This window comes from Tetrao urogallus, assembly GCF_951394365.1.
Source record: "Tetrao urogallus genome assembly, chromosome: Z".
NCBI lineage: Eukaryota > Metazoa > Chordata > Aves > Galliformes > Phasianidae > Tetrao > Tetrao urogallus.
The window spans coordinates 22948579-23236936 of NC_136816.1; the positions used below are offsets into that span (position 1 = coordinate 22948579).

At 38.8% G+C, this 288358-nt stretch overlaps 2 protein-coding genes across 2 annotated transcripts; both read right to left on the bottom strand.

Annotated features, from left to right (window-relative positions):
- Nucleotides 1–51777: 51777 nt before the first annotated feature.
- Nucleotides 51778–163617, bottom strand: AUH (AU RNA binding methylglutaconyl-CoA hydratase; the record flags this gene model as incomplete). Its single annotated transcript, XM_079548656.1, has 10 exons — nt 163407–163617; nt 152675–152742; nt 152490–152577; nt 126267–126353; nt 106983–107075; nt 106466–106522; nt 55494–55681; nt 54299–54349; nt 52683–52730; nt 51778–51855 (listed from the first exon to the last, which is right to left on the bottom strand). Exons 1-10 carry the CDS (start codon nt 163609–163611, stop codon nt 51778–51780), a joined length of 963 nt encoding a protein of 320 aa, XP_079404782.1. The 5' UTR covers nt 163612–163617.
- Nucleotides 163618–191538: 27921 nt separating this feature from the next.
- NFIL3 (nuclear factor, interleukin 3 regulated) lies at nt 191539–192912 on the bottom strand (the record flags this gene model as incomplete). The annotated part of the gene is made up of 1 exon (XM_079548711.1): nt 191539–192912. One exon carries the CDS (start codon nt 192910–192912, stop codon nt 191539–191541), a length of 1374 nt encoding a protein of 457 aa, XP_079404837.1.
- Between the last annotated feature and the right edge of the window lie 95446 nt (nt 192913–288358).

The following is a 288358-nucleotide window of genomic DNA, read 5'->3' on the forward strand; positions in this document are numbered from 1 at the left end:
CTGGAAGAAATCACCAGAAAATCACTAGGCACAGTATAAGTATCTATCCATGAGTAAATACATGTGGAGCTCAATAAATTAATCTCATGCTTATGATTTTCTATGTGGCTACTTTTGGGGAAAGTTACCTACTTAAACTAATTAACAGACTTTTAAAGGTACTCACTTAGGGCGTTAGGCTGTCTTAGGTCTTCAGCAGCTGTCATTGTGGTAACCGGACAAAATAGACCCTACCAAGATGTGCTTGTGATATCAGTTCAATATAAGTGGTACTATTGTTATCAAAACAAATAAACCAAAATGCACAAATTAGTTCTGTACATGAAGAATCTCCCCTTCACCTGTTCAGAACATGACCTAGGTCTGTTAGCTACAGCATACATGCAGCACTGTATTGCCAATGTTTGCATAAGTGAAACTATCACAGGCCTTTTTGGCGGGTTTTCCAATAGAACATCTCTTATATCTGTTAAAATCACTACAACAGAATTTAAATAATCTTAAGAAACATAGGAAGTGAAAAGAAAGGGAATGTGTTCTGTGACTAAATGAACTTAACAGTCTATTGCCTTTTCAAGTGAAAAATGATGGGAAGAAAGTCTGAAAAATGTACTGATATATCATCAAGATAGACACATAACTAATCTTTCTACAAGTGATGGGCACATTTATGCTGCTATGCTACTATGCTACCAGATATACCCTGGTTTAATATTGCCTTCTTAGTAAGCAGAACTATTGCTGGGTGGAAAAGTTCAGCAATACTGGTAGAAAATCCCTATGCACCAGTTCCAAATTTGGTATGCTCAGTCCTTAGTGCTTGAGAAAGCAGCATTATATCTCCAAATTTTGATCTAGATTTTTTTCCAGCTATGTACTTTTTCAATTAAAATCTAAACTAGATCTGGGGGAAAGTATGTAATAAGTCTAAAGTAGACAACACATCACAAACTTTTCCTTTTTAAGGAAGAACCTTTATGAGCAGAATGCAAATGATTTTAATTTGTCAGCAGTGCTCTGTACTGCAGTCTGCTCAACTCTTGAGCTAATCAGCTTTTTCTTTCCTCAGGTCTTACAGAAAAAGCTAACCAGGGAGCCAGCTTGCAGGTGCCTAACTGGCTCATGGAGTGGGACATCTGGTGAGATGGGTATGCTTTGATGCCATACACACTTCTGACAACCTCAGCTAAAGGCTGTCTGCCATAACATCCGCTATCCTACAGTGCTATGGCCACCCTTTTTCTTTCCTATGCATTGATGTATCTGATATTACACCACATAAAACTTGGGATTTCAGTTTTAACTGGCCTTACATGAAGTGACAGAAAAGTACCTTTCCTGCCCTCTAGCTGCAATTCTTGGCTTATATTAGCATTAGTATCTTTTTTGTTCACTTGCATACTAACAGAATTACTTCATTATCTGCTACTAACTGTGTGCTCTAGGCAAAACTGGCCGAAGAAGTCAGAACATGATAAGAGTTTGTATTGTGACATTTCATCTCAACATTTGTATAAGAGAATAAACACAATGCCCTCTACTATTAAACAAGATACTGAAATGGTTTTAAAAGGACTAAAGCCATTTATTTTCACTAGTTATTTAACTCAAAAAAGGAAAAAAAAAAAAAAAAAAAAAAAAAAAAAAAGAAGAATAAAGTGCAAGCAGAACTTTTGTAAGAGAAAATGACATTATCCTGATCAAGTTTTTTGGCAATGGCTATGATTTAAAGCTAAACCTACTACTGAATCTTTATATCTGTGCTAATCTTGACAGTAATGAATACTCAAAAATGAGAGTTCACCATTCACATATTATGCTGAGTTTGATACTAATTCCAACACAAAGCAGCGTTCCTTAATCCATAAGCAAAAACTTTCAGTTAAGTGCCAATCTCAAGCACATCAGAAAAATCCTTTTGGCGAATTTATCATTTGACAATTTGAACAAGCAATTTTTTTTTCCGTTTGTTCTTTGTTTGAAAAGCATTTCTTTTTTCTGTCCTCTTTTTTATTATTTATTATTTTTAAATTATTTTTATTCTTTGATGCCACAAATTGTCTTTTGATCAAAATTTGGGTCTATCTGAAGAAGAAAGAATATCCTAATTCTCTTTCATCCTGCTAACACCCTTTCTAGAAAGGGGAAAAAAAATACTGAAAAAAAGTAGAAATTAATATGAAAAAATAGTTCAATGCAGCAGTTTCTAGTTAGCGACTAAAATGGGATGAAAATAGTTCTTCTCTTTACCCCTTCATATTTAGGAAATTTGTTTGGCATATCTACCATTCCCAATTTTGAAAAGACGCAATGTTTGTAAATAAGAATAATAATTATCTTTGCTCTCAAAATCATTGGATGACAGGAATCTAATGAAGGTCATCTATTCCAACCTCTTTGGCTCAGGCCAGGCCACCTACCTCCAGCTGCCCAGGACCATTTCCAGAAAGCACAAACTAATTAACATTTTTATAACCCTGAGTCATATTCATCAGGTATGAAAGAACTAGTAGTCATAAATCATCTCATTTGCCCATATATGGTTGTTATGCATAATGATCCAAAATGCAAAATGCACAAACTACTGACAAGAGTCAATAAGAAGAGGAAAAATGTGGCTGCTTGTCCTAGATGAGAGAAATTGCTTCTTTTAGGCCTCCTTCTCCATCTCAGAAGACTTGCCCCATCGTGTCTGCGTCTTCTTTGTTGGATAATGTGTCCTACTTCCTGGTAAAGGCTGAGTATTTTGCAATGAATATTCTGATTTTCTAAGGGTGAGCAACCTTAGTGAAAGATCTCATTGTAGAGATCCCTACTAGTGTAAAAATCTAGTGTGAAAAGCTAGTGTAAAAATCTTCAGCAAGTAATTGCCATTCCTTCATTATGTTGAAAGTGACCAAAGGGTTGGAGAACAGATGGAGAGAAATCAGGAATCTTTAGCCAAATGAAGAATAGACTTCAGAGAGAGCTTACTGTGGCTTTCCATTACCCAAAAGGGGTCCTACAGGAAAGCTGAAGATGGACTCTTCATCAAGAATCAATGCCAATGTACATGTCAATGTAGTCACAGAACAAGATGTAATGATTTTAAACTGAAAGAAGGTAGATTTAGGTCAGATACAAGGAGGAAATTATTTACACCGAGCATAGTGAGCCACTAGAACAGGCTGCCCAGAGATGCTGTGGATGTCCCATCCCTGGAGATGTTCAAGACCAGGTTGGATAGGGCCCTGGGCAGCTTGATCCAGTGGGCGGCAAACCAGCCCATGGCAGGGGCTTGGGAGTCAATGAGATCTTTTCCATGTCAAGCCACAAGTAAAATGTGGAGAAATACTCTTCTATTTGAACTTTGCTTTATTCAAATGAATGGGCAGTTACTCAATATTTGTTTATCCTGTTCATTCTGCATGTGACCTCAGGTGTCAATTACAGCATGCCTTTCAAACCCTACAATCAAGTTTTCTTTTTCTTATTATCATAATATTTTCCCATTGTTTTCTGTTTTTTTGTTTTTTTGTTTTTTTTTGTTTTTTAAATAAACATGACTTCGCTTACTATCAGTAAGGCATCATTATTAACAATTTTAGATGCAGAAGAAGGTACATTTCAGAGAGAATAAAGTGAATTTTTTTTCCTCATTTTGAGCTAGTTTGGTGGCCAGTTTGAGATGTCAACTACAATTCACAGTACTTGATAGCACTTTGTATTTGCTGAATACTGTTCTTGTTACAATCAGTTTATTCTTTGAGAGCCTAGACTTTCTGATCAAATCTGAGCAAATTTGATCAATACCTCTCAACATGGATATTCCTAAATCAAAAACCTACTGTGCTTTTTCACATATCCAGGATCCTTCTCTTTACGTGCTATTTCTCACCCTTTCAGTAACAGTATCTCATCAGATCCACCATCTTATACCTCCTACTTGTGCAATATGACATAAATCACTGACAGGACTTCTCTACTTTTTAGTCTAGTTTTCAGATCCATATAAATGTGAAAAGCAATAATTTTAAGGAAAATTTGCAAGGAAAAGTTTCTCTTCAAGGACTGTGTAAGTGCATGCATGTATATCAGACATGATTGAAGACAAAAACTATCATTTTCCCTTGCCTTTACTTAGTGTCCTGTCCTGTGACTTACAGTAGGCATACAGCCCATCCCTACATGCCCCCTATGCATTTCTCTTTCCTCTAACTTTATCTGCTGAGTCTTGAGCTGGGACTGCCTAGCCAGAGACAACACCCATAACTCTGAGAGGTTAAGAAAGGTACACTGAGACTAATGTGAACGAAGTCAAGAAAAAAGAAAAATATTGGCTGAATATAAGGGAGAAAATTATCACTGTCAGGAAGTTATTAAAATCTGGACAAGACATCCAAGTGAAATGGTGGAAGATCTTCATTTCAGACCCTTGAAACTGAAGCAGACAAAAGCATGTGCTCCCATGGGGCTGATTTGAACATGTTGTGCTAGATCTTTCCCAGCTAAGATTTCCAGGATTAAAACTTACTCTTGAAATGCTGCCAGCAGCCAGCATATTCTCTGCTTAGCTGCAGTGGTTAAGAAAGGGACCTTCACAGATATGACAAGGCTTTTCTGACTTATTTGCAATAGCAGTAACAAGTATATGAAATATTTTACATCCTTCTTCTTTGCCATATATAGCAATTATTCTGTCATTCTTCGAATGTACACAAATTTCTTTTCATATGTAAATATACCATTTGCTTCACAACTCCAGCCAAACAGTTGTGCAGTTCTTTGTAAAGAAGATAATATATTTAATCACAGAGTGCCTTGTTTCCATTGTATTGAACAGGTGTTGTTTAATGGCACAGCCATTGTAACATTATATTCATTTATTAATGTGAGTGTAATGAACATAGAACATATGTCACATAGAGACAAGAATGTGCTGGTCTCATGGCAAGGGTTAGTGGTTTCTTATGATGTGTTATGATGTGGTATGTGTAGGATAGTGGCTTTGATTTCGGAGTTGCAGAGAAAAAGGAGTTCATTATAGCAAGTCCAACTGATGTGGCTGGGTTTAGCCCTTGCTTGCTTTTGAAAAGTGGAGAGTACTTGAAAGACTTCATTGAAAATGTGCAAGTTATTCAGTGTGGTTAATTCTACACTGGCTTCATTCCCAACTTCTTTTGAGACTGCATATGTGACCATGACCTCTGAAACAGCAAAACCAATCTGCAATGGATTCATATTGCCTTTGGATACATGCACAATCCCTGGTATCCTATTTCATGAAATGACCTGTCTTCAAATGTGATGAAGGAAGTCAGGAGGTGATCAGCTAAAATTATGAAACTATGCTGGCTTGGCCACTTTAGATAAACAAGCTCTGCCTCCTTGTTAACTCATTTTTACACACTGCCACATTTTTAAGAGTTACTGTTCCAAATATTCTCAACTACAGCTCAGCCAGCTGCCAAGGCAGTTACAGTTAAAAGGGCAAAATAAGGTGGATAAATAGTAAAAGTTAAGCACCTCATTTTTTGTCATGGTTTTATGAATTTTTTATCAGCATTCCATGTCATAACATCATGTAGTGTACTGGGAGTTAAAGAGTTAATGCTCCAGTTCTGTGGGCTGTCAATATTTCTGGGTACTCAGTTCTCAAAAGGGAAGAAGAACTACATCTCACAGAAGACTTTCACTGTTCTATTTTCTGCTTAGAGAGAAAGATAAAACTTCCTGCAATTCATTTTCTTATTACTGCTCGTATATGTGATGTGTGCTCCCTAGCCATCTCACCTTCAGAATTAGAGTAAGGCCTTCAGTTTTGGACACTCCCTCATTTATTTGGTTATTAGCTTCAATCCCAATTAACTTGTATTTCTCCTGTTACAATCAGTAAATTAAGCTTCCTCCTCAGATCGTTGCTACTGTTTGTTGGTTTTTTTATTCCTTTCCTTCTTTGTTCCCTTCCCCAAACCCCACTTTTTGGGCCAGTGGACCTGTAAGCCTGCTGCCCCCCTGTCACAGACACAGATAAATCCAGAGATAACTGTGACATTTTTCTTACTGCGTGAAATCACACATTTAGAGTCAGTCTGACCATTTGGTTTATGGAACACAAGTGTCTACTTCAGTTTGTTTGGACACAGGTCTAGTCATTTTTCGTTACATGCTTTATGCTAATTGTGATTCTTTGTATCATTATTATGTGATGCAGTAGAAGTATTGTCCCCCATTTGATAACGTTGCCTTTAGATTTCATGTATGTCTTAACTGATTATATTAGAGAAAACCAAGTCTCTGCACAGTACCATCTGTTATATGACATATTTTAGCTTCTATATTGTCTGGCAAATTAAAAAACTTAATCTTGTTAATCTCTGTTTATACAAAGACCCTCCCATTCACAATGCTAACTGGCTCTTTCACAGCACTTTCTATCTGTCAGCCACAAGCACTTTACTACGAAAGCAAATGACATCCCATTAATGATTTTCATCACTGCCTTCTGGACTTATCAGTTCTCAGTGTGTTACTTTTATTGGAGGGCCAAGAACAGAATAAGGTAGATATGAAATAAAATAAAATGTAAATGTTATTAAAATATTTTCTGTACTCTTCTCGTGACCATTCTTTAAATTGTCACAAAAGATCTATCAAATATCCTCAAGAATTTGCCCAACTTCCTTTCTGTCCTAGAGAGAGAAATAGATTGGCTTCATTCTCTCCTCACTAACATCAGTTTTATAGTCTTCCAGCTCCAGTTTCAGCTGAATTACTTCACTATTGCAAGCAAATAAAGAAGAGGGAATACTAATTCATTAACTGCTTTCCAACTTTCTCCCATGGGTCTTGGGATCAAAGCACGGTGTTTAACACAAGCAGGAAGTAAAATCACTTCTACTTTCAAGATCAGGTATGATTTGGGCAGAGAGCAAAGGCTTAATGTGTGATGAACTCTCTCTCAGCTTGGCATGATTCCTCAGCCTGGACAATGCTGCTTTGACCTGTGATGGCCAGAGAGGTTAGATGAAAAATTTGGATTCTTTAGCTACTTCATTGTCTCTTTACATCATCATCCACAGACTGCTCCTAAAACATACTCAGTTCTACAGCTCAGACATTTCAACGTGTTTAATCCTCTAAACTTAAGAAAAAAGTGCCAGTCTTGTTTTCCTTCTTCCCAGGAGAGAAATCTACCATGCTTGCTTCCATGAAACTTTATTTTATGGAGTTGCATCCCCCAGCATAGGCTGCAGAATCACCATTCAGAGCCACATTGTTGTTATGTGCTGTACCAGGGACATCTAACACAGATGTTCACACAATCCAAGAGGCTTCTGTCTCAGTCAAGGCCTGTTGAATGCCATGCAAGCACATCCTGAACTACATTTTCTTCCAAAAGCAGAGTTTTTTTCTGTCCAAACAAGCAAGATTAACAAAGCATTCATTTTGGGTAAAGGCAGGAGAAATCTGCCCAATGTTATGAAACAAGACAATGAGAAAACTAGACAAAACAGTAAGTTGGACAAGCCCTGTCAGAATGTTTTATTTAGCTTTCATCATCATGGAAGGGACCTTTAAAAGTCATCTAGTCCAATCCCCCTGCAGTAAACAGGGACACCTACAGCTAGATCAGGTTGCTCAGAGCCCCATCCAGCCTAGCCTTTGATGTCTGCAGGGACAGAGCATCCACCACCTCTCTGGGCAATCTGTTCCAGTGCTTCACCACCCTTATTTTAAAAAACATTTCCTTATATCCAATATAAATCTCCCCTCTATTAGTTTGAAACCATTATCCCCTGTCCTCCTTGTCCTCTTATCACAATGGACGCTGTTAAAGAGCCTGTCCCCTTATTTCTTATAGCTCTTCTTTAGATACCAAAAGATCTTCACAAAGCCTTTTCTTCTCCAGGCTGAACAGCCTCACAACTTTCAGCCTGTTCTCATCAGAGAGATGAGAACTCCTTAGATCCACTCCCTAGATCATTTTTGTAGCTCTCCTCTGGAGGCACTTGAACAGGTCTGTGTCTCTCCTGTACTGAGGACTCCCCACTTGGATGCAGTACTCCAGGTGAGGGCTCACCAGTGCAGAGTAGAGGGGCAGGATCACCTCCCTCGCCCTGCTGCCACATTTCCTTTAATGCAGTCCAGGATACAGCTGGCTTCTGGGGCTGTGAGGGCACATTGCTGGCTCATGTCCAGCTTGCCATTCACCAGTATTAAGTCCTTTTCAGCAGGGTTGTGCACTATTCTTTCATCCTTCTGCTTGTATTGATAGTGGGGGTTACCATGACCTAGTACAAGACCCTGCACTTGGCTTTTTCGAACCTTATGGCATTTCCCCAGGCCCACTGCTCAAGACTAGCTGTGTTTCTCTGAATGTCACCCTGGACCTCAGATGTGTTGGCCACACCACACAGCTTAATGTCATCCACAGACTTGCTGAGGGTTTCACTCAATCCCACTGTTGATGTCATTGATTAAGATATTAAAGAGCATCGGTCCCAGTGTATTTGAGAGACATCACTTATCTCCATAAGTATATGAAGCCACTGACTACTCTCTGTGTGTGATCATGCAACCACTTCCTCATCTATTAAAAGATCTCCCCATAAAATTCATCTTACCAATTTAGAGAGAAGGATGTTACAGGGTCCATGTCAGTGGCCTTACTGAAGTCAGACATCTTTCTGACTATCACTCATCGGCTTTCAACTTACTCATTGCCTTTTTCAGGAACAGCTCTTCACACTCTTTCTTGATGTAGAGGGCAATGCCTCCTCCTGTCCTTCCTTGCCTGGCTCTTCTGGACAGTTTGTAGCCATCAACAGCTATGTTCCAGATGTGGGTTTTTATAGCAGCAACTACATCACAGTTTTCCAGTAGCACAGTGGCTTCCTATTCCTCCTGTTTTTTCCCCAAACTGTGTGTGTTGGTGTAGAGCTACTGTGTTATCCAAAGGGCAGTTATGGACTCTGAAGCAGAGATAAAGAAGCAGGTGAAGAAGCCCTGAAGGCTCATGACATTGTTAAAACTGAGTGGCACAAAAGACCAAGTGAAAACATCTGTAAAACTTCCTGGTTTCATGCAAACTAAGCCAGAAAGGTGTCATAGACAGACCTTGGAAGAACAGCTCAATGAGGCACGTCATCTGGGCAGCTGGTCTTTTCACCCTCTTGGAGGCTAAATTCTTAATTTCTCCAGAGTATTTCCCTTGACTTTCCGTTTACTTTTTCTATTCTATTCTATATCTATATAGAATCTCTATATATACTATATATATAAGTTTTCAAGTGTGCTGCAGTGTTGCCAGTACATCAGGGCAACAAATTTTATGGCCTCCCCTAGCAATCTGCTTATTTTTTACTGATTTTCTGTTATTGGGAATGAATTGTATAACTGAACTGAATAGTGGCCTGCCCTCTTGTAAAATAACTGCAGTGATAGGCACACACCTTTCTTACAAGCTCACTGACTTATCTTCTTTCTTGGAGGCCACAGACTGTGGCTCTGAGTATCAAACCACTGATTAACACAGGTCCTGTTATCACTTCTTATCTCTGCTAGTGACTCAGCTTTGTCACATGCAATGGGAGACCTTCAGACAGGTTTTGAAATATGCCTGTCATGTAAATCGGATTAAAAAATCACCCTCTTTAGTTTGAAACTGACAGCACAACCAAGTTTACCTATAAGATCACTCTGCAGCCTGGTACACCAGGGACTGCCAAATCCATGCATGGCCTAGCAGGCTTTGCTCAGACATTTTCTATGCATATAAGAAAGTAAAAATACATCAGTTTTATATTTGAACTGGAGTGGGATTGGAGAAAAATGCCTCTCTAATGTCTGCCACAGTAAGGAAAGCATGATGAAAGCATGAATTTGACAGAGTCCTCTGAACTAGCTGTTCTGTGAAATGCAAACATGATATAAAGCAAGGGGACTTTCTATTACATGCCAGTTAGAGAGACATGAGACCTCACAGTCAATGTTCATTTTTACATATTATCCTTACATTCACATCAGAGGGTTGCACCATTAACTGCAGCAGAAGCTTTTCTTCCATGCTGGAAACTGATGTTTGTAGTGAGAAACACTATTTCACTACATATGGAAGACTGTACAGGCATAAAGAAATTTAATTGATAGAAAAAGGCAAGCAAATTCTGTTCACAGCTTTGTGTGCACTGGTAACTGGACTCAACTTGTCCCAAATTGTCAGCAATGCAGTTAAGGGCAAACTTTGGCCAGTAACTGTAGTGTATATTATCTTACTATAAACAGAATTGCTAACATGCTAACTGATACCTCATCACAGCTGCATGAAAATAGCAGCACAGCTAGGTAAGGAAGAGAGGAGAACACAGGTTTTTGAAAAATAATTGTGCATAAGAAATAAGACACTCTCTGTGAAAAATCTTCCTAATGGGAACATCAGTATCTTTTAACTATAATTTGAATGGCATTATTCTTCATTAATAGAATAAGCCTATTAGTATTTGTACTGCATCACTTAAGTGAAATAAAAGCAATTCATACAGCACTTTAAGAATCATCTAATTTCGAATTTACCTGTTATTCACCCTGAAAAGAATAATGTTACTAAAAAATCCCATAGGATAAACCCAAGGATAATTTCTTCTTTCTAAATTATGCCTAAAGTCATGGGGTATGCATGGGTACAGTTCAGATATTGTATGGTTTCAGGCAAAGCATAAGGGAGATTGAAGTCAAACGGGCACTAAAATGATGTCACCATACATAGCTATAGTTAAAGTTTTAGCACACAAACACAATCCTACCAGTCAACAGTCACCAGACAGACTAGCTGGGAGGATCCACTGGCAGCCTAATTCAGAACATAGACATCTGGCATGTTGCATATGAACCTTAAAATAAGCAGAAAGGGGGGCAGAATTCCAGAATTATTTCTAAAAAAATTTCAAAACAACCCTTTCTACCATGCCAGCTACTCAGTACTTCAGGACACACCCTGATAACTGCTGTGGTATTGCTATCATTTTCTCATCTTGAATTCTCATTATATAATAAGCAAGGAAAAAAACATCTTGTCACAAGGATGGAAAAAACTTCACATTAGGCAGCAAAGGACTCAACATCCAGCAACATTATCTGCTGTGTTTTGTTCCATCAGCTTCCTAAAAACTATCTACTAATAACAATGTTGCTCTGTCTATTTTCACTGTTCCCCTGTTTTCTGGCTCTGGTGGCAAGCAGGCTGGAGCAGGCTGAAGCTTCCTGGCTGTACAGTCGTTCTGCAGCTGGCCCATTTAGCAAGAAAGCTCAGAGCAGAGTGTGTGCTGTGTCAACATGTAAGATGAGACGTGGTATGCATCAAGATTTCAGAAACAGGACTCCCAAGCGGAATTGTTTGTTTGAAATATCTAGCATTACCTGGAGCTACTATGATGTTGTATATGAAAAGAGTACTTAAAAAATAAAGCCTTTTAAAAGTGATTCTAATCAGGTTTTGTTTACTCATCCTCACTGTGCAGACTTCTAACTAATGAGCTATTATCTTTCTCAAGTTATGCAACACTCCCATAATGGCTTTCAGATTACAAGTGGATTTTTTCCAGGCATCACATTTCTGTGCAACCCTAAATTATCAACTGACGTGCATTAATCCAGAACTTCTGAAAAGTCATTAAGCAACAGAGCTCCAGGAGCAGAGGTTAGTCATTACCATGCTCCAGACAGAAATGACAGCACTAAAATCACATTAGGGAAGAATTTCAAAAGGCTATACCTATTGCATCTAGGAAGACAATGTAAACAAAGTGTTAACTGAAAGTCAGAGAAATAGCAAGTTACGAAAACATGATTAGAAAAACAGTTACAGAGGAGAGAGAGACTGAGCTGATTAGAGAGAAATTATTCATAAGTTCAACAGTTGTAATTTGAAAAAAAAATTCACAAGCATCCAATTTGATATTATCATATTTATGTTAAATTCTATACTGTGAAAAACAATTACTGAAGATTCTAAATTCATACGGTGAAGTACTCAAAAGAGGCTGCTGACCATGCTTGACATTTTGGATAAAATGCCACGAGGTTGCACTGTTCCTTTTCTTTGCCCTCTGCACTCCTCTCTTATTGCCTGTTGGCTGTTATGTTCAGAAAGAAAAACTGAGTTGCCTTGAGCAATAATGAAGTGTCATTGTGTTATAAAGGCATGCTTCTCTTCTATGTTTCAATGTTATTTTTGGCAACCCTGTGATAAAAATCAAGAATTCTGTGTCTGTATGTGTGTAAACACATTACATTCAAGTCACATGAGCAGCAGGCATAATTCTGTACCAGAAATAAATGTACTATAGTGGCTTAAGTTTTCTAAAAGAGTTCTTTACCATCTGATGTTCATTTAGACACAGAGAAATCAGCTACTCTTACTGAAATGTGCAGCTGTAATTTTCAGATGTAAGCCTTGCCTTCCCATCCTGTAGCAGGTTCCCAGTGCTGCTGCCTCTTATAAACAAGCTGGCTGTGGCATCAGCGGCAATTCTCATTCCTCTTCCCCAATACCCAGGTTATTCTACCATAGAGTTTCTGGCTCCATCACAATACTCAGTGGTTCACCAAGACTGAAACAGTGCTCTGTATCAAAATGGCAACACCATTTCTTGGCACACAACAATAAGCTGGCTGGTCTAGTCGCAAGAGCTTTAAATTAGATTTGATGGGAGAAGGGGATGCACTTCAGAATGCCAGAGCAGAGCCAGGGAACATGGTGACTTTAGGAAGCAGTGGAGTAAAACCTCATATTTGTCCCAGAGATTTTTGGGAAGGCTCCTTCAACAAGGTAATTTCGAACTAAAGTTGGAATGCACACAGCAGGAAATGGAAACTGTGACACAACTGTAAAACTGTTGCTATCAATGCAAACATGGTGGGATGTCTGACATAACTGGAATATGACAATTGAGGGCTATAAGCTTTTTAGAAGGGATTGGCAGAGCAAGAGGGGTGAAGGAGCTTCCCTCTGTATTAAAAAATTGGTAGACTATGAAAAACTGCCTCTAAGAAATAGCCATCAGATTGAGAACATGTGAGTTAAAATTAGGGGGCAGATCAATAAAGGACATTTGATGGTCAGGGTCTGCTGCAGCCTGCCTGATCAAGGGGAGCCTCCTGACTAGGCCTTCTTATTTCAGCTACAAGAAGTGTCACGCTCACAGGCTCTCGTCCTGATGGGGTATTCTAACCATCCAGATATCTGCTGGCAAAGCAACATGGTGGGCTGTAAACACTCCAAGAGACTCCTGAAGTTCACTGAGGACAACTTCTTGCTGTGGGTATTGGATAGAGAAACAAGAGATGAAGAGTTCCTGAACCTGGTGCTCACCAATGTGGAAGAGATCATTAAATTGGAGAAATATAGATTTAAAGGATGGACTAGTAGTGAATAAAGAGTTGGTTGGATGTCCGTAGCCAGAGAATTGTTGTCAGGGTCTCTATGTCCAGGTGGAGGCCACTCACAAGCGATGGCCCTCAGGGTTCCACCCTGGGACATGTGCTCTTGATCATCTTTATCAGTGACATAGAGAGTGGGATTGAGTGCATGCTGGTTCACTGATTCAACAGAAGAGAGGTACACCATTCGGGGGCACCTGGACAGTTTTGAAAAGTAGGCACATGAGAACCTAATGAGTTGTTCACTTGGGTCAGGGCAACCCCAGATACGTGTACAGAGAACTGTTTGAGAGCAGGTCTGTAGAGAAGGACTAGAAGTTTCTGGTGAACGAAAACCTTGACACGAGCCAGCAGCCCAGAAGGTCAACAGTATCCTGAGCTGCATTAAATGAGAAGTGGTCAGCAGGGAGAGGGAGGTGATTGTTCTCCTTTACTCTGCCCTCGTGAGGCTCCAGACTTGGGGACCCTAACACAAGAAAGATGTAGAGCTTTTGGAGCAGGTCCAGAGGAGGACCACAAAGATGATCAGAGGGCTGGAGCACCTCTCCTGTTGAGGTTGAGGGAACTGGGCTTGTTTAGCTTGGAGAAGAGAAGGCTCCGCACTGTGGTCTTCCAGTACTTAAAGGGAAGCTTACAAACAGAATGGGGACTGACTTTTTACACTACTGGTAATAGTATAATGGTTTTCAACTACAAGAGGAGAGATTTAGGTTAGATGTGAGGAAGAAATTATTTTCTCAGAGAGTGGTGAGGCACTGGAACATGCTGCCCAGAAAAGATGTGGATGCCTCATCTCTGGAGGCATTCTGGGGAGCCTGATGTAGCAGTTGGTAACACTGCCCACAAAATGCAGCGTTAGAATTAGATGATCTTTAAGGTCTTTCTCAACCTGAGCCATTCTGATTCTATGATCTGCGAACACTGGAGGAGCCCCTTCCTGTTTTGGGCATCTCAGCACAGAAAGGACATTGAGGTATTGGTGCAGGTCCAAAGAAGGGCAACAAGGCTTGTGAAGGGCTTGGAGAATATGCCTTACGAGGAGAGAACAAAGGAGCTGGGGCTGTTTAGTTTGGGGAAGAGGAGGCTGAAGGGAGACCTTATTGCTCTCTTCCAATATCTGAAAGGTGCTTACAGCAAGAGTGAGGCTTTTCTCTTCTCACTGGTTACAGGTGACAGGATGAGAGGAAATGGCCTCAAGTTGTGCCAGGTAAATTTAGGTTGGATATCACAGAATCACAGAATCACAGAATGGCCAGGGTTGAAAAGGACCTGAAGGATCATGAATCTCCAACCCCCCTGCCACATGCAGAGCCACCTCCTCATTTAATACTAGACCAGGCTTCCTGGGGCCCCTTCCAGTCTGGCCTTGAACACCTCTAGGGATGGGGCATCCACAAGCTCTCTGGGCAATATCTGGGATATCAGGAAAAACTTTACAGAAAGGGTTGTTAAGCACTGAAACAAGCTCCCCAGGGAGGTGGGTGAGTCACCATAACTGAATGTGTTTGAAAACAGTTTGGATGTGTTGCTCAGGGACATAATTTAGTGGAGGGTTTTTAGAGTTAGGGTAGTATGGTAAGGTTGTGGTTGGATTTGATGATCTTGAAGGTCTTTTCCAACCTGAGCAATTCTATGATTCTATGATTCTTTCTAGGACTTAGAAAGAAAAGGAGTGCCTTCCAGAATTGCTCTTCTCCATAGTCTCTAAGTGGTCATCAGGTACTGGGTAAGTTAAGGAAGAAGAGCAGTATGAAACAGCATTGACTGTTAGCAGGTGAACAGAGCAGGATCCCACAGAGAAACCCAGGTTTAGTCTAAACAAGCTAACTCAGGCAAAAGGAGCATGTCTGCACACAGCCTGGAGCTTTCTGCAGGTGAATTTGCTGCTTACAGTTCTTCATAAACATCCTCGTTTCGGGCAGAGAAGCAAAATAACCATCAGCTTTTTGAAGATGCTTCCTTCTCATGGCAAAAGATACAATAGCCTTCACACACAATAGATAGTGTCACAATAGATAGTGGATATCAAGAAATTGCTGGGCTTGAACAGGCAGCAATCATCCCTTGCAGCTCTAGCAGAAGCAGACTAAAGGCCTCACATTGCTCCCCTAAAGGCAGTAGTGAAGGGCTCCATGTACTAGAGGAGAGAACATGTGTGGGGTGGCCTGGACATGTAGTGTGTACAGACCGACACAGAAAGAAGCTACCTAAATACATCCATGTGCTCTACCTGGTTGTGACTGAGTCATTCAATGTGTTGTAGCAATTCTCTGTGCACCAAGTGCCTCAGCTTCTTTAGAGAAAGTGTAACAATGTTTCCTTAGTGGAATAAAATTCAGGAACACTAAATGCCTGCCCGACAATATAGAGGCTCACATGTATCTTTACCACGTGGAGTCATTTCCTTTTCGTCTGCTGCTGCTCTCCATATGAAAAAGAAATTATTCCATGAACATTAAAATGAACCTGTCTGGTTATGGAGGCCTAGCCTTTGCCCCATGCATCAGCTTTCTTCCCCAGGAACTACAGCCCACACCTTCCCCCCAGTCCCCATGACACCTCTGCTCAGCACGCACAACATGATGCCTGCTGTGCTAGGGATATCCATGCTCACTGCATAGTCTACTTCTATACTCCGTGTGCCTTCCCTCTTCAGATGAACTACCTATGCATCTCTTTCTCTGGACAGACAGCAGTTTCCACAGTTAGTCAAAACATAATTATCTGTAATCTCTCATTAAATCCATCAACTCAGAAGCTTCTAGTGAGGGGGACAAGCACACAGACTGATGACAAAGAAAGACTGTAAGTCTCATTTTCTTACGAAGCCAAGCTACAGTACAATTAGGAGATTCAAAACAATGTTCTGCAAAGACTGTATTTCAAGCACAGCTTACAAATTATTGTAGAGCAATATGATTCATTTAGTACAGCAATACAAAATGTTGCACAGGAAAAGGAGGGCTGGCCACACATTATAGTTGATTCAGGGGTCCTGAACCTAATTATGAGTCTTGGAAGCAAATAAAAGATCTAAATGATAACATCACAGAATTTCATTTAGCGGTTAGAACCTAGATATTCAGTTAAACATGTTAAATGGCATTTAAACTTATCCTCAAATTTCTATAAATTAAGCTACCCTATTCTTGCTGTCTAACTAAAATGTTGATTAATCCCACACACCTACTTACTACTTACTTACTACTTACTTACTGCAGTAACAGTGGTGGCCCTTCTAAATGCCAGAAGGTATAGGATAGTCTCCCCATTAACATTCATGTCTGTACAACTGGATGTAGTTCCCACAACTGAGTTCCATGATGAGTTTGTTTTACAGTATTATCATAGAATCATAGAATCATAGAATTGCTCAGGTTGGAAAAGACCTTCAAGATCATCAAGTCCAACCACAACCTAACCAAACTACCCCAACTAACAATCCTCTGCTAAATCATGTCCCTGAGCACCACATCCAAACAGTTTTTAAACACATCCAGGGATGGTGACAGGGATGGTATACATGCATGTTTTGATAGTATGCACACTTTATATGTACTTAACCTTTCCATTTAATGCAAGTTAATCATCCTATCTGTGGTTGCCATCAAAGGGTTTAACCTTGATTTAAACCCCAGTTTCACATAGAACTGAAGGCTTACCTCAACAATGTTGAAGCCTATGCATTTCTGACAACCTGCATGCAGACATTTTAAGTCAACAAACATGTCTTTTCCCTGACCCTCTTGAGCTTTTGTTCAAAACTTTGAAGGCTGCTTACTGACAAGTGATTTGTTTCCATTAGAACATGCCTCATTCCAGCCATCCGTGACCGTTTTGTACTTAGGGCTTTATAACCAGCACGTCCCAACATTCCTAAAATCCCAGAGAGGATCTGAAAATAGAATAAGAAATGAGCATTTAAATTAAAAGCAACAGCTCTTGCATGAAGCTGCCAGGTTTTTATGGTAGATAGTGACTTTTTGCCTACCCCCACTCTCTCTGCTCCCCCTTCTTCACAGGGTTGTAAGCCGCATTTTCCATAATATTTCGCAATGCCACCTAGAGTTATGTTCACTCTATTTATAGGAGCCTGTTTTAAAGTGAAACAGGTGTCAGATTGAATGAGGGTATTCTCAGCATACACATTCCACTTGGGGAGAAGGTTTACTACCTTCTGTATTTTGGGGATTTACAGTTTGATCACTAATCCTTTTCTGCAAGGTTCAGAGAGAGGAGGGGGAAGAGCAAAAGAGCAGTGAAGGAAAGGTTAGCTTTCTGATGTAGCTAAGCAGTGCTGCTTCTCCCACAGCACCCTGCAGTCGGACATCTCCTTTTTTTCATCTGCTGAAACTGATCTGTGAATCTGTGAAAGGGGCCAGACAGCCTGTCTTCAGGAATGCCACACTCCAAATGGTTGCCAAGCAGGCAGGCCTCAGATGAGTTGAGGAGAGTGAAAGTCTCCCCAATTAGTCCATCACTCCAGAGAGCATTTCTCAGGAAGAAAGTTCAGTGTAGTGCATCAATACCTCTCCATCTTATGCCACCTTCGTTACTATCTTTTGAACAGCATACTTTGAGGAAGCAAGATATGGACTGTAGTGCTACATGGTACAGAAATAAGCACCAGCATAAAAAGTCCCTGATCTTCTAAGCTCAGAGACAAACCAAGAGAAGAAAACATACAGATGAACAAATCAACAGGGAGGCATGTAGGGGTAGACTAACAGAATGAGGTAACACCTAAAGAGGATTTAGTTGAAAGTAGAATCATAGAATGGAAGAATCATAAAGGTTGGAAAACACCTCTAAGATCACCAAGTCCAACTGTCCATTTATCAACAATATTTCCCACTAAACTATGTCCCTCAGTACAACATCTAAATGTTTCTTGAACACTTACCGGGGCGGTGACTCCACCACCCCCCTGCGTACCTGTTCCAGTGACTCACCACTCTCAGAGAAGATGTATTTCCTAATATTCATCCAGAATCTCCCCTGGCATGACATTCTCTCTAGTCCTTTTGCTAGTTACATGGGAAAGGATGTCAACCTCCACCTCTTCACAAACTCCTTTCCAGTAGTTGTGGAGAGTGATAAGGTCACCCCTGAGCCTCGCCTTCTCCAGACTAAACATTCCCAGCTCCATCAGCTGCTCCTCATAAGCCCTGTGCTCCAGAGTCCTCACTAGCTTCGTTACCCTTCTCTGAACATGCTCCAGGACCTCAAAGTCTTTCTTGTACTGAGGGGGTCCAAAACTGAGCACAGTACTCGAGGTGCAGCATTACCAGGGCTCAATACAGAGGGATGATCACTTCACTCCTGCTGGCAACACTATTTCTGATAGTGTTCTCTGATGGCCCTCTTGGCACGCTGCTGACTCATGTTGAGTTGAGCGTCAACCAGTAACCCCAGGTCTGTTTTCTCTACACAATCTTCTAGCCATTCTGCCCCAAACCTGTAGCGTTGTCGGGGGTTGTTAAGGCCAAAGTTCAGGACCTGGTTCTTGGTTTTGTTGAACTGTTGGGCCTGTTGGTCTCAGCCCAGCTATCCAGCCTGCCCAGGTTGCACCTGTAGGGCCTTCCTTACCCCAGGTAGATTGCCATTTCCTGACAGCTTGGTGTCACCTGCAAACGTACTGAGACTGCACTCAATGCCCTCATCCAGGCCATCAAGAAAGATATTGAACAGGAAAGGCCCCAATACCGACTCCTGGCAAACACCACTTGTGGCTGGTTCCCAGCTGGATTTCACTCCATCCATCAACACTCGCTGAGCCCGGTCACCCAGCCATCCTTTACCCAGCAAAGGGCGTACGAGTCCATGCCACGGGCTGCCAGCTTCTCCAGGAGAATACTGTGCGTGACAGTACTGAAGGCTTTTCTCACGTCTAGGTACACTAAGTCAACCGTTTTTCCCTCATCCACCAAGTGGGTCACTCAGGCATAGAAGGAGTCAAGCAGGAACCTGACTTTCATAAACCCATGATGGCTAGGCCTCATGCCCCAGTCTTCTCACACATGCCATGTGATCTCCCATCGAGATTCAACCTTATCGTTCCCAGCCCCAAGCTCAACAACATCAAAACACTCTCTAATATAGAACCACGCCACCACCCCTTCTTCCTTGCCAGCCCCTTCTGAAGAGTTTATACCCATCCACTGCAACACTCCAGTCACGGGAGCGATCCCACCATGTTTTCGTAACGCCAACTAAGTCCTAGTTTGCTTGCTGCACAGTGGCTTCCAGCTCCTTCCATTTGTTGCCCACGCTGCTTGCATTGGTGTAGATGCACTTTAGCTGAGCCCCTTGCCTCACCTCCAATCCCATCATCATTCCCCTAGGCTCTTCTCTAGTGGGCCCAGTTTTATCCCCTTCCCCCCTCATGTCTAGTTCAAAGCCCTCTCAATGAGCCCTGCCAGCTCCTGGGCTAGGATTCATCTCTCCCTTTGAGACAGGCAAGACCCATCCACAGCCATCAGGCCAGTTGCTGAGTAAACTGCCCCACGGTCAAATGAAGCAAAAATTTGTGTTTGTACCATGTACTCATGAGAAGGGTTTTCCTGCTCCTCTCAGCATCCTTCCCCGCCACTGAAGGGGTAGAGGAAAATACAACTTGTACATCCACTCCATCCACTAACTGCCCCAATCTCCTGAAGTCCTTTTTGATAATTCTCAGGCTTCTCTCAGTGACTTTGTTGCTGCTGGCCTGAACTATCAATAAGGGATAGTAATCAGAGGGGTGAATCAGACTAGGAAGTTCCCAAGAAATATCCCTCACTTGGGCTCCAGGGAGGCAGCGCACCTCCCTGTGGGTAGGGTCAGACTGACATACAGGGCCCTCCGTTCCTCTCAGAAGGAAGTTGCCTACGACAATTACCTTTCTGTCGTGTGAAGACGTATTTGTGGGTAAAGACAATTATAAGGACAATTTGGGAAGTGAGTTATCCTAGAAAGGGAGTATTTTGTATGTGACAGTGGTGGCAATGATTTAGTAGTGCCTTGGACTCAATGGGCATCATCAGCATAGCAGTCTGGCTATATGATGAATTTTTTTCTTATATTCACTGGTATCCATCAGGGCCAAAAACTTTTACAACGTCTGAAAAGAGACTTGGACACTCTGGAAGAAGTCTAGCATAAGATCACTAAGATGATGAAGGTACAGAAACATGTACCGTGTGAGGAGAAGCTGAGAGAGCTGTAATGTTTTAGCCCAGAGAATAGGAGGCTCAAGGCAATGTCATTAGTGTCCATAAATACTTGAAAGGTGTAGAGAACAGAGAAAGGCTCTTCTCAGTGGTGCCCAGAGCCATGAAAAGCAAAAGGGAACACAGGAGGTTTCCTTTAAACACCAGGAAGTACTTCTGTGCTGTTCAGGTGACAGAGCATTGATACAGGTTGCCCAGAGAGGCTGTGGGGTCTCCTCTTTGGGAATCCTCATATGCTGCTTAGATGTGCTCCTGGGCATGCTGCACTAAATATGCCTGCTGGAGCAGGGGTCGGGTCATACGTACCCACATCTCACTATCAGCCTCAGTCATTCTGTGAAATGGAAGCCTTTTTCAAGTGACAGAATTACAATTACTGAACGATCTAGAAAAGAGGGACTTCTAAATATATTAGGCCACCATACTGATTTCCACTGCAAGAAAGTAACCTGTAGTTCTTGGAGAGATACAATCCATACCAACTGTCTCATCTATCCAGGAAATAAGGCATTCAACTTTATTCAAGTGGACAGGTGCTAAAACACAAGTTTGGCATGTGTGTGTGTATTTACTGTGATTCAACAGACATTCGTGTTAATTGCCTATACATAAACAACTTATATTTTAAGCTTAGTATTTCTACTTGGAGTGTTCAGAGTTATCACTACTGTTTAACAAACACATCAGGATACTTGTGGTTTCATTTGTGCACATATTTTTGAAGACTTAGATTTTAAATATCATGAAAATCATGAAAATACAGAAATCGCTATGCAAAAAGATGCAATGGAAATCTTGCAGAACTATTTCGTTTTGCTGCATTTAACAAGACAACAAATTGAAGATATGAGTAACAATGAAAACAAAATTTCTCAGGAAGTGGGTTTGGAAGAAAATATGCAAATATTTAAGCTTACATTTTCAGAAATGCTCACCAATTCTTGTTCCTAACAATGTTCCTGATCCACTGGATACTGAGTGATGCGAAAAATCAAACCACTTTACTGAGGAGCCCAACTGGGAGCTGAACTGTCTTTCATGTGGCATATCAAATTGTTTAGAAAGGAATAGGTCTTATCATTCCTGTTTCTGAATCAATAAAATACAGTTGAAATAATGCTGTGAGCAATATAAGTCATTTTTATAACAAACTTACGAGCTGCAAAAACAAACTAGTAAGCAAAGTGCCCTGAAGATATATGAAGCTTTCACAGCAGGCAGTGCTTACATTTAGCAGGGCACAGCAAATATTAGATAGCTAGTTAAATCCCTATCTGCTTAGACACTCTAGGCACAATTTTACTGGAATTTGCCCTTCTCTAATTTCTCATGCTTCTGTTTCCACTTGCACTTGAAGAACCTGCAAGAGTGGAAGATGACACACAGGCACAGCTCTGCCTCTGTATATACAGAGTATGCAGACAGGTTATCTGTAGATGATTACAAAGCATTTGCTTCCAGTGGGGAAGCCCAAATTAAATAACTGTCTGGAAAACATCTGGATGTTGAAAAGAACACTTTCTAGGCATGCTCTGCTACCAACCCCCTGCATCATTCTAACATTTGTCACGTCTTACGTCTCTAAGCAACGTCCAGAGCTTGGATTCAGAGATTTCATAAAATCACTGAATGGCCTGAGTTGGAAAGAGACTTCAAAGTCCACTCAGTTCCAACCCTCTGCCTTGGGTAGTGTTCCCATCCACCAATAAGAATCCTCAGGGCCCCTTCCAACCTGGCCTTGACTGCCTTCAGAAATGGGGTATCTACATCCAGTGCTTCACTGCCCTCTGAGTAAAGAATTTTCTCCTGACATCTAACCTGAATCTCCTTCCTTTTAGTTTAGAATCATTCTCCCTTGTCCTATCGCTACCAGACTATCTAAAAAGTTGGACCCTCTCCTACTTACAAGCTCCCTTCAAGTATTGAAAGGGTGCAATGAGGTCTCCCTCGAACCTTCTCTTCTCCAAGCTAAACAAGCCCAGCTCCAGTACTGGACACAGAACTCCAGATGGGGCCTCGCCAGGGCAGAGCAGAGGAGGACAGTCACCTCCTTCTCCCTGCTGGCCACCATTCTTTTGATGCAGTCTGGGATACTGTTGGCCTTTTGGGCTGCAAGAGCAGACTGCTGGCTTACGCCATATAGAAGGCATGTCTGAAAAATCCCATTAAAATGACCGTAAGTAATGAATACATTAAAATGTAAAGCTTAAGAAGCCCTCTATTTTATGCATAGGAAATATGTCTCTGACAGAGTTCAGACAAGCTCAGAATGAACTCATGGCCAGATTCTGACAACAGGAGCAGCACTGCTCCTTCAACTTCAGTAGAAACAGGACAATTTATCTGGAATATAGTAGTGTTTTGATACTTTGCATTATTGCTCAGTGGAGTAGTGACCCAGATTTCTACTCCAGGAATCTGGAAACATGTCATAATGGTCACTTAAAATGTAATTATTCCTACTTCATCACGGTTATGGAATGTTAGCTTGCTTTGTGCTGAAGTCCTGTGAAAGTTCTAAAACTTAATTGCTATCAATTTAGTACTAGTGAGTATTGCTAAAGCAGTCAGATGAGAATGCAACAGAAACACACAGAATGATTAACTTGAACCCTGTGAAGCTTCTATCCTTTCCTGTAATCCAGTGACTGTAAATTACTTCTTTCTTTTTTTTTCTAAGTAATAAAATCTATGATTCTGCACTAAATAATGTAATATATATATATGTAAAATGACAATATAAGAAAGAGAAACCTTCATTTCAACTCAAGATTAAATTGCTTTTATGAGCAGAGTGTATAATTATCTAAATCAACCATATCATTTCTTATTTGGTCAGTATATCCTATTTTTCTAGACTCTTAAAAGAGTGTCAGAAGTGCATGCAAGGATTTTGTCCTTACAGGGGCATCCTTTAATCCAACTGGGCCTTCACTTTCTGTATTTGTGAGACTTCTTTTCTTCATGATATGCTTACAGTATGTGGTACATTGATGTGGCTGAATTGTATTATTGATTTTTAAAGATGACACATGTAATAGATTTCTACGGCATGAGCATAAAAGTGGCCACAAGAATAAAATTCACTAGGAAAAGAGGAGTGACTGGGAAAAAAAGGTTTCAAGGGCTATCTCAAGGATCAGTAAGTTACACAGAATTACTGAATCAAAGAATGGTTTGAGTCTGAAGGCTGTCTAATTCCAATCCCTTCCCATAAGCAGGGTTGCCACCCATCTGTTGCCCAAAGCCCCACCTAATCTGGCCTCAAACACCTCCAGGAATGGGGCATCCACAACTTCTCTGTGCTCCTCTGAGTAAAGAATTTCTCAGTGTCTAATCTAAATCTCACCTCTTTTAATATAAAGTCTCCTCTTTTTTCACTACATTTCCTAATAAAAGAATCCCTACCCCAGTTTCCCTGTGTAGCTTTGGGTACTGGAAGGCCATTTAGAAGGTGTCCTTGGGGCCTTCTCTTCTCCACACTGAACAAGCCCAGCTCCCTCAACCTTTCTTCATAGGAGAGGTACTTCAGCCCTCTGATCATCCTTGTGGTCCTTATCCAGAACCAGTCCAACAGCTCCATGCCTTTCTTGCACTGGGGCCCCCTGCATGCAATATTCCAGATGGGGCCTCATAAGAGAAGAGTAGAGGGGGATAATCACCTCCTTCTCTCTGCTGTCCACTTCTCTTTCAATTACGCCCACATTACTTTGGCCTTGTGGGCTGCAAGAGCACAGTGCTGGCTCATGTTGAGCTCTTTTACATCAGCGCCCTCAAGCTTTTCTATGCAGGCCTGTTCTCAATCAGTTCCCTGCTGAGCCTGTATTTGTTTTCAGGATTGTCTTGACTCAGGTGGAAGACCTTGCACTTGGCCTTTTTGAACTTCCTGATGTCTACTTGACCCCATTTCTTAAGCCTGTCAATGTCTTCTGAGTGGCATCCCCCCAACATCCCTCCAGGATGTCAAGTGCACCACACAGCTTGGTGTTGCCAAAAAAATTGCTGAGGGCTTACTTGATCCCTCTGTCCATGTCACTCACAAAGATGTTAAACAGTGCTCATCCCAATACTGACCACCGAGGAACACCAAGTGTTACCGGTCTCTTCTGGACGTGGAGCTATTGAATGCAACTCTTTGAGTGAAACTATCCAGACAAAGGGCCCATCTACCAATTTAAGCCACCAGATTTTATATGAGCACAAGAATTACTTAATGTTAGAAAGTTTCTGATTTTATTTTTAGGAGGATCCCATTTCTCACATGCCACATTTTAAGGCTGTGATTAATACACAGCAATAGCTTAGCTACTTGCTCACTCATGCAACAAGCCATTCAGCACAATCCAACAGTGGTGAAAGTAACTATCATGCTCATGCAGACACTGTCAACAACTGTGTGCAAAGGAAAAATAGCACTGTCTGGGAATTACGAAAAGTTACTCTCAACCATCATTTTTGTATATTTAAGTAGAAAAATCTTCTTATCTGTATAGTGTTCCAAATGTTCAGTGACCTTTCTTATCTCCAGATGCCATACTAATTATCCCTTACTGAGAAGGGGGTGCATTACAGTCAACATTTGCTGGAGGAAATGGTTATATTTATTTAACTATGAGTACTTTTTTTCTCTGGGTACATTAATTCCATTTACAGCCCAAGCCAGCAAAGCTGCTCTTCTGAACATAAATCCAGCAAAGAATCTAGGTGTACACCTAATTTTACACTTCTGCTCTTCTTTTGAAGCTTTTTCGTCAGCAGATAGTGAAGTTCCTGATGTGAATTCGATTTCTTGCTGACAAATGAAATCTTATTTTCATGTCTATTATCAATTAGAGTATGCTACAACAGACAATTAAAAACAATACCTGAATGTTTCACAGTACTACTGCAGACCTCAGATACTGCTAATCTGCTAATTAAGCTTTAGATGAACAGTGTCTTATCTTAAGACTGTAAACATCTGCTCTGCATTGGAGAGAAAATATAATATCTCTATTTTTGTGATTGCTGCATTAGTCAAATATATTGCCACAAGAATTGCAAGAAATGAACAAGAAGAATGGTCAGTGCTACTTGCAAGAAACACAAGAGGCTAATGAAATCAAATGGAAATTGTGATGGAAATAAGAAATGATTTATAGAAAGGAAGAGATTCTGAAACTGGGTAAAACACTGGGAAGTAGAGCAGATTGGGGAGATTACTGAATGCACACAGAGTATTAAGTATGAAACTGTTGTGGGAAACTTTCCATTTTGGAAGAAACTTGCAGAATGCTCACTGAGAAATTATATCAGATCAGAAAACATGGTGATATAGCAGAGAGATGCAGAGAAATGAACTGGCAAGACTCAGAACAGCTATGGGGACAAGAAGACAACCTACGCACACATCTCTACATCCTGGACAAACTCTCTCCCCCTCTATGGCAGAATTTTCCTGCCACAGCCATGTAGCAGCAGTCACTGAGTCAAGGAAAACACATTAGAACATATTAGAACACATAAAACAAAACAGAAATTCTAGCACTTAAACTGTACTGACATTTAATACCTGTAATTGCATTCAAAACAACTGATTCCAAGCAGCTGAACATTCAGGGTATATTTGATCACATAGAGTTACGAAATATTGTCAGAAAAGATGAGGCCTTCCAGAGGACTTCTCTGTAAGTGTGCCTGATGGAAGATGTTTGAAACTCATGACTGATACCTATGTGAAATATACCCTATTATATAATATACCCTATTATTTCTTCCAACAATGCACAGAAAACCAGTTGGTGCCGAGGCTCAGGAAAGCTGCACCCTCCCCTAAATGCGTGATAAGGCAGTAGCTACAGTATGCATGAAAGACTATACACATTTGAACTTCTCTCCCTGTGTACAAAACCAGTTACCATGTGCTGATCTTCACAGCTCTGCCTACAAAGGGGAAAGACTACAACTACTCAGCCTTCCCCTTGCACATTCAGGTGCCAGCACAAGCCCAGAAGAACAAGAGTCCAAGGGATCTTGTTCTGCCCAAGCAGAATCACCAAAATTCACCTCGGAGAACAGTATCTATAAGGAGACATTGTAGCATCTATGAGGGGACATGGACATGCATTTCATTGTCCACTGCAATGGACAGTGGGCCAGTGGGAACTCTTCTTCATTTTTGTTTTACAGGAAAAATATATTCTTAGCATTTACAGTAGTGCTTTTTCAAAGAAAAGTTATATAAAATGATATAACACATACACACAGATGCAAAAAAAGAAATGTGAATGACTCACTGCACTTATGCAAACTAAGTTGCGTAAGCCTGTTTTTCTCAGCTTTAAAAAAAAAAAAAAAACACAAAACAGCACATACATAATCCTAAAAAATGAACTGAAATTCTCAGTTATGAAAGATAAAAGTGTTGAATAAAAGCAGAACTCCCTCAGCTTCTCAGGGTCCTTCATGCCCACATCTGGTGTAGTGTTTACCAGAAGATAAAAATAGAAAGTTGAAACTTACTAGACCCTAACATTTATCACAGTATTTAAGAACCTAACAAAACAGAAAACATGAGAGAAGTGGAATTCACTTCAGAGAAAATAACCCTGAAGACAGAGAGATCAACAGCTACACTGTAAAGTGAATTCAGCATTATTCACTGAAGTGGTATCCTCTAGCTACATAACAAGGGCAAATTGGAAAGAAAATAATAGACTGTACATCTTCAATTCAACAGATAATTATAATAATGCAAATTGAAAACAATTTAATCTTTTTAAAAATTCTTGCAGAATTTCCTCTAAATAATTAAATTCATTGTTTTAATTGTTGACAGGTTACATCATAGGAATTGGTGCTTTTAGTCAAGCGCAAGGACTGTCTTTCTTGGAAAAGGGCAAGGGCATTTCCTTATCTATCCAAGCCAACAGCTGACAGCATGCATGCCAGAGATAGACCCGGACACAAGCAGACCAGGAATGTTGCACGTCACCAAATGGGGGTCAAGACCTGATACCTGTCACACAACTAAGACATCACCAATCAGAAAGCTCTCCAACTTCTGATTTGGTAAAGACATGGACAGCTTCGCGTCAATCTTGAGAGCTGTCAAACCATGCCTTTGAATGGATAGGCCACAAAATTTAGATAAATTAAAACCTGAATTAAGAAAGGTGTAACACAAAATTAATCTTCTAATGCATTCTCAGAAGTGTGATTCACAATAATTTAAAAGATCTTTTAAAAATAACTATTCTGTTAATTGCAGCAGTAGCATTACTCAAATCTACCACTGATGAGATAGTATTAGGCCAGAAAACCATATGAGTCAGTTAACCTACTCTCACAGGATCCTGTTCTTTCTCTTATTCATGGCACACAGGCATTCAACACAGAAACAGCATCTGATTGATCAGTGATTGGATCTTAAGAGAGACTGGATGTCAGCTCACGGGTATGAAACACAATTCAGCACAAGCAAAGGAGGCAGAGACCTGAGCATACCACTGCCTATGCCATGACTCTGGAACTGAGCAGAGCCAAAGCTGTAGCACCACAGCAGCCAAGACAACACTGGCAATTATGGGGATGGAATAGAGCAGCAGAGAAAGCTACACAGATGGGTACAGGACAGCAAAGAAGGGCCACAAAGGAGGGCAGCAGGGAGAAGGCTCACAAAGGAACCTTAGGTAGGGGAACAATAAGTAAAAAGGGTGAGGCTGTTTTTCAAACAGATGGCAACACGTAAGTGCCAAAGTAAGGCATCTCATATTTAACAACAAAACTCTGACCAAATTTTAAGTTAGTGGCTGCAAGACAGGATTCTGGTACCTACACATAAGACTTCATTCTACGTTTCTGGCTCCAGAATCAGCCTCTGATGGTATACCAGTCTCACAATTCAAAGAGCTGCCTGTTTTATTTCACTTGATATGTGAATGTAAGAAGACCTCATCAGTCTGCTGTTTGTTACTTATTCAACTTGACAGACACAAAGAAAGCAGAATAGAGTGCTTTCTTTAAGTCCACAAGCCACAGCTCTATGTTGCTGTAAGGTATCTTTAGCAAAATGACATTTTCCATTTGAAGAAAAGACTGATTTTTGAGCTACAGAGCTGGTATCACAGAACTAGTTGTTTTTTTTTAATTAAAAAAAAAAAAATCCAAATTTTTGCTTTCTGTTGCAAGAAGGATCAAAGCAATACTCATTTTCAGAGAGCTACTGGATAACCATACTTCAGTTTTTAGCTGCTGCCAGTCTATCAGCTTTGAAGTACAGCAGTACATTGGTAACCCAACAATGCAATTACAGTCCAGCTTCAGACACAGAGACTGAAAGCATTCAGTAGCCAGTTCTGCTCTGACAGACAGAACAAGGCAGAATCAGTAGTTCCACTGACTTCAAAAATTAATCTCAATTAACACTAGCAACTTTAATACAAGTTACATCCACCATCTCCAAGTCCTCCAAACAATGATCTCCACTTAACCTTTGCTGTTCCTAAGACACTGCTGGTACTTCAGATCAGCACAGGAGTCAGAGATGATCTGGGTTTGCCACTCTAGATGCAGCAACAGTAAGATGTTTTTGCGAAAGATGCATCTGTAAACCACTGATTAAGCAGGAATTTCAGTAATAAAGGCATTGTAAAATGCTCCATTCTGAAAAAGAAGATAAGGACAGTTCTGCTGACCGCTGTAGCACGCTGTTGAAACAGTCTTCTGTAGGTACCAGGAACATCCAGCATCACAACACAGAGCTTTGTATGGGCCATTTGTGCTGCACTCTGCCATGTAGACTGGATCTACAAACTAGACAATCTTGTTAATTAAAACAAGAAGAAAAATCTGTGTATTTATGAAACTTAAGTGCAAATACTGATTTGGTTTGACTGACGTGAGCAATGCTGTCGTTCAGAAAGACACAGGAGGAGCTGAATGAAGCCACAAGACACAGAAATCTAAGATCTATCCTTTAATCCTAATTTTATCAACTTTAAATCTTTAGAAGTCATACAAATGAACTTCTAGATCTGAAGATACCTTGCAAACAGAATAAAATAAAGTGAAAGAAAGTCCCCAGTCCTACAAAGTTTTATTTATTTTCATGGTTAAAGTCATGTAAAGTGAAATCATATACAACTCTTTGCATAATGGGAACTTTTCCCTGTGAGCCCTTCTGCAGGAAGAATAGTTTTGAATGACTAATTCACCGTGTTATGCATGTACGAGTAATACTATCTCAGTATGCTTGGACTTGTACTCCATTTTCGTCAGTCAGTACAGCATCAAACAAAGAAACAAGCTTATTTCCTGCATTTTGTCCTACAAACAACACAATGGTAAAAAAAGACAAAATGCCCTGTCAGACAGAACAAAGTTAAGTTCTACTAGAATCCATTTTATTGAAAGTTGCCAAATGTATTTACTTTGGTCTCAAGGCCAAACCATGACCAAAGTTAAAAAACTCAAAATTCCTCTGGAGATGACTATCATAACAAACCAGTACTCCGTAATGCCCTGTGCTTATAAATTGACCTAATTTCTAGGAACTACAGGCTTCATTTTTGAAAAATACCACCACCACACACAGATTCCATTTTAAGGGACAGAAAAGAATGTACAAATGAAGGTTAGATTAGTTATATCATAATTTAAGGTGAAGGTACAGATTTTCTTCTGTGTTCTTCAATGCTTATCAAATTCCTGACCCTCATTTCATCTGAGCAAGAGGATGAAGAACAAGACTATCATTTTTATTCATTGTGAGACTACATGAGTATAAACAAGTAAAAATGACTGTAGAAGGAAACATAAGGACTAAAATTTTATTGTACTTATTTACAGTGCATCATTGGACAGAAGCATACTTTCTCTGAAAATGACAGTCCCACTGCCAAATTATTCACTGTAGTTGAATGAGGCTACAGTTTATAAAACATTCAGTCCTAGATGTTGACTGATAAGGCCAGAGGACAGATACCCTACATCTGCAAAATGCCAATCTGATGGACTGAAACTGGATAGTTTTGACTTGGTTACATGCACATAAGTTTTTTGACCAAGAAAATCTGTTCAACGTGTTTGAAACAAAACACTGCTCTAATCCAGTCAGATGAGGTGTTTCAGCTCCTGACCTAAAAGTGTCACTTCTGGGGGTTCTCTTATCCTGTAGACAAGTTCAAAGAAGATAGTGATGAGAATCAAACTGTTCTTTCACCCCTAGTAGTAGGCTGTAGCACAGTGAGCAGAGCTGCTCAGGAAAGCATCAGCTACTGCCACCAGCCTTGGTTTTGATGGAGGATACTGTACTCAGCAATAACACCGGACAAGTCACATGTAACATTCAAATTCACTTCGAGGTTCAAAGAGGAGACAGCTGAAATGACAAACACAGACGTTGTTTTCTTTCAGTAACGCTTCAAATATGCTCTACAGATGAGGATATAATAAGCATACTGGTATACATGCAAACATATTAACTATGTTTTAATTAATATATTGGTATCTATTTAATAGAGACAATATACTAAGCACACATATACAAACGTATGTTGTATGTGTTTCCGTAGAGTTACACATCATTCCTTCCTGGAATTATCATTTCCGTTAGTTTTTCTAAACTAACTTTGAAAAAATTAATGCTAATTTAAAGTTACATTGCATTTTTAATGTCAATTATGCAACCCCAAACATGAAAGATGCTAATTCCTGCTATAACTAGCGCTGAATCCCATATGATGTTTACTGTTCAAACAGACCCTCTATCTAATGGAGAGAAGCTCAAGCTAGCAGCTCAAGTAACACTGTGCAACCAAGAAATGCTACTGGTGGAGTGATTGTGTTTGGACTGGAGCATCGATAACAGAGAACTGATCTACACTTTAATAAAACTTTTCCATGAAATTCTGTTTCCTTCACTTGACTCTAAGAATGAGCGTTTGCTAATTTTAGCACATAATGTGAGCGCAGATGAGTCTACTTTTTGGTGAGCTACCCTAAAATAGTAAAAAAACACCTTGTAGCATAGAACTACAAACTGGCACATGAAAAATTTGACTCATTTCATAATCTCTGGATTCAACTTTAGCTGTGAGCTCACTATAATTCAAACACAAATCACATTGAGCAGCAAGAGAACAGCAACAGTTTATGCAATTTTCAACTCTATGTACTCATTAGATAGACATAGGCACATATGCATTGCCTCTGCAGATATATACAACTAATTTATTCTCAAGGATGAGAACTGACAGTATAAATAGTTGGTAACAGAAGGTATTGTCCATTTGACTATTGAAATAATTGACAAGTACAGCCTAACAAGCCAATTCAAAGAATACTGTAAGAGAAGCCTACTCAGAGAAAAGGTGTTGTGCAAGGATGTGCTGGCATATATGCTGCAAATGCAGAACCTCTCTCAGTTGCTGCAACTCTGAATTGCTGCTGCCTTCAGTCATTCACAAATTAATTTCCACTTGATGACCAGCTGTAGTTGCAAGTGTGTTCTTCATCAAAGCTTCTTGATAAGTAGTTTGGAACCCAGGGTTACCAAACTTGGAGATCTGCCTTCTGTCCTACCTGCTGAGGTTTACGGGAAGAGAAAGATGTGGTATACTTGCCCTGAACATACATAAGTAAACATACACATCAGATGATACCACAGAATCACAGAATTGTAGGGGTTGGAAGGAACCTCCAGAGATAGAGTCCAATCCCCCTGCCAAAGCAGGAGTTTTAGAATCCTCTATGTTCCAGCTTATGGCCATTTCCCCTTGCCCTGTCCCAACAGACTACTGAAAAGAGGTTGGCCATATCCCTTTCTCTCCCACACTTAACGTATTTATAAACATTACCAAGATCACCTCTGAGTCTTCTTTTCTCTAGGCTGAACAGACCTAGGTCTCCCAGCTTTTCCTCATAAGGGAAATGCTCCAGGCCATTTACCCATCTTTGTGGTCCTCTGCTGAACTCCCTCCAGGAGATCCTTGTCTTTTTTGTCCCAGGGAACCCAGAACTAGATACAGTACTCCAGGAGAGGCCTCAACAGTTTGATTCACCATTATCAAATGAAAGCATGTCCTGGATAATCAGGTATCTGGAAGCCCTCTCTTCTGATTGGTCAGTCATGTATTGTCTTCCACGTAGATGCTTTCATTTTAAACTCCATAGCCTGTAAGAGCTTATAAATAGCCCCATAGGAAGAAGTAGTCACTGAAGTGCCTGGAAAAAACTGCATGAAGAAAAAGGGAGAGAGGACTCACAATGAAACAAGGGTTACAAGAAATAGATCAGAGACATGGGAATTTTTTGGACAGTGCCAGCTGTAACACAACTTAAATTTGTCAAAATCATGGGAAAATTTCAGTTGTGTACTCCTAGTATAACACATCCTCAGACATATTTCACAAGAAGTCTGCATTATGTGGAAACAGGTGAACAAGCACAAGCATGGACTGTTTCCTAGCCTTGTAAAAATAGAATTCACTGCTCCTCTTTGCATTAGAAAGCTTCGAGATGACATTCAAGAATTGAGTCCCATCATCCCCTCAAGGTGAAGTATCAGGCTTCTTTTAGAACAGCAAGACAGAATACAACAGCAAGATCAGAAGCATCTTGTGTATCCTGATTACTGCTGTTGGTTGCTAACCTGTAGGCAAAACTGATTTCTCAGTGAACATCTGTGTATCAAAACTCTCCTTTCTGAACACAGTTCAGCTGCAGAAGAAAGACAACAGTTGAAAAGGCAACCACTCCCAAGTCCTTTTATTACAACTACCCAGGATGGATTTCCTGTCCTGAGAGGAGAATTTTCCCAACTAATCCATACATTTCCATTCCATCAAACTAGCCTTCCTGTTCCAGCTCAGTACATGTCAAGTTTGGATAGTGGAAAAGATGAGAAAGGTCATTAACAGACTCTCTACAACAATGCACCAGACACTGTTTTCTACTGGTGGGGTTCCATGCACTTTGCAGACAGCCTTCTGTATGTCATAAGATCACATTTCCTTACTCAATAGGACATTGAGAAATAAACCCTGTAATAAACCCCTTAGGCTTAAATGTACATCAAAACCAGTATTCTGCAAATTTTAAACTCTGAACTCTTAGGTTCAGAGACAAAAAAAAAAAAAAAAAGAAAAAAAAAAAGGAACTTTATGCTTACATTACAATCCTCAAAACAAATTGCTAGTCAGCCAGTATCTATCTGTGAAGACATCTGAATTCACAGAAAATTGTGTCAAAAGTTGCACTTCAGAATAATCTAAAACTTAGTCTAACGTGTTAGACATCTCCTTTGGAACCTGACAAGCACAACAATCTGAGATACGAGGTGCCTCTTCTGTCACGCTTTAAAAGGGCTAGCTTAATAAATGCAAACCACTGTACATCAACTCTTTGGGTCAGGATGATTAAAAAAATATTTGTCACCCCTCTCCTTTTAACTGAAGGTGATACAGGTGGTACTCCATTCTAGATCAGATCCTGTTTCACCCAGGATGACTGACAACTGGAAGCTGTCATCACCTTGAACAGGTGTCACTGGGCGTTTCATGGAAAGGCATCTCTGGTGCCTTAACCTCGAGTGGTTACACTCTTCAAAGCCACTGGAATAACACCACTGCTCACTCAATTAATGGTGGGGCCTCGGAATGTGTGCGAATTCAAGTAGATCAGCGTGAGCTTGCATAGGTGAGACTGGGGCACCTTCTGGAAGGTGCTGAGACCTCTACTTTGGTCATCAGGTGAAATACAGAAGTAATCTGATAAGCAGGAAGGAGAACCTAGGATTTTTTCTTACTTGTCTTATAAGAACAAAATGAATAAAACAATAATTTGTACAGTAAAAAGATCTCTCACAAGGACTAGGCAACAGCTCAGCAATTGCACTGTCCCCTCACAGCAAGAAACAAACGTGGATTTGAACAGAGATGATTCAGATAAGTGAAATAATTCTCTCAGAAATTAGCAATCTACTCTCTGTTTAGAGAATGTAGAAGCTTAACAGAGGTTTCCAGATTCCATTCTGAAGCCAAAATACCTGCCTTCCACCTTAGTCTGCTTCTGGATGTCGCCTGCCTCCTGATCAGGCCTAAGACAGACACAGGTGTTCCCCTTTCTGAAAAGCTGTTTTTCCCTGAAGGTATGTGTATCACCCCAATCACTACAATCAACTGTGCTGTCTTTTTCTGCTTTGCTTTTGACATTCTTGTCTGTTGAAACTCCTCTGACCCTGGGCTGTATCCCACAGATCCTGCTTTAATCCACCCCTACATTTTTCCATAATGAGGCTCATATACCTCTATACACCACACACAAAAACACACAGACAGTGTTTAAATAATTAGTAATTTTCCCTTAAGGGTAAAAATGTTCTGTAATAGTACTTCTTTTTTTGTTATGAAATAATGTAAATGATCTTGGTGTGGTAATATTTTGCAATATGGCTGTGTTATGCAATAAAGGCTGAAGGGTTCAGATGGCTTACATGCACTTGGAGATGCATGCTGGAGTCCTGCAGCTGTTAAAAAACACTTAAATATGTGTACACACCTATAAATCTGTGCACATAAATACACATGCAAAAACTGCATGACTTCCTATCATCTGCCTACTTCCTTTTACCAAAAAAAGTTAGGTGCAATACAATCTATGAAGTTTAACTTATGCTCCTTTCTCTCTTTTTTTTTTTTTTTTCAAAATTTTTTCAACCCTTTTTAAACTTCACGAAAGAAATGCAGTGCTTTTTTTTTAACGAAGGTAGTTCTGAGCTCCTTTTTTTCTGCTAATACATGTAAATCCTGTTGATTTCAGGAAGTATGTGTTTGGGTCAGCACAATTCAAATTTGATTCCCTTCCACAGCTTTCATTTCAGTTTTGATGAGAAAAATGTAGAAACTTGCCAAATGCTCATATTTGCAAAGCAAATTCTATTGCCAACTCAGAATTTATATATTAAGTGACTTTTTTTATTTTCTTCCTTTAAGGTCATCAGTGGGTTAAGGTATGTGAATGACATAACATTCTCATGAAAAAGAGTTCCTCACTTTGTCTTCCTCTTTCTCCAATTCCAAAAAAGACAGTGGCTGACTTTGCATAACCAAAGCTTTATATCAAATTCACTGTGGATCATGTGGTTGTGCCTACAGAAGTTAAACAACAGCAAAGTTAAACATCAGACTGCTAATTGCCTCAGCACAAGCACAACAGTAAATCACACACCTATCCTTTTGGGAGCAGACATTTTCTTAACCTCCTTCCATTGCTCCCAGATTCTTCCATCTCAGGATTGTGAGATGGAAAAACTGTGCAGTAGAGGCAGCGTTTATTAGTCACAAAAGCCTGGTGTGAGAAGGGAACCAATCTCTTATTAGGAAACAAAAAATAGCAGAAAGTTTATTGTTTGGAGAATTAAGAAAATTGGACAAAGGGGTAGGTAAGGGTAATATTTCAAAGATCATGCAAGGATAATGAGAACTGTGATAAAATAATTCAAGTCTGTGCAAAGCCAAATGGTACAGGAAGGTAAGGGTTTTATGGAAACAAAATGTTATTATTTCATCACTCCAGATGGTTTGGTTAATTCCTTAACTTTTCCTTGAACATACACCTATCTTTCTCGCTCAGTACTGGGGTCCTGTATACAGCCAGACCTGTGATAGGCCACAGTGCAGTTCCGCTGTAAGGACACAGAGTTGTGAACTGCACAGCTTGTAATCAGTGTACAGTTACATATCTCAACTCAAAACATCAAACACAGACCAGAATTATCTGTATGTATGCCATACCAGATATGCACATTGCATCAAGCGCTTTGGCATCTACAGCACTGCCATGATTCTGGCACACTTTACCCATATTGTGCTTGTAAAATCTGCCCTTGTAGCAAGCAACATAAGGCTCCTCTAGGAAGAATCTCACACTATGTTGTGCACACCATACTGGCCACCCTGGCGTATACCTGCTGCAAGGCCAGACACACAGTTCCATGTCTTGGCACACAGCAGGCAAGTGCTATGGTACATTATAGCAGAAGATCGATACAACCTTTCCTTTACTTGGCAGCTTGCATGTTCTGCAGCTTGTCTTCAGGCATACTTATGTGAGTTTTGTGTCAAGCCCAACTGATTGTACCTTGAAGTGTAACTGCTGCCAACGTTACTGACAATGCACTTAGAGTAGAGCTAGCTTTCAAACCAAGCTTTGCAAGTGAAGTTTGGAGGGTTTGAGAGAAGGTGTGCTCTGGAGCATATATTGAATTCACGGAGAATTCTCTGCAGTTGACGGAGAAAGAATAGTGCTGCCAGCAGGCATAATTCAGCATAACAAAATCCACCTCAACACCTACAGATAGGAAAGAATTCACTCCACCTAACTGGTAAACTGGGGAATCATTGATCTTGCCAGTTACCAGTGAGCAGTAAGAATTCTTAACACTTCATAGCTTTGACACTAAGAAGCTACACAGCTACACTTCAGTATCAGATACATAAATGATGCCTGAAAAAAATTTATGCAGAATTCATTAAAATTAAATATCTACCTCAAAAATGATCCAAATATACATAATTTTTTATTAATCTATCATTTTAGGTAATGTCTATGTGCAATAGAAATCATAAATACGATCTTCTTTTAAGTGAGCCCTTAAAGCTAGTATCTATGCCAACAATTATGCCATGAAAAACAGTTACTGAAACGATTTATTATCTGTTTTTGTTGTGTAAATCATTTATAAGTGCACACAGAATCCAAAATACATGCAATCACAGAATGATTGAATCATAAAGGTTGGAAAACACCTCTAAGATCACCAAGTCCAACTGTCCATTTATCAACAATATTTCCCACTAAACTATGTCCCTCAGTACAACATCTAAATGTTTCTTGAACACTTACTGGGGCGGTGACTCCACCACCCCCCTGCGTACCTGTTCCAGTGACTCACCACTCTCAGAGAAGATGTATTTCCTAATATTCATCCAGAATCTCCCCTGGCATGACATTCTCTCTAGTCCTATTGCTAGTTACATGGGAAAGGATGTCAACCTCCACCTCTTCACAAACTCCTTTCCAGTAGTTGTGGAGAGTGATAAGGTCACCCCTGAGCCTCGCCTTCTCCAGACTAAACATTCCCAGCTCCATCAGCTGCTCCTCATAAGCCCTGTGCTCCAGAGTCCTCACTAGCTTCGTTACCCTTCTCTGAACATGCTCCAGGACCTCAAAGTCTTTCTTGTACTGAGGGGGTCCAAAACTGAGCACAGTACTCGAGGTGCAGCATTACCAGGGCTCAATACAGAGGGATGATCACTTCACTCCTGCTGGCAACACTATTTCTGATAGTGTTCTCTGATGGCCCTCTTGGCACGCTGCTGACTCATGTTGAGTTGAGCGTCAACCAGTAACCCCAGGTCTGTTTTCTCTACACAATCTTCTAGCCATTCTGCCCCAAACCTGTAGCGTTGTCGGGGGTTGTTAAGGCCAAAGTTCAGGACCTGGTTCTTGGTTTTGTTGAACTGTTGGGCCTGTTGGTCTCAGCCCAGCTATCCAGCCTGCCCAGGTTGCACCTGTAGGGCCTTCCTTACCCCAGGTAGATTGCCATTTCCTGACAGCTTGGTGTCACCTGCAAACGTACTGAGACTGCACTCAATGCCCTCATCCAGGCCATCAAGAAAGATATTGAACAGGAAAGGCCCCAATACCGACTCCTGGCAAACACCACTTGTGGCTGGTTCCCAGCTGGATTTCACTCCATCCATCAACACTCGCTGAGCCCGGTCACCCAGCCATCCTTTACCCAGCAAAGGGCGTACGAGTCCATGCCACGGGCTGCCAGCTTCTCCAGGAGAATACTGTGCGTGACAGTACTGAAGGCTTTTCTCACGTCTAGGTACACTAAGTCAACCGTTTTTCCCTCATCCACCAAGTGGGTCACTCAGGCATAGAAGGAGTCAAGCAGGAACCTGACTTTCATAAACCCATGATGGCTAGGCCTCATGCCCCAGTCTTCTCACACATGCCATGTGATCTCCCATCGAGATTCAACCTTATCGTTCCCAGCCCCAAGCTCAACAACATCAAAACACTCTCTAATATAGAACCACGCCACCACCCCTTCTTCCTTGCCAGCCCCTTCTGAAGAGTTTATACCCATCCACTGCAACACTCCAGTCACGGGAGCGATCCCACCATGTTTTCGTAACGCCAACTAAGTCCTAGTTTGCTTGCTGCACAGTGGCTTCCAGCTCCTTCCATTTGTTGCCCACGCTGCTTGCATTGGTGTAGATGCACTTTAGCTGAGCCCCTTGCCTCACCTCCAATCCCATCATCATTCCCCTAGGCTCTTCTCTAGTGGGCCCAGTTTTATCCCCTTCCCCCCTCATGTCTAGTTCAAAGCCCTCTCAATGAGCCCTGCCAGCTCCTGGGCTAGGATTCATCTCTCCCTTTGAGACAGGCAAGACCCATCCACAGCCATCAGGCCAGTTGCTGAGTAAACTGCCCCACGGTCAAATGAAGCAAAAATTTGTGTTTGTACCATGTACTCATGAGAAGGGTTTTCCTGCTCCTCTCAGCATCCTTCCCCGCCACTGAAGGGGTAGAGGAAAATACAACTTGTACATCCACTCCATCCACTAACTGCCCCAATCTCCTGAAGTCCTTTTTGATAATTCTCAGGCTTCTCTCAGTGACTTTGTTGCTGCTGGCCTGAACTATCAATAAGGGATAGTAATCAGAGGGGTGAATCAGACTAGGAAGTTCCCAAGAAATATCCCTCACTTGGGCTCCAGGGAGGCAGCGCACCTCCCTGTGGGTAGGGTCAGACTGTCATACAGGGCCCTCCGTTCCTCTCAGAAGGAAGTCGCCTACAACAATCACCCTTCTGTCCTTCTTCACAACATACACCCAAGTATTCAGATACTTTAACCCAAAGAAACTGCTGAGAAATTTGCTTTTACCCTAGCAGAATGAAGAGCTGACAATATCTTTTTGCTGGATATGTAACTTTGGCCTATTTTTAGGAACTTTTTTTTTTTTTTTTTTTAAATACACCAAAATAGCAGTGGGTTTATAAATCACTATCTGCTTCTAACAATGGAATATCTCCCTGAAGAATGGACAACGGGCATAAAAAACACCACCTTCAACCCTCAGATTCTCCATAGCAACTGAAAGTCACAATGATGCATTTATTGTAAGCACTGCTTATTTCATAAACAGTACTGTATGGCCCAAACACCTTGTTCAGTGTTCCATATACCTGTTTATCTGTTATTAATTTACCACCATAAACTGTTTACATTTCAGTCAAGCATGACTGACTGGCAAGTGCTATTGCAATTGTTTTTATAAATTAAAATAGCCTAAAGCTGCTAACGTTTAGGGCACTATCTTTTAAGGCAGGTTCTCTTCCAGCTCTCTGCCTCCCCTTTGCCTCTTACCTTCTTTTATTTTAATTTGTATTTAGTAAAGGCAAGGTGTAAAAAAATCTGATTTGTAGGGACCTATTTTCTTCTTTTTCTCTATTAAATTATACTGCCATTAGTAAATGGAAATGCATGTAGAGAAATTTGAGTGGGTCTAGGTATAGTGTATACTGATAACAACAAAGCATCATGTCAGCTGATGATCGCCCAGGGCCAGTCTGAACTCTTGCTCAATGTAGTAAGAATTTGGCCACAGTTCTCACTATAGATCAGATCTCAGATCTCACTATAGTACACCATACTCCACCCACACATTGTTAGCCTTAGGCAACAAAGTTATATGACTGCAGCTTTTCTCCTCACTCCTTTATCTTTTGAACCCTTATGCAATATAAATTACACTTACAAGAGGAAGAGAATGACTCATTAGTTTTCTATAGGTGGCTCAATGGAAGACAAAGGCTCAAATTAGAGACCCCTCACCTTCTTCCTCCTAAAGAGGGAGATGTGCCGCTTCATCATTGTGTAGACTCAAGGCACTGCATGGTCAGTTGGCTCAACTCAGCTGCAAACATCCAGAGCTGTATAAGTACAAAGTGAGAAAGTCCAAAAGGCAGATAAAACCAGTTTCAGAATTGGTGGGACTGCGTTTGTTGGTTCTGATTTCAGTGAGATGACAGATTTTGATTTTGTCATACTTTTAGTTTACAACCTTTGAAGATTTTGAACCACGGAATGCCAATTAACTTTTCAGTATATTTTGAGAAAAGGGTACTGCTTTCTTTTTTTCATTTCCGAAGTGAAAAATCAGTCTTTTTCAGACATCCAAATCAATTTTTCCAAAGACAGAAAACAAGCTAAGCCACCTCAGGATGCTTCAAATGACATGTGAGATTGCTTATAAACAATCATTTTCATAAAAAATGAGATTTTGGAATTGGTAGTATTTAAAAAGTATAATTTATAGTTATACTTGTCATTGTGGTATTTAATTAAAATCTATGCTTACAACTTCAAACTCCAAAGAAGAAGATGCCAATAATTCATCTTTGTACTTGGTGGATCATAAATTTTGTGAAGACCAACTATCTGGCATTTAAAAGACTTGCTAGTGGCAGTATTAAGGTTGTCTTTTGCATTTTGAAAAAAAAAAAGAGTATAAAAGTGATGGAGAACCACAGACTTCTTTATGTGTTTTGTTCTGCAAGGTCAGGACTTCTTCTGTTAAATGTGCAAGAAGAAATAATTTATTCATGAGGGAAATGTAGTGTTATTTTTTTCTCAGTCAGCAGTCAATAACTAGCCCAAAAAAGGAAAAAAATAAAGAGGAATGATGGATTTAAAAATATCTAGTGTTCTCTAGACCTTTTCAAAAGGCTTCCTCTTCATTCAAGAATGCAAGAAGGGGGAGAGGGAAGGGACTGTGAATAACTGAGATTATCAGTGATCTCACAGTAAATTACACATTTCTTTGGAATGCGTTACAGGATTAAGGTTACAGACCTAAGAATTGATCCAAATTCCATTATGTAAATGGAAAAAGAAAATTATCTTAATTGTTGTCTTAAAAGGAAACTGAATTTAGTTTTCAGTCTCGATGTTTATGTTTAATTCTACTACGCCTTTTGTTAGTGTATGGCATCACCTAAACTGGCCCCAGAAATGATCTCACAAATAGCCTTCCCTACTTTTGCTGGGATACAGGTCAGCTGGTCTCCTGCCGTGTACTCCTGTTCTCACATCTGAATTCAACCCCAAGATGAAAACACGAGCACTCTGTCCCACACAGCTTTGAATGCTCTCAGCTTTTACTGGACCCAGAATAAGTTCAACATTCTCAGAAATCCAGTTTGCACAGCAGGATGTTGGAAGCAGCATATCATAGCCATAACTTTTTGTTTCTTCTCTGAAGTAATAGGTATACCTATTAACTATAAATAAAGTGAATTTCAAGATAGGAACAGAAACATTTTGATCTACCAGTTTTATTTAAAATTAATAAATTCAGGCTATGTGTAAACTGTCCAGTCATATCCTGTGAAGGTTTAAACAGTGTAACCACAAGGGAAAATAAACCAACATCTCTTCCCTTTTTATCTTAAAAGTGTCTGAAATGAATTGGTTGCTAAAGAAACTTGATATAATTGTGACAGACTGTTTTGAAACCCTTAGCACAGTTCATCTGAAACCTCAGCATAACAAGTGGCTGCTTATCTGTGTCCCATTCCAGGAAGAAATGCATGGCATTTCGTCATCACAGCTGAAAGACTAGCTGGCTCCGCACGTAGGCTAAGCAAGAATAAGAGCCCTCAGCTATAATGAGGGCATGGTGGTAGCTAATGCTTAGTCAGAAACTGTTTCCTATAACCTTTGCTACTACTTGTAGGAGTTGAAATGCAGGAAAAAGCAAAAATTAAAGAGAACATACTGAAAGTCAATGTTTAGCTTCTCTGTTTTTTCTCAGTGAAGATTATTTTTGTAGAGATGGAATGCATGAAGTAACACTGTGACATCCTAAACTATGTCGCCTACTATAAAGACTTTAAGTAATTTTATTTAGTTTGACTGTCTGTGAGAAGGATTTCTTACAGGAGAGAGAACCATAAAAAGCAGATATATTTTTTTAGTCTGATATTTAAATGCAAATTGGTAAGTGGAAATTTAACATAATTATTTCCTTGTAAAAACTGTTCTTGAATTTCCAAAAAACTTTATCCCAAACAAAGCTGCTGAGGTACAGCTAACTGCTAGCAACTGACATTACTTCAAAAACAAAGATCTTCATTTGTGGAGGAAAACAGAGATGAACATTTATATTTACAAGTTTTTCCTCTTTTCTACACCCTTCAGATGATAACAACTGTGATGCACTGTTGTCATGGTTTTTAACACCAGAATCTGCAAAATAAGAACATGGAACAACTACTCAAGAGAAAATAAAAATGTTAAATTTGAATGTGTAGCACTGTTCAGACTGTAAGTTTGCAAGCTGATTCATTCAGGACATTTTGTTTTGTTATTTTGTCTGCAAAAAAAATCACAGCAATTCTTGTGGATTTACTCTTCTATAACCAAGCTGATATAAGCACACAACTGTGTTCACTATCGTGCTGAACATACTGGATTGAATCATTTACACACATGCAGCTGCTGGCATGAATAAGGGCTAGATTTAACTTGCTCTGTTTAATTCACTGGCTGAACACTGAAAATTGTTGGCATGGATTTTTCTCAGGAAATTCAAACTTACACAAGCAGAGGAAAAACACTGCAAACAAGATGCTGCTGTGTGCAAAAAATTCATCCTGGGTAAAACTTTAAACCCTAAAAATAAATCCTGTGTGCAGTTTGCTCAAATAGGTTTTCCTATTCAACTCCAAAGGTTTAAAGCAGTTGTTAATCATGTGCTGTACACAGTGCTAAGCAGGGAAGTTTTCAGTTATTTCTAAAACATGTTATTCTGAGGCTATATTTGAATCTTCCATATTTACGTGATGAGGGGTTATGTCATAAAGTTAATCATTCCCAGGATGCTAGCATTCAGGGTAATGAAAAACTTCTTGTGCAAGCAGTCATTAATCAGTGCATATAACATTGCATAATGCTTTCTGAAGCATGTGTTATGTGATCAGAGTACAAGGCTGTACAGTACAGCAAAGTGTTTATGCCATATGCTGACCTTTTCTAAAGCAGAAATGGAGCCATGTGATGTGCTGCTCTTGCCAGCAGTTACTTATTGCCAATAATTAAGTTTGATGATATGAAGAAACACAAACTTGTATTCCTTTAGAATTGTAAAAGGAAGCTTTGAAGTTTTTGGCACTGTAAATCACAAAGATTGCCAGCTTGGCTTAGATACTCTACTGTTGTCCATTACATCAAAACTGGAATTGAGTGCCCTGTTCAAGTGGTTACTGGCATTTGTGTAAAGGAAAACACGCTCCATCGTTACAGGACTGCTGTATTATACGAAAGAGCAAAAAGGTTACAGGAAGAAAGCAAGCAAATGCATGCTCAGTACCTCGAATCTCAGTACATCACAATAACATCTGATGTTCTTGCAAAACAGTGCTAGTAAGTAGCTCTTACTTAATCTTCTACCGGTATTACACAAGTATACTTGCGAAATACTTCAGATAAATATTCTGTAATTATATGAACTATAAAAGCACGTAAAGAACAAAATGTTTTTATAACTCTAAACACACATACCTGTGGAGACGTGGTTTTCATGAGATATTTTAACAATGGAAACAATGCTTTAGAAGCTTTTATGAACAACCAGGATGCTATGTGCTGGAAGCAGAGTGGACATATAGACATGCACTTTATATATTATGCATACATATATATACAAAATTTTGCCCTGCACACAGTCACTCTGTGTTTTCTTGCCAGCAGAATCAGGCTGCAAAGCTGGAATAACCAGCTTAGTACTGCTTTAGTACCAGCAACTATTCTGGTAGCGTAGCTTGTGTCATGGCTGCTCCCACACCACCTCCTCCCTGACTTGCTAGGGTTTCCTTTTACCTAACTGATGACAGACTGACTACAGAAAGGAGCTGGTACAGAAAGAGGAACCATGTTCCGTAAGTATTACCACCTGCTAACAGCTACACAGTTCCGTTAGGGGACGTCATGTATGTCATCAGTGGTCAAAGTGATTTCTGATATACCCTGCTTACTTCAAGGAACTATTTTCACATTTAACTAACTATTCCAATGCACAAAGCAGTCTAGCAGCCCAATTGCAAAGGTGTACAACCAATACTGTGTCTATACAGGAACCAAGGTGCCCAAGTGCAAAATTTGGATTCTCAAAATTTTTGCTTAGCTATTGAGATTTTCCTTTGACCTCTGAAGTTCTATTCCTGATGACAGTAGACAGCAGCAGCAGCCAAGCTGTATGATGGCCTTTGAAGATGCATGAATTAAGCCTTCCAAAGCTAAGGAATCTGAGACTGTAGGCATCTTCACATTTGACAGACAGGATGCCATGCAGTAGAAAGGTGATGCTGGGAATGACAGTAAAGACAGCAGGATTCTAGTCCTTACTCCACAGTCTATTAATAGCATAATTAACAGCATAATATTTGCTGCAAGACAGGTCTTGCCTTCCCAATCAAACAGACTAGTTGTCACTATTGCTATGTAATTAACTAAAATACAAACATTTAAGTCAGGAATGAGTGAGAGACTCAGTGATAAGGTCTTTGATCTGAAGATCAATTTCAGTGAAAGAGGGAGAAGAAATGTTCTGTTCTCCAACTACAGAGCACCTAGATCAACTGACTGCAGCACACTTTTTCTAATTTTTCAAATATGGGCTGATTTAAGCCTAGACAAGTGAAATTTTAAGAATCCAAAAGGAATTGGATTTGAGCATTTAAATGAAGAAATTTCCTTAAGTACAAAGTGGAAAAAAGTGCCTTAAAACATGCCCATATCTTCATTTATGAACTGGTAGCATAGGCTGAACCCTTCTCACTTGCTGCACTTTTTGGATCCTTCCTCCTTTCAAATATTTACGTGGATAGCGAAGGAATCACATATGGCTGTTATGATTTCTATTAGTGATTAGAGTATAGAACTCAGGCTGAAAGACGCCAGTATAGAAAAATCTGTGGAGCTGCCCTTCAAAACAACAGGACTGACTGTGCCGAAGTGCACTATGACAGTCATTACAGCTTGAACACACTAGGCAAACCACTTCTTCTGTCCAAGACCCTTCCAGGATCCACTGCTTCTTTGAAGCATGTTCCTTCTTTCTCTCCTTTTTATTGCTACTTTGTGGTGGCTGGCTATAAGAAAACAACCAAAACAATATTCAACATGTGCCAGGTTTTTTGGTCACTATCTAGGAATATATTTAATTTATATTAACAGTTCAGCTACATAACAGCTTTGAAGAGAACTTCTGCCAAAATGGACTTCATACATAAAAAATGCAGAGTCAAACTCTTTCCTCACAAGCATACGGATGTATTATTAACATTTACATGTAATGAAAAAACAATCTTCAAAACTCTATCCTTGTAACTTAAATTTTAAACTTTCTTTCTAAACTACACGAAAGAGACGTGTTTTCTAAAGAATCTGTACAAACTGGCATAGGGTTTTTTAACATGCTAGAAAGAATTGAGCCAAAGATGATATCACAAAGTCCCTTATGCTTAAATGAAAATGTTAAATCAATTAGCAATTGCAAGAATAAAAAAGAAACTATTTGCTGTACGTTGCTTAAAAAAAACCCCAACTCTTCATGTCCTTTTGAAAGTGACTACATTCTTATTATACAACATGAAAACAGCAACATATTCTCACCTCTTCAATGCTACAAAAGCCTTATTAGCATACACTTCAGAAATTATAATCAAAGAGAAGTAGTCACTAAAGAGAACTCTGAAGAATCTATAAATATATATATATTTATACAGACTATACCTTCAAGAGTTAATGTACTATTTTGAACTCAAGTACTACAGTAAGACAGCTTTGACAAAGAATCTTTACAACCTCTAAAATAAATTCTTGTAACATATTTCATATTTATTCCCATGTGAATGAATGTCCTTGGAAGAATTATCTACTAGATAAAATTCTAAGATGAAATATAAGTCTAGACTTAGTAAAGGAAGGGTGGAGACTGACATTACAACCTATGACAGCTGCTAATTTATGAGATGCTCATGATTGCTGCAGACCTGTCCAAACTGCAGCAAATGGCAGCAAACTATAGGGCTGGGAGGAATGTGCTGCCTGGCATGCCACGCCTTTGTAGAAAGTTAGAAATCACTTTGACTTCTACATTTATTCTAGCCTTGAACTACCAGATGTATATGCTGAAATACACAGTAACAAACATGTTCATCCCAGGTACTCGACTGCTGTTTCTGTAAAAGAATTTCTGAAATACAGCAAGTATAGCCACCTGTAACAGTAACAGTACACATCATAGAGGGTTCAAGGTTTTTGCTGGTAGCGCTCTTGCACAAATACATTCAAAACTTCCTGTAATAACATACTACTATTGCATTCTGAAAGGGCTTGCCATTATTTTTCTCCTGGAGAGGGTCCAGCAGAGAGGCAAAGACGATAAAGGGTCTGGAGCACCTCCCCTGTGAGGAAAGGCTGAGCAACCTGGGTCTGTTCAGCCTAGAGAAAAGAAGACTCAGAGGTGATCTTAGTAATGCTTATAAATATGTTAAGTGTGGGAGAGAAAGGGCTATGGCCAACCTCTTTTCAGTGGTCTATGGGGACAGGGCAAGGGGAAATGGCCATAAGCTGGAACATAGGAAGTTCTAAAACCAACATGCAGAAGAATTTTTTCATGGTGAGGGTGATGGAGCTCTGAAATGGGCTGCCCAGACGTGCCTGTGCCATCTCCCTGGAGATATTCAAGACCCATTCAGATGCCTGCTTGTGCAGCCTGCTGTAGTGAGCCTGCTTTGGCAGGGGGGTTGGACTTGATGATTTCTGGAGGTCCCTTCCAACTTCTACAATTCTGTGATTCTGTGACTACCTGACAGTCAGAACAATTTTACTTACACGTATATATATATGCACACTCATAGACATATATACAAGGGCTGCTCCGAAAGTAATGCCTCTTATTATATTGGCCCACGATGTCAGAGCCAGATGTTGGTAGTATGGTAGCAGAAGATGAATCTTCCCATCCACATTCTGTTACACGTTGTTGCCATGTGACAGATGGCAGCAGAGGAGCAGTCTGACAAAATGGTATTTGACATGGAAGTGCACATGAAGCAAAGGGGTGCCACTGAATTTTTCTGCGTCAAAAAAATGGCAACAGGTCACCTCTACTGGTGCAGATTTTACAAGAGCAGCATGTTGGCTCTTGTCCATCAGTGGTGAAAATGCACAGCCAATAGTAGGGACTGTGTTGAAAAATAGTGTTCTATAGCTGAGAACTTGCTCTATCAAGTACTGTTATTGTGTTCTTTGCAGCTGTTGTAATTTCTATGGTAACAAATAAGAGGCATTACTTTTGGAGCAGCCTACGTTTGTAGATGGCATCTCTATATAGCTGTATTATAATCTGCAATGAATACACTGTACTAACACACTTTACTCTGCAGAAGTAAGGAAGCGCACATGCAATTCTACTTCAAGATTGAATAATAAAAATTTTGCCTTCGCAAATATTCGGTGATAACATGGTTATTTACAATCAAATCTCTCAAAAATCTATTGGGATAATTTTTAATACTCTTTTAACTTTGCTTATAAAACATCAATGTTTAATGAGCAAACAAAAAAAATCACCACATAAGTCACTAGATTCCTCCTGTGTGCTTACCTGAGAACAGACTCTGACAAAATGAAATCTAACAGAAAAAAAAAAAAAAAGACATGATTGAAAAAGTAGTATTTGGAATCCCTCAAAATACCCAAAAGGAATTTCATTACCTTTAACTGAACACATCTCTCCTTTTGGCTTATATGTTCACAACTATTCTCCTTCTCTCACTTTTGGAAATAGATGTTTTTCTAGAAATGTGCAGAAAAAGAACATCTTAAAATAGCTGCACTGTCATCACACCGTAAGTGCATTAAATGTACAAATTTCACTAGACAATTGAGTCCTATGACTTTTCAGCAGTGCCACTAGGTTGGATGTGTGTAAAACTTCATAAATGAGAGATGGAAGTACATCTTGTTCTGTTTACACCAGAAAAAATACCAACTTTTTTTTTTTCCTGAATATTATAAATCTTGACTAATCTCAATAGACACCTTTCCAGGTATTTGCTTACATGGAGAAGTAATGAAACAAAAACTAAACTGGTAATAAATTAAGATATGTCAATCACTGTTTTCATTTTCCATCTATGAGCCATTTTTTGGTACTATGAAGTACCAGTAATACTGAACACATTAATTTACTTCCTATGTCTTCCGAAGACAAATTTAAGCTAGTCTCTGTAAAGCTAGTTCTGTAAAGAGACCAGTTTGTTTCTGCTGAATTCAACAGATAGATCACAGAACAATGACTGACATAAATATGAAACAGCTGCAAATGATACATCCTAGCGTCTACTATTTTGAATGCAGGTAGTTAAAAGCAGTTGCTAAAAAGCAGATACGAACACTGAAGTAGGACTATGAGTAACTGTGCACAGACTGACAGAATTTCAACAACCCAGCACAAATGGTTCTACAAATTCCACAGATTGTCAGACAAAACAACATTCTCCAAGTGCTCTTAAGTGTATCATTACACAATCTGAGAATAAAGGACCAGGTTTCTTCATAGCAGGTGAGATACTCAAAGGCATTGAAGTGACTGATGTCATGCAGGCAATTCTTAAAACTTCATCCAGAAACTTAGTAAAAGTAGTGAGACGTGAGTTACTTCCATATTAATGATTTCATAGGTTAGAGGCAAAAATGAGGTATATGGGTTATATAAATTCACACACTAACTTCTGCAAGAATATCCGGACTGTTTGGCACTTGAACTTACACCACTGAGACGCTCAAGGTAACTGACCTATCTGTAATATAACCTTTCAATACTGAACTCAGTATTGAAGTACAGAAGAATTCAGTATCCACTTCAGTTGAGCAAAAGCAAGGATAAGGAGCTGCTTATGCTTGGGGACCATGAAATAACCTTTCAGGAAATCAGAAGTGATCAGGGGCCATTTACTATTGAGATATTGTGGAGAAAAATGGGGCTTTATAGGAGCATTTCTGTTGCAAACCATCCTTTCATGGAAGTAGAAATCTAACACTGCTATTTACTAGGAGCAATTGAAAGTCATCATAATGCTAGTTACCTAAGAACAGAGACAGTAAGCGTTCAACACATTCTTTGCAAAAATTCCTCTATTGCAATATCACTACATAGTACCTTTAAGTATCATGCTAATGGTACTCAATTTTAAATAGCATTCAAATTCTTAACTTCAAAGAAGAGACTCAAGTTGCCACAATCCAACAATATCTTCTCCTTAGAAAAGGAATAGAGACTATGACAGCAAAATTATTTTCTGAAATCAAAACTACTAGTTAAAGGCACAAATCTACCGTCTTACACCACAGTATGTGACGTTAAGTTTGTTATAAAAAACATTCATGGAAAGTACTTAATCAGTCCTTGTTAAGAAACCAGAGACATCTCAATAACCTGACAGTACATCAAAGTTATACACAAACACATATCAGTCAGCACAGACTTAGTATTTTTAAAAATCTCATTAACGTAATTATTTCCTGCTCAGTAAAAATGAAAATGACATGTTAGCATTTCAAAAACAGGAGAAAATGACCCTCAAGGCTTTATATGACTATAAAAACAAGCACCGGTACTTTATTTGCAAATTATCATGCACAAAATGATCAACTCAGCAAGTTCACCAGTTAATAAAGTGTGTGCTCTACCAGTTAAAACCAATTTACATGTAATGATATGCCTAAATGTGAATTTAAATGAGTTCTTGTCATTTCATGTTGAACAGCTGCTTTATCGTCACAGAATGGACACTGACCACAGTTCATCCTGCAGAAAAAGCAGACCATGCACAAGTTTCATGAGTCAACAGTAACTAACTGCAAAGAAATTTGTTTTCTATAAAAAGACAGCCCCTGATTGCTAAGATACGCTTATTTTCCAGTCAAGTTAACAAAAATGCTTTTTAAGAGTTTGTTTTCAGGTATTTATTGTATATAGCACAATCAGAACAAATACACAGTATGAATCACCACTGTTTTCTCACCTCATAACCTACTGGATTTCTCTTTCAAAGTAGGAAAAGAACCCTGAGGCTGCCACAGAACAAAGAACATTTCATTATCATCCCTGTTGTATATAAATATGATTAGACTCTTCGAAAAGGATATTCTGGGTCCTTTATAGAAGAGAATTCTAGTCTTTTTAGCAGCGTATTAGTCATATCCCCACACAAGAAGTACTTAACACAGTCACCACAAACTTAAAATAACTAAGATAAGTGAAATAAAGTTCCTTAACAGCAGACAGTACCGATCAGATGATATTTTGGAAGAATGCAAGACAAAGCCAGTTTAAAGAATAATAATGCATTAGTAAGGCAGGACTCTAAGATATCTTCATTTAATACAATTAAACGAATATACTGGCCATGACTTCACCAAAAGGATGCCATTATGTGCTATTCTCATAAAAGTTAACTTTGTTTTACTAAGAATAATGTAAGTTAGACAATCAAATTTGACATTTATCAAACAATAATCTTTTTCATTTCCCTTCACTTTATTTATAATGTACATATTCAGGTAGAATATTCAGACATAATTTTTACTGATATACATAATCATTTTAATGCATATTTGGTAAAATTTTTTATTTTTGTTTTTTGGCAGTCACTTTGATATTTGATAAAATGATAAACCGGATTTATACTTCACATCACATTTAGGTTTTGTCTATATAAAGAATTTAAAGAGCTTTTTTAAATTACAGACTGGTAAGTTTCATGTATATGGAATATTTAAAATGCTGTATGAACCTGTGACCTTGCCTATACAAGGCCTTCAGATACTGTAATGAGCTTAAGTAGGCACACATTTCTATCCTGCCCCAGCATGGACACACAAAAGATGTTGGAACATCAGTATGATTTGCTTTAACTTTGGTGGTTGTAATATTCTAGGCATAGATGCAAAGTGCATCTTAGTGGTCCTCGTATCTGTACATATACCCCATTTCATTTTAAAGGCATCTGCTTCTTTTATTCTCCCTTGTAGCGAGGAGATCTTTTCTCTTTAAACGCAAGAAGACCTTCAATTCTATCCTTTGTTGGAATAGTCTGCAAAGAGCAGAGTAACATTTCATTACAGATATAAAAAAAAAATAAAGCAAGAAAACTGTTTCTGTACAAATTTTTGTACCAATTCTTCTCTGTAATATAGCACAACAGAAGAATGAAAACTGCAATGTATAGTCGGATGTAGGAAAGTAGCAGTCACTTCAAAGGCATACAGTAAGGCTAAGAAACAGTCTGGGAGAAGGAATCTCTTTTCTCTGAACAGATAACAGTGAGAATCTCTAGACTTTGTTTCAGGGTTTTCATGTGCTGGTTTCTTTCGGTTTCTTTGTTATGTGGCTGTTTTGGTGGGTTTTGGGGGAAATGGAGGTGGTTTGTAATCACATCATTGCATACTTTAAGTAAGTGCATCTCTAATGCTAATGCTTCTGTTTCTGTCATCAAAAATTTATCATGAAGTTCAAGAACATGCAAAATAAGAATATACTATTCTCATGTTTTGCTGGCAAAGATGCTTATCTTGATTTTCTTTTGGAAAGCATGCATGCTGTGAAGTCGCACATGCTTGTAAAGTGTCGTCTATGTTGTTACATGTTAAACCAAAAATCAATGGCAAATTGGAACAGATGCACAGCAATGCATAGCTGGCATAGTATGGGACTGACAGTGCTTAATTTCCTTCAATCAAACAGTTTCTGTCCTACACCTCCTTTCTTAAATTCCTCACTGAAAAAAAAATAATAATAAAAAAAATTAACTGGAAGGCATAAATACAGTGACAAAATATTTGTAGAAGAAACAACAAGTCTTCACAGACTACTCAAGAAAAGCCTCTTTTCTACATTTTTCATGTAATCATAGTTACATACCTGAGCATAACAAGCTTCTTCAATTGCTAGGCCTGTTACTAAGTCAACCTGAGGAAAAGAATTCAACATTCTTTAAAGCATATTTTTGTACATTTCAAGTGCATTATTTCTTAGCAGCTAACTTATATACCACGTTTCTATATGCCAAACTATAGAACATGTCTATGAAGTCCTTCTACACTACTTAACATAGAAATATCTCATTGCCAAGTGGTGACAATGCCTTGCATTTCTGGAACGGTTCCTGTATATGGTGATAAAACTGTATGCAACACACTGTCAAAACAATGTACGCTCTTCATTTACAAATGATCAGAACTAAAAGTTATTACACACATGCACTTTTTAATCATTTCAACTGCTACAAGGGAAAAACGATTTACTGCAAGATTGTTCCAAAATCATTCTGAAGAAAGTGACTTCAAAAATTCTTACAAGCAAATGGTGCCATGCTAAAAATTTAACATGAATTCAATTTTAAGTGGATTTCAAAAAGTAAATGAAACCAGTGGCAATCCTGCACCATCACCTACTTTTGAAAACAATTTTCTTTGTGGGCTGGTCTAAACAGCTGAAATGGCCATTCAGGAATGACTGAAATGACTTTTTCCTCAGTACTTCTCTGCCTTTCTAAAATGTCAGCTGCTGCAGAAATTATCAGTTCTCCAAATGGCCAGGGAAAGGACTGCGGCAGCTATGCAACACAAGTAGATTGTCAAGTTAAGATAAGCTAAAAAGACTACCTAGAGAAGCCATGAAATCTCTGCATTTATTAGCAATGGTAGGAACATTTGGCTTCATCACTTTTGATACAGTAGATTTTGTCTTCAGTCTCAAGGCTGAACTACATGATCATAGAGAGTTCTTGAATTTGTTTCTGCAACTTTGAAAAGAAAAATATTCTTAATTCGTACTCCTGGATTTAGATTCTGCATGTGATTCAACTTTCCCACACTGAACTATATGCTGTTCTGGTGCAGACCTTATTCATGTGCTTAATTTTAAGCAAGAATAGTCCTGCTGAGCTCAGCAAGATAATTCACAAGCCTAAAGTAAAATATACATCTGGATGTGTTCAGGCCAGGTATTTAAGGAACTTCAGAACTTGGTTCACTACCATTTAAGAAGGGGTGGCAATTAGAGTGAAATATGAAATACGTCTTCAGATATAATTATAAAAGTAGTTTCTATGAAAGTAATACAAAAATACAAAAAGGAATCTCTTGGTCTTTGTTATGTAATAAACACTAAACTGAGAGCCTTGACAGAATTGATTTTTTCCTGCAGATTTATATTTGTAATATAACTTGTTCATAATAGTCTATGTTTACCTTCTGGAATTAATAGTTGGCAAAGTGCATTACACCTAGGCAGATGTGGGATCGCTATGCCTTGTTGTGGAAATCAACATTCATTCTATTCTCAAGAGTTAAAAATCAATAAATACAGACATGAAAGTATTACATTTAATCTTCAAAAAAAGTTGTGACCAAATGGATTTTGAAAGGCTATTAACTGAGAAACTAAACACACTTCTAGGAAAAAAAATAAATATCACCACAGTAAACTTGCCTATCTAACTTCTGATTATACTTATGGGAAGTACAAGTCCTTACCTCCATTCCCTGATCAATGGCCAGCTTTGCAACTCTCATTGCTACTGGTCCCTAAAATGAAAGACAAGGATTATTTAAACACTACCAAATTCTAAAAGACTGTGCAGTAAACAACCTGCACATTAATGATCCTGTGCTGGTACCTTCTAGACTTTAGAAATTTATTAAACAGGTAAAATATTCTAAAATATATGACTAAAGTAGCTACTTTCTTCCAAACTTTTCTTCTTTCAATATTGAGAAAATATCAAAGACGCATATTGTTTTCAGAAATGGTGACTTAGACAGTGTTTTGGGCTTACATGTTCTTTTGTCAAGATTGCTTGATTCCCATCAAAACCAGGCTCAGAATGGCAACTATAACAGCACATCATTATAGAATTGAAAAATTTTACTGTTAAACTTTTGATCTGATAGAGAGCTTTACTAATTTTCTTTAATGCTATCTCCCATGAATTTTGCTACCTTGGGTGCCTCACTAGGAAAGCAAGTTTATCAAGAGCTCCCACTGCGAACAATAACCTGCACTCCATAGCATAATGGAACAGGTAGCAATTGGCTAACACAAAGACCCCTGCAAAGGTCATGATTAAACTTCTTACCAAAAGTTTTAAGTTCTAAAGCCCAGAAATTCAACAAAATCCATTTTAATTCATTTAGTAAAAGACAGAGATAAGATGGCGTGAAGAATCAATTATATAAAAGCATAATACTTTAATCAAATATATACACAAAGGACAGAAAGCAAATAGATCACTTTCCAGTACCAAATGAGTTTTGCTTTAATACTGAAATTGCACTCGATGTTTTCAAAACAAAATCTACACTGAGATACACTCACTTTCATAACGACACTTTTGTGTCTCTTCTGAAGTGCTCAACAGTAATGGAATATTGAATAATAGCTTTATAGTAGAAATACCACACTATTTTAATGTTCAAAGCATTAAAAGCGAAATATACAATGCAAGCACACACTACAACACAAGTATTAACAAAGTTTATTTGCTTCACTGAAATTCTTACCAAGTAACCATACCTTTCAATAAATGAAAAAGATCATTTTTCATTGCTCTCTATATAAATAGAGTGGCTTCTTAATACGTAACTTCATGACAGTTTTTCTGAATACAGAAGATTCTTTTTTCTAGTGTTAATATTTATTAACAATTAAGAACAAAATAATTTGTTGTACCTGAGGTAAAAATTCTCTTGCCAGAGCTAGTGCTCGTCTGTATGCAGCATCCCCTGCTTCATTCTGTTCTACCACATGGCTAATCAATCCTATTGACTTTGCTTCCTCACCATCCACGATGCGTGCAGAGAAGATTAGCTCTTTAGCCAAAGATACTCCAATTGTACGAGGTAATCTCTGTGTTCCCCCTAATGTTTGAAAAAAAGAGAAAAATGCAAATATTAGTTTCACTAATTCATCTATCATAGAAACAGAGGTGATACTTGTTCATTCCAAATATCTTCACTTCTAATTCCATAAGCATTTATACGAAGCATAAAGAAATTGTACTAACATACAAAGACATTCTCATTTGCCTTTTTCAGTTTTGAAACTGTTTAAATTGAAATAAATTGCTCTGTTTCTCAGAAAACATGTAAACAGACGTAAAGAGATGAATAGAATTTGCTTGATTACAGACCAGCTAGTTTACCTCATATTCAGCCAAATGCTGAAGGAAAACAGGTTGCAACTATAACCAAAAAGTTGACTTATTTTAAAAATCTGTATATTTACATGGTATTAATAATCACAATATGAACACTTCTGAAGAACAATACTCAAGAAGAACACGTACTCCAGGAAACAGTAGCCAGTGCTAAAATTTCCATGTATTGAGGACAGCAAACATTTCTTACATAAAATAAAGACAAGGTATTTAAAATGACACATTCTCATCTTCTTTTTTTCTGCAATAGTGTTGAAATCTAAAGTCTTATCATAAAAAATATGAAAGAATAATGATGGATATAGATCAGTAGAGAAGGACATCTAACCTAATTTTCTTACTGTGTTAAAAATTTATTTGGTGTTTTGAGGTCAATAAGCAGTAACCATATTAATCAGACGTGTAGATTGCTTACTTATACTAAAAATTATCTAGAATTAACAAACTGTGATAGTGTGAGCATAACCATTGTCAGAATTGAAATACCAAAAGCAGTTATTTGTATGAATTATGAACAAAAATGGCCTTCATCTGGAACAATGTATTTTGAACCCATTCAAGAAATTCTGAACAGAATATCTGAAAAGAATATTCCACTAAGACAGACTGTCCATAACTTAGCAATTCTTTCCAAATAGCTACTTCTCCAGCAGTATGCTAATACATTTAAAATACAAGAGGAATATTTACAAAAATTTTCAAGGACAGCTGGTATAACACTGGACAAATTTATATTCAATTAATGTAAAGCAGAGTGACTTCCAATAGATAATGGTAGACTAAGCCAGTAGTATAGTTCTGTAGTCATTCAATTCTCTTTCCTGAGACAAATATACCAAATGAAAACAACAAAACCTTTCTGTGATTCCATGATCCAGCTTTCAATTATTACTTCTTATGAATCACAAGATTCAGCACAACTGTATTTCCTTCCATAAAAGCATACTTCCCTTTGAACACATTACATCATAGAAAAATGCAGGGAGCAGGCACAATTTACACCTTATGCCTTCCTAGAATATTAGAAAACCATGATATAAAACAAAAACCTGATATATGTTTTTCTGGGGTGAAATTGATGGAACTAAAAAAAATGACTATACTCACAATAACTACAATAAAAATCTGTGGAATATCCACATTAGTAAAAACAAGCAATGTGATATTCTGTACAGTCCTAACAATCCCGGATGACTGTAGCAAGACCATCATCATAGTCAAAGATGACAGGCAATAGAAAGATGAACTCCTACTTGTATGTTCTGTTAGTTCAGCTAAGTGGGTGACAGTGCTAGCAGAATTTTGCTAACAGCACTCATCAGTTGAAACACAGAATTTAAAGAAAGCCATTATTCTAGAACATTTTTATGGGGGGTAGAGGCTGTGGGTGGAGACTGAGCAGGGAGAACATCCGAACAAAACCCCTTTTAAAATACTACAGACCCTAAACAGTATGCTTTCCTATTAGTCTTGGCTGCCTCAATGGTAAGATTGACAGAAAATTACTTAAACTCCAGCTATAAAATTTAAATCCTAACTAAAGGCCACAAAAATATGAGCTGTGTTTTCAAGAAGTTTACTGCTTTAGGATACTAAACTGCACTGCCACTACTGCAAAGGAACATTTACTGACTTTTCTTGTTTTTTTCTTTTTTAAATATTGAACAAGTCTTTTCATTTCTCACCGAAAGAAGCTTTCATATCCCAATTAGTATCTATTCTTGAACACATTTACATGTACATCAGAACATTGCAGATGTCTACTCTGACTCTCTTTAGGAATAGTTTACTCATAAACTATTGCTTTCACCCGAGCAATAGAATCCAGATGAGCATCAGGCTTGATTTTTGATTAAAAAAAATAATCTGTGCAATTCTTAAGACCTGAAACCATAAGAATCTACTGATTCCATGACATCTGTTTCTTCTTTGTTGGTTATGCCTGATATTTTTTTCTGCTTAACTATCTTCCCTTCCTTCAGTGTTTTATCTCTTCTATTACTGCTTCTACCAGGAAATCTTGAAAAAAAAAAAAAAAAATTAATTGTGTAACAGTATTTCATAACTTTGACAAAGAAATGGATATGTTTAAGCATGAAATATTGTTTATAAACGGAGAAAAAAAAAGTATTCTTGCCAGTGTCTTACATAAAAATGATTAAAGAACAAAAAAAAGCAGACTCTAGTCTATGTCATTTGGCTGTCTCCCACACTGCAAAGCCGTTAAGCAGAGGAGCGTGTTGATTTACATTCAAAGAGTAGAATACAACACTTCACTGCATGAATCATATGTACTCACTGGTAGGAATAAGATATATGCATACATAAAAGCAATAAGATAATTAATCAAATTCAAAGAACACACCAAAGTACACTTAAGTTACATCCATTTATGAAGAAAATACAGAAAGGACACTGCAGATAGACATTGTGCTATGGTAACACACTAAAACAAATTATACTTGCCAACCACAATCAGAGTGAAATGGAGAAACACCCAGTCTTCAAAGATATTACTTAACCAAGACATTTCATCTAAATGTAGAGGAAAATCTGACTGATGAATACTTGCTTCTTCTTCTCAATAAGGACATCTCATTTCAAGGACCAGTGATCTAGTATTGCTCAGTGTGCTGATAAAAGTATTTGACATACAGTTAGAATGCAAATGCATTCTTATCTGAGACAGTTTATATTTAATGTTGTGATAGCTGTAAATGCCAGTCTTAGATGACAGTAGTCTGTGTGGAAAGACACAGTAAATACAACACTGTTGTGTACTGGTATGAATACTGTTAAATGGCTTTTTTTTCTTAACAATTGATTCTGTATGAGTATTTATTTACTGTTAGCAATTCATCAATTACAAAATATGTACACAACTGGTTTGGATTAAGGGAATTACGTAATAAATTCCCAAGCATGTATCCAACAAGATGAAGCAACTAGCTTACTGGAAATAGATTCATCTTTCTGGCAGAAAATATCTACAGCCAGTAGTTTCTCATAGCTCAAGGCTCTGTCAAAACATATTGGATGAAATCCTATTTTGACAATAAAAAAAAAAAAAAAATCCAAACAAATTTAAACTTAATAATAACTTTTATTAAGTCAAGTAAAAATTATTCTTTCTATTGCATTCTTCACAGCATGAGCTTTGCTTGACTTTCATTGGATTGAGTTAACTCACTTCTATCCAGTTTTGTCTTTTTAAAGATTCCTGCCCCTTTGTTTTACTGATAAACAATGGTGAAATTAAAGTACACCAGCCACAAACTTTCTGATTGTCCTAGTCAGTCAAATATATCTTATGGGTATACTTGTGATTCTTACACACAAGACTGTGAAGCATAGGCTTTTCCACTTTTCCATTGAAAACCATCGAAAAATGGAATGCAAAAGCCTACTGTTATTAGTATCTAACCCTTATTTCATAAGAGTGTGTATTTTAATGTAAGATTTTTCAGTCATGAAAATATTATGCCAAATTTACATGCAACAAATATTTTACACTTCTAAAATACCTGCAGTCCATTCCTAAATAAAGCAATTTTGAAAAATATCAAATGTTCTAAAAGCCATAAAGACAATATTTAACAATGATTTTTTAACAGATTATTTACCAGATCAGGTCTTGATCCTGCAAGGATGTAAGAGTTTCAGCTAACTTAAAGAATAGAACCTAAGAATAAATTATAATGGGATCAGACATCCCAAATCCCTTCAAAAAAAGAAAACATAAAGAGCCCATAATAGGCATGAAGTAAGTAACTAACTACTGAAATCAGCTTAGGCTGGTAAGGACATCATCAAAGATGCAAAGGACAAGGTGAAAACCACATGAAGAAAAAAGGAAACAAAATGCTATCTCATAAGACAAGAAAAGCAGCAAGCTGACAAAGTAGGCAATTAGGCAAGGCCTCTCTCATTTCTGGCCTTATCAGTAGTTTGGAAAATGGGCAGAGACCTGGAAGAAATACATGCTGAGCAAGCCCAAGACAGTGGCTGAAGCCTGACTCAGAAGTTGCTTCAGGTCTGTGATGACTGAGAACAGAAGCAGTAACCAGAAAGGAGTTAGTGGGAAGCTGCCATAAGGGCTAGTGGGATTTTATCTCACCAGTCAAGCAAAAGAAATCTCTGCAGCAATCTCAGTCACAGCTTCACCTAAATATGAAGGCGATGGAATTCCAGCTACCTACAGCAGCCTGGAAGCTGCAAACCTCAGCTCCAAAATTTTCAGCCTAACCTGAAAATTATTTCTTATTTTCACAATCTGTTTTATTCATCTGCATCTGTAGACTGGCTTACTTAAAAACCTATTAAAAAATGCCTGGAATATATCAAAACTTCATGTCTGAGTGGCTAGAAAGTGGCAGCTTGAGTCAGTAGAATGTAGTACTTGGCTTGAAGATGTAGGAAGGCTCAGGATTTGTAAAAGAAAGTATAAATATATTCTCAGAATTCACTAGCAGTTAAATAATCACAGCCTTTGTACAGAAAGATGAAATTATTATGTAATTTAGAAAATATGATTTATTTTCAAAGTAAGTAATTCTCTCGATAATTAAGAAAGATTTTAAAAAATGGTTTCCCAGCAGATACTTGAATATATGAAATTAATCTGGAACTCAATTTTAAAAGGCACTCCAAAACGGATTCTAGATCTGGTGTGAGGCACTTTCTACATATTTCCATCACAATTGCTGTACATTCTGCTCTGCCTCCAGACCTTTTGCACTGCATAGACTCTACGGTCAGATCAAACACCAATTGGAAAGCACAGGTTTGTGCTATTCCACATGAATTCCCATGTCTCACAGTTTTAGCAATGCATTTGCTGACAATAAACATTATCATTTTTTCCTTGAATTATTTAAGAAAAAAAAAAAAAGAGAGAAATACATAGGGCTATTAGTCAACTTATTAAATTTTACATAGACATAAGCAAATGCAACAAAAATGAGCTCGCACTAATTATTCAGTAAGGCCAAATGCGTTTCTCCTACTCCAGATACGAACTTGCTCTTACTGTCCTTTAGGATGCAGTAACAGAAAATGAACTTAAGTAAAATTAAAAAGTACATACACTTTACAACATAACTCATCTTGCTGTAGATAGAAATTAATGGCCCAGGAGAAGGCATTTTCCAGTTTCAAAACTACACCCACACATTTATGAAGTCATTACTGAGCTGGAACAGGTAGGAGGTTCAGAGCAACGCTGTTCTGAACGACCATACTTAAGAAATCATGTGGACTTTATGAGTAATGCTAGGCAAAAACTTTTTTAAAACCTGTATTTGAAATAAATGATTTTATAGTTCTTATTCTTAAAGTTCTGGATTGATTACAGCACCTCAATTTTCATAAGGACAGACAAACAAACAAACAAACAAAAATAAAAATACAGAGACAGGCCAAGTAAGAAATACAGAACAGTGGATTACCACAGTGTTATCTTATTTTCATTTACACTCAGAATGAGTTCGCAGTCCCAAATTGAGATAATTTAGCTGTTAGTAACCAGAAGTCAAATAAATAAACAATAAGCAAAGCAGAACCAGATTACTAAATCTAAAGTATTTATTGTTTATAAGCAAGTAACTTTAATATCTCTTCGCTTCAGTGCTCTCTATACAGAAGTCTACCACTTTGTCTATCCAAGTAGCAAAGAAACCCATTACAACACTAAACTGCTACCCTTAATTCCATTCCAAACTTGAATCCCTTCTCCCATCCTGACTACAATTAAGTCTACTTACAACAATTCCAAAGCAATGTCTTTTAGTTATAAGCTTTATTTAAGAATTTACGTTTGAAATTAGTAGTCTTTGAAAATCTTTGGCTTCAGCAGCTCTAAGGAAAAAATAATCAGTGGTCAATTTTGAATGGGAGTCCAGGGAAAGCAGCAGAGCTACTGAAATTGTAGGACACAGAGTGGCTAAGGAAGTGCAACTCCTGGTATCTATCTGGACTTGTGCAAAGTACTTGATACAGTCCCACACAACAGGAGAGATGTAGTTTTGGTGGATGGACCACTCCATGGATATAGAATTGGCCAAAGAGTTGCTGCCACTGGCTCTATGTTCAGGCAGAGATCGAGAATGAGTGATGTACCTCAGGGGTGTCTGTACAAGGACTGGAACTATTTAATATCTTCGGTGGTGACACAGTTTGCATATTTACCCAATTTGCAGATGATACCAAGCTGAGCGGTGCAGCTGGTACTGCAAAGGAAGGAGATAATATTCAGTTGGACTTTAATGGGCTTGAGAGAGGAGTGCGTGCAAAACTCAGGAAGATCAACAAGGCCAAGTGCAAGTCCTGCAGCTCCACTGAGGCAATCCCAAACATGAATACAGGCTGGGAGGTGAATAGACAGCAGCTCTGCTGAGAAGGACTTTGGGATCCTGATGGATAGAAAGCTGGATATAAGCGAGCAGTGATTACTTGTAGCCTGGAAGCACAACTATATCCTGGGCTGCATCAGGCAAGGAGAGGAATTGGATTGCCACCCATTCTGCCATTGTGAGATGGTGCATATCCAAAACTGAAGTCCTCAGGGCAGAGCAAGGGGGAACTCAAACACCTCCCTTGCTTCAGAGGGCTCTCTGGCTGAGACTTGGGGTTGTTTAGTGCAAAGAAAAGAAAGCTACGGGGAGAATTCATAGACGCCTTTCAGTACTTAATGGGGGCCAACAAGAAACACGGGGAGAGACTTTAGCAGTGTGTATGAGAAAGGCTAACAGTTTAAACTAAAAGAGAATAATTTAAGTTATGTAAAAAGACTAAATTCTTTACTGTGACAGTGTTTACATACTAGAACAGGCCGCTCAGAGAAGCTGCAGATGCCCCATCATTGGAGGTGTTTAAGGACAGTTTGGATGGGGCCCTGAGCAGCCTGTCTAGTGCAAAGTGTCCCTGCCAACAGCATGAGAGATGGAAGTGGATGGCGTTTAAGGCCCCCTCCAATCCTAATCATTGTATAACCCTACCTGTAAGAACAATCACATAATAACGTCTATTAGAAATTAATGGTTAAAATAAATCCACCACAAATGTAAATAAAATGTAAACATGTATTCAGTGTACGTTACAGGATATTCTTTGTACTAATTTCAGGCAGTTAGATATTTGTATGTCTAGCTTTAGACAACAGAAGACTATTTTTTTCTGATGTACATTTGAAGGTGACTCTTGTTCTCTTGCAGATAATTACCATTTTATTTAATTCACATTCTTAACATTTTAAGAATAACTTTTAAAAATTTTGACTACAAATTCTACCCCAGCAAGAGCAATCAGAAAATTTTGTATTTTAACATTGTGCTGTTTGGGATTACTTATGTGTTTTTGCTATAGAAAACTCTGTTACAACGAATTCTAATAAAGCTGTAATTCCTAAAGAAAACAAAAACAAAAACAAAAAAAAAAAAAAAAAAAAAAAACCACCACCACCAACAAAAACACACAAAGACCACCACCACCACAAAAAAAAAAACAAAAAACAAAAAACAGAAAACAAACCAACAACAACAACAACAACAAACCAACCAAAACTAACTGACAGAGAATTAACAAAGACAGAGCTCAAATCAGCAATTATTCTTAGGCTGTAGCCATCAGACCGTTACAGTACTAATGAAAGGGACTGCATTAAGAAAGGTCATGGTCACCTGCTGTCATTCTTCTCACGTGCTGCTGTGACACAGCAATGCAGAAAAGAAGTCACTACTCATAGTATGCAATGCAAGAGGACAGCACGCAACTGTAATTCTTCTCCTATACATGAAGAAGCTAATGCTAATTAGATTCTTCTGCTACCTAATCACGGACCTTTGCAGTTTTAAGGATCAAAGAAATTAGATATTAATTTTGCTTTTCTTAGATCCTACTTGCAAATTACAGGATGAGAGACAGTTGCGGCTATATGTACTAGAAATAATGAAGAAATGAATTCATATTGCTACAATGACCTAGGATAGCAGCTGGGAACACAGCACTTGTTAAAAAAAATGTATCTTTGATTAGCTTAAGTTTACATTAGAATAGTTTACCTCAAAGCCTAAGGAACAAGAAGATAGATAACACCACTTGCTTCTCACTAGCAGGTCTCATCAGGCAGGACCATTCTGTCCTGAGCAGATCTTGGTGCTGACTACTTTCTGCCTTCAGAAGCAGCTATAGCCTGGTTGCTGCTCCAAGTTTGGCATCACTCAAGGCACTTTGAGATTCTCTGACCCTGCTTGGGCAACAATCTACCTGCTCAACGGTAAAGCTCCCCTAAATCCGTAGCAATTTAGTCACATTTTACTGGAGCCTGGATACTTCAAAAGAGACTTCAAAAGCTCTTCAAAGAGACCTTCAAAGAGCATATGGCAAATAAGCAAAGAAGTTAAAACGGGAATTTCTTTAAATAAAGACACTTCACCCTTGAAATCCATACAGAATCATGGAACCTTTAGAAAAAGAAAAGATACGCTAGATAAAATAAAAATCCCTTGTAGATTCAATTTGCCTGCAAGAACTGGAATTTCGTGAACAAGCATAAAACTGTCCCACCTTATTTGCCTTGGTCTTTTTTTTCCTCACAAAAAGCAGAATTTTTAAAAACCATCCCCATCTCCCCTTCCTTTTCAAGCCAGATGTGTTTCACCTCAACAGACTCCTTTCCAAGCTGCCCTCATTGTAGCATTTCTTCTTGCAAGAGACCAGCAAAACAGAGCTCAGAAACCGAAAGCCCTTATCGTATCTTCATTGTCAACTCTAATCAAGCAGGGCTGTATCCTCCCATGCGTGTGTAATTTAAGGTCACACAGAAAAGCAGGTGTTCTGTGGAAACAGACAATGGAACATCATACCCCTTATACCTTCTACAAAACCAAATATAATTTGAGGTAAGTCATACTGCAATATTACTCTCTCAGTCCCTCTTGCCCGGTTGTTTGGTCATGTATCAATTTCCTTGATTGCTTTTGCTTGTTACTTTAGAAGTTGAAAACAACATTTCCAGTGAAACAAAATACCTAATCTGAAACAAAACATTTTGTTTATATCACTTGACTTTGACTGATAATTTAGTACACTTACTAACCTGAAACTTCAATTATTCTGATAGCCCTTCCTGCACTCAAAAATGTCTTACTAAAAAAAAAAGTACCATTCTTCTCCAGTCTGCTACTCATACTCAAGCTACGTACTACTTCATGATCATGAAACTTCACAGAAAACAAATGCCTGTTATTTGCACTGACAAAAAAAAAAAAAAAAAAAAATCAAGAATTTTTATTATTATATGTTTCTTGCACTGTAGATATGGAGTTCCTTTAATCAGCAGTATTTTTAATTATTTTGCACCAATAATTTATAGCCCTACTAATATTCAGATCCCCTCCTCACTTGTTAATATCAGGGCAGAGGTCTAGATGCACACCTGTGACTTCAGGCTGGTAACTTCACATCTCACAGACAACCTCCCTCTACTTATTACACTGAACACTGCCATGACTCCTCACAATGTTGCTTTAGATCATTTTTTTAATCTTCCCCCTAAATAAGAGAGCAATGGTGGTCTCATGCATGCATGCCACATGGGAAAGAGACAACTACTTTCCCCTCAAAGAAGAGAGAAACCACCTTGCAGAACTCTTATGCTAAAAATCCTGAGAAACAGAATATGTTGAATAAGCTTAAATGGCAGGGAGCTACAACAGACGACTGTAATTGGAATTGGAATTTTCAATGAGCCTTTGCAAAGGTTCAGTTACCTCTTTTTGCGGAAAGATCACCTCTTTCCCAAGACAGAAGCCAAATGAGAGCTTCCTCTACTTGACCCTTCTCTAAAAACATCTGGAAAAAATTAATGGGATTATCTAGATTCTGGCAGGTCAATAAATATGTTTCTATTTTCTTAGCATCATCAAGAAAGCCAAGCTCAAGAGACTTATTATGAGGATTATACAGTCCAAAGTAAAAAGGAGAATTCTGCTTCATAACAAACTAAAAAATTGCTATCCTTTCTGGCAGGTATTAACTGCATTAGTATATTGAGCTAAAAGTTCAACACTAAACTAGGTTCCTTGATCCCCTTTTAGTTTGGATAATTTTAATCTCTGCACAGACATTCATAGTTCTTGATACCCAGATGCAAAGTGTCAAAAATAACAACTAAGCCTCTGAAACACTGAATTCTACGTTTTTGGTGTTGTTTTTTTTTTCTGAAAACTTCAATATCTACACCAAATACATTGCATCCTGTCTTCCTGTTTTCTTTACCATTCCACAAAACATCCATAGTGTTAACAATTGGTTGTAATGAGAAAAATTAGCAGTCACCAGTTAACACTGTTTTTTTTGAGATCTCAAATGACACTAAAATACAAAAATATTATTAATAAAAAGCTAAAACTGCCTTTTGATGGACTTTTTCCTATAAGCTTTTAATTCCGCTGTGTATGAGAACCCGGGGACAAAAAGACACTCTTGGTCATAACCTGAACATACATTATAAGAAGTGGAGGTGGTGAAGAAAAGAGAGGAATCCATTATCTCAGAAAGACAGAAATCTGTAACAGTTGGCTCTGATAAGTCTCCACAGCCAGAGAGGCTCTATGAAGTGATAAGGGAAACAGTTCTTCAGCAATTATTTTGTCCAACTTGTTTTCTTCTGAACTAGCTTCTGCAGCTGTTTTTTTCAGGCAGACTATATGATCACCATTTTATTCGTTGAATTTTCTGGAAATTGCTGCAAAATATCAGACATACCATAAATTAGATATTAATTGGAGAACTATTTAGTCTTCTAACATAATACGGTCATAACTCAAAATGAAATGGAAATAACTGAGCTCCCTATTATTACTCACTGATGATGGGATCTCAAAATGAATGATATATTTTTATCTGCTTAAAATTTAATGTTGACCATTTAGAATTTTTTGTATCGCCTTGGCCTGATAAACAGACCCTGCTTACTTCAATGTCTACAACTATATGCCTGTTGAAAACGGAGCCACAGTAAATTACCAAAATGTGCTTCAGTTTCAGAGAACTGTCATATTTCATTCATCATTTACTATCCTTTCTGAGACTTCAGCAGATGGGTCAGAAGCGTTTACTGAGAAACTCATCAGTGTTCTGAAGTGCTACAATGACAATCATACAATATGCTTAAAATGAGAAAGACCGTCCTTCTTCTCTACAGTGCAAATCATCTGTGGCTGGTTCTTACGTGAATATTCTAAAATCAGTGACTGAACCTCTGGAAGAAATTGCCTGGATTATAGTTACAGCACTATCACTTCCTTCATTTACTCTCTCTTTTTTTTTTTTTTTTTTTTTGTTCATCTATTATTTTATCCATGCATAAGACTGGTTTCACTTCTACCCTTACAGTGGCATTCACAGGTGGCAGCATGAACTTCCATGTAAAAAAATGTTTCGAAAACATTTAACTTAAATAACGCTACGGAGCAGAGAGTAATACTGATATTGAATTATATTGAACGTGAATTTAATATTTTTGATCTTACGTGCTTCAAGACTGCTGAATAGTAATACTGCTAAACACAGAAAGTGTCCACTTGTGATATTCCTAACAGACAGCTTTTGCTATTTTATTTATTTATTGACACATAAAAAAACAAGAACTTGAATAAGCTAATAAGAGTCTTTCTTCTACTTGTTTCCCCCTAAGTAACAGCAACAATTTTACTTAAAACTTCCCATGTAAAAATACAAGGTTTCTTTTGAACAAACAGCAACATTTTCGAATTCAAATCAACTGTTCTAGCTGTAAGAAATAGCTTTAAAATTTTAATTTATCTTTAACACAATACAATAATATTTTAGGAACAGAGGGAAGTGAGATATACCAGAAGCTGTTCTGTAACTTCTGTGGTCACTACTAGTTTGTATCTGACTACCACTGGTAACTGGTAACTGGTACTGTAACTGGTTCAACTGGCCTTTCCAACAACAGAAAGATAGAACCTAGCCTGCTATGTCTACACTCCTAAAATTCACACACTCGATTACAAGTACCACAAATTAAAATGACACAGAAAAAATCTCAGTGTATGCTTCTTCCAACAATAAGATTTAGTTTACAAATTTATAAAATAGGATTTTTCATTATAGAAGAGTAGAGACTACATTGTTTAACCATTTAATGTTTTCTCCAAAGACAACCTACAAACAGGAGGTGAAGGAAGCTGTTATTAACTGTATTTTTATGTTCTGGAAAGAACATAACTATCTCATTTGCTTCAAGAAAGTTTTGGACAAATAAACTTACCATCACCACAGTGCTATCAGCACAGTAAGTATCCATAGATACTTACAATATTTTTTTGGTAACATTCAAGCAAGATTAAGTATTATCATCTTAATGCACCTGTATTAAACATAAGGGACAAATGAACAATCATGTTCTCCAAACGAAGCTGGAGAATGTACAGGAAGCAGGGCATTATGTTCGTTTCATACAGCTGGAAACAAAATACACAAAATGTTGAATAACGGATTCTTTAAAACAGCTATCATATGGAGGAGGGCATCCATGAAAAAATGTGGTGATGTAATACATCATGTTTCATAATGCTTATGAACAGAGCAGACAACTTACCATGGGACATTATGGTGACAGTCAAACTAGTTAGAGCTTTTCTGCTACTCTATCAAAAATCTGAATTCATTGGTAAGTGAAGCGTTCACTATAAACACACTTGTTTTCATTGAGTGGAAGGTAGGTGGTTTCCTCTGAAAGCAGCTCTGTTTCCTGCTGGAACCTCTCTTAAGTTCACTAGACATTTCAGTCTCTGAAGCTTAGCCATGAGAAGTGCTCAGTTTCATCTACTGCAGGACTCGCAAGCTTATAGGTGTGTGGTGGACAGATCAACTGAATAACGTTGAGAAGCACTGGGATGCCCGGCCAGTTGTCTAAAGTAAGCAAGCCTCTGGCCAAAGTGGGTATCCAAGGCCATGAGCCCAAAGGATAAACTGGCAAAGGGGTCGGTCAGTTCTTCAGGTTTTCTTAACAGAGGCCACTAAGTCAGAACCTCCAAGGTTGCATTTAAGATTATCCTTATGGTTTTGAAGTTGAGTGGGAAACCTATGCAAAAGGTAGACAGGTCAGGGAAACAGCTGGCCAAGCACCTAGAAAGCCTCAGACTTGATACAATTCATTTGTTCAATTTTTCTTCATTTGTTTCTTACTAATCCCTCTTGTCTTCATTAGTAAAAAAATTTCTTACTCTTTTTTGACATAATAGCTACCACTAAGGTAACAGGCTTTTCATTTGCCTTTATCTTTCACCAGAAAACAAAATGGGCTCAGTATATTATATATACCTTTGTTTTTTCCTCCTGCAATTATTGTCCACTCTGTCTCCTTCAATCTGTTATCATTAAGCTCCCTTTCTAAGATCAGTAGCTTAAATCGAAGGTTAATAATTTTCCTGAGTTCTGACAATTTATAAGAAATGGGCTGAGATAGCAATTTCATACCATACCAAATTCTAGAAGCCAATACGAAACCTCTATATGGGGATCAGGTAACACTGATAAAGAGAGTTTGCAAAAGAGTAGATGTTAACCATCTCATCTCAGGAGGAGAAACAGCTATATGCTACTTGGTTCACTTTTCTAGTACTCCCTGCATGTTAATACAAAGGAGTAGCATTTGGCTTCAAAGTGGCTTCAAATGGCATATACATCCTGGCTAATTATAAAATGAAAAAAAAGATCAAAGGTCTTTTATGTTGTTATAAAATATGTAATATAATTTTTCTAAGCTTCTATGTGAAGAGAAAAGCAAAGGGAGTATTTCACCCATCTCCTAAATTTCAGGTTATCTTATTCATATTACCATAGTACCTACTGTTATTGTTGTGATTAGGTTTTAACAGTCTTTCTTGTTTTCATGCTTCCTGATATCCAGATTAGGTTATCCTGACCACTCACACCACTCTGCTCAAACCGATAAAATGGGCTGTTCATCTAATTAGATACTTCAACTACAAAATAATCTTTGGATTGAAAAGCAAATATGGAATTATGTGAGTTCCTTGCATCATGTGATTATAGTTTTTCTTTCTAAGTGCATCTTCTAATAATCTTTCATTTATCTGTGTAGTGAGTTTTCATTTCACATCCACTTTAGCTTCCTTTGTACATACAGTAAACAGATCATCCTAAATCTATTCTTTCCTTAAAGCAAAATGATATAAATACGAAGTGAAAGAATGTACAAAGTAATGCATCAAGATAAGGAGCAGGCTTAAAACTCTGCGAGCTATACTGAATAGCTTTATGCCAATGGCTAATTTTTGAGCGCTTCACTTTTCAATCCTAACATTATTTCAAAACGCTATTTATGTATTTATACATGCCTCTATAATCTCATTGATATTGCTCCTTTTTTTTTCAAAGGTCAAGTGTACAAAAACTATATAAGGTATACTACCTGTAGCTGCAAAGCAGTGGATCTCATAGATTCTGTTGCTAAAATATACCACTACCATTGCTACAGCGACACTGAATATCATGAAAGGCACAGCACACGCCATACTTGGGTATAATGAGGACAAAAGAGTAACACAACTTGCGAGGTACAGGAGCACTCAAGTATAAGACTAAATTATAGTAAGGTAAAGAAATTCAGTTTCAAAATTTATTAAATTAAATCGTCTATTTTAAGTTAGAACTCTTCGTCTCCAGGAGTGAATATAGATTAAGTAACACTTAAATAAATCTTAAAATTTTGCCCCTCTTCTGAAGCAGATAGACCCTTAGAAAGTGCTAGCTCTGTTTCAGTTTCTGAAAGAGACTGTTTCAGTGAGCACTGCCATTCTGAACATGCCACCACCCAAACATCAACTCACAACATTCTATGACTCTATGATTTCTCCATTTTCAGACTCAAGCTGTACCATGATGTTTTTCCCATGTGCTCATAGACTGGTCAGGCCTCCCCAGCATAACAGCATTTCAATATGTCCTGCTTACTTCCCACTAGCTACTGCTTCCTCACATACAGCCCTTTCAGTTGCAGGATCACCTATCAATGTTATCAATCTAGAAAGCTTCTCCCAAATCCCCACACCTCCTGCTGTTCCACTTCCTGATGAAGTGAAGTCCTCTATCTTATCCAGCTGATCTCAGCCTGAGGTGCCTCTGTGGTGAAGCAGTTCTGCAGACAAAAGAAATAGTAGCAGGTAAGTCATCAGAACTGAGTAAGGCAGCCAGACCCACTCCTGGATGCAAAACAACTACCTCAACTAAGAAAAAGCAATGGGTGACACTGGAGGATGATTCTCTTCTGAGGGATACTGAAGCACCCATTTGTCATCCTGACCCATAAACTAGAGAGGTCTGCTGCTTGCCAGGGGCCTGTATCAGAGATCTGACACGGAACACCAGACTTTGTATGTGCCCCGGACAACTGCCTGCTGCTGCTGTTTCATGTAGGCATCAGTGACACAGCTGTCAGCAACCTGAAGAACATCAAGAGGGACTAGATGAGTAGTGGAGCAGCAGTGAAGAACTTGGGAGCAGTGGTAGTCTTCTCATCCCAGGTAGGGGAATGGGGAGGGAAAGGGCTGATAGAATTAAGAAATCAATAGATGGGTAAGGGAATGGTGTCTTGAACAGCTATTCTGTCACACAACTAGTTTTGAGAAATCTGAACTTCTGAGGGAAGGGGAAGACCATCTTTGGCAAAAAGCCTTCCAATTTAAACAGAAGACTTTAAATTAGAGTTGCTGGGGTATGAGATCCACAAACCACAAACCGTTTCACCTTGAGGCTGATGATGGTAATGGGTGCCCTGGGCCTGGTGCTGGATAAGAGGCCAGTAAAACAACACCTAAGGTGCAGGAAAAGGGAACTTCAATTAGTAAATCAGGCTCAATGGAAGCCCAACCCAAATGCCTTTACAAGAACGCATGGAGCATAAGGAACAAGCAAGAAGAGCTGTATGGACGTGCATGTCTACAGGGCTATGATGCCATTGGCATCACTGAGACATGGTGGGATGGCACTCACAACTGGAATGTAGGAATAGATGAGTATAAATTCTTTAGCAAAGACAGGCAGTGGAAAAGGGAAGGAGGTGCTGCCCTCTACATCAGTGACCACCTGGAGTCCATGGAGCTTCACCTGGAGATAGATGAGGACTTGACAGAGGGCTTATGGGTTAGGGTTAAATGAAAGGCAGGGGAAGGAGAAATCACAGTAGGAGAAATCTGATACAGGCCACCTGAACAGGAAGACCACATGAATAACACCTAGAAACAGATAGGAGCAGCTTCACATTTACAAAACACGTCCTTCAACCACTCTGATATCTGTTGGTGGGAAAACACAGCAGTGCAACAGAAATCAAAGAGGCTCCTGGAAGGTGCTGATGTCAACTTCCTCTTCCAAGTGCTACAGGAACCTGTGAAAAGGAGCTACTGAGTAATATGAAGCTCTCAACAGCAGCATTGGCTACAATCACTACAAAATGGCAGAGCTCAAGATCCTTAGGGTGTCAAAGAGGGTGTGCAGGAAGCTTACTACTCTGGACTTCAGTAGAACAGACTTTGAACTCTTCAGGGAACTGCTTGGCAAGGTAACATAGAATAAAGCCCTCAAAGAAAAAGAGACTCAAGAAAACTAGTCAGTATTCTCAGCCTGTTTTCATAGGGGAGGTGCTCCAGCCCACTGATCATATTTTTGGCCCTCCTCTGGACTCTCTCCAACAGCTGTCTTTCTTGTACTTGGGGCTCCAGACCTGAACCCAGTACTCCAGATGAGGCCTCACAAGAGCAGAGCAGAGCAGGACAATCACCTCCCTGTCCCTGTTGGCCACCCCTCTTTCGATGGAACACTGGATACCATTTGCTTTCTGAGCTCCAAGAGCACACTGCTGGCTCATGTTCAGTTTTTCATCCACCCAGACACCCAGGTCCTTCTCCAAAGGGCTACTCTCAAGGAGTTCTTCTCCCAGTCTGTACACATATCTGGGATTACCCTGACCCAAGTGCGAAACCTTGTACATTGCTATGTCGAACATCATTAGGTTCACACAGGCCCATCTTTTGAGTTTGTTAGGTCCCTCTGGATGGTGTCCCTTCCTTCTACTCTGTCAACCATTACTGCACATACATCTAAGATCTGTAAAACCCATACTGCATATATTCAGCTGCTAAGGATAGATAGGTAGTGCCTACTGAAAATCAAGAACCCAAAGGATATTTCAGAAAGCCGTATAAAAATTTCATCCTTTAATTCTCCAAGGTTTTCTTTCTCATAATAACAATGCTTACTGCAGTATATTTTATATCTTTGAAAATGACTTCTAAAATTCTTACGATTCACTGATGAAATTGAGCAAAAAATGCGTAAGTTTTCAGAAGCGTCAGGACTGATAACGCTGAAACACTAGCTTGAATTACAAAGAGGCAGATGTCAGCACTCTGTTAATTGCTTTCCCCCTAAGTTACTAACAGAGTAACTGAACAATAAAATTTTGACTACTACTCCCTTTGTTATTTCATCTCTAAAGTTAACTTGCAAAAAATATATATATAAAAAAAATTGTTGTGATGTTTCAAAAACATCTAGCAAAAAAAAGGCTTTTGATTAGCAAGTGAATAATTGCATTTTAGGTTAAACCAGAAACCACAGAATGATAACAGCATACTGAAGTTGATCCTTTTTAACTCCTAACATGTCAAATACAATTTGCTACAATAACTGCACCATGACTATGTTTTATTCCTTTACTACCTAGAGATTATAGAATCACAAGAATATCAGGGATTGGGAGGGACTGTAAAAGATCACCTAGTTCAATCCTTCAACTGGCATAGGAACACCTAGATTAGGTCACATAGAACACATCCAGGCAGCTTCTGAATGTCTCCAGAGAAGGAGACCCCACAGCCTTTCTGGACAGCCTGTTCCAGTATTCTGTCATCCTTCCAATAAAGAACTTTTTCCTTATCAGGAATAGCTTCGAATAATTTCTCTAATACTCATATACACAGTAGATTACAGAAAGAATGAATATTGTTTAAATCTCAAAACATAATATAGTTGTTTTTAACAATAAGGAGCTGTATTTGTCAATTTGGCCTGACTATAAGGATAAAGGTTGCAATTAAAACATGAATTATATGAACTGGAGCTATAAGATACAAGTTGTTTCACTTGTTAGTACAAGTATGTCAGCATATAGCACCATCCAACAATGAGTTTCTAAAACTGTCATACTCTGAACCACAACTGAGTCATCATACACATCTTAAGTTCCATCTCTGAAGATCAAAGCTAAAATTTCACATTGTTCAATATGAAGTCATTAGAGTATAAAACTCAACTTACTTCACCACCTAAAGCCTCAAACTGTCACACACGTATTTGTAAACTACAACATAAAATTGTTTGAAAGCTAGTATCTCTGCTTTCTGAATTGTTTTACAACAGTGGAGTAATTGGTCTCTTCAGACAAACGATCATCTCATACACAATGTTAGCAGAAGTGCTCTTTTTAGGAAGTATTAAATGGTTTGGGATACACTTAAATTCCTCATTTAAAAACACTTGAACTTCTTAATTTAAGATACTGGTAAAAATTTAAAAAGTAATATATTATAAAAGATGAAAAATACAAAATTACTGTAAATGATCAGTGCTGTAAATACAGTAACACTATGGGAGAATTTTGATCAGCCCATTAAACTAGTTAATGACGCCTGAACTGTGTTAAACAAACATATATTACATCTACAGACTGCTGTAATTGATGTTTCTGGATTTTACTGTTACAAAATAACTCATGAACACTGCAACATATTAAAAATTTCTTTCAATTAAATAAAACTACATACACATTTGCTAATAAAGCTACCATAACCAGCATGTTAATTGCAACATTCATAATTCTTTGAACTTCTGTTAAAAATAAATTTACTTACCACAGAATGATTGATTGATTAAAAAAAAACAACAAAAAACAGAGATATCTATAATACAGGTACGCAGTGCTGGCTGTTTTTTAATTTAATATCTCATCTCCCCAAAAGAACGGGAAAAACACATGAATACCATGCATAATACTTTAATTTTAGGGCTGACATTAACAATTGACTTTGAGCATTTTATGAATTGGCTAAACAAGAACAATCACACAAATCAGAAGAAGTTTAATCTCATTTTACCTTACACTCTTCTATGTAAACTGATAATTATATGGGGCTTTGAACTGCACTCTAGCTGTAGTCTTATACAGCATAACAAATATATGTATTTCTAGCTTCACATTCCCACTTGAGATAGCTGGATCTGCAATTATTAAACACACAATGTATACAACTACTTGCAATCACAAACTTCACATTATTAAACAAGTGGCCTAAGGCCAGGTATTTCTCCAGTTGAAAGAAGACAGAATTTCAGCAGTAGTTACAGGGGGGAAAATGTGCACGCAGAAAACCTAACAATAAACTGCTCTGAAAGTATGTGGGCAGGAAATACAACATCTTAAACAAAAGTCAGAAAAAAAAACAGAGTAGTAGATTTGGAGACTAAATATCAGAGAGGAATACATAAACATCAACCATGTGAGCACAAACGCAAACACGAGCTGGAGCTGACAGGGCAGAAAAGAACATCAGCAGCAAAAAAATGACAAAGGTAACTGGGTTCATAGTGAATGAGGCATGAAACTAAGTGACAAAATATAAGGAAATGGTATGAAAAAAAGATATAAAAAGGCTGAAGTATTATTCAATGCTTTCTTTGTCTTGCTTTCTGTTGGCAAGGTTTGTCTCAGGCTTATCAAGGTTCCTGAGGCTCACAGTAGCGACTGGAGGAGCCAAGTGCAGTTGAGAATGATTCAGTCAGGTGTCATTTAAGCATCCCGGACATAGACAAGTCTGAAAGGACAAGATGGGATGCATCTGAGAGTGGTGAGGTTAATGTGTCATACTGACACATACTGCCTCATTGGCAGTTTCTAGGGTTTCTTCTTTCCAAGATGACAGCAATCAAAGTGTGTGACTGAAAGACAACCAAAACACAAATGTCATACCCCACTTCAAAGAGGATCCAGGGAAGTACAAGCCAGTCAGACTACCTATCTCTATGGAAAGATGACTGCACATTTCATTTGAAGTTATTTCTAGGTGTGGGGAAAGCAATGCCTGGCCAACCTAAATGCTGAGATGGTTGATTCAGTAGATGTAGGAGTCAAAGAACATACACCTTAAATTCTACGAGATTTTGACACAGACTACCAGCATATGTAGCCAAACTAGAGGTATAGGTTGAATAAGTGGACTATCAGACAGATGGAAAACTGACTGTCTCAAGAAAAGCTCATCATGAGCCAGCAGTGTCTGACTGCAGCCCAGAAAGCCAACTATGTCCTAGGCTGTAACAGAAGAGAGATGGCCAGCAAGTGAGGACCCATCCTAAGTATTGTGCTCAGGTTTGGGGTTCTCAGCACAAATAGGATGTGGAGCTGCTGGAACAGGTCCAGAGGAGGGTCATGAAGATGATTAAAAGCCTGGAGCACCCGTCATATGAAGAAAGTCTGAGACAGCTGGGCTTGTTCAGCTTGCAGAAGACAAGGATTCAGGAAGACTTTATTAAGGTCTTTCAGTACTCGAAAGGGGCGAACAAAAAATTCTGGGAGAGACTCTTTACCAGGGTGAATGGAAAAGGGGCAAGAGTCTCAAACTAGAAGAGGGAAGATTTAGGATAGATGCTGGGAGGAAATTCTTTACTCAGCGGGTGGTGCAGCGCGGGAACAGTCTGCCCAGAGGAGCTGTGAATGTTCCATCCCTCGAGGTGTTTGAGGCCAGGTTAGATGGGGCTCTGGGCGACTTGATCTCGTGGGTGGCAACCCTGCCCATGGTAAAGGAGTTAGAACTAGATAACTTTTGAGGTACCTTCCAACCCATGCCATTCTATAATTCTATGTCTACTCAAACTACATGGACAGCAATTCAAAGATCCACTGTAGGCCATTATTTGTTGTGTTAAATATTAGAGGGAGAGGGATGTCAGTACTGTGATCATTATTGTTTAGCAGCATCAGCCACAATACAGACAACGAGACAGAGAGCTCAACAAAACACGGGAGCAATCGATAAAGTGGAGAGTATGGTTATTTTTAGAGGGATCTCAAGAGCTGGAGAAAGAGGCTGAGAGTAACTTAACATCTTAACTTAACAACTTAACAAAGTGGATGCACAACTCTGCTGCTGAGATGGAAAAATACCATAAAGCAATATCAGATGACAAAAAGCAACTGCAAAGAGGCCATCCGGAAATGGATACAAGCATCAGCTATGTGCTCTTGCTGTGATGAATGCTGAAAGTACAGTGCCTGCCAAGATGACACCATGCAAGTCAAAGAAGGTGTTTCACCCAGTGGTACTCACGGGATCACACCTGGATTACTGTGTTGAGTTTTTGTCCCTTTAGTACACTGACAAGTTGAAGTGAATATAGCAGTGAGACACAGTAAGGAGGCTGATGCATGATACTGAAGAACAGATTGAGGAAGATGGTCTTCTGTGGCCTGGAGAGGAGGAAGTCACAGGGATAATCTAATTGTTACTGTCAACCAAGTTAAAGGGTAGTTATAGAAAATATAGAAACCAATCCAACTTGGCGATGCACAGCAAAAAACTCGGAAGTAAAAAACACGTGTAGCAGCAAATAAAATTCTAAGTAGAAACAAAATCTCCACAATGAGGGTTGTCAAACCAGAATACATACTGCTCAAAAAAAAATGATGAACAGCTAAGCTTGGAGACATTCAAAATTGGAGAGTAACCTGATTCAACTTCAAAACTGGCCCTGTTATAACACAATTGAATAATGCTACACCCAGAGTGCCTTTCCAGCGTAAGCTCTATTCTATCAGTCTAAAATACATATGGGGAAGTTCATTTTGTATGATAGTAGTCAGATGGATCCAGCTGTGCCAGCAGAAGAGAATATTCTTCAACTACCAGTGATACTGCTTATAAAACTGACTGCTAAAATCTGAACTAGATTTCCTGAGATTGCTTTAGTCTGAGTGACTTAAATTGTAGGGTCTCTGATAGCCCTTTTATTTCAACTACAATGAAGAAGAGCTTGCACAAGCTTTTCTGGAAGTAGATCTAATATGAGTGATGGCTTCTGGAAGTAAGATGTTGATGAGGGTAAGACAGTAAGTAATGATCTTTTTTTTCAGCACACCTGCTTCTGATATGCTGACACCCATCCATGTGACTATTTTAAACGTTGAACCAATCACATCAGAAACAAAGTTCACCGTAGCTTGGTCATTATAACTTACGTTCAAAGAAGCAATTGCTCTCTGTCAGGTAACACAAAGATCAAATTAGCTAGTGTGAGTGAGGGCAATGAGCAAGTACTTACAGAAAAGGGTGTCAATAAAATATATGAGTTTTATCAGCACTAGTCTTGTACTGACTGGTCCTTTACTGTTCAGAGAATTCACAATTGCAGACACTAGTAATGATTGAATAGTTAGACAAAAAAAAAGTTACTTATATCACATGAACATCACTCAACTATCAGGTCTCTGCTGCCTTAGAATTTACAGATCTTGCCGTGCAAAATCAATTCAGTTGTACAAGCACTGAACAAAGCAGAGATTTAAGGGAAAGAAAGACCAGATAAATGAACAGAAAGAAAACTGAAGGTGTGTTATTAAAAATATATCAGTTACACTGAGCTCAAAAAATCCCTGATTAGTAAAAAGAGACCAGAAGAGCAATAAAGTCAGGTCCTGTTCTAAGAATCCATTTCTGTCCTCTGTCATAGAAAAAACATGTGGGCTACCTTGGAGGTAGACAACGCAAGCTCTTTTGTTCTAGGGCCTCATACACTCAAATGAGTCCTACCTGTACTAGAGAAATGTATCAAAAACTATGTGCCATTTATTCACCCTTGCACTTAAAAGTTTAAGTTCATAGCTTAAATAGATTCTTTAGCTTGTTTGAGGTTGCTCAGTCAACTCTTGAGGGTTTTTTACACTATACGGACATCAAAAGATGAAATAATTAAAAACCTCACAAAAGTTTGGCCTTCTTCAGTTCAGTAATAAGCCTTTACATTTACTTACATTTTGCTGTAAAATTTTCTTATTGTTTCAATATGGGGAAAGCAAGACTAACCCATAAAACTGTGAACTTCAGATTGGTTCACTAAGAAGAGTTCTAGTAACACCTGCATCTGTGACATAGGGGAAGCATAAAAAGAAAAGAGTGAAAAACTAGCAGGCCACGAAAGGGTTTATTAAAATCATCTCAACTAGTAAAAAATGTACATATGAGATCCACATCAAGCTGTATGTACAACATTCTCCACTATCTTCCTACAGTTCCTCTGACAGTTAAAAACCTTCTTTTTCCTATTATGTATCCACACTCAATTGCAGTATCAATCAGTTGTTCTTCAATTCAATTAAACTTTGTTATAAACATCAGATGCAAAATTCAAAAGTACTGAAGAAAAGTAATTTTTTTCTCTACTTAAAATACTTTGGGAATGCCAATGGCCGTTCAGTCCTGCTGAAAGACAGATTTAGGTTATGATGTTTATGGTCAGCCTTCAAATATTTGATGATCAGTGTATGAGAAAAAAATTTCAGCATTCATTCTCCAAATGTCACAGACAGTTTCTTTTCCCTGTCTTTCTGAGCTTGCCATTTTTCTCTTCATATCTTTTATTGATTCCACTTTACTTCTATTGAGCAAAATATCAGTGTAACGCTTTTTAGTTGTTAGTTTAATCCTACCCACTCAGTCTGAATCTGTTCTTTGAACAACAGCAGAAGTGCCAGTACCCACAATTCACTTCTCAAGCTCTGATATGTACACCTTTTTGTCTTCTTCCTCAACGCATCTCATGCTCAGAAGCAGCTGTTTGTTATAAATAATACAATAAAAGGCTTTTATTATTCTCAAAAAAAAATTCACCTTTAAAATTTTCCTTTACTCTAACAACAAAAGAGATTACATCACCAGTATACCAAAACCATTGTCTATTACATCAAAGAAAATAGTCTTATGGTTTCCTTATATTTTGAAACCATACAATGCATCTTTTCTTACATTTACACTTATCCTTACAGGGACAGTCATCCTCCTCCCCTTTTGTACTATGCCTTACAAAAAAGGGTTCTCATCTAAAAGAGAGTATTCACATGCCACAACAGTATAAATGAATGATAAAAAATATTCTTAAACTCATTTTAAAATATCACATTAGAAATCACAAGGTAGGGCAGCCACACAAACTTATTTACTTGTTTGTTTGCTTGTTTGAAAATCATGTTTGAAATTCGAGTGAGTTTATGAAGTTCAAAGCAAATGGCAAATTAACAGATTGCCTTCTCTTACCTCACTGCAGACAAACAGTCCAGGTACAAATACATCACTTTTTCCATCATGCAACATAACTGCCTAATTCTACTGCATTAACTTCATGGTATGAATAATATTAAACCCAAACACTGATTCATATGACTATAAAACTAGAGACTGATGTGGAACACAGTTCAACCTCTTTTTATCCCATTGAGATAAAGTGATTCATATAATAGGCATTTTCTGAATGTCTGAGAAACTACTCCGCAGGAACTCCTCCATAAAATATGGTTTAAAGTATCATACAAATCCTTAACTATTCAGAAGATTTGACATACAGAGGCACAGTAGGGTACCAAAAAGAAGTGCTCTAATACAGCAATTTAAAACGTTAGTTCTAAAATGATAATCTTATTTGTACACACAACTGCTTAGGTAATTCACTAAAATCTGTGTTATTTTGATAAATTATATAAATCACATTGGTAGGATAGCTGTTTTCTAGCCACAACGTTTTAGTTCTATATTTCTAAATTGCATGGCACAAAGCAAAATCAACTTGGCTATTCCCACCTCATTCTACTACTCCTTTACCACTCTCATTTTCATAAAGCCTCTAGTCATCTGCAGAAGTGTCAGTTGTTCAAAGCCAGCACCTAATCCCACTATAGCCTCGGAAGAGCTCATAGCTTTGTGTAACCAGCTCTATCACAGAAAAACCACAGTAGATGGAAGACCGTTGAAGTGTCTGGATACTGCAAAGGGACATGAAAGTCAAAGAAGGGAAGGTTTCCTTTCACATTCATCCCTTCAAATTTTTGTGCACGTGGCTTCTCGGAACAGCTTGGACTTCTCTGCAGACAAAGTTCAGGCTAAAGTTGAATAAAGCTAGACATACATAACTGAATGCAAACTAATAGCAACATTTAATTTTTTTAAAATATACAGCTTTAATTTGCATTAATTCTTAATTATTTTTTATATCATAATAGTCAACCTTTTCAGATTTCGTAATGTTTGACAACTGCAAACAACACAACACAATCTAGGATCAAGATTTTGTGAGGTTTTTAATCTGATCTTTTAGCCTTTGAGTTCTGGCTTAATAAGCCTATATATGCAAAAGTGACTACAATATATCAGTACAGTAATTAATCACATCTAACAAACACTATGCTGAAGGCCATCTCATTGCTAAAGAGAAGATCTCTTACCAACTACAGTGTACGCTTTCACTTCTCATTCTGCCACAGTGACTAAAAGACCCATGGCCATTTTGGAACGTGAAGATGAAAAGAAACTAGGCTTGAAGAAAGATCTATTATGTTTACACAGTCATGTCAACCATCTTCCACTGATAACCATAACACTGGTAATGTTTTGTTTTTCACAAGTTTTAGTATTTTTTTCTGTTTGCTCATTTCAATAAACAAGATTTCACCTGTCAGATCTTCCAGAACATGAAAAAGCATGTTTCTCAGACAAGATTCAGTCTAGCTTCCACAGTAATCATCAAATGACATCAAGCTGAGTGGTGCAATTAACATGCTAGAGGGAACAGATGCCATCCAGAGGGAAATGGACGTATTTGACAGATGCGGCCATGGCAACCTCATGAAGTTCAACAAGACAATTGCAAGGTCCTGCATTTGCATCAAGGCAATCCCAAGTGCAGATACAGGTTGGGTGGAGAATGGCTTGAGAGAAGCTCTGAGGAGAAGGATTTGGGGCTATTGGTTGATGAAAGATTCAGCATGAACCGGCAGTGTGCGCCTGCAGACCAGAAGGCCAACAGTATCCTGGGTTGCATCAAGAGAAGTGTGAACAGCAGGTCAAGGAGCTGATTCTACCCCTCTACTCTGCTCTCATGACACCCCACCTGGAGTACTGCGTCCAGCTGTGTTGGGCCCCGGAACACGAAAGACACTGAGAGGTTTAAGTGGGTCCAGAGGACAGCCATGAAGATGATGAGGGCTGAAGCACCTCCCCAGTGAGGACAGGTTGATAGAGCTGTGACTCTTCAGCCTGGGGAAGAGAAGGCTCTGAGAAGACCTTACAGCGGCCTTCCAGTACTTGAAGGTATTTGAAGGCCTACAGGAAATTTGGGGAGGAATTTTTTTCTAAAGAAGTCGCATATAGTGACAGGACAAGGGGAAATGGTTTTAAACTGGAAGAGGGTAAATTTAGACTAGATATTAGGAAGAAATGTTTTACTGTGAGGGTGGTGAGATGCTGGAGCAGGTTGCCCAGTGAAATTATGAACTCTCTCTTCCTGGAAGCATTCAAGCCAGGCTGGATGGGGCTTTGAGCAACCTGGTCTAGTGGGAGGTGTCCCTTCCTATGGCAGGGGGTTGGAATTAGATGATCTTGAAGGTCCCTTCCAATCTAAACCATTCCATGATTCTACTGTCTTTAGGTATTCCTAATTTATCTTCACAGAATCACAGAATTGGCCTGGATTGAAAAGGACCATAATGATTGCATAGCTTCAACCTCCCTGCTATGTGAAGGGTTTTCAATGCTCTTCCAGTCAGCCAGTTCACAATCCACTTCACCACCCACTCATCTGTCCAATATTTTCTAAGTTTCATAACAAGGACACTGTGGGAGATGGTATCAAACACCTTGCTGAAGTCAAGGCACACAACAGCCACTGCTCTACTCCCGTCTACCCAGCCATGATAACATCACAGAAGGCTATCAGGTTGGTCAAGCGTGATTTCCCTTTGGTAAATCCACACTGACTACTCTTGATAACCTTCTTCTCTTCCAACTGCTTGGAGATCGCAAAGATGACAAAGAATGTCAATGACTACTAAAAACGAAAATACCAATCATACAGAGGTGTGTTCTGTTTAGATGAAACGATACTCAAATGTAGCTATTTCTTGGCTAACATTTTCCTCCTACACACATTCTTAAAGCTGGCTTTTTCATCATGGAAATGATTACTACTATTACATTACTTTCATATTTCTTCAGTGCCACCCCAGTGATTGATGCAATTTACTTTAATCAGATACTCTAAAATCAATGAGTTGCACTGCACATAGCTGAAGTCCCAATACCCCACTTCTGCAGTAGTGCAAATTAGTTGGGGGCTGTTTTATATTTGCAAAATAATTTAAAATACCCTGATTGTACTACACATGTAACTGCAGACTAAAAAAAATTATTTATTTAAAATAAATAGAAATAAATCTTTTATGCATAATAAAATTCCTAATTATTTAACAATACAACCCACATTTAATTCAAAAAGCATCTTTTTTCTTTACTGAAGTTGATACCTCATGGCTTACTTTCTCCAAAGATACTATGCTCTTCTATACTTAGGTCTCCAAACATCATAAATTATCAGGAAGTTAAAAAAAGAATCTAAACTTTTCCTCATTTCCATCCTAATATTCTATTTTGCCGATGAAAGAAACAGCAAATATGATATACACTGCAGAAAAAAAACCTGCAAAACCTCACTTTCAGTAAGTCAAAAGTCATTTCTAGGCATGTAGAGTTGTTCAGCTAAACTCTACATTTGTTTTGTGCTTGATAATCAAATGATCTATATACTAAGAAAGTACAATTACTGCCACATTTCACAGTCTATAGAGCCATGGACCAAAGATTCCCTGTGAAATATTATGAACATTTATCCACTCACAAACCTGTAATCTGACAAGGATTCTGTAAGAATACATTTTTTTATCACAATAAGAAGAATTAATTTCCCTCTGTGAGAAAAATCCACACAACCAAGCAAAGAATGTGGATCTATGAATCTGTAGAGACACTTCCACAAACCTCGGCACTTATGTAAATTCCTAGAAGTAACAGTGTATCTGACAGAATTACACCAGGTAACATAAAAAGCACACTACACTTTTAGTACTGAAAATGCAACACTTCTTCAGTTTTAATTCACATCTTCTAATTTAGACACTTTGGGGTGGATTTCAGTTATATTTGCACTGTCAAAGCAGAACCTTACCTCTGTCAATGGCCTTTTTCAAAGGACAATGAAAAACCCTGTGACAGGTGGACTTATTAACTTACTCCCTCTTAAAAAAAAACAAATTTAAGTCAAAAAAGTCTTCACATTTCTCAACATTATTTTCAAATGATATAGATCATTCCATCTGTGGACATACTGGCTATACGTGTAAGGTTGCCAAAAGCAGGATTTGTACTCACAGTGTTTGTCCTATATTTAGGAGCAAAATCCAGAATTCCCCCAGCAAATCTAGCAAAACTTGGGAAAAAAAAGCCCATGCCAATGAGACCCTGAAAAATCTCAAACAAAACTAAAATGCGACACAGTCTCTGATGTCAGACACCTTCGAATATGCCAATGGTCAACTCAGATGAATACTTCCTCTGGCACATATATAAACTTTGTAGTTTATTTCTAGAAATACTTATCAATTTCAGAACACTTAGTAAGATTACCTAAATCTCTGTTCAGTTCAAACTATCATATTTCTTTTCAATAGTGAGCACAATCAACTTTATTTCAACTTTATCTTTTTCTTTTGTGTTTTATGAAGACCATAGTTTATACTCACAGATTAAGAATAAAAAAGTAATATTTATTCTCATTTTACAATTGAGGATTTTCAAAGATAGCTCAAATCTTTTATGTGAGGTTTAATATATCAAAGTTCAATGGAAATTACTGCCTAAGCATATAAAAATTATATTTATCAGATCATATTTCTGAAGCACACTCGTTCATTCTGTATGACTTTCTTCATAATATTGAAACTGTACAAACAGAGCAATCACAGAATCACAGAACGGCCCAGGGTTGGAAGGAACCTCAAGGATCATGAATCTCCAACTCCCCTGCCATATGCAGGGCCAACAGCCTCCACATTTAATCCAGACCAGGCTGCCCAGGGCCCCATCCAACCTGGCCTTGAACACCTCAAGGGACGGGGCATCCACAACCTCTCTGGGCAGCCTGGTCCAGCACCTCACTACCACCAGTAAAGAACTTCCCCCTGACATCCAACCTAAATCTTCCCTCCCTCAACTTAAAACCATTTCCCCTCATGTCAACTACCCTTTCAAAAAGTTGATTCCTCTCCTTTTTATAGGCTCCCTTTAGGTATTGAAAGGCTGCAATGAGGTCACCCCACAGCCTTCTTCTCTCCAGCCTGAACAAGCCCAGCTCCCTCAGCCTGTCTTCATAGAGGAGGTGCTCCAGTCCCCTGATCATCTTTGTGGCTCTCCTATGAACCCTCTCCAACAGCTATTGGATGCAGTAGTTCAGATGGGGCCTCACAGGAGCAGAGTAGAGGGGGGACAATCACCTCCCTCTCCCTGCTGGCCACCCCTACTCTGATGGATATTTTACTTCTGCACATTTCAGTTCCATGCTTTCTTCTTTTTGCTAGGAAGATGTATGAAATGTCAGTACTGCCCAAAAAATGAGCACATAATCATGTGCTCTATTTGTCTGAAATTTTTACATCCATTACATGTACAAAGTACATGCATGCTTGTAAATTGCCTATCCTTTCTAAATGTAAAAGAAAGAAGTTCAAATTAAAAAAAAAAAAAAAAAAAAAAACCAAAAAACAAAAAACCCTCAATGACAGTAAAAATAAGTAGACAGTTCCATCTTAAACAATGTAAAAATATCAGCTTGCACTTTGCTCACTGTGTCTTGTACTATAACCAAAAGTCTTCACTTACAAGCTCCTGCACTTGAAGCCTCTTAACACTGATGTGCAGTGGATTCAACTTACTTCACCTATGTATAAAACACATTTTAGACATCACAGTGTGTCTGTAATTCTGCTTCTGACAGAAAGAACACAGAACTAACAGGAGCCACAGCCACACACTCAACATGCGTCACCCATGTTTCAGGAACTGAACCCCACATGCTAGCAGGAACAGTCTTCTAGGAATTATCAGAACAGAAAGGGTGACTTCTGCATTGAGTCAGAGAAGCTTAAAAATACCCATACCTCGAGCTAATGTGACTTCTTTTTTTTGGAGATTATGTAGTGTCTGGATGTTGGAGAGACTTTAGAACTGTCCCAACACTTCACAGGAGTACACAGAAATAGGCAAAAGTTCACAATTGCCTATGTGAATATGATAGTATTCTTGGACTCTTTCAGAAAAAGATAGACAGAGAAACCAACTTTTCAACTAGTAGCTATCCTTCACTGAACTTTCCTAGGCGGATAACATACTACATTTGTTACTACATCGAAACTTCTACTGCGGGAAAAAAGGTGGGGAAGACTCTACACTGGGAGGTAATTTACCACCATTTTTTTTGGCCTGAATCAGCTAAAATCCACCTAGCTCTTCAATCATTCATATATGGTAGATGAAGCAACCTGTCAGAGGTTTTCACTTTTCCACCACGTTTTTTTCCTGCATATTTATTAAACAATGAAATTCGCTGCAATTTTATCTATATTTGATATGAAGACACCTGAGAGAAGCTTGAAAACTTTGGAAGTGAAGGTTATAATAGCAGAGGTCTATGGTATACAGAGACCTTTCCATATACATAGAACATATACATTCCACAAATTAAACATAATTTATGAGGTTTTTATCTTCCATCACTAGGTTTACTTGTTTTCAGTTCTGCGGGAGGAAGTTATTACTCATTGACCCCCTAAAGAATACAGAGCTGATAATGATGTTTTCCAAAGTGCTCACCCCAATAAAAATAGGAAAAAAGTTATAATAATACAAATAATGACAGAAGAGAAAAACTGCACTTAACTTATGTTCCTGGCAAGTACAAACCTTTGGCAAACATATCGTATATATTAATCCGAAACAACCAACTAAGCAGATGTTAGGCTGAGCAAAGTGCAAAACTGCTGCACTAATGCAAAAGAAAACAAACAAATGAACCACTGGAACACAGACATTTTCAAGAATGACAGTCATATGATTGTTCGACAGATTGCAGTGCTCTATGTTTCTGTTTAAGCTTTCTACAATATAGGTGAACCAGGGATTCAAGATGAGTTTTTCCAAATATATCAGTTGCAATGCCCCAAAACGATCACAAGTTCAGAAAGCTTCTGAATACTACAAAATACTTTTATTTCATAAAGAAATATAAAAATGGGACCAAAAGCTCTGCTTGAATCATAATCACACTATGTATTAATAACAGATTTAGCATAATTTCTTATGCTAAGGAACACTGTAAAATATTAATGGAACTTTCTTATTAGTAATTTATAAATGAAAGCAACCAAAAAGACTTCAACATGTTTTAACAGAAAAACACTTGTGTGTCTGAAACACTTGAAGATAGATCCAAATCAGCTTCCCTTGGATTGCTTGGAATGAAAATCAAATAAGTATGTTCTGCTTCTATGTAATTTACTAGATTAAAATGTTTTTCTACATTGTTCATATCTTGTATTGGTTTACTCTTGTAACACATTTTATGAACTGAATCATCAGGAATTTGTTTTTATTCTCTTTTTTATTACAAAGACTTTGGGGGACAGTCAGCAGAAGTAGTTAATAGAGAACAGATTAGTTTACCGTATCATTTGAAAGAACTTGGAAACAAAGCAAACATCAAAAAATGTAATGAATCAAGTCATGAAGATTTGCCAGGATTCCCACAGACTGAACAAATATCACACAAAGCTCACAGATTCACAAGCCTTTGTAGACGAAATTTAATTACTAGAGCTACTGGAGCAACAACCAGGTTGTTATGTTGCTAGTAACGTCAGGAATGGTAAATGGGGAAAGAAACACTGAGATATGAAGTAAGGTAAAAAGCTTAGAGCTAGGATGCAGAAGAAAGGAGAGATCTCTATAAAGCTACACTTGCCACTTCTGTATTTTAGAAACAGAAGAGTTTAAATAGTGGCAACATTGCCAGAAACAGCCAACTGCGATGCTGCACAATGAGAACTGCCCCCTGACCACTGAACCTTTTTCCCTCAACTGCAGCAGAGAGTTTCAATCAAGGGCTTTGGTACATAAGAAGTAGAAAATGGCAATCCTGGTTTTGATGGGATATCAGTAATTATTTTGCTAGTAGCTGGTATGGTGCTGTTTTGGATTTAGGATGATAATAATGTAGATAAGATACCAATGTTTTAGTTATTGCTGAGAAGTGTTTACACTAAGGCAAGGACATTTCAGTTTCTCATGCTGCTCTACCAGGGAGGGGGATGAAGGAGGCACAATTTGCTAGGAGGGGACAGCTGACCCAAACTGGCCAGGGAGTCAGACACTGCTGAGGAACTGTATGGGCACTGGTTGGTGAGTGGTGAGCAATTGCATTTTGTATTACTTATTTGTATATTTATCATTATTTTCCCTGCCTTTATCTCAATCCACAAGTTTTACAATTTTGCAGTTCTCTTCCCCATCCCACTGGCAGGGAAGTAAAGAAAAGCTGTGTGGTGCTGAGCTGCCTGCCATATTAAACCACAACAGTCCTTCTAGCACCCAACATTTGGCACAAAGGATTGAGATAACAACATATCTGACTGGAGTATGTAAAAACAAAATTTTTCTAAGTGGTACATTAGTTTAATAGTCACTGAATGTTGATACTTTCACTTTCAGAGTTTCTGTGCTTGTCTCCAGAATGATATAAAACCTTACTTGCAGTCTGGTTACAGACTGCCCCCTGATCTGCTGCTTACAATCTCCACAGGCTGGATAAAGATTACCATTTTGCTGTATTGTAGAACACTAGTTTATAATATGATAAAATTGCTCACCATGTGACTGGTCTGTAATTTGTTCTCAGCTTTGCTGTCATCTCTGTACTTTGGGAACTATCTCCTAAAAGCTATTAACACCATTTACTTTTTCTTCTTGGGGGAGCCAATCCACGGGGGAGATAAGATTGCATATTCTTCTCTACTTCCCTTTTACCCTCCCTTTTACCATCTCCTTCCCCTTCTCATCCTGGTCAGTTACAATAGGTTTTGGAAATTCTGATATCTTCAGGATGTTCAAACCAGCATGTTCCTGTGTCTCCTGAAAGTACTCCAGGTTTTGCTTATGACTAAACAACTATTTAATGATACCACTCAGAAATCTGCCCCAAGGCTGGAAACTTTTGAACGATAGGAGTACGAGATGATATGGGGATGCACACAGAACAGTGGAAAGTGCTTTGGAACTTCACACCTGAAAAAACTGCTGAAGTTATGCCATCACACTGGCAATTCCAAAGAGATACAAATCACTGTAATGTGCTTGGGGTTGGCTTATGCCTACTGAGCAGAGCTCAGTACTAATTCAACTCCAGCCATAGGCTCTGCTGCAGAATCAGAGAATGAGCCTCTGTTGGTACTGGTTGTCTCTGTATGAAAGAAGAAACGGTGGGCGTACAATTAAGCTCACTTAGTGAAGGAAGAAGATTCTGATAATAAGAAGAAGTAAGACAAGGACAAGGAAGGCTACTCTCAAGTAGGGCCAACACAAGAACTGGATGAGAAAGGGTCAGAACACATGAAGAAGGCAGTAACCCATCCAACCTCTAACCCCGGGTGAGCTGGGAGACAGGTGAAAGGATTTTAGCCATATTCTCAGCAAGCGCGCTGTTACCTGGCTGCTCTGAAACTAGGATAACAGGGCCAGGAGCCTGGAACAAGAAGGCAATGAAGCCAGACAGCTGGGATCTCTTTCTAGGAAAGAAGGCATTGATAGATCAGTTGAAAAAAGGACACAAGCCTTTACTGTTTACCTGTCAGGTTTGAAGGAAAGGAAAGGATACATGTGTCACACTGGCACGTAAGAAATCAGCTACGCTGGAGGTGATTAATGATAAACTGGAACAGCAGCTATCTGAAGATCCAGACGTCAAAGTGCACATAACACATACGGCAGAAGACTGTGCTGTACAAACCACTGTCTATGCCAACTCTCTGGCAGTAATGACCTACAAAGATGGAGAGGAACAAACAGTGGATGAATTTGCTGAGAGACACTGGCAATAAGAATATCTCTCTTCCTCCCTATGGGCCTGAATCTCAGTAATGGAGAAGCTGGTTCAGCAGTTTGAACAGAAAGAGCAAATCTACATACCCACCTGCACAAATCAGTATTTAAGTATTAGGAGTAAGTGTTCCTCTGCCCAAGAGAGAGGATATAGCAGGTACACACCACATGCCATGTGACCATGTAGAGGATGAGGAAATAGGCTGGAAAATCTACCTTGACTCTAGAGGCATGAGTATGTGAGTTGCAAGGAAAAATAATCAACAGAACAGGGTTCCTCCATGGAAATGGCTACTCCAGTTTCCAGTCAACAGTTCCCCAGAAAGGTTAGATGGGCTGATCTTACTTCTTATCCTAATAAAGAGAATTTTAATTCACATTTACAAGAAGCAACAAATACTGTGATCAGTGTCAGAGGGACTCTGACTTCAGCCAGGTGAAGGAAAGAGATAATCATGTGTATGGGCTGTGGATTCAATGGTGTAGCACATCAGAACCACAGGAGTATAATATATAATATATATCCACTCTAGTGGACACTGATGCACAGTATACACTAATGCCATCAAGTTATAATGGGACAGAACACATATGTATTTCTGGAGTGACAAGGGGATCCCAAGATATGTGGTGGAGATTGAAGTGAGCCTAACCAGAAACATGGCAAAAGCACTCCACTGTGACCGACCCAGAGGCTCTGTGCAGCCTTGGTATAGATTATCTCAGGAGAGGATACTTCAAGGATTCAAAAGGATACCAATGGGTTTTTGGAATAGCTGTCTAATAGATGGAGGACATTAAGCTTTCTATCTTCCCTGGTCTCTCAGAAGACACTTCTGCTGTGGAGTTGCTAAACGCAAAATTAAGCAGATGCTAATTGCTGCCACAACAGTGCACACTGGTGGCAGCATCTCACTAACAGAAATTTCCCAGTTCTTACCTTATCACCTGATTCGCCAACTAGAGAATCAAGAAGTAATTAGCAAGACTCATTCATCCTTCAATAGTCCCATAGTCACGCAAAAGTCCAGTGGAAAGTGAAGGCTAATAGTGGACTACTGTGGTCTGAATGAAGATACAACACTGCTGAGTAGCGCCATATCAGACATGCTCATATTTCAAAATGAAGTGAAATCAAAGGCAGTCAAGTGCTATGCCAAAAGTGACATTGCCAGTGCCTTTTTTTCTCAATCTTTGGAAGCAGAGTGCAGGCCACAGTTTGCTTTCACTTGGAGGGTTGTCCGGTACTCCTGCTGTGAACTGCCCCAGTGGTGGAAACACAGCCCTACCATTTGTCATGGGCTGATCCAGACTCCATTGGAACAGGGGGAGGCTCCTGAACACCTGCAATAAGTTGATGACATTCTTATGTGGAGGAACACAGCAGAGGAAGGTTTTGAGAAAGTGAAGAAAATAAATCAAATCCTTCTGAAAGCCAGTTTTGCCATAAAGCAAAGGCAAGGGACCTGCGCAGGAGATTCAGCTCTTGGGAACAGAACAGCAAGATGGACATAATCACAACCCTACACGTATGATCAACAAAATAACTGCTGTGTCCGCACCAACTAACAAAAAGGAAATACATACTTTCTTAGATGTTGTGGGCTTCTGGAGAAGTATACTTCAAATTGCAGTTTAATTGTTCTCTCTCTTTATCAAGAGACGTGGAAGAAAAATGATTTCAGATGGAGCCCTGAGCAACAACAAGCCTTTGAAGAAATTAAACAGGAGATAGTTCATGCAGTAGCCACTGGGCCAGTCTGAAAAGGACAAGATGTAAAAACATGGTCTACACTGCTGTCAGGGAGAATGGTTCAACTGGGAGTCTCTGGCAGAAAGTACAAGGGGAGACTTGAGGTTCACCCCTAGTGTTCTGAAGTTGAGGATAGAGGGGATTAGAGAAAAAGAGATACTGGCAGCATATGAAGGACTCCAAGCTGCTTCGGAAGTGGCTGGTATGAAAACACCAGTAAGAAGGGAAAAAAGACAAGAGCAGATAAAAGCGGACTTTTGCTAAGACTCCAGGAGAAAAGAGAGTCTACCACCTGTGGACTAAGGGATGAGTGACTCAGGGAGAGTACAAAGAAGTTGTTGGGATATGCAGGAAAAAACTAGAAAGGCAGAAACCAAGCTTGAACTCAACTTGACTGCTATAGTGAAAGAGAACAAAAAACTTTTTTACAAATGTATTAACAGTAAGGAGAATCTCCAGCCTTTACTGGATGTGGTGGGGAGCATGACTATCGAAGACAAGGAAGAGGCTGAGGATCTCAATGCCTTCATGTCTGTCTTTCACAGTCAGATTAGTTATCTTTGGGGTAATCTACCTTCTGACCTGAAAGTCTAGGATTGGGACCATGTGGAAACAGCTATGTACTACTCCATCTGGACTGTCACAGATCTATGTGGCTAGATGGGATCCTCTCAAGTGTGCTGGGGAAGCTGGTTGAAGTAACTGCAAAGTTGTTTTCTACCATCTGTAAGTGTTCTTGAGTCAACCAGAGAGGTCCTACAGGAGGACTTGACAATGTGACTGCATCTACAAGAAGGGCTGTAAGGAACTACAGGCCTGTCAGCCTGACCTTGGTGTCATGGATCATCTTGAACGAGATCACAAAGTACGTGAGGGACAACCAGGGGATCAGGCCAAGCTAGCATGGGCTCATGAAAGGCAGGTCCTATCTAACCAACCTGATCTCCTTCTGTGATCAACTCACCTGCCTGGTGGATGAGGAAAAGGCTGTTGACATAGTCTACCTATACTTCAGCAAAGCCTCTCGTGCTGTTTCCTACAGTATTCTCCTAGGGAAGCTGGCAGCCTGTGGCTTGGACAGGTGCATTCTTTGTACCTTTATTCTTTTCTGGTCGAAGAACTGGCTGGAGGACTGGGCCCAGAGTGTGGTGGTGAATGAAGTTAAATCCAGCTGATAACTGGTCACAGGTGATGTTTCACAGGGGTCAGTACTGGCATCTGTTCTGTCCAGTATATAACTGATGATCTTGACAAGGAGAATGAGAGTACCCTCATTATGTTTTCAGATGAAACATAGCTGGGAGAATGTGTTCACCTGCCTGGGGGAGGAAGGCCCTTCTGAGGGATCTGGAGATGCTAGATGTCTAGGCTAAGGCAAAAGCAATGAAGTTAACAAGACCATAAGCCAGGTCCTGCACTTTGGTCATAACCCCAGGCAACCCTACAGGCTTGAGTTAATTAGCTGGAAGGCTGTGTAGATGAAATGGACCTGGGGCTGTTGTTTGGCGCTTGGCTGAATATGGGCCAGCAGTGTGCCTGGGTAGCCAAGAAGTCCAATGGCATCCTGGTTTGTATAAGAAATAGCGTTACCAGCAAGAGTAGGGAGTTTACCATACCCCTGCACTCAGCTCTGCTGATGCCACACATCAAGTACTATGTTCAGTTTTGGGCCTCTCAGGACAACAAAGACACTGAGGTCTGGACTGCATTCAGAGAAGGGTAATGAGGCTGGTGAGGTGCCTGGAGCACAAGTCTTACGAGGAATGGCTGAGGGAACTGGGATTATTTAGTCTGGAGGAGACTCACGGGTTACCTTACAGCTCTTTATAACCCTCTTAAAGGAGATTGTGATGAGGTGGGTGTCGACCTACTCTCCCAGGTAAACAGCAATAGGACTAGAGGGAATGCCCTCAAGTTGTGCCAGGGGAGACTCAGGCTGGATATTAGGAAGTACTTCTCTGAAATAGCTGTCAGGCAATGGAACAGGCTGCCCAGGGAGGTGGTGGAGTCATTACTTCTGGAGATGTTCAAGAAACATGCATAAGTTGTACTTAGGGACATGGTTTAGTAGAGAAATATCACAGAATCACAGAATCACCCGGGTTGGAAGGGACCTCAAGGATCATGTAGTTCCAACCCCCCTGCCTAGCAGGGCCACCAAACATACACATTTAGACCAGGTTGCCCAGGACCCCGTCCAACCTGGCCTTGAACACGTCCAAGGACGGGGCATCCACAACCTCCCTGGGCAGCCCGTTCCAGGGCCTAACCACTCTCCTTGTAAAGAACTTCCCCCTCACGTCCAACCTAAATCTTCCCTCCTTCAACTTGGATCCATTTCCCCTAGTCCTGCTATTGTCAGCCCTTTTGAAGAGTTTACTCCCCTCCTGGGTGTAGGTTCCCTCCAGGTATTGATAGGCTACAATGAGGTCGCCCCGCAGCCTTCTCTTCTCCAGGCTGAACAAGCCCAACTCCCTCAGCCTGTGCTCATAGGAGAGGTGCTCCAGCCCCCTGATCATCTTAGTCGCCCTCCTCTGGACCCTTTCCAAAATCTCCATGTCTTTCTTGTACTGAGGGCTCCACACCTGGACACAGTACTCCAGATGGGGCCTCACAAGAGCCGAGTAGAGAGGGACAATCACCTCCCTGTCCCTGCTGGCCACCCCTCTCCTGATGGAGCCCAGGATCCCATTTGCCTTTCGAGCTGCCAGAGCGCACTGCTGGCTCATGTTAAGTCTCTCGTCCATCAGGACCCCCAGGTCCTTCTCTGCCGAGCTGCTCTCAAGGACCACTCCTCCCAGCCTGTACAGGTGCCTGGGGTTCTTCCGGCCCAAATGCACAACCTTGCACTTTGCCGTGTTGAACCTCATTAGGTTCACCCGAGCCCAGCTTTCCAGCCTGTCGAGGTCCCTCTGAATGGCATCCCTTCCTTCCACCGTATCGACCGCACCACTCAGCTTGGTGTCGTCAGCAAACTTGCTGAGGGTGCACTCAATTCTCTCATCGATGTCATTAATAAAGATGTTAAAGAGCACCGGTCCCAAGACAGACCCTTGGGGTCTATCATTGGTAGGTGGATGGTTGGACAGACGATCTTGGAGGTCTCTTCCTACCTTGGTGATTTTATGATTCACAGCTTCTTTTGGCACTGCAACTGCCTGTGCTGGGCTGGATATTCAAAGGGAGAATCCTCCGTACACATAATGCAACTGCTGGAATGTATCTCAGATATATTAAAGTAAAATGTGGTATAAAACAACTACTTCAAAATAGTTAACTTGAGTCCAATATTTACTAGCTACTAGTATTTTCCGTTTGATTAAGTTGGTTTATTTTATATTAGCAGTCAGACTCTTCAATATGATCAAAACAACAACAAAAAAAAATGTTACTCTAAAAAGAAATCCTGTAACTAATCTCCTGGTAGGGTGACCATGACTATTTCCAGGCACGTCCTCAGTTCTATAAACCAGTGATAGACTGCAGCTATTAACAGGTCAGTGAATAAATTAATTCTAGGGCACTGGAAATTATGTTCATGAAATGAAATGCGGCCTTGCTGACACTGCATCACTATTTCTAGATGGTGGTCTTGAAAATCAAATAAATTTCACAGCTTGGATGTGTGCCAAAAACAAGTGAACCAGTTTCACTGGGGTAGGAAAAGAATAACAATTAGTTCTATGAGAGTAGATTACCAAAACAACTCCAAAAAGTTTAAAATACTCCATCAACAACTTTCTTTAAATAAGATGCTTTCCAATCTAACAGGTCACAGAAAGCCCTCTATCTCCACAAAATGCCACTGTCTGAGATCCATCAAAATTTAAAGCTAGAACGCACTCAGGTTACTCATGCTGGCTTTTCTGTATAATAGTCCCATTAGAGAGCATAAATATTATCTTCTTTCCATCTCATTATCTCTTTCCACATCCCATTCATAATAATTTAATTCTGTTTTAAATCAAAGTAGCTTTTGCATTTTCTCTGAAAAATATAACACTTCTGGCTTAAACGAAGCGGTTTTACTAATAAAAGTAAGTCTATTTTTAAGTACTCAGTACACAGTAATCTGCCTGGTAATCTTCCTTGATTAAAAATTCCTTGGCTTCTCTTCAAAAAACAGTGACTGTGAATGAGTTCAACAGCTGTAGATATAATTTTTAGGAACTTACCAAGCACTGCTGCGTCTATGCTAGGCCCCATTTATATACTCCAGCTGGTACTCTACAGCCCCACTCATTCGCCCCCAGTAACATCTATATTGAGATGGAGACATATTGAGGAGAGGAATCTTAAAAACAACACAGAAGAAGATACATCATCTTTTTTCTTTTTCTTTCTTTCTTTTTTTTTTTTTGGTCTGTCCTGAGTCAGTTCATTTCTGCAAATTGCTTTTCATTCACCCAAGTACAGAAGGTAAACTAAAATATTTTAAGAAAACTATTTTTGTACTGCAAAGAATCCCACAACATTTTTCCACAAACTAGACTTTAATATGACATAAGCAACACAACATATTAATTTCACTCAGAAAACTATGCTTATACACTTCCATACTGACACATGCCAATGATTAAACCGCAGTTCTTACCTGTGTACTATATGCAGTAAGGGTCACTTGCATAAAGATTCAGACAAATAGTGTAGAAAAGACAGCAACACATTACTCATTTAATCTTGATAAAATTTGGGGATTTGTTTTTTCCTCTCAATTCACCACCTCTGGATTCATTACTACTAGATCAAATCCTAAAGGCCGACCGTAGCTCTGATAGTCCTTACTGAGACAAAAACTGATGTCAGTGAAAATTCTGACCAAATGATTATTTAAATGACTGCAACTAAGTTTGGAGAGGTCACACACATAAATTTCAGAAATGCTACTGAAGCACCTGGAAAAAAAAAGAAATTAAAAACAGAACAAATAACTAGTTAAGTGAATAAAAGTCACAATGTTTCCTTTCTTACAAGCAAACCTTTTTAAAGAGAACCAATAGGAAAATCTTGGCATCTTATTTCTTTTCCTTATTTATTAAGAGTTTTAAAGCTCTTAGACTCAAACCTGTTTTGTTCCTCTGTCACTAACTTCCTGATTAGCACCTGTTCTCTTTTTCTCATACACTTTCTGTCTCTGCTTGATCATGGTACTGTTTGCACAATCTCTCAGTACAGATTTGAGATTGTTGAAGACTCCATCCCAAACAGGGCAGTACCATAACTACATTGTGTAAAACTGTAGATTTAAAAGAAATAAAGGAGTGAAGGTTTGCACAGATGCTAATGAACTCGGAACTCTGTTGAAGAGTGGGTTAAGAGTTTTTTGGTTCCTATATATGAATGTTGTTTTTCTCATGTGTGGGAATTATGAAAATCTTATAAATGTACTTTTATCACTGCTACTGTAACTGAAAAAGATACTTGGTCATCACTTCAAAAGGAGTGCTGAAAACTACCAGGTGATACGCACCATGATTAGCTATGTATTGTACAGTCATTCAGCTCATTTTCATCACATTGTATTGAATTGTGTCTATGATTATGCAGATTAACGGTTTCTTTAACACTACAAGGAATATTTACATCACCAGTTTTTTATTGGGAAAAAAAAACAACAACATTAGACATATGAGGAGCTTATGTTTCCCAGTACAGCAATGCAGAGATACAGGAGTGACGCAGCAATCAAGACCTCCAAAACTGCCATTATGGTACTAATAATCATCTTCACTCTTTCCATTATTTTGCTTCCACTTTCCTGGTATTTCTTTAATATACACAAATTGATAGCCGGTAGTGAAACATTTCTGCTACATTCTGTATTTTTTTCCCTTTATCCTCTTCAGAATTGAATTCAATTTAATTAAAAAAATAACTTCCAGATGCATATTGACTCACTCATGCATTTTCATTCATCACTGACACTTTAATAATTTTCTGCATTTACCTGACTGTTTTCTCTATCTTCCCTGGTATCATCAGAAGAGAGTTATTTCACCTTACAACTTGTGTTACCACAGAGATAAGGAGAGAAGAGAAAATGTTGTCAGAATGAAAGTAAAACAACAGAGGAAGAGCAGAGTATTTAAAAATATGAAAATCCACTGAAGTTGCAGTGAATATCTTCAACAGAGGAATGTGGAAAAAACAGTCAGATAGTGGAGAATCTTACAAAATAAGACATACGTGTAGAAAAAGTTGACTCTACAACCTTGAAGCTTGGAAGTTTTTAGTTCTTATTCATAGTAAGAGAGAAGATAGTTGATACTGAGATTAAGTTGTTTAATATTTACTTCCAAAGTACAAAGTCAATTTTTAAAATGAAAAAAACTTCTAATTTTTTTTTACAAGAAGCCTTTATACAGTTGCATATTGCTATGTTTTATTTTCTCCGTGCTCCACCCTCACCAAAAAACATATTACTATTCAATTTTCTTCAGTTCGCAGATCAGGTTGAAAATGAGAAGTTGAAAGAAAATGGCTTAAGGCTGTGTATGTGCACATTCTATAATGATTTTATAATTTTGAGTACACAAGAAATCTCAAGGTAGACATTAGGTGCTGTTTTCAGGACACGTTTAGGGGCTGAACAGGGTAGTCTTTTTACAGAGAAAAATGAGTGGTTTGAACAAAGTACTTTTTGCCTTCCCATATCTTCCTACATGACTTCACAAATTCTGTTGGATTCTTATGCATGAATATAAAACTCATCTACTTGATTAGCTGACAGGCAACGCATCCGTATAATTTTAAATTTTAACTGGCTTTAGAAAAATATAGTTATTTACCTGGCAGTAGTTTAAACCATTCTTTTTTCTATTTACCTAATTCTCTCCAACTCATTTTCACCAGAGTACCTCATGTGAATACACTTCACTTTGCACCTATTGTAAATTCCATTGATATAGTTACAGTATTCCTAAACTGTGGTTTCCATTCAGTGTCACACTATTCTATGTATGGGCATAAAGTCAAACTGCAAACGTAAAGTTCAAGTCTGCTTTCTTTTCAAAGCTTCACAGACGCTTTCAATGACACAGAAATGGTCTGAAAAAGATATGAATGTGATACAATGCGATACACAGATATGATGGGTACAACCCATGATAGTTCTCCATTCACGTTCTCTGAAAGAGAACTTGAGTGAGGCCTAACTCTAAACGATTTGAGGATTGAAAAAACTAAGTCCTCTGTTACATTTGTTCAGATTTCTTGCTACCATTCAAAATGAGCAATCCACCAGTCTCATAATGCAATTTTTAAGCAGTTGAGAGGACATGATCTAATATATCTATGAGAATAACAGTTGAAAGCATTACTCAGGTTGTACAAACGAAATTTTAATCTTGATTTCAAAACTCCAAAATTCAATCTTGATATAAAATTAATGTTTTTATACTCACAAAACATGAAAAAGTTAAAAAGTTAAAACAAGACTACATCATTTTTTGCTGCTAGTATTTGATTTCTCCATATATAAATCATGGTAAAATCAGGCCTTCTATGCTGTGCTTTCCAAAGCCAAGAAAATTCTCCTTCTCTCCTCTTGCACTTCCTCTAAGGTTCAACCTTGCTTCTGGGGCTTCTCTCTATTTTTCTCGTTCTTGTTTTATTTCCTCCTTCTCCTGCAGCATAAAGGACTAACTTTAGATGCAGTACGTGGAGGATGTAGCGTTGCTCCTCGTGCTAGTGAAACTTCTCAAAAATCTGGCAGTTCTGGTTTGTAAATGAGATATCTCCAAATTTAGGCCAGGAAGAAATGTTCTACAATCTTTGCTAGCAGAAACAACAGAAGTCACAAGTGGTCTGTCTCTGAAACCAAACTTGATATCTAAAACACATTCTATAGAGTTGCAGTCACTGGGGACACAGACAGCCTCGGTTAACTCCTTTTACTGTAGGAAAAATTGGTTGTTTCTAATACAATTTTGGAAAGAGTTCTAAGGCCAGCATACAAAGGAAAAAGCATACAGTATTCTCTGTACCACAGTAAAAAAGCTCTATGTCTCATGTTAAAACGGGGACCAGCTTCGGTGATTTGATATTCTCCTACCATCATCTGCAGAAGATTACCACTGCTTACAAATTACCCTGTTTATGTTGACATATTGAAAATAAAATTTGAAAGGCATTAGTTTTATGTACAAAGGTTTTGCAGTGCTAGTATTGCTTGACATTTCAAAATTCTGTCTTAACACCAGCATTAAAAGAGATAATAAAATGAGGAAAAAATCAGTCATTTGATGAAAATCAGCTTACTTTTATTTAAGAAGAAGGAAACATAAGAACCACAATTCTCCCTAGCTTACAGAAGTAGGACTGATTTACTTCTCTCTAGTAACATTCTATTTATTGTGCATAATTACTTTGAGAAAAAAGTGGATATACAAACATCTGTTTTCTATACGCTATTAGGAATTTTGCACTTGAGGCTATTTATTTAACGTGATGCACAGAATAAACATTACAAAATATGAAAATGCAAATAAAGCTATCTAGACTTCAGATGATTGAAGAAAATGTAGATAAATGTTCTCAGAGTAACTAATTTTAACTTTTTTGCCATATCAAATCATAATTGGATTGCATATGTAAAGCAAGCACTGATAGATCTCAGCGAAAAAAAAATTCAGAGTCTGCCTTAATTATAACAGGAAAAAAGTAAAAAGTTAATCTTCTTGTCATTTCTCAATAACTGTAATTTTAAGGACAATGCTGATGAGATGCTAAAGATGTACATTCAGTCAGAAGCTTATTTTAAACTGTCTGTTACCAGTATTTCATTTGGGAAATTTACAGTATTAAACATATGACATAAGATTGGAATAGGGAAACAGGCAAAGTAAGACAAATCACAACAGGGTTTATGAGCTAGCTGAAAAGAAGTAGAAACAAACTCAAAGCTAATTCTTTCAGATATTTTTCTGTAATCAGTCCTCCTAGATGCAGTTAAAATTTTAAAAGGTAGGAGATCTCAAAGGATGACTTCATGTAATAAAAAAAAATTGTATTTGCAAGAACTACATAGAGGTCATGAAAAAAGTAAAGATGGCAAGAACTGCTCTACTAAGGATCAGAATAAAGATATCAGAATAAAGATGGGATGGAAAAGTACAAGATTACTCAGGTATAAAGTTATAAGACAACATGAAGATTTTTCTTTCAAGATAACTCTCTTATAATGCATTATCATGCAGCACCTACCTGCAGAAAAATTGCAATTAATGTTCAGAAGTCCTACCACTACCACTTCAACTTTTCAATATTTGCTATATGCAATTATTCCTATTATTGCTGAAAGTATACAAATTTTAAAAATATACTGGCAATACATCATAAGATGCATTAGATTTCAAGTTGAAATGACTCACATTTTATTTAACCTTTACGCTTGGTTGAATTATACAACTTCTGTTCTTAGCAATATTGCATTCTGTAGGAGTTTTTTGCATCTGGAAATTCCCTTGACACCTTTCTCATCCAAAAGAGGTTTTTTTTTTCAATATTAAAATAAATCCTGTAACAGAAACTTTCACATTGTTTTTAATAGTGAATGATGAACAATTTAAGAAATACAGAAAACATATAATGATTACCTAAACTCAGTTTTCATTCTCACTCTTGTTTTCTTCCCGTGCAAAGAAAACTGATTTCTTGTGTGTTCCCCTCTCACTTTTAAAATTCATAAGTATCGTAACTTCCCCAAACACATTTTAAAGTCTAGAAAAAGTCAAAGCAATACTGTTTCTGAAGTGGAGAGAGAAGGAGAACATACAAATGCTTCCACTAAAGCTCTCCTATGCAGTATATATTAAAGAAAAAAGCAGTTCAACATGCTATGAAGCACATCTGAAATGCTTTGACACCAAAGCACACAGCATGAGGAACCAGAGATAGGCGAGGCAGGAGATGCAAAGGGGTAGTGCTGTGAAGGAGGAGCTGCACTGAAGAGAGCAGCTAGTTGGAAATGACACAGCTGAGAGCCACTGGGTAGGGACAAATGATAAGCAAATAAAGGGGAAAGTCCAGAGGGAATGGCATGGAGCTGTAACGGGATGGTCAGGCTGGATGTAAGGAGAAGGCGGTGAGCATGGGTCAGGCTTCCCAGGACAGTGGCCATGGCTCCCAGCTGCTGCAGTTCAGGAAGCGTCTGGACAATGCTCTCAGTCATATGGTGTGACTTTTGGGTGGCCCTGTGTGAAGCCGGAAGTTAGACTCAGTGATCCTCATGGATTCCTTCTCCCTTGCCGTATTCTATGATTCCACAGTTCTTTTTGGTACAAGGGTAGGATAAAAGTAAAATTTGCTTTGATGATTTGAACGGAGCCTTGCTACTTAAAATGGCTTCATAAACAAAATAGAAAAGAGAAGTGAAAAGCTGTAAGTATGCAGCAGAATAATTAGCTACATTTTTAATGTAGCTGGGTCTTATCTGCTGACATGAATGTATTAATTTCAATTTTATGTTGTCTTTTTTTGTGGAAGCCTCAGTGTCAGTGTATATCAATGCCTCGTATTTATACATAACATTTATATGAAAACAATTGCATGCATGAAACAAATCCAAATTATTTTTGTGTATACATACCTGTCTTTCCCAGTTTCTACTGACACAGAGCATCTCTCTCATCCTCACCAATCCTATCTCTTTCTATTAACACATTAAGAAAATTTAAGTATGCTGTTTACAAACACTTGTACCTCCTCTTAACTGTTACTAAGTGGTATTCAAATAAGATATTAACAAATAAAAGCAGATTTTTCAGAAAGGCATAATGTATGTGTTGTAGACCCATTATTGAAGACTAGAGGTAAAAAAAAACTAAAATAAGTTATGGATTAAGATAATTTTAAAACAAAGGACGATAGAGAGAAATGTTCCAATTTTTTAACTAAGGAGAAACTTCCCACCATGAAACACTTTTCACACAGAAAGACATCAGAAACTACATTCAGTTACTGAAAGAGTTCTGCTCCCCTTTTACTTAATTATAGGAAGTAACAACAGAAAGAGAAAGCATACAATTTTTGTGCTGAGTTCTGCACAGAACTACAGTGTTACAAAGAAAATCACAGAATCATAGAATGGCCTGGGTTGAAAAGGACCACAATGATCACCAAGTTTCAACCCCCCTGCTATCCCTGCAGGGTTGCCAACCACCAGACAAGGCTGCTCAGATCCAGCCTGGCCTTGAATGCCTCCAGGGATGGGGCATCCACAACCTCCTTGGGCAACCTGTTCCAGTGTGTCACCACCCTCTGTGTGAAAAACTTCCTCCTAATTTCTAACCTAGTCCTCCCATGTCTCAGTTTAAACCATTCTCCCCTGTCCTATCATTGTCCACCCTTGTAAACAGCTGTTTGCCTTCCTGTTTATACACTCCCTTCAAGTACTAGAAGCCGTAATGAGGTCTCCCCGGAGCCTTCTCCAAGCTAAACAATCCCAGTTCCCTCAATTTTTCCTCACAGGAGAGGTACTACAGCCCTGTGATCATTTTGGTGGCCCTAAAAATAAGCAAAAGCACTGAGTTATCACATCACTTTCTGTGCACTTCCTCTAGTTCACTGAGTCTCAATTTCCTTACGAGATTGAGGGAAGTAGGAAGGAAAATGTTAAGATTTTCTATCTCCCCCGAGCTCGCATAAGGCAGATAAAGCTTTTTTCACGGTGGAGAGAGAACTGGACTTAAATTTCTAAAGGAAAGAGATTGAATCTTTCTCCATCATATTCTGTGCAGCTGTCTGTACACAAAACTAAAGCATAAAAGGAGGTACTGTTGACATACTCACTCTTGCTCTGCTGTCCATCATGAATTGCACTTTTGTGAGACTTGAGTTGCTAGCACAGACAAGGTATGCTCTATGAATGCCTCCTTTGTTGGCAGGCTTAGAAGCAACAATTCATCACTGTATATTAACCAGGATTCAGTTAATCACTGTTTAAACTTTACAGTGGTGCAGAACATCAGTGCATATTCAGAAGCAAAATTTGTCATATTTGGGAAATCTCTATTAAAATTAGTTGCTTGCTAGACAGTGCTGGACCAGGTCTTTTCAGGTTCCCATTTTAAAACAGATGGAATGCAACACAGTACACAAGTTCCAAAACATCACTACTTATCTGTGATATTTCAATACATGACTGCTAAATTCTAATAACACGTTTTTACTACATCTTTTAGTATGTAACTTATAAAAAAGAAAACAACATAGAGAAAACTTTCATATGACCACAATCATGTTAATTATCACCTGATTTAAAATCTTTTCATTTACTGCATACTCATGACAGGTAATGGAGTAGAATAAAATAGAAGTAGTTTGTCAGAAAAAGAAGCAACACAGTTTGCTGCTGAGTTTCAGATGTACTAGATGGTAGCAGAAAGCTACTGATATGTCTTAGTGGCTAAATTTCTCTTTTCAGCTCCACTGCCCTGTCCTCCTTTCCCTCAGGGCAGCTAGAAGTAAGCATTATAAGAAAATGTTCAACTTACCCATGAAGCCTAAGATTGAAGTGGTCCTATCTGATTTCTTTCTCTAAATTACATACACAAATTTCCTCTACTCATTCTTTACTTTCTAAAGACATAAGGCATGACGAATTAATAGTTTGAAGACAGAAGCTGAAAAGGACTACAACATTCTCAGTGGTTATTAAGGGTGGTGCAAGTACAGGCTGATCAAGAAAAGTTCTGCTAAGACGAAATACAGTCATCAAAAATAGCCTGTTAGGCTGATAGGAGCAAGGAAAAATTAATCACTGAACATACCCTAAAATTTCATAATTTTAACAGGAATGGTAAAATGATAAAATGATAAAATACACTGTATTTTCAAGGAGGTGAAGACATATCTTCAGAGCATGATTAGGATGCGTAAAACAAAAGGATTTTCAAAGCACCGTCTGGGTAGCAGTAAAACGTTCTGAATGAATCCTTCAGAACTCACAATGAGTCAGTTGCTTAGCATTTTAAGCTGAAAGCATTACAAATTTGAAACATCTATAAATAACACAAAGTATGGAAACGAGACAAGCTTAGTAAGTTGAATGTTGAGACGATCTGAACAGTTTGACCTGAATTTCCTGGACAGTATGCCCTCAATACTGTCCTGCACAATTGCTTGGGAAAGGGTGGAATGAAGGACCAATCAAGTAAAAAAAAATGCAAAGAAACAACTGCATTTTCTGTCTTTTTCTTCACCTGGACATAATTGCAAAGGAACAATATCTCATGACAACAACACCAGAAGAAAATATATCCTTAAAATCAACTACATAATTCATCTTTATTGTCTGCTAAAAAGAGTCCAGTCACCAATTCCATTATCGTTAAGCAAATTGTAGCTCTGACTTCAGAGGTAAAGAAGAGACAGGGAGAAAGTATCGACTGAAATCACAACTCAACAATAGCAATTAAAAAAAGCATTTGAAATGAAACTGTACAATCACTGTATATGGGTAATAGGATAAGACTGTTTCTTACACAACTCTCCTCTCTACCTGAACTCCAGCACTAGTCCTTAGAATTAAATACTTAAATAAGTGCTTCCAAAATACTTACCACCCATTAGGATACAAACAGGTATAAAGAAGCTTTCCCAAAACTGCAAAAAACGATGGCCAAGGCCAAGTGGGGGTCAGGAGGATACATTTGTCTTCACGGTACTACCCTTTCCCCAGAAAGGCAGATATATTAATTTAAATGAAAATTATTTAACCATGGAATTTTTTAAAAAATCCAAACACAAGATTTCATAACATAAAGCGCTAAGCAAATACTAGTTATTCTGTAACTTTATTAAATTTAATTCATCATGAATCCAGAAAAAGCCAGTGAACTGGCCTTCCACATTAAAAACATAAAAAAAAAAAAAAAAAAAAAAAAAAAAAAAAACAGCCCAGCAACAATTTTTTGGCAAGATAAAATATCTTTTTCCTTTATCTTTTCTGTTTTTAAATTCCTTATACTCAGTCCACAAGCAGCATGAAAACAGAACATGCAATCTAAAGTAGCAGACAGCACATAAAAGTGGATCATTAATTAAATTACCACTTTTGTACACTGACAGTTAATGGTACCTTTTTTCCTAGTCTGACCTTCAACAAAACTGCTCAGCTTTCAGATCAAGACATCAAATTTCACTTACAGAATCACTTAATAATTAGTTATTTAATATAACTTTGAAAAGAAAAATGCTAATCCCTTGCAACGAGAACAACATTTCTTAATTAACTTTTAGAAACCAATATGGGCAGTCAGTTAAAAAACAGGCCAACCATCCCTAATGGAGACATGAAAATAAGCTGAAGTTTACAGATAGAAATCAAGTACCCAGAGCATATGTTGATTAATTCTACACGGTAACAACAGCTAAAATTTCATACCTGCACCTGGTATGATTGCCAACTTCGTTTCAACCAGGCCCATCTTAGCAGAAGAGGCTAAAAAATAAAAGTCTGAGTTGTTGCTACAGTCTACAGAAAAACAATTTGCAAAATATGTAATAATGTCCTGCATCTGTTACATTTCCTTAATAAAGAACAACAAATCAAAACATAAGCACCATCTTATGAAAAATCTTCTAATAGATTTAATTGATCTGCCTTTATTAAATATCCCAGCAAGGCAAGTTCTGTACAGTACTAATTTTCACATTAGAAGTATGTTATTAAAGCAAAAAATAATAAAATGTAGTAAAAAATACTCTATCAGTGCTCAGAGTTATGAAATTAATTCCTAGCAAGTATTTCAGCCAAGTTTCTGCTAAATCTCTTCTAAGTAATTGTTCATAAACAATGTTGGAAAACAAAGTCATTTTTATAGACTATTGTCCAGGCAAAGGGTAGTTAAGGCTTCTGCAGTACTAATAATCTTTCATTTAATTAACAGTTTCAAATTTACCTGCCACTCTTATGTCACAGGCTAAAGCAAGTTCCAGGCCACCACCCAACGCAGTTCCATCGATTGCAGCAATAGTTGGTACTGGAAGATTAGCTGGGGAAAAACAAAGTACCACTTACCATCAGTCTCATAAAGAACATCTCTGAAATACCACTACATTTTCTTCACATTACAGGAAAAAATTACAGTCATACTACAGGGGAAAAAAAAACCAACAAAACAGTTCATAAAATAAAACAAGGAACCACTGCCAGAGCTGAGCCATGGGCAACAATGGGTGCATTCTGGGAGAGCAGATATAGGAGAGAGAGAACTGCTACACAACAGCAGCTTGGAGAGAAAGATGAGAAATGGAAGAGAAGTGGTCCTGGAGGCACCCAGGTCAGTGCAGGAGAAAGGCAAAGGAGCTCCAGGCAAAGAACAGAAGTTCCCTGCAGCCTGTGGGTACCATATGGAGTAGATCTCCCCATGCAGCCATGGAGGAGCCCACAGAGCAGCAGGGGATGAGGTCTGGAGGGCACACAGCCTATGGGCACTCCTGCAGGAGCATTCTGAATGGGAGCTGCAGCCCGTGGGGAGCCTCCTGCAGTGGGGCAGGAAGACTGGGTGAGATGCTGCCTATGGGGACCCATGTGGAGCATTGCCTGAAGGGTGGGCTCCACAGTACGAAGCTGTAATGGAGCAGTGCTAGGTGAGCTACAGCATGTGGGAAGCCCAAAAAGGATCAGTTTGGGAAGAACAGCATCCAATGGGGGGGGTCCCACGTGGAGAAGGGACAGATAGTGACCATGGAGGAGTGGCAGAGACAAAGCATTATGGACTGACCGCAGCTCCCACTCCCCATTCCACTACGCTGCTCAGAGAAAAGGGGTAGAAAAGGGTGAATAATTGCCTCATAACAAAAACTGAATAACCCAGTGGACTTCACTAAATTGTTAGCACTCAAATTTTAAGAATACTAAATTACTAAAAAGGATACAAGAATAAATAAGCAGCATTAAGCAGCAGTTTAAGAGAAAACAGCACTCACAAGGATTCCAATGAACTACTGTAGCATGTAATATGAAGAACACCAAATAATAAGCCAGAGGGGAGGTAAAGCCCCCGGCAAGGTCACAAGACCAGGCTCTCCTCCCTGCTGCTCCACCCGATAGTATGTCTTGCCTCAGTATCAGAGTAAGGCTTTCAGCTTTCGGATACTCTTTCTCTCATTATATTTGATTTATTAGCTACAATTCTAATTATATTGTATTATATTGTATTATAGAGTGTTGTCTTGCATTTCAATATCCTATTTAGTAAATCAGTTTGATTCTCCTCAGATTGTTGCTGCTACCCTTTTTCCCTTATCCCCTTCTCTGGAGGTATGGATCTCCTTTTTCCTCCGCTCCACTGGTCACAGAATGGGGCCAAATCAGCCCATAAATCATTGACAAGCCCTCTGATCATCTTTGTGGCCATTCTCTAGACCCACTTAAACCGCTCAATGTCTTTCTTGTTCTGGGACCCAACACAGCTGGACGCAGTACTCCACTACTGGGATTGGAGATGCCTGCGATGAAGATGCAGATGGAGATGGCATTCCCAATGAGCAGGATAACTGTGTCTTGACCCTCAGTGTTAACCAGAGAAATAGTGATGAAGATATCTCTGGAGATACCTGTGACAACTGCTGCAGTGTCCTGAATAATGACCAGAGGGACACAGATGGTGATGGGAAAGGAGATGCTTGTGATGATGACATGGATGGAGATGGTATTAAGAACCACGAGAGCAGAGGGGCAGAATCAGCTCCTTGACCTGCTGTTCACACTTCTCTTGACACAGCCCAGAATCCATCTGCAAGCGCACACTGCCGGTTCATGCTGAATCTTTCATCAACCAATAGCCTTCTCCTCAGAGCTTCTCTCAAGCCATTCTCCACCCAACCTGTATCTGTACTTGGGATTATCTTGATGCAAATGCAGGACCTTGCAATTGTCTTGTTGAACTTTATGAGGTTGCCGTGGACTCATCAGTCAAAGTGTCAAACATCCAGGTCCCTCTGGATGGCATCTGTTCCTCTAAGCATGTTAACTGCACCACTCAGCATGGTGTCATCTGCAAACTCACTGAGTTTTTGCATCCCACTGTCCATGTCACCTACAAAGATGTTAAATAACACTGGTCCGAGCAGTGATCCCTGAGGAACCACTCATCACCAGTCTGTTCTTGGACTATGAACCGCTGACCACCACTCTCCGAGTGCGGCCATCCTGCCAGTTCCTTATCCAGCAAGAGGTCCATCCATCACATCCATTTTTCTCCACTGTGGTGACCAGGATGTCATGTGGGACAGTGTCAAATGCTTGGCACAAGCCCAGGTACATGACATCAGTTGCTCTTCTCTTATTCACTGACACTGTAACTCCATCATAAAAGGTCACCAAGTTTGACAGGCATGACTTGCCCTTCGTGAAGCCACATTGGTTACCACCAACTACCTCATCTTTACTTTCCACATAGGGTCTTCAGGAGGATCTGCTCTGTAATCTTGCCAGGCACAGAGATGAGACTGACTGCCCTGTAGCTCCCTGGATGTTCTTTTTCCCACTTTTTGAAAATGGGGGTTATGCTTCTCCTTTTCCCATCAGTGGGAACTTCACCAGACTGCCACGACTCTTAAGTATGATGAACAGCGGCTTGGCGACTTCATCTGCCTGTTCCACCATTGAGTCCCAGGGACTTGTGCACCTCCAGGTTCTTTAGATGGTCTCAGAATCAACCTTCACTTACAGCAGGCAGATCTTCCTTCTCCAAGTTCTTACCTTTGCTTTCTTTAGAAAAGAAGAGCAGTGTGGCTACAGTCCTTGCTGGAGAAGACTGAAGCAAGGAAGTCATTGAACACCTTGGTTTTTTCCTTATCCCTGTGATCTCCAGGTCTCCAGTTTCCTTCCAGAGAGGACCCACATCTTCCCTGGCCTTCCTTTTATCACTGATATACCTGTACAATTTTTTCTTGTTCCCCTTTATGTCCCTTGCTAGATTTAATTCTGTCCAGGTTTTAGCTTTCCTAACCTGATCCCAGGCCTCTCGGACAACTACTTTGCTGTCCTCCCAGGTAACCTGTTCTTGCTTCCACTCCCTATAGAACTTCATTTTTGAGCTTAAGTAAGTCCAGAAGCTCCTTGTTGATCCACAGAGGCCTCCTGGCATTCATAGAGTCATAGAGTCACCAAGGTTGGAAAAGACCTAAAAGATCATCCAGTCCAACCACTCACCTATTCCCAATAGCTCCCACTAAACCATGTCCCTCAACACAACATCCAGTCTTTCCTTGAACACCCCCAGGCTCGGTGACTCCACCACCTTCCTGGGCAGTCCATTCCAGTGCCTGACCACCCCTTCTGAAAAGTAATACTTCCTCATGTCCAGCCTGAATCTCCCCTGCCGTAGCTTGAAGCCATTCCCTCTGGTCCTATCACCAGTTACACGAGAGAAGAGGCCAAACCCCAGCTCACTACAACCTCCCTTCAGGAAGTTATAGAGAGCAATGAGGTCTCCCCTGAGACTCCTCTTCTCCAGGCTGAACATTCCCAGCTCCTTCAGCCTCTCCTCATATGGCCTGTGTTCCAGACCCCTCACCAGCTTTTTGCCCTCCTTTGAACACGTTCCAGGACCTCAATATCTTTCTTGCAGTGAGGGGCCCAAAACTGGACACAATACTCGAGGTGCGGCCTCACGAGTGCTGAATATAGGGGAACAATCACCTCTCTGCTCCTGCTTGCAACACTGTTTTTGATGCAAGCCAGGATGCCATTGGCCTTCTTGGCCACCTGGGCACACCGTCGGCTCATGTTCAGCCGAGCATCAATCAATACCCCCAGGTCCGTTTCCTCTACGCAGTCCTCCAGCCACACCGCCCCAAGCCTGTAGCGTCGCCTGGGGTTGTTGTAGCCGAAGTGCAGGACCCGGCATTTGGCCTTGTTGAAACTCATCCCATTGGCTTCAGCCCAGCTCTCCAGCCTGTCCAGATCCCTCTGTAGGGCCTCGCTACCCCCAGGCAGATCCACGCTTCCAGCCAATTTGGTGTCATCTGCGAATTTACTGAGGGTGCACTCGATGCCTTCATCGAGGTCATCAATAAAGATATTGAAGAGGATTCTTGTCTGCCTTCCTTTTTCTCAGAATGCACTGTTTCCCAGCTTAGAGAACATGGTCTGTACTGATTGGTTTTCTTGGGTCTCTTTTCCCTTGAGGACTTTATCCTATGTCACCCTGCCAAGCTGTTCCCTGAGGAATCCAGAATAACAGAAACACAGAATTGCAGGGGCTGGAAGGAATCTCTAGAGATCACTGAGTCCAGTCCCCCTGGAAAGCAGGCTACCTGCAACAGAACTTGGTTTGTATTTTATATTGCTGTCACCAGCGAAAGACACCATCCACTGTGCTCATATCCACTGTCTGGTCACAATAAACATTCATAAAGTGTTGATAAATTTCAATGAGAACCTTTGTCTTCATGTGAAGAAATTCAGTGACACTCACTGCATCAAACACGCTTCCATATTAGTTACCGCTTGGCAGATTGCTCCTCTGCTGCCATCTGTCACGTGGCAACAACACGTAATGGAATACCGGCAAGATGGTTCAAGATGGTTCAACCTCCACTGCCATACCGTCAATACTCATCTCTGATATTATGGATAAGCATAATAAAATAAGCGGCATTACTTTTGGGGACTGTCTGAACAGAATTTACTTTCTGTTTGGAGATGATTTTATGATGAATGAAAGACCAGCATATAATACTAAAGTTAGATCCAGAAAATTCAACCAAGAAACAGTTTCTCAGGTGCGTGTCACGAAGTCCACACAAACAATTCAGATGTTGCAGACACTAACATTCTCAAAGGAAAATGCAAGTTGTCTGCATTCTAGTGATATTATGTAACTATAGAGTCCTCTAAATAATTCATTAAAAACTCTGTACAAAACTACAGTCATAAAAGGTAACCTCTGAAAAGAAATAATATTGCATTTGATACTTTCTCATTAACTACTGAACAATCTTCTTCTCTGCAAAGCTTTTGATGTTGTCCCACATCACATTCCTATCTCAAAATTGGAAAGATACAGATTTGAAGACTGCACTGTTCAATGGATAAAGAATTCTTTGATGGTGCCAGGCTGTGGTCAACGCTGTATGTCCACATGGAGACCACTGAGGAATGGTATTACCCAGGGTCCATCTTGGGACCAGTGGTCTTCAACAACATTATCAGTGAGATTAACAGTGGGATCAAGTGTATTCTCAGCAAGTTTGCTATTAAAACCAAGCACAGTGCTGAAGTTAACACAATCATCCAAAGAGACTTGAACAAGCTTCAAAAGTGGGCACATGCAAATCAAAAGAGGTTGTACAAGACCAAGTGCAAGATTCTATGATACCATAATTCTGTGAGAGCAATCCTACAGAAAAGGTCTTGAGGGTTCTGGTGGTGAATTAAATGCAATACTTCAAGAAACAATAGCTAAAAAGAACACATTATTTCAAGTCTACTCTTACATCTGCAGTGTTAAAAGGTTTAAGATCTATTTCATTATAGAGTTCCTTTACTAACCAAAGCTGCAAATTTCTTGGTTTAGAAGTTGTGAAAGATTCTTCAAAAGGCCACGAATATAAATATTAGTAGTTACTAACAATTACTTAAAAGTATGTGCTAACTAGCTATAACAACTGGAATGGATAATTATTATTAAGTCAAATAAGTTTAGACTTAAATATTTACATCCTCTAACTCCATATAGACTTCTCTTCCACCTGTTCCCTACCCAAGTATTTTATCCTGTTTTATCATGCTGCTTGTGAGTATATAATTCAGAATTTTCCTGGCAGAACAATAAACATGCACAAAACTATACACATTGAGAAGCCAATAGAGGAAATCCATGGGGAACTACGATAACTGAAATATTCTTTATAATAGGCACATTTGAATCACGTAGTTACACTTCCATATAAGTTAATTTTGTTGGAGTAAGTAGAAACATAATTCTGAAGCTTGGCAACAGAATACGGAATCTTGATTTCATATTTGCAGCTCTTCTTCTGAAGAACAATAACTCCCCAGCTGGAACATAAACTTTGCACTTGGTTAAAAAGGTAGCTATGTTTAGGCATGGATTTTTTCTTGTAGAATGTGATACCAAGTCACTTCAACAAAGTTTACTTGTGCTTCCAGTGAAGCAAGCACTCTCACTCACTTTTGTAGGGTAATTACAACACAGTGAAAATCAACCAATACTTGTAGCAACAAATGAAAATAGCTAAGAGAGACTGCAACTGTTGTCTTGAAAGCAAAGAAGATCGATCAAATGATAACTGATGAAATGCTACAAAGCTTTTCCTGTCATAACTTCAAAAAAAAAAAAAAAAAAAAAAAAAAAAAGTTACTCCAAGTCATTTATGTACTAACATGTTTGAAAAATAGACAAGAAAACACTTCTGTATGCAAAATCGTGATCATGCTTTTAATCTTGAATGGTCTATATATGCATTAGAATACACACAGTTCTCTTTCAAATATTTGCTAGTTACAACTGTGAAAGGCTTTTTACTATCTTCTCATTCTTGTGCTTCAGAGAGACTGCTACTGTTGGTAGATTCATTTCAATATGATTATCTTTGCTTTAATACCATCAAAGTTCATGAAGAAAAAAAAAAAAAAAGCTGTGTAAAGAACCATATTTTTTGTTACCTGTAAAGAACTTTGGCTTTTTAATGAAAATAATTACTGCTCATTGTTGATTACTAATCAAAGTATGTTTTCCATTTATTACAACATTAGCTATAGTTTTCTTAAGATCATCTCCCTCAATACCATTCCCAGTTTCCTCTACTGATCACTCACTGATCACGGTAAATGAATCAGAAAAATAGTTCTCACGCTTTATTTAGGCATAGTATGTTATTAATTTTAAAAAAGTTCTATTTGATACTTTATTGTTGACAAGTAAAGGGCACTGTGTGTTTTGTATCCCTGATGACAATAGCAAAAAATTGGGAAAATAATGGCAATGGCAGACACATTTTTATAAAACTGTTCAGTAACAGTTTTCTACTGCCAGCTCTCTCAAATTTCTCTTGTACATTTCTATGCTATATAAGATCTTTTGGACAATTCATTTGTCTCCAGTGATATAATTCAGTTTAGAAACAGACCTCTCAGTTTCTTCATGTCTCTTCTTAGTTTTATTATGTAAAAGAATAATGAAATAAACCTTAGATGTCAGAATCTACTTTCTGTGCAAACAAAAACAAGCTTTGGCAATAAGAAAAATGAAAACTATTTTCTTTCTGTGGGCACTCTGTCCTTTCCAAATACATCTAAGAACTTACCGCTCATACAAATAGTCTATCACATATTCCAGTACACGAATTTACGATACAAAAGAAGGATGCCAAGGATAAATTATTTCAGGTATATTTTTACATTCTATGTGAATTTTTTTCTTCCTGATAGAGCACTGGGACTCCAATGGGACGAGATTTTCATTTGTTTATTGTTTACTCACTCGATAACCACTTTGAAGGTAACACCTTTTACTATCAGTAAATTATTTTTTGACACAAGGAAAATCCCTTACACTAGGGTCATTTTAGCTGAACACATGTTGATTTTTTTCTTACATCTATTTTCAGCAGCATTTCATAAATGTACTTTCCCTATTCCAATATGAAAATATTCTTATTTCTACATTACCTTAAGTGTATTACACAGTACTTTCAATCAGCTCGCCTAACAAACACTACAAAGGAAACAGTCTCTCTCTGCAATATTGTCAAAGCTGCTTCAGCCAACCTCAACAACCAACATATTATCTAGGCAAAATGTATGTGCTATACAAGATTTGAACATGTTATTCTGAAGTTGAAACCTGTAGCAAAGCCTGAACAATGAGCTTAGAATTTCCTGGATACCACAGAGCATAATGTTTTCTGTACCACATCAAGAACTGCTACTTTTTAATAACAATCATATCTAGATACAGGACTAGAAATTAAGACAAGGAAAACAGAAGAGCTAAAAAAATTAGCCACTCCCATTCAGGAACAGTGTGTAATGGAATAGCAGAGACATCCCTAGTGACTGGCCACTAGACAGATGAAGTCTCATTTACTACAACCTTTTGTGATCTGCCATTCAGCCAGTTCATAACCCTGTGTAACATCAACCTGCTCAACCTACAGATGAACAGTATGTCCGGAAGGACACCATGAAGAACAGTAACAAATTCCTTACTAAAATCCAGAAATATTTCATCCACCTTTCTTACTGTAGAAGGGTAACACATCACTGAGGCAAGAATTTATACTCACTATGCCTGGCAATACATGCATTCTTTAAATCTTCCTAGGTACTGAAGTTAGACTAACAGGCCTCTTACCCTGTAACATACAATTTCAAACACTAGCAAGATGAGCTGGAATTTCCCAAATTATCAAACATACATAGCATGACTACCTAAAGGGGGAAGAGAAGGACAGCAGGCATCCTGGAGGACAGCTTTAACAGTCAATATGTGAACTAGCTATGTCAATCTCAATAAATTATTTGATCAAATATAACCCTTCTCTCTATATTGTATGTTCTTTCGTAGGACAATTAAAGACCTGTGCCCAGAGCACGGTTTCTTTTTTTTCACAGACCAGTATTTGGAATTACTACCAGAACAAAAACTAAACCACAGCTGAAACCATGTTAATTTATGGCACTGACAGAGATCAAAGCAATGAATTGAAAATGCAGAGCCAGCTCCATTCTAAATCCTCAAATCTGTGAAGAAGGACAATCAGCTCCTCTGCTTTTCCAGTCCCATTTCTCAATTTTATATATCTACATTTTTAGGATGCTATTATAATGAAAAAAAAAAAAAAAAAAGTGTATTAACTGTTGTGGCAGCAAAGCTGTTCCATAAATAGCAAATAACATGTAAGTAGAGAAGTTTAATGTCGCATTCATTGGCTTTATAATGGTAGAGCACGGTGTTTTTATAATGAAAAACAATCCAATGTAATTTGACAAAGTCCATGGTTTCAGCTCTGCAAGGACAGCACTGTCTATTATAGGAAACAGACAATACTCATTCAAAGGGTATCTTAAACGAATTCAACATCAAGATAAGCAGTAAATCAAAGCCACTACCAGAAAACAACCAAGAGACCAGAAATACATTCAGAATGCTACCAGTCTTCAACTGTATTAAGCAGGATCTGCACTTAAATGAACAGACAACAAAAAGTAAAGTAGCAAAAGAAATACTACATTAGAATCTCCCTTTCACAGTTTCAGCTACACAGGGAGGCTATCATGCCTGAGGCTGGTTGTCACACACAGCACTGCTAATTATATATTTTTTTCCTTTTTCATGTTTGATTTGTATATTTCATTCAGTTTCCCAGTGAATGCCTTTTCAAGTTATAGCATATATCTGCTCCCCCCTAAGAGAGAATCTGAAAGTTCTTCTCACTGGACCTCTATACTATAGCATTCAACGTTTCCTGTCTATATTTACCTCCAGTAAACACAGAAGATTTGGTCAGTGTTACATAAGCACTGGTTACCTGAAGTAGCACTAAAGAAAAAAATGGGACTAAAACAGGATCAGATATATATGACAAGGCATATCGTACTTGTACGATTTGTTACAATATCACAAACATGCACACTTAAGAATAAAAATGCCCAATGGTATACTTATGTCACTCTGAAAGCAATGCATTCAATTTATCACTGCACCGAGAGAAGTGTGAGCAGCAGGACAAGAGAGGCGATTCTTCCCCTCTACTTTGCTCTTATGAGACCCCACCTGGAGTACTGTGTCCAGCTGTGTTGGGCTGAAGGACAAGAAGGATACTGAGCTGTTGAACTGGGTATGAAGGGCAGCCACAAAGATGACCAAAGGGCTGAAGCACCTTCCCTGAAGCACCTCCCCCTGATAGCTGCAGCTCTTCAGCCTGGGGAAGAGAAAGTTCTCAGAAAACCTTATAGCAGCCTTCCAGTACCTGAAGGAGGCTTACAGGAAAGGAGGGGAAAGACTTTCGACAAGGGTATGTGGCAAAAGGATTAAGGAGAGATGGTTTTAAACTTGAAGTGGGTACATCTAAACTGGATATTAGGAAGAATTTTTTTACTGTTTCACTAACAATGAACAAGAGTCTACATGCCACTCTCATAAAAACCTATGCATGACTAAGTTTGCAGATGATACTCCCTCAAGAGCGGAGAGGTCTTGCAGAGAGATTTTGATAGAAAACTGGTCAATCACCAATTGCATGATGTTTAACAAATCAAGTGCTAAATTCTGCACCTGGGATGGGGCAACCCTTCTTATAAGTAGGGATTGGAGGACATGAGCGAAGAGCAGCCTTGCAGAAAGGAATCTGGAGATCGTGATTTATGACAAGTTGAATCTGAGTCAGAGCGTGACATAGCAACCCAAATCTTGGGATAATCAGGACCACTACTGCACCAGACAAGGGGAGGGGCTGTCCACTCTGCTCTGCACTGTGTGACCTCACTTTCAGCACTGGGTGTGGATTTGGGTGTCACAATATTGGATGGAAATAAAAATATTACACAGCTTCCTATTACAGAGCTTCTAAATGAGAGCTACAAAGATGGGGACGGGTCTGGAGCACAAGGTGTGTGCAGAGTAGCTGAGGTCCCTGTGTTTTTCAGCCCAGAGCAGAGAAGGCTGAGAGGAGGCCTCATGGTGGCCTGCAGCTCTTCACAGGGAGCGGAAGGACAGCACCGAGCACTGCTCTCCGGTGAGACAGACAGGACCTGAGGGAACAGCATGGAGCTGTATCAACAGAGAGTCAGTCTGAGGATTAGGGAAAGGTTGTTCTCCTGAAGGCTGTCAAGCACTGAAAACCCCCCAGGGCTCTGGGTGTAGCCCCAAGCTGCGAAGTCTATGGAGTTTTGGGTCAACACTCTCAGAAATTTTGGGTAGTCCTTTGTGGAGGCATGAGTTGAAATCTATGATTCTTGTCAATTCCTTCCAATTCAGGATATTCGTTCAATCTGTGGCTCAATAGTTCAGGAAGAAGGGTGGATTTGTTGGTCAGACACATGCCTCTATTTCTAACTGCTTGTCTATGAGGTGAAATTTCACAACACATCAGCAAAGAATGAATTTAATGTGAGAATTAAGTACATTTTTTATCACTAACATTATAATATGTAGTTGCAGCATATGAATCTGTAAAGTGCATTTTATTTCACTTTTTCAAATGAAAATAGAGATATCATCTCTCTCTTTTTGAAAAGCCTTGATAAAAATTTATGGAACACCAATCACACTGTCAAAGGTTTTCTAACATATCTCTATCAGCCATATTTTAGTAACTCAAGCATATTCTTGAAGTGTACTTTACGAAATAAATAAATGCCCAATACAGGTAATGGTCATTATCCTTTACACAGCAACCTGAGAACAGGAAACTTGCACGTACAAAATAATTATCACGGAAGAAGTATTTATCAGAGCAAAGAATAACTATTCTATATTTTGAGGATAAAATTCAATTTATAAGGGAACAGCCTTTTATCGGATTTGACTTGTATGTTTTTAACATATCTTACCAGAGAACAAAATACCTTCACGTGCTGGAAAGTAAGCAGTGTAGTCAACATCTTTCCTTGGAGTTTCTATTACTGTACTGGGACTTTTATTATTAGCCAAACCTTTGTACTATTTGAGTTTCTGACACTTCTGAAATAAGGCAGTGTAACACAGAACAGTTAAGGGCTGGAAGGGACCTCTGGTGGTAATCTGGTCCAGTCCCTGCTCAAAGCAAGGACATCCAAAGCAGGTTACCCAGAACTGTATCAACACAGCTTCTGAAGATTGCCAAGGAGGATATCCCACAAACCTCTCTGGGCAACCTGTGCCAATGCTTGATCATCTGCACAGCACAGAAGTGCTTCCTGATGTTCATAGGGAAGCTTCTGTGCTCTGAATTGCACCCACTGTCTCCTGCCCTGGTGCTGGGCATCAGTGAGAGAAGCTTGGCTCCATCCTCTTTACACCCTCTCTTCAGGTATACACGATAAGACCACTCTGAGCCTCCTCTTCTCCAGGGTGAGCAATCCCAATCTTGACATTACCAATGCCATTGTTAAGATTTTACCACACAAAACGTAAGGTGCTAGCAGACCAGGAATCAAATGAAACTTAAACAATCCTGATTCCACTCTCAGGACCTGTAAGATCATATTTAGACAACTTGTTTCCAAAACACCTATAACACGTTCAAGGAAAGACTGGATGTTGTGTTGAGGGACATGGTTTAGTGGGAACTATTGGTAATAGGTGAACAGTTGGACTGGATGATCTTTTAGGTCTTTTCCAACCTTGGTGATTCTATGATTCTATGATTCCATGTAAATTGGCACTACCTAAGAATATCCAGGAATATATAATCATGAATTGTAAAAAAAAAAAAAAAAAAAAAAAAAAAAAAAAAAAAAAAAAAAAATTTTGGAGAGTAGATTATTCTCTAGAGGATGAGCAAGATAATTCTTCTTAGGTAAACCAAGACTGACAGAGAATTTGTAAAGAGGAAAAAAAAAAAAAAAAAAGACTGTAAATACTGCTCTCAATAAAATAAAAACTACTCAACAGGAAACACTGATTATAAAACAAAAGCAAGTAAAAGAAAGCAAGGTCTGCTTATGTCAGATCTAACTCCATCTGAAAGGTGTTTCCCCTCCAGATGGGCATAAAAATCAAGCAAGACCACAACTTAACGGGGATTTTTAGAAGAACCAAGAAAATTGATTTCCAGATTTTTATCTCATTTGGGGGACTTAGGTAATTATGCCTATGTTCACAGAATCACAGAATGGCCCAAGTTGGAAAGGACCTCAACGATCATAAAGATCCAATACCCTGCCACACACAGGGCCACCAACTTCCACATTTAATATCAGACCAGGCTGCCCAGAGCCCCATCCATTCTGGCCTTGAACACCTCCAGGGATGGACGGCATCCACAACCTCTCCGGGCAGCCTGTTCCAGCACCTCACCACTCTCTCTGCAAAGAACTTGCCCCTGACATCCAATCTTCCCTCCCTCAACTTAAAACCATTTCCCCTTGTCCTGCTGTTTCTACCCTTTCAAAAGAGTTGAGTCCCCTCCCCTTTAGGTACCGGAAGGCTGCAATGAGGTCACCACGCAGCCTTCTTTTCACCACACTGAACAAGCCCAGATCTCTCAGCCTGTCTTTGTAGGGAAGGTGCTCCAGCCCCCTGACAATTTTGTGGCCCTTCTTTGGACACTCCAACAACTAAAGAGATGCGATCCAACTCAGCCCTTCCATCAGCCCAGAAGCAATACAAGAGCACGAACACAGGTCCGGACCCCAGACAGGGGTGTCCTGCTCTGCTGCCATTTGCTAGTCCCTTGGGCACTGCAATAGTCAATGCATGTAACCCACTTCAAGTGCTGATGGGCTTTGGTAACTAATGGTGTTTCTCACTCACTAAGGGTTAGAAGCAAATTTCACTCTGAGTAATCACAAAGATTTGCTGAGTCCAAATTATTTATGAAAATTCTTTTTTCTTTTTTTTTTCTGTTAAACAGACTGTATTATTTTGGTGAACAGTGGTTATCACATTCAGCTCCACAGGCAGCCTCTGGCTTTTTTGCAACTGAAATCTAAACTGATAATATATAAGAATACTAACATAGACCAGACCCCACAGCCAGCTTAAAGAACAAGATGGATGTAATTGACAGTGATAGCAAATGACATATTTAACAGATCAGATCCATAACAAGAGCATTTTTCTCACCAAAATGTAAAGAAAATGAGGATTGTGGAAGTAAGATTTTATTTTATTTAATCAGGCCAGGTTTCTTGTACATGGTTCCAAGAGGCCTATTAATATTTTTCTCTCCTACCCTTTTTTTTTTTTTTTTTTTTTTTTTTGAGTAAAGCCACTCTTTGATCAGTGATGAAGAGCCTCAAGATTGAATATGGTAGTGGACAAATAGTCTTACTCCCAGTATTTAAAAAAGAAGAAAGCAGGACGAAAGGAAAAGGAAAGGAGGAGGGAAGGAGGAGGAAAGCAAAGAAGGAAAAAGGGAAAAAAACCAACACATAACAACCCACACAACTCTGGTATAATTTTAGCAGATGCAACCACTGCTAAAAATATATCCTATTTTGACTTTTTTTCCTTCCAACTTAAAGGTCTAAAAATTGCAATTAACAGCTCAGTACAATATTTTCAGCTTTTTTTAAGTGCTCATTTTAATACTAAGTGATATTTACTGCAGTCTTAATGCTTTACCCAAATTTAGCAAGAAGTCATAAATAAATCCCATACAGACAAGCAAAGTATGCTTTTAATTTCCTGAAAATTGTTGTATTTGCAGTTGTATTCCAAAATGATGGTACAGACTTGAACAAAATCACTAGTGTAAGGATTTTAAACATAACGAAATTGACAGGAACTGAAGAAAGCCAAGGCATGTCAATTCAAGAAAGCTAAGTTTATCCAGCTGTTCAAGATGTAATTAACTTTTCCTGTATTTTGTCTGTAGAGATAAATTAAGATTCTTCTTACTGAAAATACTATTAGAAAGACACATTTCCTTACTAGGTCAGACATCTGAAAACAAACACAATTATCAAAACATGATCTATTTCTGAAAAGCAAAAAGAACAACACGTTTTAAATGGGATAACAGCATAATACTTGGATAGAATAAAGAACAAGATGGAAAACTTAAAATATTGTCCCCTAGCTATATCGCATTCTGCAGTTGCAAATAATCACTACAAAATTGTTTTCTCTGCAAACACATCACAACATTTTGGTTGTTACTGGGCAGGAAAACTAGCACAATTCTTTTTCAGTGTACTAATTCATTGTGAGTAATTCAATGCAAATAAAACAGCCCACTAACTCTACTAAAATTAGGTTCTGTAATGCCAGACAAGTTCTTCAGAAAAAGAAAAGAAGAAGTGAAAACTCTCGCTAAAAAATTGATGTTCACTTCTATTCATAAGGGCAACAGATAGCTTCACACCGTATGCACCAATTTAATCTGCCATTTATAAAACTCACTTTTAAAATATTTTCTATCACTTTCAGTGGAAGTTTAAATTTTCCAACAAAAACCTCTCAGAAAAGCAAAAGATCAATTCAATAAATATGTAAGTTGCTTTGAAAGTTATGCCTCCTTTTAATTTCCACAGAAACTACAGCAGACACCACTCACTATTTGACAGAGCAAATTCTCTGCTACAATACACTATTTTTCAAAGGTCATCACCATTAGCTGTGTGCAGACTTCAAACTGGTATGAGGCCTGGTGTGAAAGGCTGTCTTCCTCTGACCTGACAGTGGAAGTTCAAGTCTTCAGTTTAGTCAGCATCACAATTTAGCAGTCAGAGTTGATCGTTTCTCTAGATTCCAGGAAATCTAGAAGGATCATCCCCTTTTTGTCTGTCAGAACAAATAGTACATACCACTTTAACTGCTAAGAGCTGCATCTTGAACTTTTTTCTACAGCAGGCAATTTATGCTGTCACTCCATGAACTACTGGTTTGACTTTGGCTTGTAGTGGTGACACACCATAGCTCATCACCAGTAATGATGTGATCCAGGAAACTGTCACCTTCAGCCTCATCCTGTTTCAACAGGTCCCGAGAAACTTGAATGTGGTGTCCTTCTATTCCCAGACGAGCCTTCATTGTATCTACCTGGAGCAAACTGATATTTCAACGTTGCCACCATTGTTTCCAACATACTGAAGCCAATATTATGTTTCTGTTGCCTGGTTTTGATCTGCTGATTCATGAAAAGAGCTAACTGAGATGCTCTTCCTTTTGTACTGTGACATGAGCATGGCCACTGGAATTCTGCGTGTCTTTTACACTGCAGTTACCACTGCTGAAACTCAACACTCACCCACCGCTGTGCTCACAAACACTGTTTGGTCTCCATAAATCTTCAGCAAACATTGATGAACGTCACTGGGTGCCTTTTTTTCTGCATGGAGGAATTCAATGACACACCTTTGATCCACATGCACTTAATAGTCAGACGTCATTTGTCAGACTGCCATGTGTTACATGGCAACAAAATGTAATGAGATATCAGTGGGAAGGTTCAACCTCTACTGCCACAACACTAATATCCACCCCAGATGTTGTGGGCCAGCATAATAAAATAGGAGGCACTATTTTCAGAGCAGCCCTCATATTTTTTGCATAATGTGTTCAAAAAACAATATCTCAAATACATATACAGAAGGAATACGTGAAAAGGCTGAAAAACCTACATACATATCATATATATGTATGAATACATGACCTGAAATGAAACATGGGAAGTGATATCTCATTTTCCTTCTTCAATCCTGAACAACAAATTGCCATTAGTTTGTTTGTGTAAAAATAAAGAAGATGGGAAGATGGACAGATACCATCTAGCCATTAAAAAAACTACTAACTGTTCATTTAGTGTTTTAATGCAGGAATGGAAAAAGGGGGTGTGAGGGAGAGGGGAGAAGGAGTGGGGGAAAGCCCAAGAATCTTTCATGCAACTTTTACAAAAAGATGCTCTTTCAGCATCTAGCAAGGGACATGTTTGAATTCTTTCTCTTTTCCAATCTACAGTTTTGTCTATTAGATGTTACTACAAACTTTTCTATCCAGATATTTCAATGACCTACATTCTAAAGTACTAAAGCTATTTACTCACACTTTCATGCCTCTTTTTTGACAAACAGACTATAGAGAGCACGAGAGAAAACACTCCTAACTTTCCTAAACTTCAATATATTCACTGTTAGCATAGTGGCCCACTGTAAAACTTTCAGGCAACACCAACAATTTGCTTACATACTCAGTATTTAGAACACTTTCAAAGGAACTTTAATTAAGCTGAAGATCGTCTTACTGTCTTATCAAATTAGAAGTAACATAAAGCATCAAACTCTTTCTAGTTATTTAGTGAAAAATGCCAAAATGTCTAATGTGAATACTTCTTCAGGTCTGGATTTCTCTCTCTTAAAAACAAAAACAATTGATTGCCCCCATTTAACCACAGCTCATGAAGTATTTCCAGTAACTTCAGTCCAATAAAGGATTAGAAATAACTTACAGCTACAAAATCCTCCTAAAAATCTTATACAGTGGCTAAGTGAAACAACATGTTGCTTCTTGCTTTGCAGTCCAATAAAAGGATAAGTTGCAGCATGAAACAGTGCTCACTGAAGGAAATTATTTATTCATTTCTAGATATTTTACTTCTCTTTTTTTAACCAAGCCTTGAGGTTCTACTTCATTTCAAAGGCAATTAAATAATCAAGCATACAAATATCTTCATGAAGTGCCTAATTAAAGACTTATTCTTCAGTAGTCTGTCAGTTACCTGCAAAAAGAAACCGGTTTTCACCCATTAACATTCAGCCAAGTCAAGATCTGACCTAATATTATTAGGTGCATACAGACCCTCCTGAGAAACAACATATTTCTCACTGTTTTCTTTTTGCAGTGTGTTGTTTTTTCTTGTTTTTCTGTGTGTGTTTTTGTTTTTCTTTCCCCGCTCTATTTCCAATTCTACGGCCATTAGTTAGGATTCAGTTTTAAAAAGGAAAAATGCTTTATACTCTTCTTACATCAGAAAACCTCAAAACTTCAAGGGATGAAATATGTTGCTTATACAAATCAAATATATGAAATAAATGTTTCAAACTTTGTATACTTTATTTCTCCTTCTGATAAAGAATTTGCAAAGCCCTTTTCAAAACCAGTTATATTGTATCTGATCAGTATAGCTGTAGAAATGCAATGATCTGATGGAGAATTTAGCGTAGTTTACAGAATAATTGCTACCATCAAAAATTTGTACAAATCAATTTGAAACAAAATTCCAAACTACTGACAGTTCTTTCTATGCCAGAACAAATGTATATTAACAGAAAGAGGAGTTCCAAAGAATACATTTGATTGATACTTCATGAAAGTAGCCACCTAAAAAATAAGGAGGAAAATGTTACGGTATTTATTGCCTTTTTTGCTTCAGTATATAATGTTACTGATTGATATGCAGTAGTCTAGTCATCTGAGGTGGTGGACCATAACTAGGAGAGCAGCAACTTTTCATCTGCGGTCACTGAAACTCTAAGGTAACAGTTCTATCAGCTGAATGTCCACAAATTAACAGGGTCTGATGGGATTCACCCCAGAGTACTGAGGGAATCACTTGATGCTGTGACTGACTAGACTCCTCTCAATAGTTTACCAAAGTTTTTGAGAGCAAGACGAGGGCCCTGCTGACTAGAAGCTAGCTAGTGCTATACCTGGCTACATGAAGTTACACTAGGGTATGCCCAGAAAACTACACATCTGTCATCTAAACTGAGTCCCTGAGAAAGTTATTGAAAAGATTATCCTGGGGGATACTGAAAGGCATTTGAAGAGCCTGCCTTACTAATCTGATCTCCTATGTTAAGATCACCCGGTTGGTGGATAAAAACAAGGTGTCAGATGTCATCTTTCTGGATTATAGTAACAGTTCTGATGTCTCCCAAAGCATCCTTTTGGACACATCATCAAAGCATGAGATAAACAGATTCATTCTACAGTTTGTGATGAACTGGCTGAACTGCGGAGCTCAACAGGCTGCAAATGGTGCTACATCTGGCTGGTCAGACACTAGTGGTGCTCATCAGAGCCATTCTAGGGCCAGTTCTATTCAATATTTTTATCAATGATCCAAATGCTGGAGTAGAATGCACCTTCAGCAAGTTTACTAACACTAAACTGGGAGATACTGTTGGACAAAAGGCCTTGCAGAAGAATCTAGACAAACTGCAACACTGGGCAAGCAGCAATGGCATGAAACTCAACCAAGGTAAATGCTAGGTTCTGCACTGGGATACAGTAATGAAAGACTGTATTAACTAAACCAAACAGAAAAATGCAATAATAAATTCCAAAGGATTTGAGTGTCACAGAACAACCCATCCTTTATAAAAACAGCAGGGCAAGTAACCTGTGTTGCAGTTGAGACATAGCTTTTTTTCTAGCATTCTAAAAAATCAAGTCCAACTCTTTGAGGCAAATTCTGAAGAAGTAATGCATCATGAGTCATACTTACCAATATAAACATTTGTGGATATCTTTCTACCTATCAAGCATTAACCAAGCATGTTGATTTAATCTTGTACAGATTATGTTTTAAAAACATTGTTTAAAGGATAGTTTACATACCCATCTCATTAATAGTTGCTCGTGCTTTTGAGACAAAAGAACCGACTTCGCTTGAATGCATTTTCGCTCTTTCTTTAAGGTCAGCGCCTGTAAGTGACATTTCACATACATGTTAGCAAACTGTATGCAGTACTGTACATTTGTTTTTAGAAGTGAAATATAGTCGTGTATTTAAAAAAAAGTCTACTTTGAGACATTAAGGATTCAAATTGGTCATTTCATTCATTCATTTTCCACAGATTGCAAGGAAAACACAGGATTTCATCATAAGAAAAAGTCAAATTACACAGCAGATTTTCATTAATTTTGCTCTTTGCAGTGGTGTTACTTCTTCTCATATTAATAAACAATAAAGCTAGGTTAACACTTCATCTGACATGTACTTCTATTTTCTCATCTGTGTCACAAAGTATAATAGTTACGCCATTTTCTTATTGTGTCCGTGTTGTTATTCTTTTACTGGAATATGAAGAAGTACTTAGGATGCATATTTCTGCATAACAGACAATATTTATCTAACTAAAAACTTCTACACTGAGCCAAGTACAATTTCTCAACCAAACAATCAATTAAAAAACAAAACAAAACAAACAAACAAACAAAAAAAAACAGTTTTATGTTTCTTTACCCTAAGAATGAAAATACCAGGAAAACGCATCAGACTTCAGCTGAGTCAAAAATTTAACTCTGACTTAAAACTAAGCAGTTCTATGTTCCTCTTCTGTATCTTTCTGGACTTAATTCTGGACTTAATTTTTATAAAATAAAAAATAAAAAATAAAAAAATAAAAGAATATCTATATGACACTAAAGCGTCTCATTTCACCTTTGTTATTCTATGTATGTCAATGAGGCACACATTTGCATGTTTCCCAATAAATAACATAATGAAGCATTCATAACATCAGATATCTTTTAAAACATTCCATGGAACTGATATACTGCAATTGAAGAGAGAGGGCAGTTAAGCAGTGTACACCTGAAATTGCAGTCAAGTGCGCGCTGCAGCAAAATGCTAGAACTCTTTACAATTGCTACCTTAGTAATTCAAAGAGCATACAAAAATCTTGACAGGAACCTCAAAGGCAAACAAAAGTGGCATTCATAAATCTGAACTGACATTCAAGTAATACAAAGCTGCAAACTACCTTCACAAATGCATTATTATATAGCGTTCTGCTACTGAAAGGATCTCTACAAAACTCAGTGACAATACCTACTATAAAAGTTACTGATACAGGAATTGAATAACTAAAACATTTCTATTTCAATAGTTAATGTTTGGGATTTGCTTTTCCAACTTTGTCTAAAAGCATACTACTACCTATATAACAAGATGCCGATACACTGAAATCCTGCTCACATGGCATGCCATTGAAAAGTAATTTTCAAAGGAAAGGCTGTGGGCCAAAAAATCTTCATGGTCCCTCACCACATCCTTCTCTCTAAATTGAGGAGGTATGTATTTGAAGAATGGACTGTTTGACGGATTAGGAATTGCCTGGCTGGACGCAGCCAAAGGGTTGTGATCAATGATTCTGTACCAGGGTGAAGGCCGGTCACAAGCGGTGTCCCACAGGGTTATTCTTGGGACCAGTGCTCTTCAACATCTTCATCAATTACATAGCTGAGTGCATCAGGTGACCTCAGCAAGTTCGTGGATAACACCATGCTGAGCGGTACAGTCAATACACTGGAAGGAAGGGAAGCCATCCAAGTAGGACCTGGACAGGCTGGAAAAGTAGGCCCATGAAAACCTAATGAGGTTCAATAACATCAATTACAATGTGCTACCTTTGGGTTAGGGCAATCCCAGGTATTCACACAAACTAGGGGAAGATCTCCTTGAGAGCAGCCCCATGGGGCTTTGATAGATGAGAAGCTGGACATGAGCCAGCAGCATGCACTTGCAGCCCAGAAGGCCAACTGTGTTCTGGGCTGCATTAAAAAAGGGGTGGCCAGCAGGGAGAGAGAGGTGATTGTCCCCCTCTACTCAGCTCTTGTGAGGCCCCATCTGGAGCACTGCATCCAGGCACGGGGCCCCCAACACAAGAGAGATGCAGAGCTCTTGGAATGGGTCCAGAGTTGCGCCAGTAAGATGATCAGAAGGCTGGAGCACCTCTCCTCTGAGGAAAGGTTGAGGGAACTGGGATTGTTTAGCTTGGAGAAGAGAAGGTGCCAGGGAGACCTCACTGTGAAGGGAGCATATGAACAGGAGGGGGAAAGGCTGTTTACAAGGATGGACAGTGATAGGACAAGGGAGAATGGTCTTAAACTGAGACAGGTGAGATCTAGGTTAAGATATTAGGAGAAAGGACATTAGAGAGTGGTATCACACTGGAACAGGTTGCCCGAGGAGGCTGTGGATGCCCCATCCCTGGAAGCATTCAAGGCCAGGCCGGATGTGGCTCTGGGCAGCCTAGTCTGGTGCTTGGTGACCCTGGATATAGCAGGGGGGTTAAAACTAGATGATCATTGTGGCCCTTTTCAACCCAGGCCACTCTATGATCTATGATTTTATGATTTCATGTTTTCATGTTGCTTCGATAGCCGTGAAGAAGCATGCAGTTCAACCAAAGACTTCTGTTCTCAGCTGTTTTGAAGATCCCCCCCTGTAATCTCAAGTAGTGCTTCAGAGTATCTGCAAATAATATTTGCACAAGTCCTGACAGCAACAATGAAGTTAAAATTTTCAAATAAAAATAATAATAGTAAGACTAAATCTCTGCAACTTCCCCATGGATCACAGCTAAAATATGTGGCTATGTTGACCTATCTACTTCCCCACATTCACCACCATAGAGGAAATGCTAAGTCTTGGCTTGAAACAGTGACTGAACACCTGGTAGGAAGGCAGGACAAATCCAGTAGAGCTCAGGTGTGTGCAGTGCACCTGAGTGAATGGAAAGGGTGAATCCTGGCTCCACCCCTTTCCAAACTTCCTTTAAGGGTTAGCAATGGAGGCAAGGGTATCTCTCTGGAGATCCCTGCATACTTGAGTGCTCTTGAAGGGAAGCAACTTCTTCCCTTTATTTCTATGCCCACTACTGTTGTATTTGAGTAAAACCTCACACAACGCAGTCTGGGATCTTGCTACTCTGCTGTTACTGTTGCTCTTCCCATTGCATTACAACTCCCAAAAGACTTTAGGAATTGTACTGTGTGTCTGCACTGTACTAAAGCAGGCTTCTGTACTGCCTTCTACCCAAAGGGGCCAGAGAGGGAAATCCTGAATTACAAGTAAACTAAATCCAACTAACTGCTGCAGGGCATACACTTTAATTGCGTCCCCAACATGCACCCAGTTTGTACTAAGGCATGAATCATTGTTTTATCTGTATTCTACTTTCTGTCATCTTGATAATTAGTCCCACAAATTCAACCCTATTCATTCAGAAATACAGCTAAAACCAGCTGAAAGTACCTGTCATTCTAGAGTTTATGCTCACCATTTCTAATTTGTCAGTACTTTACAATACTTCACAAACTCCCTTTTCAAGACTACGCAGTGTCATGTTCAGATTACTAGCAGTTGTTCATACAGGCCAAAAGAGACATCTTATGAACAGTACAGCTTCCTCCTAAAGCTATACAAGGAGCAGAGCAGCAAAGAAACTTACTTGAATTAACTTAATTCAAAGAAACATCACATCTACATTTACGAAACAAACTGATGGGAGACAACTTTCATGCAGATTTCTCAATAACTTCAAAACTGCAGTCTGAACATCATTCCTTCGAAGATCAGCTTGACAGTAAATATATAAACAACATAGTATACACAGATCAACCCTTAAAACTACTCTAAGGAAGACATGCCGTTTTAAATATTACCAACATATCTAAAGAGATGTGTCAATCTTGAAGGATCTTTATTTCATTTTAATCCATCACTCTATTTTCCCACAAAAACTGGGGAAACATGGAATTGTTTGTTTTGGTTAATAGAAAAACCTTACTTATACTGAGTGTAAAAACTCTGATGCAATTAACATCCTGCTTTTTTTGTTTGTTTGTTTTTAATTGGCTATTCATTTGGTGGCTGTTCCACAGTGTCACTCTAGTGAGGTCTTCTGCAGCATTTTTGACTTCCACTTCACAATGAAACCGCAGAAGAGGAAAGGATGTGACTCATGCACAGGTATTTAAGGTACAGTAAAATATTAAATTCTTATTCTAGTGTAGTTACTTTGAGCTTATTTTTGAGCTTTGATCTGGTAAAAAGAAAGCAGGCCAATCCTGTTTGCACTCCAAAACTTAATTAAGGAAGTGACTTCCAAGAGCACGAGAAGATGATCTTATGCAGATTCTATCCAATTTCTCAGTATCTTGTGCGCAAGAACCACAAAAGTAGGAATACAGGAAACTGCACAGCACAGAGACACCATGTGCAATACATTTAACAACCCCAGCAACAGTTTAATAAGGAAATTATGAGCTATAACTATGCTTTCAAGTAGGATAACAAAAGATCTACTACTTCTCCAATTACAATGTTAAAAATTGCAGTGTAATCCACAGCTTATTCCCACACAGAGTAATTATGCAGTCTGTGAATTAATATTCTACTCTCTCCACGTAGGAAAATATGATACTGAATTAAAATTCTGAGGCAAAAGGCCAACTTCTAACGAAGTTATTGTTCAACTTATAACTACTAAAAAAAAAAAACACTAACAAGGGCACCTGTAAAGGCAGATGTATACATCTCCAAGAGAAAGCAATGCAAGAAATCAATCCAGGTCTAGCTGAAAGAAATAGCAGACTGGTGTAACAGCTGTTCTTTGCCAGTTGCTTTGATAGTGCAACAAGCTAGAGAGTCACCAATAGATGTTAGAGGATCACCTCTTCAAGTACTTGCAGATGCATCTCATCAGATCCTTCACATCTGTGTATCTAGCTTGTATAAACTGGTCTTTAGTTCTCCCGTAGTACTGGGGATCTGCTCTTTACTTTGTTGTTGCCTCTTGGCAGAGACTTGGGAGCTGACCATTCCTATGCTGACCAAGGCAAAGAGAACCTGGAATACTTCAGTCTCTACAGTCATTTACCACTAAGCTGTCAGGACCACACCTACAGTTTCTCTTGTAATCCTTGACACTTTTTGCTAGTTTCAGTTCCAGCTGAGCACACTCCTTTCTAAATATATTTCCACATAACCTAAGCAATATTTCTTTATTGCTCTTTGAGAGTCTGTTTTCTCTTTCAAGGGTAAAGTGAACAAACAACTCCTTAAAAATATAGTGGACACTTAAGGCATCAGAAGACAGGAAGATAGTTTTTTGTCTCTAAAGAATAAAAAAGAACAACTCAATCTAAATGTTGAGAAAGCTACGGAACACACAAAGTGAACTAATAATATTCTACAGATGAGCAAATATAATCCTAAATATTTTGAAGACTTCACACTCTGAGACTTTCATGAATGCTTATAATTCAGGTACCACCTCAGAACATTAAGAAACAAAACTTCAGTAAAAGAACCTTTTTTTTTTTTTTTAATTATAAAGTATGAGAGATCTGAAAGTTGAGAATACGAAAAAAAATAAGAATATGAAAAAAAAAATAAGACTGAAATATGTACTGAACAAAGAACTGTTAGTTATTTGCTTCTACAAATAAGCTTTTTTCAATACTAGTGAAAAGAAAGATCTTACTCAAAGCAGTTCATCTTATTCACCATCTTTTCCGATATTTTACATTTTAATCTTCAAATCAAACAAATGCAAGTAACAGAAAAATTTTAAATCTAAAGACCACTTCCTCAAATATAAACGTCTTAGAGGATAACATGCTAGCAAAGCATGATTTCTGATAAGCCTTTTTATGTTTGATTTCTTATTCCTTGAGTATAAATCTAAGACAGATGAACTTTGCCAATGCTACAGGTTTTCAATGAGGAACAGAATCCTATGACATTTAGTCTCACTCTCCATAAAGTTTCATCCAAACTCTCAAAACTCTCTAATACTAAGACTTTTCTTGACGCTTGCTTTTTAATTTAAACAACGATGATTACCACTTTCATGTAAGCCAGTAGGTTAGTAAGTATGATTTGTTTCCTGATGTTTAAGTTTTCTTTAGTTGTAATTAAAAAATATATAGATATATATATATATAAAATAGCACTTCAGCACTTTAAAAAAAAAAAAAAAAACCACAAGTAGAAAGGTCAGTAACATATCACAAACAGCAAGTCTTTAGAAGTTTTTCATATGAAGCAATCAGAGAAACTATAAAGGTTAAGGACATGCATTCAAAACTACAGATCAAAATGCCAAGGTACACAATTCTTAGAAAGTAAACTATTCAAATCCTGAACGATTTGAAATGATTAAAAGTGTACATGCACTAACAATCATTAAGAACTTTAATACACCATGTATAAGGAATAAAGTTAAAATATGTACATTTATGCTGGACCTTGCATCAAAAGTTAACTAATAGACAACATACTGAGAGACTTCAACAAAGGCTCTGAAGTACCACATTTTTGAAAAGCACACATTTTGACATTAGACCTATCTGATTGGTTTTTCATTCAGTACCTACTGCTTTTTTTTAACACTAACACATTAGAGCTGTAATTACAGCATTTTTGTGATTTTCCACTAAGTAAGTTTTTCACTATTTTCTCTATTAACTGTTTTATTATCAACTGCCAATCAGACTCATCTTGCATGCCAGTACAAAGGCCAGTTTCTGCACACTACACTTGAGAAAAGTGAAAAATGCATTGAAATGCAACTTTGATTAAAAAGCAAGGCATATTCTTAATTTCTAAATGATATGAGAAGGACGCTGGCTGCAGTCACTGTAGCGCATAGAAAAAAAAATTGCTTCCATATGAATTATACTACACATCTCCTACAGAAGCAAATAATTTAAAACAAAGGTAAGATTTATTTTTGACTGAGACTTACATTTCTGAGGTTTTCTAAGCCCAGATATAATGATTTTTTAAGTCAAAAGCAATATTCGCATTCTTTCATGATCTGCTATTACATGCTGTCACAAACACGACTTACACGACTCTCTACCTTTCTGTAGAGCAGAAAAACTTGTAAGTTATCAAAATGAAGATCAAAGTTTTTGCAATTCCTGTATAACTGAGCCATCAGCAGGATACCAGTCCTGAACACACTCTCCTCCAAGATGGCAGTCTTATAGATCCACTGCTGTAGATTATCTCATGTTTTGCAACAATTTACACCTGTATGGCAACTGCTGAGTCATGGCCAGAACCACTGATTGAAAACCTGAGCCAAGGACTGGGTTAGCCGAGAGAGCACAGGTGAATTGCCTTCACCTGTGTGACCAGAAGGGGTGGAGCCAGGCTCCAGCCCTCCAAGACCCCATTTAAGGGTTGACTGCCACGAGGGAAGGATCTCCTTCTGGAGATCCCTCCTTTTTGGAGTTTTCTATTGCAAGCCTAGATCCTTGGATATGGGTAAGCATATCTTCCTTGATCATCTCTTTTTTACCACAATAATCTTTACAACTATACATCTGTAAAGTACTATCCTGGCTGTGCTACTCTTCCAACTGTACATTTGTTGACTGTACAACACTGAAATCAACATATTTACAGCACTAGCTGCTAAACAAGTCTGTGTAAGTGGGATTCTTTACAATGTACCATACACATGCTTTTTAAGCTTTTGAAGATCAAGCTTCTTTACAGGGTCAAGATGCTAATTCAACTGATCTCCTCTTCAAACCTAAGAGCACTGAATATAAATTCCTCTATCTTTATAGATCTAAGTTCTACATCCCCTTTCAATGTCTACAGAAATTCAAACCAGATATGGATTAAAGTCAGGTAGTTCTTTCTCTATCTTGTCTTATCAGCTCTAATTTAGAACCACTCAACAATATTCCTCCTGCTGACATTTGTATCATAAAAGAGTATCTTATCCTTCACATTCCTCTCCTGAATTCATCTTCACCTGGAGAGAGGAAAAACAGGAGTCAATTACAAGTGTCTTCTCATCTCTTGAGAAGAAATAACAATTTCTACCAAACACAAAAGCAGTTTTCTTTATGACACTTTCCATTATCCAACAATTGTCTCAGTGATTCTCTAGGCCACTAGTATTCTCTTTCGGAGCCAGAATATTGCGTAACCATCATAGCAGTGTTCTCTTCAGGTTCTTCTGTAACACTGAAAGAGACCAGTGCAAGTGGAAATGTAAAATAATATGATTGTTCCAGTCTCCAAACAGTAAGTTGATATCAACTTTGATTCTCCACTGTGCCTCTGTCTATGCTGAGACAATACTGAGTTAGACTCTGCATGCTAATGCCTTTCCTTTAGTAAGGCCTTCAGTTTGGCCTCTACTAGGCCCAGGAAAAGACATATGGTGGCTGCAGCATTCCAGACTCACAGACAGATACAATCAGTTGAGAAGATCCAGGAGAGTGAGACAGTAACAGGTGGCAATGATGTCTGCCTCATAGATTGTTAGAAACTATACGAACAGATGTCCAGAATGATGAACTCATGACAAAACCCAAAACAATCCTCAATGAATCCAAGAATCCCTCATACAGCCACTCAGTTATTTGAATATTCCAAGAGAAAAAGCTTATGTCTCACATCCTGGTGATGATAAACACTAGCATTTAAGGAAAAGCAAGGAACGTTGCAAATTATTATTCAAGAGAATGAGTACAAGAAAAGGAAGAGGGAGGGGGACAGGGAAAGGGAGAGGGATAGGAACTTTCTACATCAGTTGTATTTCTGAGCTTTTTCCACATTAAGTATTACAGAAGTACTTCTTTAACCTAGTCATTCTGTTAGTCTGAAAACCTAACTTCCTCAAACTAGTTTTGATTTTAAAATTAAGATCGCTAAGAGAACTTCTATATTATGCTTAGAACAAGAAGTGCACTTGTTTTCCGGTAATAAAACAGAACTGAAGTCTCACATGCAATAATATGGCATAAACAATGCAACCATGAAAGATGAATTATTCTATCCCACTATTCACCTCCCAGAAAACAGCAGAATCAATTAACTGTAATTTTTGTTCATTTTTTCTATAGCTTCCATATTGAAAATTCTTAGAGCTCTGCACAAAAGTTCCTGAGTTTTAAGCAAAAATCTAACAGTAATTTACCCAATAGAATAAGGATGTGTATTTTAACATGAGTACTGAAAAAAAAGCTTTAATATAATACAGTATGTCTCCTGTATCACATCTCACGTACTGCTTCTGTGAGTCCACCAATACCTCACCCATATAATGTCCGGTGACACACTACTTTCAAAGTAATAAGCAGGCATTCCTGACATTTGAGACTGTCATGATTCTTCAAATTTCCTAACTTAAAATGAATTTTGAAATTCATACTGAATATTCTTCATTAATAATACGAAGTAGATATGAACACAAACGTTGAGCAACTTTGTTCTACTTTGATTTCTAGTAAATCATGTTATTAGACAAAAACAAGTGATCTTCTCATTATTACAGACGACGGAGTCAAATCTTCTACATACACCATATACACGACCACTATACATATCTTTTTTCTGATGTTAAAAGAAGGAGATATTGCTAGTTATCTATTTTGATTAGTATAAACTACAAAAAATAGTTAATTAACAGCACACCCAGATTCATGATCTTTAAGTACAAAAAGAGGAAGTGTGTTAAGTGGTAAAAAAAGAAAGAAAGAATCCCTTCTAAAGAAATCCTGAACTCTGTATTCAGGGCATAAATCCTATTAAAAGAACAAGGAGTTCTTCCACAGGAAAACCACAATTTGAACTATTTTATTATCTAAATGTAGATGAGTGAAAGCTTTTCCTTTTTGATATTACCAATATACCCCCTTCCATTCCATCTCTTGATCTGAACTGTATCAACCAGTATCACTTCAGCTACATGTTGGTTTGTTTTTTGTTTTTTTTTTTTTGTTTTTTTTTTTTACTTTTTTAAATTATTAGTACTAGTCATAGAGGATGTCAACTGCAAAGTTCCAGCAGGTCAAGACTCAAAGATACTGGATTCTGTGCAGCTATAGCACGTGATACCTTCTGTGAAACACTTAAAGCACGTAAATGACACACACAGTACATGAAAATAAACATATCTTTAAAAGAATACTTGTAACAATAACATGATTTGCAGCCTCTCAGTTACAAAATAATCCAAATACAGCAGACCATACACAAACTTGATAAAAGATTAGAAATAACAATGTTATATGAGGCAGCTACAGAGTTTGACTTTAATATTTTCAAATTACAGCAGGTGAAAAAAACAAAGGCAGTTGTGGGAATGCTTAAGCAGAAAAAGCGTTCAGGGATGGAGAAGCTCAACTCTGGCCATGTTAGGTCTGTTCAAAAAGACTAGGTCTTGAATACCATTCCTTCCCTCAACATTTGCCTCTCTACATACACACATTAAAAACAAACAAAAAAAAACAACATTAAGACATTACTAGAATTTCAGCAACATATTTGGCTCATATTAACATTGGGCCAGCACTCAAGGCCAAAGACTTCCATTCCACGCAGGATAGTGACGATGTAAGGAGTAGTAAGCATTTGAGCCATACGCAGGAACATCCTTAATTATGCTTTGTTCATGCAGTAGGTAGACAGCTGCAAATCTATTTCCCAAAAGCACCAAGTCAAGCTATTCACAATCAGTACTTCCCCTTATCCCCATTGTCCCCAAAAGCTTTGAAAAGACAGAGAAATAAATGAAAACGTTTGCAAAAAACAAGATTTCCTATCCAGTGAATTTAATTACACAATCAACACTGCAAACTCAATTCAGTTTTCTAAAGACTTGTTATTTTAGAATGCTTTAAATATATTTGATCTGTTTTTAAAAGATCATCCAATAAACTTGTCAGCAACTTACTATGCAGAAAGAAAGAGGATGGAGATCAAACACTGGAATACCATCTGCCATCTGGAATAGCTTAACAAATTATATGGATTGGTAGTATTTGAGTCCAGAGCTCAATCACTAAAAAGTACATAATGTTTGTCCACATGCTCACCAATTTCCATCTGGTGACAGAAACTCCATGAAGAAAGGTCAGAATATCAACAAGAGACTATTTTAGACACTATATTTCTTATATTCAACACAGCTCTAATGCTTCACGATTTATGCAAACTACTGACTTATAATTGGGAAAAAAAACCAACAAAAATTAAGGGACACTGCAAACAACTACATATCTGGCCCTTCTTTAAATACCTATTTGAGGACTGCATTTTGCCTAAAATAGGCAGGATCTGACAAAGAGGTGTATTTCTTTTACTTTATTTTTAATTTGTGTGTGCATGTGTAAGGGAAGAAAAGTTGCAGAATCTTTTACTACCTGATCTGCATATATATACATACATTTCTATTTATCAAAATATGCATAGAAGACCAGCTTCTAAATAGGAAAAAAAGTAAAAATTATACAAGAAGAAAATTATTTAAAGAAAAACTTCATAATTTCTTCACTTTCATATTATTTGTAGCATTTTGATGTCAGAAAACATTTTGAAACTTAAAAAACTGATGTCCATTGATGGCTTTAATAATTCACCTACAAGACTGATACAACCTTCATTACAGCAAAATATCCAGCCTTTTCTACATCACTGCATACATCATCAAACATACCAGAACCATAAATGCATAAACAACTGTACGATATACTTATTCTGTTCTCTGTTTTGTTTTGCTGCTTATTTTGTTCTCTGCTACCTTTCAAGAGTTACTCATCTAATTCAGATGCTGCTGCTAAATAATATCTTTTTTTTTAAATTGCAACCTACAACAAAGCAAAAAGAAGACAAGAGCAGATAAAAATTTTAAAGGATTACTAGAAGTTTCTCTTCATTCTTCGTGCTTACAACAATTAGGACACAAAAGCAGTTTCACTGTGTGTTACTCTATGCTATTTATAGGAGGAAGTAAGAAAGTAGATATGAAACTGTTACAAATTGTCTTAAAACAAAAATGACATAAACACAGATATGTCTAAAAACCTATGCTACACAATCATTCTTTTCACAACCAAATGGAAAGTAATTCTGTATGATGCAACAACTGTTTTTGCCAAGCACTGCATACACATTCTATTTTTAGCACATTACCACTAAGCATATGAAATCAGATTATTTTTACCAGAAAGTTTTTCCGATACGGATATAAACAGCAAGCTTCACATAAAGGCAAGCTTTGCCCTCACCAGTAAGGAAATCAGTTGCCACTGGCACTTAGTAGAAAGAAAAAGGGTTACTTCACCCCCCAGAGAACTATGAAGAAGCAGGTCAAGATGTCAAATGTACACAGAAGTGACAGAAGCATTTCAAACAGACTAAGTATTTCAACGTAAATTGACTTAATATTCTTGGAAGAGATCTAGACCTTATAAACTCCAATGTTTAGTAAAATGTTCAGAGGTATGTGATACAAACAAAAAAAAACAAACAACTTCCTTCCTTACCTAAGCACAAATTCATTTACCATTGATGTCCAAGGTGGCAGAAGTCTAGCCAAAATGATACTTTTATCAATTTAGTACTAGTGAGACTAATCAGTAATTGGTACCTTTCTGTTAATGTAATCTTTACCTGCCCTTAACCATTTTAAATGGAACACGGATGTCAGAGTACACATTTCGACAAAAAACGAATCCGTATGCCCTAAGATTGTCTTGCAAAAATTCTAACCATTGAAAGCAAGCTTGCAGGTTTTGAGCAGATGTGAGAGAGTTTATGACAGACACAGAATTCACACATAATAATGAACTCCTGACTGCTTTCTCTTAACCAGGATGTGAAGGTGACAAAGAGTGAGTTACATTAACCAAATTAGGTAGGCTCTTATCATAATGATAAAAATGGGTTTGCTATTATTCTGGAGTTTTAAAAAAATGGCTCAACATTTCTTGTGACCTGTTATCAATACCAAACCATGAACAACTTAACACTACTGAAAGTCAGGATTCTGTCTAACAAAGTCTTCTGCATTTTCTATACCATAAACAAAATGCTCTTTCAAAGTAAATGTAAAACTGTCTTGGGAATCTAAAATGTATTACATTAACAAGAAGCCTGAAAAGATTTGGGTTCCAACAAAAATAGTGCCACCTATTTATTTCCATGGAAATGACAATAGATGCTAAGAGCACAATAACACTCTTTGACAGAGAAAATTCTCAACTACTTTTGACACTATTTTTCAAGAGAAAAACTAGCTATGCATTTTTGCAGAGATGAACAAGAGCCTGCTAGTCACGTTTGTAATAATCTGTACAAGCAGAGATGACTCTCTCACCACTGCTGAAACTCTCTCTCCGTGTTCACATCCACTGTTAGGACTCCATAAACATACAGAAAGTGTCAAGGAATGTCAATAGGTGCCATTTTTTCCACATGTTAGAATTCAATTCCTATCCTTGCTTCATATGCACTTCTGTGTTAAACACTGATTTGTCAGACTGCTTCTCTGCTGCAATCTGTCACATGGCAACTAAGTGAAACGGAATACTGGTGGGAAGGTTCAAATTCTACTGCCATACCACCACCATCTACCTCTGACGTCATGGGTCAACATAATAAAATAGGAGGCATTACTTCCAGAGTAGCCCTTCAACGAAGTTTCAGAAATGTCTTAATGCAGGCAGGGATAGTAACCCTGCTTTGAAGAAATTGAAGTATTGAGAATTTTTCTCTACCTTAAGTATTGAAATGAAAGATAAAAAGGAAAAGTGTGTTGCTGAAACAAGTCTATACAGCATAGAAGCTTAATTTAGGTCAAAAAAGATCTTCAAGATCAGCAAGTCCAACCATCAAACTGACCTACTGAGTCCCATGGCCACAGCATTTCCCTTAATAACAGGGCATTCAATATCAACACTGGTCAAGATGTGCTGTGGTTGGAAGATGTCTTGTTTGACAGGAGCAGTACTGTTGGATGGGGAGGAAAAGACGAAAGAATTTGCATCCCTCTTTTTCAGTGTTTTCAGCACTTCTGCAAGTGCTCTCCACAGAGACTAAACCAATCCTTGGTTGTGTTGCTCTTCCATTAACTCCTACTGTGCAGGCAGGCGCAGAAGAGCCAATGGATGAGCTCATCTTAGCCAAGTCTCTTCCCAGCTCAGATTTATGTCCACCCCTGATCCAGCGGCAACCCAGATCACCGACATAAAATTCTCTAACTTAAGAATATAACTCAAATGGATTACCTAATATCTAATGCTCTAAGGCACCGCAATTCCAGATCACAGTAAGAATCAGTTGCTAACAAAAGTAAAAGCAGTGAGAATGCATAACCTCAAGGCACCTCTCAAAGCGTAGCCAAGCTGGAGGCCAGGAAGGACTAGAGGTACAGAAAGAACCTTTTTCTCCAAAACTCTGCTTCTACCTGAGCTATACTAAGGATACTTTTATATTAAAATAGGTAAATAGCATCACCCCAAATACCCTTAATTAAGAGTTCATCACCGTGCTCTGAAGATGAAATGGAAAAAACAATAACCCAGCATCTGTTGAAACAAAGCTACAGTCATTTCAAATATCCCATTAGCACAGCCAAAGAAGAGTGTAGTATCATCATACTAATACTGGTATTCACAACACACACAACATTCTTGGAGCTATCACAGCTAGTGACTCAAGATTTCATTGTAATTGCCCCCATCTACTTGCTCTCCACCAGCAGAACTGTAGAGAGAACTGGAAGATCAAAAGCAAGAAAAAGTCTGATGGGTTTAGAAAATGAGAGTTTAGTAAGCAAAGTCGAGGAAGGAAAAAAAAAAAGAGAGAGATGCAAAAGCAATCACTCACCAGTAGCAGACTGATGCTCGGCCAGTGCTCAAGTAAGGTCTATTTACTATAAAATCTTCTCAGTCTTACTTCTGAACATGATATCATACAATATGAAATATCCCTTTGGTCCACTGGTGTCAGCTGTCCCCACCCAAGCTTTGCCAATGCCCAGACTACTCACTGCACTGGGAATAGAGGGAGCAGTGTAAGAAATAGAGACAATCTAACGCTGTGCAAGCTCTATTCAGCAACCACTAGAACACTATCATCAACACTGTTTAGGTCACAAAAATAAAATATAGCACCATACGGTGTTCTACAATGAAAAACAAGTTCATCACAGCCAAGTCATATACAAATTTACATGAAAAGACCACTAGGACTCAAAGCACTTGTTAACACATAGGTCAGCTACAGGTGAGACAATCCAAATACTTCAAAATACCTGCAGAGAGTTAAAGAAGGCAGATACATACCACAGAAACCACTGCTTTCCCACCAGAAGAATATAGAAATTGCTTACATGGTATAGACTGTGGTCCAAGGCGACATGGGCATACAAATAGTCATCTAATGACAACTACCTCTGACATAGAAATGAAAAGTTACGCATTTACGAGTGTACAAGAAGTTCAAGAAAAGTTTTAAGCAGTCTTTAAGACCAGCGTCAAAGTCAAAGCCCTCTGTAATAAGCATATAAAATTCAGGAATTCATCTACCTAAGTGATCTAGAAAAAGAGGTAAACTTGATAGAAATATTACAGAAAATATCTATAAAGCCAAAATCAAATGCACTTCAGTTATGTTAAATATGTAGTGTAACCACTGAATATGCATTTCTACTACACACAAGTTCACACAACCCAGTCACATTACCAAAAACACTGTAGATCAAACCTTAGAGAAATGTACTAACAGAAATGACAAATACAGAGCAAAACTATTTCTGATTATTTTCTAAAGACTGAAGTAAGAATTTGGACTTGCTTTATATCTAGAAAGCACAGTCTAAGTATTAGTGATGAAAAAAAAACCTAAAGGTATCTACTGCAAACCTACCCCATTTCCAAAACATAGCTTTTCCAATATGAAGTGTTTCACATTTTAGTTTTTTCTACTAGAAAACATTTTAGAAAATACTTCACATCTTGAAATTCACTATAATACTTCAAAGTCTGCATGCACATTCCACTAGTCTAGATATTCAAGTTAAATGCATTTCAGTACTTTAGAAATCATCACAACAAGATGTCTCTTTCATTTAAATTCTGGGACACAACTGAAGACACTTCTTCACAGCTTCTGTTTGTATCAACTGCATGTACTAAAAATTTCTGCTCAGGACACTTCTTTATTATTTCTCTAGACATCCAGAAGATCTTGAGCATTGTGTCAGTTTCAAACATCTCAAAAAACTGTCTAAGTTCTCTATCTGTTCAGGATGCAGTTTGTTTATTTGCAACCTATATTATACTTCTTTTTCATAATGATATTACATTCAGATATCTAGTTACAAAAAAAACAGTAGATCTAAAGTAAAACCTGTGCCTTCTGTAAATAAAAGCACAGTGCAGTACAGAAAACAAACCTGACTACCAAAATTTTCACTCGATCTACTGTAAATTATATGTAAGACAGGAACTCACAAAGGCTAAGTGTAACCTTCAGATGTTAGTTTCCTTAGGTTTTCTGTACAGGTGCTAGAAAGAAGAAAGAGCAAATTTGAAAACCACACACAGAACTCAAATATAAAGTGATTTTTTCAGCAGCGTATTTAAGGTTTTGACTACAGCTCCACAAAACAGTAATGGCTTATTCTGTATCAATATTTGAATTCAACAATTTTAAGCACTCAACTTGATAAATTTTTTCTGCATGCTCTTGTAACAAATTATAAGGGCATTGAGAAAGTCATCATCACTTCTTGTCACAAGCCACTTCTTAAAGTGAAGAACTAAGAGATTCCACCCTCTCAAATTTTATCTAGAATTTGATACTTTCAAAGCAGGTTAAAATGGAAAAAAAAAAATCCACATTAACTCTATCTTGTTTTTTCTACCAGATTTAAAGCAAACGATAATATTTTAAGTTATTAATATAGAATAAACAAAAAATAAGCATAGTGTTTGTTTTTAATCAGCTATTGAAACTTACCACAAGCTTACTACATTCTTTCATAGCCTAAATTAAATAATTTAACTCTGTTTTTTGTAAACTTTCTAGTACACACCAATCTGTTCAGTGGCACATACATAGCTCATTATTACTCAAAATTAATTCTAAAGACAGATATCCATCCTGCAAATAACCCAATACTTCAAATAACAGATGTTGATTACAGTTCTGTGTGATTGTATTAGATGCAAACCTTAGGTAAGTGCTCTGTCACAACAGGAAAGGTCTAGTCACCAAGCTACATCGTCCAACTATGTCACTGTCTACAAATACATCAATTTAACTTGGAAAGTTTATACCATGTATGTTCAACCCACAACCTGTGGACTGCATGCAGCCCAGCACAGCTTGCAATGTGACCTGGCTTCTACTGCCACATCATCACAACAGTGGCTCTGTCCTTCCATTTGAAATAAAATTAAAACCATTTACTCATGGTGAGTTCATTAAGTAAGGGAGGTATACGGAAAGTGTGGCAGACATAATGAATCCTCATAAAAAAAAGTTTTACGAAGAAACAGGAAAATCGATTGAGAAAAATTTAGAGAGTAAGGCTGCTAATTTCAAATTTTATGCTTTAGAGATAGATGAAAGTACTGATGCTACAGACATGGCTCACCTTGCCATTTTCACTAGAGGTACTGATAATAAATACAATATCACTGTAGAAATGGCTTCTTTGGTATCACTGAAAGATACAACTAAATCTCTGTATTTATTTGATGCAGCAAAAAAAAACTCATAAAAGCAATTTTCTTTCACTTTTGTCCACAAATCTGATGTACCAACCGTTACCCCAGTTATGGTTGGTAGAAAAGAGGGACTTAATAAAATTAATAGAAGATGCTGCAATTGCAACTGGCAACTCAAGTTTGATGAAATACCACTGCGTCACACACCAAAAAAATTGATCTGCAAAAGCTTTAGAAATGACTGATGTCTTACAAATAATCATGAAAGCTGTGAACTTAATAAAGTCCAGGGGACTGAATCATCACCAATTGGATGCTGATTATGGGAACTCCATTTTCAGTCAACATACATTACCTGCAAATTTTGAAATGGAATGCATAAATTTGCAGTGAGACATTCAACTAAAAAAAAAAAAAAAAAGAAATTAGGCAGTCTGTCTTTACCACACTTCTATAGGGCCTATCATCTTACAAGAGAAATATATCCCTCACTTCATAATCACATCTTATTCATGTCATCACTTCTTGGCGATATGTATATTTCTGAACAATTACTGTCAAGGAAGAAACACAGAAAGAATAATATTTCATCAAATAATTCCGACAAACACCTTCAGAACTAACAATTGCAGCAACTGCCACCAAACTAGATAATGACACACTGATTTCACAAAAACAGGGTCAAATATACCACTAGATTTATGTTTTTTACTAAAACAAAAATCAGAGCAACAAAAATACATTAAAAGTAAGTTTTGTTACTTAAATACATTAGCTATATTATATATTTTACATGCAGCCCAGGACAACTACTATTCACACAGGCAAGCCAAAAGTCTGGACACTCATGGGTTATACCATTAAGAATCATCACTATAAGCAGAGGACCAACTTGGACAAAGTTGTTTTTTTAAAATAAATTTTAAGTAATAGCAGAGATCTCGTGTCCGAGATGAATTCTGTTCCAATAGGAAAGGAGAGTGAAGACTGCCTACATTACTAGGGTTCATCAGCCAATTACATTTCCACTGTTGAATCACGTATGTCACACAGAAGGAAGAATGGTGAAATACTGCACCATTAGCTTCAAAAGGCAAATTTAAAAGTTAGATCAATTAAATAAAGCTAAAAAATGCTTCACTAAGTGGCTTTCAAAATTTGTCTTTCCATAATAGCCTGATCTTAAATACATTATTTACCAGCTTCACAAATTACAATGAGCTCACAAATTACAATGAGCTATGATCCACAGCTCATACAAGACCAAAAAAGGAAGAAAAACTGCAAGGAAATATCCTTAACTGGCATCCTGGAGCTGAATAAACCAATTACCATAAACTTTTTTTTTTTTTTTTTTTAAGAAGGAGAAAAGAATCATACTGCGGCAATATTAGCAGTGTAGAAAGCTGTTCCTACTTCCACTAGAAGTGGAAAACACTAGAAGTGTTTTTTTTTTTTCACTACTAGAAGTGTGAAAAAAATTGTAAGAAAAGTACTGTGTGGTTAAAAGTAATGTCAATTCAGCTAGTCTTCAATTAGTGACAAAACTGAGTCTCTCTTAAACAGTAAATTAGAAGTGTCCTTGCACTGAAAGAAAAACTAAAGTTATCACTAGAAAAATACAAGATCCAGATGAAATAGATATGCAGGTGTTTTGAGCACACAACACAGGAAGAGAGAGACATCTGAGTGGATGCCCTGGATAAGCCTGAGGTAAAGAACACTGCATCTTACACATGACATGGAATAAAGAATTGAGTCTGCCTTGTTGTAGTTAATCTACTCTAGCCTCCTTAGTCACTACTCTCAACTGGAGATAAAGCTTCCTTTCATTTACTACCTTTTCCAAACAAGTTTCTCTAAGATTTTATATAATCAGTTGCTCAGGACAGACAAAACATTGTATTTTTAAAAAATCCAAATTAACTAGTGGGTCTAGCTGTCAGGTGCACACCAAGCAATCCTCTCAATCCTTTCATCAACAGGAAATAAAGAGAAAATAAGATGGAAAAGTTTGTGGGTCAAGAAAGACACAGGAAGATAGCTCATCAGTCAACCATTATCAGTGGTTATCAGAAAACAATAGTGGCATACCACTAGGCTGTCTTCGACTCCAGTTCATTTCAAAGTACTAGCACGTCAGGCATGGCAGTACTCAGTGGTGGCTTGACTTCATTCAGACCAAGATAGTTCACTGTTAGCCACTGCACTTTCATAATGTCCATATGAGACTGTTAAAGGGTGAGCGAGTCTTGCTGATTATTCCTTGGCTTTCCAATCAATTAATAAACTTTTGGATGGGAAGGAGTCTTAGTTGGTGAGATATTGCAGCCTGTGCACAGCTGCCACAGCAATCAACACTTGCTTTTCCTCTCCTCTTAGAAATACAACAGAATGTTCTTCTGAGACACCAGGAACGGCAGACAGTTGCTTAATGTCCTCCACCTCCAAGACAACTATACCAAAAGCCCACTGGCAGCCTTCTACAGTCCCTGAAGTATCCCCTCCAAATACAATCTATATTAACAATGCAAGGAACCTCTGGGCCATCTGTAATAGGGTCCTTTCATCACTCCATCCCAGTTAGGCTCACTTCAGCTTTGAATAGTTAGGTTTTGGGATCCTCCTCTCTCTCCAGAAATACAGATGGGTTCTGCCCCATTATAGCTGCATAGCATTATAATATGCTGTGTGCCAGTATTCACAAGAATGTTATACTAATCTGGTTCTGATATGCCAGTCCATCAAATCCACACAGTTCAATCAACTCAACTCTACCTGAAGGGAGGGCCCCTCTAGTTCCTGTTATTTTATTCATCACTCACTTCTTATGAATGTGAATCTAAAGGCTCATTATGAAACTCAGAAATAAGATCAGACCATCTACTCTGCCTGGGGAACTGCCTACTGGAAACTGGTGCAGCAATTTTCCTACAACAACCCTGTTCTGTGAATATTTTTAGGCAGATAAAACCCACAAGGTGGCATGTAGCATGTATCTACTATATTCTCTCTCTCAAGCAGAGTAAAACTTACTTCTAACAGCTGAGATAATTATCTGTACAGGTAAGGGAGAAATTTTTTTTATCTTAAAGCCACTGAACCAGTCTGTCCACAATCAAGACATAGGCCTGTAGGGAGGAAGAGATTTTCTTCATGTTTTCCAAGTAGGCTACCTTCTTCATCCATTGCTGTTTTTTTGTTATATTGGCAATTACTGCCAGTGTTGGCATACAACAATAGTTGTAGGTTGTGAGCCCTTGACATCACCTGGGATCTTCATCTCATTGTTCAGGTCAATATTGCACATTAACACGGATAATTCCCTCAGGCCCTGTATACCATTCTCCACGGTAGCCCACTTGCCTTGGTAATATACCAGATCTTTCTTCTTGGAAATAAAAGAAATGACTTTTTTTTCTTCTACACTTATAGAGAAAATTCTCTTTTTTTTTTTTTCCCCACAAATAAATATATATGAACTATCCACAATTAGCAATGAGGTTCAAGTACATATGGGCAAGATATGAAGGGTAACATCAAGTAAATAATACAATCTGAGCTACATTATGAGGCACACATAATCATTTAGGAACACAAGAGCCCTATCATGTTTAAGGTAAATACAAAATTTCCGTTCATTGCAATTTCTTCTGAAATTCAATGTTTCTTCAGGATAGACAGTACAAGGAGTTATCTAATTGGGTTATCTATTTCCAAAAGAAAGACTTTTAAAACCAGTTTTTCTTAATGGACTTTTTCTCTGTAAACTAGAGTACCAACCCTTAATTTGTGCAAGCATGTTATTGGCCAAGTTGTTCAGTAAGTGTTCCAGAAAATCATGACAGCTGTTAGTTTTTCAGGAAAACATGAAAAACAAAATTAAGAAGAAAAATAACAAGCATCAGGCATATACAAGCTGTAAACTCCAAACTCCACAGATTACTATGAGTACAATCACAGGACAAAACTGTCACACAACCAACCAACCTGCCACTGAGTCTAGTGGTCTACCAGCAGCTTGCACCAGTTTGAATCTAAGCGTTGGTAAAAGTCTGAAGTGGAAAGAGACAGAACCTAGTTATAATATACCTTTGAAGGGATTTACTTAGGGCAGTTAAATGCGCTTATAGACAAAAATATTTAGAAGGCACTAAAGTATTTTCACATGTTATTTCAGTCCTCAGAAGGGAACTGTGAAGTAGTACATTAACTCTACTCTCAATTCCTATGTATGACCTGGAGCCCTAACAACCAAAGTATGATCTGGGAAAGAACTATCCTCTCTGTTTGCTTACTTAACAGAAACTGGGAAGAAAAAAAAAAGGAGATTCTAATCACATTTGTACTTCTGTGCTACTCTTGCAAGACTAGCTTAAGTATTTGATGGTTGTTAACAGCACTATTTTCCCCCTTTGCATTTTCATTCAGTCCACAACAAAAACCCATAAATGAAATTTTCAAGGATTGGCCCTCCCAGGCCTGTCTACTTCATAAACCTCTGCCAGAAAAACTATACCAGCCGGAAATGTCAGCCATAAAGTACAAACCATATAACTAACTTAGCTGTGCTGGAAAGGAAGTCTTGATGTACCCAAATTATGCAAAACAAACAAACAAAAAGCCCCACTTCTGTTGGCTTTATTCACACCACAGAGTCAAGCAATGAATTTTTGTTGGCAGAAAATTACTGCATTTCCAAGAGGGGAGCTAATTGGCAAAGCTGCAGTGACTTAAACTGCTTTAGATCAAAGAGTTTTTAAAGAGCCCCAATACCCAAATTTTTCAAGCTACCTGGAAAGCTAGTTGCAACAACAACTAAAAGATTAGTTATCCACATTCTGATACATCTGATACATCTCAATGATTTCTGAAAGAATGTCTCCCAGGAACAGGTACAGAAATCTATCAATTAGAAACTGCCCTCAAGCCTTCTTTGATTCATGTATACACAAAGAAAATAACTTATCAATCTCACAATCTCTATTTTAGTTAGTGCAGTTCTCTTTGGTGAAGCAATACTGAATAACAAATTCTTGCACACTCAGCTGTCTTGGCTGCAGAACTGGAAGACATACAACATAAGTCCACGTAAACGAAGACTGGTCCCATATGCTCACTGCAGAAAGGCCAATATTTTATTTATTTACTTTTAGACAAAGAAAGACTAAGAAGTGACCTCCAGCCAGAGAACCTGGAACAGAAGCAGAAGGCCTCTGAAGATCCCAACTGAATGCATTAGAATGCATTTTCACAGAATCACAGAACCCTTAGATGACCTTTAAAGGACCCTTCCAACTCCAATCCAAGAGTTGGAAGGATTCTATGATTCTATGAAAATGCATCATAATGCATCCAGCTAGGCTCTTCATTGATTTCTACATACACCTTTTGATCAGTGCTAGAGCACTGATGAAGAACTTCCTGCATCCATAAGTAAAGTGCATCAGAAAGGAGATACAAAGGGAACAGGAGAAGCAAAATACTCAAAATGAACAAGAAAGCAGAAATGAAAGTATACAACTGCTGGCACATCTATAGTCTTTTACAGAATTCCTCCTCTTTTCTCTCAGTTCACCATGTAACGATCCCATAATTTGGAACCACCCTCATATCCACACTATTCTTCAGCAGACTTTAAATCTTTTAATCAACCATACTGTCATTTAGCAAGCATCAGTTAGATGTGAGCTTTTGTGGACTAGCCCTTTGAAGGAAACAAGACATTTGGCTTGTGGCTTTCATAGATTTTTGTTGATAGCTGAGGAATGGCAAGATTTAAGGGCCTTTAATTTCTTCCAGACATAAAAGGGAACTACACTCTAGGACAAAGTTGCTCAATCTGTGGTCAGTAAAATACCAGATGGTGGTCCAAAATATCATCGTAAAAAAATGTGTTTTTAAAACTATACATTCCCACATACGCAAGAAATGAGGAAATACAGAAAAAATTAAACAAACATTCAGAGTTTAGCCTAACTGAATTGCGCCATAGTGCAAAACCAAATGAGACATTTCACAAGTTGATCCTTCTATTTTTAAAAGAAATTAAGTGATTTTTAAATAAAACACTGTCCTTTAACACTTAAGTTTGAAAACTTTTTTCTGTTCTACTGAATTTCCAAATAAAGACTCTCAAAATATTTCACTAGATTCAATATGTTCCTCAGTCCCTCCCTCTCTTTGACTTCTCTAAGCCATTATCTGTTTTCTCCATATTCTCTATGCTTTCTGTTTTTTCCCTTTCTTTATATACACTTCTTAACATCTTCTACAGAAGCAATCCATACGGCCACTGAGCTCTTTCTGATCATTATCATTGGCAAATTCTGTTTCAAATCTTCCAGCTCACCCTGAATTCCAGTTACCACTATTGGAACATCGTAATTTTACTGGTTTAGTCACAAGAGCTTCCTTTCACAGACCTACCCTCTTATCTGTCACTTTTTATTTCTGTTAAGTTACGACAATTGTTCCATACTCTGACTCCAAACCCTGAATTTAAGATCTAACTATCCAGTCCTACTCTTATTCACTCCTCACAGTTATTTTCACTTCCTATGTCCACATATAAACATTCTTGCATCTTATAATCATAGAATTCTTAGAGTTGTAAAGGACATCTATCCAACTCTTCTGTAATGAACAGGGACATGCACAGCTAGATCAGGTTGCCTAGGGTCTGATTTAGCCTCCATTGAAAGTCTCCTGGGACAAGGCAACCACATCTCCGGGCAACCTGCTCCAGTGCATCAACATCATCACTGTAAAAGACTTTTCCTTATATCTAACCTAAATCTACGCTCTTTAAGCTTGCAGTTATTTCCCCTTGTTCTATCACCACAGACCCTGCTAAAGAGTCTGTCCCCTTTTTTCCTGTAGCTCCCATTTAGATACTGAAATGCCACCATCAGTTCTCCCCAGAGAAGAAGACCTTGCACTTGAATTTGCTGAACCTCATAAGGTTCTCCTCAGCCAATTGCTCATGCCGGTCTAGGTCCCTATGGATGGTATCTCATCCCTCTGTGTTGGCAGCCAAAATAGCTGAGTTGTCCACAACCAGCTTTCTAAAAACCTACCCTCTTCAGTTGTTTTTCAAGACAGACAAACAGACAACAAAGCAGTCTTTACATCTTAACAAGAAAACGGCTCTGCAAAGCCATCCAATTAAGAATACAATGCAACTTCGATTTTGTAAATACTATTTAAACAGGATACCCGAATTCTCTTCACTCAAAATTAGCCTGATCTCAAGCTACCATTAAATTCATGAATGTCAAAAAAATTGAAAAAAATAATTGTTGAAGGATTCAATTAATAGACACATTTTCGCACGTTTTCTAACACCTAACTTGAAAACACCATTTGCATGTGTTCCTCTGAACACTCACCACTCTTCCTCAGTTTAAAAAAGGCAGCTTTTAACTTTTTCCCAAAGATTACTGTTAGTTACTAATGTCTACAACTTCCTTCAAAATCAAGATGCAACTTTTAAATGAAATACATTGATTATCATACTGACATGTATTACTAAATGCCGTATGGACTACTCCGTTTTTTCAAAATGATTCTTTATGGAAACCCTATAAGCAGCACACTGCAGCTGAATGAAAATAGTTATTAAAACTAATAACAATAAAAAGTTAAACTACACAAGAATTACTTATACACATTACTCAAGTAAAAACTGGACACAAGGTTTTGCATTTAAAATTGAATTAATTATGCTATGTGTGGTTAGTAAACACAGCAGAGAACTATAAAATTTTAGAACTTATCTTCTCTATCCTGACAGTTCTATTCCTATACTAGAAAGAAGAAACGGACTTATTCAACCATTTGAAATTTATTAAGATTCAATTTGAACAAATTGAATTGTACTGGACATCTGAATATAAAGACACTATTCATCTACAAAATACATGTCTGCTTCCACTGATTTTGATATGTTGACAAATTCTCAAATTCTTGTTCCCAGCTTATGGCTGTTCATAGCTTTTGCTTTCTTACAACTTTGGTAAGGCATTTTTACTGCTTGGTAAGGCATTTTTACATTTGGGCTGCATGTATGCTTTGTTTTTTTATACTCAGTCTCAGTAAGACTATATTTCATAATGAATTTTGTTTATTTAATTTAAAGTTGATTTTAATGTATTCAAAATTTGTTCTTTATACAGCTTTCCATACAGCTATTAGCAGTTTTTGGTCCTCTACATGAAGTACGTGCAACAATTTGTAAAAGCTCAGTTAAATGATTTCATAGCAAACTAGTTTTTGAAACACTTTATGACACAGAAAGAATAAAACAGATATTCAGATCTTGTTAACAATTGAGGAAAATCATATAAAACCACTGTATTTGCTACTGAGATGAACACATACATAAGACAAGTTTCCTTGGAATCTGGGCTTTTTTTTCACTTCTCTTTCTCTTCTTCCATTTTCTTTTTTTTTTTTTCATGTACATATCTGTGTGAGTGTGTTGTATAAGTGGGTCTGTGTGTCTGCAAAAAATTAGATACAGATTTCCAGCTTCTCAGGAAAATTAAGTTTGCATACCAGCACAGAATATCCCTGGGACTTCACTTCGGAATATAACAGTTCGTACTTTCTTATCAGATTTCAAAGCATCCACAGCTTTTGACATCTAAAGAGAAAAGGAGGGAGGGGAATAACCAAACACTTTTAAAAGTATTTAATTCCAGTATTTCACCTTCATATTAGAAACTGTTCTTTTCACTTACCATTTTTAAAAGATTTTTGTTAAGTGCATTCTTGGCATGAGATCTGTTTAACCCAAGCACCACAATTCCTGGAGGGGAAGAAAAATTGTATCACTGTTATAATACAGAAAAATATACAATATCCACACAAGTAATTATTTCAATTTCAGGAGTGCTAAAAGAAACATACTAGTGCAGTCAATTAGCTACTGAGTTTTAGAAAGAAAAAAAATGGATTTAAGTTTTCCAGTGTTAAACATTTCAGTGTTCAAAGAAATGAAGTATTTTAAGAAGTAAAAATCTGGCCCTAACACTATTACATGGTCAGAAAGGTTGAATCTTAAATTACCTAAGGCATGCACAAATTTCACATTTGTATGCAAAGTGCTGACATATAATCAAGCAAAATAATGCACTATTTCCATAACTAGGTAGCCTGCTTTGAGAAACTTCTTAAAGCAAGAAGAGCTATCACAGCTAAGACTAGCAATTCCAATACAGATAATGAAGCCACACAGAATGCTAGCAAAAATATATCTGAACTTCTGTTTTAAAATAAAAAAACATACAGAAACTCTCTCTCAAGACAGAAACTAGTGCTAGGCTACACAGCTTTGATCACATATTTATAACTCCCTTAGTCCAGTTAGAGATCAGCTGGCTCAATGACTGATTCCATATACATTGATCTGTGTCACACAAGGAGCACCACTTGCTTGTTCTTATTCCTTCTCCCTTAGCTTAACAGGCATGAAAAATCCCAAGAAGTTTATCCTGATAGTAATCTTTTAGGCAATTATTTCCTGAATGTATTACAATTTCCTGAATTCTAAACATCAGAAATTGATCCAGTCTTGCTAAGGTCAGGATTTTGTTTTTCATCTGGAGAATACAAGGCAAGTGAAAAGAAGGCAATGGACTAGCACTGGGACCAGGAATGAAAAAGGGAGCTCCCTTTATCCCAAACAAAAAGGCCCACAGTGTTGCCATCAATCTACCAGAAACTCAGTATTTGCCTGCGTATTTACCACCACAACACCAAACTCTGCAAGAACCATCTCTTTATACTCTGGCTCCCCTAGTCACTTTAGGAGCCTGTCTTGTTTTCTCAGCACACACTATTTCCTTCATAGAAACATCATCTCAAAGTGATGAACTATTAGTGTTTAATCCCACTTCCCTTCCTCCCAAATGTAAGTGCCTACACACACAGATTGTTAAACTGAGCTCCTGCTCCTTCTGCAGCTACCAATTTGGAAACGAAGTCTTCCATTCAACAGCTGCCATGTCTGAAGTTCAAATGAAAATGGTTAAACCCAAGTAGGAGAGCACACTTTGCTCTTGCTTGCTCCCGAAGTTCAATTAACCCTTATCAAGAAAGAGGAGCGCCTGGCTGATCCAGAAAACCTTCATTACTTTGTTCTCTAAAGCCAAACTAAATTCACCAACACAACTGCAACAGCCCTCAATGAGCATTCAAGCAGGAATTCCTACTTGCTTCCAACTGCAGCACTTTTCTACTGTTGCAACTTGTATTTCAGGATTATTCCAAATTCAAATACATTGTATGTTCATACACATAGATAAAGCAAAATCAGCACCATGTTTTAAAGCGACAAAAAGCCAGTTAACCTGGTTTTGATTTTAAGTTCTAAGACTACTGCACTTGCATATCCAAAGTTTGAATGAGGCAAAGACATTGCCATCTCAAACCTATTTCTTTAACTAAAAAATAAGGTCCTTAGCAAAAGTATGTTTTTTCAATAGCAGCAACACTCTTTATTTACCATCATCAATATTATAACGAATTCCCAATTAACATTAAAACATATTTTGTAATTTTCCTATGAAGAAGGGCCCCTTAAAGACAAATCACACAAGTTAAGTCTTAAAAGTATCCCACTGACTCATAAACCTATCACTTCTGTCTCCCCTCCCAGATAAGTGAGAGGTAAACAGATGACATCCATTTCTTAAATAAGAGGGGGGGGGAAAAAGGTAAAACAATAACTGCAACCAGAAAAGCATATGAGGCTAACATGAGACAATCGTATATTGAAATGAGGCATATTAAAAGATATTCCCTAAATGCTCGTTTGAGTCACTTTTGTTCTAATAGTTTATTACAATATTGTCTGGGCATCCTTAAATTCCTTGGTTATTTTTAGAACTGCAGTAAGGCGTGGGACGTTTTCCCAGTGTATTAATCAATGACTGAACTACAGATCAATTGAGTACTTGCTCGAAGTCATATTATCAAAGTAGAAAAATAGACTTGTTTCCCTTTGAGTAATTTAATCCCAAGAATGTACTTTCTTCCTTCCCTAGCTTACTCCAAGATCTTCTTGTCCCCAAAACCTGGGAATACAACTCACCACATCAGTTTGCCAAAGACTGTGAATTAATTGCTGGATGCCATTATAAAAGAAACTGTTCAAGAAGGTCTTCCTTCCATGTTTTGGATATCCTAAAGAATTTAAATCCCTGGTCATATGGGTATACAAATTTATATAAATTTGCCCTAAACAGGGCAAATCAGGCACTATATAACACTGCAGAGTCCCACCAAACCTCTTGGGAAAAAAAAAAAATGACAACAAGAAGTACAAACATTATTAATAACTATTTTAACAATTATTTTTAACAAAATTGTACACTGTATTGTACATTGTATTACACGTATTTTGAAAAATATCACATTCTCATTCAAAACATTTAATTACAGTTCACTCTTTCTGAAGTGTCCACCTATGGGCATGCAAATATCTTAAAAAATATACTAAAAAAACTTATCTGTAAAAAGTAGTAAAAACTCATTATCACATTCAGAAACAAATATCAGAATCATAATAAACATCATAATAATGGAATTCCAGTACCTTTACAATATCAAGGAAGTTGTAGATATGTTAGAAAGGAACAGCCATTCAGACAATGCTGAAGGCAGTATTAATTTCATATTTTTTTCCTGGGAGTCATTTCCACATGACTCCAGAAAACTCAGCAAATAAGGTGTGTCTATTATTAATCACATATATTAAAAATCAAATTTCACTCTATCAGCTGGATTTTCCGAGGGACTAAGTTAACTAACAACGCTATGTAAGTAGTCATGGACAGTCTGCATTATTTCTCAGCTGCTCAAACGTACGGAACTGTTAGGTCATAGCATGAACCAGTGATTGAGCAGCTGGTAAAGGGGCATAGCCAGACCTGGGAGCACAGGTGGAAGCAATTTATCTGAGCAACCGCAAGGGGTCACACACCCCTCCCTAGCCTGATTTAAGGGCTGGCAATCACAAGAGAAGCATCTCTGTTTGGAGACTACCTCAGAAAGGGGCAATTCCTTCTTTGTTACCAAGTTGTGACTTCTGCGTTTCTTGTGTGATCCTAAACTGGTTCAAAGCAGCTCTACCTGCTGCCTCCTCTCCCAACAGAGGGTAAAGCAAACACACAATGAATACTACTCTCGCTACCAGAGCTGAGACATAATTTTTAATGTTAAAAAGAAAATTATAATTAAGTCACGTGAAAATAAACAGCAAAATTGTATTTTAGTGAGAAAAGGATACACATACATACATACATACAAGAATTCTTCCAAAAGTAATGCATTGTATTTCATTATGTTGGCCCACAATACTAGAAACAGACGTTGGTGGTATGTCTGAACAGGCTGAACCTTCCCACTATTATTCCATTACATTTTGTTGCCATATGACAGATGGTATCATAGGTGCAATCTGACAAAGCGGCATATGACACAGAAGTGTATGTCACTGAATTCCTCCATGGGGGAAAAAAAGAAAAACACCTATTGACATTTATCAGTGTTTGCTGAACAAATGTCCAAACAGTTGATGTGAGCTCAGTGAGGTGGTGGGTGGTGCATTTCAGGAGTTCTGACAATGGGTTACCTCCACTAGTGCAGATGTTTACTACTCACAGAAGCACAGTATCATCAAGCTTGGAAAAAACCTCCAACATCATCCAGTCCAAATGTCCACTTACAAACAACATTTCCACACTAAAGCATGTCCCTTAGTACCACATCTACACACTTCCTTAATACCTTCAGGGATGTTCACAGAATCACAGAATTGTAGGGGTTGGAAGGGACCTCCAGAGATCATAGAGTCCAACCCCCCTGCCAAAGCAGGTTCCCTACACCAGGTCGCACAGGTAGGCATCCAGGCAGATGGATGAACATCTCCAGAGAAGGAGACTCCACCACCTCCCTGGGCAGCCTGTTCCAGTGCTCCGTCACCCTCACCGTAAAGAAGTTCCTTCACACATTCGTGCGGAACTTCCTGTGCTGCAGCTTATGTCCGTTTCCCCTTGTCCTGTCTCCACGTACCACTGAAAAGAGACTGGCCTCACCACTATGGCCCCCACACCTCAGATATTTATAAACCTGGATCAGGTCCCCTCTCAGTCGTCTTTTCTCAAGGCTGAACAGACCCAGTTCACTCAGCCTTTCTTCACAGGGGAGATGCTCCAGGCCCTTCACCATCTTTGTGGCCCTCCGCTGGACTCTTTCCAGAGATCCCTGTCTTTTTGTACTGGGGAGCCCAGAACTGGACGCAGTACTCCAGATGAGGCCTCACCAGGGCAGAGTAGAGGGGGAGGATCACCTCCCTCGACCTGCTGGCCACGCTCTTTTTAATGCACCCCAGGATGCCATTGGCCTTTTTGGCCACAGGGGCAGACTGCTGGCTCATGGCCAACCTGTCGTCCGCCAGGACACCCAGGTCCCTCTCTGCAGAGCTCCACTCCAGCAGGTCATCCCCCAACCTGTACTGGTGCATGCAATTATTCCTCCCATAGGTGTAAGACTCCACACTTGCTTTTGTTGAACCTCATCCGGTTTCTTACTGCCCAGCTCTCCAGCCTGTCCAGGTCTCGCTGAATGGCAGCACAGCCTTCAGGCGTGTCAGCCAATCCTCCCAACTTCGTACCATCAGCAAACTTGCTGAGGGTGGCCACTATCCCCTCATCAAGGTTGAATAAGATCAGACCCAGCACAGACCCCTGGGGGACACCACTGGTTACAGGTCTCCAGCCAGACTCTGCACCGCCAACCACGACCCTCTGTGCTCTGCCAGTCAGCCAGTTCTCAAACCAGCTCACTGTCCTCTATCCCACACTTCCTCAGCTTTGTTATAAGGATGCCGTGGGAGATAGTATCAAATGCTTTTCTAATATCAAGGTAGACTACATCTACCGCTCTTGATGACTCAACCATCTCCCTGGGCAGCCTGTTCCAACACCTGACTATTCTCTCAGAAAAGAAACTTCTCCTGATAACCATCTCCCCAGACAGAACTTGAGGCTACAACCTCTCATCCTATCACTAGATTCGTAGGAGAAGAGGCTAACCCCCATTCTACCACAGCCTCCTTTCAGGCAGCTGTAGAGAGCTATGAAGTCTCCCCTGAGCCTCCTCTTCTCTACATTAAACAATTCAAGTTCCCTCAGATGCTCTTCATAAAACGCTGCGTCTGGGAACCAAAAGGTCTTGGCCAAAGAATGATCCTGAATTGGAACAAAGTATTCTGACAAAGAGTGTGACTAGATGACTGTGTGACTAGAACCATGGGCTGCATGACAGTTTTGAGGAAAGCAGCATTTGCAGCTAAAGCCACTTATCTTGTTTTGGTAGGAAGCTGACCTTGCTAGTTTACCTTGTTTTGCAAGCAGGTGTTCCACTTGAGCTCTGCATCACATGCTAGTCATGCGGATGCAGCGTGCAAGTAGAGAAAACGCTGCAGACCTTGGAGAGAACAAAAGCAGGAGAGAGGCTGTGGTGGATCCAAGAGAGAGGAAAAGTATGCCCTGAAGCAGAGGACATCCTTCTGACACCTCCTTTCGAATCTTCTACAGGCATGTTCCTTCTCTTTCTCCTACTCAGCAATTCACTTGTCTCTCAAAGGTAGGTAAGTAACACTCACCTGCTTATGAAGTTTGTGCTTGCCACAGAGACATAATCTAAAATAGATGCCTGCGTGTGTGTGTGTGTGTGAAATAAAATTCATAACCCTCTGTGCTGCTCTGAGTGCAGTATGCTTGCCTCCACTCCTGAGACATTCTGTCTCTCAGATCCAAACACACTATGAAACAGGTGTTACGTTATGTGTTCCAGGTCTCTCAGCAGCTCCACTGCTCTTCTCTAGGACCTCCAAGTCTTTCTGATAGCGAAGGGACCAAAACTTAAAAACAGTATTTGAGTTGCAGACTTACCAGTGCTGAGTACAGAGCTACACTTCCCTGTTCCTACTAACAGCACTTCTTATACACGCCAGAATGCCACTAGCCTTCCTAGCCACCTGGGAATACTGCTGGCTCATGTTCAGCTGAGCAGCCACCAATATCCCCAGATCCGTTTCATCTGCACAGTCTTCAAGCAACTCCTCCCCAGGCCTGTAGCATTGCCTGGGATTGTTGTGACCAAAGTGCAGACCTGGCGCTTGGTCTTGTTGAACTTCACTGCTTTGGCCTCAGCCCAGATCCGTCTGAAGGGCCTTCTTACCCCCAGGCAGATTGACACTTTCTCCCAGCTTGGTGTCACCTACAAACTTGCTGAGGGTGCACTAAATCCCTCTGTCCAAGTCATCAATAAAGATATTAAACAGAATAAGCCCCAGTACTGACTCCTCAGGAACACTGCTCATGACCAGTTGCCAGCTGGATTTAATTCCATTTTCCACCACACTCTGGGCCTGGCCTCCAGGCAGTTCTTTACCCAGCAAAGAGCGTACTTCTACAAGCCAGGGCTGTCAGCTTCTCTATGAGAATACTGTGGAAGACAGTGTCAAAGGCTTTGCTGAAGTCTGTCATGGTTTTATGATTTTTGATCGGTATTCCACATTGTAACATCATATAACACCATACTGGGTGTTAAAGAGTTCTGTGGATCATATCTTGGCTCAGAAGAGAATTATAACCAGAAGACTATATTCCTCTGTTTTCCATTTGGGGGGAAAGACAAAAATGACTGGGAGTCACAAGACTGCCTCTTGCTCTCTTTGCTCTCTGCTCCCTGGTCATTTTGCCTACAGCATTACTGTAAGGACTCTGCTTTCAAAACTCCCTTTCTCTCATTTTATTTGATTTATTAGCTTCAATTCCAATTATATTGTATTATATTGAATCATCTCACATTCCGCTATTGTATTTAGTAAATTAAGCTTTCTCATTAGCTCACTGCTACTCTTTTCCCCATCTAGGCCCACCTCCCTACCTTTTTCTCTTTCCCCCCCTTCCTGGGACGTGGGTCTGTGGGTCCCTTCATCCCATCACAGAACTAGGTCAAACTGGGCTGAAACATGATAGAAGTCTAGATAGACTATGTCAACAGCCTTTCCCTCATCCACCAGGAGGGTCATTAGATCATACAAGGAGATGAGGTTGGTCAAGCAAGACCTGCCTCTCATGAACCCATGCTGGCTGGGGCTGATCCCCTGGCTGTCATGCACATACTGTGTGATCTCACTCAAGATGATTTGCTCCATAATGTTTTCTAACACCAAGGTCAGACTGACATGCCTGCAGTTCCCCGCATCCTCCTCAAAACCCTTCTTGTAGATGGGAGTAACATCAGCAAGTCTCCAGCTCTGTGTGACCTCTCAAGTTGACCAAGACTGCTAACAGATAATGGAAAGCAGCCTGGTAATCATGTCCGCCAGCTCCCTCATGTGGATCACATCTGGGCCCATGGACGTGTGGCAGTCCAGCTGGAATTGTAGGTCTCTGACTAGGGGGCTTTATTCTGCTCCCCATCTCAGACTTCCAAGTCAGGGGGTAGAGTACTCCAAGAATTAACTGGTCTGGCTTTTAAAGGCAAATGTAAAGAAGGCGCTTGGAACATGGCATGCAGGCTCCCATTCATCAATGGAGACAATGCACACCTAAATGTATTGACTATATTGAAAAACAGTGCTCTGTAGCCAAGAATTTCCTCTATCAAACAGTGCTTTGTGCTTTTTAGATCTGTTCTAGTTTCCAGGGAAATAAGGGGAATTACTTCCAGAGCGACCCACACATACGCATGATAGCTTCAAAATACCTGTAAATTCCCAGATGCGTCCTCATTTCACAATGTAATTAAATATGGGATTTTAATGAGTAAATAGTTAATATTAAAAGGTTCTTGTATTTCAAGAGAGACAGCAAAATTCATATGATGCTATCATTATTTAAAACTGCTGAGAGATATCATATTTCCTTCTACATTAAATAAAAGAGGGTGAATCAATTTAAGTAAAACAATTACATCTTGTATTACATGCAGTTTATCTCAGTACAAAGGAAACTGTGCTTTAATGATTTTATCTGCTCTATTATGTACTTTGTAGTTTTCAAAACAACATTCATACTCAATATTTAGTAGTAACTCATTTACTTGTAAGCCCTGACTGCATTCATACTAGTAATTTGTCCAATAAAGATTAATTCGATCTACACAAAAAGTACATACAGAAATAATTTATTTGTAATATGCAAACACACCATCAATCCAAACATACTTTTAAATAACTTAAAAAAAAAAATCTGAAATGAGAGAAAGAAGAAAGAATAGAGAAGTTGGTTTTTCGCTTGTCTCCATTTACTGCATTTTCTTAAGTGAAACAAGAACCCACACTGAGTGCACCATGAACAATTCCAATTGTTTCCATTGATTGTAGTTTCATTAAGTACTTACGTGTATCATAAAATCACACAGACATGTATTGAGCATTATTTTTAAAAAGTAACTAAACAATTTTCAAAATCCTAAGTACACCTTTACTATTTTATCTCTACGTACTTCTGCGTATCTTCCTGCACTCCATTAAATTAGTATATCTCAGCTGCTCAAGCATTTTTACTTAAAAATAGAAGAGAAAGGAAAGTTTTCTTTTTTGTCAGCTAACTACCAATCTTTCAAGCTCTGAAAGAACTATTTCAAATGAGACCATAATTGATCTGCACATTCTATGTACGTTAACATTCTAACTGATGATGACAAAACGTTGCCTTACATATACTAATCGAACTAATAGCCCTAAATTCATCCAAATTTGTAATGGGTTTGCTAACGCAAGTTGGCTAGAAGTTCTAAAATGTCAAAACCTTTAATAAATTTCAGACCTTGAAGCGATAATCAAATACAATTACAAATAAAAGACATGCATCTAATTAAAAAATAATAATGCACCCATATTTATCTGTACTCATAGGAAACTGATACTAAAAGTAATGTGATTTACATGTTGTTCAGAATACATAAGCATTCTACAAACACATTCAAATTAAATCTTTTGTATTCTTTTGTCTCAATTAAAAAATTCAATAATTTGCCTTTTCAAATATAGTCTCATTTCAGTATATGTTTAACAGCTTCCCAAAAAGTGTGGTATATGAGTCACCTGAAAGTGTTAAGGAGCAGAGCAGTTTGTTACTTTGCCTGAAAGATTCAACTGGTGCTACAGGATTTGCACCTCTGTGTGAGGCAGCTCAAGGTCAGTTTTCCTGCTTCCCCAAGCAGCACTGGGGACAACACATCTTCCTCTAAGCAACTCAAAAAGAGCAGGTATATACGAGAACAGAAAAACAGCACAAATAAACATGTCTATGTCTTGACAGGTAGTTAGATAGACAGGGTCTGCCCCCATATGCAGTATGAAGTGGAAAAATATGGAAGGGGCAACAGTGCTGGGGTCCCACTTGGAAAGACCCGGAAGAAACTGCTGGAGAAGGAAATAGTATGTTAAGGGATTAGTGATAAAAAACACTGGGGCTTAAATGGCACTAGCATCCTAATGGAGCACAGGTACTACATGCTGTAAACTCACACAGATTAATTTGTCGCATGGGAAGATGAGGATGGTGTGCACTAGCATCACAGAAAGAATAATGCACAGAACGTACAAGCAAAAATACTTTCCAACGTTTTACCAAGCCTTCTGTGCTCCTGTCTTGCCTCCACTTCAATTTAAAATAAGTTTAAACTTAAGACATTTGTTTGGAATCAATTCTCCATTCCTCAGTTGGTTGAGAAAATAGGAGTAAATAAGTATTGTATTCAAGGAACTCTAGGGAATAGAACAATAAGAAGTGGATTTCAGGATCAGATTACATCATTAATCTTACTGACTCTTAAAAAACGTATCTTCTAAACCTAAGATGAAATTGAAAGTTTACATGTACAAATATATACATACATATGAATGCTCTACTCAAAGGTGCACACGCCCAAAACTGCGCCAAGTTTAATGTAACTGAGTTGATGTTTTCAAAGTTATAAACTGAATCTCGCATCTCAACACATGATTGTTCCAAGACCTACTAACCACCTAAAGAAACACACACATCACAGAATAGTGCTGCACACAAGAAAAAGCGGATGGAACTTCTCTGTCCCTGTCTGCCCATACAAACAAGCACACAGCAGGTGCGGGATGCCAACTGTAGGAGACGACCCCTAAATTTCATTTTCTGCCAGCAAAGCGGCTAGCAGAGGAGACACACACCCAGGAGAGTATTTTGATTAAAGTCAGCAGGGCTGCTGACCCATTCCTGCAAGTAACTGCGGCCCCGCAGTACCAGCACGAAGAGGCTGATCTGAATCCGCCGCCCGCCGCTGGCAGCACGCCGCGCGGCGCCTCCCACCTGCCCCCGGTGGCGCGCAGGGTAACCCCAGCTCACAGGCCCGGGCGCCGCGGGCCGGGCCGGTAGGGCCGCGCAGAGGAGCGGCCGGCGCTTTCCCCGTTACCTTTGTGCTCTTCATCCAGGTACCGCACTCGCAGCTCCTCCTCCTCCTTCACCTCCGATCCATAGCTCCTCCCGGCTGAGGGGAAAGCGGCGGCGCCTCCTCGTACCGGAGCCCGGGCGCCGAGGGTGGAGGAGGTGGCAGCGGCCGCGGCGGCTAGCCTGAACCGGCCATGCAAGAGGCCCAAGCCACCCAGCGCCGCCGCCATACTGCCGCCTGCGCCCCTCAGCCGCCAGCCTCGCTCCCGAACCCACGTGACCGGCGGCTCTACGCAAGGGACGCCGCCAGCTCCCGCCCCTCCGCCGCCAAGGCGCGAGGACCGCGCTCGGCGCGGGGCTTCGCGTGCCCAAGGGCTGACAGAGCGGCGTCGAGGCGCCGCGTCTCGGCTGTGCGGGTCTGGGGTGCCGCGGACCCCTATCTGAGCTGCGGTGCTTGGAGCAGCAACGAGGCTCCTGAAGCTGAGAAGTTTGGCTTCCTACCCCGAGGCTGGGTATTAGGAAGCTTTCTTCTCAGGGGTGGTGAGGCGCAGGGAAGTGGTGGAGTCGCTGTCTCTGGAGGTGTACCGTAATCCTGTGCATGTGGCACTGAGGGAACTTAAGAACTGAATACAAAGGCTTTGGGCACACCTTTTATCTTTAAGAGTTGCAGAAGTTGGCGTTCCTGACTGAGGGGGAAAGCAAGATGGGGAGGCCCCAGCTGTCACTTTTGCTAACTCGCTTCTGCGTTCCTTCTGTGCCAAGTTGCTTAGCAGGGCCTCCACTGCCTTCCTTCTGGAGGGAGGGAAGCCTAAAGATAATGACCTGTTTATTCTGGCAGAACGCTGTGAAGGACGAACGAGGGGAAAAGAGACTATCACCTTCCATTGATTATGTTTTACTATTTAAACAGGAATGTAGCTTGTGATTAGCATCCTGTTCCACTCCTGCTGGCAGTACAAAAGGACACAAAGGAATAGTGAATTACTATCCTGGAAGCTTCGTTCGCAGTTGAGGAATGTTTTATTTTTATGAGATTAAATTCTGAAAGATAGTACCCAGTTATGTATATGGAAGCAAAAAGGCAGCACTATTCTGAAAGACATCAGTTGAGATAAAAAGACAGTAAAAACAGAACTGGACTCACTGCCTTACCATCATTGCTTTGAAGCCAAAGGCAGATGCATTTTCTCTGCTCAGCTGTTATGTGCAGTGGTTCCCACACTACTTGGCTCAAGGTCTCAGAAGTGCTTTCTTGAAGAGAGGACAGCATATGGAATCATGCCTAACAGCCTCATGTCTGGTGTACAAACATCCACAGTCATTATTAGGACTCAAATAATTTTCTAAGTACCATGTTCTTTTACATTTTCACTTTTTATTATACTTTTTTTTAGCATACGAAAGGAAAAATATTTAATTTTTACTGACTTTTTCTGCAGTTTCTCACATCTGCATTGCTAGAGCATGTTTACATTCAGATAGACGTCTAATTTCCAATGGCCTCTACAGCATTTTTTGAAAGCAGAATTGTTAAGAAAATTAATACAGTATAGCTACCATTGTAACATTAAAAAAAAACCCTCCTGAAGAGTTTTTGCACTCCAAGTCAATTTTTTCAAACAAATCAAACTCAAATTACTAGCAGCAGCAGACACAAAGATGGCTGCTAAAGTCATTCTGTTCTTTAAACTGTGTCTCTGTATTAATGCATAAAACTTCATGATACATAGATATGTTTTATTGTGGTAGTTAAGCAGTAGAGTACATTTTGCAATACTGTACATTCAGTTTCTCCCATTGCACTGCCATTCAAGCATGGTGGAATGCTTCTTGGATGGAAGAAAAATTGTCCATATTTTGGTTCCCTGTTTTGTTTTTTTGTTGTTGTTGTCGTTGTTTTTTGTCTGTTTGTTTTTTGTTTTTACCCTGTAGCTTAGTTCTACCAAAACAACTCCACAATTGAAGTAGGACATAGAAAGCACATTTAATTACAGAGGGAGAGTACTGAGATGCAGATTGTTATGTAAATCATATATATGAATAAGAAAAAAAAAAAAACAAAAAACTAGAGCAACAAAATGAAAACTGTTAAGTAGCTATCTAATTACATATGACATTGTTTGGTGACCTGTTCACTTCTTTACACAGAAATCCAAACACTGATGCTTGGTGATGGGTAAAATAAATTGATAGAGCAAAAAATGTGTGAATCTTGACTCAGCATCCCTTATGTCCAGAGAAGCAATGTTAACATGAATGAAAATGGGATCAATATAAACAGAAAACAGCAGTTCTCTGCATTCAGCTATTACTTGTAATATGGTCCTCAGTCATAAGCTAATCTGGGAGAAAAACAAATGAACAAAAAAGCCTAGATGGTTCTCCTCTATTTTGTATTTGGAATTTCCTTGGAAGACCCATTCATATCAGGTTGTGGGTTCTCACAGTGTGCAGCAGAGACTGAAATATGCAGGCCCTTCTTAGTTTCACACACAGCTCTTACTTGAAAACAGCATATAGGTCCAGAAACTGGGAAACTGCCTGCATCGTTAGCAGTGAGAAGTTTCTTCCAACTGTAATTCCTCACACTTCAGTGCAGGCCTTCTGCCATGATTCTCTCACTTAATTAAAGATAATGGAAGAATGTGGCCTCTAAACTTCAGATCTAAATTAGATACCATGGAATGGGAAAGTAGTTATGCATGTTCAGTTAGGCGTTTGCTATTATTAAGAATAATGATAGATTATTTGAAATGAGACAGGAGAAATAATTGCATGTGTATTTATATTAATATGCAAATTTACAGGTAACAATGAAAAAGGGCAAATAATATCTATAGTAAAGCAGGAAAAGGGTGGAGGAAAATGAATCTGGGCTAGTTGCAAGCGTCTTTGATTTTCTTATACTTTGTGTATAGATGAGGTGTAACAAATAGTTTCATTTTCCCTGGGTTGAAACTGTCACATTGCAAGAGTGAAAAGAATATGTTTTAGGAGAAAAGCAGATCAACAATGCATGCTTTTCAAGCTAAATCACATGTTTTTCTTGCATGTTGTAAATTAATTGTCTCTGTAAAATCACTTGATATTTCAGAGTGCAATCTATTAGCTACTTGTTTTCTAAGTGGTTTATAAAGGTTATATGCATCTGCTACTAGGAGATTTTTTCTCTTCAAATTTTGACTTACTTGCTTTTAATGACAGAATTTTACTGTTTATTATGTCGTCCAGTTAGCATACTTCACAGCATTTCCAATCTTGAATTTTAACTTGTTAAAAGCTTTTTGTTGTTGGCAGATCAGAGCCCAAGAAAGGCCCTAAGTACCTTCAACAGATTTTGGTGGACATTTAATAAAGAAAATGTTCAGAATGTTTTCTAGGGCAAGGCACACAGCTTATCCTCAAAGAACATGAAAAAAAAATATTTATTTCTATAGGGCTGAATACAAGCAGAGATAGTGGAAACAGAATTTACATAAGCAGAGCTTCCTAAAAATTGAGCCTATTTGTATGTCTTTAAGTTTGTCTCCATTTGACAAAAAAAAAAAAAAGGAAAAGTAAAAACTTTCAATTTTACTGTAGCTCAGCAGAGCAGACATTTGCTTACTTCATTAACTAACTGATGCATGCAGGCAAACTGCATCCAGAGCAGCACTAGAAACTTTTCTTATGGTGAATGTACCTTTTCCAGCTGTGTGTAAGTACTGTTAAAGTCATGTGTTTTCTGCAAGCTTCTAGATGAGCCTTTATATGAAGCCATACTCATCTTTCACCTTTATATACTTTTGAGGAACTCCAAGACTTGCACAACCATTAACTGTATCTTGGAGCGTCTTCGCTTTGGCAGCAGAGTACAAGCTCTAACAGCATGCAAGTGAAAGCTTAACTTGAAGCACAGAAAGCAAACTAGAATGATGCTAGTGTAATTTATGTTTACTTTAGGAAGGTTGATACAAAACTCTTGTAAAAGGTGAATTTCCCAGTTTTCATATCCAGTAAAAAGCTATGTGAGCCCCTGCTACAGAGATGGTGGACCAACCTTACCTACTATACAGTATCTAGAAGATTGAAACAGAGTTAAGTGTTAGCTTGGATAAGGACAATAAAGATTTACTAACTTACTGGTGAGATTTTCCTTCAAAGTAACATTTGATGAAAACCATGTGAAAAATATTTTGTTTTAAAAAAAATTGAAGTAATGATGGACATCTCAATGAAACAAAAATTAGTAGCAGCACTGCAATCAAGAGGTGAAAAATATTATATTATTTGTTTCCTGATGTGATGCTATTTCTAATGGGGAAAAAAAAAAAAAAAATCTTAAGAATATCTACACTGTTTAAAGACAGTGCATTTGCCATGAAATTTGACTTCATAATGGGATCTAAGAGAAACCTGATTGTTTACGGTCATTAGAAAATGTTATAGAAAAAAATCGGCACCTTATCGACTGTCTGATGTAGTTCTTCATTACTGCTCATGAGCAGGCAAGGGTTTAAGCTGTATATTATGTTTCTGAATGGCATAACTAATTTCCCTTCTGTTCCGCAAATTTCTTTTTCTTGTTTTCTGAGGTGGTTTATGTCTAAAGGCAATAACTGAGTTTACTGTGGAAAGTCTGTAGATAACATATGAAGTATAAGATATTGTTTACCTTTTTGCAAAAAGCTGCATAGTTGCTGCTTGAAAAATACTCCACATGTACAAATAACTCTGAAAATAAATGTTAAAGTGCTATGACATAAAGTGTATTTATGCTTGTCACTTTTCCTTTTTACTCTTTTATGATTCACAGTATGTTGTAGAGAGATCTACTGACTATATTTCATTCTTCGTAAGTAATGCATCATATTCATTCTTACACTATATTTAGTGTAAGGGGAAAGCACTAGGGGCTTTTTTGATGCTTTATATAGTTTCATTAGAGTAGGTTATCTTTTACATTCTAATCTGAAATATGTTTTCTTACATTCTTTCCTTTCTGCATACTAATGCAATTAAGACAGTCTGGTAAGCTGAGTGAGCATTTTCAGCTTATTCTCTCACATGTAAGAGCTCTTTTTATGTTAAAGAATTTGAATCACCTTACGACTTTAATTTCCAGGATAGAGCAAAAGGTTAAATGGGCAAAGATTCTATGTCATGCATGGATACAGGAGCGGATGAACTGGGATCTATATAGGCTAAGGACTCTTATATTTGTAAAAATTGCTTCCTCTTAACTCTTTTACTATTCATACTTCCCAATATTAGCCATTTTTCCTGGTAAGATCAAGAGGATGGAACCTAGCATCTGCATGTGAAAATAAAAGAAAAATAAATACTAAGTGGCTAGTTTTTTGTTTGTTTGTTTGTTTGCTTGTTTTTACCGTGAACAGACAAAATACAGAGCTATTTACCAGGGGCAGCAAACAGCTGTTTCCAAGACAGCAATTTTCAGAGTTCAGATTTCTTAACATTCTTTAGAGACGTATAGTTGTATATCCCCAAAATTAAAATACCATCCCAGAGCCATTTTTTGCAATTTGTGAAAATCAAGCATCAGGAAAAATAATAAACAAAAAATAACTTCTCTTCAGAATCATAGTCAACAGTTATTTTCTGGAGAGTATCTTTTTTGTGTATGTCACTTCATGTCTGAAAGTTAAAGCTATATTTCAGTTGCCTTATGCTTCATAAAGTATGTTTTACCTCTTAAGTGGAAAACATTGTACTCACTCTTCTCAGCACTGGCAGCAGCTGGTAAGAAAGGTGTATGTATGTGAGCAGCTTCTCAAAGTGAAAGGCTTAAAAAAATAAAAATAAATAATGTTTAATAAAAAAATGTTTTTAAGTCTAAGCCAGAATGTAAGGCTGATGATGTCTGCAGCCTTCTATTACAGAAATGGTTTGAAAAATTTCGTACTATTTGTGCTCTTTCAACAATATACCTGAAAAAACTCTAAGACTGTGGTCTGCTCCTTCAGTAGAGTTCTTTAAACTTGCAATTTTTCCGTGATTCGTGTAGTCCAGCAATAAGTGGAAAGTATGAACAGCAATGCAGTGTTTCCATGTTCTGAAGCAATATTTTAAAACTGCTTGCAGGAAGAGGTTCCAAAGATGTTCAGAAAGGCTAGTAAAACATAAACACAACTTCATTATCATCAGGTGTGGTGGCATGGTACATGGTGTTATTGTTAATCCACACATCCAGTCATCATGTCAAGATTGCTATTTGTTGCAACTGATAAGAAGTATCCTTGGCATCCTTCTCTTCCCTCACCCTACACTGTCTGCCAGTGAAGCTCAAAGATGGCATTCCATAATATGTGGGATTCCTGCATCATGAGCAAAACAGAAATACATTGGACAGTCTTTCCAGTAACCACTGCATAAGAGCATGAAGGAATTCTGTGGTTTCCTTAGAATAAAGCTTTTGTAGTTTTCTTTGTAGCCTGGATGTCACTGCAGAATCTAGGTCCTCTGTCACTGTGTGACCACTTAATAAGGTGGGAAAAAGATGGAACCTCTGAAAAAATTACCAGGATCTGCTTTGACCTTGGGATGAGGTTCTTAGTCTTCTAACGCAACCAATAAACTCTAAAGCTATAAAGTGTGCAATAGAAATTTGGCCCAACAGAAATCCACATGCATTTGTCTGTGTTGTAATTAAGACATCATAATAACAGAATACAACTTAAGAGAATGTCACAGAAAATTTTTTTCACATATATTTTTGGCATTATTTGAATTAGATTGTGCTAGACTGAAAGTATTTTTTAAAAATGGGTTTTACAACTCTTAACACATTAAGCCAATGGCATTTCTTAACATAAATGGCATTCTAAAACAAATAATTGTACAGCCATACTTCCCAACGGTTCCAACAGCTAGTTTTTCAAAATGCAGTGTGAAATGCTGTGTGATTTTTCAGAGGTCTGAGAGCCTGCTGCCTCTGCTAAGCTCGTTTACTACTGCATGTAGTCATGAAAATCATCTTACATTAGATATATATGAGCAAGTCTAGTGAACACCTGTAACTTTTGTCGAAGTCTGAGTGCCACAAATGTTACATCAAATATTGTGAACATTTGAAATAAATAACCAAAATGTATGGACCATTACAGAGAAATGTAATACTAAAAAATGTAACTGTATTTGGCATTTGTATTCCTTTCTCTGCCTTTTAAACTGAACACAGTTGTGCTTTAATAAAGGCTTGCTTACTGATATATTTGTTTTCCTTTTACTTAATCTTCTGTTGAATTCATCATAGTTTATGTTTCAAGCATCTGCTTGTTCCTGTAGAAATCTCTGGTGTCACAAATTCAGTTAGAACTTCATGAGAGACTCAGATATAAAAATAAAACATGGCTTGAGAAGACAGAGACCATTATTCAAATAGCAAAATCCTGGTAATAAGCATAAAGGAGAAAGGATGTACAAACAGTAAGGCAATTTATTATTTAAATCTGCTAGAAGAAAATCCTGATTTTTTTTCTCTTTCAACTACAGAAACATAAATGTTTTTAGAATTGTGTGTAAAACACATACGGAAGTGTGTCATAAAGTGAAGCTTTCTAAGCTTTTAAACTATCTTATCTACCAAAACAGGACACAAAATGGCCACCACAGTGGACAAGGTGAAGGGAAAAAAGATTTTCTTAATGAAAAGAGTAGGAGAATAAACTTTTATTAAGAGGTGATACTACAGTCTATAGTAATTACTGGGACAGTTAATTAATAATTAAGTACTGTTTAAAGATTTATTCAGATGACTGTCACGTTCACAAACAACCTTTTGCTGAGATCAGATTTGTCATCTCTTTAGTCATCTTTAGTGTCAGACTCACACATCTCACTAGATGTATGTTGTGATCCCCCAGATTAGTAGATACAGTGCATCTAGGAGAAAAAAAATGCCTCAGCAAGTCTGCTGAGGACAGTGTTGCAGTTGAAACAAGACAAGGAAGGAGTGCAATTCAAATGGCTTTTAAATGCGTCCATGCGAACTTCAGGCTCAATAAGGCAAAGGGCAAAGTGTTGCACAGCAATCCCAGATATGAGTGCAGGCCGAGAGATGAATTCCTTGAGAGGAGCCTTGCGGAGGACTTGGAAGTCCTAGCAAAGGAAAATTTTGATGCAAGCCAGCACTGTGCTTTTGCAGCCCAAAGGCCAACAGCATCCTGGGCTGCATTAAAAGAGGAGTGGCCAGTAGGGAAAGGGAGGTGATTGTCACCTGCTACTCTGCCATTGTGAGGCCTCATCTGGAGTATTGCATCTAGGCCTGGGGCCCCCAGCAGGAAAAAGTTTGGAGATGTAGGAGCAAGTCCAAAGGAGGGCAAAGAAGATGATCAGAAGGCTGGAGCACCTCTCCTATGAAGAAATGCTGAGGGAGATGGGCTTGTTCAGCTTGAAGAAGAGAAGGCTCTAAGGAGACCTCATTGCAGACTTCCAGTACATAAAGGGAATTAATGAATGGGAGGTGGATGAACTTTTTACGTGGGCTGATAGTATAGGACAAGAGGGAATAATTTCACACTAAAAGAGGAGTGGTTTAGGTTAGAACTTATGAAGAAATTATTTACACAGACAGTAATGAGGCACTGGCACAGGCTACCCAGTGAATCTCTGGATGCCCCATTAAAGGCCAAGTTGGATGGGCTTCTGAGTAGCCTGATCTAGTGGGTGGCAATCCTGCCCTTGGCAGGACTTTGGAAATGGATGATTTTAAAGGTTCCTTCCATTTCAGTTGATACTGTGATCCTATGATTCTATTTAAGACAGAGTATTTTATTTGGAAAAGAAAGAGGTGAAGTAGTACTGCAAGCTTACAAAAATATTTGTGAAAGTCCCACTACGTAGCAAGGCATTTACTTTTGTATTTACAACACTAGGGAGCCTTATGAAAAGGATAAACAAATAAAAAAGAAACTGTTGTCCTGAGAATTTCCCACTGGGTGGCTTAGAATATTTGCTACCATCATGCTTTTTTAATATCCCATTCTTAAGACTCCACCTTTTCTCATAGCACATGTAGGCAGGAAAGCAGCAGAGAACAGGTATCCCATGCCATCATATTACTCAGCTCACTTTCTGAAAAAAACAGGAGTGAAGTTACCTTTTTTTGACTGAGAATATTAGCAAGTGTAACACTTTTATAGAGTAACAAATGCCACTGTGCTTACATGAAAGATGGTTCGTGCCATTATACTTAATAAAAGATGTGCAAAGGGACAAATGGAGTATGCACAGATGTTACCTACACAAGGAGACAGGAATGTAGCTGGAATGTGCAGCTAGACCAGAGCAGGTGGAAACCCATTGCTGACATATGACCTGGGAGATCTAAAAAAAAAAGGAATAGATATCTCCTTGCCTTTTGTTCTGTCTTCTGGGTTAGGCTGTTGTAGAAGATTATTTATAAACCTCTTCTTGTTAAATTTGTAAAATATTTGAATATGCACCCTGTTTTAGCAATAGCTGCACATCTAAAACCCTAATCCAAAACCCATTGGAATCAATGGAAAAATCACACTGACTTAAAAAAATATGAGTTGGGACAGGATGTTAAAAATATAGGTTTTTCTTTTAATAAAAATAAAATCTTGACAAGATTATAAAGTTTAGCACTCGGGTTGCTTTTAGGTTACCTATTCCATATCTGTAATAAGAAAGGGTTTATACTTCCTGAGATTAGCTTATTAGTATCTAATTGGAAGGCAGGCATAAACTTATTTCAGTCAGCACTTCATTAAATGTAGAAGGATTTCTGTGTGTGGGATGCAGAATAGATTAGACTCGTTTAACTACTTGGAGGCTGCCTTCAGCAGAGGGCTATTCACTCCAGACCCACCATTGTTCCTTTTTTCCATATCTGAAGGGCAAAAGCAAAAAACTATTTCATATTACAGTCAGATGCAGTTTAAATTTGTTCACCCACCCACAATATAAATCGATTTACAATTGCAATAAATGTAGCCATTCAGGCTAAAATTTGTTGCGCTGAATGCCTGCCTCAGGCTCTGGCTAAGTTTGAACTAGAGTGTCCCAGTCCTATGATCGCCCTTGCAGGAAATGCATTGTCTTGGAAAAAAAAATTGCTAGCTAGCATCATGCGTCATCTTCATGCCTAGCTACAGAGAATTACACTTTCTCAGTGGCAGCACAAAAATGTCAAGTTCTAACTTTCCACTTTCTGTGAGAAGTCCTGTAAACTGGATAAGTTACAGTAATTCCATCTTGGAGGGCTGACAGCTTAGATATGGCCTGCATGAAAAGACGGGTATGTTCCATATAAAAGTGGTGCCATGTGATACTACTGAAGCAGTGCCATAGCAGGAGTTAAACTTGTGCTACTATTTACGATTTTTTTTCCTCTGCTTTTTTAAAAGCCACTTTTAAAGCTATATTTGTATATTGTTAATTTAACAAATAAAGCAAAATGCTAACATCATGCATAGCTACTTTTTTTCCCCCATCAGTGGAGCAATGAGCTGTCCTAAATTAACAAGTTCATATGGCTGCACAAAATTCTCCATAGAAATGTGAGTTACATTGTATGAGTCAGAATGGGTCATGTCTCACTGGGAAAGTTAGCCTGACCTTAAAGATAAATGAGGGAAAAATCCCTTGGTTTGAGGTGCTAAGAGATATTAAGGATGGAAGCAAGAAAAGAAGGAAAATTAGAGTCTCTACTTAAGCTATCCAAACCCATGTCATGGAAGTTTTTTTAAGAAATAAGGTGCAAAATCAATTAATTCTCCGTAATGCTGAGCTTGTCCTTCATAAAAGAGTTGTAAAATTTCCCAGGGATTGGATAGCTGATTTTGTTCTTCCCTTTACTATGTTTCTCTAAGAAAACCTTGTGTACCAGAATCATGCAACAGGGTTCCCATGAGGTCAAACAGAAAGAAATAAATGCCATATGATCTCAGCAACTGCAAGACTTTTAGTGCAGTGGAGTGGATATTTTTTCATCCCTGCCAAGAAAAATACCAAAAGAGATTGTAAGATCTGCAATTTTCTGTTCTATTAATTGGTAGAAGTACAGGAAAGGACTTCCTGTAAAATTAAACTTTCACTTCTGACCTACATATTTGTTTTTTTCTTCCTAATGACAAATTACACAAGTAAAGTGATATGCATTTACAAATGCATTTTTTTTCCTTAAATGGTTTCATAGCATGCTCAGATTCAATTCTCCAGTTATGCCTGAACATTGTTGGGTAAAGTTTCTATTATGCTATAATGCTACCAAATTATTTTGTTTTATTCACTCAGAGGTTTCCAAATGCTTCCAAAGTAAGCAATACTTTTCGCTTGGCAAATGGAAGACAAAACAGAGTTTTGGGAAAAGAAAAAAGGGAAGGGAAGGGAAGGGAAGGGAAGGGAAGGGAAGGGAAGGGAAGGGAAGGGAAGGGAAGGGAAGGGAAGGGAAGGGAAGGGAAGGGAAGGGAAGGGAAGGGAAGGGAAGGGAAGGGAAGGGAAGGGAAAAGATGGTGGGTGAACCCACAAAAAACAGACATATGGAAAGAAAGAAATAAAATCACAGCTATATATGAATTTTATATTAAAGCAGGTAGCTGGAGCTGAGTGATTCTTGGGCAATTCTCAATGATAATATTTTTGTTCATTCAGCTCTTTGACAAGGTGGAAGATCTCTGCTGTATCTTCAGGTGAATTTACACTTACAGGTGTTTTGAATATATTTCAAAATAAACACAGTGAAATCTTTGTCCTGCTGAGCTCAATGGTTACTGGCCTTATTAGAGCCAGAATTTCACCCTATTTTATCCTGAAAAAAACTTACTTAGTTTCTTCTTATTTTAATGAGAATTCAGACTATATTTTCTGCTACCTCTATCTTCATGCTAAATTAAATATTTTTCATAAGCTTTGTTACTAGGAAGAAACAATGCAGCACCAATCCCCTGCATTTGAAACCAACCAAGTATTTTTACTGCTTTAATCTGAGTACCCCAAAGGGTCTTCTTTTGAGAAAGTTCCAGTTCCTCACCCTGAGAAAGCTGTGCTTTTTGTAGATCAGGTAACAGAAAATGAGTGACAAATTTAATAACTGCAAGGAAAATAATGATATTTAGTCTAGTCAGATCTATTTTACAGTGGTACATGATACCATCAGAAAGAAAAAAGTTATATTTAAACCGCATGATGGAAAACAAGCAAATTATATACTACAATATGAACTAGAAATCTATTAAAGAATTTTTAGATTATGCTGGAAAATATTGAAAAATACATTCTTGTGCATTGGTGTTATACACACAGTTCAAGTAAGTGGATCTTTTCAACTGTAATGTCTGTGATTCATTGTCTGAAATCAAGTAGGAAAAAAAGTCTCAAAGAAAAAAATGAGTAGTCAAAGGAATTTTCTAAGAATTACTTTTTCCAGAAGTAATTTTTACATATTTCTTTTACTAGCAGTATAGCTAACAAGTTTCAAAAACCTATTTGTTGTGTGACTTTGCATTATAAATGTGAAGTAACACCTCTTACAGCTCTCAAATGTGTGACCTTTTTTTTTCTGTTTGTCTGCATTTTTGGGCTAAATTGAGTTCCTAGTTTGATATGAATGCAACTTTTTGCCCAGTGACATAAAGTTCTTTCATAAGAGATTTGGGTCTTCTTAGCAATATTATGCTTAGTGTTATGCAATAAAATAATAGTAGTAATAACTTGACATTTCAAAAAGGAATTGATGAGGTAATAAAGTATTAATTAGGTAAGAATCTGATATAGGTCAAGACAGCAACTCCAAAAGATAATGAAAATAATTTATAAGTGAAATAATGCCTCCAAGAAGTGTGATAATTATAGACATGTAGTTTTTAAATAGAGTGGTATTTCAGAAAGCACTCATGGAACAGAAGTAGCTAAGCCACTGCCTGACATTTTCATGCATTATTAGGGAACAGTAAGTTTTTGTCAGTGGCTGAAGACAGACCCAGAATGAATTTTATGTGTTAGACAATAAAACATCATCCAGTACAACTTCATTCTGCAAGCTTTTATTTGTAACTGTGGTGATAAGTCTCTAGTAAATAAAAGATTTGATGAGATGGAAGGGAGAGAGGAATAAAAATAAAATAGGTCTGCAACATTAAGACCTATAGAGAAAGCCAGACAGGAAATCACAACACAACTCTCCAACTCCTTCTTAGTAAGGAGTCGGGAAGTGGCTCCCTCATCATGGGTCATGGGCCCAGGGCATCTGCAGCATATCTACTTTGCTGTGGTGTTGTCAATGGCCAACCCTCATATAGCTGAGCCTGCACTGTTTCAGATTTCTGTTAGTGGGGAAAGAAAGTTTGCATAGTTATAAGTACATGAGTTCCTTGCTGTTTATCTAAGCAATGATTCTTTAATAGTACTTATAGGACATTGATCTTATCAGCATTATTCCCAAGTATATTGCAAATACTGGCTTATTTTTATATACAGTGACTTCTACAGAAGAGGACATTTGCTAAGATGGGTAACTGGGACTGAGACAGATTACAGAAGTGTGTAAAGGTGAGCTACCTGAGCTTCATGGATGCATTATTTGTCCCCTTTCCCAGGAAAATAACAACCTAGCAGATCCTTGTCTAAGCTTCTCTTAAATTTCCAACAGTGGAGACCTTGTACACTTTGAAAATAGTCTGGTCTAGCGCTTCTTAACCTTTCCTGTGTTTTTCTGAATGTACAGTACTAATTTTTACTGTTGTTGTTTAAGCTTCTTAATTCTCATCTCTCCTAAATCAGTATCTTATTCTTTGTAACTGTATTTTATGTACTTGAAGATCTTCTGTGTTCCCTTCCTTGTCTTATTTTCATTTGATCAACCTCCTTCCTTCTAATCTTTTGATCCTCAATTTGATAACCATCTTTTCATGTCCCTGTAACGAATTCTCTCCCATTCTTTCAAGTTTGATTAATGTTGATTTGAAAGTGTCCATAAAAAGAATCATAGAATCCTTAGAGTTGGAAGGAATGTTTATAAGTCATCTAGTCCAACTCTCCTGTAATGAACAGGGGCATGCACAGCTAGTTCAGATTGCTCAGAGCCTGGCCAAGCCTGGCCTTGAATGTCTCTAGGGACAGGACTTCCACCACCTCTCTGGGAAAATTGTTCCAGTGCCTTGTCACCCTCACTGAAAAAGGATTTTTCCTTATATCAGAAATCTAAGATGAAACTAGGCACAGGCTCCTGCAAAATCCCATTTGCTCTAATTTTTGTTTAAAAACAAAACATCCAGCTAACCACAAATATCATTTCTGCTTCCTCATTTCATGTTGATCACATTTTCCTATCCTACTGTGCATCTCTGATGTCAGAGAGAAGACCCTTACAGGATGCACAGAGTCAATTTCTTCTTCCCTTCCCCACGGCCCATCCCCATGTAACAGAGTAAGATAGCTTGAAGTGTTCATGGTGAATTCCTGGTTTTTGTTCTTTGTTTGTTCACTGATTTTCAAACATTTACAAAAAGTGTGTTCATTTATTCCAGAATTTTGCAAGAAAGCAGATTAGCACAAAATTTCTGTTTTCCCCTCCTGTTTTTTAAAGAGAAATATATAATTATTTTTTTTCTCCATGTCTCTGTCCCAGTTTTCAAGAATTACTGCTGCAGTAATATCAGCGATAGCTTTGAATGATAGTAAGAACTATACAAAAAGAAAAAAAATCTTAGAATCCAAAGCCGAAATTCTTCAATCTCTGACAATTTGAGTGCATCCAGCTCACAGGAGTGTTTCTGTTCTGTTTTGGTATTGTCTTAGCCATACGCTTATGTTAACACTGTTAGAGAATGATAATCCCAAAACGTTAAACTCTTAAACTTTCTCTGTTATCTATCACTAACACATCCTTTCTATCCTGCAGCAGAGCAGCAATTTCCTTCTCAGTCATATACTGCTGCTGTGCATATGCCCTTCTTGTTCCTGTTGAAATACAACTCATTTTCTACCTCAGATACATGCTTACATAACTTACATAACTGAATTTAGTTTCCACTAAGCAAATTCCATCATTAAGCAAATTGCTCACTTCCTACACTCCCCATCTTCTACCTTGTGTTTTTAGTATCATTGCCTTGACAGTTCGTCTTAATATTTTACTCCTCTTACTTGTTGTCCTGATATCTGAAAAAAAGTCAGAGCTGTTTTCATGCCATCGTTTTATAAAAGTGGTCAGCCCTGTCATTTCACTGTGATTCACACACTCAGCATTCTCAAATTTCTCAAACTCATGGGTTAGAATCAAATTTTTTAAAACTTTCAGTATTTACATATGTCATTCTCTTCTTCAAAAAATAATTACCAACACTTTGTAGGAATTTGCTGAGTAACCTTCACACCTTCCCTAAAGTCACACCAAATTTTTTCAGCGTTTTGTCTCTTTTAACTACAGAGCATCTTTCTCTTGTAAAATCCAAATGAAGAACATCAAATCACTTCAATTCAAATATATATTACCTGATTTAATATGCAACCTCTTGCAATTTTTTTTTTTTTTTTTTTTTTTTTTTGAGAGTAAATACTAGAAATCTTTGGAACTACTACTGCTTGTTCCATACTTCTATCACCCCTTCAAGCCGTATGGTAAAGGAATGCAAGTAAGAAAGCTTTTGCCATGCATTAAAAGCACTGAGGGTGTCTGGGCTTGCTTCCGACTTGTGACATTTTGCATACAAAAGAGAGAGCAAAAAAAGAGGGCAAAGCTTACCAAACAAAATCCTGAAAGTTCTGCATATCACAGTGGTAATCACTACAGCATGAGACAGAGCACGTGGTACATTCTACATTCTTAGGTTCGATCCACATGCTTTAATAATGGCTTAGAAACTAGACCAGTTGGTTTTGCAAGCAGCTTATACCTTACTTTGTAATTTGCACAATGAAAATAATGAGATGATAAAACCCGTGATTATTTTCTTAACTGTATATCATATTTTCAGTAAGGTGTGACTTTAACCTGGGATCTGAAAGACTCATCTGTGATCAGAACCCTCTAATTAAAATATACTTTTGTTTATATTGTACTCTCAATATTCCATAAATCTTTAGCTGATGATGGAAATGTTTTTTATAAGAATACATGCTACTTTATCTAGTTTTCTTTTTCACTAGAAACATCTGTGAAACAGGAGGAATGAGACTTTCTCTTAAAAATTGCAGGAACACATAAAATATACAGTAGATTTCCTGCTGTAGAAGGCTATTTATTACTCTAGATACTTGTGCAATGTTTGGCAAATGATCAAAACTAGTTTTTCCTGATGTGTTTACAATATTCTAAACTAAAAGCGAAGCCCATTTTCAAGTGGCATTTGTTGTACAAACTGAAATGTTTCACTCATTCTGCATGTGGTTGTACTTTCTGCTTGATGGGATAAGCTCCAAATGTTAAGTACAAAGTTTGTATGAAAGTTCTTGTGAGAATTTGAGTTGCCATCTAGCAGTTTTTCTTGTAAGAAGAACCGAAGAAATCTTTTCCTGTAATGTAAGATTTTTTAATGTAAGATGACTGTGTGTTTATTTAACTTTCTGCTTGATGCTGTACTTAATCAGCTACACTGAGGGCAATTCTTTTAATACCATTGAGTGTTCTCTTGCTCTTTGATCCTTTTTGATGTTCTTTCCCATAATCTTTGAGCGGTAAAATGGTCACAGATGAGCAGAACTCCCATTTCTGTAGCGAATGCTTCAGAAATGTACTAAGGCATACATTTAGTAGAAGTTTTGAACAGACACTATACTCTGGATGAAACTGCAAAAAAGTAGCTTTCAGTGCTACAGGCATATAAGTGTTACAAAAATCACCCAGCAAAATATTTTCGTTTCAGCTCAGGTTTGAAACCCGTTATACAAACCTGTTTATTAATTACCATTATTGTCCTAAGAGCTTTTGAAAAGTTTTGAAAGAAAACTGTCAGCATTTAGCAGTAGCTTTTGAATATATTTCACCATCACATGTGTACTCAAAACTCATGCAATGCTTAGCATGTTGCACAGAAAAAATGTGCTTGGTTCATATTTCATGTTATAAATAGATAGGCAAACATGTACACTGTATCATTTCCAAGAAAAACACTTCATATTCCAGTAACCTTTCTCTCTTCTCATATCTCAGATTCAGTAATCTCTTTATAGACTGTCTTTGGACTTTCAGTCATTCTTAAATAAAAATTATTGGTATCTACAGTTCAATTTCTTATTTTTCTCTTTATCTAAGTGGTTTAATAGCCATGAATGGTCTTGAATGATAATGAAATGAGAAAATCTGCTGCAATTCAGGATAAATCACCATTTCCCATACACAGGCAACTGCACTGCGGGTAATTTAGCTTCAATTGACTCAAGGATACTTGGAGAAGAAGGTGTGTGCTTTCTTCTTAAGTGAATTTGTTAACTTAATTGAATGACCCAATCCTTTCTTACCTTTCTAAGGAAAATATTTTGCTTACTTGTGTAAAGGCTTTAAGTGGCAACCAAAGCTTTTCTGGAGGTGGTACTTATTTCTTTTTCCTATGAAGTACTTGCAACAATTAACTAGTTTTCAGAATGAAGCATTTTCAAATACAGTAGAAAAAAATGCTTAACAAAGCTGAGACTGACAATCCAGGAAAATAATAATGAAAACCAGTTATTACACCATGCTTTGAAAGGAAAGACTTCTACAATAAACAAGCATGGCCTGAGCTATCAAACTACAGTTATGCAATCAAGAATGCCCTGGCTGTTGTTGCTTTGCCTTTTTATATTCTTCCCATTGCCAGTTTCTCTGTTACTTTGCACAAAAAGATTCTTCCATAACAAAAAGAAGTCCTTACTGAAGACTGGATTTAATTTCCTTCATCTGCAGTAGATGTAAGTAAAGTGTTGCCAGAAAAAAGAAATGCCAAATTGTAATTGAAGAGCCACAGTAGAATTGAAATTAGATCATTTCACAGGACTTGAGAAAAAAATATAGATAGAAGACATCTTGTTTATACATGAATAAGCCATAATATTCAGACTAATTTAAATCCTTCAAATATGCGGAGTCCCGTACCTGGGGAGAAACAGCCCCAGGCACAAGGACATACTGGGAGCCACTCAGCTGGAAAACGTCTCCACAGAAGTGAATCTGGGGGTGCTGGTGAGAACCAAACTGGACATGAGTTAGCAGTGTGCTCTCGTCACTGAGAAGGGCGAGGGTATTCTGGACTGCATTAGGCAAAGTATGGCCAGCAGGTCAAGACAAGTGATCTTTCCCCTTCCTCAGCATTGCTGAGGCCAAACTTGGAGGGCTGCTTCCGTATACAAGCTCCCCACTACAAGAGAGGTGTTGACATACTGGAAAGAATCCAGCTAAGGGCCACAGAGATAAGGGGGGAGACTGGTGCATCTCCTGTGTCGAATGGTGGAGATTGCTAGGACTGATCAGCAGGGAGAAGAGGCTGAGGGGGATCTCATCAATGTTCAGAAATTCCCTTCCCTCTTCCTTCCTTCTTCCCTTCTTCTGCTTTGTCCTACCCACTTCCCCCCCATTGCCCTTTTTTTTAATTAGAACTATTTTATGCTTAGATACCCATAAGTTCTTTTTGAGGAGAGGCAGACAAATACAATAATACTGATGCAGAGCAGTGAAGAAACAAATACTTCAAAGTGATCGAGGATACGGAAGACAAGAGAACTGGCCTAGCATAATTTGAGATTTTAGTAATGTGTTTCTCATGGGACTGAACTAACGACCTTGCAATTTCCTTATTCTAGGAGATAGCTTCAGCAGCTTATGGAAAGTTTGAGCATATGGAATCTGATCTAACTGCAGTGGATGGAATCACTACTGTTACTGAAGGAAGCTTTCTGAGATCTGCCCATGTAAATGAACTTCTTAGTCAGCAATTGAGGAATATGAAAGTAATTGCTCTGTGCAGCAGTAGTGTATTTTAGGTTTAGGTTTTGGTTGCTATGATGCACACCAATGCTCTTTTAGGACAAAAGTCCACTTCCAGACACATTGTGCAGGCAGAGAAGACTGGCTTGTAGTCTGTGGAATCTCTCTGTAATCTCTTGCGCTACACGTAAGCAGAAATGGTCCCTTTCTTAAGAAGCATTATCTCATTAATTTTACATGAGCAGGGTATCAGAAGAAAAATAACTACTAACAACCTCTACAAACTTGTGTTGAAGCAAGCTAGTGAGTGAAAGAATCAAATTAGCAACTGTCATACAGACAGATTGTAATAGACCAGTGACAAAATGGCTTCAGCAGGCTCTCAGGTTTTTCTTACTCAAACTCATTATGTCACTTCCTACGTACAAAGAAGTCCTCTGAAATGCAGCTGACTTTTTGCAAAATTGGTTATGCCACTGTTTAGCACATCAAGGCTGCTCATGAGACACAGACATTTTGTAGCTATTGTAGATTCTGATACGGCACTCTCTGTTACATTCTGCATCCTCACTATGGTAAGGACTTCACACCTGCCTACCAGTAATATATACACCATTACTCTTCATTTTTGTATCTCACTGTCTTTCTTACTATGATTTATAGTGAAATGCGTAGTTGCTCTAGAGATTGATGTAGATTAGGGCACAACCTATTTCTCCCTTCCATCACTACTGACAGTACCTTTTAATCAGCAGTTTGTTCTTTCTAAAAAACTATTTTTCTATGTTTCTGTTATTTTTCACTATTATAGACATTCCTTGTGAAAAGAAGCTGAAGAGCTTCTTTAACGTAAAGTTGTTATTCTTATGGAAAATGAGAAAATATAAGAAATTCCTTCCAGCTGTCTACAGTATTTATATACCACATGTTGCCTGTCACTGTCTCTTGTCCAGTGTAGTTTTGTTTACACAAATATGTTTTTATATTTGCATGTTCACATTTTTAACTATGAGACTTTTTTAAAAAATCATATCCTTAAGCCTCTTTTGAGAAGGAGAGCTAAATAGTTTATGTATATACACTGGCAAGTATATGGGCTATTGATGTGTATGTATATTGCTGACTGCTTCTACTATTGCTTCTACTTCATGGGTTAACCCTTGATAGTTCACTATTCATCATATATCATCACTTTCGTTCTTCTCTAGATTCCCTCTGATATTTCTAAATCCTAAATGGGAACAGGGCCCAGGGAAAGGAATGCTATGTTCTGCTACAATGATTCTAAGTACTTTTAATCAACTTTTCAGCTATTTTATAGGATACAGCATTATGCTTTGGTACTTCCTGATATACAGACCGTTAACATCCTTGCATTCAGGGTTGCTTAACACAGACTCCAAGGAAATGAGTGAAATACATACTCAGTGTTGTTGCATGTAAGACATAAGAGTATCTTTGAAGGTCCAAATTGTTAGAAGGAAACATGTATAATATCACAGCAAAGAAATATAGATATAACTGATGCAAAGTCTGGCACATACAGTTAGCAGGGCAGATTTAGCTTTTTACATATCTAAGTTATTTACACAGATGCCCTTTCAGACATTTGCACATCCAAGAAACTGAGTAGTATGGAGAAGTGTTAAGAACTGCCTGACAATTTAGGTTACGTATACACATTTGGATGTAGGAAAATGAGCAGCAGGAGGAAATATTGACCATGGTACCCAAACGTTGATAGTGTCAGATGGCCATATATCTTCCTCAGAACCTGAAAGACCACTACAAGCTTTTTCATCTCAATAGATGTGTTCCTGCTGCTTTTGGAGTCCTGAGACCAAATGTCTTCCAATACTTTCTCCTTCAAGCAAATAAAGTCTAGGTATCTGCTCTAAGCTTTTGTTCATAATTTACTGAGTCCTATTGAGTTGTCAATGAATACATAAAAGTTGAGTATCTGGCAGCCTTTTCTTCATACATGAGTAATCCTCTGTAATTCCGGTGGTATATGTGAAGTGACTCACCTATCACCATTATGTCACAAGAGAGCTAGCCTTAGAGATACAAAAATCAGCATGAGCCTGCGCCATGAGTAAAGATCATGTGTTGGTAACGTTACTCACCTCTTATTGCACACATGAAAGTTTGCTTGAGTAAAAAAAGCAGAATATGACACTTTGCTAACAGCCTTAGGATTTGGCCTAGTATTTTTAACTGTCAACTTGGCACTGCAATGGAACAGTATGTGCTACTCGTTCTTATGCAATAAATACCAAAAATTGTTTTGTTATATTCTTGTAGTTACCAAGCTTGTATTGAGCAATGGAGTGTAGAAGTATTTTGAAAACAATATGGTGTTAATAAGGGCCACACAAATTGGATTCTCTGTGGATTTTCTGTTGAATTCCTTGTACATAGCCTACTTTCAAAACCAGATCTATATAATAGCAAATGATAGAAAAGATTTTTTAGAAATTAGTATTCCAATAAAACTTCATAAATGTGTTTATGATGCAATTTTTTACTTCTGATAACTTCTATAGAAAATAAATGTAGTCTCATAAACTGCTTACATGAGCATAAGGGTCATAATGAAAATATCTGCAACAAATGGAGAAAAATCAGGAGTTACCAGTTATTCATGAATAAAGGAATATTTAGCTATGCACAAAATTTAAGTACATCATTGTCCTATTTAAGTTTTAGTGAGTAATAGAATAGAATAATACAATTGCTCAGGTTGGAAAAGATTTTAAAGATCATCAAGTCCAACCACAGCCTAAGCATACTACCATAACTCTAACCCTCCACCAGATCATGTCCCTGAGCAACACATCCAAACAGTTTTTAAACACATCCAGAGATGGTGACTCAACTACCACCATGGGAAGCCTATCTCAGGGCTTAACCACTCTTTCTGTGAAGAGGTTTTTCCTGATATCCAACCTACACTCACCCTTGCACAACTTGAGGCCATTTCCCCTCATTCTCTCACCTGTCACCGGTGAGAAGAGTCCAGCCCCACTCTCGCTGTAAGCACCTTTCAGACATTGGAAGAGAGCAATAAGGTCTCCCCTCAGCCTCCTCTTCCCCAGACTAAACAGACCCAGCTTCTTCAGTCACTCTTTGTAGAGCATATTCTCCAAGCTCTTCACAAGCCTTGTTGCCCTTCTGCTCCAGTACCACACTGTCCTTTCTGTACTGAGGTGCCCAAAACTGAACACAGTACTTGAGGTGGGGCCTCACCAGTGCCGAGTACAGGGGCAGGATGACTTCCCTAGTCCTGCTCACCACACCACTCCTGATACAAGCCAGGATGCCACTGGCCTTCTTGGCCACCTGGGCACACTGCTGGCTCATATTCAGCTGACTGTCCATCCGTACACCAAGGTCCCTTTCCATCAGGCAGCTTTCCAGCCACTCCTCCCCAAGTCCGTAAGGTTGCTGGGTTTGTATTGACCAAAATGCAGGACCTGACAGTTGGCCCTACTGAAACTCCTACAGTTTACCTTGGCCCATCGATCCAGTTTATCCAGGTCCCTCTCTAGTGCCTTTCTACCCTCCGGAAGATCAACACTCTCTCCCAACTTGGTGTTGTCTTGAAACTTACTGAGAGTGCATTAAATCTTCTCATCAAGATCATTGATAAAGACGTTAAATAGGAGTGACCGTAGTACTGAGCTCTGGAGATCAGCACTCATGACTGGCCGCCAACTGGATTTAATTCCATTGACCACAGTTCTTTGGGCCCCACCGTCCAGCGTTTCACCCAGAGGAGCATACGCCCATCCAAACCATGTCAGTTTCTGCACAAGTCAGTCTGCTTCTCCACAAGGATGCTGTGGGGGACAGTGCCAGAAGCTTTATTGGAGTCCAGGCAGACCACATCAACAGCCTTACCTTCATCCAATAAGTTGGTAACTTTGTCATAGGACTAAATCAGGTTTGTCAAACCTGATCTACCATTCATAAATCCATGCTGACTGACTGGGCCTGATCCTCTGGTTGACTTTTAATTAATTAGTGATGGCTTCTGAGATTATCCATTCCATGACCTTCCCTGGCACCAAGGTGAGACTGATAGGTTTGTAGATACCAGGATCATCTTTCTGGCCATTTCTGAAGATCGGTATCACACTTGCTAGCCTCCAGTCCACCGGGACATTCCCAGTTAGCTAGGGCTGTCGAAGGATGATGGAGAGTGGTTTGGCAACCACATCCATTAACTCCCTCGGCACTCTAGGGTGCAATCCATCTGGCCCCATGCACTTGTGAGTGTCTAGCTTTCAGAGCAGGTTCAAAACCATGTCATCATGGATAATGCTGGGCCTGTTCTGTTCCCCACCTCTCTCTTCCAGCACAAGTGGCTGTGTGATCAGGGAACAACTATCTTACTATTAAAGACTGAGGCAAATAAGGCACTAACAAGGGGAAATGGCCTTAAGTTGCGCCAGGGGAAGTTTGGGTTGGATATCAGGAAAAACTTCTTTACAGAAAGGATTGTTAAGCACTGGAATAGGCTCCCCACAGAGATGGTTGAGTCACCATCCCTGGATGTGTTTAAAAACCTTTTGGATGTGGTGCTTAGGGACATGATTTAGCAGAGGGTTGTTAGGGTAGTATGGTCAGGCTGTCGTTGGACTTGATGATCTTAAAGGTCTTTTTCAACTTGAACAATTCTATGATTCCATGATTCTATGATTCTATGAAGTACCTCAGCCTTATCTTGATCCTTGGTCATTGTATTCCCCTCTGCATCCAACAAGGGATCAAGATTCTCCCTAGCCTTCCTCTTGCTGTTAATGTCTATAGAAATATTGTTGTCTTTCACCTGAGTGATCAAGTTCAGTTGCACTTTGGCCTTACTAATTTTCTCCCTGCAAAGCTCCACTGCATGTCTGTAATCCACACAAGCTGCTTGCCCCCTCTCCATAAGAACGTAAACCTTCCTTTTGTTCCTGAGTTCCAGCCAAAACTCACTGTTCAGCCAGACCAGTCTCCTTCCCTATCAGCTCCTTTCATGACTTGGAGATGATCAGCTCTTGCACCTTTAGAATTACTTCCTTCAAGTATTCCCAGCCTTCCTGGGCCCCCAAGCCCTCTAGAACTACCTCCCAAGGGACTCTCTCAACTATGGTCTGAAAGAGACCAAAATGTGTCCTCCAGAAGTCCAAGGTGGCAGTTCTGCTGACTCCTCTCTGTGCTTTAACAAGGATTTAAAAATGTATCATTTAATGATCACTTTGCCACAGACATCCTCCAAAATTTACATCCCCAACAAGATCTTCTCTGTTAACAAGCCACAGGTCCAGAAGTTTGGTTCCCCTTGTTGGCTCCCTCACCATCTGTGTCAGGAAGTTATCCCCCACACACTCCAAGGAACCTCCAAGACCGTTCTCTTTCTGCTGTATTATAAATCCAGCAGATGTCTGGGAAGTTGAAGTTCCTCAAGAGAACAAAGGGAGACCTCACTCAACTCTCTGTTAAAGTATCTAACCCACCTCTTCATCCTGATTGGGTGGCCTGTAGCAGACTCCCAGAATAATGTCAGTCTTATTGGCCTTCCTCTTGATTCTGACCCATAAGCTCTCAACTCTATCATCATCATTACTTTCCAGACATTCACATTTTTTCTTAACAGAGGGCCACACCACTGCCTTTCCTGCCTTTTTGAAAAGTTGGTAGTCACAGCACTCCAGCCGTGAGTCATCCCACCACACTTCCACGATGGTGATAATATCATAGTTTTTCATTTGCACAATGGCCTCCAGCTGCCTTCCTTTTAATGAAGGCAGAAGATTCAAGAGATTCAGAAAACCACAATGTATAGGACTGATGTAGGTATGGGTACATCCACATTTAATCTTTGTACCTATAAAAATATAGGTGCTGGCGGAACATGAGAATATATTGTTGGTTTTTTTTTAAATAAAATTAGGCAGATGTAACAGAGGAGCTGACTCTCATAACTGACAGTATTGATTAACCACCAGCTGATATTACTAGGAAAAAAAGCTAACTAAAAAAAACTTGTTAATCAACAGTTATTTAGCATTTGCTTTTAAAACTTTCAATGAAGACATTTGTATTATTGTCACAGGCGAGATTCAGGACTAGCCAAACTTATCTAGCATGATTAGTTCCTATGTTTGTCAAAAATAAGTAATTCATACTGATAATTCTCTAGAGTTTCCATTTTGCACGCATTTTTTTTAATATTCCTAAGTGAAGGTACACTTTACAGTCATTTTTCAGCTTTCTAATAATGTTTGCATGGGAAAGATTCCACTTTCAGCATGTTTTCATGTTTTCTCAGCCAATCACTAAGTTTAAAAGAGCTTTTATAACCTAACAGGATGTGATACCACTTCATATCCAACTTAGGTAAAGCCCATTTTATGCCCCAACAAACCTTCAGACTTCCAATTGAGTGATTAGTAGATCAGCCAAAGACACTCCTTTCTTAGAGGCTGACTCAGTCGCGCAGAGCCACTTGATTCTCCAGCTCCACTGCTCATGAGTAATGCTAAGTGCCAGCTGAAAGCTGGAGGCCAGGGTCTCACTGTGTTCTTTCCCTCCCCCCACTCAGTGCGGTTCTTCCTTGATGCCACATGCTGAAGAAAAGCAGGCTGACAATGGGTGCAGATGATGAGAGCTTTCATGAGTAGGCCAGCTACACCACACTTGCCTGAGAGGAGATTTATCTAGACCAACTGTAGCCAAGAGTCTGGCTTTGTATGTACCACCCATGCTCTACTTTCAGTCTGTGCAAGCTACTCTGAATTCTGGCCACAGAAGTTAGTAACTTCAGTATAAGAACTGTCATCAGCTGCAGAACTGGAGAAAGAACACCTGCTAATTCGTGTTGGACTGACGCAATCAATGTAATAAAAAAAGTATTGTTATTAGTTCTGGTTTTCAACAAAAGACAAATTATTTATTTGTTTCTTCAAATGAAGCATAACACTAAGGTATAAAGGGTGTATAAATAACATCTGATTGTGCTCCTAAGCTCCATGCTATAACTTTCTTGCAATGACATCCTTCAACAAATTAACTACATCATTACTGTTAAGTATTAATTGCACAAAACAGATACACAAAATATATAATGAGCTAGAAGGAGGACAACATTCTTCCATAATGACAAACAACCGTAACAAGAAATGGAAAAAAAACAAGATTTAGGCTTACACAGATGGCAACACTGAGAGTTTTAAGTCCTCTCTTTGAACACATTACATGTGATAAATAATATGCAAAATACTTAAAGAATTTTGTTGTTGCTTACAGAAGATACTTAGCAAGCAAAGAGCCAGTAGCAACCACTGCCTCATGTTTCATATCCCCATCATTCAATGCAAATTTTTACATTTCATGCAGTAATCCTGAGCTTATTTTCAGTAACATTGAAATGTCATCTATGTTAATTACCAAATACACACAGAGCCCAACTATGGGGTCTATTGTATTATTAAGGCATGAAAAAAGAATAACAGTTTATCAGCTCTGAATGCCGCAAATATAGCACAGCAGTTAGAAGGCTCAAAAAAACTCAAAAAGTATCAGTGATGTCTGCGACAAGGCTCACCCAGAACATGACTGTGAATCATCAGCTTCTAAAAAGATAACAGCATCAAATCCTGGCCTTGCTGACATCAGAGTTTTGCCATTGCCTTGACTGCTGGACCAAGCTTCAGAGCTATCAGGAGTAACTCAAGTCTCCTTTTCATATCCCCAAAAAATTGACAAAATTCCTCTCACTCAAGTCAAGTATGAATTTAAAAACCACTACTATTAATTAGTATTTTAAGTCTATGGTAAGATTCTATTATACAGCATGGCAAGTAGTAAAAAGCCTTTTCAGGAAGTGTTTATTTGTTAGTCTGATTTATTGGTACTTTAAAAGAAGGTGGAATTAGCATGAAAAGCACTTCTGCCAAATTTATGTTGCATTTATAACTTACTTTTAATCTGTAAGTATAGGCTTTGGAAAGCCAAACACAGGGTGTATAATGCAGTTCTACTGTCCATGGTTCAATATTTCTTCTCAAAGATGGAGAACACTAAAGTCATCAAGAGAAGAACTCAACTGCATAAACTTTAATATCAGAGTTGTACAGTTCTCCATGTACTGTTTTACATAAGAAATTATTGCAAAATGCCCTGTACTGAGGCAAGGTATTCCAGTTCAATTAAGACATTGAAACTGAAGCCAAATTGGTGGCAAGTTTCACTTTACTCTTGCATTATATCCCACAATGGATCTACAATAGCAAATGATCTTCTAGTGATTCTGCTACTGCTAATGCCTACCCCCCGTGCAGATATTTGCCTAATAGAGCACAGAGTCCACAGATCCAGAAATCTTATCCTTCACGTGAACACAGCCTGTGCTCTATTGTAAAAAGAACCACGGAATGCAGGAGGGACAAAGCTGTGTAAAAGCATCTGTGCATATTCCTTTCCATGCCTGCACTCCCTGCATACACAAACAACCGTCTGACAAAGATGGTGGCATCCAATTTTATTAGTGCAAGGCTTTGAAGAACTTAACAGATGCACAAATACAGTATAGCTAATATCATCTAAAATATCATTATAATATTAAAAAAAAAAAAACGGTTTGTCACAATAAACCATTCAAAATATTCTCATTTGAGAAAGGAGGTGAAAAAAAGTTGTTGCATTTAGAATTAATGGGTTAGATTTCATGTGATTTTTGGTTAATTTACACTAACAAATAATATAAAGAAGGCTAAGGCTATGAACTGTTACTGTTTCATTTATAAATATCCACTTCTCCTCTAAAAAAAAAATCATTACAGAAAAAAGTGGCCAGAACGTTTACGTATGTTGTAAACTGTAATTTGGTTAAGTTAAGCTGTAAAAACCAAACATGTAAGTGAAGTTGAGCACAGTGTAAGAAAAAGCCATTTTTTTTAATTAACAACTTATTTACAAGTTTAATCAATTAGAGTACATGTCCTGTGTTTGTCACCGATGTTTTATTGTAACTGGTAACTTACACACTTTATAGTAGAACAACAAAAAGAAAAGTTCACTATATCAGCCTTTGTACAGGCTACTTGACTATACACAAGGCATAGTGATCATAATACAACCTAGTCTTCATAATAATTTGTGCACAAAAAGACACCAATCAGATGTTATGTGAACATTACAGTGAAATGACATCACAAGTCCAGTGAAAATTCAGTATAATACAAAACATTTATCCACTGCAAATGACATCTTCTTAAACAACAAGCCTTTACTCAGTAGTAACCTAACCAGAGTCTGATGCAGAAATTTGTTGTGTAGTTATAAGTCTTTTAAGTGAAGCAACCTCTGCAGATAAGTTTGCTATGCCCTGCTTCAAATACAGGCTCTCAGACTCCGAGACATTGTAGACATTGTCTTTTATTTCAACTCCAGTTTTGCAACCATTCTGAATTTTTACATTGAGTTCTTTTTGATGCCAAAGTTCTGGTTTGAGTGACCAGTCTTGGATATTTGTCACCTGAACTGAGAAAGGAGTGTGAGAAGAATGCACCAAGTTCTGTGCACCATGTTTTTCAAGCTCAAAATGTCTTTTTGAGGACATATCAATAGGCGATGACAATTTCTGTGTGGCATCATAGTCATTATCCATTGCTTCCACTTTAACTTGCATGGCTTTGGCTTTAATTCGAAGCTTGTGAGGCAAAGCAGAAGAATTCACTTCTGGAACTTTAACTGTTGCGTGAACATTTTTATGTTCAACTGGAGAATGGATTGGACCCTTAGGAACCTGCTGCTCATCTTCTCCATCAGATGACTTTCCTACAACTCCATCATCAGTTTCTGAAGTTCTAGGGGAATTACTGGAGGACCTATTAACTTGCAAGAGAGGAGGAGAATGTGAGTACATGTTGAAGGTAGTTCCCATGTAGTTTGGATATATGGATGCTTTATATGAACCTCTGTCATCTCTTGGCTCTCTCTCCAATTCCATAGGCTCCTGTTTTATAATCTGGAACTTATTTTCAGGACTTCTGCAGTTGCTTTGTATGCAACTTGCTTGAGCATGCTCTACTGATGACGTTTCAGACATATCTGACGTAGAGCTTTGAGGAGAATGCTTAATGACAGAAATACAACTGCTACCAACTACAGATGGCTCATGTTCATCTACAAATGAGTTAATGTTTGGTTTGGAACTTTGATAGTCTTGGAAATACACAGTTGTTGAGCTACTGAGTTTCTGTATCTCTTGGGCATAGGCTGCAGAACTAATTAAACCAAACTTTAGCTTCAACGAAAGCAGCTCCGCCTTCAAAGTGGCATTCTCCTCTCCCAGTGCAATTAGTTTGTTCTCTAAGACAAGGTCATTCAGTCGTCGTTTTTCACGAGACCTTTTGGCAGCTTCGTTATTTTTCCGCCTTTTCTCCCAGTACATAGCATCTTTCTTTTCATCCGGAATGAATTCTCGCTTTCTTCGACAAGCTGAAGATTTGCTTTTTCCACTACTTGCTTCAGTAAGTAGTATTTCTTCATTTGTAGACAACTCTTCAGACACTTCTGCTAAAGTAGATTTAAGTACCATGATTTTGTCCACATTGCTACTTGTGTCAACAGGTCCGTGTTCCTTTTTAAGGGTCTGCATTTTTCTCAGCTGCATCAGAAACAATTTGTAGTAGATCTACAGCGAGCAATAGAGCAAGCAATTTCTCCAGTACTTCTCACTCCACAACTTGTTAAATACAACAGTTTTAAATCCACACACATTCTTCTGTTTGTTTCATAGTTTCAAACAAAAGCGCCCAGATCCAATTTTTTGGTAGAACAAACAGGAATCTTCTGGGGAAAAAAAAAGAACCTGGAAAAAGCAGAGAAGTTGATTACTATTTAGAAACCACTGGTTTGAGGAATGCAAAAGTAACTTTAAAAACAGTAGCACTAGGTTTGTTAAACCTGCTGTTGCCTGAAGGAGGATCAATGCTGAAGCAACTAATACTCTGCACTCTACCTAGGTAGCAGATTTGCTTCCAAAGCAAATACAATGTGATCCAAAGAGGAAGAAAAAAATCAATTTTAAAAGTGGGTTTTGATGCTACTGTAACATAATGATAGAACATTTTGTGGTATCACTGACCAACTTCAACCTTTACTACTTAACACTGGAAGACACTAGGCACATTCATGAGCAGCACTGGAACGTATCCTGTTCCTCTACATTAAAATATCTCTTCTGAAGACAATTGTGGTGCCTGACTTAGAAATGCTCTGCATGCGAGTTCTTCATGGATTAAAAAATAAATTGATTTAGAGATACTGGAGTGCTTTCTATTGTCTTAAAATCACAGCACTATCCATTGAAGCTATTAAAGATGTAATGATTGGTTTTGTACCCTGTAAAAAATATAAACAGATATACATACCTAAATACAAATGTTTATTCACATACATGGGGTTTTAACATGCTTTTTTTTTTTTTTTTTTTTTTTTTAAATCAATGATACTGACTCAAACAAGTAAACAAAATTCTGATATCTGCCTGTTAAAAAAAAATCTGATGAAGAAAATGCATTGGGTAATTTTTTTCTTACCTCTTACAAAGAAAACACTTAAGCCAGTGTTGAAAAATACATTAGAGAATAAACATTAACATAACTTGATAAGTAGTTCTGTTATATCAAAGTAATGTTTAATACTACTGAGGCATGCACATCCTTGAAAAGCAGCGTTTACAGTGAAGTAAAAGTTTAGATGTAAAAGTCTCGCCACTAGCAAAGAAAACTAGATAACATTTAGCTTAAGACACTTTGATCATTAAAAACGAACTCAGCACTTAAATGACTTTTTTTAAATTTAGTCCCTCTTAAAGCAAAAAATACTTCATCATTAGATCTTGACCTGAGATACAGCTTCTCAATATCTCATTTTCCAGTCAGTCACATTCTTGGTAAAATGAATATAGCATACAAATAGTTTTTATAGCACTCACTATTGCATCAGCACTGATTCTTGCCTGTATAATAACAGATAAGCTACTTGAAATTAGTATCACTACTTATCGGAAATGTTTTTACAATTGCTATTGATACTAATTTAAATATTATCAGTTTGGAAAGTCACAGAAGAATTAAGAAATCTTATTCTGCCAGTTTCTCTTTTCCAGAAAGCAAAGAGAAGTGAATGAATGATGTAATAACAATAAAGCAGGGTCATAAAGATTCAGGTTTCAGGCTGAGTTCTGTTCCATTAAACCACGACAATTCTTCTGTCACAAAAAATCAGCACATTTAATAGAACAGCTAAGTACAATTTCCTAAAATCCATAGTTAATTACTGACATGTAAGTATTTGTTTTCAATAATACAGACTTAATGGAAAATAGAGTTAGAAGCCAGACACATCAAAGACATTGTCTAACGCTTCAGTGCAAGAGCAGCAACATGAATTTCTGTATTTGTAAAACAGAAAGTAATTACATAGTTAGATCCTGATCCAAACTTTTAACTGGTGTCAAAAGGAAATTTGTCAAGTTAAATAGCAGCTGGATCAGGTTTTTTTTTTTTTAAAAAAGAGCTCCACAACATAGCAACATCTGTTTTATATAAAATGTTGCTATCGTTTATATATATATATATATATATATATATATATACACATATACACATATATAAAACATGAATGTGCTACGTTGTGTAACTTATTTTATATATATACATATATAATGCATGGACTTTAAAAAGTAGAAGTAAGACAGATCACCAGAATTTCTTGTAAAATATTCATACTGTGTAAGGTGGTTTTACAAAACATGGAGAAAAATACTGAGATTTAATTTCATTATCCCACAGCACTGGGAACGCACAGCTACTGATCCATAGTCATCTTTACTCATCAGTCTTATTCACCTGTGTTATTAACAACGTACAGGCTTCTTTGGAAATGCATCCACCTTCTACGACACAGAAGTACATGCAGTTTAACATATACTGAGTAACTAAGAAATCATCACCTGTCTCTTAATATGAAACTCAATCAACTTTTATTAAGGCTAAAAGTGTTAAAAATTACTACTGTGGAATTTCAAGGCCTTACCAATGCAGGAAACTGACTGAATTTCACAATACTTGAGAGCTAAACTCGAAGCCAAGTAACACTCATTCTCTCAGGAAAGGGACATTATGTGTATATTCCATTATTTTCTATGCATAGAACACAAATTCAAGATACCCTGGAACATCTACACTTACTTGAAACAGTAGCGGTGGCAAGGAAGTAGTTATAAAACCGAGGGTTTATCCTTATTTCTGGAAGAATGATGCTACACATCTTTCAACACAAATGTGTTTTTTTTTCCCCTTCTTATACTCCAATCTTGCATTTCCACCCTGTAAAAGTCTTAAACATGACTACCCTAAGATAAGAACCATGGCTGTGTAGTTTCCAGCTCAAAGTTTATCCAACACTATTCACATCTGGGGAAAATACAAGAACTGAAAACAATGGATAAAAACAATCAGCAGAAAGTTTGTTGTTATTCCAAATGAACGTAGACTAATGACATACTTTGCCAGTAATACTGTTTGTGTATCAGTAAAAATTCAACTGCACGTTCAAACAATCTCAATGCTGGCACTGAGCTGCACTTAAAACCTAAAAGCACACAGAGTTTGTATCCATCAGATACAAGCCAGCCAGAGTCCATCAGTAAGGTTGTGAAAGACAGAAGTGTAACCCACTGGCAGTCATACCGAGTTGCTATTTTTCTATTTCTTTCTAATGCCATTACTTCTGTGAACTTGCAAAACTACTGTAAATCTTTGTTCAGTGCTTTCCACCTTTTACTTGAGCTCTTATATCACAATAACTGGACTTGCTGCTTTAGCAAGCAGCAAGCTTACTCCAAGCAGGAGTAAGAGTTTGTTTTTTTAATACATCTCCATGTGGATCAGACCAATACTAAGTCTGTAAACAAAGTAAATTCCATCTGATGACAATGGCAAAACACCTTCAATAAAAACTGCCATCTCATTTCACTTGCGTTTTACTATTCCTCTGGAAAATGCAGTATTTATACATGAATTAATGAGCTGTAATTATTCCTCTGACAATACTTCAAATTCCAATATTTTCCCTTAGGATTAATTTTTCAATTGTTTTATCACTCCCTCATAAAGTATTATAAAACCAACATTTAACACTGCCTTACATTAGTCACCGTTGAATTATTTTTTTTTACTTGGTTGATGTTAATGACATTGAGAGCCAATTCAACAATGCAGAAACACTCAACCCTATTAGCTACAGACCCAGTCTTGCTCCCACAGTAATTACGCCATTGGCTTGAATAGAAGCAGGATACAATCCCAGTTCCAAGCATTAATGAGACTCTTTTACAGATCTCATAGTACTGAAGCAAAAAATTATGCATACAGAAATCAAGAAAAGTATTTCTTGAGATCTATGCATTAATTAAGTGATCTGATTGAGTCAAAACAGTACATTAAGGATCTGATCCTAGGGATTTCTGGATTCACACTGTAGTATCTGAAATATTTCAAAAGGTTGTAGGACAGGTTCACAATCTGGCTTCTCTGTTTCGTGTAATCTAATTACACAAGTCAGTTCTGCTCTTGAGAATGTACATGGGCCTCCACAAATATATGTAAGTTACCTCACAGAGTAACACACAGTTACTGTGTGCTACTCTGTGAGGTAACTTATCCGTTTTTATCAAAATAATTCATGTTCTCTCCAAGGATATATTTCAAAACAGATCCTGGAATAAGAGAACTAATTATATTCTTCTGATAGACTTATCAAGCAAAATTAAATACTATTTCTAACAATTGATTGCTGTCAAACAAACTTCACTTTTGTGTGGCCAAATGCATCTCACAATCCTGCGAAGTGCAGAAATACATTAAAAGCTCACTAATGCATGCGCATGCTTTTAGTTGCTGTTTCCCACGTTTTGCATAGGTTTTGTAAGCTATACTGCTGTCATTCTGTCACAGGTTATTTATTTTGAAAACATGTCTGCACATCAGAAAAGCTACTGCAGAACCCACTCACAAGTAGTAAAATGCCAGATTGTATTCTAAACTTTGAAAAACTGAAGAACACACTTCATACTGTCATCTCCCAAATGTTTTAAAAACATTTGCTAACTATCTAAAGACTTTTATATGGTACAGAAAAATAATCATCCACATTGCTCACACAGGAGACAAAGCTGTGTTCGTCAGTTTTAATAGTGAACACATTGTAGCACTGCTTAAACTCTTTGGAACTACTCAACCTCTACTGCGAGCCACTGTACAGCTACTGGTTTTCCCAGACAAAAACTAAGCCACAGGTTTCTCTGCATCTGTCGAGCTTAGAATAATTTGGAAATACCCTCCAGCTGAAGACATGACCCCCAGATCCAATTCCAATCTCCAATGAAATTGGAGACAACCCACTGGGAGACAAGATACCTTGTCTTGTCTGTAAAACTATGCTCCTATTTAAGAAAAGCTTTAATGCTGCCTCCACTGGAATAGTGACTGATCCTGTCCCTAGGATGACTTACTGGGCAAGAGGGTCCAGGCAATTTAGAACAAATTAAGTTCAAGCTTTCTAGAAAGAAAAAAGATAAACACAATTTATGCTGTAACAGACAAGTTACCCAACATCACAGAAGGGAAGAGCACTAGAAATATGGATGTTATCATCAATTATTGCTATTACATAGTTACATTCATATATAGACCATGAATCCATCACAACAGCAAGGTGCAATACAGGACTACTGCTCCCACAACAGAGCTTCCTTTTCTTACAACTTCATGGACATCTTAAGAGCTTACGGTTCCAGGATCAACATGTAATTAGGTCAGTTGAGCACTGATGATGATAGCTTTGTACAAGATGACCTATTTTTTGCTAAAACGTTGATTTGCTCATTGAAAGTAACGGTACATGTCTAAATAATGTATTTCATGGAAACACCAAGAATCATTCCTTTATTATGATATTTTTCAATCACATCTTTAAAAGATGACTAAGCTCATAACTAGAATCAAAACAGTAATGCATTTTTGTATTACCCACCTCCAATCTGTACCCATAAAGTCATTGTCATACGTAATTTTTTTTTACAAGAGATTTTTTGTTTTACAACAACTATTTAAGCTGCTGTTTATCTTAATAATTACAAACTCATTCATTCAGACAGAGCTTGCTTCACAAAGGTAAATCACACAAACTGCGCAAACAAAAATGACTATTTTGGAGGGACTAATCATATGTTAAAAGGTAGCAGTTTGACAGAAAGGTCAATCAAGGTTAATAGGCGCTAATCTGACTCATATTCTTAGGAAGACTGTACGGTTGTACCAGACCTGCTTAACTTTTTTTCCCCAAACTACCTGCCCTGGTTTAAGCAGGGATAGGGTGGGGGGGAAAACTTCTAAGAACGGTATTCAGTGTCAGGAGAAACATTAAAACTGAGAAATGCAGTACTAATCATGTAAATATTTAATTATATTTACATACTATATGGTATGTATATGTGTACATAAATCATGTCACTTTAACTATCACGTTACTTCCCAAAATTTCACTAAAATCCCAATAGAAACAGCAGGAACTGAAGTAACAGTACACTTCTCATTTCAACAGCTATGTGATGTAGGAAAAGCTACACTGTGCAAAGCAATCACTTAACAGTAACAGTGCTCTGGGAATAAGAACTATGTTCTCCTAATTAAGGACCATTAAAAAATATAAAATCACTTGTTAATTATTCTGGCAATAAATGGCTCTTTTCAATTGAACTGTGTTCTTAAAACGCCAAGCATGGGTCAGACCTTTGGCTGACCTAAATTTATATAGCGCTACTTAAAAGCAGCAGAATTACGTCAATTAATCCCAGTAGGTACTCTAAACATGTATCACGCTATATAACCGAAGTGCAAACATGAAATAAACACAATCTGTAAAATGCTGACTACCACTTACTGCAAATGGAACAAAGAAATAGCAACCTTCAGAGCTCCAATGCCACAACAGGCCAGATTTGAAGAGCACCACCACCTGCACCGAGCTCTTTTCAGTTATGCACCACTCCCTAGAGAAGTTCTTGCTGCACTGACACATGCTTCCCTGCAGTTAACCTATCTCTGTGGCACAAACTGGTAAAACTAGTAACTATTCAAGTACATTAGGACAAAATTGAAAATTACACTAAGATGGAACAACTCAAAAAATGAAAAAAGTTCTTAAATGAGCCTTTCTATAGAACAGGTTTGTGTGTTACCTGTTACCAGATTCAGCCTCAAAATATGAAACTCAATTCTAAGTTGAATAATGAGAAAAGAAAACAACAGGATTCCTAAGGAGGGCAATCATAATTCACTTCAGATCTACCTCTCAGTACAAGAAGTTTTTAAGAACGTTGCTTCCATCACATTCTGAATCAAGCCCAAGTATATCCTTGGTTATGCAATCCTATTTTTGACAGTCATGCTTGTTATTGGTATTAGACAGTTACAAACCCTAACTTAAAAATACAATTTTTTTTTTCTCCATATGCTGTAAAATACTGTAACTGAAATCATCTGACATTTCGTCTTAGAGCACACTGTAGCAATTGGCCATCTATTTGCATATTTTTTATATTACATATCCTAAGCACATTCGTATCTCATAACTGGCTGTAATGATCATGGCAAGGTCACCTAGAAGAGTCAATTAAGCTGATGACTCAGATACATTGCTTAACAGTGTGTAATAAGACACAAACAGAGAATTTTATTGTTCACGTTATTGCATCATAGTGATGTTATAACAGGAAGATTACTGTCTGGAAAAAAACCTATTGCATAAACATAGTTTGCATAACTATCTGCTAAAATAAGTCAATTTAAAATGAGCTAAAGTTTCATTTCTGATTTTTATTTCACAATAAAGATTTGAAAAAAAAAAAAACAGCATGGCACTGGTATCTTTTGTGGAATGTGCACTACTTGCATTGCCATACACAACGTCTGCACATTTAACGAACTTCAGCTCAAACATAAGCAACACCATTATTCCTTAAGAAAAGATTAGATGTGGAGGGTCAAGTAAGTTCATATTGCTCATGGGAAGGTTGTAAGGTTTTTGACACCTTCCAGATCTGTTCTTTTTACAAAACAAAAACAAAACAAAAAAAGCCAGCAGCAGAAACATGAAGCTCCAAAGTCAAATCCTCAAAGCTGGATAAATAAGGATAAGAGTCTCCTACAGAATGAGTCAAAAATAGAAAAAAAAAATGGAAAGTAGACTGTTGTAAAGAGATTTAGTACTTCAACAGTCACAGAAATATGTCTGTAACATGAGAGTGTTTGAAGTATTATCTTCAATTCAGTGATATTGAGGATCTTTTATTCAGCAATCCTCAAGCTGTTGGCTTAAACTGGGTCTGTAGGTCACAGCCCAAATCCTTATTCATTCACATTTCTTATCAAAATCAACATTTTGATTGAACAAGGAGTGTAAAAGTGATGCATGCAGCATTGTTTTAAACTGCCCCCTGGATTGAATTAATTACCGAGGAGGGAAAAAATGACTCAAAGTAGGTTACGCATACAGGAGTGAGCACAATGCAGCTGAGAACAACCATTCAACTCACAAGAACAAGGAAAAATCAGGCTGCTTGCTGCTCTTAACAGAACTCCAGGGGTTCACCATCGGAGCTGAACTTGACCCCCACTGCCAAGCAGCAAGCGACAAAAAAGTTTGTATATTATCGACACTACTGCACTTTTTGAATACTTTTGAATACTTCACTGTTGCTATCTACAGCAAATACTATGAAACACAGGGCAAGCGTTTGCAGAGCTAACATTACCTTTAGAGGTCCTGGTCACAAAGAGTGATTCTGGTTCTCTCTGGTTGGAGGATCTTTGCGGACACACGTAAAAACTGCCAAACGCTTAAGGCAGCGCTCGCAGGGTTGCTCCCGGAAAGCACGAAGCACTGCCTGACCCCAGAGCAGCGCTGTGCCACGGAGTACCGAAGTGACTTGGCAAAACAGCACCATTGGGCAATAGCCATTTTTGACTCGCCTGTTACGTAAGGAGAACGCCGAAAACATGGGCATGGCGATGGGGCTGCGCCTCGCCCGCAGGCACTGTGCACCGCAGAGCACGAGCCCTTTGTCTGCTGCTGCAGCCCGGACACTATGAGCTCTGGGCCGTGCCGCCCGGCGGTTTCGCAGCCACGCTGCGAGACGCGGGGGCCACAAAGGCGGCCCAGCCCGGCTCGCTCCCTCCGCGCGGTCCCGTGCCGCCGCCGCCGCCCCCCGCCCGCTTCGGCCCAGAACAAAGGGCTGCGGGGTAGGGGAAGCGGCAGCGCCCCCAGCCCTCACCCGCTGCCGCGGGGCGCCTGCCGGCCTCCGCCAAGCCGCAGCCAACGGCTGCCAACGGCCTCGCGGATAAGGGACGCGGCGGCCTCACGGGGAGCGGGACCGGGGCGGCGGCGCCCCCGGCGGCCGCGTTGCCCGCCGCGGCTGAGGCTGTCATACTGACCTACTTGTGCACCGTGGGGCGGGGCCGGGCCGCGCTGCGCCGCCGGCCGTGGGGCGCCGTCCCGCTGCCGCTCGGCGCGGTGACAGCTTCGCGACACGGCCCTTCTCACAGAGACGGTCTCTTTTTCGAGGAACGGGGGCCGAGAGCCGAAACCGGGGCACGGCGGCGCCCGGCGGAGCGCCTCCGCCAGTACCGCCCGACCGGAGCGGCTCCGCGGGCGCGAGGCTCGCAGCCGGGACGCGAAAGCGCGTCGAGTACCGCTGCCAGACCGCGGGGACTAAACGTACCGGGGCGGACCCTGCGACGGACACGGCGCGGCAGCCCGGTCGCTCCGTAGCGAGGCGGATCCCCCGCCGCGCCCGGCCCGCCGCCAGCGGCCCCGCGTTACATAATGCCACATTTCCAGGAACTACGATGCGGTCCGTCCCGCGGCGCCGACAATACTGCGACAGCGCTGACGGAGCCGCCCGCGCCGCGGCATCCCGCCCGCACCCCGCCCAGCGGCGCGTCCTGCTCCGGGCACGGAAGGCCGACCCCGAGGACGCGGGGGGCACAGCGCTGGAACGCACAGCGATGGAACTCGCAGCACAGCGTTCGGCGGCGGCCGTCGGCGTGAAGTGCGTTATGTAACGGCAGCCACGGACCCGGGCGACGCGCGGTCGCGGGAGGGCGCCGCCAGTCGCAAAGCAACGCAACGCCTCGCCCCGCGCACGACTGTACCCGCCGCGCCTTCCTACCTTGAGTGTTCGGCTGGGCGCCAACCATCCGGCGAGCGAAGCGAGGCGAGAACGCTGCGCTGCGCTGCGCTGTGCCGCGTCGTGCCGTGCCCCTGGCAGCGTCGCCCCGCTTGCCCGTACGCGAGACGAGCGAGAGCGTGCAGCGGCCACGGCGGCGCGGAGGGATGTGTGTTAGTAGGTCAGAGTTGCGCGGCACGGAGCGCGCAGCCCGCATGCCAGCCGCGCCGCACCGTGACTGGCGGCCGCCGCGCCCCAATCGGCAACTGGCGCCTCCGAGAAAAGGCCAATGAAGGCGGGTGGAGGCGGGGCGAGGCGGAGCAAGGGGGGGGGGCGTGGTACAGTAGGTCTGTGTGCTGGCGATTGCATAACGGCCGGCGGGATTGGGGGTGGTGCGACGAGTACTGGCACTTACGTAACCAGGCGTGCGGCGATCGGGGGGGCGCTAGGCCCGCGGCTCCGCCCCTGCGATGGGTCTGGCGGTCGGGCTGCGGCAGAGGCTATGGGGGGGTTTCCTGAGGAGTTCGTGTTCTTCGGCGAGAGGCTCGGCCGCTGGTGCAGAGGTCGGGGTGCGGGCGGGTGTCCGGGCAGGGAATGGCAGGTCGTCTTTCCTTCTTGTGTAGCGTAACGAGATGGTACGTTGTATGGGCAGCGGCGCGGCCGTGTCGCTAACAGCGGCAGTCCCCGAGCCGTGCAACCCGCGCCCTGCCTAATGCCACTGCCCCGCCGCGCGGCACGGCTCGCCCGCTCACGAGAGTGGCAAAGGGGGAAGCGGGACACGGCGCTGTGCAGCCCCACACGGGACGCGGCCGTCCTTTCCGCAGAGCAGGAATGAGCTATAGCCCGGCCTCGCCCGAACGTCAGTGCAGTGCGGTGACCCTCAGTGTTCTCTCACATGCATCCACGACAGAGATAGAACAAATCGTTTATTAAATCCTAGTTCCGAAATGGGAAGGATGGCTTACTTCATTTCATGAACCACTCACACCAAAAATACAAACGTGTTATGTTATTCTGTTATCATGTGCTGGTATGTCTGCAGAGATTATTCTTTGGATCAAAGCTGTTCTCACAGAAGGCAAATTCAGAATCCAGCAGAGTTCGGTTTATCTTGGCCCTGATCTTTTATCATACTCACCTATATCATCCCTCTGCAATAAATCCAAGTTCCTCAAATTCATCTGTATCTATCTGTATCTATCTCCCCAGAACATTTATTGTGAGCGTCTAATAACCTCTGCTGGCATTGACTCTCTCCCCTTCCCTGATTGCTGATACCTGGAGCATAGAGCCATGGCAGTGGCAGCCCTGCAGAATCTACTGTTGCAGAAAAGGGGTGCAGAGGCATCACAAGCTGGAGGAGCAGCAATCACGTTCATCTGCACTTCATTTCTTTGCCGTACGTCCCCTCGTAGGTGGACACACGTCCATACAAAGACAGTCAGTGTCAGAAGTGAGCTTTAGCCATGAACTTTTTGCTCACAGACTTTTTTTCTCATTGGTGGCCTCTTTACAGTCCTAAGCACAGACCATCTGTGTAAAGAAATCTGAGCAACATGTGCATGGGGATAGAACAGCATGGTCTTTAAGGTCCTTCCATCCCAAGCCATTCCATGAATCTATGATTCTATGTTATTTCTCATCCTATACCTTTTGCATTAATATGAGGTTGTTCTGAAAGTAATACCTCTTATTTATTTCCCAGGAAACTACAACAGATAAAAAGAGAACAAGAGCAAATTCTCAGCTACTGAACACTATTTTTCAATACAGTCATGACCATTTGCTATGCACTGTCACCAGCAGCAAACAAGAGATGCATGCCGTACTTGTAAAAGTCTGTACCAGTGGACGTGACCCACTGTCACTGCTACTGAAACGTGCTATCCACCACCACTGTGCTCATGTCCGCTATTTGTTTTCCTTAAATGCACAGAAAATATCAGTGAATGTCAGTGGGTGCCATTTTTTTCTGCGTGGAGGAATTCAGTGATATATCTTTACTTCATCTGCACTTCTATGTTAATTGCTGTTTTGTCAGACTAACCCTCTGCTGCCACCTGTCACACAGTAACAAGATGTAATGAAATATCAGTGGGAAGGTTCAACCTCTACTGCCATACCGTCAACATCCACCTCTGTGTCATGGGCCAACACAATAAAATAGATGTCATTACTTTCAGAGAAGCCCTTGTACATTGTGGTGGGAATCTGCAGGACTGTCAAAAACACTATCAACCCCCAAAGATTCAGGCAATTTTTAAAATTGAAAAGTACACCCCATTTTTACAATGGAAAATATTTTTTTGTGAACCCTATGCATATACTTTTGATAGCTTAAATTTTTGTATTTAGAATAAATAAATACTGTGCCTCAAATCTGCCATCATAACTTAGATTATTGAGATACAGAAGTATCCAAGCAATAATATCCTTCCTATGTAGGTGGACAGTCCTGGAAATAATATTCCAGATGGAGTTTGCTTGTCTATGTGCTTACATTTTTGTCACAAATTATAATCAGCTATACAGGCAGACATGATCTTTCTCCCAGATACGTAACAAGGGTAACTTCTACATTTCGTGTTACTCCTACTCTGTCAACGTAAGAAGAGTCAAAAGAGTCAATTTTGGTCAGTGCACCAAAATCTGTACTGACTTTCCCAGCTTTCCTGTGGGTGCTTGATAAACCTGAGAATAAAGTGAGGTGGAGGGCAGAATGCTGATGTGGCTGAACATACCATTTCTCCTGCTCTCTTAAGACACAGGGAAAAAAAATAGCATAGTAGAGAGCCATTGCTAGCTTTCTGCACAAAGGGAGTCCACTGGCTTCAGTATAACACCGAAAACAGGATATTTTTGTGATTACTGACCTCTGCTGATTTTCCTCCTGGAGGGCTGAAGTAGGTCATGCAGCTCTTTAGATAAATTCTTAGCTGCAGGATGGTGGCATTTATACTTGCTTTTGGACAGCACAATATTGCCTTCAGCTTCTTTAGATTCGTCTGTATTTATTAGCAGGTGACTTAAACCCTCTTAACACTATTTCTGATTTTTGTTTAATGAGTATTGCTGAGCTGAATAACGGATCTACAGGCAGGGTCTAAAAAAAGAGACATCTGAGAAGCAATTGAGAAATATATGGAAGAAATTACTGTCTGCCATCTTTAACATTTTCTGACTCCTTTCTGTGTGTTTGTGTTCACACATCTTGAGTTTCTTGTAATAAAAACTTCGAGTTTGACCATGTCTGAAATTCAAGATCAGCTGAATTCTACAGAAAAATCCTAATGCCTTTAAAGAGAAAAATCTATAATCCCTTGCATTTATTACAGTTCACATACAGCACAAAATAATCATCGAAATAACTTACAGTTTGGAGAGAAATAAAAGAAAAATGCTCTAAAAGATCATGACATAACAAACATATTTTAATGGTTTTATATACATGTATATATCCACACCCTGGAATTACTGAAAATACAGCAACTTGTGTTGTAATCCTTGGTTTCTTTGCATTACATTATTTATAGCTATATGTGCTTTATTATACAACAGTGGAATGAGAGCAAATTATATTCACCAATCTTTTCATATATTTAATGTGCTCAGAAATGTTTAATACTAACCAAGTCCTTCAGGGCTTGCTGCTCAAGATGAGTATTTATGAAAGTTCTGTAGAATAGGTGATAATGTGATTTTATAAAGATCTAAGCCAGAAATAAAGTATCTTAAAGAACAAGTCAAGTCACTTGACTACAGTTGAAAATATTAATCAAAATATTTCCATGCATCTGGGAACATTTGTGGAAACTGTACTGGAAAAATATTTGTGCTGTTATGTACTCTTGCTAAAAGCAAACCCAAGAGAAACAGATATTCACACCTTCTTAGGCAGACATAAATGAGGCAATGTTTACTGGCACTGTTTAATGTGAAGAAACTCCAAAAATTTGACAATAAGTGCATGGACTAAAGAGAGAAAATATGTGTGATACTATCTGTACTGAAACAGCCAATTTAAGATTGACAGGTCATTCACAGCCTTCCCATGACACAGAAGTGCAAAAGCAAATATGATGCCTGTGAATGGTTTTCCTATTCTCAAGTATAGCTACAACATAAAATATAAAAGTAAAAAGGTGTCTACTAAATCTACTAGATGAGTACAAAAACAAGCAATAACATCCTGTTTCTTAGGACACAGACAGATAGTAATGCTACATCAGAAGAACAGTTTTAGAAGTTCTAGAGAACAGCAGAACCTTCCATATTGAAGGAAGTATCTGATTTCACCCGAATATTTTAAATGTAAAAAGGAAAACTACTTTCAAAAAACGTCTTTTAATTAATGAGCACATGTGCTGAAAATGCAATACTGCTGTCACTCAAACTCTGAGGTAGTACTGCCAGTATTGTGGAAAGCAGAAACATGCTTCACTATTTATTTTCGTGATTGGAGTGAAAAATCACAGGAAAGTCCTCAAGAATGTGAAAATGTGCGATTTTGTGAAGTGCACATATAGAAAGTAGAGAATGCTGTGAATATCACTACATTTTTAAAAAGTTGACTTTGTTCTGCCCTCTATACAGCTGAGCAGCAGAGTTGGTGAGTAGGAAACCTGGGGTGCACCACATAAAAGAGCAGTAAAGCAGTGAGCATCCTGTGGTGACTGAGAAGGAAGGCACACCTTACACCTGCACGTCTGAAATGACGTGGCATGTCGCACACTGGCAGGCAGAACAGCAATACTCATGGCCATTAGCACAAAAGAAAGAAAGGTGAAGTTACAATGCCACCAGGAGCAGTCTCCCTCAGCCTTTGGCTAAAGGAGTTCACCTGGCAGCATGCTAAGATCCAGTTTCAAAGGACCTTGTTGACAGGCTGCCAAGGACCAGGGAAATTTGAAGTGCCCAGTTACTCAGAGTTACCTCATTGCTAACATTTGAATCATTCTAATTAAATGAGACAGGCCAATAATTTGCATCACTTGTGATGCAAAGTGATTATTTCTTGAGAAGAACTAACAGAGCTGGAAAGCCCCTGGTGACCAGTAACTCCTCTGGTCTACTTACAGCAGAAGAATCACTGGCTGGTGATTCTAGTGTGAAGGCCCATTACCTGAAGCTGTCATGAGAGAAGCAAACAAACAGAAAAAAACTTTTTTATCTTTCCCCCTTGTTCTGTCAAAAACACATTTGTGTGGAAAGGCAAAAAGCATGTCCACATGGTTATAAGCAATCTTATCTCTATAACAAAATTAAATGGTCTTGCATAGAAGTTAGTCGAATGATAGAGTTAATACAAGGCTGGCTCAATTAGTTGTCTAAATGAGATTATACATAAATGATGATAAAAGCAAAAAACTACACTGCCTGGTCTTCTGCAGAGCCAAGGACAGTAACAGTAAAAAATCTTAGACAAAGTTTTTTAGATAGGGCCTAACTTGGATCACTACAACTTTTCCTGCCATCTTCCTTTTCTGTTTCATTTGTCATACCCCACTGTGAGAGATATGTAAAGAAAGCAGTGGGATGGTTTTTGGCAGTAATTTCTTATATTTGTCTGAGACTTGGTCTTGCCATTTAAACTTTGTTCACATTAGTCATCCTACTGACTTTGATGATTTACTTATGTGAGTCACTCAAGTGACAGCACTATATCTATAAGTAATGTATCTCATTCGATTTTCAACAGAACGTGTGTAAGTCTGGTGTGCTTGACCAGTAAAGACAGGTACAGAGTACAGATGATTCTGTGATGTTATGCTTTGAGGAATGATGCTGAGAGCAAACATCACATGACGGATTTTTACAGCCATCATAGCAACTAAGAATAGTAAAATACATATTAAAATACTGAGCAGGCTCTTCTATGACAGTAATTATCAGTGAGTCATTTGTTGAAGCCACTGTGCTTTGCAAAATAGTTTGTAAATGTGTTCAATTGAAGTGAAAATTGAGTAGTAAACTTAAAGACATTAAGAGCTATAAAATGTTTGTCACACAGCAATGATTAGCTGAAAGACAAGAAGACATCTTTGTTCTGCACAGGGGATCTCTGTGCTACCATTTTATGGTTATTTTATGTTAAAACCATGTCTGCTTTGGGCAAGCTAATTATAGCCTTGTGAAAGAACTGGGCATAATTCTTTGTCTTAGACACTCGCACTTAGGAGTTGTAGGGAGCCTGGAAAACAGCCTGAGCAGACAGTAGTGAAAAACATGATCTTGGTTAAGTAGCAGCTGTTGCATGGACTTAAACATTTAAAGTAATAGAGATGGCTTAATTCAGGCTTTTTCTTCTGAAATTCTCTGTCCAGCTACTTGGCAAATTTGGATGATCATAAATAATATTGTCACAATTCTTAACATGCTCAGATGGCTACAGATTTTCCTATAGTGTGTGGAAGGTGATGCCCTTCTTGCAGATCCCAACTGGACCAAGAAATGTGGGAAACTCATTTACTGAAGTCTAGTAAGACACTTTGAAATATTTCTACCATCAAGCTGTTTGTATAAACTCCTGTTGGATTCAAGACTTCCTAACTCCTGGGGTACTGAGTTCTAAAACTGGCACACGCGTGTCAGGAGGATGGGTAGAAAATGGCCTAAATCACAGAAGAATTTGTAAAATCACCGTATCAGAGAAAGAGCAGAAGTGGGTTTGCCTTTCGTAGTGTAGTCGTCAGGATATTCACCATGGAAGAAGGATGTCCACAGTTCACCATTCATATTAAAGGCAGTTTATAATTGATTAGACTGAATGCAGTCCTGAGGAAAAATCCATGTTATCCTGGATAAATAGGTAGTCGTCATGGATCTGTGCAAACATGTTGCATTCATTCTATTCTGAACCACACAAATTGCCTCACAGAGCATCACATGCAAAAAAGCTACATATTAGCTAATCCAAAGATAGTTTGCTAAAAATAAGCATGGTGGAGACTTAGACAATAATAGACACAGAGTCTTCTTCATTGTGTTTCATGCAAGAAACAGATGGCAAATGCAAAAAAGATCTGAATATAGGGAGAAAGTTATCTTGGAGAATATGTACTCCAATGAAGTCAGTAAGGCTCAGTAGTCTGCAAACGAAACTATTTCAGGAATATCTTATCTGCTAATACTTCTACATAGGAAAGAGAAGCCTAGTGCATTAATCTATTTCTGCAACTAGGCTCTCATTATTCACCCATAAACACTAGTCCCTCAATAATATCCAGTACAAATCTTTCGTTAGAAGAGGTAGACATAAATAAAATCTGTTGTGAAATTAAAGTGGAACTAGAAAAAGGAAATCCTGATTTAGTATTCCATATATCCATGTGATTGCCACACTTTAAGTACCTTTTCTCCAGAAAAAAAACCTAACTCATTTACAACTTTAGAGCTGCTGCTAACACAAGTCACAGCAACCCAGAAAAACATTAAGCTTGACTGTAACGCTGCTTTTACATTGAGTTGTCTGAAACACAGGGCTAAGGTTTGAAATAATGTGGTAAGTCAAGTAATTATTTTAAAAGCTTGAAGTATTTGTTAGTGACAAACTGGTTTTACCTGGAATTGCTAGTTGTCCAGTATCCCAGTAAAAAATCTTAATGTTAGAGCATCTTGAGATATGATGTAACTGAGTAGTAGCAGGCCAAGATGGAATGGGGCAACAGACTGAAAGAACAGACCTTTTCCCCGGCTACACATCACTATTACCTATGTATAGCACACATCTGTACAAGTCAGCCAACCTCCTTTCTGCACATGATGAAATCTGTATCTTCTCTCTTTTAGTGATGACACATCCTACTGGAAAAAAACTTCCTTTAATTTGCTAAGATAGCTTCTGAGATACCTTTCCTCTTATTCCAATAGAGATGGCAGGCAGAAGTACAGAGCTGAGAAGAGCTGGTTTTTGCCCAGTGCTGATATGGCTGCAGAGAATTGCATTTGAGGTGTGAAGTACTGTCTATGAACAGAAAGAAGATTGAATGAACTGCTAGTGATGAAGAATAGAAAAGAGATCCAGAAATTGAATATTCTTTCACCTACCCCTTGTAAATTGTGAGGAAAAATAGGGATCAGTAAAGCAAAATTTCACACAAATATTCAACAGTGACAAATCATGGAAAGAGTAAGAGATTACTTACTTTTATTTAGGCCAAATCCCAAATACTCTCCATGAAATTCTGATGTATCCTGGTGGGATGCACCCACAACTGCTGAGTGAGCTGGCAGAAATAATTGCTAGGCCACTCTCCGATATCTTTATTATGTTGTGAAGAATGGGAGAGGTGCCTGAGGACTGGAGGGATGCTAATGTCACTCTAGTTTTCAAAAAGGGCAAGAAGAAGGACCCAGGTAACTATAGACCAGTCAGTCTCACCTCCATCCCTGGAAAGGTGATGGAATAACTCATCCTTAGCACTGTCTCCAGGCATATCAAGGATAAGAGGGTCATTAAAGACAGCCATCATGGCTTCACCAAGGGAAGTCATGCTTGACAATCTGATAGCTTTTTATGAAGATGTAACCAGATGGACAGATGATGGTAAAGCAGTGGATAATGCTTTATCTTGATTTTAGTAAAGCATTTGACACCGTGATCTACAGCATCCTTGCATCTAAACTGAGGAAGTGTGGTCTGCATGATTAGGTAGTGATGTGAATCATAGAATCATAGAGGATGTTAAAGGGAGTTGGACTCAATGATCTTTGGAGGTCCCTTCCAACGATTCTGTGATGGAATCACAAGGTTGGAAACGACCTACAAGATTATCTAGTCCAACTGTCCTCCCATTACCATTGCTACCACAAGCTACTAAAACAAATCTTAGACCTAGACAGCTTTGGGAGTTTCCTGATGATGTCCTTGACCCGGGCCTCAGGAAGGCAGCAGAGGGTGGATTGTGAACTGTCTGGATGGAAGAAGCCGGAGAGTTGTGTTCAATGGGACAGAATCTTGTTGGAGGTCTGTATCTAGTGAAGTCCCTCAAGGGTCAGCACTGGAACCAGTACTCTTCAATATACTCATCAATGACTTGGATGACAGAATAGAGTGCATAGTCAGCGAGTTTGTTGATGACACAAAACCAGGAGGAGTAGCTGACATGTCAGAAGGCTGTGCTTAATCCAGCGAGACCTACATATGCTGGAGAGTTGAGCAGGGAGAAACTTGATGAAATATAACAAGGTCAAGTGTAGAGTCTTGCATGTGGGCAACAACAACCCCAGGTACCAGTACAGGCTGGGAACAGACCTGTTGGAGAGCAGCACAGGGGAAAGGGACCTGGGGATCCTGGTGGACAGCAGAATGACCATGAACCAGCACTGTGACCTTGGGGCCAAGAAGGCCAATGGTATCCTGGGGTGTATTATGAGTGTGGTCAAGAGAGGTTCTTCTCCCCCTCTACTTTGCTCTGGTGAGACCATATCTGGAGCAGTGTGTCCAGTTCTGTACCCCTCAGTTCAAGGACAAGGAACTGCTTGAGATAGTCCAGAACAGAGCTATGAAAATGATTAAGAGAGTAGAGCATCTCACCTACGAGAAAATACGGAGGAAGCTGTGTCTCTTTAGCTTGGAGGAGCCTGAGAGGTGATCTCATTAATATTTATTAATAAATTGGTAAAGGGTGAGTGTCAGGATGATGGGGCCAGGCTCTTCGCAGTGACATCTAATGATATGACAAGGGGCAATGGGTGCAAGCTGGAACATAGGAGGTTCCACATAAATATGAGTAAAAATTTCTTCATGGTGAGGGTGAGAGAACACTGAAATGGGTTGCCCAGGGAGGCTGTGGGGTCTTATTCTCTGGAGACATTCAAAACCCACCTGGATTCTTTCCTGTGTGACCTAATCGAGGTGTCCCTTGGTCCAGCAGGGGAATTGGACTGGATGATCTTTTGAGGCCCCTCCCAGTCCCTGATATCCTGTGATTCTGTGATTCTGTAATTGGTGAAAATAAGCTTTCTTTCTCCATAGTCACTGGAAGTTCTAAGGACAAGAACATGTTTTTAATAAGATTTTTTTTGTGCTTGTCTCAAAATGTGTTAGAAGACAAATGTTATTTATTTGGTATGGATTATTCTCTCAAAAATGAGCCCTTTCCCTTTGCTTTTGACTGTGTCAATAAAAGGCATTACAAAGTATCTTGAGCTATATGAGTAAACTCAGGAAGAAAATTTTCATTCAAAAATGAGCTAAGTGGTAGTGGCTGCAATTGTAGTCCTGCCAATGTACCTAACAAAAAGACTGCTTGGGCTATTTAGCTATATGTCATCAAGAAGAATAAGCACATTCAGTTCCCTTCAGAATTAAATATTATTCTCCAGCAAAAACCTGTTTTAGATTTCTGTCAACCATTCTTATGGAGGTGGTGTTAGTTCCAGTAGTAAGTAGAGGAAATATAATAAAGTGATTAAAAACACTTCTAATCTAAATCCCCAAAATGCAATTTTTTGTTCATTTTTTTTCTCAGCTATTATTGTTAATATAAAATTTGTTCCCTTATAGAACAAAGAGAACAGTAGAACTAGTAAAAATAAAGTTAAAGATGTGTTTAGCAAGACCATTTTCCCAGCTCTCACTCACATCCCAAGTGTCACATGACCTGCTAACACAATTTGTGATCTGGTTTCCTAGGGAAATTTTGGGATCCATTAGGCTGCTGGTGATGGGCAGTTGAGTAGCTTGAGAGCTGACAGAAGCCCACTCCTGCCCACTAGATGCTGCTTGGGAACTGGCTGGGAATCAGTCAGTAGGTGATGAACAATTGTATTATCACTTGTTTTGTAAATATATATATCATGCAAGCTGATAGCAATGGACAAGGAAAAGGCTAAGGTACTCAACAGTTTTTTTGCCTCGGTCAACTGCTCTTCATATGCCCCTCTAGCAGATGTGAACAGGACCGATGTCCGTCTCACTGTAAGAAAGGATTATATTTGTGACTTTTGAGGAACCTGAACATTCTATGGATTCTGATGAGATGCTTTACAGAGTCCTGAGGGAACTTCCTGATTTAGTTGCCAAGCCACTCATTTGAAAAGCTGTAACAGTCAGGTGAAATCCCTTGTGACTGGAAAAATGGCAGTGTCACACCCATTTTTGAGAAGAGTAGAAAGGATGAACCAGGCAGCTACGTCTGTCAGCCTCGCCTCTCTGAGACTCAAGAAAATCGTGTAGTAGATCCTCCTAAAAGCTGTGCTATGGCACATGAAAGAGGGGGAAGCGATACAAGAAAAAAAGAATGGCTTCACCAAGGGCAAGTCCTGCTTGACCTACCTATTGGCATTCTATGACTGTATAACTGTGTCAGTGGACAAGGGAAGAGTCACTGATGTCATCTATCTTCACTTCACAGAATCACAGAATTGTAGGGGTTGGAAGGGACCTCCACGTGGCCCCCCATAACATCCTTCTCTCTAAATAGAAGAGATAGATTTGTTGGGGAGACTGTTCAATAGACAAGGAATTTGTTGCAAGATTGTACCTAGAGAGGAATGGTAAATGCCTCAATGTCCAGATGGAGATCATTGACTAATGGTGTCCTTTAGGGATCTGTTCTGGCACTGATGCTCTTTAGTATCTTGATCAATGACATTGACAGTCAAGTGAAAATTTAAAGATGACAAAAGTTGTGTGGTGCAGTCAACATAAAGTCAACAGCCTGAGAGATGGGATATCACCCATAAGGACCTATGAACGTTTGAGCAGTGGGCCCAGATGAGTGTGAGCTCAACAGAGCCAGACATAAGGTCTTGTACTGGGCCGTTGCAACTCCCACCATCAGTATAAACTAGGGGATTAAAGAATAGAACTCAGCCCTGCTTAGAAGGTCTTAGGGGTGTGGTGGATGGCAGGCTGGACGTGAGCTAGCAATGTATCCTGGGCTGAATCAAATGAAGTGCGGCCAGCAGGGCAAGGGTGGAGATCCTGCTCCTCTGTTCTGGGCTGGAATACTGCATCCAGATGTGGAATTCTCAGTGCAGGAGAGAAATGAACCTCTTGGAGTGCCTCCAGAGAAGGGCCACAAAAGTGATCCAAGGGGCGGAACACTTCTTGTATGAGGACAACCAGAGAGAGCTGGGACTTTTCAGCCTGAAGAAGAGAAAGCTCCACAAAGACCCAAAGTGGCCTTTCTATAAGAAAAACTCTTGAGCAGAGTCTGCTGTGACAGGATAAGAGAAAATGGTTTCAAATTAAAAGAGGGGAGATTTAGATTGGATATAAGGAAAACGTTTTTTACCGTAAGAGTGTTAAAACACAAGAGCGTGTTGCCCAGAGAGGTGATGGATGCCCTGTCCTGGGTGACATTCAGGGCCAGGCTGGATCAGGCTCTGAGCAAACTGAACAAGCTGTGGATGTCTCTGTTCATTTCAGAGGAGTTGGACTGGTTTACATTTAAATGTGCCTTCCAAATCTAAGATTCTATGATTCAATTTTATTATCATTACTATTATTTATCTTCCCTTTTTTGTTTTAGTAAATAGATTTTATCTCAACTTATGAGTTCTTTTTTTCTGATTCTCTTCCCCCGTCCCACTGGAAGGGAGAAGCAAGCCATGGGTTGTGTAGTTGTTAAACCACCATATAAAATACAAATTCTGAAATACATGCACTGTGAATTGGGCCTGATATGACTCCATAAAGTTAACAAAAAGGAGTTCTGCTGCTCTGTCCTCTCCAGCACAGGAAGAAGTTAAACTGGGCATCAGGAAAAAGAAGTTGGAATTTTCAACTGAAACCTGTCTGACAGGAAACTTTGAAAATGTACCTGTATTTTCTTACAAGCTTTATTAAATCAGACACATTCCCACAGAATGTTCTATTTTGTTCAATCAGTATTTCAGAATGGGCATAATGTTCCTCTGGAAATTCTCTGATACTGGCTTCACTGACTGTAAGCTGCAGGTTAACATCATACTGCACTGCATTTATCCTCTAGTGCTTCACACTCAAAATGCTTGCGCTGATGAATGCTGTTCTGCAGGGATGCTAATCTCTGCTGTACCCATCATGACAAAGGGCAGGGTACAACATAAGCAAAGACTTCAGGCCCTGGCCACTGGATATTAAAGATATACTCTGTAGACAGATGTGGAGACTAAGTCCTTCCTACGTACTGATGTACCTCAAAAATATTCATAATTATGAGTAACATTGCTCATTGTGGTTCCTCTCACACAAATCCTCTCTCAGTTTGTTATTTAACAGTATGAATTATGGGCATTAGTACTGCTGAATTAGGAAAATAAAGCCATTGTAAACATTATGCGTGCTAAAGAGATGAAAATTCTCTCATTCTCTACTTTCTCTATTCTTCTCATTGAGAAAAAACTCCCCCAAAGAGACGTCTGCTATATATTTCAATAGCTATTGCTAATAGTTTTCATCATTGTCTTATTTTTTTGAGAATAGCAACAAAGTTCTGCTTGCTCTAACAAACTGAACTTGTTCTCAGGCCCTGTATTTCAAAGCAAGATTTGACACACAGGTAACCCAGAAGAGAGAATGAGCTTGTCACAGTTGTCTTTCTTTTAGTTTAACTGATTCAATTATTTTCTTTTAAGATATTGTAGGCATTTTAATGACTCTCCTGCACTTTCTTGCATCTGTGACTCATAAGGCAGGCTGGATCTGAGAGATAGGCCAAGCCACAAAGTTTGCATGCAGATTCTTATTTTTCCAAGGCCTGGCAAAGTTCAGATTCGATATTTCAGTTTTGAACCATTTCAGTAATGTGCAAGAATTCAATTCCTAGATAAGTAGGTAGATACACTTCCCTCTCCCTTCCCTTCCATTCTTATCCCTTTGGATTTTATCTCATTGATTGTGTTAGTCATGACTGAAAGAATGAAAAAGCCATCGTTGTTACATTGTCTTTCTGCTGGGAGGATAGAGAGGAGGAATAGAAATCTTCCACTGCTTGACAGTATTTCCCACACTTGCAGTCACCCATAGCTAAAAAGTTATTTATATTCCAACTTATCACTGGTATCTGAGTGCCTCACTGGTTATGTCAGTGGCAACAACAAAATCCCTAATGGACTCACTGCTGGACAAAGGATTTTCTGGCTTTTCTTTTTCAAGGCAGATATCTCTTTTGCTGAAAAGAGAGGAAGTTGTTAGAGTTCAGCAATGAAAGTACATATTGGAAATGAAACATGTATAACAAATAGGCTACCTCATTTTAGAGAGCTGTTTTTATTTCTGAAGAAATAAGAATAATAAAATATCTTATTTTCAGTCTCAGCTTTGTCTTCTTTTCCTCTGAGGTAATCTGATGGAGGGTGATTTTTTATAGTTCTCAAGTGCTTTTCTGTGGCATCAAGAACAGTGTTATCCAGAAGCACACAGCTGTAGCCAACCATGGGCAGATTTTGATACAATTTCAGTCCAAGGTGGAGGCATACCTTCTAACACTAGAATTGTCCCAGACAATTATAGAATTCAACAAGAATTATAGAATCATAGATCAAGACTCACAGTACATTTGTACTTTTGTAACATTTCCTTCTGCTATTCTTTATTTTGAAGTTCTGTAGAGATCAATACCAGTCTGGCATCACCACTCTGCCCCCTACACCTTAGATATTTATAGACCTGGATCAGGTCCCCTCTCAGTCTTCTTTTCTCAAGGCTGAACAGACCCAGTTCACTCAGCCTTTCTTCACAGGGGAGATGCTCCAGGCCCTTCACCATCTCTGTGGCCCTCTGCTGGATTCTTTCCAGAGATCCCTGTCTGTTTTGTACTGGGGAGCCCAGAACTGGACACAGTACTCCAGATGAGGCCTCACCAGGGCAGAGTAGAGGGGAGGATCACCTCCCTCGACCTGCTGGACACGCTCTTTTTAATGTACCCGAGAATGCCATTGGCCTTTTTGGCCACAAGGGCACACTGCTGGCTCATGGCCAACCTGTCGTCCATCACTGAAAGTTACTTAGCTCTCCATCCAGGTTAAAATGCTGGGAAATGGGATAGATGGGCTAATCACTTATGTCATGTGCAAGTTCTTCTATGTCTTCTCTTTTTTCCCTTCCTTCCTTCCTTCCTTCCTTCCTTCCTTCCTTCCTTCCTTCCTTCCTTCCTTCCTTCCTTCCTTCCTTCCTTCCTTCCTTCCTTCCTTCCTTCCTTCCTTCCTTCCTTCCTTCCTTCCTTCCTTCCTTCCTTCCTTCCTTCCTTCCTTCCTTCCTTCCTTCCTTCCTTCCTTCCTTCCTTCCTTCCTTCCTTCCTTCCTTCCTTCCTTCCTTCCTTCCTTCCTTCCTTCCTTCCTTCCTTCCTTCCTTCCTTCCTTCCTTCCTTCCCTTGCCCCCCTCCCTTCCTCCCTCTCTCCTTTCCTTTCATGTTGTTCTGTAATACTCTGTGCAATCATTTCTCTCAAAAATCAAACACCTGCACATATACTTCTTTCAAACTATGTACTGAATTTCATAGAATCACAGAATCATAGAATGTTTTGGGTTGAAAAGGACCATGATTGTCAAGTTTCAGGCCCTCCGATGTGTACAGGGTCACCAGCCACCAGACCAGGCTACCCAGAGCCACATCCAGCCTGGCCTTGAATGCCTCCAGAAATGGAGCATCCACAACCTGCTTGGGCTACCTGTTTCAGTGCATCACCACCCTCTGAGTGAAAAACTTCCTCCTAATATCTAACTTCGAATTTCTTCAAGTGTAGGTGCTGTTCTACAAGACGATAGAAAAAAAAAAACAAAAACCCACAAATATTTTATGGCACTGTAAATCTTGGCCCTAGTACATAAGAAGGGAAGCATTGGTAACTGTGGGAGTTAAAAGAGAAAAGGTAGATCTGTGTGGAATGAAAACCTTGAAATATAACTTGGATATTATAATCAAGAGAGTGGTTGAACTTTAAACAACTCAACAATTATAAACTTAATTTAGGAAAGGACTAAATACCATGATACAATTGTCATTTAGCATTAAGAGAGTTCTACCAACTATTTCATATTGGCAAAGTTAGCATCAATAAGACAAAGAATTATGAAGAATCCAAAATCTGGTGTCTCTAATAAAAGTACTACAGAGATCTGCAAATGGAAACTCAAAGAATAGCATAGCATCTTTGAAGTAAAATCACAGTATAAACTTTTATGGTCAGTATGTTGGTGACCCACATCAGCAGAAGAATCTTATGGTAAAAGGAGGTCAGTAACTCCTACACACAGTTGACATGGCTGAAGGCAAACTTAAGAAAGAAGAAAAATATATATAAGGTAGAGAAGTAGCAATTCTATGGCAGTAAAGCAAAGAAACATACATAGAAGGAGCATGAGTAAACAGAGGTTATGGAGGTCAGCAACAATGCCAGAAGGAGACTGGGCACATAAATTAACTGGTGTGGACTAAGTGAGACTGACAAATGATACTACTTTGGGCAACTTACAGAAAACAGCCTAACTGTGGGAACTAGTCCAATTTTTTGAGTGCAGAAAGCCTGGAGTGAAAACATCTAAGACATACTGTAGAAGACCCATATGAGACACACTGGAAGGCAGACAAACTCTTGGGGTGTTTAACAGACAAACTCCCCTCAGATGATGGAACTTAATAATTTAGATTTCAATTAAATTTTCTCAGAGTGAGTATTCTTTCCATATTCAATTTTCATAGCTGTGTTTCTTGGCTAAATCACTCATTTTCTCCAAATCATAAATCTTGCCCATATCTTTTTGTAATTTAAAAAGAGCTAGCCATAGGCATTATGAAAAAAAAAAAAAAAAGAAAAAAGAAAAAAAACCCACACTGGTGGGAACTTAAAGAAGACACAAATCTCTCTCGATAGGAGTGTACACAGGTACTCCCGAGGCAGACTCAGTACCTCTTTGTTAGGAGCGCCGTCTGCTATTCTTCAGTGCATGAGGACTCTGAGCACAACAGAAAGTCTCATACTTGCCAGTAGTTTTTCCTCATGCCTAGCCTTCACAGTGCAAGGACAATACTTCCTCAGCAAAAGTGACATCAGGCTCCTCTGTATCACAGCATGTGTCAAGGTCTAACTCCAAGGACGTCTGATTTCTGAAGGGCAAAAATAATCTTTATGAGATTTGCATAAGACTCTTTGGGTCACAGTTGAATAAACTCAGTGAACATTGACAGTGAACATTGTGCTGATCAGATATGTATCTAGCTGTATTCTGTATGGATGAACATGGTGCTTTTATGTCATATTGCTAGGTTTCATGCTTTGCTCACAGAGATCTATGCAGTGAAGACTGACACAGCACATTATGTTTTTTACTCATCTAAACTAGCGTAGATACAAGCGTAAACTCCATAGCTGCTATGTTGTTCCGTGTTATTGCTGAAAATGGGTGTGCTCTACAGGAAGGACTAGGCATGACTGATTGAAACTGCTAAGTTCACTGTGAAGCTTAGCACCAAGAATTTTTTAACAGGCTCATTAGAGCAGATGCTGTGTGGGTTGGGCAGCATAAACTAGCTCTTGATTACTCTTACTTTGCAGGTGGTTAAGTTGTTAGTGTTCATATTTACTGTATGTTGAACTCTGGAGAAGAGCCAATTTGGCATCTGTACTTTATTCATAAGAAGAATGTTTATTTATGTGCCTGATATCCTTAATCACAAAATCAGAACCTACTTGTATCTTAGACCTGTGGGATGGTGATGTATACGTGGTTGCCATGTCTTATCAGCAGGTCTTTCTGGGAAGGATAATCAGAAACAAAAAACCTGGTCAGTAAATATTATGTATCCAGCCTCCTAGATTGTCCACAGCAGACTTTGCAGTGGCTGGAAGCTGTGAGTCACTCACCGACTCCAGGAGACCACAGATTAGCCTCACAGCTAGAAAACCTCCATAGTTCTTGAGGCCACCAGTATTCATTCCCTGGGAGCGTGTTTATCTGATGTAATTCTATATCCTTTCCCTTTGTACAACGTACACAGGTCTCTGAATAACACGTCAGAATTTAAAAATTGTATTTGCTCTTTAGAATGGTAATGAGTGAGTATTTCCACTTCTTTATTCTATTTAAGTATCTGATTGTCACTCATGCATGAATGCCAGCCATTCCTACTTCCTTCTGTAAAATGCTGATACAAATCTTGGCATTACCAAGCTTCTGTGATTCTTGTTGAAGGTGCAATATCTTGTGCTATAGGTGATTGAACATTACTAGACAAAAAGTCTCTAAGAAACAATGTATTTTTTATAAAGGAATGGTATGCATTTCTCAAAAACATACGGAATTCCCTTTTGGAGTAACTTGCTTTTCTTACAGAGCAGGTATCAGAGCTGCAGCTTTCCAGACGTAAGCTAGCATTGTTCAAGGAACAATTGCCCAAGCTATTTGGCATGTACAAGGAGAGCTAGTCAGAAAAATTTTATTTTCGTAAGCCTAATCTACTTATAGACCTTGACTGATATGCTTGCTGGGGGTTAGGTGAATTCCTGCCAAGTGCCATACTGCAGCTTGTACGTAGTGCGTCAGATGAACAGTAGGATGTAATGGCCACCAAGCAGCAGCCTCAAATACAGCTTTGTTTTTAGTAATGAGGGTCAAGGAAGTATGAAGTGTTGTAAGCAGATACTCAGCTGTGAAAAGAGAGCGCACGTTCCTTACCATCATGCTGGAGTTACTGAAACCTGAGGCATACTTACGGCCTTTCTAGCAGACTTATCCATGCTACTGTCTCAGTTTCTCTACTTCATCACCTTGCTTGGCTTCTTCATTCATTCTGTTGTCTTTCCTTCTGACCCTCAGCTAAGTATTTAATGAAGACTAGTCACTATACTATATGAGTGTTACTAGCATCTACTTGTAAGAGCATGAGAATTTTTTTTTTTTTTACATTGCTTTAGTTGTATTTTTAATCATTAAATAGAAATACAAGTAAGTAGGCTAAGTATCTTAATGAAAAAACTGAGGAACAGTAACATGATAAAAAGAAGGAAGAAGGCAAAGTCAAGAAACAGGTGGGGTGATGGAAAGAGATCTCTAAGTCTAATATGCACAGACAACACATCCTTCCCAAACCAAGCCTTGCATAGATGATGTACATAGTTTTTAGGTGTGTATGTATAATAACACACAAACTGCACTAGTTCTCTTCATGGGTTGGCCTGTAGTAAATCTGCAAAAAAAGTTAATATTGATATGAAGGAGCTTTAAACTTACACAACCCATAGCTTGTTGAAGTTGCATGTGTTTTTTCAGGGTAGCCATCAAGACTGTGAACAATGTTCTGCAGCAAGTTTCAGTGGGAGGCCACTGATGTAATGGCAGACATGTATCAGGATCCCCCTACAGTGTTAAATAGCCATTTTTATACACCTTTATGATAAATGAAGTGTGGGAAAGCACCATGAGATGACAGAGGTGAGGTCTGACCATAAGTTGTACTATTTCATGGTAGCGCAGTGCACCAAACACAGAATGCTCTCCCAGATCCACTACTAGTACTGTGCTAGTAATTTTGACCTACAGCACTGTGAGCAACTTAATATTTCTAGATGCCTATGCTTCTTAAGCATAACCATATTGCTAGTTGTGATTTCCTGTGGATGGTGTGCTATGCAGTACATACTGCAGCTAGACTGTACATGCAGAACTGTCAAAGCTGTTTAAGACAGTGTCAGCAAAGTAAGTAGCTCTGACCCTCCTGCTTACAGCAAGCAAAAGCTTCAAGTAGTCTTGCAAGTTCTCTAGTTTCAAAGAAATATGTGAAGTGCAGCCCTCAGAAATGTCTTCAAAAATAGAATTAAATTTAGAGAAATAAATTGGATTTTCCTTTACCATTTTTTGTTCATAAGAATGAAATTGCTGTAATACAAACAGCAGGAGGAAAACAAGCAGTGAAGGAAATCTGATCATGAAGCTGACAAATGTATTTTCGTAGTATTATTTGAGTTGCAAAGATAGCTCTGAGATAGGAGGTCAACCTGGAATTAGGGCATTAAAAAAATGTTGGTTAAAGACAGGAAAGGTCATAACTGTTTGCACAGTGATCTACTTTCTCCATTAAAAAAAAGAAGAAATTATTGCAGTTAAGGAGAGATGATGACTCAGTGCTGGAGAATTAAAACAAAAATGAAACAACCCGTGTTTTTGGTGATCACACTCGCTCCATCTATGAAATCATCTACGTGAGTGGCTAGATGAACATCTGCTGCATAAAGTCAGTGCTGGTTTCAGTGTGCCACAAAACAATTTGGCTTTTGCTTATTTTCTGAGGAATAGTACAGGAAGAATGTGTGCTATACCCAAGAAGTCAATAATACGGCATTTAATAATAACACCAGTGGAGTAAGCAATGCTAATAAAATTCAGTATCTTTCTCTCAAATGTGTTGCTAATCCAATATGATTCAGAAATGGATGAACGGGGGTGGGAGGTAATCAAGCATACTTGTTTATGTTATTTCCTCTATTCTTTATCAAGAAAACTAAATGCCAGCATGTGATCAGCTCTGACTCCAGCATATAGCACATTTGCAATAGCTGTTTTAATGGTCTGCTCAAACTGATGACAGAATAGGAAAGATCATCCAATAAATTCAGCATATACATACAATATAAATCTATCTGATATTTATCTGTGATTAAGTATGACAGAGAGTAGTTGCTTATCCAGGAAATTCCATATGCTACATGGGCCAAATCCTCAACTCGTGTAAACCAGTTTAGTACCACTGAAGCAGTACAGTGGAGACAAACATAGCTGCCAAGTTTAATGCTGCACCTTTTGTGATGGTCAGTGCCAATTATGTAACAAGCTTATTAGTTATTAGTTATTTGCATCTGATTTGCTTATAACCAACTTCCTTTCTGAAAGCCTGCACTATTGAACAAAATTCTCAGTTTAACTATTAAGCAGTAACCTTAATAGAGGTTTTCATAGCCACTTATGTTTCTGCTGTCCTATCCCTCTGATCTGCAGACCTATATTGTATCTTCTAGTGCCTGAGCTTTATGGCAACAATTTTCTGCATACGGGGTGCAACTGATGACAGTCCTTGCCTCTTCCATCCTGATTCCTATTCTCGGCCCCCAAATCCTATATATATTTATAGGATATACAGCAGTTGCAAAAAAAAAAAAAAAAAATCAGTTTTATGGGAGCAGATTTCAATTCTACAGATGAAGGTAAGATTTATGCTGGTAACCTACAGCCAAAAAACTATGATTAACAATGCTCCCATACGTTTATTCCCTTAACAGAGCATGTCTTAAAGGCAGAATTTTAGATTTCACATCTCTATTTTGCAAATGATTGCTGAGAGTTGAGGGATACCACTCCGCAGACACACTTTATTCCAACCACTTCTACCCGCTCAGTTCCTAAAGAGGCATCTCTCATCAGCTCAAGTATCAACAGCAATAGATATATGCACAATTTCACCTCTCCACTGCAATATTTGCAACACAGGAGTATATAAATTTACAATTTTTTCCTTCAACCTGGCTTTGTAACAACAATTAGGAATGTGTCATGCAGACCTCTTGTGTCATACAAATCTGCCAGCAGAGAATGCAGTAGAGAAAGTCATGCCATTGTCTTCTGGAGAATCTCTCTCCAAGTGTAACATCCTTTCGGAATTCAAATGTTGAATTTCTGGATTTCATAAGTTCTTACCTTGGCTCTTGAATTAGATTAAAATTTAGTGGTTAGAAATGCTTATGGATTTGAGTTGACTGCAAGGGGATACATTTAGAAAAATATTCTCTAATCCATAAATATTATCCCATGAGATGAAAGGTCATCTACATTAAAATGGAGACTTATAAACCAGTCCATCATCTAATCTGTGCAAGAATAAAGATCTATCCTGTGTCATGAGCTAGGCTCCTTATTCTGAGAGAAAGCATGGCAAAGGAAGAGAATAAATCCTACAGTTGTTGAGAAAGGTCTTTCTAACTGCCTCATAACCTTTGGCTGCCAAACAGATGAAAGAATGCTGATTTCCTCATTTGAAGTGGGATTAATTCCTTAACAAAATCCTGAGGTGCACAAGACTAGAAGAGATTGTCGCTGCTTGGCATGTGTCTCACTAACCTCTCTCCTAGGAAGAAGTGAGTGGCTATTTACTGCTTGCAGGAGAGCTGAAACACACTGGTAAACTGTGAATGTCATATAAGGCCCATAAATGTTGCTATGTTTGATAGGAGACAGGGCCTTGATATATGCCTCTGTTAGTAAGAGCATCACAATCTGACCTAGATGAAAACCTTGTTTAGGAAGAAAGGTGAAAATATCCCAGTATGAATGAGCATCTCAGTATGAATGATCAGCCTGTGTGAACTGAATGTCTCCCTTTTGCAGAGACTTTCTTCAGCTGGTCCTGGGACTTCTGCTACCTTGTTTTCCACATTTGAAGCACTCTAAAAGCATTGGTCAAAGCCTTATTGTCATCCTGTTTAATCCTTTTTCCTTTGCTGTGTTCATTTTCACTGTGTTCATTCTTCAGGTTCTTCATTCTTTCTGAAGGCCAATATCAACACATTTTGGCACTTGCGTGCAAATACATGCCCAAGGTGTGTTCAGCATGGTATTAACAACTCCAGATCCAGAGATCTCTCAGTGCAGACATCAAATTGCAATGCATAATCTTAATGCAAAGCTGTCAACCAGTAACTTCATTGTATCTACTGTATATTATTCCCAGGCCAATACTATATTAGCAATACAATTATGGCAGAGAGTAGAGATTAAAAATGTGGATGGAGTAAGTATTACAAGAATATTGCAATTATCCCCAAAGCAAATATTAGAAACATTTAAGATTCAAAGTTCAATCTCAGCTAACAGCAATTCACAGTAAGGTCACCAAAACAACCTCAGCTGTGACTAGCAATGACAGCCTGCAATAAACAAGCAAGTTAGCTTCACGAAACCAACTGGAGTGGCATGAAATATCTCCACAGATTTGAAGGCATTCTTTCATTTTCAGGTGTTCTTCCAGTGAACTTCTGTATGAAGAGTAAATATCTGTAATTTTCTTTGGCAGTCTATGTGGTATAGTTTTATTCTAAAATAATGTAGGAATGAGGGAAAATGATTGCTGTGTTGGATATACCAACAGCCTTGAACAAAACCCATGTATCTTAATGTTAAATTTAGTCATAGTTGTAACGTAATTAGATAATCTGCCTTTTAACATACATTTTTATCCCACATTTACAAAATTCATGATGATGCTTACCATGTAATTACAATGTTAAAATATCTACAGCGTAAATAGTATGCCCTTTAAAAGCAGTTACTGATGTATTACTGATTAATGACACTTCGGTTATTGGCCACATACTAGCAATTCCTTATATTCCTGATAGAACAGTTTACATTCCGGTTTAACCAGTTTGCAGCCCTCCTGGCTTGCCATGTTATTTTCCATGATAATATTTTTATCTGGATTAAGAAAACCAAGTTTAAAGTAAAAATAAGCTGTAGTATGAAGTAGGGCTGGAAATAAACAATTCCAAGGGTAAAATTTAGTCTTGACTTCATTAAGTCATGTGCAGCTACAAGGGAAGAGCCTGAAGCTCATCAGGCTGTGAAGAGGACTGGTGAGAGCAGCTGCAAGGGAAGAGAGAAAGGCTAGGGGGCATGCATGTCTGGTAACGTACTTCGAGATCCTTTAAAAAGAAATTGCACATCTCTCTCTTCTGCATCCTACTGGGGGTGGCAGCAACAGCTTGATGAAATCATGATCTCCACCAGACCCCGGTAAATCAGGGCAGTTCTTGGTTGGAAAAGAGCATGTGCCTATGTGCCTTTCTGAGTTCATAGTGACAATTTTTTCTCTACACCCAAGCCCTAGCAATGCAAGCAAAGGCTACGTCACTGTTCATAATGCTGAATTTCCTTTGTTCACATCATTTTAAACAAAATCCTCTTAATCACTTAACATATTGTAAACACATACCAAATGGGTGTAAACAGGTACGTACAGAACCAAAACTATACGCAGAATTGCTGTTGCTTACATTGAAGGCTGAATTTAATCCGGTATTTTTGCACAGAAAGGCAATGTGTAATGTTACTGCAACACATTTTCCCTGGCACCGTCTCATTGCTCTTGGCACAGAAGCAACTCTTTGATATTGAGTAGGTGAGTTATTTTTCTTGCCAGCTTTCTATCTGTAACTTTGACTCCCAGTAATATTTACTAGCTGCCATCAGTACGGCAGCTTTTAAGTAACATTTCAAGTGTAGACCAGTCATTAAAACAAAGCAAGATGTGATGCCTGTCCTGACAAGTCATGATACTCCATGGTGTTGCAGTTCTGCGTCATCTCATATTGACAGTATGTCCCACAAGGAAGGAAAGGAAGGGGAAGCACAAACACATTTCTGTTTTCATTCCTTTAAACAAAATCCATCCATGGTTCTTTAGATAGCAGCAGACTGCAACACTGTAAAACAGTCAGTAAATTAGCTGGAGGAGGCTGCTTTCAGGAACGGGAAAAGAAAAACGTGAACAATGATGAAATAACAAATTTTAACTCCTACATCCTAAATATTTTAAGACATTTAAGGTGGAAAGCTTCATACCAACAACTATCTGTAAGCCATAGGAGCTAATTTGTACTCTAACTGCAGCTTGTCAACTACAAGGTATTTTCTATCAAAACATCAACATATAAAATTCAGCTTGTGGAACTGACTGTATGAATCCTACTTAATTTATTGTCTCCCTTCTTCTCTGTGCTAATGTATTGTCAGTCTACTGATTTTCAATAATGTTCAGCAACTGCAATGTCTTCGTAGGTGCCAAATCATGGAAAAAGATATTCTGATAGTATTTTAAAAAGCACTCTAACAGTACTAAAAACATATTAATTGAGACACAGGAGCTGACTTTAAAAAGTGCAACACTTACCACCTATTAATACAGATGCATCCCACCAACAGGAAGAGATTGGTGCAGGAGAAACAGTGAAGATAACTGGCTATGTGTGCATACACACCTTGCTCACTGTGTTGTTTTACACCACAGCCAACAGAACGCAACTAGATTTGCTCAAAGGAGCTTCTGCTCCTTTGTCTTCCCTCCCCAGATTCTTTTCTTGCTCCTGCTCATATTCCATCTTGCTCTCAGGAGTTGCAGTGCTGGCCAGCAAGCAGCTTGGACAGACGATGGATTAGTCTCTGCTTTGGTTCATTGAGCTGATCCAATGCACACTTTGGCAGAAAGATAACTGGATCTGATGAACTTCTTATGCTTGCTGATGTGCCAGTGCTGCAGCCTGCTCTGGCTCCGTGTCAGAGACTGGGACAGATGTACGTCTCAGCCTGCTCCTTGCAAAATGCTTTGAAATGCATAATGTGACAGAAATACTAAGTGTTGTGAGTATAAAATGTAACCTGCACTTTCTGGGAGATAGTAAAAGGGATAGAGACACCCTCCAGTGGGTGCAGAAGGAGGTCAGACCAGGCTGAAGGGCAGCAGCAGTGGGCCAGCTGCAGCCACCTGCACCTCACCTAAAGCCAAGGAGATGACTTGCATCTGTGGTGTTGACACTCAAGCTGCTATTTTCAGCCCCTACTAAATTAAGTTAAACAAAAGCAACTAATTTAGTAATTTAAAAGTGACGGAGTTGATGTTACACCTAATGAGGCTTTTCTTTGAATGCTTCCCGTCAGCCTGCCCTACTTTCTAAAGATCGTGGGGATGTTGTAATGAAAGGGATGCAAATATTTCATAATGCCAGGACATTTTCATAAATGAACTATTTCTGAAAATTGCCAGTTGTCACAAGGCTTGTTAGTGCAAGCCATTCTTGAGTATTGTGGGTTGCAGTCTCTGGGCAGCCTGGGGAGTGATGCTGCTTTTATTCCTTCACACGACTCATTTGTACTGTGTCCTCCGCTTCCAGAATGTTCTTCAGAGGTCAGATTGTAATCTTGGATGCATAATAAGCAGTGTAGAGTACCTGGAAATGTCTGTGGAGATATGTGATTATGTATGCTGTGTGCCTGAGATTAGAACCTGGCCCTGTTCCAGCAGTTATGAAACCAGACCCTACCCAGGAGTTAAGAAACTTGCTTACATATGTTGTGTACTATTTTAAACATAAGAACAAAGAGGAAAACACTCTGTGCTGATCCTTGCTGATGTGGAAATTCAGACTACAACACCTATTTATGTTTCTCAATGTTCAAGATTATCTATTACTTTAGGATGAGAGTCACACTGAGATTGTGCAATAAGGATTTATAAGAACTTCTGCAAACCTACACTCTTAGGTACTAAATGAACTTAGCTTCTCCATGTTTACTACACAAAGTTCACTTCAGCGCTAAAATAGTTCATGGCACTCTTTGTCCTGTACTTGCTTAATGCTTTTCGGAAAGCAGTATGGTGCACCTGGCTGCAGGCTGATCTCTACTGGAATAAAGTGTCCAGTGCCATAGCCAAGAATGGGATCTCTTTCCACAGGTTTTAAATGGGAGCTGAATAAAGGTTCAAAGTTTCCAGCTACACTTTTTAGTCAGGAGTGTGTGAAAATGGCTACTGCTCTCACTCCAGACACTCAGTTGAGGCTCTGTAGGTGGAATCTAGTGGTCCAGGTCACCCCAAAGCAAAAAAGAGGGGCAGGTACATTGCCACTGAGCCACCTGCATGGGCAACAGCAACCCTGTGGAGAGATAGATACAGTCTAGAGGGTCCACTGCCTCCAGAATCACAGACAGGATCTTGGAGACCCTGCTGAGGCATCCTGAAAGGATAGATGGATGAAGTGCATCCCAGCCTGCCAGAGGGCAGCCAGGATGCAAGCAGCAGTTGGAGCCTCTCCACTGGTTAGCAATGAGCACAGACCAGATGCCTGTCTTTGAAAGGCTTCTGGGCAAAGTGACATTGAGCTCTTGTTAAACTAGGTACTGAAGCTGGGCTCTTGCAGCAGCAATTAGTTGCTTACATAAGTGACCTGATTTTTTAGATGTGCTGAGCATCCAACAGTTCCCATGGACTCCAATTAGGGCTACTGGTGTCTCAGCAGTTTTAGAAAGCAGACCACTTCTTTGAATGTGTAACTATGGACTTGGAGATGCTGGCTCTAGTCACTACAACTCACACTTTCTAGTCATGCAGTTTCTGCAGCAAGGGCAAACCCAAATTAAGGAGAGCAGAATTAGAAGTTGTTTTAGAGAAGAAATCTGACTTCACTTTTAAAGTCTCCCTAATCTGCTGACATTTAAGAGAAACTAGATAGAAATATATGTGCTTTTTATTAGCAACCACAACAATGCACATGCACATCCCTTGGTATTTGACATTCAGCTTGCGTTTGGAGAGAAGTCACGAAACACCAGAAACTGATTTGTAAAACATGTCCATTTAGAATATGTTCTGGCTGCCCATCATTAAACTCAGAGTAATTTACCAGAAAGAAAGACTTGGACTTTCTTTCATAACAAAGAAAAGAGAACAACAACAAATAAAATGGCTTGCAGGCAGTGGTCAGTGTTGAAACTTGTTCTCAGGTTGTTCTGCAAGACTTCCTTCCCTTTTCCCTTTCCTTCCTTGGCCTCCACAGATACAAATGTTTGGGGTGCCAGGGAGCAATAAGCTTCAGAAATGCTCTTGCAGTTACAATAATTTTGCATTTCCCTCAAATTTCAGCTAAACTGAAGGAAGCTTCTGTTTGCTTTATTTAATACAACATTAAATACATCAAATAATTGTCTAACCACCACAGTAGTCAGAAGTGAAAGTGTGTAAAGAAAACATGCAGCATTATTTAAATTTGCTCAGCTTACTTGTAGTGCCACTCTATAGACAATTTCTGAAGCTCGTTAAAAATTTTTGTGTCTGTTCCTTTAGCAAGATTTTTCTAAATACCTCTTGACTTCTTGCCACACTGCCATCACTCTCATTGCTGTCTGTTTAATATGTTGCCATGCTACACTGGAAATGTGAAAAGGATGTTGCAAGCCAATGCAAGTTGTCTGAATAGTGATGGAAAAATGTTCTTGCTGAAGTTCTTGGCTTAAGCTTATTTTTTGGGCCCCCAAAATAGGCACGCTTGGTAGGTTTGACGTTAAATGAATTACTAATACAGGCTTTCAGCAAATTTCCTGTAAGGCTTTTAGACTGATTTATTCTCCTGGCAGGATTTTTTCTAACTTCTGAAAATGTATTTAGATATTATCACTAACTTATGTAACACTTATAGAGAGCATGGCAAGTAGTTTGGAAAAGGAGATAATTTTCATTTGTATAGCTGATAGAATCATGTAACTATATGTTTGCCCATAGCCTGTTTGCGTGCTGATTCCTGTACCTGTAATTTTAATGTAATTATGTAGAATCTTTGCCATGACTCACATAGGAAACTTCAAAGACAGTGAAGCTCATTTATTTGTGCACTACATATTTCCCAAATTTAAACAGGAAAGTTATCATCATAGTATCCCCCAAAGGGAGCCCAAGTGATAAAAGTTGCCTTCCCTTTCCTTGTAAGTACTGCTGAAAGTATTAAGTAACTTTCTCACAGACATTCCAGAGAGAGTAATGCATAACCTATGCCTTTACAGAAGGCAAAGAAATGCCTGCTTACCTCCTACAATAGAGTTCCATTGAATAAAAACAGTTCATTCTTTAACATATTTTCTTTGAGGTGACAGGAGTATTTCATAACCTGCAATAGCAGTTTCATATAAATAACAGTTTGCTCTGGAGAGCTTTCCTTGTGGTATTATAGGTAGTACTACTTATAACACCATTTTTTTCTCTCCTCTATTTTCATGCCCCCTTAAGGTCTAAACACTGATTGCCCGTCTTCTGGCAGGTGTTTTTTTTCCAAAAGAAATGGAAAAAGAATTTGAATTCTGAGGTTGTCCAGCATAAAGATGCATTCTATGAGAAAAATAAAAAAATAAAAAAATAAAAAAATAAAACAACCCTCAGAACAGAAGCGCTCTGATGTACTGGAGAAAAATTCACCTATGGCTTGGCCAGAAGCTCTGTTGCAAGCACTTTTGAAGGGAACTCTGGCTGCATGCTCTGGAAAGAGGGAAGATCCAGTGCACAATGGATCTTACTCTTCAGAACAGGAGAACGTTTTCTTTTGACCCCTGTGCCATAATCGCAGTGAACAGGTACATTTAGAATTGGATGCATTGATCCTCATTAGCAACCAATAAGACAGGGATTTCTTTTAATTTAAAAAAAAAGTGAGAGAGACTGTCCACAAGATATCAAGAAATTGTGTTTCAAGTCATAGAATTATAGCATCACTAAGGTTGGAAAAGACCTCCAAGATCATCCAGTCCAACCATCCACTTATTACCTATATTTAATGAGACATCCTTTAGTACAATAACTACATGTTTCATTAATACCTTCAGGGACTGTGACTCCTCTACCTCTCTGAGCAGCTCATTCCAGTGCCTAAACACTCTTTTGGAGGATAAATTTTTCCTAACACCCAACCTGAAACTCCCCAGGCACAACTTGAGGCATTTTCCTCTTGTTGTATTGCTGTTACATGGAAGTAGTGGCTGAGTGTCATCTCGCCATAAGCTCCTTTCAGGCAGCTGTAGCAAGCTATAAGATCACCCTTGAGCCTCCCCTTCTCCAGACTAAATAACCCCAATTCCTTCAGCCATTCCCCTTGAAACTTGTGCTCCAGACCCTTCACCAGGTTCATTGCCCTTCTCTGGACATATTCCAGAGCTAAGTACAGACAATCACTTCCCTGCTTCTGCTGGCCTCCACTAGTTTTGATACAAGCCAGGATGCTGTCCGCCTCTTTGGCTACCTGGGCACACTGCAGACGTGTGTTTAGCTGATGAAAAAGGCTGCAGATGATTCAGATTTCCAGCAGCTGGGTAACAGAGGGGTGGAGAGGCGTTAGGTGTAAATAGAGCATATGTCTGTGCACAAGAAAGATTTTATCCGAGCTCTCTCTTGAAGGACTTGAAAACATACCAATGGCAAAATCAATGCTTCTCTAACTCCTGCACAGATCAATGTACTTAACTTTCATAAACACAGTGGTTAAATATAATTCTGGTTACTGACTCCTTAGAAATAATGAGGCCAACCTCATCTCAGTAAAATCTTTCTGTCAAAAAAAGTTGGCATATATTGTTTCTGTATATCATACATGTATTACCCACAGAAATTCTGCCTTAATACTCTTCTGCTGAAAGAGGAAAAAGTTAAGCATTCCAGATGTAGGCAGTCCCAGCAGTAAAGCTGCCTGTGCAACTTGAATTGCACCGCAGTCATGTGTACGTATTGTCATGTTTGGTGACACAGTTACATACAGGTTTCTTCTCACAGGACTTCTGCCTCATTCAATTACTCCAGAACAACAGTGCCATATAGGTGTTTAATATCTTATTCTCTTCTTGTTCAGTATGCTATCAACTTATTCACTGGACACTATTCAAGCCCTCTCTGTAAAAAGAATATGAAATTACCTCAAGGGCTTTTTTTGTGGTGTTTATCATAATAACACTGGATTGATACACAAATATTAATGAAAAAAAATATTATAGACAAGAGAGGAAGAGAGATTTAAAGTAGGTAAGCAACTTCAAATGTTTGCAACCTGTTTTTTTTTATGATTATTTAGCACTGAATTTTCAAAGCTCATCTTCCACAAGCTACAGCCATAGCTTCGAGCATTCAACATTTCTACAACATGGCCCTTCAGGCTCAAATCAGAAAACTAGGAAACAAATGGAGAAAAAAAATAGTGCCCATGACTGGGGAGTCACCTGGAAGTCACTGCACTATGACTCTCTCCTCAAATAAATGAGGTTCCCAAAACTGGCCTGACACAGCCTTACATTGGATCTCTCATCACAGAGATTCTAGTCTGGCCCCAAGAAGTTTTGTCAAAACTGGAATGTGCACATAAGTGATGTGATCTTAATAAGCTGAATTATTCTGACTAAAAGTTACAGAAAATTCCCAAACAGCTTCAATGGTAGCAAAATCACTCCAGGAAACTAAATCAAGGTTGCCCCAGCAAAGTGTATTTTTTGGTATTTCATAGCTTCTTGAGTGCTTTAGAATGCACCTTTAATAATAATTTTCTACCTCCGTGTGTGTGCACAGTCAGGCTCCACAGAAGTGAGTATAGATATGTCCATATTTACATTTACATTTGTGTATACACCTAGATATGCTTGGACCCATGATGCTACAGAGACAGTCAGTATTATTACTCTCATATGCAAACTGTTATTAAGCAATCTCAATGTAGTAATGGTATGTAAGCAAGAAGATAAGTTGCTACTAACATTCTTTGTTGTTTTATTGTTGTTTGTTTTCTTTTTTCTTTTTTTTTTTTTTTTAACTGCATGAAAATCCTTCAAGCTCCTGTTTGTGCTGGAGGAGCTGGTTGTTGGTGATTTTCACATGTATAGACAAGTATACAAAAAGATAATAAATGAATTTCCAAATAATTTCTGTATTCATTGTCGTTGTTTTATTATTTTCAGCTCTGGACAGGTTTCTAACCCAATTTTTCATTCAGGAAGGCTATGGAGAGAGCGCAGGGAGGAAATAGAGAGGACTTTACAATGGGAATACAATATACTTTCATCATAGATGTTATTCAGAAAGAATTTTAATAAAACCACCAATTGTATTACATCAGAGCATTCCCTTAAATCCCATGGAGATTTTCCTAAACAGAGCTAAGCCCTTTGCCTCAAACATCTTATCTATTTCTGTCACTACACAAATCCCCTAAATATTTCAGTCACTGCAAGGCCATCTGAAATGGTAAATTACCCTGTATACCAAAGGGAAAACTGTTGAATAGCACTGTGCTTGGATCCTGCTGGAAATGAGGCTGTTGGGCTTGAGACAACTACAAAAATATCACTGTTATAAACAGTATCATCCCCTCACAAAAATTACACTATTGCCTATTGGTAACATTCCTTTATGCTTCTTGCTTTTCTTTTCTCTGATTAGATACTCTGCTATTTTCACAAGCATAAATTGAAAGAGAACTGACAAAAGATGGCCTCAACTATTATTCTTTGTAATGGAAGTGTTTGCAGACAGGTCACCAATGGCTACAGCAGCTTTTGGAAAAGCTGACGATAACAAAATGAAAGCATTTCTGAAACCTAAGGCTGCCAGAACTGTACGTTTACTTCTACATTTTACAGTGTCAAATGCTCCACTTAGTGCCTCTTAGCTAATTCTGGGAAAGAGAACTTTTATTAGATGGCTGGATTAACCTGGGAACAAAGGTAGTAGCACCAGTGGACAAACCCAAATAGCTGAGATGATGCTCAAATTCTCTTTTAAACTTATTCATAAAATTCTACATTGAAGGACAAATCCAAAGAACAATTAGCTTCTGCCGCTACATGAATTATCTTTCTAACAAAACCACCGGGGCATTAGCTGTGATCCCAGGAACTGACAATTATAATGATGACATCAGTTTACAAAGAGAAAGCAGAAAGAAATGCATGGAAAGAATCATTATCTTCTTTTATTCTCTAGGATTATTACTTGTGGTTTGTGGTTCCATCAAGATTGTGACACAGTTATTCAATTGTAATCTTTGCCACTTGCTTTTATTTAAGATATCTGTATTGGAAAAGTACCACGTTTTCTGCAAAAATCCTGAGTTCCGTGGCCTTTTTATAACCTTTACAGGCCATTTTGAAGTTTAAGGGTGGGTCATGCAGTGAACAACTTTTTCTAATGCAGGGCAGACTGGAAATCACATATCTGTAATCTATATGTACTTTTAAAGCACCTGCAACTGAATGTTATTAAATAGAGAAGGGACACTTCAGCTGCAGAAGACTAATTGATATTCCCAGACGCGACATGATTTACACCAGTAAGCAGGTTGCTGGCAGCTCCATTGTTAAATGGACATTTCAGAGCAATGCTGGGGGCGTACACTTTGCTGTCTGTCAGCTGATGAATGTCATTAAACCTATCCCACGCCAAAACCTCAGAGGGGATCCCGGCACTTTGTACCCCTCAGAAATCAGAAAAATGCTGGTCCTGAAGTGGTCTTCTCTTGCCCTGACCACCTCTGGGACAACTCTGAGTCACAGATGAAGCTGTATCACATCGCTGAGCACCTCCCGCACCTCTTCCCATTCCTCTTCCCCTGCCCCTTGAGCTGCCGTGCTCCTTGAGGACATGGGGTTTTAGGATTCTCCTCTCTCAGCAGGCTGGCTTCTCCTCCCCAACAGCCCCACACCTGCTTGCTGTCATGCCCCTCCTCCACATAAATATATGCCTCAGGGCTGTTCTGCTTAACAGTATTGCTCATTATTTGCCAGGGACTTGTCTCAAGATCTTGGAGTGGTGCCACCCTTCTCTCAGACACCCTCCCAGTGACACCCTATCTTTGTTTTCATTGATGTCTTGTACTTCAAAGCATTAAGTCCACAAGGATATGATCAGATGTCAAGTAAGATAATGATGTGACAGCACTGGCAGAGAGGAAAATTAACAGTGTATTTCTCTTTCAGCAGAACCCACTTGCCCATCTGGGACAAGAATCTCTAAGTTGCTGCTTGTGCTGTTTGCACCTAAAAGACAGGTAGCATGGACAAGATGCCTGTTTGAAAGCATGTGTTGGCTTAGCATCTGGATTTTAAGATATGGCTATGTCTGCACTAGCAGAAATGCATTTCTTCCTGTTAATTGAATGTGTTGTGTGCATTCAGAATCCCTGCTGAGCTTTTTGAAGAGGCTGTTGTGTTTACACGCTTACAAGATAGAAGTTAAAAATAGTAAAAATAGTTCTCTCTTGTACAACGAGATGAAAATGCCAGACTTCTTTCCTGTTTAAGTAAAAATCTGTGCTCAAGAGGAAGGAGAAAGGTGACCTCATCACTCTTTTTTTCTGGAACTCTGTTAAAGGCTGACAACAAAATGTACTTATATAGTCTGGGTACACATTTTTTTGAAAAAGAGGTCAGAAGGGTGAAATCTCAATTTCCTCTGCCTTCCCAGTGGAAAGAGGCCACAGCATATTTCTGCTGAGCAGCACTGTGAATGTTTATATTTTCTTGGGAAATCTCTTTCTTTCTTTTCTTTAAACAACTAATTGAATTTTCTTTAAAGCAAGGGCAGCTGAAGTATGTTCAGACAACTTCTAAGCCAGAGGTAGGCACAGTCCTCTGAACAAGAGTTTTCCACTTGACAGCTTTGAACTGAAGTCCAAGAGGAGATCTCACCCAAACTTTGGTTTTGTTTGGTTTACAAAGCCTAGAAAGAGTGGCAGCCTCTTCTCATGTGGAAGCTGAATAAAAGATGAAGATGAGGAAGAGATGTCATTTCCAAGTAATCTGCATGGACATATGCACCCCTGCCAAACTGATTTACGGTGGCTCTGACTTGTCACAGCACCACAGTGCCACAGCCACAGGCGGATCCTGATCTACGCAGTTAGAAGACAAGGCATCTCGCACTGCCGTGAACACGTACACTGGGCATGAGGGTTGCTCAGTGACCTCCTTTCTTCTCCTACAGCTTTTCTGCCATGCCACCCTTCCTTTCTGCAGTAGTTGAGCCACAGACCTAGAATGCACTGTCAGAGCTACTAGAAAATATGAGAGAGTTGTTGCCAGGTGCTTCTTAAGGCCACTTCAGGGCAGATAATCCGGTAAACTCTGTTTGTTTGAAAGAAGAAACCACATTGTACCTGCATGTTAAGAACTAATTGAACTCAGTAATAAAAGAATCTTTATGTGTTTACTGAACTTCCCGAGCTACAGTATACAATTTCCTTGAATTTAATAACTGAATTGCATCCACAATTGCTTGGGCACAAAATGAGAATGTCCTTATCCTCTGTGCACAGGCTGTTGTCAGCTCTGAGTCAGTCCCGTCCATCTTTCAATCTAATCCTTGTAGTACAGAACAGCTCTGAGATATAGGAGAAATGAAGAAGCCTTTTATTAGCACTTAATACTGCTCGTTAAGTTCAGCCCAAAGCCACATGGGCCATGCCACAAGATGCAGATAGAGTAGACCTGTCTGTTTGCAAGGGCTATCTCCTGACCTCTCCTCACAATTTTAGGAATTTAAGGCCCTTGTTTTCTGCCTATTTGACTTTATGTCTTTCTCTCTTCCTCCATTCTAGGTAGAGACTGTAGCAGCAATAGTGCCAGTTTTCCCAAATCATAACCTGCAAAAATCCCCAGAGGTTTTGTGGAATCTACAAAAATACTGGAATCCTACATCTGGGCATTTGTTTCTGATGTTGTCTCTAGCTAATGTGAAATGAAAAAGGAACTCAGGTTTTCTTTCAGGTTTTCTTTCTTTTTTTTTTTTTTTTTTTTTTTTTTTTTTCCAGAAGGATCAATGGGAGTTAATACAAATATTTGCTCAGTATGGGCTGTGCAAACACTGGAATTAAAACTCAGCCAAAATAGTTTTCATTCTAGTGGCACATTCTACTCAAGGATTTCAAACTGCTTTGCAAATCAGTAATGAAATAACCAAAACTCACAACACTCCTCTGAGCTTAATACAATCCACTCTTCCTTTTTTTGATATTTCTTTTCCTCATTAAGAGGATGAGGCATCATGATTTACAGTAACGAACTCAGATTTTGGAGCTTAGGAGAGTGGAATGTTGTCTGTGAAGAAACATTGCCTTAAATGGCAATAGATTCATATGCTCTGGATACTGTAACTCACCCTCTCTTGTTTGTGAATTAAATTAACTTATTTCTAATAATCATCACTTGCATGCCAGTTCCATACTATGGACCTATAGAACTAGATACGACTGCACTGCAATTTACCCTTGCTGGAACAAAATTCATATTGTTATTTTTAGATATTGACAACTTTAAGCAACAGCTTCGAATATTCTGTCACCACCCAGATGTCATTAAAAATGGTTCTAAACTATTTGATTAGTGACTGATGAATTTTAAAAAAGTGAAGAGCAAAACTGCTCAACATCAAAAAATAATGAAAGGAATTCTCTCCTCCAATTTGCAGAGAGATATTTCTTTGGAAACATAATAAAACAGACCTGGCAGTTTATAAAGCAACAACTGCAGTGAAGAGTTTTGAAATACAGCAATAACAACAAAGAAAAAAAATAACGAAGTCAGCTTATATCAAATCACTAGACTAAACTTACACTTTGGAGAGAGACGAGAGATTACGGTTTCCAACTAGAAGAATACATTGCTTGCATTGGTCTTGATAAAGAAAATCCCCCCCAGATTAGCAGCATCAGCTTCAAGAGGAGACAGAAATTCTGCATTGGGAAATTAGCTAGGTAGTTAAGTACTTATCATCTGACAAAAAAGAAAAAAAAAAAGAAAAAAAATGTTCAGTGATGTTTTCAAGTTAAGGGCAGTTAAAACTGGCTGAATCTGATAGAAATATCATTACCCTGAATGAAAATAAACAAGTAAGCCTTCTGCCATTTGCCATGTCATTTCAATGTAGAAAATGCCTTCAAATAATTTTGCAATCAGAGTGGGAAACTGCATAAAGCTCACAATTAGCAGGGATCAGATTGGTTTCAGCATTGGCAGGTGGATAACATCTGGCAGTCTGGGGATCTAGTCTGCAAAGGAATGAAAGTGATATCATTAAATGCCACAGAAGTTTTTGTTACAGTCAATAGGGCTAATAAATACAGGCATTGTAGATAATGGAGGAGAACGAGATCTGAACAACCAGATCTGTGAGATCAGACCAACCACTCTGCATGAAGGGAGAGTTTCTACCTTGTGGAAAGAATATGCAAGTAACACTGACTTTCCCCTTCCACCAATATTCTTGACCTATTAGGAAAAGACAAGTGCAGCATAACAAGGCAGCAATATACAAGGAAATGACAATCACTATCTAAGGCAGACAAATGACTAACCACAGCAGTACAGGTATAACAAGAGTGCTCAGCTTAAGTTTTGAAAAATTTATTGTTAGGTATCTGCTGGTAATTGATATAAAGGTAAAAACTGAAACATAAGCAAACTGTCTTTTTACAGTTCTAGTAAAGGGCACGAGCATGCCCATAACTCTAACACTTGACCTGGCTACACTGCTCCAAATTGTTTTAGGCTGATGTTATCTGAGAGATAAAACCACACTGGTGACTAACTGACTATTTGGCACGCCTACGTTGGCTGGAAGCAGCCACTGTAGTCTCTATGACCATGTATTTTGTTTGCTCATATCTCCAAACATTTTTAAGAAACTAACATGATTTTTAGAACTGCAGAATTGGTGAAAGGAAACACTATACTTTTGTGAAAATACCAGTTGCTCTTTGTCCACACCAACATCATTTTTTCCCAACTCTTACCAGGCCAAATGAATATAGTGTACCTCTGCTACTCTGGTACAAAAGGTCATAAAACATTTTATGCAGAACAGATAATATTAACCAACATTTTCAGAGGAACATAATGGTGTTTAAATATCCAGATGCTCTGAATTTTTCTACCTAACAACAGTATGTTCTAAAAATTCCAGCAATTTGTACAATCAGAAAGATGACAATGACTCTGTTTTCCTGGCTTTATTTAGAATTGCAGTGCATTTTAAACACTGCAGTTGAAAGTTTCCTCAAAGTTTAAGGACTTGGCAGTCATAACATTATCATGTGATTTTCAGCAATATTTAACATTAAAGTACAAACAATGTTTTAACTCTGTGCTTTCCCAAGGAAGGTATCAGCACCAATATGAAAATACAGTACAATACAATACAATACAATACAAGAAGGGATATCTGAGATTTTTAACAAAAATAAAAAAATTAAAATTAAAAATAGAATTAAAGTAAAATCTTGTTATTTGTTTTTTCTTTTGTTTTCATTATTTGTGCTTAACTGTTTTGGTGGAGTGTGGAGGAACAAGGACAGAAGGATCAAAATACATGAGGAAAACATGGGACTGTAATTGTAACTTTTCCTTTTGACATTGACTAAGGGATCCAGCAACCTTCCCAACAACTTTGAGCTCCCAAGCAACATTAAGCCTTCTGTTTCTTTTGAAGTAAGAAAAAGCGGTTCTCCAATACAAAAAAAAAACTAAGTGGAAGGGGGTAAATTCATTGAACTTTGAGATACTAAAAATGGCTTTTACAGGTAAGCATTTATTTACATTTAATTTGAACAAGTAATTCAAATGTTTGTGAAAGGGTAGTCTTGCAGACTACAAGAAGAGGCAAGAATGAGATAATGAATTCTGTGAAGGCTCCAAGGACATCATTTCAAAAAACAGTGGTGAGCTCAATAGCCTGACAGAGAAGAAAAAATCTAACAACGTAAGTAGGGGAAAGGCTTCTGATAAGGAAGCTCCCATTGTGCTTCAGTCTTCTAAGTAGAAGGGAGATGGCTTTCTCTTCTAGACATTCTCCTAGAGTTATAAGAAAATCACTGAATGAAAATCAGAAATATCACTACTTTCGTGAAGATTATTTATCCAGATGTTTGTCCTCTGGGAGACAATGTGGCCCTCTAGGTAACTTAATGCAGATTTGATGGACTCAGAACATACGGACATTATGTTAGTCATGTAATATTGGATAAAACATGAAATTACCAGTTTCCATGTTAGTATTGCAGAAAAAAGTTGTGAAAATATGCCATAAAAAGAAATGCAATTATCATAAAAAGGTAAAAAAAAAAATTAAATTTTATTAACTCTGGTCAGTTATGACTTGCAGAACAAACTCTATAACACAGTTATAAAGCAGGTACATTTTATTCAGCACTGGGTGCAGGGGAGATAACTCCTTCCTAGCCTGCACACCAAAACCAGGTAAACATTTCTACTTACAGAAGGAATACATGTATATTCATGGTATTTCTAAGACAACGAGAAGTTATTACTACTTCTAGAAATCCATTACAATATTCCATGACTATTCTACAACCCAAACTCTACCCCTAATGCTTCTACGCATGCATGGTGCCTCCTGGTGGTTGCTCTAGTGGTCATGGGTACGAAGGCTGTATGTCGTCCTTGCAGTGTACTTCTCACCCCAGTGTAGTTCAAGGAAGTATTCCAGCCTCCATTGGTTCAGTTTCTAGGATGGTTTCTAGGATGTGGCTTCTTGGACCAATCAGCAGGCTCCTTGGGTTACGATTGAGGTATCTCTTAACTTTCCTATTGTTTGTGCTCAACTACTTTTACAATTTTAACAATATAACACGTTAATCCTTCACTAGTTAACATGCAAGTTTTAAACCTGGGTAATAGATGGCAAACTCAAAACTTCCTTTTACAGAAAAGTAGGAGAGTAGAACCACAAAGATTTCCTCCAATATTTTTATAAGATCACAGTATATGCTAGTTGTGTTCCTGTCTGTTTGCTTTTTTGTTTTTGTGAATTTTTGCTTTGTTTCATTTCAACCATTTTTAGGCAGATGAAATTTGTTTATGTCAACAGAAGAAAAGGGTGCAGTACACCCATTATCCATTTATCCTGCCATTAGAAGAACAGTGCGTAAAAAGACGTGGAATGTCACGATCACAATCACACCTATGCAAGAATTAAGAAACAGGTTGACTTCATTCTAAAAGAGAAAGGAAAGACAGGAACCTGGCACCATGTTTGAGTATCCTTAAGTAGAATGAAATGGGGCCAAGCAAACCTTAGGATACACAGAATCACAGAATGGGTGAGATTGGAAGGGACTTCTGGAAGTTGTCTGGACCAACCCCCCTTCTCAAGCAGGAACAACAAGAGCAGGTCACAATGGCCCATTCAATACTTTAAAAAAAAAGTTTTTAATGGCACAAACAATAACATTCTTTTCTTTTGTTTCTATGTTAAGATTTTACTAAAGAAAGTTGAAGATGCAAGATGCAGAAAAAAGAGAAAAACAGATCAAATACAAAAAAGGTCCATTCAAAAAATCCATTGCTCTTGTAAGACAATTACCGATTTTGTTCTGTGATACACAGCTTTGTCCTCTGAACAGGATTATTTGTATTTGTTTCACTTCTGCCTGCCAATTTAGAATGCACTCAAAGAATTCCAGCACATGCATCATGCATAATGTTTATTTCAGGCATCTATGTATCTTGTACCTTCTCTATTGAAATATTTCTAAATGCTCACAGCCAGGGTCTTATTCAGTGTTTTCACCCTTCCTAGTTCTAAAAATATTCAAAACTGTGATAGTAGATGACAAGAAAAGCAGAAGCAGATCAGAAGGAATTTTTCTGATGAAGTCATTCTGTCTTCTGTGCAGACTAATATGTTATCTGTTGAAATGGAGTAAATATCCCTGTGATTCACAGATCAAGATTTGCATTTAACTTTTGATTAAATCAAAATTCATAAGCCACCCTTTTAGCACAGCATAACACTTGAGAGTGATGTACAAGACTTTTTCTACAGCTTCTTTTCATTTGTAGGCTATATTAGGAAGACTGGATTAGAAAGACAAGAGCATAATGGGCACAGCTGAATACGTGCAGCAAGCATTTCAGCTGTGTAACTTTGCTGCCTACATGCCAGAAATACAACTGGCCATATACTTTACAGAGCACAATACAAATCACATGAGCTAATTTTGAAAATTTTAAAGTAAGCACAGTAATGCTTTATCACTGCAGCTGTTGGAGCACAAGACCAGGTCCTGGAATTATTCATAAAGAGACCTCATTATTCTAATTCAGTGGTCTCCTTAAGCTTTCCCTCTGCCATGCTAACACTGACCGTCTTGTAGCAATAAACTCTGTGTGTGCAGTCCAGCATAATATCTTACCTCCCTTAGCACAAGCCCAGTCCAACGCACACAGCTATAGACCCCAGCTGCTCTGAGATCTGTTTCATCAGGTGATTCCCTAGAGCATGGAAGGCACTTTTGGTTTGTGGCTGCCTTCCCAGGCCAAAATTATTTGACCAATTTTATTATCTCTGGCTTTGTACTAGCTTGTCTAAGAAGCTCCAACAAACATAGGCCAACTTGATAATAGTCTGGTCTTACTAACAAAGCTAGCACACAAAGCTATTTTCCTTCAGCTGATAAATACTGCCTAGGGATTAGCCAACTGTTTAAATATATCAGGTTTCATTTTTTCTTTTCCTTTTCCCTTTCCTCTTCCCCCTTCCCTTCCTCTTCTTTCTTTGTTAGTGCTGCCTTTTTGCTTTCTGTAACATTCCCAACAGAAGAACATGAAACCTTTGTACTCCAAAAAAATGAGCAGTTTGCCCTGCAGTGATCTAAAAGCCAAGCAGACCTGTTTTCCAGGGTTGTTGTCCTCCTAAGAAATTGAAATTAGTTTTGATAGCAGAGGTGAGAAATAAGGACTTTTTTTCCCCTTTGGGCCAGAAGCATCCCAAGAAACATTAGAATCATGGACAGAGGTTCCCAGCAGACAATCTGAGTGCCACCATTTCTCTCCATGTACGTGCCAGAAGGACTTTGGCATACTGGTGCTAGAAATCAACATCATCTTTCTTCTCCTTCCCAGCATATGAAAGATGTTGGCTGCCAAGGCACTCTGCAAAAGCTGCCACACCCAGCCCCCAGTTCCTGATCTCATATGGCAGATGAGTAAGGAGCAGATACAAGTCCAGATTGATGAGAAATTCCTCATAGCCTGCAGTCCCCATTAGCAGCTTGTTTTATTTTTGTTGCTTTTTTTCTTTTTAACTGGAAAAAAAAAGTCATTCTGAAAAGGTGGAAATACATCCAGACAAATCAAAGAATCTTCAAAGAAAACCTCATTCCATATGATGCTCTTCTGCTTCTTTTAACTTCATCTTTACAGACGTTCACACAGAAGCATGCAGCACACAGGGTATGAGCCAGCTTGGGCTTAAATTCAAGGTCTTTGTAGTGTTTGTTCATTATCAAGGGTGCAAAGAAATTCAGTGGGGAAGAAGACAATAACAAACCTTAGAGGGAAATTCTTAGTATTTATGCTGTTAATTCAATTTCCATATTTGCTTCTAATACCCAGAATCTATCACCAGTTGTCAAAGTTACCTAGGGGGGTAGATTTTTAAAGTTAAGAGAATGCCAACATCCATCTAACAGAGATAAAGTAGGCCTTAAATCTGTAGTTATTTTCAACAGGAGTTAACAGTGCAGCCAGTTAAGGTATCACAAGGAACACAGACATGAAAAATATAGTGATTCAAAGAAAGTAAGTCATGATAATGCAATTTCCAAAATGTGCTTACAATCACTGAGCCAACCCAAAACAAATGAAAACAATCCTTTCACAGAACTGAAATGTGTGCCACAAGAATGTACTGCTGGCTGATGTTTTCAAAAGTTGTTCAAAGTAGCTGACATTGCCAAAGGATACAATCGTTTTATTACATTGTCCTAATGCTCAGTAAACTTCTCTTTGTATCATAAAATGGAAAAGTAACTGCAGGGTTTTGAAAAGGAGAAGTAACTGCAGGGTTTTGAAGAGAAGCAGAATCTGGAAACCAAAACATTTCAGCTGCATGCTTGGCTACAAATAAGTAGAGAAATAAGTCACCTGAATTTTACCAGTGGCCCAACACCTACCTATTTGTTTCCACCATTAATTAGATACAGACATCAATAGCAGCAGAAGTCTTGGGGTCTGTGCTTCATATAGTTGCAAAAGGCATGTGAATTTAGACAGCTAGTTACCGTGAAAAAAAAAAAAGGAAGTCATGATTAATCTTTACACGAAATTTTAAGGAGAAATTTATGATTTAATTGTAGCATTGAGATAATATGTCTTTCAAATGCTAAATTATTCATCACGTTAGATACTTGAATGATCTTAAATCTTCATGGAGGAGATAAAAACTGTACAGACAACACTTACAGGAAAATACTGTAGGAAAATTTACATGAAAAATTTAGAAGTCTCTCATCAGCCTAGACTGATAAATTGTAAATATGAAAAGGGGGAAAAAAATGAAAAGAAGGAAAAAAAAAAAAAAAAAAAAAAAAAACAAGCTTAAGTGAGGGAAAGTAATGATTTAAGAAGCCTGTTTCTTAGAACAACAAACAGTGAGTCATCATAATAGAGAAAGAATTAGTCATTCTTTTCAGTGCCACAGTTCATCCTCTGCATTAGTTATGCAGAAGGCATGTAGAATATGGACTAGACTCTAAATCAGGATATAAATGGTTGATTTTTAACAAAGATTCAGAGAAAAAAAACAATCAAAGGGCTGAAATCTCTTGCATTATATCATTCCGTATACTGCAGCATCAACTCATTAACAGAATACAAACTGGATTCCAGCAGGCAGCTTAGAGATACATTTGATTGCAGACAGCAGATAATCCTGACATCTTCACACAGGCAAAGTTACCAAGACTTATTAAAAGCGATCTTGCCAGGCAGAGAATGATGAGAATTAGGTATTCCCTGCAGAAGCCAGCTGACTAACAGTTAATGCCATCTATCAGGATTATATCAGCTATCCGGTCCCTAGGACTAATTTTATAGGCAAATGGAGCAAGACTGGGCTGAGTCAACACATCTTTTTTAAATGTGAAGTAGTCCAGATCAGAATACATAAACTAGAAAATGTTATACACCAAAATTTCTTTTAAATGTGAAGTTATGTAAATACTTTGAGTGTAAATACTCCAGATTTATTCCTGAACAACTTAATGTAGTATACTTACCAAAACAAGAAGATATTTTTTTGAATCTACTTTTAAAGGAGATTAAATTAAATTTGAATGAGACATTCTTATTATTCCCTTGTGGAAATGTGTAGAATATATTGTATTTTAAGACTGCAACTTATCTGAACCCTAATTAAGTTTCAGTGTAAACAAAAATGGTGTGTGTTGGCTTTTTATCTTAACCTACTTCCAAAGGATGAAAAATTAAAAGGAAAATTTTTAATGATTCCTCTAAAGATGTATACAGATGTATGTGTATAAATAAGTATAGATATAAAGAATCCTTACACAGATCAAGTGTAATAATACTAAGGCACTATATGATCACACTAATACTTTTCTCCATTTCCACATGCAGACACAGTTTCCAGAAAATGACAGTGATATGTATATTACATAAGTAAGTAAGATATTAGACATATATATACACTTTTGCAATAGCAGTACCATGAAAGCATGCTGACAAAATGCAGGACTGAACAACAACAGCAACAACAAAGAAAAAGAAACAAGAGAAGTTCACTCTGTCTAGCCAGGGAACGCACAATGTATCTTGTATGACAGGCATGAGCTCAGTATCACACAGTCAAAGAATTAAAGAACAGTTTCAGATCCATAGTGGACGAGTGGTATTTCAGAGCCCTGAGTCTTCTCAGGGGAAGAAAATGGTTGCCCTGCAAGAACATTTTGAAAGTTTCTTGCTTAACAGTGCATTTACTAACTCTGAAAGGCCCAGATCATTTCTTCTCAGCAGTCTACTAACTCACAAGTGTTATCTGTTTGTTTCCACAGGAAATAACTCTGTCAAGAATTGAAAATGCTGCTCTCTCAGACTGACCAGGAGTGATTCCTTCCAAACTACATTTATATTGATGGCATGCTCAGGTTAATGTTGTATTCACAATCTGTTCCGAAATATTCCAGTTGTTACAGAGGACCTAAGCCGAAAGAACAGTTGATCTACTTAAAGAAGTGATACCTAGAAGTCCTGCCAAGTGAGAAAAGTCAGATATTTAAGCAGGCAGTGTAGTTAACAAGGATCCCCCTCCCCCAAGCCTATTGTGATCTACTAAGTGTGAACTGCAACTGTGAAGAGGACAAACCAGCTTTGGTCTTAATTTGAGCATTTCACTGCTAACTTTTATTGTTATTCATTTTCAATAGGAGCTCTTTCTATAGTGAGCTTATTTTATCCTTATTTTCTGAGATATGCTGTCCTGGACTGTTCTGCATGTAGAATAGTTTGAATCTATAGGTGGAAAGTGCTCCTTGTGTTTCTTGTTTTGCAGGAGAAAAGCTTTCACAGGAAGGGTGGGCATTGCTTCCAGCCTGCATCACAGCTAGTCTGGTGCTGACAGGGCTTTCCCAGGAGAGAGACAGGAGATAAGATTTTAGCAGCCTCAGGCTGAGAAGAACAAGTAACTCCTGTCTCTTGTTTCCTCTGCAAATACTCCAGCCATTAGCCTATTATATTTATGACAAGCACAGCCACCACATTCACCATCCAGACCTGACTTAAGAAAGTAGCAAGTCCTTTCTAAATAGACGTGGACTCCAGGGTCGATCCCAAATTTCAGATCTGAGGGGAAAGAGGAAGTAGGTATTTAAATTGCATGTCTTTGCTCCATTGCATGGGCAGGATTTCCAGAATCTTGTTTTTTTGCAGACCCTCCTGATAGATCTAGGGAGCTCCTTGTTCATGAATTAAGCTGATTTTCACCATTGGGCTCTTCTAATGGCCTGCTTCTCAGAGTCCACTACGGAGAGAGCTAATATGTCTTTTGTGGGTTCTCTTTTTCAAATAAATATCAACCAGAATGTGTAGGAAATGAAGTAAATTTTGGGAGAAAACTGGAAACTTACTTATTAATAAGATTTTGAGATACTGGTGAACTATATTAAATGAAATCACCCTCGGAAATGTTAGTGTTTTCTATGGTCAGGGTTGTGTTCTAAATTCAGTATCAAATTCAGTATTGTATACTCCCTGACTGATAACTGAAATCAGAGTAATAAAAAGGAAGTTATTCACTTGCTGTCTGACTGGGGCTCCAAGTTCTCATGAAATCAGAAGCAAATACAAAAAGTGAATCTGATCACTTCTATTTTAAGACTTTTTTTGTTTGCATTCAACATGCAGATATGGAAAAATGTTGTTTTCTTTTTCAAAAACATGACTCGATTTTGTTGATTGTTGAAAATTAGCTTCATGAATATTTCAGTAAGGAAAAAGCATTCCATCAAGTATTCACTGACTTCACAGACATAATACACAATTGACTTAAAATAACTTATGTTTACAAGGCTGTATTACATGAAAAAAGCAACTTTGTTTGTCTAAAGCTGGGTATTATTCACTCCAGACATGGAAGGAAAAGATCCAAACCTTTAGAAAGCAGTCAACAGGAAAGATATTGCAAGGAGCAATGCTGAACCACACTGTACATTTTTAAGAGTACTGGGCTAGAGTTAGGTTCAGAACATCTGAGCTAGGTGCCTGTATTTTGCCTCCAGACTTCATTTCTAGCATGCTGGTAGATAGGATAAATAAAATCAGATATAAAGATGATGGTACTTAACAAATTTGAAAATCAGCATTGTGTATGATGGATAATGCATAGCCTGTAGGAATATTTCCTTGGGAAATCACAACATTCTGACAGAAAAATTCAGCTACCAGCTGAAACTGTTTAGAACAAACATTTTCATTTGACAAACTGTCTGGAAGCACACTTAGTAAAAAATATCACCATGTTTATGTTGACTTACTGAACACTAGATTACAATAATTCTGTTGCATGGATTTCAATTCATATTTCAAATCTAGGAGGAATATATTTTTCAAATACAAAGTGCTCTCATCGTGTGCTTACAGGTATTTTGAAGACACATTTAATAAAAGTAAAGTAATGTATGTTTACTAGAGTTTTCGCAAAAGCAAGCAACCCTTGAATCTACTGGGTAATAGTTCATACTGTAAAGGAATTGCTTAAAGTCTTCTCAATAAAAAGTAACCAACATTAAAAACAAACAAACAAACAAACAAACAAAAGCAGTAGCTTAATCCTGTATAAATAGTTTCTCAATAACAAATATATTTTTTCAGAAATTCTGAAGTTTCTGAGTGGTAATAATTCATCTTCTGTAAGCATGAACAACATGCTTTACTTATGTACTTGGAGTTTTACCATTTTATCTTCTTACCTTCTCAAATTTTATGGAAGGGAGAATGTCCAAGAATCATTTTACTTACACAGCATGTAAAAAAATACTTACTGCATCATAGTAGGTCAGGGTGGATTTTAGAGATCCAGGGAATTCTTGTAAAAGTAGTATTTAGGCTCGTGTTTTTTGAATTAAGCTGCTAAATGTAGAAATAGATAACTGAGCAACCCAGTCGACATTGGAAGTGTACCTACCCATGACAGAGTGGTTGGAACCAGTGATCTTTAAGGTCCATTATGACCTCGACCATTATATGACTAAGATTCTGTGATAATTACATTTTCATTATATATATCTTGTTACCCCAAATGGTGGTCATCTCAGGAAACTAACTGATCTTCCAATTTTTGCTATTTTTTAATACGAGAATTGGCTAAAAAGGCATTCCACTGCTATAGATACTTTATACAAGATGTATGCAAAAAACACTTTCAGGTTAAAAAAATATAGCCTAAACCAACAATGATTTTCTAAGACACTTCTTCTAGGACAACCTTTAGCTATAGACAAATGTCAGTTCTTGGTTAGATGATGTCATATTAAAATTCTACGTCAAATTTGTGTAATACTTACAAAGACACTAAAAATGAAGGCCTACTATTCAGTTAATAAAGTTTCATACATAAAGCATTTGCAGTGCTAACTTTGGCCAAAGGAGACAGATTATGCAGTGTTTTTCTGAAGAGTATATCCTTTTTACACACAACGCTAAGAAAACATGTTACCTTCACTTGTTTTAGTTTGCTAAAGTTAAGAGTGCTTTCTATATTGAATCTTTGCAGAGACTCACTGTTTAATCACTGGTGTAGCTGCCAATTGATGCATCTTGGTTCTTATATTTCTGACATTATATTTCTGACATTTCTATGACATGTAATCATAGAATTGCTCAGGTTGAAAAAGACCTCAAAGATCATCAACCGCAACTTAACTGTACTAAACTAACTCTAACAGTCCTCCAATGAATCATGTCCTTGAGCACTGCATCCAAAAAGTTTTTAAACACATCCAGAGATGGTGACTCAACCACCACCATGGGGAGCCTATCCCAGGGCTTAACCACTCTTTCTGTGAAGAGGTTTTTCCTGATATGCAACCTTCACTCACCCTTGCACAACTTGAGGCCATTTTTCCTCATCCTCTCACTTGTCACCAGTGAGAAGAGAGCAACCCTGATCTCACCATAAGCACCTTTCAGATATCGGAAGAGAGCAATAAGGTCTCCCCTCAGCCTCCTCTTCCCCAGACTAAACAGACCCAGTTCCTTTAGTTGCTCCTCATAGATTATATTCTCCAAGCCCTTCACAAGCCTTGTTGCCCTTCTTCAGACCTGAATCAGTACCACACTGTCCTTTCTGTACTGAGGTGCCCAAAACTGAACACAGTACTTGAGGTGGGACTTCACCAGTGCCGAGTACAGGGGCAGGATGACTTCCCTAGTCCTGCTCACCACACCACTCCTGATACAAGCCAGGATGCCATTGGCCTTCTTGGCCACCTGGGCACACTGCTGGCTCATATTCAGCTGACTGTCCATCCGTACACCAAGGTCCCTTTCTGTCCCTTTCCAGCCACTCCTCCCCAAGCCCGTAAGGTTCCCTGGGGTTGTATTGATCAAAATGCAGGACCCAACACTTGGCCCTACTGAAACTCATAGAGTTTACCTCCAGTCTATCCAGGTCCCTCCACAATGCCTTTGTCCCTCAGGCAGATCAGCATTCCCTCCCAACTTGGTGTCATCTGCAAACTTATTGAGGGTGCCCTCAATCCCCTTGTCAAGATTGTTAATAAAGATGTTAAATGAAAGTGGCCCCAGTACTGAGACCTCAGGGACAATGCTTGTGACTGGCTGCCAACTGGATTTAACTCCACTGACCACAGCTCTTTGGGCTCAGCCATCCACCCAGTGTTTCACCCAGTGGAGCATATGCCCATCCAAACCATGTGCAACCAGCTTCTCTACAATGATGCTGTGGGGGACAGTTCAAAGACTTTATTGAAGTCCAGGCAGACCATATCAACAGCCTTTCCTTTGTCAGCTAAGTGGGTAACCATGTCATAGGACTAAGTCAGGTTTGTCAAAGAGTATCTACTATTCATAAACCCATGCTGACTGGGCCTGATCCCCTGGTTGACCTTTAATTGATCCTGGCACCTTCCCTGGCACCGAGGTGAGACTGATATGTTTGCAGATACCAGGATCATCTTTCTGGCCGTTTCTGAAGATCGGTATCACACTTGCCAGTCTCCAGTCCAGCAGGACATGCTAGGTTGGCCAGGACTGTCGAAGGATGATGGAAAGTGGCTTGGCAACCACATTCACCAGCTTCCTCAGCATTCTAGGGTGCAATCCATCTCACCTACGCACTTGTGAGTGTTCAGCTTTCAGAGCAGGTTCAAAACCATGTCATCATGGGTAATACTGGGCCTATTCTGTTCCCCATCCTTATCTACCAGTGTCAATTTTTTTCAATTTTCATCTTTGACTAAAGCATGTGAATTTTGTTCTTCGAACTGAATTTGAGCAAGTTTTTGAAGAATTATCCTTAATTCCATTACGTATTCAGCAGAATGAAAAACATAAACAATATAGTGCCCAAATACACTTCACGACTTGAACATGACCCTTGGTATTAAATTGTGCAACATGAGCTTAGCTGGACTCAATAGCAGAGACTAGAAATCACTACCCTCCTTCTCATGGTACATCCACAAAATAACAGAAAGTTATTTTCGGCCAAAACACTATATGATGGAGTCCCAGATATACATTTGCTACCTGAAAAAATCAGACTGTTGCTGTGTGTCAGCACAGATTTGCATTTACTGTCAATGTGAAGTTTTCACATACCAAAAGAATGCAATTAAACACTGAAATGGTGCTGATTTGAGATACCATTGACTAGTTTGTATCACAGAACTCCATAATGAAAATCATTTTCTTTCATAGTGAGCCCTAAATGTTATCAATCAAAACCCAGTTGCCTATGGGTTTGGATACCCTTTGAAATAATATGCTATCAGGATAAATAAAGACACTTCCATTTCTCAGTGCCACTGGAAAAGTGCTCAAAGCTTTTGGCTGTCTGCTTATGAATTTTAATGAGGCCTGGATTTGTCTCAGAAGGAGGCAGCTTTAGTTTTCAAAGTGATTCAGACAAGTCAGTACAATATTAGAAAACAGTACAAAAGCATGAGTGATAATATAATAAAGTACTTTGATGAAGCTGTGTTGGGGAGGGGAAGCCAGCTGACATTAATCACCCCTGCTATTTCTCCTCCTGAAGTACAAAATTGCCAACTTTGAATCTCTGTTTCCAATGTCATTTTCACCTTTTCTTGCTGAATAGTTTCTGGTGTGGGGTGAACAGTAGAAGTAGAGACTGATTGCTGTATTTTAGTCTCAGTTGGAGAATGATTTAACACGTCTCAACTGCCAGAGAGTTACAGGGCAAATTCAAGCTAATTTTGGCCTTAGAAAATTTTTGCTTACTTGAATTACTTTACTGGGGTATTTAAATTTAGGATATGATTTATTGTTAGCATAACTTAATCTACTAGAGAGGCCTTTGAGATTCCAAACCTAGCCTCTTGTCTTCAGCTCCTGTATACACAAGCACACACTTACTTATTTCAACAGCCTTAGAATGGCTTTGTTCCAAAACAAGCCATGAACAGAGGGAAAAGCTGCCTCTGTTGAACCTAGCTCCCCACTCCAGCATCCTTCCTTGAATCACAGAATCATAGAAGTGTTTGGACTGAAAGGTACCTTGAAGATTACAAAGTTCCAAACTCCTGCCATTGTCAGGGACACCTTCCTCTAGACCAGGTTGCTAAATCTACTTGTTTAAAGTTGTTAATCTCTTGTCCTTTTACTACACTCCATGGTAAAGAGTCCTTCACCATCTTTCCTGTAGATTCCCATTATGTACTGGATGGCCACAAAAAAAAGTTTTCCTGAGTCCTCCAATTATCTGTACTAAACAACACAAACTCCTCAGTTTGTTTGCAGAGCAGGGAAGTCATCACATCCCTGTCTCTGCTGGCCAACTCTCTTCTGATGCAGCCCAAACCTTCCAGGATGTAAGAACACACTGCTGGCTCATGTTGGCTTTTTATTCCTCAAATTCTTCTCCACAGGACTGCTCTCAGTGCCTTGTTGGCCCAGCCTGTATTTGTGCTCAGTGTTTCCCCAACCAAGGTGCAGCATTTTACACTTGGCATTGTTAAACTTCCTGCAGTTTGCATGGACTCGCCTCTTAATGGCATCCCTTCTCTCTTTCCTCCTTGTGTTTTTTCATATTTCCCAGCTCTGGGCAAGCCTGTTCATAACTTCCTTTTTTGTAAAGCAGAGAACATTATTGCCCATTGTCACAATAACTGCAAGATGCTCACCTCTGTGGCATACTCAAAATCTCCTGGAGCCAGTCAGGAAGTACTGAAGAACTCCTGCCTCTGTTGGCATGATATGTAACATGTGAGTCACAACGCATGCAACATTTAGGAGTTTCTCCAATCTAGCCAATCCCTTTGTACGTTCATTGAAATATCATTGGAAAAGGTACATCTCAATGTCTCAGACTTCAGCAGCTTTGGGAACCAAAGACTAATTGACACAGAGAACAGCTTAGCTGCAGCATTAGATCAAGTCAGAACACACTTAAAGCTTTGCAGTCCCTGTGTCAGCCTAGACTGCATGGTTGGATCATGCAATCTGCCTCCCAGTTACTGCAACTTTGCTGCCATAATCATTATATCTTGATTTTTTTCCACAAAGCAAAGCTTCTGGGCTCTGCAAAATGCAGGGCTCTGCTGGCTTGGGAGGGCTCAAGAAGAAACAGTAGGTGGAAAAAGTCAATCTTTGTCAGACAGAAAAGGCCAGCTCCAGCCTCTCTGGGTTTCCATGATCTAAGAAGTCATGTGAAATGAGAAAGGCAGTGAAAGTCTGGTTTCTTTAGGGGAATGCTTGAGTGGCTGCAGAGAAACTGGGAGAAGAAACTGGTTTACCCTACTTCTCAACACTGTCACTTGATCTCTCAGTATGAGTCTCTCACTCCTATGCTGACATGTCCCCATTTTCCTCTGAATAAAAACAGTGATGTGGAAGAGACCCCACTTTCTGCCTCTTCTCTTGACCTCCCATCTACAGTTCTTCCTGCTGGAAAAATGTCACTTCTGTAAGACCAAGCAGATAGTCAGAAATGCAATGGCCTGATAATGCCTGTTTTGATGATGGGAAGACTTTCATTCGCTCTCACAGATTAGTTACTTTGCACTTACTGTACTTATTTTCAGGATCTCCTCTGATTTCTGAAGGTAGATTCCTAGAATTATAAATGTAACAGAGACAGAAATTCCAATACGTGTAAGATCTTATGTGACTTTTCTTGTGTTCACACAGAAATCTCTCAGTTCTTCATCTGACCTTACTGCCAGGAACTGGAAGTACATTCACTACTCTGAACAAATGCAGCAGATTCAAGCAAACTCAGTGCTGCTGCTCTTCTCATCTTCCTTTCATATCTTTATCCCCATTTCTTTTCACATCTTTTTTTTTTTTTTCTTCTCATTTTCACATACTGGGTTGTTCTCTCCTAAAAACACATTCAGTCTTCCCACTGTTTCTTAACCAGCAGTTGTAAAACAATGTATCTGTTCTCCTTGTTCCCTTTATCTTTCGCAGTGTTTCTGCCCCCTCTCCCTTCAGGCTTTTTTTTTACACTAGGGACCAGTTTTATTTAAAATTCTTTTAAATTCCCCTGCACTTATTCTTAGTACCATTCATCAGCTAATTTCTTTTGTCTTTGTTGTATTTCCCTAATCTTCCCTGAACATTGGCTTGCCATGAAAGAGTGAGGAAGCGATATCCTTAGCATGGCAAAGAGAACAAATGAAAAAAATAAATTACACAGATTTGAAAGAAAAAACTTAATTCTAGATAGCAAGGACAGACTCTAAGCCAACTGAAGTACTGTCATAGTATCTTTCAAAAAAACGTTCAAGTAGGTGGAGAATATTCAGTTCATTCCTGAACTTATCACTGGTTTCTACTATGTGCAAGCACACAATTTGTTATTTTCATTACGCTTAGATGTGTGAAGTATGTTTAGAAAGTGGTATATTCATGTGACATAGAAAGGGGTTTATTCTGGCATTTAAGCACTGCCACACCCAAAGAAAAAGTTTTCTGCCTTGCAGTAGGTTCATCATTAGCCCAGCACCAGAATCATTTTTAGTGTCGGGTAGGTGATAACTGGGCCTGTTCATTAGGAGAGTTGTAAACAGTTGTTAAGAGAAAAGAAAATAGTGTGGAAAATACAAAGCAGAGCATTGCTATAGGCACAGTGCACAAATCTGGACAATTACCAAATTATCTCCCAAATCCTTTGGGATTGCAGTTTGTAAACTGCCTCCATAAATCCAAGAATAAGAAAATGTGGGTTTAACCCAGCCTCCCACTCATACCTTTTGTTGTCCACGATTGCATACCGTTTCTCATTAGTTCCTCATTTACCAACAGGAATATGTATGTTATATCAGCAAATTTCCTTTCTAAATGGGTCAGACTGTGGAAAAGATCTATTTAATCTACATGAAAAGGTTGCAAACTGGTCTACTTTGGTCCACTTTGGTCCACAAGCTGGACAATTAAAGGAATTCCTGATAATTTGAGAGCCTGTATTTGGGATTACCAATCTCCTAAGAGAAGGACTGCTTAAAAATGCTATCAAGATGATGTAACTAGATAAGAATATACAAAGACTTCAAATAGGGTTGTAAAGATAATGGTGTTTATTAAAAAACACATTCTCATCCATGCACCCCATCCAAGGAGAACAATTAAAACAGTTAACAAGTGTGTGAATTTGGAGGTGGTCCCTCAGAAGACTGGTACTACCCTCACGGTAAAAGTATTTCACTGTTGATAAATAAAACCTTTTATGTACAAAATAGTAAATGAACTCATTGAAATACTCATGAGACTCATGTCTGTTTTCCTAAGAAGGAATGTGAGGCTATAGCATTTATGCCAAGCCATGACCACGCCACGAATAATATTTGTGGTACCTGGGATTAAAGGTTAGGTATTCCTGGGTCCTGGTCCTCCGATAAGATCTGAAAGGGATTTAGAAACATGTTTTCACTCACTGCAGGGTAAGTACTGACAAAAAGCCTTTTCTGGAGAGAAGTGCCTCAATACCAGAACTGTCAAGCTTTAACCTCATCAAGAGGGAATGAACTTCAAAATGGGAAAGTACAAAGCTATGCTTTGTAGCGCTAAAGCCACATTCTTTGTCGGGAGATGGGAGTTATGAACCATAGAAGTCCTGTGTCAGCAATCTCAGATTATGGCAGGCGTGCAAGGAATAAAGAGATTATCAAGACTGGGATGAGCGAAACTCATGACATACAACCCTGCAAATGATCTGCTGTTCAACAGATGCCAGCACAGAGCTTTCAACACTGGGCACAGATGTTTGAAATGTTTTGTGGGAGTAAGAAGCAGTGTCTCTGCATGTTGAACCTGCTCTTAGAGAGTCCTCAAGTGCTTGCCAGGCAAGTATGATAGCAGTTTAATTTTTTGCTCCCAGAAATATGACCTCCTACACAGGCTATTGGAGACCTTACCTGCTATCTAGGTGAAATGCTGAGGTTTTACACTGTCAAATAAGCAGATCTCTGGCAACTGCATGAGATTTGTTTCATTTTCATCCATACAAACACAGCAATTGTAACCACTACAGCTACAAGAAAGTATGAATATTTATTACAAAAGATCTGCATTCACGGACCACTAGATACCCATAAATCCATTCTTACAGAACATTAAAAAAAAAGAACATGTTAAGTCAAGTGATCTGTATCTGTATAATAAAAATGCAGTGATTCATATTTCTAGCCACAGCAAATAATCTTAAAAACCTCCTCTTAGGTACTGGGGAATTATATTCTTGTCATCATTCCATTTTACTGATGAGAAAATCAAGACTGCAGTTTCTTGCAGGAGAAACTTGTCATAATTTACATCTGATCTCTGGCCCTGAGAGGAATCCTGTATGAGTCTCTTTCCAGCTGTAATTCAATGATCTTTCCTCCGATTTGGGTGTATATGATTCTTTCAAGACCTTGAACTGAGAGCAGTACAGTTAGAGCTAAGGCTCAAACAATCAACTAGAATAAATAAGCATAACTTTCTCTGACAGATTGGAACAATGCAAATACAGCCAGTTATGTCACCCCTATTTATTCGTTTTATGGGAAGCTGAAAATATTAAGCACTTCAGAACTCTTTTTTAAATAAATGACATAAGAAACTTGTTTGAATGGATAACAACATCAAAACAGGGACATGAGTCAGTCCCTACTGCCTACTGATTTGTTTTTCTTTGCTACATCCATTGATGGGATTTTTTTAAGTACTAATTTTTCCTCAGTTACTTGTAATTATTCTAGATAAAGTACTGGGATGAGTTCAAGAAATTTTCTTCTTTGACTCATCAGTTCCAACCCACAATATTTTTTTTTCTTAACTTGGAAAGGCTTAAGGCCTGAAACTGGGAATACATATTCTAGACAAGCATTGCCCTTCACTCTGGATTGGATATTGACCTGTCAGTGTAGTCTCCCTGAAGGCAGTTCAGTTTACTGAAGTAAACTGGAGCATGTAGGAAAACGCAGAAACTGGAAAAATACTCCCCTTTTCACAAGATTTGCACTCTGTGCTTCCAAATGCCAAACAGTCCATCAAAGGAATAACTGATCACCCTTTCCCCATCATGATGAGTCTTCAGTGAAAGTGCCCAGCATGAGAGAAAAATGGACAAAGAAATATTCTCTGTACCTATTGACTAGCTAGTACTGTGCTTAGATAGAACAGAAAGTATTGGCTTTTTGAGGGCGTTGTCTGTAAATTAGAAGTTCTTGATGGAAGTGCTGTGTCTTTTTTATGGAACTGTCTTCTATGACATCTTTAGTTTAAAAGGTACAGGCTGCCTTGGATATTCACTGGGAAGTTCAGACAACTCTCCTCTGGATAGCATGAAAAAAATGCCTGGAGCTTATGGAATTTACTTAGAGATGATAATCTCTGCACAATGGAAATCATTTTTCAAGCTTTGAAAGGTTTTTTTCTAGCTTTCCACATTTCTTCCAACTTGTAATTTTAAATGACTACCATCGTTCATTTTTCATCCCTTAAAAATTGATATTTTAGGCTGCTTCGTGTTCTTTATTCCCTTTACGGAAAAAATAAATGCAATAATTCCTGCCCTAATCATATATTTTCCCAGTAAGCCACTCCTCCCCACTGTCCAACACTGCATATTTCAATCTAGTAAACATGGTGAAGAGTCTTAGATTTTGTGGGATCGTAAGGCATTAGTGAATTAGCAAGTACTTTTCTTGTATTTTATGGCACTGCTAGTAAAACACATAATTGCCAGAAGAGATTTTTCTTTGTAATCACGGCAATTGAACATGATTTACTGTTTGGTCAGTATGAGCCTGGATAATATGAATTACAATCACAAAATTGCTTTTAGGTGATTGGGAAAAAACAGCCAGGTTTTTGTTTTTGTTTTTGTTTTTTCTCTCAGGGAGAAACAACAACATCCAAACCCAGGAACATAACAAACACAGTGCCATTTCAGTGCATTGCTGGGAATACTTAATTAGAGCTTTTCAGTACAAGTCAATATTAAAGCTCCATAACAAATTTATTGCCTTTAAAAAATTCACTGGGATTTAAATTCAAACAAAGGCTGCTAAGTGACAAAGTTCTAAGAGAACTGCTGCTGAATGCTAGGATACTGGCTATAACAAATAATCCTGACATTCTCTATTATCAATTTCACAGCAGTCCCAGTAGAAATGATTCCCCTTGAACTCCAAAAGAGAAAAATAAATACCTCCCCACACCTGTTTCCTCTGTATGGATCATTCTCTGCCATTCTGAAATGGAATGACTGTCAGACAATTACAGGAGCACATCCCTTGAACTGATTTCTCCATTTTTTAAACATATGACTGTCATGCTGGATATGAGTGGCAAATAACATTCTGAAAGGAACATTCAAACTGGTAACAAACAAATTTCTGAACAGCTCTATGAGCTTGTCCACCACACAGCTTCCTCAGAAGCAATACACCTTTAACAGACATCGTTCTCCTGACACTAGCCCCCATCATTTCATTTTATTTCAGTGCTGAAACACACTCAAGTCAACAAGATTCACGTGCAGACAATCTAACATTTGTATTACAAAGTAAACTGATGTGCAAGAAATTTGGTTTCAAATAATTTGGTTTCAAATAATAATCTCAATTAGGTTGAGAGCTTAGCTTCAGATTATTTCTACATAATAGCATTAATACACAAAAACACTTTCATTCCTCTGCTCACCATTACAGTTTTTTTTCCCCAGCATTTCTTAACAGCTCGACCACTGACAGATCCTTCTTTCAGACTTTGATAAATGATGTGATACACCTTCCATACTCATTTGCAGACTTTCTTCTGACCTGCTCATTTGTATCACTGGCTCCTCACCTGCAGAAGCTTTCCTGTGCCCCCATGAGTCTGTCTGAACTGTTCATCCCTCTTCCAGCCAGCATCCCCAGGCACTGCTCTGAGAGGCAAGAGGAGTACCAGGGAAGGGGTACCAACCTTCTCTTTTCCAAGGACTGATAGGTGGAATACTCAAGGTAGTCTTATCCTTGCCACTCTCATCAGGATAACCTACCTCACTGATACCTTGTTCCCTGGAGACTGCTATCTCTCAAGAAATACTTGGTATTTCATGTTGCAATCCCCTACAAAAAGACCTTCTGTGTCTTGTGTCTGTGCTGTGATTTTTAGCAAATTGCTATGCCTGGCCCCATGGGCCCTATGATGTTGGCATTACTGTAGTAAAGGAGAGTGTAATGCAGGGTTAGTGGCTATCTGCTACATTTGTATCTAAATACTGTAGAATTCCATCTTCTTATTTCCTTAGGTCTTGCTAACTTCTTAGTATATATAAAAAAGCTGTTATTTTGAACATGATGACATGAGAGTTTTAAAAAGTCATTATAGGTGATAGATGTACTGTACAGTTTGCGACATTTGCACACATCTTCTGCACTGACTAAACAGACATGTAACATACAGTCAGTATCTATAAATGTCATATAAACAAAATTTTTATTCAAGAAGTTTTGTTGTGGAAACATGAAGCAATTTTGATATAAAACAATACCAGTGATTCTGATTACTACCTAGAAGTGAATCACAGAAGCGTAGAATTGAAGAATCATGGAATGTTTTAGGTTGGAAGGGATCATGAAGACCACTCAGTTCCAACCCCGTGCCATGGGTAGGGCTGCCATCCACCAGGTCAAGATGCTCAAGTCCCCATCCAACCTGGCCTTGATCACCTCCAGGAGTGGGGCATCCGCAGCTTCTCTGGGCAGCCTGTGCCAGTACTTGAAAATCCAGCAAAATCTATCCCTAGGCCACCTCTTTTACAGTCATCCGGAGACAAGAACAGCATCTGGTCAGGATTAGACTAGGTAATGAAGCTGCTACATGCCTTTACAGACACTTTGTAACCGGCACTTGTTAAGAAGCCCAGTGTCTCATTCTGCATACCTCTATGGACAAAAATTTTATATATTTTACTTATCCCTTCCTTTATACTAAATTTTAACTCAGCAATCTTGCTTTTCTTTGAAGGAAATGTCAATAAGAAAAGGTTTGTATTCTTCTTAACATTCATACTTCACAGAGAGGCTAAAGTCTCAAGATATTTTAAAAATCCAAGTAAGATATGGGAAAGTAGATCACACATATCAAAGTGTGGTTTGCTATACTGAAGTCCCTGTGTCTAAGCACATATCTGTAAACCTCCCTCATGTTGGAGATTCTGCAGCTAAGCACATCCATCCTAGGTGTTTCAGTATTTTAAGCATTCAGTATCATACCCTTTAGGTTTTTATGTGTGAATTTCATTTTCAAAATAAAAGTTTGTGTATTAGTTTTGGTATACAGACTACAATTCTGCATATGAATGAAACTGAGACAGACTCAAATCTAGTTTACTCTGTGCAAATGTAGCTGGATTTACTGAAGTACAATTGGGATGCATAGGCATGGAGTTCATTGATGGTTACAAATATTCTAAACTATCTGAGCATTTAAAATAGCAGACAATGTAACACTGTTGTGGTTTTATGATTTGTAATTGGTATTCCACATCATAGCATCATGTAGTGCACTGGGAATTAAAGAGTTAATGATGCAGCTCTCTGGATTGTCAGTAGTTCCAGTTATCTGGTCTCAGAAGAGAAAAGTGAACTATAGCTCTCAGCAGACTTCATTATTCCATTTCCGTTTTCCATCCAGAGGGAAAGATAAAACTGACTGGGAGGCACAACACTGTCTTTTTCTCTGTCCGCTTTGCTGTTCGTGCTCCCTACCTGTCTCACCTACAGCATTAGAGCAAGGCCTTTGGTTTCAAATACTCTCTCACTCACTTTATTTGATTTATTAGCTTCAGTTCCAATTATATTTTTTGATATTATATTATCTCTGATTCTGCTATCATATTTAGTATATTTGTTCTTTCCCTCAGCTTGTTGCTGCTGTTTTTTTCTCATCTATGCCCATCTCCATACTGTTTTTCCTTCCTCCCTAAACCTTTTCCCAGGGCATGGGACCAGGTGTCCCTTTGTCCCTTGTCACAGAGCTAAGCCAGACTGGGCTGAACCATGACAAAACCGTGTTAACTCTGCCTTTATGAAATCACATTTTATTTTTTCAGCAATTCCACGTTGAAGAATGAAAGTCAGAAAAATCTCTTTTAAAATGCAGCCTGTTTTTTCTTGCCCAGTAAATTATTTTCTCCCTTTTCTAAACAATTCATACTGAAAGGGAATGATCAATCTGATTGAATTTACTTACTCATAAGTCAAGGTACTTTGAACTGAATTTTATATTCCTTCATCCTGTTCAGAAATGTTTTTATCATGAAATAATAACAAGCCCCTTGAAATTCAAATCTATAACAGATAATTGACACGTTAGAATGGTAAGAGGATATGGGATCAGCTGCTATCAATTGTACATTGATCAATTGGCTGTGCTTCTGAAATACTTAGCGTGCATGGATTGCTGATACATTCTCTGAAGGGGAAAGGCTTTGTAGAATGATTATTTTTGTAAAGAGACATATTGTAGGATTTGCCTTCACTGTCCGTAATGCACACTGTAATGTCTGGGAAAAAACACATTGTGAAGAAAGTAGGCCAGATAAAATATATTGAAACTGTATTTTAATCCCATTTACACCTGCAATGGCTTGCTTTTAATATCTAGAACACGAGATGCATGAATATTTTCTCATTTGACTCTTAAGTTGGCTGAAAAAATTACTTCTACAACTAAGGTTTCATCTGAATAGTTGTGTGTATAATTCATGCTATTCTACTCAAAGTATAATTTTAGTTTACTTTCATTTGCCCTTGAAAAGCTTTTCAAGAGAGTCTTGAGAAAGCCTAAAGGGCAGGAGAAGCTTGGAGGTAGAAGAATATGACCATTTTTGTTATTACTCTTTATTTAAGGAGGCATCAAAATAGGTTACAGGAACTATAGACTGTATCCAATAAGAGACTGTCTAAGATGAAATTTAGGAAGAAATAAAGTGCCTAAGGCTCACTTTCTTCATGAATTGAAGTGTTTAATGTACTTTCTCTCATCCCTGAAAGTCATCAAGCCCGAGAGCTCAGCCACTGCATAAAGAAATCTTTCGTAGTATGGTAAGAAGTAGCCTTTTCTGTTAGTATGGCTGTGCAACATGCCTCCTCTGAGGTACTTGATGCCACCAATCAGAAGAATACAAAAGAATGCCTTTTGTATAAGTGGCTCATCAGGTTCGCTTGTACATATGCACACTTTTCAGCAGTTGAGCCAGTGAACTGACTGACTGGAAGACTTCCTTTAGTCAGGGTAGAGGCAGTCTGAGAGCGCCTAGGCAACACCAGTGTTCACAAATCCATGGGACCTGATGGGATGCATCTATGGGTGCTGAGGAAGCTGGCAGAGGTGATTGCTGAACCACTCTCTATCATCTTTGAGAGGCCTTGGAGAATGGCAGAGGTGCCTGAAGACTGGAGGATAGCCAGTGTCACTCTGGTCTTCAAAAAGGGCAAGAAGGAAGATCCAGGCAATTATAGGCCAGTCAGCCTCACCTCTGTCCCTGGAAAGGTGATGGAACAGCTGGTGCTGGATGTCATCTCCAGACATCTCCAGACAACTGGAAGAAAAGGAGGTTATCAGGGGTAGTCAGCACAGGTTCACCAGTGGGTGGTCATGCTTGACCAATCTGGTAGCCTTCGATGATGTTGTCTCTGGCTGGGTGGATGGGGGGAGAGCAGTGGATGTAGTCTACCTTGATACGAAGTTGGAAGGATTGGCTGACATGCCTGAAGGCTGTGCTACCATTCAGCGAGACCTGGACCGGCTGGAGAGCTGGGCAGAAAAAAAACAGATGAAGTTTAACAAAAGCAAGTGCAGAGTCTTGCATCTGGGGAGGAATAATTGTATATACCAGTACAGGTTGGAGAAGCTCTGCAGAGAGGGACTTGGGTGTCCTTGTGGATGACAGGTTGGCCATGAGCCAGCAGTGTGCCCCTGTGGCCAAAAAGGCCAATGGCATCCTGGGGTGCATTAAAAAGAGCGTGTCCAGCAGGTCGAGGGAGGTGATCCTCCCCCTCTACTCTGCCCTGGTAAGGCTTCATCTGGAGTACTGCGTCCAGTTCTGGGCTCCCCAGTACAAAAAGACAAGGATCTCTTGGAAAGAGTCCAGCGGAGGGCCACAGAGATGGTGAAGGGCCTGGAGCATCTCTCCTATGAAGAAAGGCTAAGTGAGCTTTAGTCTTGAGAAAAGAAGACTGAGAGGGGACCAGATCCAGGTCTATAAATATCTAATGTGTGGGGGGCAGAGTGGTGAGGCCAGACTGTTTTCAGCAGCGTGTGGAGACAGGACAAGGGGAAACGGCTGGAAACTGCAGCATAGGAAGTTCCGCACAAATGTGTGAAGGAACTTCTTTACGGTGAGGGTGACAGAGCACTGGAACAGGCTGCCCAGGGAGGTGGTGGAGTCTCCTTCTCTGGAGATGTTCAAGACCTGCCTGGATGCCTACCTGTGCGACCTGCTGTAGGGAACCTGCTTTGGCAGGGGGTTGGACTCGATGATCTCTGGAGATCCCTTCCAACCCCTACAATTCTGTGATTCTGTGATTCTGTGAACTTTTCAACATATTTTCTTGTTTTCTTGATTTATTAAGGAAAGGAAAGGTGAGTATTCCCAGCTTCTCTTACATTGAAAAACAAAACCTAATTCTGAACACTGTAAACTTACCACCTGGACATCTTTATCCCTAAGAATATCACTGAGTAAGCTATCATTGTGAGCAGTAGATGTACTTTGGGTTAGAGGCTGCTCATCCTTTATATAGCATTATTTTTTTCTCCAAGGAGAGGACATAGTGGTGCTCGTACTCATGTGCTGGATGATTTGTGTACATTAAAATCAATCTTTTACTCCCAGGTGATATGTGTAGGCCTGTTATTCTGTGAAATATGCTAGAAGTTTTGTACACATTCAGTATATTTTTGCAGATCAGTTTTATGGACTTCTTTGATTAGCAACTGAAATGTGTGTGATGTGGCTTCATGTTCACAAAGCTCACATCTTTGATTTTGTAGAAATAATTATGAAGCCTCTAGCATATACACATAGAAGCATAAGAGCAGGTGGAACCTAAAACAACCTCATTGTTTTCTTTATTCTCCCTAGAACAAATGTTTCTTCTGAGACGTTCCATCAAAAATGCAGTAGAGCATATTTGCATTTCCTGCATATTTTTTCATATGTCTTTTAATCCCTGGCTCTTCCACATAGGCACTCTAAACGGGAAGGCAGTTACGCAGCTAATGCTGGTGGCTGAATTGTATTGTAACTTCTTAAGAGTAGTGGGACAGATTTGCCTGTACTGCTCTAAACCTGTTCTCTTTTTGCGGTGTTATTTTTTTTGTTGTTGTTTGTTTGTTTCTTTTTTCCCCCACAGGATCCCACTTATAGTGGATGAAAAGCAATTTTTTTTTAAATGTAGCATACTAGCAAATCATGGATGTTTAAAATATTTGCAGTACAGAGAAAAGTTGTGCTATGTATTTAACTGAACTCTCAAAGTAAGCCCTTGTCTGTCAGGAGAAGTTCTTAGCAATTAGAAAAAGGAAACTATCACTGGCATGTGTAAGAAGAATAGAAAGGAAGATGTGGAACCCATAGAGCAATGAGCCTCACCTATGTACCTGGGAAGAACACGGAATGGGTCCTCCGGAAGAAACATTAAGGTACATCCAAATTAAGAAGGTGATTCAAGACAGCCAGCACAGCTTCACCAAGGGCAGATCATGTCTGACCAATGTGATGGCCTTCTATGATTGAGCGACTGCATCAGTGGACAAGAAAAGACCAATGCCATACGTGGAGTAAGGCCTTGGACATGGTCCCACATGGCAATCTTATCTCTGAATTGGACAGATATGGATTTCAAGGGTGGGCTATTCAAAGGAAAAGAAATTGGCAGGATGGTTGCAGCCCAAGTGTTGTAGTCAATGGCTTTATGTCCAGGTGGAGGCCAGTGATGTGTAGTGGCCTCAGGAATCTGTCCTGGGTACAGTTCTCTTTCACTTGTCCAGGAGCTAGCAGGAGTCATAGAAAAGACTTTTAAAATTAAGTATGGAGGGGGAAGGGATTAAAATAAGGCTCACAAGAGATGAGCCTAGGGGCATAATGATGGAGTTGGCTCAGCTGAAGAGCATCTACACTAGTGCACGGGCAACAAACAGGAGGACCTATAAGCCATCCTGAGTCAGGCAAAACAGTAACTCAGTTGCCATTGCTGAAACACAGTGGGATCACAGACATAAAGTTGAGTCTTTATGGGCAAGGATTAGGAGAAGGGCCAACAAGGCTACCATCCTGGTGGGGGCCTGTTACAGACTGCTTCACCAGGATGAAGAGACAGATGAGGTGTTATATGAACAGCTAGCAGAAATTGCATTATCATCAGCCCTTGTTCTCACTGGGACTTCAACTTCCCTGATAAATGTTGAAAATATAGTGCAGAAGCAGCAGTCTAGGAGGCTTCTAGAATATGTGGAAGACAACTTCCTGATGCAGCTGGTAAGAGATCCTCATGTAGATACCCCACGTGACCTGCTGTGCACAGAGAAGCACTGGTGGAAGATACGAAGGTCAGGAGCTGTCTTGGGCAGAGAAACTGCAAAACAGTAGTTGTCTTTCTTGGTTAAATTGGGAAGAGAGTCAACAAAACTGCTACTCTGGACTTCTGGAGGGTGGACTTCGAACTGTCCAGGAGGTTCACTGGTTTATGATTTAGTTCATGATTTAGTGAAGGGTTGTTAGAGTCAGTTTAGTACAGTTAGGTTGCAGTTGGACCTGATGATCTTTGAGGTCTTTTTCAATCTGAGCAATTCTTTGATTTTATGATTCTACCACTCCACCTGGTCACAAGTCTGTGGGGCCATATGGGATCCACACAAGGGTGCTGAGGTAGATGGTAAAGGTGATTGCTAAGCCATTTTCCACCATCTATCAGCATTCCTGGTCAATCTGAGAGGTCCCACAGGACTGGAGACTTGCCAGTGTGACTCCCAACTACATGAAGGGTTGTAAGGAAGATCCAGGGAACAACAAGCCTGTCAGCCTGACCTCAGTGCCAGAAAACGTTATGGATCAGATCATCTTGGATGAGTTCACACAACACGTGCAGGATAACCAGGGGATGAGAGACAGCAAGTGTCAGTTCATGAAAGGCAGGTCCTGTTTGGCCAACATTATCACCTGATATGATTGAGTGACCCATCTGGTAGATGAGGGAAAGGCTATTGACATAGCTACCTAGACTTCAGCAAAACCTTTGATACTGTCTTCCACAGCATTGTCCTGGGGAAGCTGGCACCCCGTGGCCTCAACAGGCACACTCTTCGCTGGTTAAAGAACTGGCTGGAAGGCTGGGAGCTGAGGGTTGTGATAAACTGAGTTAAATCCAGCTGACGGCCTAGTCACAAGTGTTGTTCCCTAGGAGTCAGTCTTGGAGCCTGTCCTGTTTAATACCTTTATTGATGACCTGGACAAGAAGGCCAGTGGCATCCTGCCTTGTATCAGAAATAGTATAGTCCGGCAGGAGCAGGGAGGTGATCACCCCCCTGTACTTAGCTCTGGTACTAGTGCTCTAGTACTGTGTTCAATTTTGGGACCCTCACTACAAGAAAGACATTAGTGCCCTGGAGCATGTCCAGAAGGAGGCAACAGAACTGGTGAGATGTCTGGAGCACAAGTCTTAAGGGGAGTGGCTGAGGAAACTGGGATTGTTTAGTCTGGAGAGGAGGATGCTCAGAGGAGACTTTATAGCTCACTACAATTTCCTGAAAGCAGGTTGTGGCAATGTGGGGATTGTCCTCTTTTCCTGTGTAACTAGTGACATAACTAGAGGGAATGACCTCATGTTGCACTAAAGGAGGCTTAGGTTCAATATCAGGAAGAATTTCTTCTCCAAGAGAGTGGTCAGGTGCTGGAACGGACTGCCCAGTGTAGTGGTGGACAAAGTGTCCCTGGGGGTATTCAAGAAACGTGCAAACGTGGTGCTAAGGGACACGTTATAGTGGGGAAGTGTTGGTACTAGGTGGACAGATAGACAAGATGAATTTGGAAGTCTTTTCCAACCTTAAAGATTCTATGATTCTATGTCTTTATCAGTGATTGAAATAGTAGGATCAAGGGCACCCTCAGCAAGTTTGCAAATGATGCCAAGCTTAGTCATGCAGTTGATACAACAGAAGGAAGTGATACCATTCAGGGGGATCTGGTCAAACTTGAAAATAAGGCTATGAAATTCAGGAAGGCCAAGTGCAAGACGTAGCGCTTGGATGAGGGCAGACATGAATATAGACTGGGAGAATAATTCCATGACATTGGCCCTCCTGAGAATGACCTGGATATTCTTCTGGATGAAAAGCTGGAAGTGTGTCAGCAGTGTGCACTTCCAGCCTGGAAGACCAGCTGCACCCTGGGCTGTATTAAAGAGAGGCAAGGAAGATGACTGCTCCCCTTGATTCTGACCTCGTGAGGCCCCACATGCTATACAATGTGACCTGTGTCCAGATCTGGGGCTTCCAGCAGAAGAAAGATGTGGAGCTATTGGAGTGAGTCCAGAAGGCAATCAAAGGGCCGGAGCACGTCTCTTCTGAAAGTAGCTGGACTTATTCAGTCTGGAAAAGAAAAGGCTTCGGGGAGACTTCGTTATAGCCTTCCAGTACTTAACGGGAGATTAGGAACAGGATGGAAATCAAATTTGCATGTGCTCTGATAGTGTTAGGACAAGGGGGAATGGTTTTAAAACAAAAGAGGGGAGATATAGATTAGATATTTAGAAGAAATTCTTTACTCAGAGGGTGGTGGGGCTCTGGCACAGGTTATCCAGAATAGATGAGGATGCCCCATTCCTAGAGGCATTTGAGGCCACGTTGGATGGATGTGCTGTGCTGCTTAATGTAGTCGGTGGCAACAAGGTTCATGGCTGAGAATTAGAGACCAGTGATTTTTAAGATTTCTTCTTTTGACTGAAGCCATTCTATGATTTTATTAAACACAGTTCTGAAACAGCCAGTTTTACTAGAACACATGCACAGCCATCCTGTGACCTTGAGCTTCCAAGTGCTCTTTAGATATAGCTATGGAATAATGTTCTTGGAATCTTAAAAGTACAGTGTATGTATTAGAATACATCCCTTTCATGCCTTTTCATAGTTGGAAAATGATCCATTCAAGAATTAATTGTTTTCTCATTTAGAGGAAAATTTGTTTGGTCTAAATATCCCTGAATTAAAAGGGATCATTTCAGGAGGTCACCTAAAATCCCATTTCTTAGTAGGCTCAGGATATATATCTATTTAATTTATCATTATTATTTTACACTTTCCTTGTTCCTGCTTATTTTTCTTTTTTTCTTTTTTCTTTTAGCCCAGGTACTTGCAATAGTTTTAAGACCATCAAGGAAGTTAGTTTAACCATTAAGCTCTTTGGGCAACAGGGGGAATAAAGCCTAGCTTGGCATGTCCACCTGAACTTCATACCTATTATATACAGTGCTTCCATAGTGCCCTATTGAATATCCTCTAACAGGCCAGAGACAGGATATATCATAACTGCTAATCTGCATTTAAGTATGTGTTTGCAGTACCAGCCAGTCTGAACATGTACACAGATTGACTGGATCATGTTTGCCAAGCATACTTTATCTTTGCAGAGGAAAATCAGCCATTACTGTAACTTAAGTTTTTCTTCCTGCACTGTTCAGACATTTTAATTAACATTGAAAAAAAAACCAAAAAACTCTTTGAGACTTACATTCTTCCAAAGCTGGTAGAAGTGGGACAACAATTTCTAAGTTCTTGAGAAAAAAAAAGAAGGAGAGACAGACAGACAACTGGATTGCATAATCATGATTTCCTCAGGAAATCATGTTAAGAAGAGTTTCCTAAGACCTTAGATGTAATAATTACAGTAATTACTACATAATATATGTTTCCATTAGCAGTAATTCATTGAATACAGATAAGCTTTGGAATTTAAAGTGGATAATGCCCTTTTATCGGACATTTTAAAAAAGAATTAAATATGAGGAAATTTGGAGTTATTAAAATAAATGATTTATGGAGACATCAAGTCTGAATGTCTAAGCTATCAAAATTTCCATTTGAGGTGTTGAACCAATATATTTGATGATATTTGTCACATATCCAAGTATTTAAAAGTTGTATGTGATCTTCATTGCCTACTTTCTTCACATGAACAAATTTGAATGACAAGATTGCATTACATCTGCATGGATCTTTCTTACTAATATTCTCAACTTATATTCATGCAGATAAGAAAATATATACTGCCTACTTATGATGAGATAATAGGTCAGATAATCTGATAATAGATCAGAGCTAGGGCATATAATAATTTTTATGTCCTTTTTATATTATTTTTCATGAGCAATGGTGATGTGTTCAACAAGCATTCCTTGTTCAAAAGCAGGTAAACACAGAATCATGGTCTCATAGAATCGTAAAATGGCGTTGGTTGGAAAGGACGTTGAAGGCTACTTGGTTCCAACAGTATTTTTTTCAGGCAGATATTTGTGCAGTATCATGTAATATATCTGTTGAGCATCCCAAACACTTACACATAGCACAAAAATTCTCTGCCCCTATGCTCTGTGGTCCAGGGGATTGTAAATAATATTCAAGCTGTCACTGTTGCTCAGCACATCCCATTTTAGCAAGAAACAGACTGAAAGGGAAAGAGTTTTCTAGGCTCAAAACTATTCTTCCATTCTTTTGAATTTAGTCTTCTGTGTATGAAAAGTGGCTTCTGTCTTCCTCGTAACTGGAATATTGAGAATGAATTGCAGTATATTTCCTCATCACTTTTAATTATATACTGTATTAAAAAAGAGCATTTTCTCTCACTATGTATTTTCATACTGATCGGTTTTTATAATACCTGTTATTCTCCAGCAGTCTTGCCTCGTAATAGTTGTTTATGTGTATTTCCTTTTAAAAACTAGCACTTCTACAGTTGTCAAAAACACAGTGGTCAGAAAGGAATCAAAAGTGCTTTTTCATCAGTACAAAATTAATTCCTTAAGTATAGCTTCATACAGTCCTTTCATACTAATGCTTTATAAATTAATAGTCAGAAATGGATGCCAAGTAGGTTATACTCTTTCTTGGTAAATGGGAAATGCAAAAGGCAAGCCTTACATTTGTTCTAAAACAGAGGCTTCCTAGTTCTCTCTTGTTAGCAGCTTAATAGTGAAAGTTCAATTAACATATTCAAGAAAATTCTTGCATTTTTTGCATGTATATAATATGATACTCCTTCCCAAAAGAAAAACACATTGTCCTTGATTGGAAGCATTGTAATTAAGGGCGCATTTGTAAATGCGAAGAATATTCTATACACATAACCTCTTTGCACAAAGTAAAGTCCAGACATTTCAAGGTAGTACAGTACAATGAACTTCACTGCAAGAACTGGGGAACATTTTTCACATGAACAGCGCTGAATAATAAAAATTCAGATAAAATAATGATGAGCATGCAAATGATCTCAGGAATAACAAATACCACTGATATTGAAAATTTCAAACTGAATGCCCGACTTCAGTGTTTTGTCACGATGCATGTTTCTAGGTGGAGTACTTACTTGGCAAAAATAGACGCAATTTTATGATTTTCTAAATTCTCTAATTTGGTGCTTCATATATAAATACAACTCAGAACATCTGAAATCATTTTCAGTTTTATGTAATGTAAATGAATTTCTATTGTGCACCAGAAAAAAACAGAATTAATTTCTTCCATCTCTACATTCTAAAAGGCAGCTTTTATACTTTGTGAAGACCAAACATCAAGAGAATATCAGAATTGTGAGGAGACCACACAGAGAAATGCAAATTAAAATGCAAAGTTTGTAAGCCCTCTAAAATTGGCTGTTGGGTGTTGATAATTTTTTGTTAGTTTGTTTATGTTTTTTGGGGGGTTAGTTAGTTAGTTAGTTAGTTAGTTAGTTAGTTAGTTTGTTTGTTTCAGTAAAGAAGCAGCACCTGTTTTCTGCCAGAGTTTTGAAGATTGAACTCTAGAACTGGAAAAATGGTTCTAATCACACTGAGATGGTCAGAGACTCTTGCGCAAACAAAGAGAAAACACCTCCTTCAATTTATTCACTTTTCTTACATTAGTTCAATGTGTGAAATTAGTAATAGCCTGAATGATATATGTATGTTAAAAAAATAAACACCCCAAAACCTAAAACTTTTTTTGTTCCAATGCAACTGGGCTTAAGAGCCTGAGATCTATCAGCTCTAGAAAAACTTGATAACCAGAAGAAATACTTTCCAATTCTCTGGGGAATACTTTCATCCTTAACAAGATACATTAATGTAATATCTAAAATATATTTCAATTTTAAAATGGATTACATGTTCAACTCATTTATAGTAATGCTTCTGGTTAGTAGAAATACTATTAAAATGCTGTTGATGTGTTTTAATTGAATTCCAGCTCTTTTCAAAAGCAATTTGTCATCAACCATAAGGAATAGTCACTAAATAAATCGGAATTGTGACCTTGCCCACTTTTGATATAACAAGCTACAAATATGCTTGAATAAACATATACCGATATATTATAGGTCCACAGTATAATATATAAACATGTCAATAAAAAGTTAATTGATTTGCTCATTAAAATATTTTGCTTCTCATGAAACAAAGACAATACAATTTTTTTTAAATGACTGATACTATTATATATATACAATATACATATACAATTTGTTTGTTTGTCAGTGTATATCAGTCTACCTAGAAACAATATTCTTTGGACTACCTTAAGTCTTGTTAGAGTATCCTTTTCTACCTCAAAAGAAGATACTAATTTTCAGAGAATCCAAGATCATGCAGATTCGTTGTTCTGTAGATGAAACAAAGTGGTGTTGCATCTGCTGTCTTAGACTGGTCTAAAAAAAGGATTTTTATTTGCCAGCTTTTCCAATAACTGACTCTTTATAGATGAATCATAACACAACGTTGGAAACTTGGCAATTACATCAATGAGTCTGCACCCTGTATTGCACATGACCTGCATGCTAATGGAGAGGAGTACAAGTAGGAAGAAATGCTTTTTGCAGTGTCTGAAACTCACCTCATCTCATTATATCCATTGTGTGCACAGTCTGACTCACTTAGAATATAGTTGTAAAACCAGCGTGTCCTACAATCCACAGACTACTAGCTGGTACTGCCTGAGATCCCATGATAAAAATAGTTACTAAATATTCTGAGATTTCCAACAGAAGAACCTCCAGGAAAAAATATTCTGAGACAGATTCAGATTTGTTGTGATCTTCACAAGAAATTTAATGGATTCTAGCCAAATCTTCATTTGGTGAGAAAATGCAAGTGATGAACCTAAGCAAATTTGTCCCGATTTTCAGAGACTCTCAGCAATTTTTGCTTTCATCTAGTTCACCTCTAAGATTATACAAAATAGTATGTTTCTATAATCTTAGAAAGGTCTTCTCTGGTCTCTCATAAAAGTCTTGGCAGATAATTGTTAATAACACAAAAGACAATGTCTTTCTTTCCTGAAATTAAATGCCATAAACCCAACAGGTTTTCCAAATGCGTTGCTACAAGCCCGTTTTTCTAAGAGGATGAAACTATCTATAACATGTAAGACTTTTAATGTTCCTTTCTCTTGGAAGTGTATTTTTATTTAGTTAATTTCATCCTTGTTTCTAATTGTTTTCTAGTGAGATGAGGAACAGCAAATAGCAAATACCACAGGGAAAAGAGAGCAATGTCTGGGAACAGAAAAAAAGAAGTCCAATCTGTTCCAAAGTTGTGGTGTTTTTCTTTCTAGCAGGAATAAAGAGCAAAATATCTTGCTTCAACATGCTGATCTTCCTAGGTCTGTGATTTTCTGCCTGAAACACACACACTGTAGAAGTACGTGTGCATATAAAGATGCATGCATGTCAGATCACACATACATATATAAATACAGAATAGAAGTATATATGTATCCATTTTCTACTGATGGTAGTTTAGGGTTCACTGCTTTTTTCACTCTTACTCCTACAGGATCACTTCACAAACAGAAGTCTCAGTTTTCTTTGCAGTGAAAATTCATTCATATAATCATAGAACTATAGAATGGGGTAGGTTGAAAATGATCAACCCCCTGCTATGTGCAGGATTGCCAACCACCAGACCAGGCTGCACAGAACCACATCCAGTCTGACCAGGAATGCTTCCAGGGATGGGGCATCCACAACCTCCTTGGGCAACCTGTTCCAGTGTGTCACCATCCTCTGTGTGAGAAACTTCCTCCTAATTTCTAACCTAAACCTCCCCTATCTTAGTTTAAAACCATTCCCCTTTGTCCTATCGTTACCCATCCTCATCAAAAGACATACCCTCTATTGTTTATAAGCTCCCTTCAAGTACTGGAAGGCCACAATGAAGTCTTCCTGGAGTCTTCTCTTCTCCAAGCTAAATAAGCCCAGTTCCTTCAACCTTTCCTCATGGGATAGGTACTCCAGCCCTCTGATCATCTTAGTGGCCTTCCTCTGGATCTGCTCTAAGAGCTCCACGTCCTTTTTGTGCTGGGGCCCCATGCCTGGATGCAGTACTCCAGATGGGGCCTCACAAGAACTGAGTAGAGGAGGACAACCACCTCCCTCTTCCTGCTGACCTCTCGTCTTTTAATGCAGCCCAGATCACAGTTGGCCTTCTGGGCTGCAAATGCACACTGCTGGCTCATGTCTACCAGCACGCCCAAGTCCTTAGCTACAGAGCTACTCTCAAGGAGTTCTTCTATATAAATATCTGAGATTGCCCTGGCCCAAGTGGAACACCTTGCGCTTGGCCTTATTGAACCTCATTAGGTTCACATGGGCCCACTTCTTCTCTAGCCTGTCCAGGTCAGTCTGAATGGCTTTCCTTCCCTCCAATGCATCAACTGCACTGCTCAGCTTGGTGTCACCTGCAAACTTGCTGAGGGTGTGCTGGATTCCACTGTCTATGTCATTGATAAGGCTGTTGAAGAGCACCAGTCCCAAGACTGAGTTTGTGAGTGGCCTCCACCCAGACATAGAACCACTGATTACAACACTTTGGCTGTGACCAGCCATCATTCCCACTTTCAAAGGCCCTTTGGACATTTTCCTATGAAGAGGCCTTACCAAGAGAAGACCACTGAGATATGGGAGGGGGATTCATTACTTTTTGTCCTCTGGTCTCCCAACGCTGCATTCCTGCACTGTGACACTGACTTCACAGAGCTTGGAAAGTGACAGTGGAGCTACTGCATAGCACAGAGAATAACGGTGCCAGTGCTATGGCATATTTGCCAGAGATTACAGGCTAATGTGCCTGTAAAACTTCTTCCCACAGAATGCCTTGGGCTATGGGTTTACCTCTCTCTTGTGATGTGATGGGGATTGAAAGCAGTAGGTGTCAGAGAGTCAGCTGGGTGGGAATTAGGTCAGCCCGCAACTTGCCACTGCTATTAGGAATCCTCTCTTACAGGATGGGCCAACACTTAAATCAGTGCTCTTCCCCAAGATCTAATCTTCATTTTGCCAGCTGATAAAACTAGAAGAGAAACGTTAAGCAAGCTGACTAACTGATCTTACATGTGTTTTGATACAAAGAGCTCATTTTCTGCCAGAAATGGAGAAAAATTCAGTATAGACTTGAGGTTAGAGCTCCTCACTGGACTGTGGGAGATGGCAGTCAGGCTCTGGGTCTCACACATAGGTAAGGAAGTCAATACCCAGTTGATTGGGTCTCAGTGTGTGGAAAGTGAAAGAACACAAGAGAATCTTCTTTTGTCACAGTGCAGTAGGGGAAAGCCAGTGGAATGCAAAAAAGACTGGTTTCCCACTTCCTGATGAGAGAGTCTCATCAAAGCTTGCTGTGCAACCTAGTGCCTCCTATTTGCTACTGTGGCCTACTGTTTGGAATATGATATGTGTGACTGATATTACATTAACCCATATTGGAACATAATGAAATGTTATTTACTTTTTATACAGCCTTAATAAGAGGAGATAGAAAGATTGGATGACAGGTAAACATTCAGAGTCTTTTTAAACCCAGGATATGCTGTACCAGGTCAAAACGACACCCAGCTTGCATTGTCTATGGCAGGTGGAATTAATACAGCTAATACGTGCTTATTCATACAGTCACTTCAGAAGAAAGTATTTTTAATGGAATGAATTCTGAGTACTAGATAAGGTGAATAAAATTTCCCCAATGGCTACTTTCAATCTTTATTAAGAACATCAAAAGTCTGAGACTCAATTATTTATCTATCTATTATTTATTCATTCACCTAGTAGCATCTCAGTAAACTAGAATGTGGTTTGGCTTCTCAATTTTCCCCTAAGAATTCTAGCCAAGCACTCCTGCGCAAAGGAAAGCCAGTGAGTATTTTTATTTGAAAACACAAAGAAACAAACATATCTTTTAAAATCTCTTTCATTATGGCTTTAATTGGCGATAGATCTGTCCCAGACTGTACGGTTCAAGCGTGGTTAGAGTCTTCAAATGTTTGGAGACTTCTGAAGTATTCTCACACTTCACTGTGCCTTTAAAATCAGTTTCCAGAACATCTGCTTATTTCTGGAAAACACTGTGTAAGTGTATTTGATTACATGTTCCAAATTCAGAGAAGAAATGGATGTACATTTACACACAATGAACTAGTTTACTTGATGATGTTGTTATTCTCTGAAAGTATAAAACCACTCCAGTAGATGCTCTGAATTCCCCTTTCTTGCTTTTTGCCTGTGAGTCATATCTCCTACCTAACTATGCAAAACCTACTTCTTTCAGTTCACATCATTTCCCCTATATTCGGTCCTCCCTAAAACTTATTTCTATTTAGTAAGAAAAAAGAATGTATCAACAGTCAAATGAAGTGCCAGGATTTGGATTTCATTATTGCCAGAAACATCAAAATCTTAGGGGATGGAAAGATTTGTGGGAAAAAAAGATGTTAAGTTTGGGAGAAAACAAACAAACGAACAGCATGCAGTAAAGTGCTTTTAAAAACACTTGCCAAACTTTGCCATTAAAGTATCTCACATCTCTAGACTTAACCACACCATATTGTAAACTGTTTATAGCTAGAGCTGAGAATGAATACAGGAAAACTCAGCCACTGCAGTGATTACCTATAAAAATTAAAAAAAAAAAAGGGGGGGGGGGAGGTGGAAGAAAAAATAAACAAAACCTACCAACTCCCAAGGCCTCAAAGAAAGAGATCCAACAGACTGCTTATAGAGGAAACTAGTTCTTGGTAGAATAAGTGTAGTGGGGAGAGGTTGAGGGGCAGAGGCATGCCTTCCTTCCAAAGAAGAGAGACTCTAGAATGCAGGAAAAGCAAAATGAACTGAGGTAGTATAAAGAAAACTGAGACTTGGGGTGGAACTGAACTGTACTCAGCCACTTAGATAACACGTATTACAAATATTTATTTGATATCTATGGTTTCCTAAGACCATATTACCTGGATAACTAGAATATTACTTAACATGAGCCAGCAGTGTGCCCTTGCGGCTCAGAAAGCAGATGGTATCCTGGGCTCCATCAGAAGAGGGGTGGCCAGCAGGGACAGGGAGGTGATTGTCCCTCTCTACTCTGCTCTTGTGAGGCCCCATGTGGAGTACTGTGTCCAGGTCTGGAGCCCCCAGTACAAGGAAGACAGAGAGGTGTTGGAGAGGGTCCAGAGGAGGGCCACAAAGATGATCAGGGGACTGGAGCACCTCTCTACAAAGACAGGCTGAGGAAGCTGGGCTTGTTCAGCCCGGAGAAAAGACGGCTGTGGGGTGACCTCATTGCAGCCTTTCAGTACCTAAAGGGAGCCTACAGACAGGAGGGGAATCAACTCTTTGAAAGGGTAGATAACAGCAGGACAAGGGGAAATGGTTTTAAGTTGAAGGAGGGAAGATTTGAGTTGGACGTCAGGGGCAAGTTCTTTACAGAGAGAGTGGTGAGGTGCTGGAACAGCTGCCCAGAGAGGCTGTGGATGCCCCATCCCTGGAGGTGTTCAAGGCCAGGTTGGATGGGGTCCTGGGCAGCCTGGTCTAGTATTAAATGTGGGGGTTGGTGGTCCTGGATGCGGCAGGGGGGCTGGAGCTTCATGATCCATGAGGACCCTTCCAACCCTGGCCATTCTGTGAATATCTGAAGTAGCAGAAAACGGCAGCAGTCACAGTACTCTGTATTAAATTTTATCTACTAAATGGGATTAAATAATCCTGATTAAATTTTATAAACTGGACTTAGAAATTGAATCTTTTATCACACTGAAATATGAAGCAAGTCAGCATACTGTATGAAAAAGAGCTCAATCTATGATTCAGTAGAGTACAGCTAGAAAGACTTGTAAGAAATTATGTTTTTCTTGTTGTCACCTTCAAAATAGAAGATAAACATTGCAGAAAAGCAGGTAGAGAGAGTTATTTTCATTTGTATAAAGATGAATTAACCCATCTGCATTTACTGTGATCTCTATCACTTCACTGCCTGATCCAAAGGATAAGTTCTCTGAAATCTCAGGAGAGAAGGGTAAGGAATGCAAATGGTAAGTACTACAATATTACAACACCGTATTCAGAAAGAAGTTTATCACTTATAACAAAATGAGGCATTGAGTGACGTTCTTGTGGCAAGACAATTATATCCTGGCTTTTTGTTTAGGCCTGAAATATACTTTATCAAACATTTATCATCACAAAAGAGACATGCTTAAAGAATTTAGAGAATTACAGGTTTTGTAATAAGCAAAAAACTCTATGATGACTAATTGATCTACTGTAAGTTAGGAATACAAAGAATCTAGAAATTTCAATAAACTGAAATACTTCATTGCATTTCTTTTGGATCAGGCATGTCCCGCACTTACTTTCTCAGTTATCCTCTCTGGACAGGCAACATACGTAAAACTAATGTAGTAAAACCCATTTATGATAACGTACAACATGGCAACATGTCTCACTGAAATTGTTCCATGTAATTACATTTATTCTGTAAAAAAAAAAGGGGGGGAGGGGGGACGGACACGGACGACAATAAATGGTTTATGGCAATTCAAGTGTCTTGGTATCATATCCATCCACCTCAGAAAATGGCTTCATAGTGATCCAAGTATAAACTATGACAAAATTAATTCCTAGAAAGACAGAAAGACAGAAACACTTCTGTCTATGAGTTGTCTCTTTCTACTCTAATAATATGTATCAGTGCTATCAGTATCAATGATGGCTATAACACTTAGATGGCTCAGAATACAGATAAAACAGGAATATTTGGCTTCTGAAAATAAACAAACAAACAAATAAACAAACCCCCACAACTTGTCCCCCTACCCCACCTACGTTCTTGTGTTTGTATTACACTCAGCTCTGCAATGGAAGCTGATAAAAACCTGTCTTGTCATTTCCCACTCTTGCTACAGTTACCTTGGAGTGGCACTGAACAAACCACAGCAAAGCACGAGGACTCTAAGTCAAAAACATGATTCAGCCTTTGCAATCATACAAGCAACACCAGCAGGACTGAAAATAAGGAAATACCTTGATATGAAATCCCATTAGGCATAGCACAAAAAGGAGGATAAACTCTTCCACTGTCAGTGTGGACATTTTAAATAGAAAGAACAATTGCAGTAGGAATATTCACGTTTGGTGTTTTCTGACACAGAAGAAAATCCGTTTACAACCTGGAAAATGCAGGGGTTGACTCCATCATACTAGGTACTGAATAGTAATGAATTGTCCACTGATTACATATCTCTGAATACTGGCTTCTAGAAAGCTTGGTGAAAAGTCATTCTTTCTCATGAATGCCCTTTAGATCATACCCACATTTTTACTTGTTACCTTAGGCTTCATTGCAGTCTACACTTCTAACCATATTTTCTATTATTTCTTCAAACAATTCTTAACTGACAAGACAGATTCTTGCTGTTCCCTGTATCCAGTTATGAAAGTGTTCTTCGACAGAACTTGAAAAAATGAGACTAAAACTATTTTTTTTTTTCTTTTTTTTCTTCACAAGCTCTTTGTGCTTAGTATTTCAGTAGACACCACTAGGGATTTATTACAAATTTTAGTATCTTATCTACTTGGAAAGGGATTGGGTCAAGAGGGGTTTTTTAGAAGTGAACATGAAGTGCCTATTGTAGCAGTAACTCCCTCATGGTGTAACAGATGCCTTTGCAATTTAATTCATGTGTGGTCCATGAGTATCTATGTACATTAGTTTAAAAAAAAAAAATCAGTGATGGTGAGACTATTCTGTGTCCCCCTTGCCACACGCTTATCTCTCAGTTATTAATGTACAATAACAAATTCCAAGCTCTCAGCTGAGAATATTATATTGTAATCGTTTAGTAGGATATTAGGGCATACCTGTCTATCAGAATCAAAATACAGAAAAACAGCACTCGCCTCATGGGAAGAGAATGATTGATTTCTTGTGCCACCTCGTGGAAAAAAATATTAATTGCAATATAAACTGTTCCACGTGGCTCTGCATGTTTAAGCAGAAATGCCTGTTATGCAGCTCAAGTCAGCTCTGCTTCCTATATGAAGAAGTTTGTTGTTGACTATAAAGTGCTAACCTCATTTGTTAGCATTTTACTGTCAAATATTTTTATCAGTCCACCTAAATTTCGTGAGTCATCCTTAAACAAGCCTTGCAAGTTTTGAAATCTCCATTGTAAGACTCTGATTTATTGTCCTTGTTACAAACTGTTTTTAGATCTCCCTCTGTATTCCTGTTTATTCAGAAAGATAGCATGCTTCTTTTAAAATTCATGATGCAGCAGAAGTATTTATAGTCCCCTGGATTGCTGGTTGGAATTTTTTTTTTTCCTAACATTTTTCTGAAAAATTACATACCAACTTTACTCACAATAAATATTCACTGATTGTTTAATTAAGCTTATGAAAATGCAGATCTAAATCCCAAACCAGTGACGACAATTAAAGAAGAACACAGTACCAAAATGATGAAAGATTGTATTTAATTTTTTCCATTTTCCAATATAATGCCTATCACTGAATCACAGAATCACCAAGGTTGGAAAAGACCTCTAAGATCATCCAGTCCAACTGCCCACCTATCACCACTGTTTCCCACCAAACATGTTCCTCATTAACAATAACTGGAAAATAAGCAAGAACAGGAAAGAAAAAAAAAAGAAAAAAAAAATCTTAAATGTCTTAAAACAGTTTTTGCCACAGGAACTTAAATAAGATTGTGTTACCTCACACAGAACTCATAGAAGATCATAGAGCAGTATTTTGCAACTGGTTTATTTTTGTTCTCTAAGTCCACTTGCAGTCAGAGTTTAAAACACAAGCTAAAATCTGTCCTCTCTAGCTGTATCATACCATATTCCATCTGTAAGAAATCTAAACACTTGTCTAAATCCTATATCTTTAATCTATAGACAGTCGACAACTGCATTCATAGCATAACATAGATTATGAGGAAACTTCAGGAGGAGCATAGTAATGCTTGAGAACTAACCATACATCTCACTGTAGGATTAGTGTCACTCAATAACTTTAAATCTCTATCCACCACTTTGAAAATAGGCTTGAGGTTTTGAATTATTCCCTTTTATTTGCAGTTATCCTTTGGCAATACCTTAACATATGAATACCAGACAACACAGAAGTGGAGCTCTGCACCATTTATCATTGCAAAATGAATTAGAGGTTTGGATGCAGTATAATCCAGCAAACATATCAAGGACTGCTGCATCTGCTCTCTCCTACCCACCTCTCACCTGGGAAATAACTTGCATATTTACCCAATTTCTAGCTCATTCTAGAGTAAATGTTGTTCTCTTATATTTCTGCATGATGTATTTCAGCTGGTCAAGAATCCTCCAAGGACAAGGTCAAGAACAAAAAATTGAGAGATCTCCTAAATAAAAGCCATGTGACATGGCAAGCTGCTGTGAGGACACATTCAGTGCTGACCTCTTTCAAACTGTTCTATTTAAATTCTGATCTGTTAAATGCCTTTCCTTCTTTGCTGTTACTGCAACACCTCTTTTTTATTAAGCATGCTGAACCTGTCAGAAGGACGCAAATATTCACAGAGAAGAAAGGTCATTTTTTAAGCTGTGCCAAGATCTCATCACATGAGGGTCAGCCACAATAGGGAGAAACGCAGAAGCACTAGTATTTGTGGTAAAACTACAGCTCTTCACAATTCTTCGTTACTGCTCTAAGACTGAAATCATTTACACAAAATCCTCACCTTTCCTTTTTTCTTGGATGCTTTTCATTACTTAATCCACTGCTGTGAGATAGCTCAGACAAGAAACCAGAGTTGCAGCCTGAGCCCTTCTCCCAGGTGTAGGATGCAGCTGGATGTGTGTTCATGCTCCCAGCTGGTTGACTTTGTTATTTGCCCTAGCTTTCCAGCTGCTTTGCAATGGCAAGGTGCTGAACCAAATCTCACTGCATAGGCCTACTCCACGTCACACTGACACAAGAATGGCCATGAGCTGGTTTTGCTCTGATCCAAATATTTTGCTTCCCGCTATGGAACACAGCTGACATATTTGCATACTGGTTTCTTCAGAATAATCTTTCACAACCTAACCTGTTGTGATTATTGTTGATATGCTATTTTTTTCTTTTAATAAGCGAAACTAAATTCACATTTCAGTTATCTGTGTGGTAAGAAGGCTGTACAATTTAAGTCAGATGCATTTGCTAGTCTGTGTGGTCCCGGGCAGTTCATAGGCTAGATAAAACAGCTGAAAAAATGAAGCTTCTTGTTACTAACATTAAACTTGGAAAAAAGCAAACAAACAAAAACAAATTCTAAAAATTGCAAGATTTGAACTGATGAACTTGAAGTGAAGGTACTTTATTTTTGAGCCTTCAAAGTTCACCTGAATCTTGTATTTCACATTATCTTTGCAGTCCTGTTACAGTTTCCTGACTCCAGATGTGGAGTCCCAGAATAGTGCTAGATGCCAGGTGTGAGATTTGGTGACACTGCAGCTTCTGCAAAACATTAAAAATCAATTCTGACGTACCTTGACATAATACTTTGGGTGGTTAATTCTGACCAACGTTGGTGTACGGATGTCAGTAAAAGGTTCTCACGTCAGCCCCAGATTCAGGACAATTAGGTAGTTATGTTAATGGATCCACGTCCAAAGAACTGAAGTGTAAAATCATCAGTAGTAATTATTCTGCAGAATAAATTAGATAGTTAATAACACTGCAGCAGACCCATAGTCTTCTCATTATGTCGTTAGTAGTAGTCTTGCAACTCCAGTGCTGTCAGAGGGAATGCACATACAGACCTGAGTGGAAGTTGCCAAACACTCCTGTTGATAGGGCAGAGGGGAGGAGAGTTGGTTCCCACCCTCCCAGCTGTGTAGGCTCTGCAAGGAGTGGAAGGTAGCACAAATTTAATTTTGCCATTGCAGTCAGCAGAGAGACCTGTCAGTTTTCCACATTCACATTTAACTGTTTAAATGTGAATTCAGTGTTAGAAAAGCTAGTATTTAACCTTTCTATTCTCTTACTTGCTGTCAGATATTTTCATTTCTGTACTTCCCTGCATCACTTCTTGTCATGTTTCATTCTTCCTGTTTAACATCACTGTACATAAGCAGCAGTGATGTGCAAAACGTTATCACTCACCAAATAGAGGACATGGAGGTGACTTCAATTTCTGTAGTCCAAAAGGGAGCTGCAGCTCTTCTTATTTGTTTGCATCTAAGCAGAGTCTATGAACATCTGTCCCTCTGTGAATGTAGTGCTGGTCTCAACAACATTATCTGTTTCAGCAGAAAGTTTGTCAGCTTCAATGCTAAAGGCTCTTGTTAATACAAGTCTGTGTAATGACAGGACAATAATGCACGTTTACAGAGTGTTTTGGTGATTCTTTCTCAGACAGTTATAAATGATTTCTGAGATGAGAGCTATCTACACTTGATGAATAGCACATGATTGTCACTACACTGCTGCTCAATTTTTAAATTAATTCCAAGGAATGATTCACACTAAATGAACTTCATTATAAATCATCATCTTTACATGACATTCAAAAGTGTGCACTGGAAGAAATTAATGCATCAAAGCAGGATTTTCAATGCTTTATTTAAACAAAAAATATGTTTCACAATTAACTCAAATGAAGCAAACAAAGTAGGTAAGTACTGAAATTGTTTGTGTGAAACTACTATACCAGAAATACAGGAGAACTAAGCTTATTCTTTGTAACAGTATAAAAATCTGTAAGCTGTGTATAACTTTATCCTTATGCAATAGTTTCAGCTTCAAGTTATTATATAAAGCAAGAGAGCTGCAAATCTGAACGAAGAATCTCAAATTTTATACCAGAGATGAAGTTCCAGTTATTACATTTAAGAACAAAAAAACTCAATAATGCAAGAAAAAAAATGAATTGTGTTACTCTTCCTTTATAAAAACATGATACATTTATATGGAAAAGAGCAATGTGAATGCATAAAACATGAAAATTAAGCTATTTTCTCAATTGTCATCAAAATACTAAAAATAAAGTCACTGTCAAACAAAATGTTGTACACTGGATTTTTTTAACAACTTTTGTCTTCCAGTAAAATTTAATAATCTGGAGCGAGGGAAGAGAGAAAGAGAGAAAGAGGAGAAAGAGAGAAAGAGAGAGAGAAAGAGAGAGAGAGAGAGAGAGAGAGAGGGAGGGAGGGAGGGAGGGAGGGAGGAAAGGAGGGAGGGAGGAAAGGAAAAAGGAAAAAGGAAAAAGGAAAAAGGAAAAAGGAAAAAGGAAAAAGGAAAAAGGAAAAAGGAAAAAGGAAAAAGGAAAAAGGAAAAAGGAAAAAGGAAAAAGGAAAAAGGAAAAAGGAAAAAGGAAAAAGGAAAAAGGAAAAAGGAAAAAGGAAAAAGGAAAAAGGAAAAAGGAAAAAGGAAAAAGGAAAAAGGAAAAAGGAAAAAGGAAAAAGGAAAAAGGAAAGGAAAGGAAAGGAAAGGAAAGGAAAGGAAAGGAAAGGAAAGGAAAGGAAAGGAAAGGAAAGGAAAGGAAAGGAAAGGAAAGGAAAGGAAGGAAGGAAGGAAGGAAGAAAAGAAAAAATTGCTCTGAATTATATGTAAGTTGGCAATTTTCTATAAATACAAAGAAAAACATTCAAAAGTCTCCAGTACAGTGACAATTACTATAGGCAACAGGTTGAACATCCTGTCTATCCAGCTGAGATAGCCATCTGGAGTATATAACATTTTAGATTGTTGTAATTTAGGGCTTTCTTTTGACTGGTGGTAGAATTGTTCAAATTATTTCAAAACAAAGCACAGAATGTTTGAATCTCTATAGGAATTTTCTTGTGTATTAGTCTTTCTGTGAACTGTTCAGTCACCGAAATACTAGCTAATTACCACTGGGGTCTTTGTTAAACTGTGAGACCACTGATACGATAAGTTTAGGAACTTGCTTTTGCTCGGCTCATTCATTTTACTAGCACCTGTTGCTTTTTTGTAGCATACAACAAGAATGGAAAGTAGAAGTTTGAAAAGTTTTATTTTTCAAAATTTGTCGCAGATTTATCAAATAAAAAAAAAAAAAAAAAAAAAAAAGACAATGAAGTGCCACAGTGGAATTTTGGTAACCAATAATACTGAAACTTTACATATCTTAACATGAAGAAACAGGTGCATGATGATGCAGATTTAAAATTGGAATGGTAAAAATAGTCAAAGTTTTTTTTTTTGTTTTTTTTTTTTTACATAAAGCTGCTGGTTTCGTTAATTAAAAATGTTCGCTAAGATTAGAAATGTGGAAGGGAATGCTACTTTCTGTACATCTACTGAACAAACACAGAAGAGAATACAAAATAAAAATGCAAATTTAATCTGGATTTAAACTTAGCTTGCAAATTGATTCTTAAACTTCAAGAAAGTTTTAGCAGAGTTTAAAATTTTCATTCAGCTAACTTTGGTGCTTCTGGGGGAGTTAAGGAATTATTGACACAGATATCTGAGAAATGAACAGTGGTTGTTCTAAGTCGAAGTGGACTCACTTCAATGTATGCTCATTGGGAAAGAAGAAAGTATACTCTTCTCTATGCTTATTATGAATCACGGAATCATAGAATAGCCTGGGTTTCATGCTCAACAGTTGAGAGCTTGAAATACAGACAGCACAATCTTAAGTAGTTTGTTTGTCCTGGATAGTTTGTGTTTACTTGAAGATGCAAATATCTACAAAAGGAGTATTCTATGATGTCAGGCCAAAATCCCCAAAAAGCCAACACAGATATTTGAAACCCTACACAACAACAGAAGGGGGGGGAAAGCTAGGAAAAAAACCTGTTTGTTAGGAGGAATGTCATTTTTTCTCCAAAATAAATATTTTCTTACATTTTTTTCTGAGGAGATAGGGAGGACAGAACACTGATATAATGAATCCTAGAAGAGTGGAAGTTTGTTGAGCTTCTACACTTGTCCTATCATAGAGAATTAACTAATTTAAATGCAAAACTCAGTCAAGGAGAATGGGAAAAATAAAAGCTTTGTGAACGTGAACATGAAAAATGTTACTTTAATCTGCAGGAAACAGGGATGAGCAAATATTTACTAATTTAGAAGATTCACTTGGGTGTAGTAAACAAATACAGGCATGTAACAAATCTTGAATCTCTAAAAGTTGACAATCATCACCCCTCTATTTTCTCGGTACCTGAAATCCTTAAAGGGGGACATTTGTGTCCAGCAGTTAAGTTACCCTAAAGTCTTTACATGGTATTACATTGGAAAAAATGGGACATTATACACTTGTCTGTAATGAATTTCAATAACATACAGTTATGAGTGATCTTTTCTAAAATTAAAATGAATGTGAATATATGTAAAAAGGAGTGGTGTATATATATTCTACAGTATTTAAGAAGAGACAGATTTTAAAAAGTACAAATGAGTCTGGCAATACTACTAGTGTGCAACCATTTATGGATAACAGGAACTATAGACATTAGCTGCATATTGCATCTTAGGCATACATATATGTATACAACTGTTGCTTCCTCTGTATATTCTTTTGGATTATCCTTTCACAGAATCACAGAATCACAGAATTGTAGGGGTTGGAAGGGATCTCCAGAGATCATCGAGTCCAACCCCCTGCCAAAGCAGGTTCCCTACAGCAGGTCGCACAGGTAGGCATCCAGGCAGGTCTTGAACATCTCCAGAGAAGGAGACTCCACCACCTCCCTGGGCAGCCTGTTCCAGTGCTCCGTCACCCTCACTGTAAAGAAGTTCTTGCGCATGTTTGTACGGAACTTCCTATGCTGCAGTTTCCAGCCGTTTCCCCTTGTCCTGTCTCCATTCACCACTGAAAACAGTCTGGCCTCGCCATTCTGCCTCCCACACCTTAGATATTTATAGACCTGGATCTGGTCCCCTCTCAGTCTTCTCTTCCCAAGGCTGAACAGACCCAGTTCACTCAGCCTTTCTTCATAGGAGAGATGCTCCAGGCCCTTCACCATCTCTGTGGCCCTCCGCTGGACTCTTTCCAAGAGATCCCTGTCTTTTTTGTACTGGGAAGCCCAGAACTGGACGCAGTACTCCAGATGAGGCCTCACCAGGGCAGAGTAGAGGGGGAGGATCACCTCCCTCGACCTGCTGGCCACACTCTTTTTAATGCACCCCAGTAAGCCATTGGCCTTTTTTGCTACAAGGGCACACTGCTGGCTCATGGCCAACCTGTCATCCACCAGGACACCCAGGTCCCTTTCCGCAGAGCTCCCCTCCAGCAGCTCATCCCCAACCTGTACCGGTGCATGCAATTATTCCTCCCCAGATGCAAGACTCTACACTTGCTTTTGTTAAACCTCATCCGGTTTTTTTCTGCCCAGCTCTCCAGCCTATCCAGGTCTCGCTGAATGGCAACACAGCCTTCAGGCGTGTCAGCCAATCCTCCCAACTTCGTATCATCAGCAAACTTGCTGAAGGTGGCCATTATCCCCTCATCAAGGTCATTGATGAAGACGTTGAACAAGACCGGACCCAGCACAGACCCCTAAGGAACACCGCTAGTTACAGGCCTCCAACCGGACTCTGCACCACCAACAACGACCCTCCGCGCTCTGCCAGTCAGCCAGTTCTCAACCCACCTCACTGTCCACTCATCTATCCCACACTTCCTCAGCTTTGTTATAAGGATGTCGTGGGGGACAGTATCAAAAGCCTTGCTGAAATCAAGGTAGACTACATCCACTGCTCTCCCCCCATCCACCCAGCCAGAGACAACATCATAGAAGGCTACCAGATTGGTCAAGCACGACCTCCCCCTTGTGAACCCG